Source organism: Mustela nigripes, chromosome 15 (genome assembly GCF_022355385.1).
Source record: "Mustela nigripes isolate SB6536 chromosome 15, MUSNIG.SB6536, whole genome shotgun sequence".
NCBI classification, from domain to species: domain Eukaryota; kingdom Metazoa; phylum Chordata; class Mammalia; order Carnivora; family Mustelidae; genus Mustela; species Mustela nigripes.
The window spans coordinates 18955397-19243754 of NC_081571.1; the positions used below are offsets into that span (position 1 = coordinate 18955397).

Sequence of the window (288358 nt, forward strand, 5' to 3'; positions counted from 1 at the left end):
TTACAATATGGATCAAACCTGAAAGCATGCCAACTGAAAGAAGTCACAAAATACCACATATATAATCCAATTCATATGAAAGTCCAGATTAGGATATCTATAGGGACAGAAAGGAAATTAGTGGTTGTTTAGGGCTGGAAGGTAGTGAAATGGGAGCATAAGATGGTGATGGTGAAAGGACACAGGTTTCCTTTTTGAGGTGATGAGAACATTTTCAAATTGACTATGGTAATGTTTGTACATATCTGTGAATACACTGAAAACCATTGAATTTTACACTTTAAGTGAGTGAACTACATGATGGATTTATTTCAATGAACTATTCAAAAAGGTGATTATTCTTCAGATGACTTAAGAATTGGCTAGAGAATTCATTATGATTGAATATAAAACATATTCAGCTTTTTAAAAAGATAAAATATAAAACTAATTATAATTATATTGACTTGTTTTGCTTTAGACAAATTTATTACCCATTTATCATTGGCAGTTTGAAGGTTAGGTTATTTACAGCCATTGAGCAACATCTTAAAAATCTTTATTTTCAAAATTGAAAGGGCTCACTTTTCTTTAATTTGTAGAACAAATTCGATGATTTTCACATCTCTTTCCTTCTCTACTTTAAGAGAACCTTGTTATGATAAACTCCTACATGAAATCCTAAAGACCAACTTCAGAACAACTACTTCTCATCTTCAGGAAATGACATAAGACATCTCTTGTTAGGTGCCTTTCCTAGAGGCTCCCTCAGGGATACCATGCTTATTACACTGAATTATTATTTTCAGAAAATTTACCTTTTTTAGTTCAGTGACTTTTTGTTTTATTATTTTATTCTCAACCTGTATCATAATGCTTATCACAAAATGTGTCCTCAATCACTGCTTGTGAATGAAGGAATAATTGTTGCAAAAGACAACATATCGGGTGGCTGGATAAAAATATAAAGACATTAATTGATCCGTGTATCAGTAATTAAATGTATCATTAATTAAATACATTTATTCTAGGCATGACATTAAAAAGTGTGAAAAGTTTAAAAATGTTTGGGGTGCCTAGGTGGTTCAGTTGATTAAGTGTCTGTCTTCAGCTCAGGTCATAATCTCAGGGTCCTGGGATGGAGCCCCAAGGCAGGATCCCTGCTCAGTATGGAGCCTGCTTCTCCTCCTCCCTCTGCTCCTGGTCACCTCTGTGTGTGCACATACTCTCTCTCTCAAATAAATAAAATGTTTTTAATAAAAAATGTTTCTGAAAGTGTGTCTTTTCTGTATTTCCTGTTACATTTCGACCTCAAAGAAAACGAAAATACATACCTCATTTAAAAGAAAACAGGTTTTTTTCAATGGTTTGATGAAGGATGAACAGAAAGAAATCCAGTCTACAAACACTGACTGCCAACCACCAACTGCATGGTGAACAATACCATTTCTAATCTCTTACAAAACAAAACTAAGTGAAAGCTTCCAGTCTTGACTTTGTGAGCTCCTCTAAAAAGTATAGTTCATCTTTTTATCCTTGTGTTTACCCCCAAAGACCAATTTATAGCTGGTCATAGTGAAGGGTGGGAAGGAATGATAGAAAGGCAAAACAAAATTAAAGATCTAGATCATCTAATGAATTGAGTTACAATTTCCAACTTAGTATTTTGTAAAGTGGAAACTCTGAACTGTGTAGAAGAATTCCAGTTGTTTCCATTGATGCAGCAATTGAGATAATTGCCATATTTCCATCAGAGAATCAAAACATTGTGATGTTGTCATAATAACTTGGCCAAAATTCTAGTCCCTATTTTTAAAAATTTATTTATGTATTTATTTTAAATAAACTTATAATGTAATTTTATCCCTAGGGGTACAGGTCTGCGAATCGCCAGGTTTACACACTTCACAGCACTCATCATAGCACATACCCTCCCCAATGTCCATATCCCCACCACCCTCTCCGGTCCCCCCTCCCCCCAGCAACCCTCAGTCCGTTTTTTGAGATTGAGTCTTTTATGTTTTTTGAGATTGAGTCTTTTATGTTTTGTCTCCCTCTCAATCCCATCTTCTTTCATTTTTTTCTTTTCCTACCCCCCAAACCCCCCACATTGCATCTTAACTTCCTCATATCAGGAAGATCATATGATAGTTGTCTTTCCCTGATTGACTTATTTCGCTAAGCATAATACCCTCTAGTTCCATCCACGTGGTCGCAAATGGCAAGATTTCATTTCTTTTGATGGCTGCATCGTATTCCACTGTATATACACCACATCTTCTTTATCCATTCATCTGTTGATGGACATCTAGGTTCTTTCCATAGTTTGGCTATTATGGACATTGCTGCTATAAACATTTGGGTGCACGTGCCCCTTTGGAGCACTACGTTTGTATCTTTAGGGTAAATACCCAATAGTGCAATTGCTGGGTCATAGGATAGCTCTATTTTCAACTTTTTGAGGAACCTCCACACTGTTTTCCAGAGTGGTTGCACCAGCTTGCATTCCCACCAACAGTGTAGGAGGGTTTCCCTCTCTCCGCATCCTCGCCAGCATCTGTCATTTCCTGACTTGTTAATTTTAGCCATTCTGACTGGTGTGAGGTGGTATCTCATTGCGGTTTTGATTTGTATTTCCCTGATGCCGAGTGATGTGGAGCATTTTTTTTCATGTGTCTGTTGGCCATCTGGATGTCTTCTTTGCAGAAATGTCTGTTCATGTCCTTCTAGTCCTTATTTTTATAAGTATTAGTGATACTTTTCCTTTCTAATGCAAACCTTAGAAGTGATTTTAATTAGCATGGGAATTTTAGGCCACACTCTTATTCAGTCATTTGTGTGTGTATGCACTAAATTACTTTGGTTTTGGGCGCCTGGGTGTCTCAGTGGGTTAAGCCTCTGCCTTTGGCTCAGGTCATGATCTCAGGGTCCTGGGATCAAGTCCTGCATTGGGCTCCCTGCTCAGCGGGGAGCCTGCTTCCCTCTCTCTGCCTGCCTCTCTGTCTACTGTGATCTCTCTCTGTCAAATAAATAAATAAAATCTTAAAAAAAAATTACTTTGTTTTTGGTTCATATATATTCTCATGTAGTTATAATTTTATTATTCTAATGTTATTATTTACACCAATTAAAGACCCAAAATAATATTCTTATTGTTATTAGTAGTAGTATTTTGTTGTGCACTGTTAAAACCAAAAAGGACCATTTAAACAAATGATTGGTCATTTTAATGGTACCTAAATATTAGCTTCAAATTTAGTAATTACTCTTCAGAAATAGGAGGGTGAGATCATAGTACAGGAATACTAGGTTTTTTTCAAATAGCAATTGGATTTCAGGAAGAAGTGTTCATTTGAAATTTTTTTTTTTCATTTCTGACTTTCAGTCCCAAAATAGCAGCATTTCTTATTCTTTATTGCTTCTCCATCAGATTCAGGAAGTTGGAAGAAACATAAAGGAATTGAAATATATTATTTTTTCTTTATTTTTTTTAAGCTTCAGAAAATCGATCCTGCTGTAATATTTGGATGACTAAGTCAGTGTTTTCTCCTAAGAATGATTTATCTTCTTTCTTGTCACCCAGTTTTAGTATTACCTGTATGTATGCCTGTCACCAGTCCTCCTCATTCTCTTTCTATATTATATGAAATCCTATTCCTCAAGATGAATTTCTTCTGTAAATCTGTATATATACCAAGGGACTTAGAAAAGAAGATAGGAAAAATAAATATAGATAAATATAAAACATAATGGTATAAAACTTAGGAGAAAAAAAAAGGAGAGAGTTTTCATGATCCAGGCCTAGATAATTCTTTGAATTGTTATAAAACAAAGTTGAAAAATTGGATTTAATCAAAAATTTTAAATTTTGCTCTACAAAAAGACCCTTATTAAGAGGACAAAAAGATGAGAGAAAACATTTGCAAAACACATATCTGACAAAAGACTAGTGTCTAGAATTTAAAAAAAAATAATCTCAAAACATTAAACACACATATAATAATCTAATTAACATTTAAAAACACACATATAATAATCTAATTAGAAAATGTGCAAAAGACATGAACAGAAATTTCACTATCATATAGATGACAAGCACAAAAGGTGTTCAACATCACTTAGTCTTCAGGGAAATGCAAATTAAAACCCCAATGAAGTATAATTACACAATGATCAGAATGAATAAAATAAAAATTGGTGACTATACCAAACACTAGCAAAAGTTCAGAGAAATTGACTCACTCATACATTGCTGGTGAGTATATAAAGTAATACAACCACACTGGGATACAGGCTGGCCATTTTTGTGTGTGTGTGTGTGTTTTATAAAACTAAGCATGCGGGGTGCCTGAATGGCTCAGTGGGTTAAAGCCTTTGCCTTAGGCTCAGGTCATGATTCCAGGGGCCTGGGATCAAGCCCTGCATTGGGCTTTCTGTTCAGCGGGGAGCCTGCTTCCTCCTCTCTCTCTGCCTGCCTCTCTGCCTACTTGTGATCTCTGTCTGTCAAATAAATAAAGTCTTAAAAAAACAAACAAACAAACAAACAAACTAAGCATACAACTACCGTACCGCCCAAGAATTACAGTCCTGGTCACAGAAAAAACTGTACATGAATGTTCATTGTAGCTTTATTTGTAGTAGCCAAAGATTGGGAACAACCAAAATATCCTTCAGTGAGTGTAGTGTTGAATTAGGTAAATTCATATCATGGAATAGGACTCTGCAATAAGAAATGAACAAACTGTTGATAGATGGAACAAATTGGATGAGTCTGCAGAGAATTATATTGAGTGAAAAATGCTAATCCATAAAGGTTACATACTGTATGATTCTACTTGTCTAGCAATGTTATAATGATACAATTATAAAAATGGAGGACAAACTAATGGTTTTCAGGAGTTTGCAATTGGGAAGTGTTAGGAGATGGATGTGGTTTGAAAAGGGGCAATACCAGGGATACTTGTGGCAATAGAAATGCTCTGTATGTGACTATGATTGTAGATACACAAAGCTATACATGGGGTAAAATTTTGTAGAACTAAATACACACAAGACCACCTACACAGGTATAAGGAAAACTGCAGAAATCTGAAAGAGATCAGTCAATATTCTGCAATTTTGTATTGTAGCCTTAAAACATGTTTGTTTCCATTGGGGGAAAAATAGTAACTGGTATGTGAATATCCTTATATTATTTCTTACAACTGCATATGAATCTATAATGATCTCAAGATTTAAAAAAAAAAAAAACTGAATAAAAAAAAACCCAGAGGAAATAACTATTCAGTTAATGGTTTTTGGTGCCTTTATTTGTTCTACATTTCTACATTCCTCTTTGGTACTTCTAAGTTTAGGAAGGTAATATAACATAGTTCAGTATTATAGAGATAGATGGACATTTCCATCCAGAAGTTTCAAATATCAGCAGATAAGATGGAAATGAGTGCAATCAATGCTGGATTTGCAGTTCCTTTATAGCAGGTATGTGAAAATACCAGTTTCCAGCTTTCCCATAGACCACCAGGGCATTTTGCATTCTGACTGTTGAAGTAACGCATTAAGTTATTTCCTGGGAGTAAATTAAACCTTTAACTATATTGACACCCTGAAAGAAAGTCAGTGCAGATAACCTCTTATTCCCAGAGTGGGGAAACCTGGCTTGTTATCTGCAGGCTCCGGAAATGAAAATCTTTAAGAAAAAAGACATTGGGTAAAACAATTAGATGTAAGGGAAACCATAAAAACAGATCACTTACAATTAATTAAAAGTCTGGATTTAAGAAAATTCTTTAAAGTAATAAAATTTTGGTCCAGTTATGATCTAAGGTTGGAGGAACAGGATTTGCTAATGTTGGGAAAGAGAAATATTAAGTCTTAAATACCTAAAAGAAATCCCAAATGGCTAAGGTCTTGTGTGTGTGAAAAGATGATGCTGGCCCATGAAGTGGGGCCACTTTTTGAAGGTCATACTATGGACTCTTTACTTAATCACAAGAAAAATAGCTCTACAAGATAGTAAACAGAAGATAAAAATGAGCATATTGGCCTTTGAGAAAGACGTTGTCTCTCAAATACTCCTCAAAACCTTATGGTTGACCCAATAATGTTTTAGCAACAGGGTATGAATAGATTTCAATAGATAAAAACAATTAACGAATTTTTTTGAGTGGGTTCAAATAACTCTGCTATATCAAATAGCTCTAGAAAAGTCTTCCATGATACCCTATTAGATAAAAAACAAACAAGCCACTAAATTATAGATGTAGTATAAATTCCATTCTTGATAAAAATAATAACAACCCATAACCTATACATATATTTATGTATTTATTTATATTATAAATTATATATTAATATATTATTATATGTGTATTTTATAATATGTATTAATATATTTGCAAAGGCAAGGAAAAACATGAAAAACAGCAAATTATTAGCAGTGATTCCATTAGGAGACTGGGAATCAAGGAGAGACAGCAAATTTTAATTGAATGAAAACAATATTTATGAGTAGTTGAGTACATGTTTCACCTATGAAATTCAAATGGTAGAAATACATGAACTGAGTGAAACAAATAGAGATGCTCCAGAGCACCACTGTCCAGTAGAAATGTACTGCAAGTTCCAAACGCGAGTCACATGTGTGTTTTAGAAATTTTCTAGTAGTTGCATCAAAAAATTAAAAGAACCATGAAACTAATTTAATTCATATATTTTAACCCAATGCATCCAAAATACTATCAACATGTAACCAATGTAAATATTAATGAGATATTTTGCTTTGTTTTCATACTAAGTCCTTAAAATCCAGTGTGTGTTTTACACTTATAGACATTTCAGGTGTTTAGTAGCCATATGTCTCTAGTAGCCACCGCATTGGACAGTGCAGCTCTGGAGGAAGCTGATGGTTTTCCTACTGGTAAATTTCACCGGCAGAGACAACTTCACTCTGCCAACTCAGTGACAGCATGACCCTGTTAGGCCCTAGTCTCATCGTCTCAATCTCATGTTAGCTTCATATTTTCCAGCTCTTATCATTTTTCATTTGAGAAGGTTTAATTTTATTTCAGACATTTTATTATTACAAGACTGTGTATAGAATTATCACAGAACCTATAGTTGAAGTGAAGATGATGAACTTACCATTTCTTAGAAAATGGTAAGATGCCAGCTTTTTGAAAAAATCCATGAACACAATTTTGTAGGAAGAAAAAGGTAGTATCTTCCGAATTGAGCTGTGGAAAGTTTGAATGAATATAAATACTTTCTACTGAAGGAGAAAGCAAAGAAGACAAAATTTAAAAAAAAAATTAATTTTAGTTGAGACATTTATGACCTGTTATCTCATCTGAATATCTACATGAAGAGTTTTTCTTTAAGCTCCAACTCAACCACTGAGTAGCAGGGTAAATTTGGATAATTGCCAGAAATGCCCTGAACCTTAGTTTCTCCATTTATCTCTCTGGAGAACTTATTTAATATATTCCAAAATATTTTCTAAAGTCATGTGATAACATTAATCAAACAAAGTTCATTGTAATAGATTGTGAAATAATTAGAATAATATATTTGAAATTGAATTTAAGGGGATTTATAGAAGGCAATTTCTAAATGTAAATTACAGGGAGGTCTGAATTTTGTAGAATATAAGACAAAGAAAAATAAAGCTAAACTGAAGAAAATAATTTTCCAGATAAATTCTGCTTTTTAAATTCAGCTTTTTAAAAATTTAAGTCATTGTAAACATATTGATAGGGTCACACAGACGGTTTTTGCTTAGCTGATTTTTAAGGGTTCTTTCTAAACTCTTCTGCTACAAACACAATTCATGATAACTAAGAATGGACAGATTTCAGGGCTTGATGCCTACTCTTCAACCAAAAGTCATGGGACTGGACAGTCATTCACTCCACTAAATCCCAGAATTGGTAAGGATTACTAATATTAGAAGAGTGCATTTTTATATCACTGGTTATTCCTTCTATACTAATTGGGAAATTGACTGCTTCTTTGAGAATAATATGAGATTTTTCCTTTCTTTACACCTCAAAGGTTATCAAAGATATTTCATTGTTTGGATTTGTGTGTTCAATTGCTAAAGTATGTTGAGTTGCTATTTAGGTCAAGGCAAGAAAATGGGTATGCTTTTGCAATATTTTAATTACCAGCTGATAAATAAATTATCTAATTTAAGAAAATTTGATATACAAATATCCAACTTATGAAATAGTTACATTCCGAGGATGATTATCACTTTGAAAAATAATTCATCATTTTACAAAATAATTCACTACCATTTTTTTCTTTTTTTACATAGCCAGTTTCCCTACTGAAGTTGATACAGAATTATTTACACAGATATTTTCAGAAATACATCTGTTGCAAATGGTGAAGTGCATCTTCATAGCATTTTCTCTTGTAAATGGGTTTTCCAAAATAGGTGATAAATGAAGTGCTATTCTATTAAAGTTAAACTGAATTTTTTAGACATTCTTCCACCTAATCCTGGCAATAAATAAGTAAAGATTAGCAACAAATAACAAGGTCAAAATGATGTGAAACATAGGAACGTATTTATACAAATGAAGGTGCAATGTCAAACCTCTCTTTGGTGTTTAGGAATTTATGTTAATAGAAATATGAATGGAAATGAAAAGAGACCCCAAATTACTCATTTAAAGACCTCAAAAAACATCATCCTTCTATTTTGCAATCTGCTGTTTATGTTTTCTTATTCTTTCCCTACTCTTCATCTTCATTAATGCTACTTAATATCACCTTCTATTCAGAACAATGTTCAATCCTAGGACATATTATACTAACAATATCTGATATTTTGTTTAAACTTATAAACGCATCTGTCAGTGACATCTGAGGGTTGTTAAAAACCATCATTTTCAGAACATGAGAAGGAGGGGTTTACTGGCTCCAAGTAAATCTCTCTGCTATCACCATGTTTCCCTGTAAAATATCAGCACCCTAATCCCTGATAGAAATAAATCCCTGGGAACATATTTTGTTGTTGTTGCTTTTATTGTCAGTGGTGGTATTTGAAGGAACAGAGGACATTTGAAATTAAATTCTGGAAATTATGTATAATGATGATGTATATGATTTTTACTTTAGAAATAACAGTATTAATAACAAAAGCAGCAAAATAGAATCATTGGAAAACACCGCAAATATTGAGAATAGGTCTGTGTTCCCTTACTACCGAATGTCTGTCTGACTTAGAACAGTTTGGGTGTTTTGTTATCCCCAGGGCTTATTGTGAGTCCTAACATATTTGAGATAAATGTGCACTTGAGGCAGTAAGAACAGGCATTAGCCCTATTGTTTCTCCAAACCTACCAGACCCATTTCCCTATCCTGAAGACAAAACCAGATTTAGGAAAGAGTAGTATCTCAGTGCCTCTGGGTTGTAGCTTATTTGAAAACTGAAATCTAGTACTTCCAGTTGAATTCTGATGTCTCCTACCAAATATGTATTTTAAATCTACTAACTTCTATAATACGATTGAGTCTAAAAAAATCACATGTATCTTTAATTTTTTGCGCTCCTCTTGCTTTACAAGAGGGAACACAGATTTATGGAATTTACCAAGCTCTTTCTCTCTCGTAATACATCCTTTCAGAAGCAGCAACAGTAACCCCTATAAGTGGACATTTTTGCTTGGTCTGTTTATGTTCTGAGAGGGAGTACATATTGTAATTAAGGGTATGGCCCTGGAGGACCCATCATAGCTCCATCATTAGCTGTGCACCTTTACCCAGTTAGTGCTTGCCTCGCTTTCATCATCTATAAAGTGGGGATAAGAATAGGAGCTCCTTCAGTGAGTAGTTGTTGTGAGTAGTACATAGATGTTGATTCTTGCACTGCGTATAGGATAGTGGATGGCACTGTTACTGATGTTATTCCTTATTTTCCATGTATGGTAATCAGAAACTATGCAATTTGGGGTCAATGCTAAATCATGTACAATTTGTCTAGTCCATGGAGGGAGTTTCTGAAGTAAAACGAACTCAGCATTTTTCTAATGATTTGAAATACATGTTAATTGTATGCGGTCGGTGAAGGAACTTCTGTTTCCATGGTGGCTTCTATAGACACAAGTTATATAACTTAAACTTTATGAAGTCTCCAGTGCCTTTTTATATCAGGTAAAAATACTTTGTTTTTAGTGATTCGTGAATGAGTGTAATATAATCTAGATTACCTTTAAAACAATAGAAAAAATAAGTAATTAAGAATATTGTCCCTCTGGGGAAAGCTTTACATTTGTATCTACTGCTAAAATTAATAATGATTTTGGGTGAGTTTAATTTTAAAGAAATATATACCAGCCACTGGGAGAAAGATGAGGAAACCATGAGGATTTTGTACTTCTTTTGAATTCATGACAATGTCACACTGATTGAAAATACAATTTAACTTTACTTAGATTTAGAGTTTAGAATGAATTTATTTTCATCTGGATATTATGAGAATGAAATCATTTTGCTTTGTTTAAGGTGCATTAACTATTCTAATTTACTGTTATTCTTTTCTAGCACTGAGAAGTTTTGCCATGTTTTGAAATTCTGTTATTCATAAAGCCTGGTATTTATAATGACTAGCAATTGAACCCAAAAAAGGTCATTAAAAAAAACTTGAAATAAAACTTTTGTCTTGACAAAATCTCATTAAAAATCATCAATTGTCAGTACTTATGAAGACAAATATTTATTTTACTTACTGAAAGGAAAAATTGGGCCATCAAAAACTCCAAAGTACACCTGACTTCCGTTTTAAGAGGGAGTTTAATCCTGACTCCATGAGTAGAGGGCTTGCTTACTTTAATTTGTGCTATGAGAAATAATTTGGTAATATTTGTGTATTAAAGCCACACTATAAGGCTGTCTGAAAAGTCCTTGATGAGTAACCATCTCTGAAGACCCTAAAAAATTACGAAAAAGCTCGAATAGTTCAGCTACATTGTTTTTTGCATATAAAAATATCTATTATAGGAGTCAACTACCACATGAATAAGTTGCGTTTGTTTTAGTTGAAAAAGAGAGCTAAAAATTTCCTGTGGATTATTGCAACAGTACAAGAATACACAACCAAAAACATGGGTAAAACAAATTGTGAAAGCAAAAGCTGGTTACAAAACCAGGGTTTCTGATCGCCTTTGCCTCAGTTAAACATGTTACGCATTACTATGCCACAGTTGATAAATGATATAAAGTGTTAGTTAGCTTTTGCTAATTCTCCCCCTCCCCAGAGCACTAGGGAAAATATCTATATGCATGACCAACGCTTCCTCCTTCAAGTGTCACAATCTGGTGGTCACGTAATCCTCATGGCTGGCTGTGTCGGTGAGGTTTCCGTCATAGTCTATGCTAGAGTCTTCTTCCTTCTCATGCTTCTCCTTTGGTATGATTGGGACGGTGTCCTCCACCACCACCTTCTCCGACTTGAAGGAACACACTCTCTTGCCCACCTGTAAGCCCAGGGAGTCCGTATTCCGTTCTCGGTGGTCTACTAATATACACTGTTCACTGAGACCCGGGATGTTCAAGTCCCCCCGGGAAGCCAACCCTCGAGATTCCAGTTGAATACTCCTCTCCATTGGTCTTTCGGCCTGTTGACGAGTGACCTCTTCTGAAACAGAGAAGATTTGGTTTGCATTTTGCTCAGCAGCGTTCTGTTTGGATCGTCTGTGAAATAACCCGAAGTTTTTGATATCGGTCACAAAATTCACTTTTCTCTGCTTCTCCCTGGGGGGCTCTTGCATCACCAGGGCCGAGCCGTTGCTTATGTTGTGTCGTTCGGAGGCAATGGCAGCGGATCGCGGGTGGATCAGCGTGGTTAAGTCGAAGAGGCTGAAGTTCTTTCGCTTGTCCCTGCCGCTGCCCTCGTTATCGCTCTTCTCATCCGAGTCGGCCGAATTGGAGGACTCCTTCGTGGCCTGAGCCGCCTGTACTGTGGACAGTTTGCTACCTCGTAGCAACCCCAGGACTTCAAAGCGGAAACTGGAAATGTCTTGTTTTAGTTCCTAGGTGGGATGTAAAATGACGAAATTAGCTTAGGACCGAAACAAATAGACCTCAGGAACCATCATGAGCGCGCTTCGCACAGGGTTCTGTTGTGTTTTCACTCATTTTTAAGAGCGAGGATTCCGCTCTGCTGCGATTGTCTCCCTGGTACTGGAGTCATTTGGGTTCCTGCTAATTTCCCGGTTGGAGTTCTGTAGTAATGTGGAGACTCCCTGAGCTCATGCAAAAAGAAACAAGGGTATGTTGGATTTCTGGGGGCCTGCAGCTTCAAACGCTTCCTCTCCAAAAGCTTCATCTGCTTTCAAGGCACCTCTTGTTCTCTCAGGGATGCATTTTTTAAAAAGATTTTTAATATTAGCACATTTTTTTTTTTTTTTTGTCCCAAAGGCTATCTAAAACAAAATACTTACAGTGCTGCTGCCCCTCTACGAGCTGACAGTTACCTTCAATAGTTTGCCACCTTGGAGCTGAATTTATCTCAGCATCTGGGTGAGCTACTAAATCTCACAAATTGCTTCAAATCAGATAACATGTCTTAGATTCATCCTTTACTTTTAATTTTTTTTTTTTTTTTTTTTTTGGACAACTGAATTCTCAATAGTCCTAATCTTTTCAGACAACTGAATGCTCAGCCCTAACCTGACTGTGGCCTTCCTGGTGGCCTCCTGCCTCCAGCCAATCTCCCAACACACCATGAATCATTCAACTACAAAATTTGGATGTTGTGGCAGCAAAGAATATTTCGGATCCTGGACAACTTCCAACCTGTGCTTTACATTTTGCAGTTCATCAGCCTTTTTACCAAAGCAGCTGCTTATCTCTATTCTCTTGTGAGACCTGTTGCTTTTCACTGTTAAAGAGTCTTCTGGAGGGTTTTTTACTTGTTTTTGCCTCTATGACCTTACTGACTTTGCTCATTCTTCTAAAACCTCTAAGAACTCAGGCAGAATAGCAAAGGTATTTTATACACATGTGCAAGCATATATACATTACATGTATTCCACCTCACTCTTCTGATAAAATTAAATAAAAAAATAAATAAAAAGGGAGAAAGACTAAGTGTGTAAGCTACACTTAGGCGCAAACCTCGAATTTTCTACTACCAAAGCTGTGCAGAGCACAAACAGGGTTTTCCTTGTTGCTTTTAGCTTCTTAGTTACTAAATGTTTCAGGTTCAGAAATCAGATTGAAATTTCAAAAACTAAAGCTCACTCATTAGAGTGCTGGTAGGATCAGCAAGTCCAAATACTGCTGGACTCTAGGGTTTTCTCTGCCTCCAAGTATAAGTGCCTTCCATATTTCAGATTAAATGTGCTCAAAAACAATATATTTTGAAAAGAAATTTCACCACTTTTTTTTCTTCTTAATAGTTAAACAGCCTTGAATTTAAAAGTAAGAAGGGGCGCCTGGGTGGCTCGGTCAGTCAAGCGCCTGGCTCTTGATTTCAGCTCAGGTCATGATCTCAGAGTCATAGGATCGACCCCTATGTTGGGCTCTGCGCTCAGTGTGGGGAGTCTGCTTGAGATTTTCTCTCTCTCCCTCTGCATTCCGCTCTCATTCTTTCTCTCTAAAATAAATAAATCTTAGAAGGAGGTGGAGCAGGGACAGGAGGGGGAGACAACACATGGGCTTGCTAGAAGACATGGCTGAGTTTCCAGCTCTGATTTTAAATGGGCTGTGTCTGGCTCCACGCTCTGCGGAACCGGTCTCCTGGTGATGAGGATGAAAATGATTACCTTAAAGTTCTCTTCAGTCAGCCCTTCTTCAGTTTTGGCATCTCTGATCATTGCAGCAACGTATCGCTTTACCAGGTTCCTCATAACCTCCTGAGGTATGTCAAAACACAAGAATTGATATTCAGTGCAAAAATATGATTTTTCTCTTGAGTCAGTTCTGAAGAGGAGCAATAGTTTATTTTAAGGAAAATTTCAAGATACAATAGAATAACTTACTTGATATTGGTGATGTCTTCTCAAATTATCAGCAGCTCGCCTCTGAAAAGGAAAGAGGTATTGACTTTTCAGTTAGAGTTTTGTATTACCATTTTGGAAAATAATTCATTGTTCTTTTAATTGAGATTATATTTATCCTCACTTCTCCAAAGTGAAAATTTTACTAGACAATGAACAATAGCTAAAGAGTGCTTCACATGAATCAAAAGAATGAATGAAACAAAGCAACGAAGTGCAAGGTTATAATCTCTACAGCAATTAACATATAGACCAAGTTAACAATGATGGGAATGTTGTTCTTTTAATAGAAGGTGACAGAGAATTAGATAATCATAGCTGATATGTACTCCAAATTACTTGAAGTAATCTAAGAGACACAGATGAGACATATCAAATTAAAAATAAGAGAAATATCAAATAAAAAAAAATTCTGTAGAGTAAAAAGCTCATATTATTACAATATGGGGGTCTTCATAAATATCAGTGTAGCAAGCTTCAGAATTTAGCTATGATATGCAACATGTAATCAGAAACAATGTTAGATCACTAAACCCCCCAACATTAATTTCAATCAGATGTACATTAAAAGGGACTTGCTGCTTTAATTAGGTGGTTGGATTTAACAAAAAAATAAAAAGTTCTGCTCAAACATCGGGCTCATAAATTCATCATTTTAAAAAATGAATGTCTCAGCTGTCATTTTGAAAAGATCAGAATGGTTTGGGAGTGCAGCTAGAGTTAGTACAGAGGAGTGATTCTGGAGTGCAGAACAAAGAGAAAGGATGTTTAATGACTAAAAAAGAGTCCATAATAAATTGAGTTAAATAATAAACGGCACTAAAATTATATAATTGCAGATTTCATGGGTATTCTGAAGATACTAGAAAAAAAAGCTTCATAATTCCCATTTTGTGCATGTTGAATAAATATCAGTATTGATTCTTAAAAACTGACCTAATTAAAATAAAAAATATTTCTGTAGTAAAGGAATGAATTTGGTAGATTGTGAGAAAGCAAAAAGATAATGTATCTAGAGTTTAAATAAATCTTTTGATCTTATTCCTTACTAAATACTTAATCATAGGCTGATAAAATGGAATTTTAAAAAGAGTTGTGAATACATCACTGTGAAATAACATTAGGGGAAAAAAATCAAACAAGACAAAAGAAACGTTTTTGTCTCTTTAGGGAAATAGGGAAAAATGGCTTTTTCACTGGCTGGCCAGGAGAATAGACTTGTGTTTCATGATTATTAGTGACTTTTAGGAACAGCTGAGATAATGCTTAACTTCCTAAAAGCCACTAATTATTTACCATTCAGTTTTACACAAATCTTAAACAAATTTTCAATATGGTATTTTGGTATTATGGTATTCATTAAGAGATTGGAAAGTTTGAAACTTACTACAAAATTAGAATATCTTGGAAAAAAGAAAGCATGGGGATTTTATGACTGAGCCACAAGATGGAGGTATATGACTCCTATTGAGACATAGCTCAGCTGAAATTCAAGACAAAAAACACTCTGTAAGGACACAGGCCTTCCAGATCTTCTTAAAGTTACTTCAGGGGGACAGAAATACTAAAACAAGCTATATACCAAGTTCTTTAACACTATCACTATAAATATTGTACAGGATACCCATATTCCACAATTAAGTAGATAGAAACTCTGAATTTAGTATAGAATTTAATCAACTCCAGTTTGATTACTTTGGGCTTCTTCTCTTGCATTTTGTTACCCTGTTTTGATCAAAAAGTCAGCAGAGAGCAGCTTGAAGTCAAGATTTAACTTTAAATTTCCTTAATGCAAAATTAAAGCTAAAAATGACAGAATCAGAAAATTACAAGTAACAAGTGAAAATCATCATGATGCATTTTAGTATTGATAAGAGCACAGACTGTCTTTTTTTCAGCAGAACCTGCTCATAAACAAATTTAAATTTTTTAAAACAAATATAAGAAGATCAAAGATTATATTTTGAAAACTAATCTGAGATTGATTTTTTTTAGGGAATTTTTTTTTTTTTTTTTTTTTTTTTTTTTTAAAGAAGCAAAATAGACTGACAGAGAGAACATAGAAAAAATCTCCTATGATTACTTTCAGGAGCTATTCCTATCCCTATCCCAGATTTAAGCATGAATTAATATAGTTAATTGTTTTTGCCAGACAGTGTTCTTACACATCTACATAGTAATACTGCACAAATATCTGTATTCTTGTGAGATTATATCAGCCAACCGAACTCCAGTATCCTAGGAAAATAAGAACCGATGAAGCTAATCCTATTCTGGATAACGAAAACAGAAGTGAATGCAATAAATTCACCAAATGATGACCACTAAAGTATGCAGTTCAGATATCTCTCCTCTCTATGTAATCTCTCCTTTTCTGGTTAGCACCGCAGAACTGATTCCTATTGACCACTACTATGATGCCCACCTGTCTCTACTTTCTTACTACCTGGGAGGTGGTGGGGTGTCACTTTAAGAACATGTACTTAGGGGGTCACACCTGTGTTTGAAAGTGACTGAGTCTAAACAAGGAATTATCTCTGAGGTCCTCTCCCATTCCCATTTTTTATTTTGCTATGTAAAGTTAAATGCACCAGATGATTTTGAAGACTGAATGAGATAAGAGATTTAAGACATCTATCACTAATGTTAACTAACTAGTCCCCATCCTCTTTCCATTTTTCCCCTTTTCACTTAATAACGTGATTTAGTGCAGTTTAAAATAAATATTCCTGAGCCATAAAACCTGTGAATAATTTGACACATATCAGGATTACCCCAGAGGAAGTAAAAGAAGATGTAATTGTCCCTCTTTGTGTGAATTGCTTGACATTTCAGGCTTGAGGGCAGCATTTTATTTAGCTAAAGAGTTGAATGCGTTTAACCTAGGCAATAGAGGTGTGGAAGTAAGAAATTTGTATTTAAATAATAGTGTGAGGAGAGGCTTTTAGTAAACATGGATAGATGTAATGCAAATTCTGTAGGTATTTTTGTTTTATGAAAACTCTTTTTAGAGCAATTTAAGGTTCACAGCAAATTTGAGTGGAAGGTACAGAGATTTCCCACTTACTCCCCACACATGCAGCCTCTCCCATGATCGATGTCCCCAGCCAGAGTGGTCCACTGTTCTAATTGATGAGTGATTATCAACCAGAGACCATAGTTTACATTACCGTTTATTCCTGGTCTTGTATACTTTTATGGGTTTGGACAAATGTATAACGACATGTATCCATTATTATATTCTAATACAGAGTATTTTAACTACCCTAAAATTCTTCTGTTCTTTGCTTATTTATCCCTTCCTCCTCTGCACCCACAACCTCAACCTCTGACCACCACTCATATTTTTATTGTCTTCATAATTTTGCCTCTTCCAGAATATTATATATTTGGAATCATACAGTATGTGGCTTTTTCAGATTGGCCGCTTAAACTTGATAATATATATTTAGGTTTCTCTATGTTTTTGCATGCCTTGATAGTTCATTTACTTTTATCACTGAATAAATAATATTCAATTATCTGGATGTACCATAACTTATTTATCCATTCACCTACTGAGCTACATCTTGGCTGCTTCCAAGTTTGGGCAATTATGAATAAAGCTGCTATAAACACCCTGTGCAGGATTTTGTATGGACATATGTTTTCAACTCCTTTGAGTAAATGCCAAGGAGTGCGATTGCTGGATTGCATGGTAAGAATATATTTAGTTTTGTAGGAAACCATCAAACTGTCTTCCAAAGCAACTTACCCTTTTGCATTCCCAACAGCAATGAATGAGTGCTCCTGTTGCTTCACATCCATACTAGCATCTGGTGGTGCCAGTGTTCCAGTTTTTAGCCAATTTAATAAGTGAATAACTCTAGTCAGTTATCTTTTTTGAGGTCCCAAAAGTGTTTTGAATATCCCTGCATGATATTGGATTTTTGCTGTGACCTCTGTGAATCTTCCTTTGTGGGTTCCTTTTTCACGAATCTTAGCTTGTGGGGCCAATTTAAGATTTATTTATTAGGTGGTTATCATTCATGGCAGAAGCTGCAAGAACCCAGAGATGAATAAAACATACTTTTTGCCCTTAAATGGCTTATAGTCTACTAGGTAGGATGCCAAGAATGTCTAGAGATGAAGACAAAAAACAAAAAAACAAACAAAAGACAAGCAAAACCATGGGGAGTGCCTTAAGAATGTGTTTTGAGTACAGGGAAACAAAAAGTAGTATTGGGCTAAGGAAAGATCCAGCAGCAGCCTTCAAACAGGGAACAGGATTTTAGATTGGACTTGAAAGAATCATGGGACTTTGACAGAAGCACAGACATTCAGATTTGCAGAAGACAGGAATACGGTCAGCAATATGCTGGTGCTGGAGGGTGAGAAACGTGTTAGGGCGATTTCCACCAGTACAGTTGTGATGTGCTCTGATAATCAGGATATAGGGATTAGCTCTTGTTGGAAAGTTAGCATGGGTTCTTTATGCAGAATCTCAGAAAGCACAATGAATTCAGTGGTTGGTAGGCACCTGGGGTTTTGACAAATTGAGTGATATGTGATAAAAGTGGAACTTCTATGATAATCATGTGGCAGCAGTACTGGGTAGGAAAGAGGAATATGGAGAATCAGTACATAAGACGTCAGTTGGGATGCTGGTACAGAATATGATGGAAGGGTAGAATGGGTGTGAGCTGAACCGGTGTTGGTGTGAATGAAAAGGAAGAGAAACAAGGGTCACAACGGGATGAAAATGTGGAGAGGGAACAGAAGCCCGGGGGACTTGGCAGCTGGAATGAGTTTATGAAGACAAAAATTTTTAGTCTAGCTGCTGAGATGTTGGTAATATTAAAAAATAGCAAAGAATTCCACTTTGGTGATTCTGACAGAGGACATTAAAGTAGCAATACCATTGTCTATTTTGGATTTTGGGGGAAGGTTAAGACTAAAGGAAAAGATTCAAAGAGTATATGCCCAGATGCAATAGTGTATCCAACCACAAATCCATGTTTCTCGGGATTAACACAGGAAAACTACTGTGGACAATACAATCATTGATAATTTGTAAATGTTTCTATTAAGAATGCATATAATGGCCTTTTTCTTTTTTTAATTAGCTTTCTTAGGCTAAAGTTAATTTAATTGTCTAATATCCCAGGATCTACCAAAGGCCAAGGGAAATCAGACTGGCTTTTAAATTTCGAAACAGATCTATTGTTTATTAGAACCAAACCCCTAGGGGCACCTGGGTGGCTCAGTGAGTTAAGCATCCAACTCTTGATTTTGGCTAGGTCATGATTTCTGTGTCATTAGATCAAGACCTGTGTTGGACTCCATGTGGGGTGTGGAGCCTGCATAAGAGTCTCTCTCTCCCTATCTCCCTCTTCCTCTGCCCTTCCTTGCCAAAACAAAACAAAACCCAAAACCAAAACCCCCAAAGGGTTCTAGTCTCATTGCCTCATTTATAAGTAAGGCCCACAGAGCTGAGTCAGTTGAGTGAGTAACTACAATACCACAGTGTTCTCATGGCAGTGCCAGTTCTATATCACTAGAACTCACTCTTTACACTTTGCTCTTTCTATCAAGTACTGTCAAGTAGATACTTAGAAACATTTGAATACACCTACTATGTATTCTATGATTTTTGCCTCCTTCTCCCAAAACATCTTAACTTGAGGGTCAACACCGTTAAATACCGGATCCATATTTCTTTGAATAAAAATGAGTAAGCACAGATGCATATGCTATATGTTGTATTAGTTTCTTAGGCATGAAATACCATAAACTGTGTGGCTCAAACAACAGAAATTTATTGTCTCATGGTTCTGGAGGCAAGAAGTCTCAAATGAAGATGTTGGCAGGGAACTCTTCCTCTGAGACTGAGGCTAGAATCCATCCCTTCTTCTTCCTAGCTTCTCATGGTGGCTCTCCATCCTTGGTGTTCCTTGCTTTGCAACTGCATAATCCCATTCTCTGCCTCTGTCTTTACAAGGAGATCTCCTTGTGTCTCTGTGTCTTCACGAGATCATGTTTTTATATGGACTCCACTTCCTTAATAACCTTTCTGAACCCAATTACACCAGCAATGACCCTATTTCCACATAAGGTCACATTCTGAGGTACTGGAATTTAAGACTTCAAAGTATTTTTTGGGGGGGGGACACAATTCAACCCATAATATATGTACTCTTTGCAGTAAACATAGTGATAATTTTTGTCAGTTGGTGACATTATTAAGTATTATACAGTGGAACTACCATCAACAATGGTAGCTCTCTTTTTGTCGTGTAAAGATCACTTGACTTTCGTAGGCATTTACTCTCACAGGGGAAGGTCTTACATCCTATAATCATCACTGGAAATGATCGAGAACAGAACTGACCAATTTGTGTTAAAAAATAATAATGTAATATTTTGGAGAAAGATGTGTATTTTAAGTTAGCAGTTTTCTTTGCAAATTATGTCTGAAATCTAGCAGTGTGTGCAGAATGTTACTTGGCAGGATGGCTTGTGCTCAGGCGCCCAAGGCACACGGTGTACCTCAGATTTTGCAGGTTCCTTTGATTTTTGGGGACAAGGTAAAGGCCGCATGTGTGTGGATCACAGAACTAATGATAAAGGAAAAGACCAAAGGAACTTCTGCTGCTGCAAGGGAACTCCACATTTCCATAGAAGTGTCATGCGGCCTTAGAGCATCACAGGTTTTGCTACTGGGAAAGAAAGGGATCTGGGGAATCGGCTGTGACATGTTTCGCTCTTTATCTCCCACTGTCTGCACGTCCACCACGTGGAGTGTCGGGCACATTTTCCCCTTTCCCGAGCTGGTTCCCTGCAGTCAATCGTCAGTGCGTGGCTCTCTCATTTCCTCTCGGGTTTTGGTCTATCACTGACTTTGAGCCCATGAATTATGCCTTTTATCCTTAGCTTTGCTTGGGTAATCCCTTAGGGGCTGCAGCTTGCTGTGCTCTTCTCCTTTTAAAAATGAGGAAAAAGGCAAGGGGCCGTTCCAAGATGCGATCCCTTTTTGAAAACTGCAATTTGGCTCATTTACAGGTAGAGCTATGTATTGTTTTCTAGAAGCGCACTTTTTAAGCATATAAAAACAAATGTTATAAAATGCTTGAACATTGCCTTGTCAAGACAAATATTCAGGGTTTCGCTCTTGAAACATCAAGAACATCACGCAATGCATTCTTCCACATCCCTTCTTAGGAAAGTAAACTTAATTAAAGCCCCAGCCAGCAAATTTTACAGACGTAAATTAGGGGTTGGGACATATTCATGGATGAATACTATTGTATCCATAAGATTTGTTGTTAGACCTACTGGAAGCCATGAAGATTAAGGAACAATGCATTTTGATAAAATAGCACTAAAAATACAGTCTGAAAAGCATGTACCATTAGAATGTTCCTCTGGTGATGCTGGCTGGTGTTAATCCATTCACTGTTTCTAATTCTCTGGCAGTGGCTTAACTGAGTGTTTGTCTGTGGCAACTGGTCAGACATGGGTGTTCCATCTGAGGTCCCAGAGCTGAGTGATGCTAAATGACCCTAAGACATGGTGTTTCATGTTTTCCTCCCTATCCTGTGCTCAGGAGAAAATCAGAAAGTGGAAAATATGAATCTAAGGAAGTTAAAATCATTTGTTATCATTTTGTCCAAAGACCTCACATTTTTTAGTTCAGCATATGGATCTATACCTTAAACATTCTATTTTAGAAAACTGGTCTATGGCATTGAAATGTTTCATATCAATTAAACATTTTGGCATTAATATATTTTTACTTAAAATAATCTGGGCCTCTTAAGCAACAAGTGCAAATGTTGATTTTGTTTTCATTTAAAAAGCTGTGCTAGATACCAGTGGTTTCTTTAGCAGGAGTTTCTAATTAAAGTTACAAGGAAATGCTTGTTAAAATAGAAATTCCTGATAATTTCTAGCACGTGTTAAAGTCTAAGAATGAGTGTTATAATATGGAGAAAGGTATTTGCTGATAAAATGGTGTTAAGCTAAAAATTAGACAAGTAGTAATATTAAAAATCAAAAGCTACAACATGTTTCTTATTTTACTGACCTCTCACTAGACTGCCCATTTGGTGGGATGTTCATAATTTCCCAGGGACAAGCCATTTCTCAATAATGAGTTTGCTTCCTACAACAAAGGTTTTGTTCAATAAAGCATTTCTGCTTCATTTATGTTTTCCCCGTAAAGCATTCCAAATGAAAGGTTAATTTATCTGGAACTCCCAATCACCCCTAAAACGAAGTCTGAAGTTAAAAAAAAAAAAGTTAATGAGTTTTCAGGGCTAGCTGTATCAATATTACCCGGAAGCCATAAATAGCCAGATAAGATCACCAATGATGGGCTTCTGGAGAGTGGCCAGTGCAGCCACCCTGAAGAGCCTTGGTCTGCCTGGTCTTGTGCAGGGAATGAGCTGCCTCAAAGAGTGCATGAACTCTACCTCCAGCTTAGCTTCAAATTTCTGCATCACAAATGTGGCCTAAATATAAACTAGTTGAGAAGCAAACAGAAGGTAAGCCAGCCTGTGAAACAAGGGCTTTGAGATACAGGAATCTGAGAGCAGCTGAGGACAATGGCAGGATCTGCAAAAGCTATTGAGAAAAATGAAAGGACGAATACACAACGTGGAAGGTATCCTTGCATTGTTATTAGATTTTTCAGGAATCACGAGAGTGATGGAAAACACACTGGTTTGGGGAACAAAAGACCCAGGTCTCTCCCACGCACTGTCACCAAGGGATCCTGAAACACTAGGCAAGGTAAATACACTCTCTTTGAGAGGAAATAGTTGAGTTAAATGATTTCTAAGGTCCCTTTGAAGTGTAATGTGTTATTCGAAGCTTAGAAGGACAGTACAGTGACTGTCATTGGTACTTCAAAGTCATCTTTTAATTAATGGAAATGTGTATATCTCCTTGTCTTTGTTTGTCTACACCAATGAACTGCCAAGAGGATCAATCAAATTGAAATGAATTCACAGCAAAACCAATTACTTTTTGACATTATTTTTTCATTTAACTCTTCTATTGATATATTACCCAACCTCCTTAATTTACTTTTCTTTATCTTGTATTTTTCTTTATAAATAATACATGTTATTTTTTCCATCTAAAATCTAAATGTATAAAACTCAACTACAAGTATGCAAACCAAAATATTATGTCCTTCCTATTCTGGAAATGCAGTCTAGACAAAAAGTCAATTTATAGGATTGAGTTTGATTAGGCTGGTGCTTGCCCAAACCCTTAGTATGGTGAAGAAGTGCCAAGATTGAGAGTGGGACGAAGATAGGGAACAGAGACATGACTCACAATATTTATTTAGTTTGTCATAAATTCCCAAAGCATAAAAATATCCATTACAAAAGGTTAATAAGATATACATGGCTAAGGAAAGAGGAATGGCTTGAGGTCACTCAGTTAATTGGGAATTCTTTTTCTGTGCATCAGCTTGGATCAAAATATTCAAAGAGACTTAAAAAGAAATTTGGATAGAAAAGAAATGTATAGAAAAGAAAGCTTCTTAACTTGTGTCCCCTCTGAAAGGTGTGAATCACTGCTTTAATAGGAAATCCCAAATGAATGTTAAGCCCTTCTTTGCATCTAAGAAGTGATGGTAACATATTCCTAACAATGCGTCAACAGTGGGAGGATTCTGGAGGTTGTGTGGGGGAACTTGGAAGTCAAGTTCTTGAGTGGTTTTCTATTATTTCGTGGCAGCACAGATGGATCTTCTAAAATATTAGATCAGGGCCTCATATCTTGGTTACAAGTTTTGTGGCATCTTAAAACCTTAAAACCTCTCTTATTGCCTAAAATTAAATCATTACAGACAAATTTCTTTTGTGTACCACCTTTATTTTGGGGCCCAGAAATTCTTTTGGAATCAAAATAACTCCGATGAGAGATAGCATAGAACTGTACTAGCCACTGATGTCTTTTCAGAGATTGATTAAATAAAATTATTACGGATTTAAGAGTAAGATGTGAAAAAGGAGAACTATATTTTAATGTGGAAGAGAGTAAGCAGAGTTTGGCTTCTCTGAAATCTTTTTTCTGTTTATCTCAAGGAAAACAATAATTATTGCTTACACTGTTGTCATACATCTTGCGTGTAACAATATTATAATGCTAAAATATTATATGACATGTACTAAGTAATATGTCCTCATATTTGTATCTCCTGTATGAGAAATGATGTCCTCAAGGATGGAAAGTATGCCTTTGTACCTACTCCCATCCCTCAGTGCCTGGCTGGCATGTGGAACACATGCAACAATTGCTTATTAAACCAAAGTCATTATAATTATTTTACAACCCTTTTAAAATAAACCAGACTTATTTTTTAATAGAAATCAAACATTGGAGGAAAATAATTTCACTCTTTTCTAAAGTTAGTGGTAAAATCTATTAATTAGTATAAGGATTACAGGCTAAATCTTCATCATAATTTAACTTTGGTTTCTAAGATCAGATATATGCCCAAACTTTAGTCCTCCAAGTTCATGGGGTAAGAATTTGTACGCAAGAATATAACTGTATCTCCTAACCACCTCTCTATTTGTTATACGCTCTTGCCAATCAATTTCACTTTAGAATTTGAAATGTTACTGACAAGACAGCAAAATCAATACCACTGTCCGTAGAGAAAGCCCCATTTGATAATAATGCCTCGTAGCCAATGAGGTTAATGAGTGAGAAGGATCACTTAGGGCATAGCAAGCAGTCAAAAACCATATTAAATAAAATTAAAAACAAATTTAAAAACTTCAGTATGTTACTAGTATTACTTGGTGATTCTAATATAACGGTATATTAGAATACTTACAAAATACTTTCCCTGAGCAAGTCAAAATGACTAGTGAATGTCAGAGTGTGAATTTTCAAAGGGTTACTGTGAGAACTTTAGAAAATAGTAAATTAAGTAGGGAAGAATGAAGAATAACTTGTCCCACGTCAGTGGTTTGGCTGGAACAAAGTCCTAAGTCCATGTCTCTTCTGATGGAATAGCTTGAACTCTTGGTTTCCAGCATGAAAAAAATTTCCAAAGGAAGTTTAATCTTATGGTATTAACAGGAGCGTGGCTCTGAGGGGTCCTAACATTTTTTAAAAATACAACCTCTTGGTATTTAAAATGACTGGGAGTAGAAGCAAAATGTTGAACAATTTGACATATTCTGAAATCACTGTACTTGAACATGATACAACATTTTCAAGTTATAATATCCATTTAATCCTTTAGTTGAGAAATTTTTGTCAAACATTATATGCTGGTAGGAGCCTATGTTAGGCACTAAGAATATAAAATGACTGACACAGCCCCCTTCCCTTACAATCCAGAGAGAGTAGTAGGCAATGAGTAAGTAATGCCACAAATACCCTAAGGTTGCAGTTCTGAAACAGGCTAGAAATCAGGGTACTGAGAGGTAAGGTGTTAGTTCCCCCTCCATCACTCATGGGTCCAGGAGAGGCCTGTGTCAGGTGGGGCTCCTATTCAAATAACACTGATGGCCCTCACTGTAGGAAGCCATGTCTTAGGGTAGCTGTGTGATAGATGGTCACTAAAAACAATGAGGAAAAACAAAAAGGCTAAAAATGCAAAAATATCCAACAAGAAACACAAATATATTCAAATACACAATTAAGAAAAAAAGTAATACTAACATGCTGTGTTCTTACCCCTATTGTTCCAAAACTTTCAGGCTTTCTCCTCATCTTTTTCTTGCACAGGTGTGTCCATATCCATTTGATCAGGTACCAGAGAGACTTGGGGCTCGGGATGACATTGAAGGGAGTAGGCAGAGTACCACCTTCTTCAAAATAACTCATCCAAAGCTTTGTTCTAGCGAATTTCCATTCTATATCTGCATGGTCCTGAACGGGAGAATATGACAACAGCTGACAGGTTTCTTAATTATTAAGGTGATATAAACCTCACAGAGAGCTTATAACTTGACTTGGAGCAGCTCTTGGAACATTAATTAAATTGCTTATAAAATCAAGGCTGACTCCCAGTGATAGTCATCTAAACATTTCCGATGATGGTTTACCCTGGTAAAGAGTCAGCGCTCTTGTCAGGTTTTATCCTTCCTTCTTCCATGAAACAGACATCTAAAAGAATTCTGTGTTAAAGAGACTGCAGTGATCAGTTATGACTTGAAGATAAATTTTCCTTTCCTGCACTGTAGGCTTACATTAATTAGCTCAGCTGCACTAGATTCTGGCCATAAACAGGCCTTTCTGTCTTACCCAAGGCCTAGAATCCCTGTCTAGGTAACTGCCACCTGCATCGATGCTCATGGCTTAGCCTTCTAGTGTTTCTAAGAAAAGTCTTAGTTGATATGTTTCTGTGTGAAGAATTCCTGTCCGCCTTTAGGCAAGAGGCACAAATTCAGATAGAAGTTCCTCTAACAAATGAAGAGTAAGGCCTCTGACACAGCATTAAACCCTGATATAAGCTTGTCCAAATGGTACCAGATAGGAGTGTGATTGGCGCCTGCCTAAAATGTATGTTCTAGGATTTCATTTTACATTTAAGGATTTTAGGATACATTTTAGGATTTCAAAATAGCTCATTTTAACCCATTAATATTAGAAAGAAGAACTCAGATTTTAGAGTAGAAGCATAAACTTAGACTGTGCTTCCCTCAAGTATTTCTAAATGGCTATGTGCTAATGAATATCTGTGTTGTGTATACATTTTTACTCTGAGCAATAGAGATGTTTTGTCTAGACACTGGACAGATTGTGCTTTCAACAGAAAGAGCATATCTAGAAAATGTGTGGCCCTCATTGTTGCTTAGCAAATGTTTGATGGGATTGACCGATCAATAGACAGAAGCAGAGAAGCTCCAATCTGCCCGCCCTCACCATTCTCCCCACTTCCTCTCCTTTATTTCTCCCACCTTCCCTAGCTTTCTTTCTAAACAAGCTTATAGATTCTGCAGTAATGAAAAAAGGTATTTATTGTTTGCTGTTGTCATGGAGAATGGGAGTCAGTAGAATTGGCTTAAGGTCATAAAAAGGCTGTCACTTTGATTAAAATGTTGGCCTGTGAGTAGATTCTGTTCCTTCCGATTCTCCTGGAGGCACAAATTAAGGATTATCCTGACCTCATTATGTTCTCTTATGGCTATCACAAAGCAGACTCTTCCTTTGTTTATGATTTGGAATTCTGAGAGGGTCTATAACAAAATCTATAGCAAAAAAAAACTGAAAATGAAATGTTCTATGCTGATGATGCCCCAAACCACCATCTGTTACCCAGGTGCAAATCAGAGTTGGCATGTTCATGCTCCAAGGAGCCATCATGCCCATGATGCTGAGAGATGCCCATGATGCTGAGAGGTACACCCATCTCAGGTTCTCAGTGCCTGTTCTTCTCTCAAGTAGTTTTAGAGTTTGAGCTAAACAAAAAGAGATTTGAAGATCATTCTCACCTCTTTAGGAAGTCACCTAGAATAATATATCCCATAAAGAACCAAAAAAAAAAAAAAAAAAAAAACTCATACTATTCTTGATGTTCTCTTCTTGATGAAATCAATACATTTGATGTTCTATAGGATCCAAATTGTATATATAGTTTCTTTATATGTAGCTTGATAATTAGAGACTTTCTAATATTTTGGAAGGGTGGTCTGGAAAATAGAATCCATGTTTTGCAAATGTGTTGACCAGAGAAATACAGAACTTCGGAAGCAATTACATAGAGACTATCTTAAGAAATCCATACTTACAAGTTGCTTAAATGAAGCTCCACAAATTCATTATATTCACCTGCAAATCCTAGGACCCTGGTATATACTATGTAAATACTTAGTTTGTGAATAAGTAGATAAAAATCATCTATTCTTGTGTTCTATGCAGTTTTTCATCTGTGACAGGCATCTTGCCCCCATAAAGATAGTTGAAGTAAGATGCAGAATGCTGCTTCTCAAAATAACTAATAACATTTCAGCAATTTAGCAATAGACACAAAGATGCAATATAATTGTAGCTATTTAAAGAGATAATTATGGTTATGAATTATGCTTATAAAATGCTACTTATCTCAGGTATAAATACAAAAGACCTAAATATATTTTATTCCAGTATGGGTTTGTTCAGTTGCTATTGCTAATGGCCATTGACTCCTGGGAAGTTCAAGGAGACAAAGGGCGTTACCTTTCTTATTCATTGCTGTATTTCTAGTTCCTAGAGTAGTACTTGGCAACAGAAGTTCTCAATAAGAATTTATTGAATGAATGAATAAATTAACTAACTTGTTTGGATTCTAGCGTTTCAAATAAGTGTATATGGTACTGTATACCCCGTTGTAGAATTCAAGGTTACTCCTACATTGCTTTTTCTGGATTTAAGAAATTGAAAATACTGTGCAATTTTTCCTCAGACTCCCCTCAAGGCTAGCTTTTCTATCTTGCCAGGCTGGCAGGAGTTTTGTTATACCTAGACTCAGGTTCAATGGTCGGAGACAATGCAGAGTGCACAGGGTGCTGCATAGAGATAAGCCACTTGTTCATAACTCATCCCTCCCCCAGTGCTTGCCATCACCAATGACTGCCTGTAAAGATAGATTCCATTTATTTTATAATCTTTCATAATCTGGCAAAACTAAGTTAGTATGTAACCAAATATGGTACAATACTGTTTAGAAACTTCAAATTAACCATTCATATTATAATTCTGTTCTGTCTTCTCAGTAGCCTATTAGAGACTGTTTTCTATGATAAATAGGATAGAGTATGGCTAGAAACAACACATTCTATGGGGAAATATATGATCTCCCTGATATGAGGAAGTGGTGATGCAACATGGGGGCTTAAGTGGGTAGGAGAAGAATTAATGAAACAAGATGGGATTGGGAGGGAGACAAACCATAAGTGACTCTTAATCTCACAAAACAAACTGAGGGTTGCTGGGGGGAGGGGGTTTGGGAGAAGGGGGTGGGATTATGGACATTGGGGAGGGTATGTGCTTTGGTGAGTGCTGTGAAGTGTGTAAACCTGGTGATTCACAGACCTGTACCCCTGGGGATAAAAATACATGTTTATAAAAAATAAAAAATTTTAAAAAAATAAATAAAATAAAATTAATCAACTTACAGCAATGAGTTGGTAAGAGTTATTCATCATAGCTATTAACATGTTGAGTAGGACAACCAGAGAGATGACATTGTATGTTCCAAACATGGTGGCACCCACAAACTCAGTGAATTCATGCTGTGCTTTGACATTGGTCACATATAAGTTGATCAGCCCAAATATTGACCAAAACAAGGACTGGAGTGTCTCAAATAATCTGGAAAAAAAGAGAAAAGGACACTAATAGCTATATTAATAGAACTATTATACAATAGGTTATAAAAATAAAATTGATTCCTATTACATATATTTACTTAATTTAAAAATTAAACCTAATAAAAGGTATTAAAATTACAAAATTAAACTTAATAAAAAGAGTTAAAAAAATTATTTTCATCATATAGCCCAAATAGTGTACTTCATTTTCCTAAGAACCTCGAAAGCTATTTAGTTTCTTAGAGGAGGAAATTTGACCCATAGCCCGTTTTTGCCTGGCTCCTGAGGTAAGAATGGTTTTTGCTTTCCAAACGGTTGGGGAAAAGAGCTATTTTATGACATGTGAATATTTTATAAATTCACATTTCAATGTCTATAAGTAAAGTTTTATTGAAACATAGCCACAATCATTTATTGATGCATTGTCTGTGGTTTCTTTTGTGCTAAAATAGCAGAGGTGAGTAGTTGCAACAGAGAACATTGGGCCTACATAGTCTAAAATATTTACTATCCTTTTCACAGAAAGCTTGCTAACCAGTGTTATAGGGCATTGATAGCTAATCAATGATACATCCTCAAACTTAGTCTTTGAAAGATGTCAGTGCATTCACGTGGTTTTGCTTCTTGGTTGTAGAAGGACTAAAAATTATGTTATCGTTGTGGATTTCCACAATTACAATTAAAGTTGTACATAGTTAATCCTGTAAGACGGCAGATGTCAGAATGCTCAGGTAACAAAATTTGCTATTCTTCCTATTTCAGGGAACACTTAATTCATTCCTGCCAATGAATGAACTCTGGTGTTTTATTGAAAGTAAAGTTTCCTTAACTTACTCCAGGAAACAAAATAAGATAAAGAGTCTCTGAACCTAAATGAAGAATGGTTTGTTTCAGCAGGACCATCAGCTTAGTGTAATGTAACCAAATGATAAAGAATTTTTACACTCTTTGACAAATGGTTAAAATAAAACTTTAATCACATTATTTTATAAAAACAAAAACAAAAACTATTCTCATATCAGTCATGATGACTAAGGAGGTAGGATTTCAGAAGTCAAGTGACCCAAGGAAAGCCAATCCATATAAGGCCAGGGTTTAATGGCATGGATTGATAAGAAAAAGATGAACCCACACTATCAGATTTCCTTTCTATATAAATTTACCTTAGAAATACCAAGAGAATGAGGAAGTTGCCCAAAGGAGCCAAAATGACAGGAGTTATGATAGAGAGTCAGGGACACTGGAATTATGAGAAGCCAAAAGTTTTTGAGACAGCACAAATGAAGGAAGGGAGAACTGAAGAGAAATAAGTCAGGTAATAAGTAAGAAAACACTGAAGAAAATAGACTTGGAATAGATGACTCAGATTAACATTGGTTCTCAGAGTAAACGATCTTAGAGTCCAGACTTATGTCATCTCCTACTCTTCCTGAAGCCAGGCCTTGCTCTAGATTCTGCCCCTGCTAAGATCAATCCTTGCTCAGAGGATCAAAATGCTATAATCTTGTGCATGATTCTTAGACCAAACTCCTGTTCCTTGAAACCTTCCATGAATTTCTGGTCTGTATAACTAGGAGAATCTAATGATCTCTTAATTGGCATTCAGGACTTCTCTTCTTGAGTTTATTGCTTTAAAAAAAAAGTAAACAGTTTCACATTTTTAATTGTTTAATTAAATTTTAATTATAAAATATGTAACTATTTATTGATTTATTTTGCTATACCTATTCAACAGCGGAGCAAGTTATCATAAAATGATAAGGGGGCTGATCTGATCAACTTCAATAAGACTTTGTTTTGCCAGCAAGTATGTGCATCATGTGAGGTGCTGATCATGTATTCTTAAAGGCCAACCCAGATGTCAGATTCTAACACTATCAGGGAAAGTTTAATCTAATTCCTTGGCCCTAGGCAAAGGTTACTCTAAGTTATTCTTTGAAAACTTTCTCAGGAAATAAGTAAATTTGATCAGGCCATAAGTTTTTTATTTTTAGTAACTTTGAGGACAATTTCTAAAATTAATGACACTGTCATTTGGATTCAATGTAAAATAATTTTTTTCTTTCTTCCTAAATGGTATGAGTTCTTACCATGAGTATACAAATATAATTCAGCTGATTTTCCCCTGGTATCAATAGCAGTTCAGAGAGAGAGAGCTGGAAGTTACATAATGTAAGTGCTATAATAAATTATATAAAATGCCACATAAATCCCTTACCAGTTGCTTTTTTGAATGTTCAAATAAAAAGTGTGATGTAAAAAAAAATTAAAATTAAAATTAAAAAAAAGTGTGATGTAGAATAAATTGATTGCTATGGTTGAATATTACTGATTTGCCTCTGTCTAAAAAAGAACTACTAATTATTAGAGAATATTAGCAAACCCGTCATCAAAAAATTTATTTAGGTTTTTAATTAGAATTTGAAAAAGAGAACATTCAAAATAAGGTGACATCTTGTGACCAATTCTGGATTCATTTTTATTTTCCTTTTCTTTTCTTTTTTCTTCAGTGAAATGAATCAAAAGTGAGATGTGAGAATAGTTCCACTTAACCAAAATATATTTACTATTATATTAATTAAGACCTTAGTGTTTCTTATTCATATTTTTATGTTAATTGTTATTTAATTATAAGGAATTTAAAAAAGCAATCTAAGTTGACATTTTAAAGCTACTGCTTCTAGAAATGCTTCCACCATTAGTGATTCCCAAAACTATCGACAGCAAGACTGCACATAGATTGAAAGGTCATTAGCTGCAGTGCATCTCAGACTACCTTTATGTGACAACTATTTTCCCAATTCTTTGGTGAGATAAGGACAGAGTGGTTCTGAGGATAAAACCACACTTAATTAAATGATTCTTAGCATAAAGTTCTACTTGACTAGAACCTGACAATTTCTATGGTTTAATTCTATAGCATTATCTTCCTAAAGATAACATTTTTGTCTCTTGCTTCTTAAAGATATTTCTCAGTTGCTACTTTAAAATACTAGCTTGCTTCCCAGTTAAATACTTATAACTAGATCAACAGAACAAGTAAAAAGGTAATATATCCACAGTTGAGGTTTCCCCCACCCCTTGAAATGGAAATGATGAGGAGACATAAATTAATATAAGACACATCTGGCTATTTTATTCTTGGTTTATAGGGAATAATGCAATTAAAACAAAAGAAGTATGCTTTCAGTTGGCCAGTTCCAATTTAGAGGAATATACCTTCAATAAACATAAAAGGAATTTTCTTAATGAGCCAACATCTGTCATAAAGCCCATGCCCCTCTCTTCACAAGAGTCCCTTAACCAGAGAATACTAATTTAAAATTGTATGTAGAATAATGGCAGTGACTAAATATTTGGTTTTCTTTTTTTTTTCCTTCCTTTCTTTTTTTTTTTTTTTTAGGAAGCTCAAATGTAAATATTTAATTAGAAGGAAAATAAAAAAAAAAAAAAACATACCAAACCGTGAATTTTGAAAAGCTGACAAATATTCCCAAATCAACTATTTTTTGTTTTCTTTGGTATGATGCAGTTCTTCCCACATTAAAGAGAAAACAACCTGGAAGCATGAAAAGAGTAGGGAAAAAAGTGTCTATTCTCTGGTGGGGAAATCGAAAGAGAGACACAGAAAACACAGCCTGGGCTCTGTCCACTGGGAGCTCACAACAGTCAGGAGGGGATCAGGAAGACATCCTGGAAAAGGCAGAAGGCAATTTTGCCGTGTGGAAAGGACGTTCTGGGGTGAGAGAAGGATATGGCATATTTGGGGATTGACTGGTAAATGCTGAAGAGTAAACTGTTTTGGGGGGGATAGAGAAAGATGAAGCTAGATAAGGAAACAAGGAGCAGATCATTGAAAGATCTGGTATGTCATGCTAAGGAGTTTGGTAGTGTCTGGTCAAGAATGAGAAACCATGTGGACACTTTAAATGGAGGAGTATCATAGTTCAGAAAGATCACTCAGGGAACAAGATGAAAGACATATAAAAGAAGGCAGAGGCCAGGAGTAAGGGAACTTTGATTTAGGCATGGGTGGTGAGCAAGGGAAGATGGCGCCAGGATAACGAAGAGCAAGAATAGACTATTGACTGCATGTGCAAGGGTTGGGGAGGGAAGGATCTAGAATAAAGCAAAAGTTTCTGATTTAAATTTCTGGGTGCGTTGTGATAGTACTGACTAAGAAAGAGCACTAAGGAGGAGGAAGAACAAGTTTTTAAAGAGACTGATAAATTTTCCTTGGATTTAAATTTTTAGGAAAGATGTATGGAAAGGCACCCATAAGACCGCTGGACTTACAGGTATCAGGGAGAGAGGTCTGTGCTAGTGATAGGAATGTAGGAGTCGTCCCTCAGGACATCTGGGGTTGCATCCATAAGCACACATGAGTTTTCACAGAGATACTATAATATGGTCTGAGGATGGTCACAAAGACGATCACTATTTAAAAGCAATAAGTGAAATATAATTATCAGAGAACAGTGAGAAAAATTTGAGGAGTAAGAGACACAATATGAAGACATAGTAACATTGAAATTAAAGAAGGGCAAGATTTCAAAAGTGAAAGTGTTAAAGGGTCAAACAATGCAGACACATTCAATAAGCTTTAAAGAGATACATATCCCTTGACAGGGGGGATATGGAGGCTCTAGATATTTTCTAGAGCAGAGTTCGTGGCCTGACGGAAGCAGCAGCCAAACTGCAATTGGGTGAAGAATGGATAAGAAGAAAACAAGGTATCCTGTTCAGGCTTCTTTTCAGGATTGTTTGGATGTAGGGAAGGAGGGTGACAGGGGTGGAAGCTAGTAGGAAACACAGGGCTCAGAGTTTCGGCTTAGGTTTGCACCCTGAATGGAAGGAGTAATAAAGAGGTACCAGGGAGACATAGGTGGGAGATAATGTTCTGCCACTACTAATAATGATAAACAGATGTAGCAGTTTTTTTATTATCATATTCTATAGCAGGCACTGTATTAAGTGCCTTACATGAAGTATTATGTTTTTCAATTCTCAAATGGAATAAGATCTCTGAGATGGTGGATAGTAAAAAAAAAAACCCAAAAAACAACAACAAAAAAATCCAAACCAAAACAAAAAAAAACTTTGGAATTTATGGAGTAATATAAATTATAAAAAGAAATTAATAAAAAGAAATTATAAAAAGAAAATCAAAGACCAACAAAAGCGAAGAAATAAGCTGTAGAGGGCTTTGCTAGACATCCTCTTGCATTGACTGGACCCATTATACTGAAACAGGGTCATCAAGGGACAGGTATGCCTGTCTCAGACATTCTATATATTCTAATATATTAATTATACCAAGAATTATTGCTATATTTTTTTTTTTAGTTTTTGAATAAAATAATCCGTTGTTTGCCGACTTACATTCCATGACCTGGGGAAAAAATTCAGGTAGAATACCTGATTAATTTGGGCTGAATGATTTGGGCCTAAAATATTTAAGATACACAGTTATCTGTTGCTTTTCATGATAATAGAAGACCGTTGGCAGGCATGCTAAAATAATACACGATCCAAGCAATTCAATACATTTGCTTCTAGAATGCAATTTATACTAGATAGTTTGCCTCAGGCTTCCATAGCAATGACAGAGAATAAAATTCGTTCATAATATGTAAACATTTACCATAATATGTAAAACAACAGTGTGATTCCTGGGAGCTCTGGGATCATACATGAAGATGGGGTTAGCTGCAAATGATCAGATGTCTGAGAAGGGGCTGAGTCTTGGAACCAGGACTCTTCCCTGAATGAAACACAATATGGGAGGTAACTCAGTTCTAGGTGTTGTGCGGAGGGATATGCAACACACCTAGAAAATGCTGGGGGCGAGAGTGGGGGGTGTTGGCCAGACGTTTGCATCAGGGCACGCAGTGCAAAGTGACAAGACATTGGGAAAACCGGGCTGAGCAGAGGGGCTCTCCATCAGAAATCAAGAGACAGACAACAGAGAGTGAGACATACAGCAGAGTATTTAGGATGTTTGTAAGTCGGAAGCCTGAGGTTGGTGGGATCTCAGCTGTCAGGAGCAAATGACCACATCAAGGAGCACAAATGAGTGGGGAAAGATTAAGTTCAGGTATCAACACTAAGACACAATCCAGGGTCATGCTAGTCTCAAGGACGTTGCTGCAAGGGGTTTCACCGAATCCCTCCTGTCCCGGGTCGGAAAGGGCATGAGGAAAACGACAAGGCTGAGTAAGTTGGTCAGGTTGGAGAACTCCTGGCTGAGAGCAAGGGATGAAAAGACAAGGGGAAGCTGCATGCCCTTTTGTTTCCTCTATGACTCAGGGTTTGTATCAAATCTATTTCTGGAAGGATCTGAGGCAGCTAAGGCTGAGATTAAAATTCTATGTGCAAAGAAGCAGATGTGGATTACTTAAAATGGCGTTTTAAATATTAGGATCAAAGATAAAACATACAGAAGTGAATCAACAAAAATACTGTAGCCATATGTGACTTACTTTATATGAAGGAATTGATTTTTCCTACTTGAGAAATTATTGCACTTGCTTATTTAACATGAAATTCTATAATGGCCAATAAATAGAGTCTGATTTTTTAGTCACCTACAAAATGAACATGTATTGTTTAGGTATTATGTAGAGGAACATGACCTAACTTCTTCATTCATCTGCTAATTAACTGTTTATCACAGTTGTCTGGTGATCACAGTGGGAAGGAAATGGACGCAGGTGTGCAGACTTTGCGAGCATCAGACATAGGGCCATGGACCCATGCTGTCAGCAAACCTGCTTGAGAATGACCAGAGGTTGGCACTGAGTGAGGACTATCACTCACCAGATATAAAGGCACAGAGTTTTGTGTGCATAATTATAGTGGCCTAAGTTAGCCCGGGGTTCCTATTTTGGATTATTTCTCCATCCTTAGGGATGTGTGTGTGTGTGTGTGTGTGTGTGTGTGTGTGTGAGATTAGAGAGTAAAGAACATGTAAAGAGACTTTCCTATCTGGAAAACACTGAAAGCTCAAGAAATACTTGAATTTTCTCACATGATTGGCCTTATGTATGTTCTATCGTTTAACGAGCTTGTAAACTGTCAGTAGGGCAGAGGTTTCCTCTTTATTTCTCATTTTAAAACTGAATATATAGCTTTCCTTTATATGAGGTCATTTTAAAAACCATTTTACTAAAACTTAAAATAAATGTTCTGGATATATATGTATTTTAATGTCAGAAGGATCCATTCATTCACAGCCACGTTAATTCTATTTTCTGCATTAAGCACAATTTTCTTTGCAACCACTTGTCATGGTTCAAATTCATAATGTAATGCCCTCTGAATTCTGCACAATGTTACCAATAAAAGCATCTGTTCAACTTACGTTGAAAATGCATTATTCTGCTTTTCACATCGTATGCCTTTACAGCTTAACCCTTTTGTTTCTTCATAATAGAAATACAATTGATTTAGGCCGTTTGCGAATGCTAGCAACACAAGGCAGTATATGAATAGAAACTTCAAAATGTCCAGGAGCATTCTTCCCAGAGATATTTGCAGAGGCCCCAGATGAGAATTTGCAGTAAACAGCGAGATCAGGCGCAAGGAACTGAAGATGTTTGCGATGGCAAATAAAGCTTCAGCCACCAGGGTGGGATGCCACATGTCCCAAGATTCTCGTGGATTAAGTGCACTGTACTGCAGAAAAAAGAGAAACACAGGGAAAATAAAACAAACGCATACATGTGACTATGTCAAGTTCAGGTCTGAATGCTTTTACAGGTAGATGCAGCACTGTGGTCTGTCGTCCTTCATGATGGTGGCAGCAATATTCATCTACACAAAAACAAGAGTTTATTAAAGACATTTATAATGTATAAGCTTTAATCAAGGTGGCCTTCCTGGTCTGTCCTTGCCATTGTTAATATGTGAGTTACATCTAATCTTGACCTTTCTGATTGAACTTTAAAAAAAAGAAAAGAAAATGTTACATTGATAAAAAGCTGATTTTATATGGGGAAAAGACAGCAACATGATAGCAAAGAAAGCTATGTTATAAAGGAAAACTACTAAATTTTGAACAAAATTATTAATGGTTTTACTTATTATATTTGACACATTTGCCTAATCTAGATGAATGCATGTGGGATATAAATTACATATAAACGAGTGGAAGTACTGGTTCCTTGCCCTGGAATAGTAATGACCAGTATGGGCATAACTGTCAGTGCCTTCTTTGTATCTGTTATATCTTAAGTGCATATAAAACCCAACTTGGAAATCATCCTGGAAGTCAATGGATTATTAATTATTTTAATTTAACATGTAGAGCATCTGATATTTGTTAGAACATTCCTTAATTAGATAAAGTATGTGATTTGAGAGAAATATTTGCTATTTTATTAAACCTCGACTAGCAATTATTTAAAAAGTAAGACTAAGTTAATTAAAATGCCAGCTTCGAACTATCTTGACACTGTGCTACACAAAGAGCAAAAAGAAACTCATCCTTTGTATTACTGAGGTAAATTTCTATCATTTTTTAAAAAGGATCAAATATGCTCTTTGAAATACTGTTATAGAATCTATGATTAAACCTGTATAGGAACCAAACAATAAATTGAATTCTTTTCTTCATACACATCCTTAAAAAATATGTCCAGACAACTGGCTATTTTTCCTAATAATCATGTTAGAACAAACAGCTCTTCTGTATGAGTCCCATCAGAATATCAGAATATTTCCATTCCTATTATATTGCATTTTATACCAAAGACCTTTACAAATGTTAATTGATTCTCTTGAAACTAATAGATAGTATTTTTTTTAATCTCCCTGGGGAGAAAATACATCACGAGCTTCTGATTTTGTTTAACACTCAGAGTCTTGCTTGAGTGACAACTTAAAACAATCAAGTTTGTGCTAGAGGGAAATTATTTTCTATTTTTAATTTTTATTTTATAAACATATATTTTTATCCCATAAGTCAAGCAGAGAAAGACAACTATCATATGATCTCCCTGATATGAGGAAGTGGTGATGCAACATGGGGGCTTAAGTGGGTACGAGAAGAATAAATGAAACAAGATGGGATTGGAGGGGAGACAAACCATAAGTGACTCTTATCTCACAAAACAAACTGAGGTTTGCTGGGGGGAGGGGGTTTGGGAGAAGGGGGTGGGATTATGGACATTGGGGAGGGTATTTTCTATTTTTAAATGCTGATAACTGTTCTTGAACATTGCTAACTTCACCATAAAAGAGCTAATCACTGAAAATGCATAAACATTTGAAAACTTATTATTTTTTATTCATTATAACAAGTATCAAGGCGAGGGTTTGTGGTATCAACCACTATCTAATTCTCTTCACTTGGTCACCTCCTATACAGGCCGCCTTTTCCTTCAAAGTCTAAAATCACCTTCACCTTTTTCTCACTTCTCTTGAAGGACACATGTTTAGGTAGAGAACATCTCCCCTCACCCTTGCATCGATGGGTAATTCTCTATCTCTCTCCCTATGCTAAATATGACACAGTAAGCATTTGTAAGGATGTGATCATTTACTCGGAATTCCTTATGGCGTTTAACACGATGGAGCATGCAATGGGTACCCAAGAAACATTTTCTTCCATTGAATACTTTTTGTCCACTGAGGATGGGAGAGACATCTAATAATAAAAATGCTCAAAGAGATTAACACAAAATGCTGTGGGAATAGAGAAGAGAAAGGGATAAATTCCATCTGGGGTTCATGGGGCCGGAAATGAACAGAGATTACATGTTGTTCAAGCTTTAAGGGCCCTTTGAAATGATCCAGGCTTCTGGAGATGCTGTTCCGTGTTTTCGGTCTCGCAGGCACTGGGCGCAGTGGGATATAGACTCCATCATCACAGGGTGACGTGGTACTTCAGGTCCCTTCTTAGCAAACTGTCTCAGCTGGGACTTGCAAAATCAAGAGGAAGGCTTTCTATTTTGTAAATCACGAGATGCTAGATTCTGCCCCAGTAGAGTCACTCAAGTCTGCTTCAAAGTCTAGCACTTCTGGTAATTGTTGGGAAACAATGCTCTGTGAATATGTTCACATTTATGCATGGTCAGGGCTTCCTGAGCAAAACATTGCATGGCTGTTAAAAGATGTCTGAATGGCAAATAAGCCTGGGAAGTTAAATATAGAGACTTTCTGGGAGATTTGGAAACATCTCCCCTGGAGCCATCTGCTTAGTCGAAGGATAATAAAACTAGGGACCTTTGCCTCCCCTGAGAGACGGTGTTTACTTTAGAAAGTGAAGGCCTTTCTCGTTCTCCAGGGGGAAGAGGGACAGCTGACACAGCTGCCCTGTGCAAGCTCTGAGATTCCGATTTCCTCGTCTCCCTCCTGTGGTAAGAGCCCCTGTGTGCAGAGGGTACATCGGGCTCTCATCTGTTGCCCTGTGGGGAACTGGAGGATGGGGAACCAATGTCAAGCTTGTTATGTAAGTAAATAATTTGTTCTCTGATCCAGAAACCTCATCATCTGTCAGGATTCAATAGAGACATAATCATTTAGTCATCAATTATCTCTTGATGTCATTCTTTTAAGTTTGGCTTTCTAATTTTTCTCCTGTCCTTCACGTATACATTTAACTTCGGTTTTTAAATATAGGCATGGTTTTACAGAGCAATTTTTAAAATTCTTACAAGCTACGGCATTCTTTGAACTTGGAGAGAAAAACTGTAATTCTTCAACTTTAAATGTAGTTTCCAAACTCTATGATTAGGAATTAAAATCTTAACTTGAATTTAAAATTTCTCTTTGGCTCTGTTTCCTAAAACTTCTTCACAAAATCTATATTCATTTTTTAATCTCTGCATGTTTGCCTCCCGCCATTCATGAAGCTGCTTCTCAGGATCCCTTGCCTGTCCCTCTTTCTCACATGCTCCTTAAATACTGACCTTGCTTCACAAGCCTCTTCTCTTATCATTCTGTCTACTTCCCCTGGAGGTTTTCAGTGGTTTCAACTGTCAGTTATGAGCTAATGACGCCCAGTCCTCTAACTCTAGCCCAGATGTCTCCCCTTACAGTCTTATTTTATATTCAACTGCCTCATTGACTTATCCACACAGATACCTCACAGGCATCTCAACCTCACAGGCCAGAACTGGAACTCATGACTGTTCCTCCTCAAACTCTGTCTCCGTATCTGCTCCCTGATCTTAGGGAGTAGCAATAAATCACCCAAAGCAGAATTTGTGGTTGAGAGTCTTCACTGGTATTTTCGTTGACTAGAAATGTCCCTATGGGGACACCTGGGTGGCTTAGTCGGTTAAGCGTCTGCCTTTGGCTCATGTCAGGATCCTGGGGTCCTGGGATCGAGTCCCATGTCAGGCTCCTTCCTTGATGGGTGGGTCTGCTTCTCCCTCTGCCTGCCATTCACCCTGCTTGTGTGTGCTCTCTCTCTCTCTGACAATAAATAAATAAAAACTTAAAAATAAAAAAGCTCCACTGTTTCCCTCAGAAATTATTATAATAGCCTCCTAATTGCTCTCCCTGCCCTGGGCCTCATTTCTACAATTATCTATTTTTTCCAGAATCATCTTTTAAAAAGGTCAGTCAGACCGTCTTATATCTTGCTTAAGTACTCTGCAGTATTCTTGAGATGAAATTCCAGTTTTCCGACATGTCACATGAAGCCTCTGGAATCTGGGTCCTGACTTCTTTTTTTGAGATTGACCTACCATTTGTACTGAATTTGGTGCTTAATGCTCTGGCTCAAACCTTTAGTACTTTTCATTCTCCAAATTACTTCACATTCTCACCAAAGTTCCTTCCTATGAATATCAGGCCCTTTGTCTAGAATGGGTTTAAATTCTAATTATTTTCATTCTTCAGCTGTTAATTATTCTTAAATATATGCTGAGTGCCTACTCTATGTTAGAAACCATCTTCAAGGCTCACAGTGGTGAGGAAATAAAATACAGTTTATGTTTTATGAGCTTATATATAGTGAAGAAAACAGACATTAAATAAGAAATGCTCATCATTCCCTTGACAAGTACTCTTTGACCATCGGGGAGTGAACACTAGGATCCTCTTGACTGGAGCTGGTAGTTGCATGTTATAGAATAATCTTTGAAAGAGAAAGATCAAATATGTTAATTATGCTTGAATTTAATTAATTAATCAATTATTTTAAGAAAGGAAAGAGAAAGATCAAGAGCTACTGTATACATCGAAGCCTTCCTAGGACCATCAATTCTTGTCTTCCTCTTTCTTTCAGGTATTTGTTTTTAAATAAAATATATCATAGTATGGTTTTACTCTAAATATTAATTTCTACTCAGATTCCTTTTAAGAGACTCACTCACTCATTGCAGACCTCCAAACCTCTAAACCTCTTGGATTACCTGTCAGTTGCCCCATGCAGGGAGCTCTGTTTGATGCATTTTAGGAAGCAGACATCTTATAGAGTGTCTTATAGATGATAGGAGGTCAAAAAGCACTCGAGGATGAAGAGTCATAGACATACTCAAAAACGTGGTTGTTGGAAAAGATGAATCATGTGTAGAGATGTGATATCTTACTGTAGCTGGAATATGGAGAGTTTGGGGATAGTGATGACTCCAAGAGGAAGCTGGAGTCAGGTCAGGAATATGTTAGCAGAAGTGTTTAAGAGAGGAAGATGACCTGAATCATGACCCTGGGTTATTTATATCTTCTATAGTCTCTGATGCATATTTATAAAACTCAGGCAACCAATAAACATGCATAAAAAATTAAACTGATACAAAATTAAAATTTTGTCATGTGAGAATAAACAGAAAACGTAAACTGGTTTTAATGTTTGACTTTTAAGGTGAAAACCTTATCCCTTCCACAAATTGGTTAGATAATGGAGTAGGGAAAGACAATAAGAAGGCATTGGATTTTCTCCTGTGATAGATGATACCAGATTAAACAATTAGGATTTAAAATCTCTACAGAGCTCTATGCCATAAAACTAGAGAATATTTAGAAAATTCCCTAATTTGGAGAGTACGTTGCAGTTACATTTGTGAAATAGAAACAATATGTCTCTCTAGTCTAGCTGATAAGCATAGGAGAGATTAATGAGCTATTTATTCAGAACTATCTCGAAGAATGGCACTATGAACAATTCCATCATGACTCCTAAAATAAATGTTCTTATCCATAATGTTTTTTTTTTTTGGAAAATATTATTTATATAACAGACTGGAATAGGCATAGGAATTCAATCATTACTGCCAAATGACTAAAGATAAGTATAAGAGACAAGTTAGACATATAGACAAGGACTGGGTAATATTTAGGAGAAAACTAGTCCTAAAGAAGACAAAGTAACATTCTGTAAGAGTGCACAAACATCAACATCAACAAGCTCTGGATTAACTAGTATTTCATACATAGTGAGAATGGGAAATGGTCAACTAACCTTCTCCAAGAATTAAGAGCAAATGACAAAAAAACAAGAACAGCAACAACAAAAACAAAAAAACACAAACCACACAAAAAAACTCCCACAAAAAACCACAAAAAACAAAAAACCTAACAGATCACGAGCTGTGAGATGTCCATGAATCAAGGTATTTAAAGAACCACAACAAAGTCTTTTGTGTAAGGAGAATAGTGAAGTCGCATATACTTTTGTACTGTCTTTGGCTGTACAATATAATGTTATTGCATGGTACATTCAAATTAAAAACAATACCAAGTGTTTATATTAAGCTCTACTTATGACATTAAATGTTTGTTAAGGCAATCCTCACAAACATTCTATAGGATTTGATTAATAGTGTCATTTTACACATAAGAAAATTGAGGTATAGTTTAAGTAACTTGCCCCAAATCACACAGGTAGGAAGTGGTGTAAGTGGTACTCAGAGGAAGTACAGATCAGATCTGATCTGAGCTCAAACCATGGCCTTAGAAGGACCCTTTGGGGTGTGTGTGTGTGTGTGTGTGTGTGTGTGTGTGTTTAAAAATCACCTCTAGGTGGAGAATTACAAAAGGGTAAATCAATTAACCATGTGTGGCCCTTCTGCCACACCTATTCTAAAAGTTTCTCCCCTTGGAAAAATCTGTTTCTGAAAGGTTTTCCTTTTTGTGGACTGACAGGTTTTTTTGGTCTGGATCCATGGCTTGGCTGAAAAGATGCGGGGTTGGATTTTTACTCCTATTTATGCACCTTCAGACTGGAGGTAAAACCTGTACAATCCCACAGAGATCTGAGTTATAGCTCCTTAGTACTCGTGCTTGCACCACAACAGTTAAACTATTTACCAGTAAGCAGCATCATGGGATTCCACCTGCCTCATATTTCATAATTAATAAACCACGTATCTTGTGGCTCTTCCCTCCTAATTTTTGTTTTCAAATCCAGCCTCCAGCAGCTTTCCCTGTGTTCATTTCTCTACTTCAGGCATTCAGTATCATTTGACTCATTCTCTGCTTAAATCTTATTAATGCCCCTCTTTATTAATAGGGTAAATCCCACATTCTATAGCAGAATGTGAAAAGTTCTTCCCATCCTCTCCTCGCCCCCATTTACAGGATCGTTTGTCTTTGATATTGACCTTCTTTATATACTCAGACTCTTTTGTGCATTGTGCCCTTTCTCTCTGGAATGCTCAGGCACATTCATGAGCCCAATCAATGGCCACTGGCTCTGTCTTCGAAGATACCTCCGGTAGAGTTTAGTTCCTTCCTTGATGCTACCACAGGCCATGTTGGAGAGTTTATTGTATGGGAACGTTCTTACTTATATGCATGTCTCTTTCCTCCACCTGATTGTGAATTGCTTGAAGCAGCAGATATATCCCATGCATCTTTGCATTCTTAGAAAACAGATGAAATCCTGGTTTATAGTGTGCTCTCAGAAATTCTTACTGATTGATTCATATAATGGCTCTTTGTCTTATTTATAGCAGTCTATTTTTATACACAAATATGGCACCTTTTCCAGAAATTTTAACTTATAAATTACTTAGAAATTAGCATGAAAAATCGAATGATAAATAAAAGAAGGTAAGGAAGGGAGAGTCAACAAGTCGGCATTAGACTCCCAAAGTAAGTGTTCTTTTGATTGTTATCATCATTCAACAGGTAATAATACGAGGCTGATGTTAAATAACTTGCCCCAACTCACACAGGTTTCACGTGGTAAAGGTGAGTGTGAATCCAGAGCTCCAACTTTTTTCAATGAACATAAAGTAAATGAAGGGACATAATAAAGACATTTAAAAAGGCAAGTCCAATGGGCGTATAGTATATGAAGGAGGAGGACATAGAAGTAAAAGAAAAAGAAGAAAAATTAATAATGCATGCTTATTCTGTAACAGCCATTTTAATTATGTCACCTCATTTACTGCTCCTACCAACAGCACAAGATAGAAATGATTAGTCTCATTTTATAGCTAAGGCACAGAGAGGCAGAGAATCAGGTCAAGTTCACATAACTAGTAAGTGATGGAGGAAAGAAGTGAGCCCAGAAAACACTACCCAATAAATTCCTCCCCAGCAACTCAAGTTTTAGTCTCACAAACTAATCATCAGAAAGGACACTCCACACTTTCCATTATAATCATAGTTGAAATCCTATGACCACAGTGCATAAACAAACTGTATTTCTTGAGATTCCATGTTATTTACATCACTGTCATCTGGGGTAATTCATGTGCACTTTCCATCTCCTCTTCACTCCTTTACCCCTTCTTCATTACGTGGGGTAAAGAATTTTCCTTGGTGTAGAATAAGGGCCAATATTTACATCTTACTATTAAAACTGATGTTGCACTTGAAGAACTTAGAACTTTTTAAGAAAATTCAAATCTCATTCATAAAACTAAGACAAAAAAAACTACAAATATTTATTAATTTATATAATTGTACCCATCATATACCAGAGCTCTTATATATTAAAATGTATATGTATTATATGTAAACACCATATAAATGTAATATATAAAATATTCTATATGTAGTATAAATATTATGTATAAAAATATGTAAGAGAAGTTCTTTTTGGTATCAATCTCATACTTCTCTTAACTGTTGAACAGAATTACACAGTCCAGTATCATTAACGTATCTTCCTTAGATCAGCTACATCAGCAACATCTGATGAATTTGTTATAAATGCAAATTTAGGATCTTCCCTAATATTCCTACTTTAGAATTTCTGGGGATGGAGAAAGGGAATCTGTGTTTTAGAAAGACTTCCATGTAATTCTTTTGCAGCTGAAAGTTTGAGAACTGCCACAGTCACCAGAATTTTATACTCGTACAGGGCTACAAAAAAACAGATACATTACTTGTTTGTAGAAAGATGGATAAATCGGCCTTATAGATACACTTAAGGATCATTACAAAGAAAATAAGAATTGGACAGATATGCACTTAACAAGAGACTGCCTGGGGCTCCTGGGTGGCTCAGCTGGTTAAGTGTCCTGGGATCAAGTCCCACATCAGACTCACTGCTCAGTGCAGAGTCCGCTTCTCCCTCTCTGCCTGCCGCTCCTCGTGCTTTGTGTTCTCTCTCTGTCTGACAAATAAATACAATCTTTAAAAAAAAATTTTTAAAAATACAAAAAAAGCCAAAAAAACAAAAAAACAAAACCCTGCCTATCTCCTATATAGATGCATAACCTCCTTAGTTAAGATAGTACCTTCTTTTCTCTTAAGGTCATCAAGGGCATTAACCTCAATTCAGGTAGGAAAAATTACCAAATTATCATTCTATTCTTAAAATATAGCTTCCTGTCCATGAAATTGGTAGGTAATGCTCTTTCTGAATGTTTTGGTGAATGCTGGCAACATTTTAACTGAACAAATTCTAGAAACTCTGGCCTTTCCAACTTTGGGTATTTTTGAACCTGACAGAGCTGAACTCTGCACTAAGAGACTCAGGTGGCCATTTTAAGAATTAGATGAAATGAACATGAGTTCACCTCCATGTTAGTATTTTCTAGATCAGATCCCTAACTTGCTTGAATCGTTCATTTAAAGCCCAATTAGACACTCTTTATTTTTTACTAATACACTAATCATTTTGAAAGAAAAAAAATTAAAAAGGAAAGAAAAGGAAATGGGGAAAAAGAAAGGCAGGAAGGAGATGATATTTCGGTTCAAAAAATATCCCCCAAAGTACAAAATAATCCAGATTGTCATTGCAGAACAAACATGTTTTACATAAATTCTGTGGTTTGGAAAAGACTGATATTGTACAAAATCTGGGGGAGTGACGGGTGTATGAGATTTCAGGCACTGTCATGTTGAATGGGATGAAGAGAAAGAAATTATATTCTGCTCTATTTATATCAAACTATATTAGTTTGAGCTGAAATAATTTCAATGCTTTGAAAGTAATATTTTGATCTATGTAATATTATCGTTTAGTTGTAACTGATAAAAATAGATTTTGTTTGCCAAAATTTAAATAGTGTTTAAGGTAGAATTTCATTAGAAGCAGAGAAGATCAGAAGCGAGAGCAACTATGGTGAGTAATTTTGAAGCATTATTCAGTTTAGATGCAATAAAATTGGGTGACAACTTCAAATTATGACATTGTTTTATGACTATAAATTGGATATTATCTATGTATTTTATACCCATCTATCAAAGTGATGAGGAGGTGAATATCACATATACATAATGCTCTAAAAGTAACATTATTAGTAAAATTAATAGCAATCAAAGGCATATCAATATTTATCAGAACTTACGCTTTATCAACAATGTAAACAATAGTTACCTTTACAAATGCAACAATTTTCAAAGAGATCGTTGCCAAATATAAGGAATTCATCACAAAATCCATTAGATTCCACCAATCATGGATGTAATCTTGAAGTCCACCATCCCACATTTGTTTAATTTCTCCCCATATAAAACCTGCAATTACAAAAAGAGTCACCGTAAGTGTGATTTTCAAATTACTAAAAATTGAGATATGCAACTTAAAAATTATAGAATCTCAGAGCTGCAAGAGACTATATTGTTTTCCTACATGAAACATCTATTTTTTAAAGACAGTAATATTCAGTCTCAGCCAGACTCTAAAACTTACAGGACACTGAGCTAATTGTAGAGAATGCTCTTAGGGCAGTTTCCCTTTCTTTTATTCATTTGATACATTCATAAGAAGGTGTAATTTTGGAATCAACTGTAATTTCTATGTAACTATATATATTTCTCATGGAAAATCTGGTAACACTTATAAACAAATACTTAAAGACACATTTCCGCCAAAGTTGAGATGACTCAAAGATTCATGAAAAGTGTATCTGGTGAACATAACTGTCTTAATTACATCAAGCAGGATGCTTTGTTTTGCTTTTATAACTGATTAGCAACTTCAGGGATCTGATTTCAGTTCTGAACACAAAACAGTCATAACATGCATGATATTGCATTAGAAGACCTTTTATCTAGCAATAGCTTTGAAACTACATCTAGAGAAAATAAAAATCCCTTCCCTTTATAATGATCATATTTTTAATAGGAAATGTTTTAATTTTCAAATTCTAGCAAGTGCTACGAAATATCACTATATATCAATTTATTTCCATAATCTTATTAAAATTTTATAAATCTAATTTTCAGGCCCAATGATGAAAGAGAGAGAAATCAAAGGGTGTAGAATCAGGAAATATTAAAAGGATAAATATGATTTCATAACTACATTAACATAAGCAAGTAACATGATTCTATTAAGATAATAATAGTCTGGAATGTCAAATGTATATCACAGTGTTTCATATCTGTCTTGTACTAAAAGCCAGAAAAAATCAGGTTAACTATAAAATCATAATCTTTTATGGACCTATCAAAGAGATGGGAAACCAAAGAGCCTACATATCTAAGGAAAGCAGTTTCCTCCAAAGATAGCCTTAGGGTGAGTATTAGCTCACCTGTGGCAGGGTGCAGTCCTGAGAGACAAAGGCATCATATAAGAGGGTAAGAGGATTTCAGAAAAACTTTTAAACTAGCTTCTAAAGGCTGAGTCTGAGCTAGCACAAGAGAATAGAGCCTCTGGGACAAAGACACAAGGGAGTTTCCAGCTCCTTCAGTGCTCTTTCTCATGGAGTACTCCTCTTCCTTAGGGAACACAACACATGAACCCTATGGGAGAAGCAGGAAACAGTCCTGGGCCTAGGGTTGACACCAGTATCATTCGAGGTTTCTTACCACAGGGGAAGGTCAGGTTTCTCATGACCTGCAAAGTGTCATTGCCCTTAAGTAGTAAGATAGGGCGCACTGAGAACTTCCATCCCTAATGCCCAGGCATCGTCCTACCCAAGTCTGACCACAGACCAGGACAACAGAGAATCTGCCTGTTTTATATCACCAGGCCAACAAACACAAGTGACAATCGGAAGCAGACAACCCCTGGAAGAGTGGCGAGAGCATGGGGAGAGAACACCTCTGAGGCACACGTGCACAGAGGAGGCCAAAAGGTGTGGGTGCTGCAGGAATTCTGAGAATTACCTTCTTTCCTACTTATCTTGGTCAGTTGAGGCCACTCTAGCTAAGTATCACAGAGCCCCACTCTGTGATAATAATCAAACTTCATTTCTCATAGCTCTGAGGGCTGCAAGTTTATGATCACGGTATCAACATGGTCAGGCTCTGGTGAGAACCCTTTTCCGTACTGTAGATACTGACTTCTCTTTCTGTCCTCACATGGCAGAAAGAGATCAAGCTATCTCTTCTGGCCTCTTTGTATAAGGGATTTATATCATTCATGAGGACTCTGTTTTCATGATGTAAGTTGCCTCCCAAAGGCCCTACCTCCAAAAGCCATCATATTGGGGGTTAGGATTTCAATATATGAATTTGGAAGGGACACACACATGCAGTCCATAGCACCACCTGAAGCAGAGTCTATGGTGCCCTGAAACTGACTGTAGCAATGAAACTCAAACCCGGTTGAGCTCCTGACAATATTGCCTCAAATTCCTGCATGATGTTCTCAGGGAAGAAAATGGTGCATCCATTTTCAGGCATCAATGCAATGTACTTCTGTCTGGCCTTCTGTACAAGTGGGATACATACCATCTCTAAATACACACATGCATGTACACTCTGATACATCATATTCAAAATGTTTTTAAAAAGGTAAAGAAATAATAGTGATGGCATCAGGAGTGGGAGTGGGGTGATAAAAGACACATGGCATTCGAAGGAAGAAGTTGAAGCCTGACATCAGATTTGTTGTCTTAACTATGTAAGACAGGTGACATTATTACAGCATTGAAAGAAAAAAAAAGTCTGCACAGAAGTCTAAACAAGGCACAAATAACTCTCATAATTGAAGATGATTCAAAGACATTTTTTCAGACAATCAAACACTCTGTTTACATGAGACCCAGGCTACAAGAATTGCTGGAGGGACATATCCTAGGCAGAAGGCACATGATACTGAAAAAAAAAATTAGGTCTATAAAAAGAAATGAAAATCTATATCCAGGAATGGTTAAAAAGAAAATAAATGTAAAAGATATTTTTTCTTTTAGAATTGCTCAAACAGATAATTGCCTAAAGCAAAAACAGTAGCAAAGTATTGTGGTTTATAACATATATAGCATATGGAAAAGTAAAATGACAACATTAGCACAGATGATGAGAAAGAAGAATTAGAAACATACTATCATAAATTCTTAGTTTACTTGTCAACAAAATAAATATTATTTGAAGTTATACTGAACAAAATCTTATATGGTAAACCCTAAGGCATTCTCTTAAAATATTTTTAAATGTAGGTAGGGGAGCCTGGGTGGCTCATTCAATTGAGCATGTGACTCTTGATCTCAGCTCAGGTCCTGATCTCAGGGTTGTGAATTCAAGCCCCAAGTTGGGCTCCATGCTGGGCATGGAGCCTACTTGAAAAATATATTTTTATATACAATGTATATAAAAGAGATAGAAGGCCAAAGAACCTATACTTCTAAGGGAAGCAGATTCCTCCAAAGAGAGCCTCAGGGCTCACTGTGGCAGACTGCAGATAAACACACACACAGACCCACACACATGTATATACACACATATGTACATGTATATATGTATATATACAAAATTAAATGTATAAAGATCCAGAAATATAAATAAACATGAAGTTATGAACAATATTCAATATTACAACAGGCAGAAAAAAAAAAGGAAAAGTGCAACAAAGAATGGATAGAGCCAGTAGGAAAAACTATACCAATGGGGTAGATTTCAAATCCATCAATATTAATAATTACATTAAAGTGTATGGTCTTAAAAAAAATGTATGGTCTAAACACACCAATTCAAAGACAGAGATGGTCATATAGAAAAATGCAAAACACAGCTATATTCCAATTCTTTAACAGGATAAAAATAAAAGAATAATAAAGACATATGAAATACTAATCAAAAGAAAACTAAAAAAAAAAAAGGAAGGTGAGTTGGCTATATTAATATGACTAGATATATTTCAAAAGAAAGACTGTTACCAGGTAGGTAGAGGGATATACTAACATATGGGTGAAAAGGTCAACTCACGGAGAAGGTCAACTCACCGAGAAGACAGAACAATTCTAACAATGAATGCAGCTAACAATACAATCTTATAATGCAGGATTCCATAATTAAAATTGAAACAACAAAGAGAGAAAGGTATAAGTTTAGTCGATGGAGACCTTAGTGTTCCTCTCTGTAGCATCTGTAGGCAGAAGTTTGGTAGGAATATCGAATTCTGAACAACCCTATCAACAACCTGACAGTGGTAGAACACTTTTTTTTTTTTTTCAAGTGCATGCATGTGTAGTATTCACCAAGAGAGACCATATCATCATGGGCTAGAAAACAAACCTTAACATATTTATACAAGTGGAAATCATACATAATGTGTTCTATGACAATATAACAAACAACAAATCAATAATGAAATGTATTTGGAAAATCCCCAAATATTTTGCAATCAGACAACATACTTCTAATAACTCTAGATCAAAGAGGAATTTGCAGATTTTTAGAAAATATTTTGAAATGATTGAAAATGAAAATACATCCAAATAAATCTGGGGTCCTGCTAACATAGTACTTAGAGCTATAGGTTTAAAGACTTTATTAGAAAAGAATCAAAGTCTCAGTGATCTCTGCTTCAACTATGACACTATGAATAGAAAAACAAACATGTTAAATCCAAAACAAGCAGAAGAAAGTAAAAGAGATAAGAGCAGAAGGCAATAAATTTTAAAACATAAACCTTGAGAAAAATCCACAAAAACAGATTCTAGTTCTCTGAAATGATCAGTACAACTGATAAAACTCTAGCCAGAATGGTCAAGGAAAAAAAGAGAGAATATATAAATGATCAATATCAGAAATGAAAGAAGGAGCATCAGTACAGATCTTAGGACATTTTAAGGACAACAAGTGAAAAAAATGAACAACTTGATATCCATAAATTTCACAACTTAAATGAGTTGGAACATTTTCCCTGAAAGACATTAACTTCTAATCACATTCAAGAGTATACAGAGTAACCTGGTTTGTCCTATACTTATTAAAGTATTATGAATTCATAGTTAAAAAAGCTTCTACCAAAGAAAAATTCAGGTCCAGTTGCTTTATGGTGAATTCTACCAAACATTTTTTTTTTTTATGGGTGGAAAAATTCTACCAAACATTTAAGGAAGAAATAATACTAGTGCTAAGAATACAAGAACAAACACTTAAGAAAATATAAGAGAAAGAAACATCTAAGAGGCAAGCAAGTGTTATTCTGATAAAAAGTCTGACAAAAATAATACAATCAAAGAAAACTACATACTAATACCTTTTATGAATGTGCATAAAAATCCTCAACAAATACTAACCAGTAAATTAAATAGAGCACTATATAAAATTGATAATAGCTGTTTTTCCAGGAATGCAAGACTGTTTCAACATTTAAGAACCAATCAATGTGATTTATGCCATCCGCAGTCTATTGGGGGGGAAAAAAGATCTCAATAGATGCCATAAACGCATTTGACAAAATTCAACATCCATTTATAACAAAAAACTTTAAGCAAAGTGTGAATAGAAAGGTAATTTCCTGATTTGATGAAGGACATCTATAAAAACATACAACTACCATCATGCTTATTTTGCAGAGGGCCAAAGAATAAATAAGTTAGGTTTGCAGTAAATGAATGGGTGTGGCAGTGTTAAAATAAAACTATTTATAAAAACTGTCAACTGGAACCTGGGTGATGCAACTGGTTGGTTAGGCATCAGACTCTTGATTCCGTTCAGGTCATGATCTCAGTCCTGGTCCTGGGATCCAGCGGACATGGGCGGGGGTGGGGGTGGGGATGGGGCTCTGGCTCAGCAGGGATTCTGCTTGGGATTTTTCTTCCTCTGACTAGCTCCTTGCGTGCTTGAGCACTCCTTCTCTCTCTTTCAAATAAATAACATAAATCTTAAAACAAAAACAAAATCTGTCCAAGGGTCATATTTTCCTGCTGGGTCATAGTTTTCCAGCCCTGGTCTAGTATCTTGATTGTGGTGGTACTTCATGATTGTGTGTGTTTGTCAATGTTTTAAATCTCTGTGCCCTGAAAAAGAAAAGTAATGCTACAACTTGAAGACAGCAAAAATGATGAGAGGTTGATGTTGACAAATGGCAATAGGGATAGATAAAAAATAAAGAAATAAATAAATATAAAATATATCATAAATATCATAAATATAATATTAATTGTGATATCTTGCCGATAGGTATGTTTGAAAACTCTCATAATAAAATTTTGGAAGAAATAAAAGTGAACTAGACTTAATAGTCTATCATCATTTAGTGATAACTAGAAATGGTTATTTATTATTATTTAAATTTATTTCTTCAAATTTTAAGTTAGAGCTCAGTTGATAACCTAGGTGAGGACTGATTTCAGTCTAACTAATTTTAGTGTGCATTTTTTAAAAGTTTTTACAGAAGTTCCAGTTGGTTAACATACTGTAATATTAGTTTCAGGTATACGATATAGTGATTCAACACTTCCATACATCACCACGTGTTCACCATGACAAGGCCCTCCTTAATCCCCATCACCTGTTTCACCCATCCCCCACCCACCTCTTCTCTGGTAACCATTGGTGTGTTCTCTATAGCTAAGAGTCTGTTCTAACTTCAGACTTTTAAATATAGTGTAGATTTTAAAGTCTGCTGTAGACCCTGATTTAGTATGGATTTGGTGTTTATATATCCTAGTTTTCTCTTTGAGGTTCTTTCAGAAAGAAATCTCTCTTGAGAGCTCAGATAAAATAGGGGCATAACTGGGGAGATGATAATGATCACTGCCTCCATATTGAAGAAAGGAATATAATAAACCTGACTAGGATATGATGCAAGCTCGGATTTTAGAGTTTGTGGGAAACTTAACAATTTATATTATCCAGTGAGGAAAAGCGCTCTGGAACCTCTCTCCTTTCCCCATTCTGCGGTGCTTTTTCCTGCTGAGCCTGGGGACAATCTCAGAAGCCAGAACACAACCACAACCTACATAAGAAAAATCACACCAAAAGAAGCAGTGTGACTATGCTCCACTACCAGTTAATAAAGAAACCAGAATTCAAGCTCCTTAGGCAGTGCTCTTAGACAATGTTTTCTTATTTCTGAGATTTCACAATGTGGCTTATTTGTTTTGTTTTATTGGAAACTTGGCCAGTTCCCAGAGATGAGAAGATGTGTGCACTGCAATCATTAATTGAACAAATGCATTTCCAGTGAATCTTCACCAGAGATAAGAATTTAACTATAGCAGGTGAGTGAGGGGCAAGGCTCAGCTCAACTGGTACTCGGCTTTGTAATCTTAGACAATAGTGTTCTAGTGTTACTCCTCATTTCAAAAGCAGAGAGGTTTGGATTATATATAGAATTCTATATATAGAATCAATAATTATACAAATCATACCATCTACCGCAATGGAATGAATCACCAGACATTACTTCTTCCTATCTGAATTGTCAAATTTTATTAAAATCAGTCATCACAATAGTTTCCATGAAAGATTAAAAGCTGTTTTATACCAGAGGACACAGACTTGCTTTGGTCTGCTACAAAAAGCACAAGTTGGATCTTTGATATGAAAATTATAGGGAGAAACCTTCTTGACCAATGTAAGAGAGAATTCTCTGGCAATCCGAGTTGTTCCAAAACTGGAATGGATCACCCTGTGGGGTCAAGATTCCAATCCAAGCCTAGAATGTCTTCCATCACTCAGGCTCCAGAGTGATTCTAAAAGTAGGTGAAAACCTGTTCCATCTGATCTCTGAAGGGAATTCCAAGCCTATGAATCTGTGATTCTGTTATTTTCAGATTTGTATGTATTATAAAATGAAGTGTTTTTTAAATATCTGCTAACTAACTAGAGTATTTATATCTTTTTTCCTTTTATTGATAAATTGTTACCTCTCTTCTTGCTTCTACCAGACTGGAAAGCCAGATGTGATTATTAACAGCCACAAAATAGGTAACTTCAAATATTTTATGGATAATTACATAAGGGAATAGAGAAACTGTGGGAAAACAGTTAAAAGAACTAGTTAAAAGCTCAGTACAAAACAACATTTTAACTTGGAGCTCCTTAATATCTGAGCAGACTCTGTTCCAATTAGATGAGTTCAAGAAGATGGCACTTCCACTGGAAGCTTGGGCTAGATGACCTCTATGGTTTCCTAAGAAGGCGAAGAGCAAACCCTCACAATTCAGAGATATTACAGTTCTTTAGGAATTCAAAAAGTAGACATTAAACCTGACTCTCTGGATCACACACAAAAATTCACTTCTGACCTCTGTTAAGTCACAGCTATGTGGAAAAAACAGAGATCCTGATGAAACTGAAAGTTCACACCATCATTTTTTAACCTGAGCTGTAAATCAAGACTATCAGTCAGTGCTTGTTGGCTAATAGGGTTTGGGATCTTGTGTTTTTAGAGCACCAGAATCCAGTTGCTTTTCATAGAGCTCTAGTCACCACATACGTGTTTGATAACTAATGATTTCTATTTCTTATGAGCACATTAGCAAAATACCAAGTTTCCTCTGCTCTGGCGACATTCACCAAAATTTTTGAAGAAACAAGCCTTTTAGAAAAGCTAGAGGGTGCTATTAACTGGCTGGAATATGCATCCAGATCAACTATTTGTGGTAACTAGTCTGAAGAGAACAAAGCTTCAGTGAGCTCCTGTCACAAAATGTTTGTCCTGTTCCCACAATGGGAACATTTCAAAATTGCTCTCTGCTGTTTATAAACAGATGACATGATTTCTGAGAGTCACGGTGGAGGTCTAATTACTAGCATGGATGTCAAGACTGTGGGGACCAGCGAAGGAAAGATCATAGTGCAAATGAGTCAGAGAACTTCCTTTGAAAGATATTTGTGGATGCCTGGAAGTTTTTAGTATTTATTTTTCCTACCTTTCCCATAACAGTTTTCATTAGGGCTACTTGAGTGTCTGATTATATCCCACTGTGTGAAGCTGGTTGTGAGAATAGGATGAAGTAGGCAGACCTCAGACACCACATTTAACAGCCCCGATTTCAGGTAAGAAGAGTGTAATTCTGTGAACAGACCTCTTGTCTTGTTCTTCCTTGCTTTCTGTACTTACACAAAGGATAAATAACCCCTAAACAAAGAGCGAGTCACCTTTTCACCTAGGGCAACCTCCAAGGACCTGTCATGGCAGCCTAAGATCTAGTCAAGGAATCTGACCTTGGAAGTCTCTTCATAGAACACCAAGTTCTATACTGTGGCACCAAATCAATGTAGATAAAAAGAACAAAAATGAAATAATTCCTCCCTGCTGGAGGTTTTGTTTTGTTTTGCTTTTCCCTCCCCAGATCATGGAATAAAAAGTGGTCTCTGGTGAAAATTTTGCTTTTGGTTAGAAAAATCTAAATTTTTTAGTAGAGACTCAGTAGAGATTCACATTCTGCTGGACCCCCAAAAAGTGCTGAGTTAAGGGGCAGCTTCTATCTTCTCAGTGCTAATCTTAAAACCCAGACAGAGATAATGATGAGAGCCCCCACTAGCTTACAGAAAATTGTAGCCACACCCTTCCCTCTAGGGCATATAAGGAGACATTAGAACCGTATCTATTACCAACCAACTGGCTCTCCAATCCCATAGTCTAAACTGAGAGAACACTTGGAATAAGTGGCAAGAGAGCCATCATGTCAGGGTCATACAGTTTTTGTGCTAATTCAGAATACCAGATGGAGAGACAAAGGTGACTGCTCTCCAGCCTACCACCTCCCCTAAAACAAGTGAGGAAGAGTCTGTGAAGAATCCCTCAAAAATCTGGGGGATTTCTACAGGAAAAACTGGCATCTCAATTCCTGCTGGAGTGTCTGGTCCACAATTGGCTTGCTCATCTCTTCCTGGGTCTGGATCCTCAGGGACAATAGACAGTATGTTTTGGCAGTAAGACAGCTGGCAGCAGCCTGACCTCCTGCCATGAGATGTGGCAAGGTTTTGTGATGCTCTTGGGGAATGAGGGCTTATCACAGGAAGAAGCCAAGCTTTAGCAATCATGCCCTCTTGTGCTTGCCAGGTCATAGGACCTCTAAAGGAGCCAAGTACTAGTTACAAGAGTTGAGGGACTGGAAGATGTCAGGCAGAGCTCTATTGTGCAGACGCAAGAATATGCAGTTTGGAAGTACACAGGGTCTCCAGAGAACACTCATGCGCCCATCAGGAAAGCCATGAGTCACAGCTTGTCATACTGGCTACACAGTATTAGCCAGAGACACACAACCAGGAAAGAGCTGTGACCGGGGTTCCAGGGAAATCATGAAGACGTGTAACTTTTCTTGTCATTCCTCTTCCCGACAGCCACCAAGCAGGAGAACATGAACAGTTTGTGTCCCGCTTTCCATTCCAGAGTTGGGGTTGAAGGATGAGCAAACGGACAATTCTAGGTCCTTTGAGCCATGGGCCACGCTTTTGTCAGGAAGAGGAATGCTCTAAACTGATGATAAGACTCAAACTGTTTTTTATTTTTTTTTAAAGATTTTATTTATTTATTTGACAGAGAGAGAGCGTGCACAAGCAGGAGGAGAGGCCAGCAGAGGTAGAAGGAGAAACAGATTCTCCGCTAAGCAAGGAGCCCAACATGGGACTTGATCCCAGGACCCTGGAATCATGACCTGAGCCGAAGGTAGACACCTAACCAACTGAACCACCCAGGTGTCCATGGGACTACTTTTTAATAACACAAAGGTTTAGGAACTTGATATCTACTAAATGTATTATCAAGATATAGGAAAAGGATATCTGGTATAGGGTGCTTGGGAGGAGTGATCAGAAGTAAAACCATTTCATGTTTAGATTCTAATGAGTTGAGACTCCTTAATAAAGCTTTCACATTAATACATATTTTGCATGAAATTTTGCTTCCAGAATTGTTTCTCAGTCTTTAATGTTTAAAGACCTCTGGAATATCTGAACTAATCAACCAAGGGGAGAATTCAAAATATAAATTTTTTGTAGAAATTCACAATGATTTTGATTTTAGTCAGTTGGTCACACTTCAAGAAACACTGACTTAAAGGGACAGTGAGACATGTAAAAGAACAAAACTGGACAACTTTCTTACCCCATAGATAAAAATAAATTTAGTATGGATTAAGGACTTAAATGTGAGACCTAAAACCATAAAAACCCTATAAGAGAACATAGGCATTAATTTCTCTGACATCAGACATACCATCTTTCTCAGTATGTCTCCCGAAGCAAAGGAAACAAAAGCAAAAGTCATCTATTGGAACTACATCAAAATAAAAAGCTTCTGCACAGCAGAGGAAACCGTCAACAAAACTAAAAGCAACCTACTGAATGGAGAAGATATTTGCAAGTGAGATGTCTGATAAAGGCATAGTATCCAAAATATACAAAGAAATTTCACAGGTCAACACTCAAAAACAAATAATCCAGTTTAAAAAATGGGCAGAAGACATGATTAGTCATTTCTTCAAAGAAGATATTCAGATGGCCAACAGACACATCAAAAGATGCTCAATATCACTCATCATTGGAGAAATGTAAGCCAAACCAAAATGAGATATTACCTCATACCTGTAAAAATGGCTAAAATCAAAAACACAAGGAACAACAGGGGTTGGCAAAAATGTGGGGTAAAGGGAACTATCTTGCACTGTTGGTGGGAATGTGAACTGGTACAGCCACTATGGAAAACAGTATGGAGGTTCTTCAAAAAATTAAATGTAGAATTACCATATGATCCTGTAATTTCACTAGTGGGTATTTGCCCAAAGAATATGAAAACACTAATTCAAAAGGATATATGCATCCCTATGTTTATGGCAGCACTATTTACAGTAGCCATGTTGTAGAAGCAACCCAAGTGTCCATTGATACATGAGTGGATAAAGAAGATGTGCTCTGTGTGTGTGTGTGTGTGTGTGCGCGCGCGCACGTGCACATGAGTGTGTGGCAGAAAATTAGCCATTAAAAAACGAAATCTTGCCATTTGCAGCAACATGGATAGATCTAGAGAGTATAATGCTAAGCAAAAAAGAGAAAGACAAATACCTTATGATTTCACTTATATGTGGAAATTAAGAAACAAAACAAATGAGCAAAGAAGTCTTGTATTCTTGGGCTGTTTTTGCCACCTCGAATCCTACCCCTCAAATTTGGGGGGCAGTATTTATGGAGGATAAAGGTTCTAGCTCTGGAACAACTGATTTATGAATCAAGTCTCAAGCATTTGCTAGCTCCTGATCCTGGACAAAGGATCTAACTTCTCTAAGCCTATTCCTTCTCTATGAAATGAGATACAAACATTTATTATGATTCAGTGAAGTGGAGTTACTATGAAGTTCAGATGAGAATCCACATTGAAACATTTGGCAGGGTGCCTAGCTTAGAATATCTTAGAAAGATATTCTATCTTATCTATCTTATCTTAACTATCTTAGAAATAATAGTTTCTTTCTACTATTATTACTACCATCACTACTGCTGCTGTCATTCTGAACTCAAGAAAACCACTTCAGCCTTCCTTCGGTCTCTCACACTGACCCTCCCTTGTTTAATAAAAGAGGAGTAGTCCTCTTTCTCTATCTTTTGCCCCCTTCCCTTGAACCATCTGCTTGGATCATGTTGTCAAATATTCCCTCAAAGTGTGCTGATTTCACTTTTGGGTTATAATCATACCTAAAATACTTAATCTTCTCCCCAATAAAGAAGTCTTTTGGTCAGCAGTAGAATGTGCCCAACAATTTAAATCTACATAAATATTTCATTGTTTGAAATCTTACTGTGTTAGTCTGGATAGATCTTGGTAAGTCTTAGTAGAGGTGACCTTAAACTTTTTTCCTCAGAGATAAAAAGGAAAATGATGATTATATGTCTTACTACAATGATTATCTGGTTTTCTTGAAAATCAAAATGTCTTTTAAATAAGCAGATGTTCTGCAGCTGTGTTTGGGTGTCTATGTGTGTCTGCCGCCAGTGTACTGAGGTGGTTTAGAGTACCTTGCCAGGAGAGAGAGTGGGGAGAAACTATAAACTTGTTTCTTATAATTGCATAAATACCTTTGGGGGGCTATCTGAGAAGATGTGTAATTCAGTATGAGTACCTAAAACCAAATGATCTTAATGCCTATTAGTCAAAAGGTGGAGAAATGGTCACAAAAAGGAAGAATTATGCATATATAGAATTGCTTGTCTCTATGAGTCTTTATGTAGGGGAGAATGTGATCACAAGTTTTCTTTTTCTATTTGCAATTTGGCAGCCCTTATCGAAATGTTCAGATTTGTTAATATCAACCCTTTACAAGATAAAAATATAAAATAAATCATGGAAATGAGAGGCCAATTTTGTTAGAGAAAAATTGTCAAATAAGTATGTGTTATGGGCAAGATGTATAATCCGGATATTATGAGCAATTCTTAGTTTATGCCTAGGAATTCACTAGAAGTTATTTTTAACAGAGCTCAGATTTCTTCCTATGATACATCTTTTCCTCAGTTCACCCTTCTCCTTATCATGCTCAGTGTGCATGGATTTATATACTACATAATTATGGCATATTCTTAGGCACACACATAATATCAAGTTACTGCAGCAGACGTTTTTCCTTCTCATTGAGAACAAAGTATTTCCTGCTTTCTTAGTGTGATAGCCTTCAGTAACATCCTACTTTTTTGAAATGTGTTGTCAATCTCATGGTTTCTCTTTGCTAAATTGATAACCTAAGTCTACCTCCTGATAATTCACATGCATATACATTTGTGCAAACTTTTTTTTTGCAGGGAATAAGCTATGACACGGATTTGACTGTTACAGTCAAATTATAATAGATTCTGCAGAAAAATCAAAACTGGCTTTGGGGAAAGCTTTAAAAATTAGCATTCAAAAGTTGTTTTTTTCTCCCCCTCCTATTTTACTCCACATTACCTTCAGAAAACAAATGACATCTATTTGAGATAAAACTGCTGCTATAATTTAGATAAATTCTCATTGTACATTATAAATATAACATGCTATATTTAGTTTGCATATAAATTTTATGTAAAAGGGAAATTCTGACATGAATATTCATTTCATATCCCTGATATTCTATGTTAAAAATCAAACCCTGAATAAATTAAGAGCCTCCAGGTCATGGCACAGCAGAGCACAGAAGCAGCTAGGTCTCTAATCTGGCCCCAGGCTCTTTTTAATCCATTGTCCAGACTTTCCAATGACACTTTTTCTCTGACACTGATAGAACGTAGCTCTGTCATCAAGCTCATATGCTTGCTTGATGGAACATTGTTGCACTTCTTACTCTAGTTTAAATGGGTAACTTGGCAATATGAGAAGTATATTGGCATCTATCTGTCCAGAATCTACCTTTCGAGATAGTTCTAACTGAATTATTTGTGATTACTTTTCTCTTTTGGTTAGGACTGTATCTCAAGATGACGAAATCCTAAATTTGATCCCTGCATGAGGCTTTTAGATCTCTTTGCTAATATGCTAAAGTTGATCTTGACAGCATCTATAAGATCTCTCAAAGTTGTTCAATGGGAGAAAGAAGGGTCAAGAACTTTTCATACAAGAAAGTTCTGAAGGAAAAAATTCAAAACGCCTTGCAAGAGATGAGTTACCGCGTATCTATGAAACCACAGTGGAAGAGAACAAGGGTCATTGCAGACTGTTTTCTAAAGATACGAAACTCAATAGACTTCAATTTAAATAGTCAACAGGATGTGGAACTTCCACAGGGAAGATATTGAAAATAACAGGGAAGCATTATCCTGCCACTGTACTAAATCACAAGATAGCTGGATCTGTCACACCAAATATAAGTCTGTATTGTTGAAACACAGCAAAGTATATGAAAGAACAGAAATTCCAAAGCAAAACCGTATTTCTTAAGGAGATAAAGGGATCGATTTGAGAGATTAGGTTTTACAGTTAGAAAAACTTTTCTACTCAGGAAGCGTTAAAATTTATATGAATACATAAAATGAATAAACAAAAGTCTTTTTTTCCCCTCAGCATAAAAAAAAAGGATGGTATAAAAGTAATCATTTCTTGTAAGTTATGTTATCAGAAGTCTGGGAAACATCCCTTGAAAATGGAAGGAAAATAAATTTAGTAGGAATGAAAACGCATTTTTTTACATACTAAGTAGCTCATAGAGTGACATGGGTTGAAAATCAAGTCAGCTCAAGAAGACTTGAGAAAAACCCCTGCACAGAGCTTCAGTCTATCACTGGGAAAAAAGCAGGACCAAGAACTTGTTTGTAAGCCACTCTCTTCTCTGTAAGTCGTTCAGTCATATTGCAAATCTAGACCCTCACAATGGAGGGACTGTGAAATGTTTGACAACTTCCTTGGCCAGACCTCAGTCATTAAATGAGACAAGATAGAAGAAGACTCATTAACGGAGCTATTAAATCAGACCTGGCCTTTTTGTCTATATCGTACTTCGGTAAAATGTTACAGCATTCCTATCCTGTTGTCCTTAGTTTCCTCCTCACCTCCCACCTCCTGTCCACAAAAGACCAATTTTCTCTGCCTTAATAATGATTGCTCCCTAGGACAGGACATTAGGACTCAGTGGGACTCTGAATCCTCCATTTTATTGAGAGGTTGTGACCACCCATAATTTAATTTTCTCTCAGTGATAGAACCTGAGATATATCCAAGTACAGTGTGTTTTCTACAAGAGCCTAATGAGAACCCCCTTTCTAGTTACAGATCTAGTAAAACACTTAGAACTCAGTGTCAGATGGGAGGCACTTAGAATTCATCAGCTTTAATGAATAATATACTGTTTGGACAGATATATTTGATATAGAAAATCCTCCAAGCGAGAGAATCATTCATATATAATTTTTATTCTAGAAAATCTCCTTTTATCTTAAAAATCCCCAGAAAAATTAACTCCATGAAGTCAGGATATCTTAAAGAAATGTTGTCTTGGGGTGCCTGGGTGGCTCAGTGGGTTAAGCCTCTGCCTTCAGCTCGGGTTATGATCTCAGGGTCCTGGGATAGAGCCCCGCATGGGGCTCTCTGCTCAGCAGGGAGTCTCCTTCCCCCTCTCTGCCTGCTGCTCTGCCTACTTGTGATCTCTCTCTCTCCCTGTCAAATAAATAAATTAAAAAAAAAAAAGAAAGAAATGTTGCCTTTAGGAGATATTTCCCTAGGTTAGAATTTTAATTATCACAGTTAAACGTGTATCTTATTTAACCATTCAGCTGTGGTTTGGATATAATTTCTAGCCAACATTCATGGAAAATTCTGTTACAAGTTTTGCAAGTAGGAGGCAGCCAATACGTCTTAATTTCACAAGTTAATAAAGGTTTGAAGCTTCTATTTTTGTTAAATTTTAAATTTTTTATAAACATATAATATATTTTTATCCCCAGGGGTACAGGTCTGTGAATCGCCAGGTTTACACACTTCACAGCACTCACCATAGCACATACCCTCCCCAATGTCCATAACCCCACCCCTTTCTCCCAACCCCCCTCCCCCCAGCAACCCTCAGTTTGTTTTGTGAGATTAAGAGTCACTTATGGTTTGTCTCCCTCCCAATCCCACCTTGTTTCATTGATTCTTCTTCTACCCCCTTTACCCCCTCATGTTGCATCTCTACTTCCTCGTATCAGGGAGATCATATGATAGTTGTCTTTCTCCAATTGACTTATTGAAACTTCTATTTTTTAATGTTATTTACCACGTTCTGACATTAAGCAACATATCTCACTGTTTATTATCTATCTAGGTCCTCTAGTAAAATTTAAGCTTCATAAGGGCAAGGATGTTTTTTTCTTCTCTCTCTCTCTTTTTTTTTTAACTTTTGTATCACTATTGACCTGTACTGTACTTACTACATAGAAAGTACTCTACATATTTTCATTAGTTACATAAAAGAAAAGTCTAGAAATACTATATCTGTTTATGCTTCACTGTATCTATAACATTTTTCAAAATTAAATATTCTGTATTTCATTTGGAATATCAGAAATTTTAGACATTCCATATAAGTCACCCATAATGGGAATTTTAGCCTCCTAAATGCTTCTTTAAGAATTATTTACAAGAGTCTATGGCCATACCACCCTGAACGTGCCCCATCTCGTCTCATCTAGGAAGCTAAGCAGGGTCGGGCCTGGTTAGTACTTGGATGGAAGAATTATTTACAAGAAATTTTCTATGGAGAAAACTCCACAAAGAACATATTCCTAATGTGAAATATTTAATTTAAATGTGAATATGCATGTTTATTTTATATTGACTGTCAACTGCAATATCATAATTATTTTATGCAAAAAGAACACAAGTTATCTAAACCTTCTTTCTAATTTAAGCAAGATCACACTTTATGCATGTCAGACTAATGAGAATGTACTCTATCTTAAAGGTCACTTAAGAAGATATTTTTTTGAAACAAGATGGGATCGGGAGGGAGAAAAACCATAAGAGACTCAATCTCACAAAACAAACTGAGGGTCGCCAGGGGAAGGGGGGTAGGGAGAGGGAAGTGGGGTTATGGATATTGGGGAGGGTATGTGCTATGGTGAGTGCTGTGAAGTGTGTAAACCTGGAGATTCATAGACCTGTACTCCTGGGGCTAATAATATGTTATATGTTAATAAAAAATAAAAAAATATAATTAAAAAAAAAGAAAAAAGGGTATTTTTTCTAATATATTTGTAAAATATATCAAATCTTGTTGTTATGAACTATTTTTATAGTCAGTATTTAGAGTATTTATAATCTTTAAAATTGAAGAATGTATCTATGTCAGATTGAGATATAGTCCTTTTTTTTCCTGCCTTTTCCACATTTTACAGTCTCTCCAGTTGTTTTGACACTTAAGCCAAACTGATCTTCTGAGACTCTGAATCATGAAATTTTCACATATTTTCTAATTACTAAATGATGAGATGGATATGATACCAGAGAGGTTTAAAATGATGGGCTAAATTGAGAAAATGTGATTTCTCAGCAAACCACAGTAGGATAGAGGAAAGAATAATTAAAATGTAAATTTTAACTATGGCTACAATAACAAGAAGAGAGGAAAACAAAGCTTTTACCAGCTACTTTAAAGTTTTCTACCTTACCAAGATTTGCTGCAGATCCCCAAACATTTTTCTTTCTATGGAAAGAACAGAGAGATTGGAAGATGTTCTAATGTTTAATTTCCTATTATTTTGATTGAATATATTTGATTGAATATATATTTGAAGATAAACTTAATGGATTGATCTTAAAGAAAGCTTATAGTTACTTTATGTGTAGAATTACTAATTGTGTAAAGTGATTTATATTTGTCTTTTAGAAGGTGTATCTATTAAGAAAATTAAGAAAATATAGCCAATGAGATATGTTGAAGATCTTAAAAGACAAGCATACAAACAAAAATACCCAGCAAATCATTCACAGACATGAAATCACTGAAATCACAAATCCTAAAACCTAGAGTTACTTCTCATAGGCTGCGTCTGGGAGCAAGTCCCCCAAAACTTGCAAAGTATTTATTTAGTTTTGGGGATTAAGCTTTGGAGCTGCAATGACAAGAACCTGTTTTAAGTATGCCTACGTCCAAAACTTTAATGACTATTCTTTTCTGGGCAACGAAATTCCATGGCAGCAACACGTTTTTATTATATTTTCTATAGTAACACATTTACCCAGGACCCACGGTAATATCATCCACTCGACGATGGTTGGTGGTGGACCTTGCCTGTTCAAGTCTGACCTGTCGATGTGCTGAGAGGCAAGCAGCAGCAGGAACAAAAAAGTCAAATAGGACGCTGTATGGCAGATGAACTTGATAAATGGCTTTCTGATGAACAGTCCCAGTGGGCTTTTAGGAGCTATAAGGTAGCACACAGAGAAGACGGGAAAAAGAAGTCCTATGATGAAACACGTCACCATCTTCACCGCCCAGTGCCGTCTCCTCCAGCCCGGGAACTCATCGTACCAGCGAGATGCAAGCAGTTGTTGACAATTGGGCTGAGCAACAAACTAAAGAGAAAGGAAAGGAAAAGGAAGAGTCAGTGTACATGCGGTGGCTTCAGTTCTTATGTAAGACCACAGATTTATCTTGAAAGCCAGAAGTCCTGCTTTAAATAATTTTATACTGGATGCTTGGCTGGCTCAGTTGGTGGAGTATGTGACTCTTGATCTTGGGGTTGAGATCTCTACACCTAATGTGGGTGTAGAGATTACTTAAAAAAATAAAATCTATAAAAAGTAACAATTTTATAATTAATCAAAAAGTCCTTTAAATCGTTCTGTGAATAAAGCCCATTTATTTAACATTTTGGGTTATTTAACATTTGGGTTGAGGCAATAAGAAAAACATACATGAAAGCATATTAAGATTACCAGACTGTAGATCATCATAGCTGAATTTGTTGGAAATAAAACAGAAACTTTGCCTAAGTATAATAAATTACCATAAACCAAACATTTCACAAACACAACATTATTTTATCCTGACAACATGTTGGAGATATGGTATATTCCTTACTCTCTTTTAAGGATGAGGATAGAGGGTGTTACAAGAGGTCAGTAAATTTACTCAAGGTTACAGATCTAGTAAAGGATAAAATATTAGACTAACTGCTCCAGGATTTTTTTTTTTTTCTGCACACTCCCTTTCTCATTGAGACTGACAGCTAGGCATTATACAAATTCAGAGGGAGTTACTTCTTCCAGACAGAATGGTCCAAGAATGCTTCCCAGTACATGTAGGCTCTGAAGGGACAGATTGTATAAGCAGAGAAGAGAGGGGAAGGCAGTTAAAGGCAAGGTATGGTGGAAAGAGAGAACACACACTGCCAAGAAATGTTTAAGGGATGCCCTATGGGCAGTCTGGCTGCAGTAGAAGCTTCAGTTTCTTGTAAGAGACTTAGAAAAACTCTACTGGCATTGTATTTCTTCTTCAGTCTTAGCCTGTATGAATTTCCTTTAGACAAGACTTTGCCCTTACTCTTTTCTGATGGTAAGCAAGCAAAAAATCATGGAGTTCACATAAAGAGCCTTGGCTATCACAAACTAAAAGTTGCTTGAGAGTGAAAACAGAAACAGGATGATTGACTGAAAGAGCAATTCAGTAGTCCAGCTGTGCAAACATATGGGCTGGACATGAAATGATTTCTCATGCAACTGTTTCTCATCACCTTGTCTTAGAAGCCCTACTCATCAAAGGATATAGCAGGCAAAGAAATATGTAATAAATCAAATCAAATTTATAATAATAAGTTAAATAGATATAGATAAAATAATACTGCATTTCTTTAAGACTTGGGTGACATGGGCTGTGTTTATTACTTGCAAGTAATTAGTAAAATCAGATTTTATAATTCAAAGAACAGCTTTTCTTAACACCATCCTTGACTATTATTCTGGTCAAAGTCAGGTATTTGACATCAAAATAGAGTTCTTGCTGATGTATCTGCAGAGTAATGGCGAAGAGTGATTAAGTCATTAACAAGCTCTGTTCTTTTTAAAAGACCTGCCCCCCGATACACATACACAATCCTTCCCATCAGCATTTTATAAACAAATCAGTCTATCATCTTCTTTCTAGTTTTTCATATAAAATATTCTTCATACCATTAGAATTTAGCACAGATGAAAGGCCTTAATAAAAGGGAGTTTAGCTTACAGAAAATACAAGATCTAACAAGCAGTTGCTATAATATCTCATTAATATTCACAAACTGAAGAAACACTATGAGGGGCTAAGTATGAACATATTTAATACGCACAGAAAAAGTAAAAGAAAGGTATGTACTTTGTTTAACATGATCTGGGTGAATTCTAGGACTAACCACCTCTGCACTTCTTGGCTCAAATCTCATTATAACATGAAACACCCCTGTACAATTAAACAAATAACTTTATTAGGAGCATTTAAGGTTTGCTTGGATAAAAAATTTCTGTTGCCCAATACACACATATAGACTGTGTTAAATTACCTAGAAGAAGCAAATTATTTAGTCCTTCTAGAACACCTGCCATTGCCAAGCACTAGGTGAACCTTAATTTTTACTAATGTTTTTCTTAAAATTTTTTTTTCTTTAATTATTGGAAAGTATACATCTGTGTCTAGTAAATGAAGAGGGTACGTGATTTTCTACTAAACACTGACACAGTGGGCCTATGTCGAGGTAGAGAATAGAGACAGGATTGTAAGAAGAGTAGAAGTGAGTGTATATAATATACAAGTTTCCTCAAATGTGGATATTATTTTACTACAAATCTTTTTAAATCATAGGATTGAAATAACCCGTAAGTATTCATATAAGGAATACTATTCCTATAAGGAACCCAAAGGAATAATGTAATAACCCAAAAAGAATCACTATGAATATAAATGCCCTCACAATGGTTTTATATCCTTTCTCTACTATCCCTGTTCACTACATGTCTATACCAGCATCCCCCAAATTGTACATTATTAATTAGTAGGTTTTTTATGAAAAAATGGGTTTCATGTTCAATTAGCTACCAAAATAAGGATTAAAAGAATTAAACTTCTAGATTATGATTTTTTTTTAAATCTTTAATTGCTAAAGTGGATTAAAACATTTCATTGTCTCATGTGTCCCTTCTTCTTTCTATTCTTTGGGTTTTTTTTTTTTTCCTTTCTTTCATGCTCACTGTGTACTTCATTTCTTCTTTGTCTCCCCCTTCCTGTCTTTCTTTCTCTTTCTTCCTGTCCCCCAACCCCACTGCCAGTCTCCTGGTTTATTTGGATTATTTACAAGAACAACCAGCTTTACTCCATCTCCTTCTGAAAGACCTCCTCAGAGAGGGGCCATCCTATGTCTGACACCTGCCACTGGGCCATTCCAAAAAAGCCCTCCCCAGATGGGCCACGCATGCTGGGAGCCCACAGCTCCTACCTCCCCTGTATCATCTTTCTACTGCACATTGAGTCACAGGAACTACCCTTCCAGAACTGGGGAAAGTGGAGTATCTCTTCAGGCACACTGAGTTACAGCTTCCCTTCTCCCTTCAGTTGTTGGCCAATTCTAGTACAACTCCTGCCATCACATTAAAATTCATATTAAAACATTAGGAACATTCAAATTCACATTTGTGCCATGCATTTATAAAAGACACTTAAGAAAAAAAAAAAGGAAAAACTTTCTATCCCTCCTTTCAGTAACTTTTAAGAAAGTTTCAAAAGCCTGATCTCATGATTATATATAGAATCATTGAATCATGATATTTGAAATATTAAAAAACCATAAATGTTATTGAAATCTAATTTTTACAAATAAAGTGAGATCCAATATTAATGATTTTTAAAACAACTACTCAAAATACTAAAACACTCAACACCATAGAAGAAACAAAAAAATGATGAAGAGAAAGGGTAAAGCTACAAAGTAAAAACAAACAAAAAACCCAAAAACTGAAACCTTACTGAAGCAAAATAAGAAACCTTACTCCTACATGGAGAGGAATTAAATATTAACTGCATATGGACAAAATCAACAGAAGAGAGTTCAAAAATTAAGGAGCCCTAGTAATTAAAATAACTACTGATCAGATTTACTTGGTAATTGTTCTTTCTTCATCTTTTCAGTTTTTAAATATATTTTCTAGTTTAAAAATTGTATCCAAGATGCAAACTGCAGCCATATTCTCTGTAAGAGCAAAATCTAGATTCTGGGGACAACCAACCTGGCTACTTTATGCATCTTGACTAAGTCAGATAGTACAGCGCAGTCTCAATTGAGTTGAGTCTCCAGAGAATTGAAGCTTTTGAGTTGAATGTATTAGAGTGATTTACATATAGGCAATCTGTTTTCTTTGCTTAAAAAGGACCACAGTTTCCACTGGGTCTTACTGTTTATTTCTGAGCAATTAAAGAATAATCTATATCCTTTGGGGTTTCATTTCCTCTGCCCAGGAATGCTTTCCAACAGCTCATTTTGTAAAGTTGATAGCAAGGTTTAAGGATGATTTGTAGGCTGAGGAGCTTTAGGGAATTATGTCCATAGCTAGAAATGCTTTCTTCAACTTCAGTCCCTAATTTCCTTCATCTCTCCCAATGCCCTTTAACCATCTGGGCCTGTCCCTGTCTCTTAGAGATAGCTCTAGTTGTGTTCCTAATTAAAACAGTTCTGGTCTCCTAGAGCCCCACTATGCTGCATAACTGATCAGACGCTGCTACTTTATTAACAAACATTATTTTCACCTGGTCCTCCCCTAATTTAATTAAGCCAGTAGCATCATCTGTGAGTTGGACCTTGCATAGGTAAGTGTGGAGAGGACCAAGATCTGGAAGAACTGGATAAGTCTGTCTTCTGGGAACTCAACATATGTTGGGGATTGATCATGTGACCAGTCTACCAGTTTTTCTAATTTTTTCCAATTGTTTTATTTTTCATTTTCCTCACTTAAGGTCTGTCTTCTTACTAAGGTTATGAGTAAGCAGATTCAGTTCAGTGAAGATGACTTTGCTGTCAGATGCATAGAAGTCACACATCTAGCACACAGTCTCTAGTACAGATGAATATAACAATACAGAGCACTATATAATTTGTTAAAAAAGAGGTAGAGACTCTAGGAAGGATTGTGCCAATATGAAACAGTCTGGGAAAACTGAAGATAGCAAGCAGAATTTGTAAGTTAAATCTGAAATAATGGGTAGAATTTGACAGGCCCAGTAGTAAGTGGATGTATTTTAATTTAGATATAGAGAATATCTTGTTAAATACTTGAAGATGGAGGTGGGTCTGTTCAGGTGAGCTATCCCTTGTGCTAGAAGTCATTATTGTTATCAATGATGAATGTACCAGTGATAGAGTGTAAAGGGAAACCATAGTCATATTTTGAGACATGGGTGAAAATATTTATTGAGGCAGTGGTTGAGTCCAGGTCCTTGCTGCTTGGTGTGGCATCAGCTGGAAGCTCATCAACCAGGCAAAACCTTAGGCGCCATTTTGGACCTGCTGAATAGGACTGACATCTGACAGTGTGATTCCAATGAATGTTAAAATTTGATAAACACTGGTTTAAGGAATTTGCTGTCTAATAAAGTTCTATTTAGCTCCACTGTATCTGATAATTGCTCAAAGAGTAGTTTTAATTCAATGTAAACATGCATTTGAACACTTATAAATCCTAGGAGCAAGTCTGCGGTGAGGAAGTGGGGTGCTGGGGTATATAGTGTGTGTACGTGTGGGGGCTTTGTTTTAGGCTAAATTCAGCTGTGGATGGAATGAGAAGTTGGGTGAGGGGAACTAGCCACAGAGAGGAGGGTTCTCAAAATGGAGTAAGCAGCAGGATTGCCTTGAGGCTTGTTAACACCCATGTTTTAAAAGATTCTAGAAGAACTTACTTTCAGAAGATGGTGATAATTATTTAAGCATAAGGTAATACCAATAAAGTAAGTAGTTGAGTATTTTTTATTAGCCTCATGAAAAGTTAAAAAATTGGTGAAGTTTCAATCATATCTGAGAAGGCATCGTAATAAATAAAAAAAAAAAAAGCTCAAAATTAGTCAGGAAAACTGACTGATAAACTTTAGAGCCTCTCCTCTGCAGACTATATTGGCCAACAAACCCCTTGGCGCTATTAAGTTCTCCTACCTAGTCATTAAATCACCTGATTACTCTCTTTGTACAGAAAGGTCAAATTCATATTTGCAGACTGGGATGCAAGGAATAGCTCAAAGGGAATTACTAAGGCACCACTTCTGATGTCTCCATATCCAGAAGGGAAGATGACAACTGATCTCCATCTGATAGTGTTGGCGAAGCAGGGGCAGGATTTAACTTCTTACATCATTTCTGGGCCTAAATTCAAAATTGATTTGGCAACTGAGCTGGGATATGAGTGGGCAGTAATGGGAAGTTGAAAATGCAGAGGCAAAGGGAATAAGGTGGGAGGTGATAAACCCAATGTTGAATACATTAAATTATTGAATGTGGCAAATAAACAAAACCCAATTTAGGTAATAGGAAGGTAGAGTCAATAAATATTGTTCTCTGAATCACAAAGGGCAACAGTTGGTAGAAATTCCACATCCACTCATCAATACCCCTCTCTTCAGGATGTATATAAAGATTGTTTTAAACTATTACGGCAGATGGATGAAAAACTGCCCATCATTTCTAGGTGGCTACCGAGAAGGTTTCCTACAAATGAGTAGAGATATGGAGGTAAAAATTATACAGTTTTGAAGGAACCACCATTCGACCATTGAATCATGTAGGTGAATAATAAGAGTGAATGGTAGACGGAAAATGGAAGTAGGTTTGGTTCTGATCCTGAGCAGCCCTCAGTGGGTTGGTTGCTCGGCCTCTGATGAACTACAATCTGTTTTTGCACCTAGGAGTGGCATGTTCACAAAGGGTGTTCCACTTTTCCTCACCGTCTCCTGGGGAGACGTTTCCGGAGGACCATCTTCCATTAGAAGGAGAATCCAGGAAGGAAAAAGAAGAGACACAATGGGAATGAATACCAGTTAGACTTATAAGACGAAGGATAGAGTCACCTTTGTTTTCCCCTTCCTTTCCCTGTCTCCTTTCACGTAGCATAGAGCACATATTTCTGAGAAAATTAAATTGTACAAGACCCTGCAAAATAGAGTGTCCTTATACCTTCTTTCCAGAAACAACAGTTGATATCACAGAACAGAGTCTCTCATCGATGCTGCCAATTTATACACATAGATGATATAAGCGAGGAGTTATATTTGTTTCAAATGTGTTAGATCCTATAAACAGACAAGTTTTTCGCTGTAGTCTCAAGGTCAAGAATAAAGTCATTTCCTTTATACTCGCTAATTTCTTTTCCTTGCCACTGAACTTTCTGCCTCCCTGACAACGGCTCCTCAGACTATCTTAGCTAACATATTTCCTGGGCTAAAAATAACACTCAGTTGTTAATTATCTGTTTATTGAGGTTGGAATGAATTTAACTAGTCTACGCGATGCAGAGAGGAAAGCTATGTGTTTTGGAAACAGCAGAGCCCACACATTAACTGACCGACCAGCACTTTCTGCTCCAGCGTGTAGGACAACAGAGGGGAGAACGGAACATAAACAGCATATAAAAGAGCCGGAGGAGAAAACAGTTTCACATGCCTCTGCCAGCCTTTGTCATCACTCTCTAGAGCAGAGAATAATAAGGGTAAAGTGGCTCTTCAAAGGGAATCATTCCTTGATGTCATTTTTCATTCTTTTTCCCTACCTCCTCTCATTGTCACCCAGGCTTGTTTGGCAGCAAATTCCTCCTGCGCTTGCCTGCCTCCCCATCCCGTCTGTCCTGCCGCTAACCTAGTCCTCCATCTCTCACAGTGATTATTAACTTACGGGCTTCCCTCTCTCTGCGTTTTAAAAACGACCCAAGTCATGTTCTTAAAAGTGAGAGATGCATCATGGTTAGGATTTCCAATTGCCGCAAGTACCAGCGTTGCCTGTCCACACCCTGGTCTGAGCCGCCTTGTGATAACTCCCTTAGTTAATACGCAGCTTAATCTGTACGGAAAGATCGTGAAAGCATGTATGAAGATGACCTGGAAATAAGGAGTAAGCTATTACGAGCGAGGAAATAGGTTACTGAAAATGTAGACCTGTAGCCATCGGAAGGAATTCTTCAAAGGACCTCAACCTGTAACCCACAGGATATGAGGGCAAATGAAAACCGTACTGAGTTTTCTACCCCAAAGCACCTCTATCCTTGTGAAGATTGAAAGGTTTTGTCTGTAAACTAGATCTTCATATGATTACTAAAGCTCTATTAAAATATATTTGCTTACTGTATTAGTTCCCTAGGGCTACCATTACAAAGCACCATACACACCAGGGGGCTTAAAATAATAGCATATATTATATCACGATCTGGAAGTTTCAAATCCAAAATCAAGGTGTTGAGAAACCTGTGCTCTAAGGTAGAATCTTTTCTTGTCTTTTCTTACCTCCCAGTAGTAGCTGGCAATCTTTTGTATTCCTTGCCTTAACAGCTGAATTTTTCCAATCTCTGTCTCTCTCTTCACATGGCTGGGTGCTTCATTCACATCCTCTACTCTGTTCTTAAAAGGACGCCAGTCCTATTGGATTAAGGGTTTATCCTACTCCAATATGACCTTATCTTAACTAACTTCATCTGCTATAACTCTTTTCCCAAATATGATCAAATTCTGAGGTACTTGGGGTTAGGACCCTAACCCCATAGGGTACTTGGGGGGACATAATTTAATTCAGTCTCCCCAACTTTCCAATTACTTATTTTCTTTTTTAAGTTTCTTATTTTATTTATTTATTTGAGAGAGAGAGAGAGAGCATGAGAGGAGAGAGGTCAGAGGGAGAAGCAGGCTCCCTACTGAGAGGAAGCTGATGTGGGACTCAATCCTGGGACTCCAGGATGATGGCCTGAGCTGAAAGCAGTTGCTTAACCAACTAAGCCACCCAGGTGCCCCCAATTACTCATTTTCTAGGAGTTGCCTATCATATAGCTTTTGGTTCTATAGTTTATATAAAAATTGCTCTATTTAAGTGCTCCAAATATATTTCTAATCTGTATGTACTATTAAAAACTGTCTTCCACTCAATGTTCAGTTTGCCTCCCTCTTCTGATTCTATTTTTCTATTTCCTTATTATCTCATCAGAATTAATGATAAAGGACAATGGGCTAGGAGCAATAAAGAAGAATAAGCTATCAATAACATGATGATGTGAGGAGAGTCAACATGTAGGCAGCCAGCTATCCATATGAGTCAAGTTTAAGATTGTCTACTTAAAAAAAAAAAAAGTTCTGTATGTAAAACCATCTTCTATATCAGTGTACTACTATAATTAAATTTTCTTCCTAAGAGCTTTCTGGAAATGGGTGCATTTTAACTGGCTTAAGATGGTGCCTTGCTTAGGCAAGCAAAACACTAAGTATATACACATGTTACCTAGTTGAGATAGGCTTTTACACAATGGAATGAAAATAAACAAAAAACCAAAAACCAGAATTTGGGTGGCTAAAAAAATTAGAGGCATGAAATCCCGATCTGGATCAGTACTATACAGCTGATGAGCAACTCTAAGGACAAAGGGAGAAATATACAGATGCTGATGATCTGAGAGAAGACATTTGAGATCAGGTATATAATAGAAATCTCTAGCCTAAGACTACGTAGAATTTTGCCTAAGGTTAAATTTCCAGTAGATTTTTTTTTCCTATTAGGAAATTATCACTTTAAAGTCACAGAGATACATATAGCTCAGTGAATTTATAATTAACTATTTTGGGTCAACTATTTTGGATTGCTTATCCACCCACTTGCAAATACTGTGTAGTGACACAGCTCTTACCTACATGAGACATGAGCCCCTCTCTTCTCACTCAAGGCCCAAGTTAAGATCTAGGGAGCTCCCGGCATCAAAAAACAATGTTGTTTAACTCCAGTTCCCTCTGACTGTATGTAACTCAACTATCTAAGTAGAAATAAAAAGAAAACAAACCACCTAAATTTTAAAAAAGGGGGAGGCAAGATTTGAACAAACACCATCAAAAGATATAATGATAGCAAATATAGATGTGAAAGATGTTCAGCATCTTTTGTCATTAGGGAAATGCAATCAAAACCACAGTAAGATATCATGACACATCTATTAGAATGGCTAAAATTAAAAAAAAAAGACTAACCATGATATAAGTTGGTAGGAATATGGAGAAACTGGAACTGTCATACATTACTCATCAAAATGTAATCATTTTAGAAAACAATTTGGAACCTATATTTATCATAGGATAAACTCATTCCAGTCTCAGGCATTTATGTAAAAGAAAAGAAGGCATATGTCCATACAAAGACTTACATACAAACATAGTGGTTTTGTTTGTTGTAGAAAAAACCAAGAACAATTCAAATTTCCAGCAACTAGTGAATGGATAAACAAAATGGGTCATGACCATACTATGCAAAAACATTCAGCAATAAAAAAGAAGGAACTATCGATGCGCACACACAGCTGAACCTCAAAATAAGGACACTGAATGAAAAGTTGGAGGCGGAAAAAGCACATACGGTTTAATTCCATGTATATAAACTCTAGAAAATGCAAGCTAATCTACAGTGACAGAAAGATGATCAGCAGTGGCCTGAGAAGGGGCCAAAGAGTGTAGAGAAAAATGATAAAAGGGCAAAAGGCAACTTGTGGGGTGCCAGATCGGTTCCCTATTATGATTGTGGTGATGTTTTCACAGTTGTACCCGTATTATAAAAACTTGTCAAAGTATTCACTTCAAGCATGTGCAGCTTATTGCCTGTTAATTTCATCTCAGGCAAGTTGTCTAAAAATGTCTGTCCTTATTTTGCTGGTGTCACAAGCACATTCAGAATGACCCACCTCCCCTCTGTGACCAGTACTATCAAGCCGGCTTCTTGGCTTCTTTTTGTATTCAAAAGAATACAATTCTTTTCACTTCAATACCACTTCAGTATCACTCCTTAGTTCTGATGATGAGCTGTCGTAACATCAGATGTCATTATTTCAGGCGTAAACTAGGAAAATTAGTCAGTTTTCTCCCCATGGCTATTTGATTCTGAGTTCTCCTCACCTACGCACCACACTGCTGAGACGATCCTCACAAAATGCAAATTTAGAGGTGTCTCCTTCTCCTTTATATGTCTGTGCACTTCTTTCACAGACTCCAGGAAACAGCCCTAGATTTATAAAGCCTGAAAGGCCCTTAGCTCCTTTATCACGACCCCTCTCTCCTTTCCTCTCAGCTTGCATAGTTCTGCTTTAGACAGACAGACAGACAGACATACGCGCTCTGACCATGTCTGGATCTTTCCAATTACTAAAGGCTTACAGATGCTGATACTTTGTCTGGAATGATGCGACCCTCGTTTCCTCGTGGTGAATCCCTCCAGGTCTTCCAACCCAACCTCCAAGTCTCCTGGTCGCTCCTACGAGCAAATGTTCTTTTTTTCATTCCATACTGATATTGTACCTTCGATCTACATTTACAGTTGTACTTACTCCCCTCATCTCCTGCATTTTAATTATGGCTTGTAGTGAGCTATTTGAGAAGGGTCTGTCATGTTTCCTCACATGATCCCTTGCACCAGTACCTGGTTGTGATAGGTCAATGAATGTTTACTCAGTTGAATTAAATGCTGAACATAGTTCAAGGCTCAGGAGTCCATTTAATCAGGCGCTAATCACTCATGGAAGTTCCAAAGAAAGGCCTGGACTAAGTCCTCAACCTCAACCTTAAAGGAGAAGGATGTTTTATCCTCTTGTGTTTATTTCCAAGAAAAACAAAATTAGCAGCTTCTCCTTCTTCTTAATGTAACGTGAACTAGTCCAGAGCTTCCTAGGGAATCCACTCTGTTAACTCATTGTAGGGTGAGAAGTTTGCTTCAGTCCAGAGTAGATGTCAATGCTTAGGAGCTACCTTAAATAAGATTTCTCTTGGAAAATACCTCTTAACAAGGAGCCCAGAGGCAAAGTATTTCAAGTAACTGGCAAGAAAATTTATTTCAGAGTATTGTGACTCAATTCCATGAGAATCAATGAAAGAGGGACAAAGTCTAAAGGTGGCAAACACGGTTTTCAGTACTCTTCAGTGCTCTTGACGCTCCTTTAAAAGAGGATAATAATGGTATTTTTTCCTACCTTGCTCTTTTGAGTAAGCAGAGATATGCATATCTGATGAAGAATGTTAAAAACAAGATAAACCAATCTCAAAAACATTGTTTCCTTGAATATAAAACCATTGATGATGTACAAACATTGGGAAGAAAATACCAATTTTGGATTCTTGTGCAAGAAAACATTAAAGTTGAAAATGCATTCAATGGATTGTAAATCTTTTCCAAATCACTTTTAGTTCCTATATAGCAGATGGGTAGTGTTCACTATTCATAAAAAATTGAAACACATTAAAAGTGTTTTCAAAGTTTTGTTCTCTTACGAAGTTAAGTACATATATTGGAAAACATATATTGATAGGTTAAATCAAATTGTATTTTGAATTCTCAATTGTATCACTCAGTTCCAAAAGATAAATACATCCCCAAATTCCATTTCATCAATTTATAAGCTTCTGTAACTCAGTCTGTATATAGGTATTGTCTCTAAAGGATTTTCAGTACTTACCTTTTTTAAACTATATTCTATGCTGTACATTGTATCCACGTGTCTTATTTCTTTTATAACTGGAAGTTTGTGCTTTTTAATCCCCTTGTTCTATGTCGCCCATCCCCCCAACTCCTTCCCTCTGGCAACCACCAGATTGTTCTCTGTATTTATAAGTCTGTTTCTGTTTTGTTTTGTTTATTCATTTGTTTTGTTTTTTAGATTCCACATATAACTGAAATCATATGGTATTTGTCTTTCTCTGCCTGACATTTTGCAAGTAGTAATCGTTAAATATCACAAGATGTGAACATAGTGTTTAGGAGTTTGTTATGCATATATAATCTGATTATAAAATCCAAGGAAAATTCTATAATAAGCTTAGCACGTAGAAAGAGTTCAGTATCTATTAAGTTTCCTACGTCAGCACCAATATCCATTCTAACCTCCCCCCAACCAAGACAGTATGATTCAGGCAGTACTATGACAGTAATCCAATGACTTTCAGTGCTCCTGCTCCCCTGGGATGTCCAAAATTGCATATCTACTTTTCCAGGAGCAGAACCAGACCGTCCTTCTACAGATGCTTGCAATAAACCAGGAATGGCTGATTATGAGGTGAAAAGAACACATACAAAATTAAAGCTAATTGGATTCACCTTTAATCTTTCATTTGCATTTAAGAAATGATATAAGAGGGGCACCTGGGTGGCTCAGTGGATTAAGCCTCTGCCTTCGGCTCAGGTCATGATCTCAGGGTCCTGGGATCGAGCCCTGCATCAGGCTCTCTGCTCAGCCAGAAGCCTGCTTCCCCCTTCCTCTCTGCCTGCCTCTCTGCCTACTTGTGATCTCTCTCTCTGTGTCAAATAAATAAATAGAATCTTAAAAAAAAAAAAGAAAGAAAGAAAGATGAAAGATAGTGATTAACAGAGATTTAGATCCCACAGCTGAAAGAACTGTGCCTTTCCACCTGGGGTAGATTAGTAGGTTCCTGGGTACCTACTAATCCTGTCTCTGGTCGGAGTCTCCTGACATATATACTGGCTCAGGGAGGAGGAAGGGCAAGCCATCAACATGTCTTTCACTCTCCCAGTGCCTTCTCTGTCCTAAAATAGGGAAGGGATTTCTTAGTTCAGACAGACAAGGGGCTTCCACACTTGATAGTGAATAGAGTTAAATCTTAGCAATAACAAAGATTATGATAATCACGCACAATGCCTCTTTATTTTTGGTACCTAGACTTTCAGTAAACATAAATGAAAGCTATAAGGAGGTTTGCAAATGCTCAAGAATTTCTTGCTAAATTCCTCTCTAGTGGTGGAAAGTCCATTTGATAACAAGCAGAACCTATCTGTTTCATATCATCTAGACATATTATTGCCATGTGAGTAACTATTTAACCATCTCCAAACATTTATAATGCAATTTTGGTGCATCATACATATAAGAAATGTAGTCAAAATATTTACTTATATTTCTGTCACAGTAATTGTACTCTACATAAAACATTGTTGAAAGCTGAAGACAGTTTGAGCTTTTTTTCCTTTTACTCAATTCAGTTAAGAGGAAGGTACATTTTCTGGATGATTCCTTAGGGTGCCTCATTACAAAATCCCAGGGGAATTCAAAAGTCACAACAGGAGTTCAAATAGGAATATCTTCATATCTAGTCCCAGAATTTAAGAACAGTAAGATTATTTAAAAATATAATACTTAAAGGTCCTAATCGTTAGGACATCCTTGATTTAATTAGTTGAAATAGGTGAGCTAAAAGTCCAAAGAGTGGCAAAGAAACTCCCTTTTTCTTTCTCCTTGTAAATAAATGGCATCCAAGTGATATCCACCTTCTGGGCATGGTGAAGACGGGATTCTCACTTAGCAAAGGGCTAGAGAAGCCTTTACGACGTAATTTCTTGAAGTTCATGTATTCTCACTATTTCATTTTTGAATGCTTGGCCTTTTGTTGTGTCTGCACAAGTTACAAGTCTGCACAGATTAAGGAAATGTCTTTCTCCAATTGGAACGAAGTTCAAGAGAAAATTTTCCACCCTGGTGTAACAGGATTTCTTTTCCTTTAACGCCTGGGGTTTTTGGTCCCTGGGCTTGGAAGAAGAGATAGACCAGACAAAGAAGAGGTAGACCAGACAAAGAGCAAAGCAGAGTTTATTGACCAATAGTAAAGTTTATGGAGCGACAGTACAAAGCTTCCAAAGAGGGAGAGGACCCAAGAGGGCTGCCACAGGAGTTTCTAAGTGTAGGGGCTTCTATGGGCTTGTTGGCAGGCTCTTTTAATCTGATTAACCCTCCATAAACCTGTCATCCAATCAGGTTTTTGTCATCTATAACGTGGGAAAGGATGGAGGGCTCCTTCCAGGGTGGTATAAAATCCTTTTAAGGGTGGTTCCCTCTGAGGGTGGTGGGGGGGTTCCCCCCTTGTCCCTGCCTGTCTTCCAGCTATGTTTCATTACTGGGATATTATGGAGGCAGGAAATACGGGGCGGAAAAACACTGGGAGGGGCGCCTGGGTGGCTCAGTCATTAAGCGTCTGCTTTCAGCTCAGGTCATAATCCCAGGGTCCTGGGATAGAGCCCCGTATCAGCTCCCAGTTCAGCAGGAAGCCTTCTTCTCCCTCTCCCACCATCCTTTCTTGTGTTTCCTCTCTCACTGTGTCTCTCTTTATCAAATGAATAAGTAAAATCTTTAAAAAAACCAAAACCCTGGGAGTCTCTTTTGAGGTAGTTTTTCACAGTGTCACCGCAGTATTGACCTCAGAAGGGACCTAAGTTTGTAAAGTTGAGAATATGATTTGGGTTGAACATCCTGGAACATTCTCTCATTATCTAAAGGGTGATAACACTTTACGGTATTAAATGTCAGCATCCAGATGCTGCCCGATACCCAGATTTGAAGGAAATCCAAAGCATCATAAGCCATCCATTGTACTACACTGGAAAGATGTTAGTAAGTACAAAGTACAGATCATCTTGCCCTTGGAAAGGGTATGGAATTCATGTTTAAGAGCATTACTGATAATCAGTAATCACTGTGAAATTACTAGTTAAGGGAGGAAAGCAAAATTTGTACGTGAAGCAACTAGTGAATGAGAAATTCTATCTTCTTCCATCATGCACTTTTCTTCCCTTCATGCAGACATTCTAAGCTCCATAGTCCTCTGTCCCAAACATGCCACCTCCTCATTCAGCCACTCAGACAACCATGCCATCTTCTCCTACTCTGGCCAGCTTTCATTCCGAGAAAACCTTCTAGAAATACACTTCGCAGTGGTGGGCTTTCTCTGGATATACATATACCAGCATCAATCATAATGAATAATATCACAGTTAATTCCTTATTGACATATTTACTTCTGTACACCTTCTTACCTACTTGACATTATTTATCTCTGTAGCTAATGTGTTGCAGAGTTTCTGGTACAAAGAAGATTCTTGAGAAATATTTTTAGACTGAATGAGTAAATATATAAATAGTCACAGTGGAAAGACAAAATTTATCTGCTGCTTTCAAAATCATGCCTTCGTTATTTTGCAGCTTTAATGCTGCTGTTTAGCATGGAGGAAGAAGTTGAGTCTAAACATATAGCTGAAGGCTAAAAAAGAAGACCAAACAATTAGTTATCCTTGTAAAAGAAGTCAAAGATACAGAGCACACTATATGACTGGCTTTATTACTCGTCTTATGAATTTGGAGAAAATTATTTTCTCAATAAATAAACTTGATGCTGATATAGGAAAAAGGAACTATTTAATTTTGTTTCAATTTTAATTACTAATTTCTGACTTTGGCTGGATTCTTACACTCCTCTCCTGACTTACATAAACAGTGAGATAAAACACTGAGCCCCAGCCTATGTATAAGACTTGAAGTGTCAACAACATGTTGACGGTAAAACTGTTTTAACAGATAATCCATGAAGAATAAAATAAATTTAAAAAGCCACATAACTTTTTTGGAGGGAGCGCTATTTAGTTTAGTTTTAGAAGGAGTTGCATATTTATGCTTTTCAGACTTTGAGAGGGTAAGTTACTACTCCCACCCCCAAGAAAAAGTATTTCATACAATTTTCTCATTCCTATTTTTCAACTATGGTAGAATTAATTTTATAGTTTTGGTATGGAAATGATTTGTTTTCACATCAAAGAGGAGGATACACTTATAAATTTAAATATCAGATGATTGGTTCCTAGCTTAATATACTACTAACTGTATACATTCTACTTACCAATCCTGTTACTTATCCCTTCTTCTGTGAGAAAAAACTCAGCGGGTGAACAATCTTCTTTACCATCTTGAATCCCTTTTATCTCTAAGGTATAAGAACTGTGTGACTGAGGTATCTGGCCATGGATTTTATTAATTATAAATTTTCAATCAATAATAAAACTATCTTTTTCAACTCTGATGACGATACCAACTATCAAAGACTGGGGGGATTATAAACAACACATTATTTATTGTTCATAGTTCTGGAGGCTGAGAAACAACTTGTGGGTTCACAGTCTTTTGACTCTAAGCTAGGTAGAGGGGAGAGGGATCTCTCTGGGGCCTCTTTCATCAGGGCACTAATCCCGTTCATGACAGGTCCACCCTTAACCTAATCACCTCCCAAAGACTTCACCTCCAAATGTCATCACTTTGGGGATTAGGTTTCAACCTATGAATTGAAGGGGTAGAGTAGAATACAAAGGTTCAGTCTATGGCACCAGCAAAGTAAATGAAGACAAAGAATTTTTTTTTTTTTAAAGACAAAGAACTTTTGAAGAGAAAGATAGACTGACTTTATCAAGGTAAAGTACTAACAATTAATTTCCTGGGTCTCTATAATAGCTATAAAATATGCAATTAGCTATTCTCTCTTAGGCCAGGAAAGGTTGGTTTTATACCCTAAAATGAGATTTGATTTAAAAATCCTCTTCACAGAATAACCACAAATGAAATCTATTGTGAATATATGAATTCTCAAGTTAACATCACAGTGAATCCATTTAGATAAAATAGCACTAAACATCTTTTGTTTTAATAGTAACAGTCTATTCTTGCTGTCCGTTCTATAAATCTGCTTTTGTTTATGTTGTGAAAGCTGACAAATAAAGATTATGTACACAACTTATTTTAAAATATTTTTAAAAGATGTATGTATTTATTTTAAAGAGAGAGAGAGATAGTACAAGTTAGGGTGAGAGAGAATCCTCAAGCAGACTCCTGATGGAGCACAGACTCCCAAACGCAGAGCTCCATCCCAGGACTATGACCTGAGCTAAAAACCAAGAGTCAGATGCTCAACAAACTGAGCCATCCAGGCACCTCTATTTTAGTATCATTTTAAATGAATGGTCAGAGTAACAGTTATTTCAAACAGAAGAACTTCTTTGCAGCATATTCTATGGGCTTATCATGTAAGCAACAGTGCTTTGAAAATGTCAGGTGTGATAAAAATGTTGCCATGAAACCTAGTTGTAACTCTATTCAAATTTGAAGTAACTGATTAATTGATCATAGAATAAACAGATCTCTTATTCTAGCTAAAAATTCCTAAATTAGGTGCATGTAAGTTCCCCTTGGCTTAATTAAGTTCCCAAAATTAATGGATCGCCCAAACGTTGAAAAATTCAAAGTCCACATTGATTATTTTCCCTACCACTCAAGATATGAGTCTCACTGTAGGATGTAACAAACATATTTAAGAAAGAAATCAGTTGTTTCTGAAGATGTTTAAATTTGAGTAACTTTCTGTACTTATTTGCATATGTTTTATGTTAAATGCTCGGCTTGGCTTGATTACCTTGCCCCCTGAGAACAGACATTAATTTTTCTCAGTGTAATGCAGTACAGTCCCAAGAAATACAGTGGAAAAATATGTGTAATTTTAAATTTTCTAATAGACACATTTTTAAAAAAGGAAAAAAGAAACAGGTGAAATTAATTTCAATAAAAGATTTTAATTTAATCCAATATATCTAAAATTTTATTTGGAGATATAAGCAATACAAAATTTATTAATAAGATATTTTCCTTCTTTTGTTTTGCACCAAGACTTTTGAAAATCTGGTTGTATTTGACACCTCGAACATACCTGAAATTTTAAAAGAAATCTCTCAGAGGGTCACTGAGTACTGACGGCAGAGAACATTAATTTTGTTGTTTCAGTGACCGTTAATAAAAGGTTTATTCTAGAGGGGATTGACTGTATTTTCCCTGGTTGCTCTTTTCTCCACAGGGTGACAAGCAGGCAGTCACATATATTTAATGATTCCTGAACTTTACTCCCTCCGCCCACCCCGCCATCATCCCTAATACTACATGATGTAGGAGATTAGCACTTCTCTCTCCCCTTACGGTGTCCCTTTCTAATCATGCTAAAACAAGATTAAATAATGGGAATCTATAAGGTTTATTCTTAGGATGTGTTTTGGAAGCAGATAGCGCTGCCCAGGCCCTGAGACCTGCTCCCACACATTTCCCATTGCCACCTGATCAATAAGGAACCCACGGGTGTTAATAGTTTCTATTTTTCATGTAAATAACACCATTATCGTTTAGTCTATTGGTCACTGACAACTTTGTAGGTAATATATTTTTTTAAGATTTTATTCATTTATTTGGGAGAGAGTGAGAGCAAGCAAGTGAACAAGAGAGCTCCACCCCACCGGGCAGGGGGTAGTGGGGAGGGGAGAGGAAGAGGGATTGGGATAAGTAGACTTCCCACTGAGCAAGGAGCAGGGACACAGAGCTCTATCCCAGACTCTGGGATCATACCCTGAGTCCAAGGCAGATGCTTAACTGACTGAGCCACACAGGTCTCCCTATAGGTAATATTTTTGAGCAGGAAATTAGTTTACTTTCCTCCTTGCTAAGATTATCTTTAAGAGCATGAAGGGCTGTAAAGTTTTGATTTGGGAGTACTTCCTTAATGAGTTGCCTTGAAAAAATTTCTGCCAAAGGGGAAACTCACGGCCCTGGAGAGGCATGTTTGGGGTTGGGGGGGGGGGTAGCGAGGGGAGAGACCGTAATGGATGAGAGGGGATGGAAAGATATGACCTGCATGTTAGCAAACATCTCAGTGCCTGGAGTCTTAAAATTGCAAATGTCTGGCTCATTATTTATCAGCTTTTATTCCTCAATGGAGAAAGAAATAGATGATACGTGCTCCTAAATTATATGATGCACATGATTGAAAAAGTGAATTACAAAAACATAGGCTCATACATGCCTCATCTTTGTCAGACCGACAAAGATTTGTCTTTTTTAGAAAGTTAGAAGTGGAAGATACTTCAAATATTATCAAGACTCACCTTTTCATTTACAACCAGGAAATTGAGGTCCGTGGAGGTCAGTTGAATTTTCCAAAGTCACAAAACTAGTTAGTGGCCGAGGCAGATTTAGCTGCCTATCGGATCCGTGGTGCTGACTGGGACTGTGCGGTGAGGGGCAGGAGCTCAGGACTAAAGCCAACACAATGAAGTCAAAGTTTTGAGGTTATAGTCCCAGTTCAGTAACTAAAGTTTTTGGGTACCGACAGTCTCACTACCATCACCTTGTATCATTGTGCATTCTTTTATGTAGACAATGAAAGACATTCATTCAATAACAATGGTTTAACCAAGCTCTAAAACCTGGATGAAATAAAACCAAACATTCAGTTCCTGGGTACTGGCTTTGTGGTCAGGAAGGTTTCCTTTTCTTTCTCCTGAAAAGATTGTTGTAAACTCCGTAATATCTCATGATCTAGATAACAAATAACTGTGAAGGAAAACATTGTTCCCTAAAAAGAGAAATGTGTGTTTCCACTACCTTCTCCTCTAAGTCTTACTTAGTGCTTTCTAAAGGGAATTACAAGAATGTCTCAAGCTTAAAGGATTGACGAAGAGTGATTTTATGCGGGATGAGAGATAGGAGGACATATATCAGGGGAAAAGAAAGAGAAGGCTAACAGGGAAAAAAAAATTCGATGGGTGATTTGTTTTGCAGTTTAGTTTAGCTTTTCTAGAACTTTCCAGACAATTCTAGGGGGTCAGGCAGAGGAATCACCTATTGATCGAAAGGATTGGTGGAGCAATTTTCCCTGCTAAAAGAGACAAGTGCCCGGCAAGATGAGATGAGTGTAGTGACCATATTTAATGAGAATCTGTGCAATTTCATCTCTTCTGTAGAACATGTCTGGGTCCCTTTATCCTCCATGCCCTTTTCCCTCCCTCCACCTCTGCAAGCATTGAAGACTATGTTCTCCCCACTTGCATTTCTCACTCTGCTCCAGTCACTCTGACCCAAGCTGTTGTCATTTCCTGTCTGAAGTACTTTAGTTTTTTTGCCCCAGTCTATTCTAAACACAGAACCTACAGTGATCTTTCCAAAACGCGAATCTAATCATGACACTTCCTTTGCTGAAAGCCTTTTAAAAGTTTCTTGCACTTTTTAGGATGAAAACCGAACTCCTTGAAGAGGACATGTCTGATCTGGCTCCTGCCTAGCACTCTCCAGAATTTCTCGAACCCTAGCTTTGTGTTCCCAGACTTCCAGTCCAGCTCTCTCATGACAGAACCCCCTGCAGAATGCCCCTTGTCTGCAATGTTAGCCATACCCTTCTCCCCCTTCATACATTCACATTCCTTTACCTCTTTATCTCCTCCTCTCACTCAGTCTCTCTAGAGCCTCTAGACTAGTTCAGATCTCCTGTTGTCATCATTATATAGCTCCTGATATTGTCCCTCATTATACTTTACAAATGTGCGAATACACTTACTTAGATAATTATTTTTTGTATCATTTTCTCCTAAGAGACTACTTGTTACATAAGGGCAGAAACTATACTTGTCATATGTATAAGTGCATATATTGCATTTGCGATGCCTAACAACGCCTGGTGCATGTAGGTGCACAAGTGATGTTTGTTTAATGAGAGAGAAATGGGCATATGTTTGGATGCATCAATCAATGAATGAAAGCAATGTGATTCTTTTCAGTGTCCCAATAAATCTGCAGGGATTTCATGGTCTGAACCTAGAAAAATTTGTCTATGCCTCACTTCCAGACTTGTCCATCCTTTCCTGGGATCTTCACCAGAATAGGGCTGGACAGTATAATATGTGCTACGTGATGTTGCCAAAGCTGGGACATGTCATTTGCAGGCTAGACAGGAGACCTCCTGTGACAATACATAGACCTATAAGGAAACCAACAGAGTACTTAGCTTGTGTTAAACAGTAGTAAATGAATACCAGAATCTTCTGTTTCACAAAAAGAATACTCTGGTGTTATATAAAGGTCTAGGATCCAGAGCCAGAAAGACCTGTCCTTTGATGAAGATGACAAAAGTAGCTGTTTTTTTTTTTAAAGAAAGAAATGAGTCAAAATAACAAAAGTAATTATCACAGTACCAAGCCCCAAAATTATGATGATTCTTTCTTACTTCCCACCTCCTTTCCCAATGCACATATCTGCATCCAGATATCATACAGCTCAAATGAAGTTACAAATTGTTCTACATTCACTTGCAAGTGAATTGATAGTGAAAGAGGTGGGCTCACTAGGTTCAATCATGTGTTAGCTACTCTGAACATTGCATCTGACCTTATAGGAAATTATTACTCATTGGATAATAACATCATAGGCAGTTTTATCACACAAAACACCTGGGAAATCTGACAGTTGAAATGTGATCTTGGTGATGATCCAGAATTGGCAACATGCAATCCTGTCTGTCTCTCTTCTCCTGTTAACTGTGTGTGGAAGCTTGTCAGTAGCCAAAATTGAGTTCCTGGCTGGGAACTATCCCTACCAATCTATGAGAAATCCAGCAAGATGACTCTGAGGAGCCATGGGAATGTGCCTCAGTTTCCCAGTCCTTCGCAGAAGCCAACGGTATGCCTAAGGTTTCCTATTAATTTTTTACATATAGGGTTTTGGCATGTCCTTAAGAGCCTCCTGACTTGGTAAAACTTTGTTAGAATTAAATACACGGTTTTAAGTGTTTGTATTTTTTTTTTTAAAGATTTTATTTATTGGACAGACAGAGATCACAAGTAAGCAGAGAGGCAGGCACAGAAAAAGGAAGGGAAGCAGGCTGCCCGCTGAGCAGAGAGCCCGATGCGGGGCTCGATCCCAGGACCCCAGGATCATGACCTGAGCCTCGATCCCAGGACCCCGGGATCATGACCTGAGCCGAAGACAGAGGCTTTAACCCACTGAGCCACCCAGGCGCCCCAAGCGTATGTATTTTTTTTTTTTTTTAAAGACTAAGAGGAAATGTAAACTTTTCTTTGTCTCTTGTATACATATATTTTAAAAATCTTTTATTTAAATTCAGCTTCATTAACATACGATGTATTATTAGTTTTGGGGTAGAATTTAGTGATTCATCAGTTGCATGTGACACGCAGTGCTCATTCCGTCAAGTGCTCTTTTTCTCTTTTAGCAGCAAATCAATGGCAGAGAACAACCGTTAAACGTATTTAAATTTTTTTTTCTGAGAGAAATTACCTTCTGTGGTTGTTGTTACTTCATGGACTGTGTCTCAGGCACAGTTGTACTTAGACTATCACTTTATCCTCACACTCTAAGGAGATTCTACATATTAAAAAAATATAAGTTAGGGCACCTGGGTGACTCCATCAGGTAAGCGTCAGACTTTTGGTTTTGGCTCAGATCATGATCTCAGCGTCATGAGTGGAGCCCTGCCTCAGGCTCCGTGCTGTCTTCCACCTGCCTGTGATTCTCTCTCTCCCTCTCAAACTCTCCCTCTTCCAAAAAATAAAATTAAATTAAAATAAAAAATTTTAAAAATATATAAGCATTACAAGTAGGAAGATGAACCAGTTCATTAGAGTAGGCACTTCCTAGAATAGGAGAAAAAGAAGTAGAAAAAGTTTAAATTAGTGAATGTATTTGATCAGTGACCTTCCTAAGGAGTGCAGAAATACATCTCTCTTTAAGCTCTAAAAATTCCTGGTAAAGCCTCTGTCACTAAAATTTAAACTCGATTTTTTTTTTTTTTAAGAAGACAATGTTTTTTTTTTTTTTTTTTTAAAGATTTTATTTATTTATTTATTTGACAGACGGAGATCACAAGAAGGCAGAGAGGCAGGCAGAGAGAGAGGAGGAAGCAGGCTCCCTGCTGAGCAGAGAGCCCGATGCGGGGCTCTATCCCAGGACTCTGATATCATGACCTGAGCCACCCAGGAGCCCCAAGAAGACAATTTTTTTTAAAGGATTTTATTTTTACTTATTTGTCAGAGAGAGAGAGAGAGAGCACACAGGCAGGCAGAGCAGCAGGCAGAGGCAGAGGGAGAAACAGGCTCCCTGCCGAGCAAGGAGCCCGATGTGGACCTCGATCCCAGGACATTGGGATCATGACCCGAGCCGAAGGCAGCCGCTTAACTGACTGAGCCACCCAGGCGTCCCTAAACTCGATTTTTAAAATGAATTTTCGAACCATAAATTTACAAATCAATAGACCTTAAAACTATTCATTTAAATTTACACTTCTATTTCATATCAACTTTTTTTTTTTTCATTTTTATGAACAAGGAATTTTTTACCACACATTTGTCAATAAGGGCTGTTTCATGGAAAGAACACTGACTTTGTCTTTTGAGCCAAGCTCTGTATAGGAAAACTTCTAAACTGAGTTATTCTTTTTCAAAATAAAGTTGAACTCTGAGCCTACAGGGCATACTAAGAAAGTGGTTAATACTAACTGAGTCTCAAAGCATATGGAAGAAGTAGTTAATATTGTGTATACATGGTGGGGGGGTGGAGGGAGTGGCTGGCTCTGAGGACTTAAAAGACCTTAGTGATGAAATATGAATGCTGATTCTTAAATATTTTTGACATAAAATCTCAAATAAACAGATCTTAAAATAACACCATCTTTCTACTTAAGGGCTATTTTTAATCATTGCAAGTCTCAACAAGCATGATATTTTTAAACTAGGAAGCTGGAAAAAAATTTTATTTTTAAATTGTCCTCTGTGAGTTTATTTTCCTCATAGCTCCTTCTCTTGGGTACATCTAAGTGAGTTTCTTTTCTACCCACCCCCCCCTCCCCCGCGCCCCTTAGGCTCATATAGAAGTCTCTGTGGTGAGACAGAAGTTTGGTGTGGGGAGTGGCAAAATGTCATAGGCTGAATATGTATTTATAAGCATATGCACGGTAGCTTAACTCTCTGACATGGAGATTTGGAGTGGTAATATCCATGGGTAGAAAACAGAAACATCAGAACCGAGGCTAGCCAGGAGATACAAGCTCTTCCCATGACATTGCATATTCCCAATGTTTTACAGGAAACTATACAGAGAGAAACAGGTTCAAGAAAATTTTTCAAAACTGATCATATAGAACTTGTGATAAGTGAGTTAATATAATTTAGAGATTTAAGATGGTTTATACTGGAGTCTCACAAAAATAGATAATAGATAAAAATATAAGGTGATCATTTTAGAACAGAATACAACTTTTGTTTTACAAACGGGAAGCATGTAGAAATCTTCATGTTAACTACTGCTGGTTCATGAATGTATGAAAAGATGGTAAAATGGTTCAGACTTAAGATGTTGACCATTGTAATGAAATTCATTGTAGTGTCACTAATACAGAGACTCATAAATGCTTAAAGAAAGGGTTTCTAAACATATAATTAGTGCTCTTTAAAAAATGGTTAATCTTGCATTTTGTTGGTGCTGCTCTTCAGGTTATTGTTTTCCAATAACATCATTTCAGTGAGAGAAGAAGTACAATGGGAAAGTTAAATAATGTCCTTGTATTGATTAATTCAACAAGTATGTTCAACCATCAGTCAGGATGTCCGTTGTATTCTCAGATATTGTAACAAATGGGAAAAAAAAAAAACTGTCTTAGTGTAGCTTACTTTATGTCTAGGGAGATAGGCAACAAAACAGAATTAAATGCCTGAAACATAAGTCTGTGAACTAGTTAATGAAATAATGAGAATTGTTTACAAACTCAGAGAGCACCGTAAAGATTTTGGCTATAATCAGAGTGAAATTGAGAATCACTGGAAGGTTTTAGATGGGGAACAGTGAGCAGTGACATTGTTCTATTTATCAGTTCAGAAGCAGGGACAAACCCAAAAAGTATTATGAAGTTTAACAGAAGTTGATTATTGGGAATGAGGCATAATGGAGAGGAAACACTCATGTTTGTGATACTGATATTGAATGAGTTAGGAAAGACTGCATTTAGGCAGCAACATAGATTTAATTTTAGAAATTAACATTGTAGTTGTCTTTGTAGCTATTTCTGGTATGTAGGAACAGGGATGGAAAAAGTGCTTTATCTTGCAGGCCAACATAAGTTATTAGTGATGGGTGCCCAGATCATACACTGAATAGGAGTATGAGACAAAATTAGAATTCAGAGGAATTTTGTAATGTCTCTAATTTCTATAGCTGAGCTTCAATTCTGGAATAGCTGAAATTTTTTCTTATAGACTATTAGGAGCTGAATTTTGTCGTCTCAAGATTGATATGCTAAAGTCCTAATCCCTAGTATCTCAAAACGTGATAATGTTTGGAGATACGGTCTTTAAAAAGGTAATGAAGTTGACAGATGAAATGAAAATGACAGATACATATAAGTATCAATAAAACTAATTCTTTGTACTTACAATGCTATGCAACTTTTAATCAAGAGTAGATATATTTTTCCATTTTATACTTGAATGTATATTTCCCATGTTGCTAATGAGAGCTTTACGTGGGTATATTATACTTCATTTTCAATTCTTTAGGGATATATATTTAATATACAGAGACACAGCTCAGCAAATTTATGCAAAACTCAACAGTTGGTGGAGTCCAATCTTTAAATACACAGATTTGTCAATGATTTACACGGCAAACACATGGGCTCATGTAAAAATATTTGCCACTGCCTGGCAAAATATTTATTATGAATACTTGGAAGAATTTGAAGAAAAGGACCGTTAGGAGACACATCCCCCCAAAAGAATTGCTTCTTTCTAACCTCACAGACGAGACACAAAGGTTTCCAAGAGACAGACTATGAATAGCTCTATTCTGTTAAGGAAGGAAGAAGACTTCTCCATTATGGCCTGCACCTCTCCATTTTTCATAACTTCTTATATAGAAAATAGTCCACTGCTAAATAAGACTAGACAAAAAAACCCTTAGTTTTTATGGTTTTTCCTCCAACAATGTCTTAAAAAGATTAGCAAATGCAGTAATAAATTTAAGGTTGCCTTTCAATCTACCTATTTTTTTAAGTTTTTAGACTGACACAGTAGGTCATTTCTTGAAATGCCAAAGACTGTTAATAAAAATGTCCGTAGGGATTTTGTAAAGTGATATTCAAAACATATAATTTAATATGATTGTTAAAGTCTGGGGCTTTGAAAAAGAGAATCTTAGGGCTTATCCTATGACATTCTTGTTAGAGTATTGCAAAGGAATATTTGCCCAGTGTGCTTGACCCTATGGTGTGTCCCTGAGCATTATAAAGCATCCCAGAATGACCAGCCAATCAGATAAGTAGATTTTAAAACATTATAAACCCATTATTTTACCTTCAAAAATGTTATTAAATAAAAATGTCCCTATGGATTTTGTAAAGTGATATTCAAAACATATAATTTAATATGATTGTTAAAGTCTGGGGCTTTGAAAAAGAGAATCTTAGGGCTTATCCTATGACATTATTAAATGTTCAAAGATTATTTAACTTTGAACTGATTTGTTTATAAACAACTTAGAAGAAATATTTTCAAATTAATTTTATCTGAATAAATTTTAATTTTCTCATTTCATACTTCAATCTCTTATTGTAAGAGCAACGCAACTTGTGGGCTATTTTAATTTATGACTCTTCAGGCAGAATGTCCTATTCAAGAATCAATATTACCATAGTAACATTTATTTGAATATTATGGCAGAAGATTCTTGATTATCTTCTTTGATAGGTCAAACTGGATGTAACCAGAAGATTCAAATTTGCTTGTACACTGACTTAAGTACTAGTAAACATCTAGTACTTAAGGTACTCATTAGGGATTTGGTAGGTCTACTTAACCCAAAAGTTGTTGCATAAATCAATGTCTTTAATACCATATAAGAAGAATAAATTTTTATATATAAAATGCTTAGATATTTTTAAAGGTCTAAGTTTTTAGAGCTACCCAATATGTTGTTTTCAACAATGTCATCATAGACAAGATGTCCCATTCTTTCTAATCAGTATACAAGAAAGTATGGTAGTATTTGGGTTTCAAAATATGTAGTCTTTATTTACACATAGCAGTAAATGCATGAATTTAAGACCAAATAGCAATGGCTTTGATTTTATCTTTATTCATTCTCATGTTAGTAGTAAATGAGAACTTGTTGTGTGACATTATCGTTACATGAGTAACAGGGAGTAAACATGAATAAGACAGAATCTCTGAATTTAAGAGTGTACTGAGGGAACAGAAATGCAGATAAGTAAATATGAGACATCTGGTTGTAAAATCATAGAGACCTGTAAGAGTACAAAGGAGGGATAGTTAATAAAGGAATTGGGGAGGAAGGGTTGACTGATACTTGTTGGGACCATTTCACTTAATGTAATGTCTTCCAGATTTCTCCTTGTACATGGCAGAATTTCCCTCCTTTTATGGCTGAATGATATCCCATTATAAATATATCACATTTTCTTTATCCATTCATCTGTTGACAGATGGTCATTTCCGTACCTTGTATTTTGTAATAATGCTGCAATGAACTTGGAAATGCAGATATCTCTTCTAGATACTGAGTTCATTTCCTTTCAATACATGCCCCCAAATGGAATTCCTGGATCACATGATAAGTCTATTTTTAATTTTTTGAGGGATTTTCATACTGTTTTTCATAATGGTTATAAAGCCAGACACAGCAAAGTAAATATTGTATGATCTAACTTATATGTGGAATCTAAGAGAGTTGAATTCACAGAAGCAGAGACTAGCATGGTGACTGCCAAAGGCTGTGAGGGTGGAGAAATGAGATTTAGGTCAAAGGGTACAATAATAACATTGTTATTAAAGGGTACAATAATAATACTGTTATTGCATACTTGAAATTTGCTGAGAGTAGATCTTAAGTGTTTCTACCACACATTCACAAAAAGTAATTATGTGAGGTGACAAATGAATTAATAGCTTGATTGTGGTAATCACTTCACAATGTATAAGTGTATCAAGTCATCATGTCGTATGCCTCAAATATATGCAATTTTAATTTCTCAGTTATATCTCAATAGAGCTGAAAATATAACCCTAACAAAATAATACTTAACGGGATCTGTGACACCTTAGTGTTGTCAGTGGCAACATCTCTCACTCTCTCTCTATACATGTACAAAGAAAACATAGGAGAACATTTTATAATCTTGTATCAGGGGAAGCCTTTCTAAATGAGACAGATATTTGAAAACACATAAAGTATATGACTGATAAGTTTGAGGGCAGCAAACTATAAAATGTTGTACACCAAAACAGAAAACACAAGAATATTTGCAATATATAAGCAAATGATTGATATTCATAACATACAAAGTATGTTTACAAGTCAATAAGAAGAAACATCCAATCCAATAAAAAAATGGATAAAGAATATAATCATTCAAGACAAGCCCAAACTACAAATGGCTAATGAATATAGGACTATTATCAATTATGCCAATACTTTGAAGAAGGTAAATTAAAGCAATAAATATTTCCTCTTATTAGATTTGTAAAATTCAAAAAGAATAAGACTGTCTAGGGGTTGACAGGTATGAAAACCAGAGGTCACTGAAGGAGAAGAGATTGAAAATGGTGAGGTGAAAGACTGAAAGATACATTTTTTTTTCTTTGCAATTTAATTTACAACTCCCACTATTGGTGAGAGTAAAAACTTTTGTCTTTTTAATAGGAAAAAAAATCAATCTACAAAATTTCATTAAACACCTAATAAGATGGAACTATTCCTCTTCTAAAAATCTATCTTACAGACACACTCTCTCATAGTACAAAGATATTTTTACAAAAAAGTTCACTGAAGCCTATTGTGGTAAAGAAAGATTTGAAAACATAAATGTCTGCTAATCAAAGATCAATTAAATAAATAATGAGTTGTGGAACAGATAATGATTTATGTCTTATTTATGAATTTCATACAGAACTTAAAAATAATGAGAGAAATTTGTAATTATAATATTTTAAATATCTTCATGACATATGAACAATAAAGGAAAAATAAACCACAAATACATACAGAATACTTCCACTTATATGCATTTAAAAATAAAAATCTAACCATTTAAAACTGAACGTGTGCCTGTATGTGTCTAGGGCGTGTGTGTTCTGTGTGCATGTGGATGGGTCGAGTGTGAAGGTGTGCACAGACAATATCCAGGAGTGGTGCCCCTAATATATTCAGCAGTAATTCCTAACTTTGAAAAAAGAATTTGAAATAGTTTGTAACTATTGCCACTCTGCTTTTAAACAATATGAAATTTGTACATTGAGCATATACTTAGGTATTTCTTCTGTAATTCTAAATGACACATTTTTAAAATTTTTTAAAAAAAATTTTGAATTATACATTTTTCTCTTATCACATTAAACTCTGGAAGAGAGGGAACAGCAAACATTTCCTGAAACTGGGAAAACCTAAATAAACTCTTAAAAAGAAATGAAATTAAAAAATGAAAAAAATAGGGGATCAGGATACTTTCTGGTTACAAAAATAAAGATTTCAATTTTGGAAAGAAAAAGATACAAGGAGAAAGAGAAAGAAAGCAAAAACTTAAAATTAAGTATAATTAAAAGTTCTTCTACACTGTTTCTTCATTTCTTCTTTCTTTTGAATTAGTGTGACTAGGTATCACTTTGATAAACATGAGTAAGTTAATAAAGGAATAGAGAAAGCTTTTCCCAACAGAGGGGATTCATGTGGAAATTTGCAATTAAGCAAAATATTGTCTTGGGGAAAAAGGCAATTCTATGGCCATATGCCAAATGGGTTTTAGAGAATTTCATATACCACATGTAAGATGATATATGTAAGACAATCATCTATTCCATTAAAATTAATCATTGGTTTTATTAACCACCCAGGATATTCTGGCAAAGGACCCACCTAAAGAAATTCCATTTTCGTATCATAATCAGTTGTTAGCCATCAAATTGAAATGGAATAAGACTTCTGTTTTATAATGATATGAACATGAAGCCATACATCTTTGATAAGTCTAGTTATGGATCTCCACAACTGACAACAGCTACAAATTTATTTTAGCTAGTGAAATATATTTATTCAAAATAAAACTACATGTCTATAGCCAAACAGAAAGTAGAGATTGCTGGCTATGCTCACCTGGGGTTTTTACTGGGTTTTTCCATGTAGATTATGAAAAAAATTATATCAGCATTGCAATAGTTAATCAAACTAAAGGCAAGCAAACTTTATTTAACTTTGAACATGCGATGGCAACTAATGCATATTTAAATGCCTTCAGGCTGTAATTATAGTGATTTTTAATCATACAATTGGGAAAAATAGTCTTGGCATTATTTTGTGAGTAGTGTGCTTCCTAATTCACCTATTTCGGGGGAAAGGGAGCGTTGTGACTATGTGTCTCAACAACTTCGGTCATAATACATCGAATGCTAAAAACAAAATGAAAAGGAACTGAAAGTTCCTAAGCTGCACACTGCTGGGAGCGTCAAAGATGCCGAGATGCTGGTGGTCACTCTACAAGCCTGCAGGGCAGCGTTGTGGAGTGGTTGTGGTATGGACTGTGGAAGCCGGCTGTGTGGAATTCTGGCTCTGGGTGCTCACCTTCGCCAGACTCAGCTTCCACATATCTCAGAGTATGATAGTAGTGATAGAACCTATCACTGTCGTGAGAATTAAAAAAATTTGAATCTTTTTTTTTTTAAGATTTTTTATTTATTTGACAGAGAGAGAGAGAAAGAGAGAGAGAGACGAGGAAGCAGGCTCAATGCCTAGCAGACAGCCCGATGTGGGACTCTATCCCAGGACCCTGAGATCATGACCTGAGCTGAAGGCAGAGGCTTAACCACTGAGCCACCCAGGCAGCCCCCCAAAATTTGAATCTTTATTACAAGGGGATCAAGACATCACTCAGCACCAACCAAGTATATTTATGTGGTTTTGTTGGCTTTAACCGTTTACATCTATAATCAGAGCGGTCTCAGGTAGAGCTGCTCCAGTTGTTGGGAACATCGCTGTGATGATGGAGTAATGGCCCTGGTGTCCTCAAGAGGGCTTTTTCTAACTTTCCGGAAAGACCTCAAGTTCAACCTGAAGCTTTAGTTTTTTTCTACTAAAACTAATTTGCAGACACCTGGAACATAGGAGGTATTTCACAACTTCTCACTGAAAGAGTGCTTGGAAGACTGAATTGGTGATGCGTGTATGAACTAGTGACTTAAACTAGTGACTATGAACTAGTGACGCTAAAACTTAATGCGGGAAAAACAGGCTCCCTTTGAGGAACGGATCTAACCGGAGGTCACTGAAGAAGAAGAGAGTGAAAATGGTGAGGCAAAGGACTGAAAGATACACTTTTTTTTCTTTGCAATTTAATTTACAACTCATTCTAAGGGTAGAACGACACAAAAGAACAGTCCCTGCTTTTCTCTTGATTTGAATTCTGCTCTGTGTTGTTCGGGTCCTCTCCTGTTACATACAGTTGAAAATCTGGTATCTCATAGATTTGTCCTAAAATAATTATGTCAACTAAAATAAGTAAATTCAGGATTTTTGATATAAATTTGAAATACCCATAGATTATGTACCCTGTCACCTTTATTTATTTGAGTATATTGAGTATATTGAGTGTTGCATTCAGGTGTACAACATAGCTATTCAACTTCTCCTATATTATGCCCACCACCAGCCAATTGTTAGAGGAAACAATAATAAAACAACCAATATAGGGAGTGGTAATTCTGTTTTGCTTTGTTTTCCTCACCACTCATAGTCAATAAAAAAGTCAAATTCAATAAAATAAATTTGAAACTTCCCCATTCCATACTTGCTAACATTTTTAAAAACAGCAATAATGAAAAAAAATTCTCATAGAATGCCAAATAATAGCAGAACAGCATACATCTGTCTATAGAAGGGACTCTCAGTTTGCCGCCTAAAAATCCTTGGGTTAGGACTCGTGAGTGGATACAGCCGCTGAATAAAACAAAATCAAAAGTACCTCTTAGTGTACAGTAAGCTTATTATGAGTAATTGGATAAACAATAAATGCATTTCCTTTAAGGACACTATTCACTAATTTCACAAAGATAAAGATTCAAGATTTGGGAAAGAGATGTTAGTGGAGGGGACTCTTGTAGTCTTTTCCTTACTGGCACACAAGCATAGTCTAGCATTATTTATTAAGGCATTTTTATTAAAAAGATTGAGTTTTTAAAAATACATTTTTTGGGGAGGCACCTGGGTGGCTCAGTGGGTTAAAGCCTCTGCCTTTGCCCCGGGTCATGATCCCAGGGTCCTGGGATTGAGCCCCACATTGGGCACTCTGCTCAGCAGGGAGCCTGCTTCCTCCTCTCTCTCTCTCTCCTGCCTCTCTGCCTACTTGTGATCTGTATTTGTCAAATAAATAAATAAAATCTTTAAAAAATTATTTTTTTAGAGCAGTTTTAGGTTCACAGCAAAATTGAAAGGAAGATACAGAAGTTTCTTAAGGTACTTCCTACTCCCCACCACCTTCCTTGTCTCCCTCATTAGGAATATCTCCCACCAGAGTGCTACATTTGTTACAACTGATGGAGTATATTGACAAATCGTAACACCAAAGTCCATAGCTCATTTTAGAGCTCACTCTTGGTGTTATACTCTCAATGGGTTTGGACAAATGTATACTGACACGTATCCATCATTATGGTCTCATACAGAGTACTTTCAATGCCCTAAAAATCCTCTGTGCTGTTTTTACATCCCTCCTCCACACTAAGCCTTGGCAACCATTGATCTTTGTACTATCTCCCTAGTTTTGCCTTTTCCGGAATATCACACAGTTGGATTTATATGGTATGAAGCCTTTTCAGATTGGCTTGTTTCACTTAGTAAATCTACATTTAAGATCCATCCCTCCGTGTCTCTTCATGGCTTGTTAGTTCATTTCTTTTTATCACTGAATAACATTCAACTGCCTGTATGTATCACAGTTTATTCATCCATTCATCTACTGAGGACATCCAGGTTGCTTATTAGTTTCAGGAGGATTGGGGGGTTACTTTTTCTCAGATTTTCTGCACAGATAACTATGTCATCTGCAAACAAATGCAGTTTTATTTCTTCCTTCCCTCTCTGTATACCTTTTATTTCCTCTCCTTGTCTACTAAATTAGCTATAACTTCCAGAACAATGTTAGCAAGGAGTGGTGAGAAGGGGCATCCTTGCCTAATCTTACTGGAGAAGCTTCAAGTTTCTGAGCATTACTTACCATGTTAGCCGCAGATGATTTGTAGATATGGTTTATGAAGTCAAGAAAGTTCCCCTCTATTCCTAGTTTACTGAGAGAATTTTTATCATAAATTGGTGTTGGATTTTGTCAAATGCTTTTTCTGTTTCTATTGAAATGACGATGCAATTTTATCTCTTAGTTTATTTATGTGATAGTTTGTATTAATTGGTTTTGAATGTTGAACCAGGCTTGCGTGTCTTGGATAAATTCTGCTTGACAGTGTATTCAATGATTTTATATATTATTGGGTTTTATTTGCTAATATTTTATTGAAAAAAATGTAATTAGAATTCAATTTTCATCACAAGTCTCAAGAGCTTGCCTTGATTCTTTGATTTACTTATATGACTTTTGTCTTAAAGACTAATATTTGAGTTTGTTGGTTTTCCAGATCTTCCACTCTTGGTACAAGACTATTTTGTTTCTGTAGTTAGTTGATATTTTTCAAGATCTTGATTCTCTCAAATCTTTTCCCTTAAGTTTACTGTAAGTTTCCTTTCAGTGTTATCACATTTAAAATAAGAATAACATTAGTCTCATAAGGTCTCAATCAAAATTATGTAAGAAAGAGTTGTGAACAATGCTTAAACTATAATGTACTTACATATATACTCTGGAACTTACAGACTAACTATTAATACATTCATAGTAGTTTGCTAGTGCTACCATTAAAAAAAAAAAATGCCACAGACCGGATTCCTTAAACAACAGAAAATTATTTTCTCACAGTTCTGGAAGCCAGAAGTCCAAGATGAAGGTGTGGACAAATTTGTTTTCTTTTCTGATCATTCTCTTTGGCTTAGAAATAGCTAACTCCTTGATCTGTCTCACCTGGCTTTTCCTCTTTTTGTAAGTTAGGGCTCCAACTTATGAATTTTGGCAGAGGGGGTCATAAATCATCCCATACAAACATTCCACCTGATTATTGTAGACATTATTGATATTGCCTTCCAAATAGTATTAAAGTAATAGTAATTGGAGGTGGATTGTATCTCCCATGCCTTCTACAGAGGCTAAAAGTAGAACCTACATAACACAGTAAATGCAACATGTTAAAAGTAAAATAACTTACTGATACCACTAGAGTTAGTATTTTTATGTGTTTATGTATTTTATGTGTTTATTATTCTTACTTCCCTGACTCACCTCTTGAAGGAAAGCAAAATATTCAAATTCTTTAGGAAAGCCTGAAACTGTCAGTACCACAAAGAATATTATCAAATGCTGAATACTGCTGTCTATTACTGTGCCCTTCACTACTTCTTTACAAACACCTCGAAGTTATTTGCTTATGAAGACCTTCCTAACAACTTTTGATTGCCTGTTGTGAAAGCAGTTCAAACCACAGCAATTTCAACATATTTTGCATGAAAATTTGGTGGGAGCATTTCATGAAGTATTAGAGCAAATATAAGCATCATCAATGTTCTTTCACTGCTTAACTAGGTAATTTGGTTTAGAGCAAGTAATTACGTTTATTTAATATGATTAGTTTAAAAAACTTCTTGTATTTTTCTTATAATTAAGGCATTCTGTAAATGCTAGCAGCATTTCTCCCATTTGTTCCCATGTTGATGATTTCTAATATATTAAATGCTTGGTTAATTAATTAAAATGTCAATACTTCCTATCAAGTCTATAGAAATTATTCCAGAGTATTTAATTATACTTTAATTTTCAAAAAGCCTAAACATTTTCATAACATGGTATCATCTGTTTGTACATACACATACACACACACACACATTCATTTCAAATACGAATAATTTGTTAGACAACCTTGATCCATCTGAAACCCAAGAAAGTAAAAAAGCTCTCACAAAAGTTGATAAATGTCACAGTATTCAGGCATTAAATCTTTTGCACTCTAATTATAAAGGAGTCCTTACGCCTTCTCTCAGATAATTTTGCCTTTATTTTCCCACACTTCTACCTGAATCGATTAAACCAAAATTGAGTAAAATAGATAAATATAAAAGTGCAGACTCATTGACACCAACAAGAACTGATAATTGAAAGCCTAAGAATGCGGAGAAAGACTTCAAAACCATGAAAAGCATAGATTTCTTTTGCAATTTCATGTGGGCCAAAAGAAAGGGCTATTAAAATCAGTGTTTAAATAATCCTAAACTTCCAACTAGACTATAGAGGTTAATTCAACTGAGGTTAATTCCAAAACTCTGAATTATAAAGAAAAGGTTAATTATGTTCTTCATATTTTGTTTAAAAAGGAGATATTATATGACATGTTAGATTTTCAGCCAAAGATTTTTCATACATTGTAAGAAAAAAAATGTTGTCTCTTAAAACTCAACTATTTTGAACATTATTTGCATGACTTTTGGATCTCTTCATTCTCTAATACACTTGGATAACAGATTTTCTTGCATATTCACTCACTGCCCTTTTCAAAATGGTTTGCCAAGATTCTAAGACATTCAGTCCCATAGTCACCATATAGAAGCTAGATTACTGAACTTATCACAAGGGCCAATGCTGTTTGTACGTCCTGGGATATTGATTATTTTTCCTTAACAGAAAAAGCTGCAAAATGCCAATCTCTGCCTGTAGAGCCAAAGTCCGAGCCAGAGTTGTGTCAGCAACCATTAGCCCATGAACGATAAAACAGAAGTAAAACCGGAAAGGAAAAAGACAAGAAAGTACATAGGAAGGACGGAAAATAAAATGGTTCGATGCAACAATATCTCAATTATATTTTTAATAGCCTTTACAGCTTCCTGGCATGATCAATGCTATGTAAATAATGTTTATAGCCATTTGTTTGAACAGATAGAAGTCAAAGTGTATATGGGATAGAGATGGAAATTAATCAGTATTATTAAAATGACTTTAATTTTATGTTAAATATTTAGTTAAAATAATTAAAAGCAAAATCATACAAAATAATTATTTTTACATGTTTACTTAAATATTATTTATTTTTAAAAATATTTTATTTATTTCTTTGTCAGACAGAGAGAGAGTACAAGAAGGGGGAGCGGCAGGTGGAGCGAAAAGCTGGCTCCTCAGTGAGCAAAGGGCCGGATATGGGACTCCATCCCAGGACCCTGGGTTCATACAACCTGAGTCCAAGGCAGACACTTAACGGACTGAGCCACCCAGGCATCCCATATATAAACATTACTTAGTTATTTCCTTTATCTTCAAGGCCTCACTTTACTATTTTTCTTGTCCTTCCCTATGGCATTTACCAGTGCCATAAACACGAGGGACAGTCAACAAAAATTATACACAAAGCCTTGTTACTTTCTCCTCACCAAGGATCAAGTTATTCTGTAGCATAAAATCTTTTCCAAGAACTACCAAGAAGATATTAGAAAAAGGAACTGTTTGACATGAAGAAAAACAGTATTGGTTCAAAAAACATTTGTTGAGCTCATCCCATGTTCCAGAGCCATCACAGATGCTGAATAGAGCAAAAGAAAAATCACAGTACTTGGCTTCAAGGAGCTCACAGTCTTATGAAGAGGAGAGACATGTAAATGACTAATTATAATATCACGTGGTAAATGTACATGCTCCAGACATGGAAGGGGAGTGAAAATGCATCCTGAGAGAAGAAATGGGGAAACCTTTCTGAATCCTGAGTCTTAAGATCTTTTTTTTTTTAAGATTTTATTTATTTATTTGACAGAGAGAGATCACAAGTAGGCAGAGAGGCAGGCAGAGAGAAAAGGGAGGAGGAAGCAGGCTCCCCGCCGAGCAGAGAGCCTGATGTGGGGCTCGATCCCAGGACCCCGAGATCATGACCTGAGCGAAGGCAGAGACTTAGTGCACTGAGCCACCCAGGTGCCCCGGTAATATTTTATATATAAAATAATATATAAATATATATTATATGTATGGATAATATAAATATAAATTTATTTATATATAGGTATATAATATATAAATAATATAATATATAAAATGATACAGTAAAATAATATAGTAATAATATATAAAATAATATAGTAATAATATTTACATATAAAATAATATAGAGATATCATATATAAAATAGTATAGTAATTATATATAAAATAATATAGTAATAATATTATAATATTTTATATATAAAATAATATAGTAATTTCACCCCCCGATAGTTATTGGCAGTGAGCTGGAAGGAGCAATAGAGAGCATATACAGACAACACCATATACCAATGTCACTGGGAAGGCAAAAGTGATGGGAAGGCCTAGAGCCCCAAGTGAGGCCCTCTCTCCAAGAATGAATGTGGGATGGGGCAGGGCCTGGAGTGTTGAGGGGACAGCCTTGGAACACTTCCATTCAGTAGTCATGGTTAGAGATGAAGACAGACTTGCTGGCTGCAGCCCCGGCCTGACCACGTGAGGTCTACTTTCCTTGGCAAGTGAGGCTATTGGCCTGGGCTCTCTTGACAAACTCCTCCTGGGCAGTCCTCAGGTTCTCCTCTCTCCACCCCAGGCCTTCGCAGGGCAGAAGTCTGCAGAGCTCGGCTACAGGAGAAGATCAGGCCCAAAGCTTCAGCAGGGGGTGGGAGGGGGTGCTATTATATTTTAACAGATGGATTTTAATGTGGCAAATGTTTACATATGAATTGTTCTGGAATGTTATATGAACTTGGATGGGATGAGATAGCCATGGATCCAGGGAAACTAAGTGAAACACACTAGCCTAACACTCCCTCAAACAGAGCAGGAAGAGTAAGGCAGCAAGAGAGGGAAATGATTTGGGAAATATTAGGGAATCTAATTGGCAAAAAGATTGGCAGGCTTTGGTGATTAACAGAAGCCCCAACTATCTAGGCTCCAAAGCGTAGTGGTTTAAAACAACAATTTATGACATTTCATAGCTTTGTGGATGTCTCAGTCAGTTCAGACTTTTATAACAAAGGACTACAGACTGGGTAGCTTCAGCAAGAAACATTTATTTCTCATAGTTCTGAACTTTGGGAACTCTAAGATACCACAGATTCACTGTCTGGTGATATCTTGTCTTCTTGCTGTATTCTCACACAGTGGAAAGAGGACTAGGGAGCTCCTTCGTTCTCTTTTATAAGGGCAAAATAACCCCACTCCTGAAGGAGCCACCGTCATGCCTTATCTCCTGCCAAAGGCCTCACCTGTTGATACCATCACTTTGAGGTTTGGTTTCAATACAGGAATTGTTTGGTGGGGACACAAACATTCAGTTCACAACAGTGGACCAGGAATTTGAACAGGGATGAGGTGGTTGATTCTTTGGTTCCACATGGCCACAACAGAAGTTGCTAAGTAAGACTCCACTAGAGGAAGGCCTGGGGTGTGGGTGTAGGGCAAAAGTCAAAGTTGACTCTTAAAACTCTTGTCACTGGAGTGTCTTAAGGCTGGGCTCAACTGTGTTTACCAGCAAGCAAGACTACTCATTGTCCTGTGTGGTGGCCTTGGGACAGTCAGACTTTTTACATGGAATCTCAGGTTTCCCACAGAGCCTAGGTGGAAGCTGCAAGGTGTCAGAGAGCTAAGCCTTGGGAGTCACAAAAAGTCGTTTCTGTTGCATTCTGTTGGTCAGGCAGATAGCCAAGGCAGGCTCTGACTAGAGACTAGAGAGATAATGTAAGATAATTACATGGCACCTCAATTTGCAGCTGTCTTTCACATCAAGCTTTTAGAAATGATGGATATAAAATTATCAAGGATGACTCAGATTTTTAACATGACTTACTGGGAGGGCCTCCTACTTGACAGAGATGACAGAAGAAGGACCAGGCTTAAGAGAAAGATAACGAATTCATCTTTGGATAATATAAGTTTGAGACAATAGTACAGAAAAAATTGATTTAAATCATGATTAAATAACACAAGATTTTATAAAATCCATGTTCCTTTGGTATCTATTCTTTGTCTTTTTTCTCTCATCTCCACTTCTGCCACATCCCCTAACATGGGATCCTTTACTCAGCACGCCTCTATTCCAAGCAGAGGACTTACTCTGGACACACTGGACTTAGAGTCTTCATCAAGTCAGACAAGATGATACTGTGTAGACAGGGGCGGAAGACAGATAAAAAATAATTAAATACACACATAAATAAAATGATTTCAGATTTTCTTATGGGTCAAGAAGATAATAATATTGTGATAGGAAAGGAAACAACTAAGGATAGGGGAAGAAGACAGTAATTCAAGTAGGTTTTCTGGAAGTCTTCACTGAGAAGGTGATAATATGAGCTGAGACGTGATAAAGAAGCCATCCACACATAGCAGGCTGGAGGGAGGCTGTGGGGTGGCAATGAGTGCAGAGGACGATGAAGACGCTTTCCTTGCTCCCGCCACTTTTTTTGCATCCATGATTTGCACATGACTTTTCTTCCTGGAATGCCTTTTTCTAACCTCTTTGCTTGGATGGCTCCTAGCTTTCCACTGAGGTTCAGTTCGGGCACTTTCTTCTCCAGGAAGGCTTAGGTGAAGTTAAGAAACTTTTCCAGGCCGCTCAGAAGGCAGCTCCGCCATCGCTTCCGTAACCCGCACACCGTGATAGCTGTTTACTTGTTTGCTGTTCCTAATAATCTGACAGTTGAGGGTAAGACTTTTGTCTTTGATTTGGGTATCACCGGCGAGTAGCAAATAGTGAGGGCTCTCTTCAGTGAGTGAGTGAGGACTAAATAAGGAAGGAAGAAAAGGAGGGAAGGGGGGACGAAAATGAGGGAAACATCAGGAGCGTCCTTACAAAAGGAGGTAGCGTATAAAGTGTTCGTGAGATCTGGCTACAGTGATATTTTTAGTTCATAGTCAGCATTTTCTGCGTGGGTGAGTATGTTAGGGCACACACACACACGGACTTTATTATCTAAGCAAGAGTAAAATTCCAGGTTCTAGGAAGCTTCTAGAAGAAATCTAAACTTGGCCTAAGGCTTGCTGTCATCTCATTCTGCAGGCCTCGGTTTTTGGCACAGGAGAGACATTTGTGGAATTAATTATACCTGGAGAGAGAAAGAGCATGTCTTGGCCAGAGCTGCCTAGCTCCTTCCACTAGCCTCCTTGTGGGTTTACGGCCAACAAGATTTCCAGCTACCCCCCCCCCCCCCCCCCCCCCCCCCCCCCCCCCCCCCCCCCCCCCCGCCCCCCAACCCCCACCCACCAACTAAACACCCCCCCCCCCCCCCCCCCCCCCCGCCTCAGGAGGTAAAGAGGAGAATGTGACAAAAAAGTTTCCAGGAAGCATGTCCCACAGACACCTGGCAAAAATCACTGAGCTTGGAGAATGCCATGGAGAAAAATAATAGTGTCTATCATTTAAAAATAAAGCAGTGGTCAAGGGAAAAGCAGGTCTTTTTACAAACATGCAGAGAGCTGACAACAGGGTAGCTGGAATCCAGAGGAAGGTAAAAAAAGTAAACCATGGAGGAAAAAAGCCTTGTTTTTTTCTGTAGCTGCCGAGGGCAAGCCACTGTGTGCTCTAAAAGCTGAAGGGAAAAAGGAAACAGAATGAGACACAAAGCCCAAGTACACAATCCTGTGTGATTGTTTTACCTGGATTATCTGGAAGCAATCTGTACATGTAACACAGCTTCAGAATCACGGACCATGAAATTATAGCACAGGCATTAAAAATCTCAGAGTTGTACTCTAGGTTTGTTTCCAAGAAGTCCAACGATTTAGAAAAACTGACTATGCCTCCTATGGTCAAAGGAAAATGAGGGGAAGGATAAGCTGAAAAGTTTCCTCTCTGACGCATAATTTATCCGGGATCTAGAATAGGAGTTTATGTCTTAAAACCATCAAACATTTCTTGCAAACAGTGTTTCTGTTTTATAAATGTCCAAGACAATCTATTGGGCTTTTGTAATTTTTTTAGGAAACAATGTGAATTGGAATAAACTGTTAAACGGGCAATTTCAAAAATTGGTAAATCTTAATTAATTTTGCTTAGTGATCAGAGACAGAGAAAATAGACCATTAAATAACAACCCAGGAAAAATAACCCTCAAATGTAAATGTAAATTTTGTGCAAAAAAAAACAAAAGAAATGATTTTTCATCATTGACAAATGATTGCATCTGAACAATGGAAAACAGGTGACCTTCTTGCTACTCTTGCTTGTCAATAATCACGGAGGCAGAAATACTAATTTCATACAGAAAACTAATTCATTTGCAGACTGAGAGAAGGTTTTCAATACACGGTGGATTTTTTAAAGATATTATCATTAACTTAATGTTTTTAGTTTATATCTGTGGCAAAGGAAAGCTACATCAGAAAGTGTTGCTAATCCTGTGGGTATATGCATTTTTCTCAAGTGAATGGAAGAGTATACTTCTGAAAATAAATTGCTTAACCCTTTCCTTTTTGTACTTTTTTTTTTTTTTTAAAGATTTTACTTATTTATTTGACAGACAGAGATCACAAGTAGGCAGAGAGGCAGGCAGAGAGAGAAGGAAGCAGGGTCCCTGCTGAGCAGAGAGCCCGATGCGGGGCTCCATCTCAGGACCGAGATCATGACCTGAGCTGAAGGCAGAGGCGTTAACCCACTGAGTCACGCAGGCGCTCCCCCTTTTTGTACTTTTTTAAAGCATTATAAAATAATATGTTTTGTATCTAATTTAAAATTAAGATTAGTTATTTTAGGTTTGTAAGGTATTAAATGATCACTTTCTAATGAATGCAGTTTCAAAGGATACATATATACAGCATTTTGGACATATACAATTTCATGTTTAATTGTGGCAAAAAACCCAACCACTTTCAGATATAAATCAGGAGAAAGTGGTTTCATGTCATTTAATTAGTTGTAAACAAAACAAAACCTCATGGGGATTTGAATTTCAAGCTCTAAAAACCAAGTGTTAAATTAAATGCCTAATGACCTGTCATAATTCTGTCAGTTGGGCTGACAAGTCCTGAGCAGGTCTATGCTTCATCCATGACACAGAAGCAGGTCCGGGAATGTTTGGTCCCTAGTGGGAGGCTGGGCGGAGGCATTAGGGAGTCTGTGATCCATGTTGCCTTTGCCGAACAACAGCAAGCGTGTGCCAACATGCCTGGAGCATGGCGAGGCAGAGGCCCCGGAATCAGTCAGTGAGTGTGCTCTGGAGAAGAGTGGGAGAAAAAAACTATGCTAGAGGAATGCTTCTTTTTACAATTTTTATAAGTCTCGTCATCATCTGTATCACTCAGTGTGGCCTCATGTATTCGAATCCTACTGTATCTTGGCATTTTGTTATAAGAGCTGCTGTGATATCAGTTCCCAATTCTGAGGTGTAGTGGGATAGAGGCATCAAAGCCTAAACTATATTTAAACATACGACTCAGAAGAACAAATTCAAATCAAGTATATAGTATGCAATAAGAGATACTTTTGCCAGCCTATAATGGAAGCATTAGAATATGGGCGAACTTAAGAGTTGAGATAAAACTTCTACAATAAACATTTTTGATGAGAATATATGTTTTAATATAAATGGCTCAGAAAACTGACTCTACCAATAGACTAAGGATAAACTTATCTTTGATATTCAAAAGTGTAATGTGACCCATGAGGCTTAGATGAGCATTCATTACAAATATTAAAACACTAAATGACAAAGTCAACCCTTTTAGCTGCATCATATACAAAAGAATCGTGTATAGCATTTTCCTGTACACATGTAGTCTTTCATATTAGGAGTCTATGAGGGGATAAGCAAAAAGAGTGACAATAATAGTAATAATAAATAATAATAGTTGGCTATTATTTCATGGGTAAATACGGCAGGAACTTGCATTATCTTGAAAACCAAAACAAAAACAGAACAAAAAATGACACAAAAAATTCTTCAGCGGTGCTGTAGGCATCGGGCAGGAGGAGGTAAGACTAAAGGCAAGGAGTTCCGATGGAGAAACAACACAAGAAAAGAAATAAAGAGCAAAGTCAAATGTGCAATAAAGCTGCCAGAACAAGAGAAAGCAACAATTAATTTTGACTTGGGAATATGTTGAGGGAAGGCTTCCCAGAGACAGTGGTATTTGAGAAGAGATCTGAAGGGCATAAATGTTTTCAAAACAGTTCAAATCGGAGAAGAGAAGAAAAGAGGAGGAACATGGTAAGTAATATCAAACTGAATTCGAATAAATAAGTACATGTTAAATTACTAAACCAAACTAAGGCAAAGGCATTATCAGCTTTCCTGAGATAAATGAGTCTCCAAGTTTCTTCAGCAGAAAGATCTCAGTTATGGAGGGGAATAGTGTCTGCAGTACTTTTTCTTATTTTTCTCCCTAAAAGTACTCTCTTTGCCATTCTTCTAGAACAGTTATGTGATGTCCATGAGACAATGTCTCTATAGTATGAGATATTTTCCCCTCCAAATTATTCATATTTTGATGTGGAATTTACCAGGCACAAGAAAATTATGAAAGGTATATTTCAGATAACCCAGATTTGAACAAGAATGAAAAAAATGGAAAACATTAGACTAAAAGACAATCAATGGGTCAATAATAATAATAAAATGATAATAGTTGGTCAGCTTCTCTGCCTCATTTGTCCCAAAAGCCAAGCTTTGCGTGGCTGCAGGCCAGCCATCAAAATCTACTGGATCTAAGAGGAGAAAGCCATTGTTGGCCAGTGCCATCCCAAGGTTCTGATACAAAAGCCAGGAAGCAACATTAACATTGGTTTCTCTGTGATTTATTCATTTTTAATCTTTATTTATTTATTTGACAGACAGAGATCACAAGTAGGCAGAGAAGCAGGCAGGGGGTGGGGGAAGCAGGCTCCCCACTGAGCAGAGAGCCCAACGCAGGGCTCAATCCCAGGACCCTGGCTGGGATCATGCCCTGAGCCAAGGCAGAGGCTTTAACCCACTGAGCCACCCAGGTGCCCCTCATTTTTAATTTTTGAAAAAAATTTTTGTTTGTATTGTTTGATGAAGATAGGTAGTGGTACACCTGCGAGGGTTGGTAGTTTCCAAATAAATTCATACACAGAATGCTGTTTTTCCTCAATTGCTACCACAAGCACAAAATGACATCTGACTAGAGATCTCCAGAAGGAGCTTCCCACATAGATTTCAGGTAGATAAAAAACATGAGTGCATGTTTTATTCATTTTTAATATGAAATTCATATAGTCGCAAGTTCAAATTTAAACATTTATTGCTTTTCAAATAAAATTTGAATTAAAAAATTCTGTCATGATTAACTTATCAATAAATAACCTATAGAAAACAAAACTTATGAAATAGAGGTAAAGTCTAGCCCTAGGCAGTTTTACGAAGACGAATTTCCTTTGTTTCTGCTCCATTTATTATTTAACTGCTCCTCCCACTGCCCAACACTCTTCTGCCACCCTCACCTTCACCTCTCCTTGTCTCTCACCTGGGGCATCCCCTGGTTGCATTAGGGCTCTATTCTCCGTGGTTCTCCTGGCCCCTAATCTACTCCCTATGTCTTCTCTTTCTGACAGTAGGTTTGGTTCTTGATTCCATATCAAGGAATTTTGAATAAATCAAGAAACTGAAACCATAAATTTTGAGAGATTTGAAGAGCTTTGATTCTGGAATATTTGGAATCAACTGAGTTCACCATGCAGGATGATCGATGGCATCTGATGGACAGGAATCTCTTCACATTTCTCTCACTGCTCCATTGACAAGATAAACAAAAGATAAGAAGGGTATGAATAGTGGGCTGTTTAGACGTTGGTTTTTTTCTCCTCCCTCTTTAACAACTCCATTAATTAATTTATAAGAGAGAACCTAGGTTAGTACCAAAGTTTAAAATTAATGTTGCAAGGCTGCTGCCATACTTTCACAAAAGAGAAAATTAAATTGAAAAAGATACGCTGTTGACTATGTAGAGATTTTTTTTCTAACTTTAATTTGAAGAACTATAACGAGATTGAATGGTAGTGCTTCCACACAATAATGTATTTCACTGCTTTCTATTATTATTCAAGATCTAGGGTTCTTTACTGTGGACTAGTACCTTCACAATGTGGACAACCATGTGTAACAAACTAGGTAAAGTCTTTACTGTGAACATATTTAAGGAACTCATCAAGGTCTCCAAATATATACAATGATTCTGCAAATATTAGGCAAGAACTGACAGCATGGAAATGATATTTAATGGCCATAAACTCTATATCGGCCAAAATTACACCAGGAGCCAAGGCACAAGTTACCAGTTGAAGATATGTCCTCAATCATACCTCACTTTTATCTAATCCACAGGAGGAAACTGAGTTCCGAGGGGGTGGGTGCTTGGTTCTGGCTTTTTTTTTTTTTTTCCCCCCATTTTCCTTGGACACTCTTCATTTTGAAGAGTAACACTAGAATGGGGTGCTGACTTCTACCCCTCGTGAAGAGGACTTTCCCTGCTCTCTTTTCAGAGTGAGACTAAAGAGATTACTCTTTGAAGAAAAAAAATAAAAGTGGGTTAAGAAAGAAAGGAAAAGGAGACTTTGCACTCTTTGAAGAAGGCAAATGCTTTATCACAATGCAAAAACTAAAAAACAAAAACAAAAAAACCCTTCATGTCGAAATGCATGGCTTAATTATGAAGAAGCTGAGTTATGAAATAAACTCACACATTCAGCTGACCTTGGCTAGAAGTTGTGCTTGGATCAGATTTACCTCGTATTCACCATGAGGACACCTAGGTGGAGGCAGTAGCGGATACAGCAGGTTTTGTAGTTAAGTATTAATAGAAACAATAAAATCCTTCTGCCTATGCCTATAAAAACATCCATGATATTCAATTAATGCAGGCCTTTCAATTTGGATGATATTACAGAATTACCAGAATAAGTCTGTAATCAAGTTCTCGCAACATGAATTGTTTTAATATTGGAATTCATAAGAAGGCTGTTAGTAGGTAATTAACCTAAACACTGCAATTTAATCAGACAAAGAAACATGCAGGGAACCGTCCAGAATTAAGAGATTCTGCAACTTCGGGTATGTTCATATTGAACACCTTCTGCCTTTCAGTACAGAGTTATGACTGGTAAAGATGACGGCTGTGTTCCTGACACTCCTACCGGGAGGAGAAGGGCAAAATGTAACAATACAATGCAAAACAGAATGTGTGGAAGGAGGGCATTTATCCCAGAGATTGTACGGAGGGGGACTGCTTCATGGAACCTCCCTATTGGAGGGGAGACCTGATATGAGTTTGGAAGAGTGAGTGGGACTTAGCCATGGAAAGATCAGTAAGAAGCCATTCCAAAAACGTAAGAGATGGACCAAAGACAAACCACAAACTTTTTTAAACTAAAACTGGGAGAACTTCTGGTAAAAAGACATAGGGCAAGACATTTATGCTAATGCAGAGTTTCATTTAAGACATGCGATCTTACTAGAAAATCTTACATCATTATTCTGAAGTCAATAATTTCTAAATAATTTAGGAATATGTTTCATAAAACATGACCTATGATTTCAAAGAGTTTATATGAAAGTAAAACCTTATTCTTGATTTAATAATGCTATTAGTCACCCAGTATTACTTTGCTTTGGAAAAATTGTTCAACGCAAAGGAAATGTCTTCTTCACTATTGAATGAAAGATATCCCAGAACAACTCTGTAAGAATTTTGTTTTAATTTTTCCCTCTATTATCATTTCAAAAGATGAAAAGAGAAAATGCAAAGGCAGTATCTTTTAAAAAGCGTATCTTTTAAAAGGTATTACTACTTCTTTTTTTCTTGTTACATGTTACGTGTTTTTAGCCACCCTTCATCCTGTTGTGTCATTAAGGATGATCAGCCTCCAATTCCCACAACTTCATATTCGCAAAAGGTACAAGCATCTTGAAAGAAGTCTTAGAAATGATCAAACGCTTTCTATAGCTTTCCTTCTGACACTTCTAAGGACTCAATTTGTGGCTTTTTGTTGAATAGGCTTTGAAGTTAAGCATGCTTTGTATATTCCTGGAATATACAAAAAAACCTAAGCAAAGAAAAAAAGTTTAGTAGAATGAATATTTTTAGGAGTTCAGAAACAAGACTAAGAACAATATAGATTTAACATTTTATGGTCTCCCTGTAATAGACTATCAGCTCTAGGACAGAGCCACACCCCCATGGAGTCCTAAGTGCTCTGAGCAATCCCTGGCATGTGTTTGGTAAAAGACACGTTCAAAGAGTTAATGAATGAAGAAATGAATGAATGAACAGAATGTAGAAAAATGATTTGTGGGTAAAAATATAAACATATGTTAATATGTAAGAAATTTGTACTACTTTTTTTTCTTTTCGGTCTTGGACAAACTTTTGACAAGAATTTGGGAGCTTCATTTGATTAAATGTCACCGTAGTATTCCATTCAGAGAGTATGGTAAAAGTCTCAATGAGCATTTTGTTCCAGTGCTTTCACAAAAGTCATTATGGCAAAGACAAAGTTAAATCGGTTCTGATATCCGGACCCATATCAGGGTGGGCATAAAATGGAGCTAGGTTCGTTCACTAACTGCAGAGCGAACAAAAATGCAACAGGTGAGCAAAGCCAGTTGCAGCCACTGTGTTCTTTCTTTCATTTTGTGGATTTCTGCATCCTGGGAATTTCATCTCACTCACCATTCACAGGATAACATCAACCCTGGACAGATTTATCATAGGAAAAGACCTTTGTAATTACTGTGCCAATCCCTTAAATCTCTTTCCCCACAAAAAACTAAAGAAAGAAAAGCATAATACTGGGTTAATAACAGATACTTGAGAAGAACTAGCTCAAATTCTAAGCCACATCAGTATCTTACCTCATTTTATCCACTTTTTCTTTTTTTTAATTTCTTAGATTTTTAAATTTTTAAGTAATCTCTATACCCAACGTTTGGCTCAAACTTACAACCGGCAGTGGAGTCACATGCTCCACAGACCGAGCCAGCCAGGTGCCCCTCATTTTATCAGTTCTAGTACATGCTATTACTTTTAAATGTCATATTGAGTACATAAAAATCTCTAATCAAGTAAAGTTTTTCATCATTTTTTATAGTTGTGTATTAAAATTATTCTAGTTCTGTTAAAATATTAGTTCCCTGAGCCCTAAACACAAGAAGCTAAAAAAAAAAAAAATTAGTTGATACTGTTGACAGGGCTCCAACTAGCACGTGTAATCTGGAATCAGAGGGAATGCACACAAAAGGAGCTATTTCCTTCATTGTTAGGGGAAAAGATCATTTCAACTAGTTTCAGTCTCCAATGACAACTGGCCAAAAACTACAGAAAAAACTCAAGGAAGTAAATTCAGGTAGCTTGATCCTTAAATATTTAGTAAGTAGCAGTAGACAAAGCAGCCAAAGCTAATGTAGAAAAATTAGGGCCGACTGCAAAAAAAATGAATACATTTTTATTCAGAAGTCTCTTTTATTTTTCATCTTACCTTATATACTTTTATCCAACTGATTTCCTAGAATAGATAATTACTATAATTCAAGAATAAACATAGAACCCATATTTTCTGAGGATGGAAGTAAAATGGATTTTGGAGAACTCACTTAACTCAGCGATGGAAACAAAAACAATTATGCTAGGTGATGAGCATGACAGCTCTGAGTTTTCTTTACTTAATATTCAAATCATGGAAATTTCATGAGAAATTATAACTCTTCTGCAACTAGGCATCTTTAATCTCTTATTCCTGACCAATCAAGAGACTAAGCCAGATATGAGAGGTTTCAACACTTTCATCTGTTGTTGGACTAATATTTTTTCTTTATTAATAACTTCTAATAATGTATTTTATTAGCATAAGGACTTATAACTTACTAAAGCCTTCACACACATCCACACATTTCCGAGGAATATATTTTATATGTATAAATAAATACATATAACAAAATATTATAACTATTAAACAGAGGAGGAAACCAATCTCAAAGAGATCTGTAAAGGAACAAGAGTTATAAATGGTAGAACCAAAACCTTCAGTGTGAAGATTCTAAAATTCATCAGTTTTTCCATTTTACCACAGTAAATGTGTACATCTTAACACATTTGCCTAATGCCATCACCAGTTATTAAGCCATTTCTTGCCGTTCTTCCTTGTGTTTCGTAATTATTAATCTGGCAAACCATAAATATCATTCACTTCCAGATAAGTAGAAAAGGCTCTAAAGCCCAAACATAATTTCAGAGTATCGGTTGACGTCACTGTGATTAAATCATATGATATTTTGATAAAAAGGTCTGGCAACACTCACCTCTTTTTGACGGTACTTTATGGCCAATTTGAGTCTGGCGAGATCATTTCCACTTTGTTCTTCTATAAGGCTACTGTCATCTCTGTAATTAAGGATGATTTCCAGTTCTCTGGAACTCCTTGTCTGATCCAGTAGGTCCTTCGCAAACTGTTTGCACTGTCGGGACAGCTCCTCATACTCCGACTTGAATTCATTTTCCACTTTACTCAGCTCCTGAAGCTCCCAACTTAGCTGAAAGGCTGTGAGAAAAGGATCTTCACTTGACAGTGCGATGAGGGAGGGGCTGGCCAAGGCCTTGTAGATGTTGAGTCTGGAGCGTGAGTGGCGGAGGCTATCCACGTCCGAGCTGGAGACGCATTCCACGCAGTTGCAGCGGACCTCGTGGGGTCTGGGCACAGAGACTCCTTTCTGAACTAGAAGCTTGATTATTTCATAATTATTTGTATGGGCTGCCAAAATGATTGGTGTAATGTCTGGAGTGAATTCAGAGAACTGCTTATCAAGGAGTATGGGAGGCACCTAGGAAAAAGAAGAAAGCCGAGGTGATGAATATTTATTCATTTGTTCAAGCCAGTGAATTTCAAACAGCGTGCTAGAGCGAGGCTGAACAAAGTTCATAAATCTTTGCCAAGATTTTCTGCAGGAAAGAGATGGCTTTTTTTTTTTTTTTTTCTGCTGAAAAACAAAAGAAAATTCTTGGAAAAAAAAAACTTTCCAATATAATGACACATTATATTGTCCAATTTTCAATATAATGACACATTATATTATTATATTTGTTTAACCTGAATTTTGACATTTTATGAAATCTTAAAATAAGTGACTATGGGAGGTCTTTACTTCGTAAAAGACTTTCTTCTCCCAACTTATTTTCTGACACCCAGTCTTTGCTTTTCTTTCCCCAAGGTGTGGACTCCCAAAGTAATCCAGAAATACACTGAATAATAGTTAATCATTTGTTTTAACCCAAGCTTTTCCTCTACAAGAGAAGTCTTTTAGCTCTTCAGTTGCTTTTGTTTGTTAAAACCAACTCAATGATTAATGGTGGCAGCAGAATGTAAGAAGGCTAGCCTCCTGCTTTCTGCTTTCATCTAACACTTTATGGTCTGTTTTCCAGAGGACCACAAGTGCTCCGTCACCATTGTATCAGAAATAAACAAATGGTTTCCAATGAATCAGGTCACCGGTGTGTTCATGCACCATTTCCTTTCGGTTTTTCTCTTGGAATGGTAATGACAAAAATGCTGTAATAGTCACTATTTAGTGGACATTTGCTAGGTGCCTTAACCCTCACAATTCTTCACACTTTCTAGTTGGGAGCCTTCAGTTCGTTAAGTGCAAGACCCACTGTTTGCACCGGGGTCCTCCTAACACCTGAGCCTGGGCATATTCCACCACACCACACCACTGTCCAATGTTTGGTTTAATAGTTCTTCCTGCGGGCATAAAGAGGCATCTATGAAAATAAGTGCTGTATAAGGATAAGTTAAAAAGACATGGTAGAAAAAATGATGACCCATGTACTGTATAAAATACACTGTAAACTAAAAAGGAAACCATAAAAAGGATCAAAAGCAAAACAACTACATAGAGAAAAACAAAACTCATATGAAACCTTAGTTAGACTATTTATAAGTAGAGATATATCTTTATGAGAATAATTAAGCCTGTGTGCTTCTTAACCTATTTGACCATTTAGAATCTCTATTGGGGGCGTCTGGGTGGCTCAGTCCTTAAGCTGCTGCCTGATCCCAGGGTCCTGGGATCGAGCCCCGCATCAGGCTCCCTGCCCCACAGGAAGCCTGCCTCTCCCTCACCCACTCCTCCTGCTTATGTTCCCTCTCTTGCTGTGTCTCTCTCTCTCTGTCAAATAAACAAATAAAATCTTTAAAAAATAGAATATCTGTTTGTTTTATAAGAAACACTCCATAAAGAATAATGAGATTTAGTTATCTATTTAAAGGTTATTTAAAATATATGCAATCAGTTGATAAAAGATAGTACCTACTTATTATAAAATTCGGAATAACACTGTTGAGGTAGCACTGTATGTTCAAGCAGGATCAATACATACCTCATTACTTTTTAAGTAACTATCTTACATTTTCAGTATTACATAGTTGAAAATTTAACTATGTATTTATTACAAAGAGAAAAATGCCCCTAGTTAAAATTAAACAAGAATTAATCTTTTAATTAACTATATTTCAAGGTTTTCAATGGCAGACATGAAGAAAAACAAAAACAGCATAAATAAGTTCCTGCATTAAATGTATATTTAAGAGATAGCTGCAATTTGGAGGGGTTTTCTGGATTCAGTAGAATTTCATTCTAGATTTCTGTAGTTCTTAAAGCTATTTTAAAAGTTATTTTAATTAAAAATAATTTTAAATTTATTAACCATAAAATGCAACTTTGAAGAATATTTCAGCAAACTTTTATGAAAAAATAAGTATAATATGGCCATATTAAAAAGCATTTATATTTCAGGAGAATGTCAGTGTCATAGTATTAGAAAGAGAGATGGCAAAATAACTGATAAAATATACCAAAAATAAATACTCTGTTCATGATTCTTAATAGTCAAAAAATAATTGTGAATTTTTAATTCTTTAAATATATGGATGTCACTATATCTTTTATAAGCATTTATTTTAGAAAATAATTTTTAATGAAACTTTTTTTTTTTAAGATTTCATTATTTATTTGACAGGGTGGGGGAGGAGCAGTAGGCAGAGGGAGAGGGAGAAGGTTCCCCACTGACAGGGAGTCTGCTGTGGGTCTTGATCCCAGGACCCTGGGGTCATGACCTGAGCCAAAGGCAGACGCTTAACCAACTGAGCCATCTAGGCGCCCTTGAAAGAAACTGTTTTAGATATAATACAATAATTCAGTGGTCAATAAATAACTATTTTTTGTTATGCAATTTTAATTATCTTAGAGTTACCTCTTACTCTAAAATGTGTTCTAAATTCAATAATATATTATATGTTGTCTTTACCATCAGTTGTTTGACAACCAGCTGGACAGGGACCACTGGACCCTGGGGACTGTTTGGCCTTAGAGGTCCTTCATGAAGGAGTCTGTGGCGCCTTTGACCAGCCAGCTAAGCAGGCACACGTCAGTGTTTATGCATGTCTTAGGCCCAGGTTCTGGGGTTTCTCCCATTCCATTAAGAAAAATAGTGATCAAACAAAAACACTTAAAAAATTGCCTATTATTCAGTACTAATTACATGCCTGCACCAATGATTACATAGTGTTTGAAAATTGGAGGTTATCTTACTCTATTATCAGGTCTACGTTTATTAGCTTGTATTCCTCTATATGTAAAATAATGCCCTCTTCTCCTTTTTACTATGAGTATTCCTATGGACCCATAGATTCTTCTTTTATTTTAGTGTTTAATTGCAATAATTATTCACTTTGAACTTATTGAGGTATAACATACCTTCATTAAAATGCACAACTGTTAATGTGAAGCTTGATGTATTTTTAAAATATGTGTGCACCTGTGTGACACAACACAGATTATAATCCAGGAGAGGGTGTGCACCTCAGGAACCTTCCTCTTGTCACCTCCCAGTTGCTACATTTTGTAATCACAAACCTAAACGCTATCGCCAGAGATCACTTTCACACACACCTGTTCACTTTATATAAATGAAACCTCAAGTATATACTTTTCACATCTAGCTTTCTTTGGACAACATTAGCTCTTTTTTTTTTTTAAGATTTTATTTATTTGACAGGGAGACAGAGATCACAAGTAGGCAGAAAGGCAGGCAGAAAGAGAGAGGGGAGGAAGCAGGCTCCCTGTGGAGCAGAGAGCCCAACTCAGGGCTAGATCCCAGGACCCTGGGATCAGGACCTGAGCCGAAGGCAGAGGCTTTAACCCACTGAACCACCCAGGCCCCCCCAACATTAGCTCTTTGAAATACTTTGTTATTGTTAGAAGCAATCTTTTTTGTAAATTCCATTCTGCATAATATTTTGATTTATGAAGACAGCACAGTTTATTTAATATTCTCTTATTGATAATATTTGTGTGATTTACAGTTTCTACTTGTAGCTAAGAATACAATTTCTATGCATATTTTTGTCTGTGTCTGCTAATACGTATCTAAGAACGCAATTTTGGGTCAAATATTTTTCTTAAGCAGTTACAGCAATTTTCAAGACTACCACAAATTATACTTAGTATTATCAATTATCTACCTATTAGTTTATATATCTACCTAATTGTTTATGCCATTCCTTATGTCAAAAAATCATTTTGAATTTTTTATTTATTATCAAGGTTGGCTGTTGAATTTGCTAAGGCCTTTTCCATGGAGATGATTATATAATTGAACCTCTTACTCCTAAAAATGTGGCTAATTAAATAAATCAATTTTTTACTATTGAAACATTCTAGCTTTCCTGAAATGAATTCCATTTGCTTAAATGTGTAATATTTTTATTTAGAATTGTTATACCCATGTTCATAAGTGAGATTGCTTTATAATCCTTACTATGCTGTCTTCATCAAATTTTGGTATGAATACTGTGTTTGCTTCATAAAAAAACATATAGATTCTCTCTTCCTTTGGAATACAGGGAGATGTGCCATTCAGAACTTTCTTATTTTTCTTTCTTTTTTTTTTTTTTTTTTTTTTTTTTTTTTACGATTTTATTTATTCCTTTGAGACAGAGAGTGCAAGCAGAGGGAAAGGGAGAGGCAGACTTCCCGCTGAGCAGGGAGCCTGATGTGGGACTCGATCCCAGGACACTGGGATCATGACCTGAGCCGAAGACAGATGCTTAACTGATGGAGCCACCCAGGCACCCCTCAGATCTTTCTTCAAGAGAGGATTCACTGCCTACCTGGCAGTGCGTTAATAGACTCCAGCTGTCTACCTCTTCAGGTTCTTCCTCAATTTTGGAGCCCTGGACAGTAGACTGAATAAGTGGGTTGACAAGGACCTAGCTATTTCTACCCAGTACGGGACATCTCTAGTAGGTAATTTTTCTCTGAGTTCCCCTTTACACTGGCAAGGATTTTTGTCAGTTCTGGGTCATGGTCTAATGGCTTCCCCTTCTCAATCTCACTTTCCTCCCTTTTACTTTCAAAATGTTATTTTCCAATAAAACTTTTGCAATCATCTCTTTTATCTGCCTCTTGGGGCACCTGGGTGACTCAGTCAAGCATCGGCCTTTGACTTAGGTCATGATCCTGGGGTTCTGGGATCAAGCCCCCATGTCAGGTTCCCTGCTCAGCGGGGAGCCTGCTTCTCCCTCTCTCTCTGCTGCTCCCCTCTGCTTGTGTTTTTTTCTCTCTCTCTTTCTATTTTTCTCTCAATCTCTCTCAAATAAATGAATTAAAAAAAAAAAACAAACAAACTTTATCTGCTTCTTGAGGAATCCAAAATGTGATCGATCCATTTTCCATATTGTGTGGGAAAAAATAAGTGACACTGAAATTATTTGATCTTTGAAAGTTCAAAATTATAATGTGAAAACCCTGAGTGCCTGCTATTCTTTTATGGGATATTCAATAACTTTTCCTATTTATTGCATAATAAATACCTTGGCTTTTCTATCAATAATAGGGTCTGTTAATAAAAACTGCATTTTGGGGGAAGTTATTGAGTTCATCTAGTTTCATTTAGAAAAGGCAGTTTTAAATGTGCAGGGATTCAGGAAATGCTAGGCTTACAATGTCCCTCCTGAGGAATCTACCGTGGGACAAGACGATGGGGAAGTGAGGAAAGGACAAATGAGAGGCGCTAAATGGATGTAACAGTTAATCAAAGATCAATGCAAAAGTAGGAAAATATAAATTTCTAAATGTTCTAAAAAGAAAAACAGAACAAGAGGAGAGATTGAGAGAAAGGAAGGTGTGGGGCAAAAGGCTCTCTACTTAACCAGCTAATAGGACAGAAGCCTTGGTAAAGCAAAAGGGGGACATGAAGGTTTTATAAAAGGTATTAATATAAAATACAAACTACTCTAAATAACCAGAAAATACAAGTCTTGAGGACCTTTAATTCTTTCCTGCCACTTTGCAAAGATAAATTTTCCGAAATGATAATCTCTCAGACAATTCCCTTTCTTAACATACTTCCATGGCTTTTAACTATTTGATTTAATATTCACTTGTCCATCAATCAGTGAATATTTATTGACTCCATTGTCTGGTGCAACGTTAGACTCTGAGAAATTAAGAAAAATGAAGGTAAAACAGTCCACGCCCTCACACAGAAGATTGCCATACTTGACACATTCCCAGATCTCTCAGCAAACTGAATCAAATGTTTACTAACTTACTATAAATCCAGCACCATAATAGGTACCATGCGAAATACTCAGAAAAACAAGAAACAAGTGTTTGCAACAGCATATCAGATGCTCACCAAGTTTTTAATTGTTCTGAAAATTTTCCAAGTGCTCGCCAAAATCTCAGGATAGTGTTTCTGCTTTATATTCTTTATAATGGGGCAGTAGAGTTAGCATAAACTATTAACTGTAAAAAATATGTTGTAGATGTTAAGAATTATTTGGTGACTTTCATTCAGTATTAACAAGAATTTAGTACTCTGCAACATTTTACTTTCCTTAACAAGTATCAAATATACTGAGAACAGAAAAGTGCAGATTTAAATGGTTTTTATGGAAATGTTAGAATATTGGGGCTGCTATTCTTTTTTCCACTTAATGAAGTACCTAATGGTATGTGCTGCAGACTATGATACTCACTGTGACTGTCATTTCCTGGGTGACGTCATGGAATCAGATTTCTGAGTTTTCCAATGAGTAACTGAAACCAGCTCCAATGCAAAGGACCCAATAACAGTCAATCACAGAAGGTGAGAGAAAATGAAAGGTAAAATACGCCCCTCAGTTTTTTGCTCTGGTAGCCCAGGCATTTGTAAGTTGATACAACTTTGTTATCTATTAAATATTCAGAACTTTTTAAAAGTCAGCAATGTAAGACATTGGATCTCAGAAACTTTTAGAAAATTCAGAAAATGAGCTTGCTTCCCCTTTGTCATACTTCATTTCTAACCAATCTACTTTCTGTCCCAATAACTCTTCTTTGCTTTACTATCTTCAACATGTAACTCACTCTCTCTCTCTCTCTCTCTCTCTCTCTTTCCTTTTGTGGTTCCAATGTTATGGGTGAAAAGCAAAGCTCCCAACATTAAAATAAATAAATAGGTCACTGTAGGTACTCAGTAGCTATTACCTAAACATGATTTTGATAGAAAAATAGATGTTTTTTTCAATTTTCTTTTTTAATTTGCCATCTGGCATATTTAAGGACAGATGTGAATATCATGAGCCTGTAGATGAAAATCACACCATGCATGACTTTTAGCTGAAGTAAAATCTATAGACATAAAAGCATTATACCCTGACAAATATACAAGCATAAAAATATATACTCACATCACTAATAAACAAACAACACACATACATGCCCTTTTTTAAATATAAATTCAAGTGGTTGAATGGCATATTTCACTTAATAATCCACAACAAAGTAGAACATGCAATTAAAAGAGTATCCAAAAACCAAGGAAAAGTTGTTTCTTATATTGCAAAACTGGAAGGATCTCTGGTCTAAGCTCTATTAATGAATATTTGTTCAATGCTTTTTGTCAACCTTACCAGAACACTAGTTACATTATTAATGGAATCATTTTCATGCCACATAACATTAAAAGTGATGAATACAAAGAATCCATTAACTTGTAAGTAGATTGCTTTTCTCAAATTTATTAAAAATCTTCACCTTGAAGTGATTCAGCACCAATCTGAGGCATATAGCTTAAAGTCTAAAGTATGATATTCTACCCAAATATAGAAATGTCTCTTTGCCACTAAGATAGACGTTTTTGAACTGTCAATACTAAAATTTAAATTTCTAGGAGAGAAATTCATTCTAGAGTAACATTCATTCAATTTAAGAGTACCTATTTCCTCAAATTAGCATTTATTATAGTGGGTTGTATAAAATGAGTAAAAGAAATTTACTTGTATTATAATATTTAGAGTGTCCTAAATCACTGACTAAATAGATCTACATTCTATTCTGGCTCTACTCTTAATTAGTTAATTAGCTTGTGAATTCCTCCTAATAAATCTGCTGTATGAAAAACAATATCCCAACTCTAACATGAAATTTCTATGGTTCAATCACTTTTAAAAAATTCCAGTTGATGGCACAATAATAGAAAATTTATGAGGCTTTTTTTAAAGTGCTCCAATAAAAACTTGTTGAATTCTTTAGTATCATCTTGCTTTTAGCATCAATATTTTTATCTAATGTATCAAAACCTTCATCTTTAAAAACTCAGGATTATAAATATTAAATTTATCTCTTTCATATACTCAGTCTAACTCAAATCAGCATAAGGGAGTTTCAACTCAGAGTTATGTTTAAAAATTCATTAGATATCGGTTTTTTAGAATTTGAAATTTTCACACACCACACCCACATGCACGAAAACCAAATAGTTGTCATATGAATAAATACATGAATGAATAAAGAGACAGATGTATGAACAAAAGAATCATTAGATTACAATCTTACCTAAACAAAGTCAACTTTATTACTTTAGGCCCATACTCTTGCCTGGAAAGACTAAATAGAATTCAAAATTCTACTGTGCAGAAAAAGAAATTCCCTTTGCTTTTGGTCTCAGCACAGGACGAATGATTTATCGATATGTTCACAGCTGATCTATAAGAGCAAAGACTCTTGTGCTTTCCCCTACTTCTGAGTGGTTGAAGTCTTGAAGACACTAATAGTTTGATCTGACTTCTAATGAAACCTTAATCTAGAAAATAATTGCACAAAACAGCTTAACAGGAATCAGACACTATTATGCACATATGACTCAAAATCAGGAGTTCTCCAGTTTTCGTGTACCTCACAAAATATGGAGCAGCTTGGGGACCCTTATTCAGAAAGAATGTTTCTAAACATAAATGCATAGTATTATATAGCAAAAAGTACTTAAATATATTTAAAATCTATTTAAACACAAATACATGATGTAGTAACATATATTCTTTTCTATTAATGGATTACATACAAAGATCTATTGGCAGGTAATTAGACTAATTTTGAAGTAATGACCAACATGTAAATATATCAGGTATATGGTAAAATGGAATAGGATGGGAAAATACCTATGATTTCTGCTATTGACAAAAACATGAGAATTTCTAGCAAAACTAAATTTTTTTGCTTATGTTCATAAACAAAGGAAAATATATATTCCATTTAGAAGTTAGTAAAAATAAAGATGTGGGTTTTTTTTCCATTTAATCTTAGTTCACAGATAACCTTGAATTTTATCTATTGCATCCCCAAGTTAAGAAGATCTTCAAGTCTGGCTTAATTGGAATTGGAAAACTCAAATGAGAATTTTAACTAGAAAGCATTAACCAGAGAGTTGTTTCTTAGGAGATGTAATTAAAGAATTTGAAAAGTGTCTGGAAAGAAAAGAAAGAAAGCATTTTTTTGGAAATAAAAAATACATTTTCCATCTTTATTCAAAGATAGAATGTTCTATAGTTACAAATGTCCTAGAATGTCAAGTGGAACAAACAGATCACAACACAAACACACACACACCGATGTTTACTTTATGAGGGAAAATTCTGGAAATTTGGGGGGGAAATCCTGAAGACTTAACATGTAAATAAATGATGTTTAAGGGGGAAAATAAAGAACAATGCAGAGAAGATAACCAAAAAATAAGGCACAAATAGCAAGGGAAAATTTCCTATTCTAAGGAAATATTAGGTCTGTACACTGAGAGGGCTCATCAGGTCTTTAGCTAAAACAATGAAAACAACGACATAAGATTAGACACATCCTGCTGATATCCCAGACTTTGAAGTGTTAAAAAAAAAATATTACAGACTTCTAAGACCTAAAAAAAAAAAAAAAAAAAAAAAAAAAGAAGAAGAAGAAGAAGAAAGAAAAGAAAAATGTGACATCATCAGATCTATAGAATGAGTGGGTAACACTGGAGATGCAACTAATATCAAACCTCTTATTTTCTCTCATTAAAATCTGCAAGACATGTCATTTTATCTATACAGAATTTTTAGTAAAGTGAATATGAGTCAAGAATACTGCATCTAGCTGCCTCTCTTCTGTTAGGATAAAAAGCATATGAGTTATAATAGAATTCAGAAGTTACATCACCCATATGTCTTATAGGAGCAGATTTTTCAGAAAATATTATAACAAAATATGAAGTAATTCACCTCCAGGTAGGTAGGAAGAAATAGTTTAAGCAATCAATCTTGCAATACTGGAGTTAACTCAAATGTTTATTTGTATGGTACCTGGGGTTTGGTAATACAGTTAATCAGTAAAGATACTTGAAACAGAACAGACAGAAAGAGAATATCTGAAAATAGTTTGGAATTCAGTTTTAAACTATTTCACTGTAACCTAGGAATTGGTGGGTAGGATTTGAGGTTGGAGAATAAAGAGAAAAAACATACTTTTGTTTTTACTGAGTTTCATATAAATAACATAGATTTTCCTTCATTTAGTTATATGCATGTGGGCCTCTTTTAATGAGGAGCAACTGGTTTATTAATAATAATATCACAGTAATGACATTATTATCATGAATAATAATAATATTAGTTTGGGCTTCCATATTATTTTATACTTATTGTTTATTTTCTTGGTGTCAGTTCTTACCTTTATTTTTGTTTGTTTGTTTGTTTTTTAATTTAAGTGGGCTCCAAGCCCAGAGCAGGACTTGAACTCACCACCCTGAAATCAAGACCTGAGCTGATACCAAGAGTTGGGTGTTTAAGCAACTGAGCCATCCAGGCACCACTACTTTTGTATTTTTTTTAAGTAATTATAATTTTATTTTATTTAGTTAATTTATTTATTTTAAGTAGCCTTTATGCTCAACATGGGGCTTAAACAGCAACCCAGATATCAAGAATCATATGCTCCCTAACTGAGCTATCAAAGCACCCCTACTTTTGTATTTTATTTATTTATTTTTAAGATTTATTTATTTATTGGAGAGAGAGAGAAAGAGCAAGGGGAAGGGCAGAGAGAGAGAGAGAGAAGCAAACTCCCCCCTGAGTGCAGAGCCAGACATGGGGCTCCAAATCACAACCCTGAGGTCATGACCTGAGCCAAAATCAAGAGTCTGATGCTTAGGGGGGCCTGGGTGGCTCAGTCGGTTAAGCTTTTGCCTTCAGCTCAGGTTATGATCTCTGGGTCCTGGTATTGGGTCCTGGGATGGAGACCCACATCGGACTTCCTGATGAGTGGGGAGTCTGCTTCTCTCTCTCTCTCCCTCTTCCCCTCTCCACCACTCGTTCTTTCTCTCTCTCTCTCAAATAAATTAATAAAATCTTAAAAAAAAAAAAAGAGTCAGATGCTTAACCTACTGAGCCACCCAGGCACCCCTCCTACTTCAGTATTTTAAAGAAGAAATAAATAACCAAAAACCACCAAAGATCAAAAGGAAAAGGAAAATGAAGTTAAAATTCTCTAGAAAGAAGACCACTACAATAATTATTACCAACTTCAATTCAATAGTTTATGAAAAGAATAAAACATGGTGTAAAAATAGGGTTTTATTTCAGAAATGTAATTGCTTTTGATTATCATTATATTTTTCACTGTCATTCATTCTCATCTGTATATTTGCATGGAATATGGAGTCAGTGTGCCTGGGTTTACAAAGAGGTTTTACCTTGCACTAGCTGGGTGGCAGTGACCAAGTTACTTCATCTCTTTGTGCTTCACTTTCTTTATCTGTAAAATGGGCCGATAAAGTATGTACTGTAGTACTGTTAGGAGAATTAGCTGGTTTGTGCAGTAAAGCACTTAGAACAGTGCACGGCCCTTGGTGGTAGCTTAATATACATCCACCAGGATTGTTCGTCCCTGCATTGAAATGTAAGCTCCCCGGGGCAGGGACTGTGCAGGTTTCCCAACTTGGCTCCCGTGCTGGCACATGAATAATAAACAAGGGCACATGTGCCAATAAACACTTATTGAATGAATGAATGAATCTATGAGTGCCAACGTAAAGTGTTTCCAAAACCTTCCAGTATATTTTAAGCGTGATGATGCTGTATTACCAAAGGGTATTTGGTAAAATCCACCCCGTTCCTAACCATGAGAAAAAGTATTTACCAAAAACTGATAGAAAATTTCATGATAAAGAGTGAAAGGTTTTCCTCTTAAAATTAGAAATAAGTTAAATGTTTATGTTCAACATTATTATTCACCATTTTGGAGTTTCTGCCTAAGGCAATAAGATTAGGAAATAAAATAACAGTAAAAATACTAAAACAAAACACAAATTTATCTCCATTTGGCCGATAAATGGTCATATATTTTGAAAAGCTGAAGGACCTAAGAAACATTAGTAAAGGCTTAATACAAAATTCATATACAAAAATCCATATTCTTTTTTTTTTAATTTTTTATTTTTTATAAACATATATTTTTATCCCCAGGGGAAAAATCCATATTCTATTAGCAACATAAGTTATAATCAGACTTGATTACATATAGAAAGAAAAATTGGTCATTATTAATAGTGACAAAATATGCAATACTTTTGAACAAAAATTAATGAATAATTAATAAAACTTATAAGAAGAAACAGTAAAACATGGGGCATAAAATAAGATTTAAAATATGAGGAAATGTGTTTCTTAATCATTAATATCTTAATTATGCCAACTGCCTCAAAAAATATATACATTTAATAACATTTCACTTGGGATCTTTTCTACTTATATTCTTTCATTTATAACTTGATAAAACTCTTTTATTAGTTAACATGGAGGAATATATAGCCACGAATTATAAAAATTTTAAAATGGAGACTATGATATGAGAATATGACAAGAGAATAATACCACAAGCAATATAAATTAGTTCAATAGAGTTTTGACCAAAATTAAGCTTATTATATATAGGAACTTCATGTGTGAAAAATTAGAATTTCTATTCAGTTGGAAAATGTGGTTCACACATTACATGGCACTGAAACAATTCTCTACCCAAACAAACAAAATTGATCCCTATCTCATTTTATGATAATAAATTCGAGATGGAGTACATATTTAAATGTAAAAAGAAAAAGTAACACAATTTTAGAAAATAATTTGAAATAATAATTGGATAGCCCCAGGGTTAGGAAGAACTCCTGAAGCAAGACTGGAAACACAGAGCACAAGACTACATATTTTATTACACTGTTCTTAAGAAGAATGACCAAAGATACCGTAAATAAAGTCTCAAAGTTAACTACAGGAAAACAAATTTGCTATATATGAAACGTACTTAATATTCATGTCATACAAAGAGAACCTATAAACTGAAAACAAAGTTTTAAAAACACCCCCATGAACAAATGGACAATTACAAATGAAAGTTTTATAGAATAAAATCAAAAGCTCAGAAAGAAACAGGGGGTGATCTTCCTCACTATAGTCAGGGACAGGCAAATTAAAACAACAGTAAACTACAATATTTTGGGCATAATACTGCCAAATTTAAGTAATTGTGGATAAAAGTTCCCTCTCTCATCAAAACCTAGAGCAATATGAATGACAACATTCTTGCTGGAAATTATCTGGTGCTTATATAAATTCTGGAAACCACAGTCTCACAGTCTCACGTGCAGGGATCTTTCCTACAGAGAAACAATTACCATGAGAATATTTCTTTATATTTATTTCATCGTTTGTCATGGTAGAAATTGCGGTATGCATGAATGTTTTCCAAAAGAGAGAAGCTTGCACAGGTTGTGGCATATCCCTCTATGAAATGTTAGAATGCTTTAGATATCTGCACTAGAATTAATCCTGTAGTTATCAGTCTAGAGCGATTACCCTGAGGTTTTGTTTTTGTCCTGTGGGAGAGCTGGAGCATACTTATTCACATGAAGGCTCCTTCATGTTTTAGGTTTTTCAAACATCCGTTGAGAATCTATATCACACACTGTCCTAGGTATCACCTAATTATGCCTTAGCTACTTTTTGATAAACCAAGATGCCTATAATTAGATCCAACTCTGTATATTAAGATCTACTTTGTACTCCGCCCTCGCATGTGGCCTCTGGCCTAATCATTGCGGCTCCAAACACTCCTGTCATCGCTTTCTTGTTCCCTCCCACTTACCAAATTCTACCAAACATTCAAAACCCAACTTAAATGTCATTATTGCTATGATGTCCTTTAGTAAAACTGAACTGTCATTAACCTGCCATTTTCTCTGTACTTGGAGGCGGGGGAAAGGGAAGCTATTATAATTTGCTTTTTACAAGAGGAGGGAAATAGCCATTTTCAGAAAAGGAGTTTGTCAGAACAGTGAGTAAGGCATCCATATTACACCCTTTCTGATTCTCTTCCCTCCTGTAAGGGCTCTCCTACAAACTGCCTCTAACTTTCCCCAAGCTTTGGTCTGTGACACCTTCAGTATAAATCCTGTAATATCAACAACTATTTTTACTTTTTTAGAGTTAGTATTTTAATTTAATTGGCTATATATTTTTACTGTCAGCCTACTTAAAGTTTATTTTTAATTAAAAATAACAGCAAGTAGAGATGCCTCGGTGCCTCAGTGGGTTAAGCCTCTGCCTTCGGCTCAGGTCATGATCTCAGAGTCCTGGGATCGAGTCCCTCATCAGGCTCTCTGCTCAGTGGGGAGCCTGCTTCCCCCTCTGTCTTTGCCTGCCTCTCTGCCTACTTCCGCTATCTCTCTGTCAAATAAATAAATAAAATCTAAAAAAAAAAAAATACCAGCAAGCATATCTAGTTTGTATTGACTCGAATAGGGTGTACAAGGCACACAATAAATATAATTCTACAATAATTTGGATATGATACATACTTGAACCGAATGAACAAAGATAAGGCAAAAATCATTTAACTGATTGACACCATTAATAAAAAAAAATTCTTGAAGTCTGATTATAGTGACACAGGCAATAATAATAAGTATGGAGTGTCTAACATGTGCCAATGCCCCATGCTAGGAGATTTCATGCCTCAGCTTAGCTAGTCCTTGAAATCACTTTTGAACGGAGCTGTTATTATTATCATCCTCTTTTATGAAAAAGGACAATAGGCTTTCAAGAAATTAAATAGATTGCCCATGGTCACAAGGAGACCCATGCAGCTTGACTCCAGGGTCCAAATTCTTAATCACTAACTACCCATCTTATGTGTAAAGCAGTTGTGAGATCTTGGAAACTGCCCAGGCATCAAGAGGAAGAAGACAGGCATTAAATATGGCCTCCACCACTTTTCGCTGTGTACAAATAACAAAATCAGCTAACTTCTCTGCATTTCCATTTTCCCATTTTGAAATGTGGACATTTATTCAAGATATTTCTCATTGTAGAATAAGACCCAGAGACATATATATCAAAGCACTTTCAAAGTTAACTCTCAGAGGGTTGTGGCAAAGATGAAATGTGAAAGCACCTTGTAATCTATAAATCAAGCAATAACAGGAAGGCAGCAGTGTTCTATGACAAGCCTTAGGCTGGAGAAAGAGCAGAAAACACTCTTGTTCAGTTTGGTCACTTTCGTTTGTTTCTCCTCACATAAACACAGTCCCAGTTATAGTGCTTGATTCATCCGAAAGGTAGAGCAATAATTTCCTGGCAGGAGAGTTTTGTAAGTGTAGATATCATAGCTTGGTATGTGTCCTTTTCATTACTGAAAATGTAAGCTCTGTAGCTCCTAAAATGGCGTGTGCTCTCTATTATGTACTGCTAAAGATAGATCGTAAATAGCTACTAAATACTATTTACATCTTGGGTAAAGAGCTGGAAAATCTTCTTCAACTCCTAAGGAGATATCAAACAAATAGCAACTTTAAATCACGAGGCAAGGTGTAATCACTGGAATAATTAGGATTGTTATTTCTAGCTTCTAGATCATTTAACTCACAAACATCACTTTTAATTTAAAGACTGTCTCTCTTTATATTGTTACACTGAAAGGGGGTCTATTAAATGATATCTACATGAAACCTTTTATTTGTTGAAAATGTAGCTAATGGGCCAAGTTTATACTTAATTTTGTAAGAATTACACATTAATTCTGATCAATGATTCTGGTTTTAATTTCACTTGGCAGTGTTTGATCACAGTGTCATTTTTGTAAGTCACCATCTTTTGCCTTCCACAACTCTATTTCCTCTGGATAATAGCGTATAAGCTCAAACGTGGTCCCAAAATTCGCTTGTAGTTTTGGAAACTTTATATAGTACACCCAAACTTTAATTTTCTCACCTGTAAAATGGAGAGAACTATAGTCTTTACCTTATAGCATTCATTTAAGGATTAAGAATGGTGATGAATGTAGAAGTGTTTTGCATATAACATTGGATAAAACATAGTCTATTATGATTATTAAAATCATCATTTTCACTAACATGATTATTTTCTCTGGTTATTCTTTCTCAGTCTCACTGATGGAGTTCTAGTTCCCCTATTCATCCTTTCAACGTTGTTCCTTCCCAGGGACCAAACTTGAGCCCTGGGCTCTTATTCTATATATATGTGTGTACTCCTGTGTACATTAGCTGTTTTCCTCATGTTCATTATAATCTACACACGTTAATTTTTATTCATCTAGCCATTTATAGATACTTTTGAGCATCCATTTTTATGCCAATCTTCTTTTCAAAGTGTGGGAAATACAGCAATGGATGGAACAGACAAAATCCTTGTTTTCATTCAACTTACATTCTAAAAAGAGAGGAGGGAGAAAGACAGCCCACATAAATGAATAAGTGGATGAGTAAATCAGTGAATGGATAAATGTCAAATGGTAGAGGCCACAGAGAAAAATACAGTGGAGTAAGAGGAAAAGAAGAGTTCCGGAGGTAAGATGAGACTGCTGCTTATCAAGGCATGGCAGGGAAGTCTTACCGGTATGGTGACATTTGAGTAGAAAGTTGAAGAAAGAGAGCACCAAGCTTATATCTAGGAGCAGAGCATTGTTGGAAGAGGGAACAACAGAGGCAAAAAAAAAAAAAAAAAACCAGAGGCATGAGCGTAATTAGGGTATTTGGCCAAATTGATGAGTGTACAGTTTGCAAGTAGAAAAATTAGTAAAAGACAAGGTTAAAAAAAGTAGCAGGGGAGGGGCATCAGATGTACTTGAATCCATTTTAAGGACTCTGGCTTTCACTTCTAGTGGAATGAGAAACCACTGGGGGGTTTTGAACACAAGAGTAATAGTTTCTTACTCCCTATGACAGGCTGCTGTGCTGAGAATGAAATAAGATGGAAGCAGGAAAATTAACAATGATCAAGTAAGACTTGCAATATACACGGGAAGAGTCTCAGATGGCTTAAACAAATCACAGTAAAAGTTTGGAGAAGTGGTTGTCTTATACAGGTAGAATGAGTGGAATTTGCTAATGAGTTCAATATTGGATGTGAGCTCTAAGATCACAAAGAGAGATCAGTGATGAGGAAACTTCCTGGCCTAGAGAGATGAAGCTACAACATACTAAGAACACTGGAAAATAAGGTTTGGGATACAATGAAGATTGGGTTTTTGCATGTTAAGTATAAAATACTAGAAATGCGGAGATAGATATTTGAGAGTTATCAGCATATAAACAGTATTTAAGGCCATAAGCATGGATGTCACTTAGCAAGTGAGAAGAGAGAGTTGAAAAAAGAGAAGTTAGAATTTTGAACTCTCTGACATTTTAAATTTTGAAGTTTGAGAAGATAAAGAAGAAGCAGTAGAGGATGCTGAAAAACCCAGGGATAGTGTGAAAGCCTGGAATAATGAGGCATATATTTAGGGTAGGTGTGGTGGTGGAAACATATGGAAGTTCTCTCATGATTGGTTCCATTTTCTTTTCTTTTTTTTTTTTTTTTTAAAGATTTTATTTATTTATTTGTCAGAGAGAGAGAGAGAGAGAGCGAGCACAGGCAGACAGAATGGCAGGCAGAGGCAGAGGGAGAAGCAGGCTCCCTGCCGAGCAAGGAGCCCAATGTGGGACTCGATCCCAGGACGCTGGGATCATGACCTGAGCTGAAGGCAGCTGCTTAACCCACTGCGCCACCCAGGCGTCCCTGGTTCCATTTTCTTAATAAAACAAGGAACATAGGACATCTGAGAAAGAGGACATGTTGGGTGTTTGAGGAAAGAGAGGGAGAGAGGGGAAAAAAAAATGAACTCATCATCTTGGAAAATGGAAGATTATATGTAACCAGGAAATGCAGAAGGATTGCTGAGCACCAAAAAGTACCCAGCTGAAGTTGGTGATCAAACATTTAGAGTGAAAATAGTTGAAACTGTTGTTTTTCTTAAGTCTCTCTGGCTATCCCGATGCAGATATGAAACTTTATCAGAAAATAATTATCAAGAGACTGAAGGAAAACTTGTCTTTAGATGACAGGCATCAATGATGGACGAGTGAATATTAGGCAAGGAAGTGACGTCATGAGGGTGAGGGCTCAAGGAAGTGTTAGTGTGTAACACTAGCTATAGAGAGCAGGAAAGAAACTGTGGCCATGGAAGTGGTATAATAAGGACGAAACAATTCTTGGTACAGCCATGGAAGTGGGGGGCTGAGGTAAGACGGAGCTCCAGAAGAAGAAAAGTAGGTTAAAGAAGCCAGTGTAATTCTAGGATTACCTGTGTGTATCAACAGATAATTTGGGTAAGGCCGTTGCTGAGGAGTGTGACCATAAATCTTGGGCCAAAATATTTCAGCAATGGGAATACTGTATAGAACACTATAATGGGGGCTGAAGGGGTTAGAAAAAAAGGAGCGAACAATGGTGGGAAAGAGTCAATGAGGAACAAGGCACAGAGGGTAATGGAATTTGCAAGAAAGGCTCAGTTTTCAGTTAGAAATGAAGGGGCTTTCAACAACATTTTATAAGTTCCCCTTGAAGCTCCTGCACATATTATGTCAGATATATCCTAGACAATTTTTTTGTTACTGCTGAACATATTCTCTTTTTGTTAAGTATATACTATATATTTGTGTATCTTTACATACAGTTTTAAATTATAGCTTGTTGAAACTAGTATTAATGACATATACACCAGCTTGGATTAGTGTCTTGCATGCATTTGGGTTTTCTATATTAATGTTTCATACCATGGCTTTCATAAACTCACTAATGAATTATAATAATTTGTGGATTATATTTTGTTTTTCTGTAGACAAAATAACTGGATATGCTTTTTATCCCTTCTAGTCTGTTTTTTTTAAGATTTTATTTATTTGAGAGAAAGAGAGCTAGATCATGAGAAAGAGAACGAGCACAGGAATGGGGGAAGTGGCAGAGAGAGAAGGAGAAGCAGACTCCCCACTGGGCATGGAGCCCAAGATCAGGACCTGAGCTGAAGGCAGATGTTTAACTCACTAAGCCACCCAGGTGCCCCTCTTCTAGTTTTTGTATTTTTTACTTCTACCTTTTTGGTTGTTCAAAATAGAGCCTCAGGTAAAGTGCTACATGGAAGGAGCAATAATGAGAATTCTTATTTTGTTACGGATATTAATATGAATGTTCAGGGATGCCTGGGTGGCTCAGTGGGTTAAGCCTCTGCCTTCAGCTCAAGTCATGATTCCAGGGTCCTCTGATCGAGCCCCACATCGGGCTCTCTGCTCAGTGGGGAGCCTGTTTCCTCCTCTCTCTCCCTCTGCCTGCCTCTCTGCCTACTTGTGATCTCTCTCTCCGTGTCAAATAAATAAATAAAATCTTAAAAAAATATATGAATGTTCATAATATTTCACTGTTTAGAATGACATAAAATATAGGTTTTTGGTAGATTCTCTCAATCAAGTTAAGGAAAGTCTTTTGTTTGCTCTATTCTGGTTTGCTCAGTTTTTGTTTTGTTTTGTTTCATTTTTCTTATTATGGATAGATATAAATTTGCCAAATGCTTTATTTATTTATTTTTATTTTGCATGTAGTGAGATAATTGTTTATTTCCTTCTTTACCTATTAAGGCATAATATATTTTTCTAATGGATTGCTGAAGATTTTTGCTTTTATGTTTTTGATAGGCCATATATTTTCCTTTCTCATACTGTCCTCTTTTTATTTTAATGCCAAAGTTATACTAGTCTCATAATATTAAAATTTGTTTTTGAAAGATTGGAATGATAATGTTCTTTGAATGGTAGAGCTTACCTGTTTTTATCCATCATTTTTTCTTAAATATATTAATCTCTTTTTTTTTGGTCTATCATATTAATTTCAAATATTTTTCCAAGTGTTAGTTTTTGTGTGAATTTTTATCACAAAGATTATCTTTAAAGATTTTATTTATTTATTTGACAGAGAGAGAGATCACAAGGAGACAGAGAGGCAGGCAGAGAGAGAGGGGAAGCAGGCTCCATGCTGAGTAGAGAGCACGATTCGGGGCTCCATCCCAGGACCCTAGATCATGACCTGAGCTGAAGGCAGAGGCTTAACCCACTGAGCTACCCAGCCACCCCATAAAGATTGTTAATGTCAGTTTCATCTCACTAATCAAATCTATTGGTCCTTCCCTTCAGCCCCAACATTGTTCAGTGTAGCCCAGGCACTAATTCATTCAAACAGGTAACCAATCTATGAGAATGTATGCCATGAGTATAGAGTTTTGCACAGGCTAAATATCTGCTTTACTTTATAGGCAGAGAAAATTTTGTTCACATGCAAACTTCTAGCTCTTATAAGAGATTTAGTACTCACATTATACTTAATTTTTAAAAGATTTTATTTATTTATTTATTTAGTTGAGAGAGAGCATGAGAGAAAGAGAGCATGAGCAGGAGAGGGAGGGAGAAGCAGACTCCCCACTGAGCAGGCAGCCCAATGTGGGGTTTGATCCCAGGACCCTGGGATCATGACCAGAGCCAAAGGCAGACGCTTAACTGACGTAGCCACTCAGGGGCCCCTCACATTATATTTTAAATCAATTGCAATATTATTGATTTAATCCATGTGGAATTCAGTTGTTATTTTATATTTGTTTATCCCTGGATCGATTTTAAGTCTATTAAATATTGTGATGACTGTACAATATTTGAATTAAAAATACACTGTAATTTACTTTATCATGTCACTTTTGAATACATGAAAGAATGAGTGATTAAATTGAGTGTATTCTTTGGTTCTACTTTTGCTAAGCATTGTTAAACTGCTTTCCAAAAGAATTCAGCTTCAACAAAAATAAAAAGTGTTTGTTGCATTATTATTGATGGAGTATAAAATACAGAAGATTGCATAGTTGGGTTATTGTCCTTTGCTGACTGATCATTTAGTGTTAAATAGAATTATTTTTGATTTATTTATTAGGGTACCTGGGTGGCTCAGTGGGTTAAGCCTTTGCCTTTGGCTCAGGTCCTGATCCCAGGGTCCTGGGATCGAGCCCCGAATCAGGCTCTCTGCTCAGCAGGGAGTCTGCTTCCCCCTCTCTATCTGCCTGCCTCTCTGCCTACTTGTGATCTCTCTTTGTCAAATAAATAAATGAAATCTTTAAAAAATATTTATTTATTTAGTTAGTTAGTTATTTGAAAAAGAAAGAGAGGGAGAGGGCAGAGGGAGAAAGAGAATCCTGGAACCAACTCCCTGCTGAGCACAAAGCCCCATGTGGGGGTTCCAGCCCAGCACCTGAGCTGAAATCAGAAGTCAGTCACTTAACTGACTGAGCCACCCACGCACCCCAAATAAAGTTATTTTTTATCAATGGTTGCCATGGTTTATAAGTTCCTCTCTTCTATATATTTTTATTTTAAGGAATATGTACTATTAAAATATTACAGAGATAATTTTGAAATAAAATGGATCTTCCAGAGGTTCCAAATGACAGCAAGGTTAATCTTTATTTATTTTTTATTTATTTATTTATTTTTGGTTTTATATTTTTCTTCATTAGTTTTGTTTGAAGTGTGTTGCACATGAATTACTGTAAATGTCAAGTACTGTGATTTTAGGTTCTAGTAAAGGCTCTGTGGAGTACAATATGTCTTAGTTTGTGTTAAATTTAAGCAAGTTCGCCTGTAATTGTCAAGTGGCCTGAGGCTTTTAGGACTATGGAGAACATAGCACTGGATAATGTCCTCCAGGTTGGACAGGGCACCAGGGTGGGAGGAATGTAGGCTCCAGGGTGGCAGGAATGTAGGTCCAAATCACTTGAATTTTACATATTAATCCACTTTGATGAATATCAAATGTGGGTAATGTGGAAATATAGGAACAAGGTCTCACCAATCTCATATGGCCATATACTATTGCCTGCTGTTAAAGAATTTATGCTACAAGCAGAAAATTTACTGTAAGGGTTTTTCTCAGTCACAACACCTATTAAACAAAAAAGATAATAAAAAATGTCATATAAGTGGTCCTTTTCTGGCAGCGGGAGATGTCGCAAAAATTACATAGATTGTGTGTCTTAATGAAAAAACATGCTGCTCCAAAATGCCAGGATGGGAACCCAGATGATCCTGAGTGAGGAGAAGCAAAGTGAAAATCTGGAAACAGCCTCTGAAGCTAAGAAGATAGAGTGGGGCTCTAAGTTAGCAGAGCATTACAGGGTCAGACATTCAAACGCTTGGTGGTTATGACTGAGTACAGAGGGTGGTGTGGTTGGATCAGTTACCTTAAAAGGGGCAGAGGAGGTGTCTGGATGGCTCAGATGGTGAAGCATTTGACTCTTTGGCTCAGATCATGATCTCACGGGTCCTGAAATCAAACCCTGCCTAGGGCTCCGCACTCCGCCTCTTCCCTCAACTCGAAAATAAACTTAGCTCTCTCTCAAAATAACAGATCTTTAAAATAAAAACAAAAAACAGAGGCTAAGGAGTCAAGAGACCTTGGTTCATCTGCCATTGGTGTGGCCTCCAGCACATCATTCAACAGCTTCACGTTTGGAAGGAATTGCATTGCCTGTCCACACATAGGATGAAGTGACCTTAACACAAGCGTGCTTTGACAGAGGTGGACTGACCTAAATGTAAGGAGGAGAAAATAAACTTTACTTTTATAATATTAAAAATGATTATATATATATACAATATATATTACATATCGTATATATAAGATGATGACTGTAGTTGTAGTTTTATTTTTCTGGTTAATAATAAGGAAATTAAGTTTAAGAATACTAAATAAAATTTTGAATTTCGTTTATGAATAATCAGATAACTGGCCTATTGAGTGGCTGTAAGATTCCTAAATTTTATGTCCCTTTTGTTGATTATTATAATAGTAAAATAAAATAATTCTTCCAAGAAACAATAGTAACTATATTAATGCCTAACCTACCCATATATTTAATAATTCCCTGCTCATCAATTGCCTTTGTTGTGGTGGTGTGCACCAGTATTATGATCTTTTGAGACAAGCATCGACATTTTCCTATTACAATAGCTATGTGTCCTTATTGCCTGAAGATTTTTACAAAATGTCAAATTACAAAAGCAGAAAACAAAAATTCAACCTAAATCATATTGCCAGAAGATATACCTTATCTAGATAGATAGATAGATATGTTACAGAGTACATATATTACAGAAAATTGGAAGTGTGCTTCATATTTTTTCAACAATCACAGGTTTTTATGGAAATATTGTAATCGCTGCAAGGAAATCTGCCGACTTTACATGGAACTTTGACTTTTTGACTTGTCAGATGCGGTGAGGCTCCTCAATGTTATATCCACTCACAGTCCTATGGACCCTTGTGCTGAAAGAGGCTAAGATTAAAAAAAAAAAATCTTCCCAGAAAATTTCACAATGAAGATATTAATAATCTTGTTTTCACTCTGAAAATGATCCAAATGAATATTTTACCTTAATTAAAGCTCACAGCTCTTTGATTGATTTTATTTTGTTAGATTGTTATTTGATTACTTTGTTTTCATGAGCGATAATGGGAATTTTTAATGTTCCATATTCATCTATCTAGCATCTATTTGACAAACCGTTACTTAATACTGATGATGGACATAATGTTATATGGCCAGCAGAAGAAAAAAAGACCAGGATTTGATTTGGTTTGGAGAGTGATTTATGGCCAAGAAACAGACTGGAATTCATAAATTCAAGAAGAAATTGAACCGACAAAGACCATCACTGTACAAGAATAAGATGAAAAATAACTTTGTTGTAAAAGACCCAAATGCAACATCAACAGCTCAGATGAGCTTTTATATTTATGTAGTAGTGATCATGTGATGCAACAAATTAAAGAGAAAAAAGCTTCATTAGAAAGAATTAGCAAATTAAATTGGAATACAACAAGATCTATCAATACCACACAGTGTGTTTGTATAGGTAAGCATCTAGGCAAGATGAGGCCACAAAAACGAGTCTTTCAAGATTAAAACTATGGCCATAAATCTAAGCAGTGTTACCAAAATAAGTTGTTTTTTAAAACTTCTCTGAGACTGCATAAAAATAACTGAAATAACACTTGGAAAAATTCTAGGAATTGACAGTGAGAAGAGTGTAGCAAAGCTTTCTAGGTAAGAGAAAAGTGATGGGCACCCTTATTCCTCTTAATGGAATGATGCCTTTATTCTGCTCACAAATAAAGAAAATGTCACATAGATTTTTGACTGAATGTTGAGAAAGGCACAGGTGAAGGGAAAGAATCATTTTCTTTCTTTCCTCCACTGAGTTCCTTTAGCAGTGAACTTGAATCTTGAGATACAAGAAAGACCATCAGCAATTTATGAGCTCTGTAGCAACCTGCTAAAAGACTCCTTAACCTCTATTTTAAATGTGTCTCTCTCTACATCTATATCTATATCTATTATATCTATATTAGGATAGATGGAGGGGCAACATTTTACTAGAAGATGAAAACATTGGGGATTAATTCCTTACTTCTCATGCCCCAGGTGAAATATACAGAAGGGGCTAAAGTCCCAGGGAAAATCAAACCAGACTCCCACTACAGAGTTAGTTATACAGTGAAAAATGATCTCCTGCTTTTTTGCTTTTGGATCAGATTTTCTGTAACAAATGGGATATATTTGCATAATAGCAATCTTAAAATATCAATTTTTTCATTTTCCGATACCAGTAAATACAAAAGGAATCCAAAAAAGTATAGATCATGCTGCTTTATAAATTTTTGTTTGCTTTTTTATGGTCACTTTCAATCTCAATTAGATAATCTATAAAAGATGAAATTGCACCTGTTAATAAAACCAGGTAAAAATAGACAAATAACATGGAAACTTTTAATTTTTCAGTGCTTTAACGAGATCTCTGCTAGCACTTCGGACTGCAGAACCTTCAATCTACTGTAAAAATACAGAAAAATAAAGTATATGACTAATTTTTAAGTTCAAGAAGATGTTTAAAACTATTACATGTATTTTTAACAACCTCAAATATTCACCACGTGGCAGTCTTTTCCTTAAAGGTGATCAAAATAAATTTGATCTGCTTTATTTCATCCATTAAAAGAGATGATGTGACCTAGGTGAGCAGATATCTTGCATTTATCTGACAATACTGAATTTCAGTGCTGTCTGCAAACATACTCCCGAAAATATCCCTGAGGGGATTTGCTTATTCTTCTAAGGAATCATCTCCAATCATTTTCCTTTATCAAAATTTTTTCTTTTCTTTCTCTTTATTGAGAGTGAAACTACATTTTATGTGATAATTAGTAGCACGTTTGTACTTATTTAAACTTCACTATGGTTTTATAAGCCTGGCCCTTTTCCTCTCTCCTGACTTTTAGACCTCCTTGATGTAAGGGTCACACTTCTTGGCTCCGTCCAACCTCTTTTGGATTCGCAGCCCTCCTAACTATTATGTGGATATCCAGGAAGCTTTTCCCAAGAGATTCCATCATTACTATTCAACAAGTTTGACTCCTATGGTCTACATTAGCATATTAACTTAGGAATGTGATACAAATGTGAATCTGTAGATGTACACTCAATTGGCATGCTCGGTTCTTGTATGGTGATGCTTCTTGGGTGTGATGATGATGATGATGATGGTGATGGTACTGCTTCAAATGTAAATACATTGAACCCTTTACATGAAGGACTTCAAATTTCTGATTCTCATAATTGTGGGAGGTAGCCATTACCGTTTTCTGTTTTATGTTAAAATCATCATTGGGTTACACAAATAAAAGGGGGTGGAGGTAGGACTTGAATCCCTGTCTGTCTGATCTCAAACCTGAGATTTTTCCACCCTAAAATATTCCTTTTATGCAAAATAAAGCCTTAAAACATTTATTTATATTTACATGTTTTTTCCTTATTCCACAAAAATACTTAGAGTGGAATTTAAGTGACGTTTATGAAAAATGTTTCTATTTTATTCTGGACAAAAGACTGAATTTTATACCTGGCTCAAGAATGGATAATCTCAGTCATCGCTGGCAAGTTTCCTGGTCTCTAAGCTTCACTTTTTTCATACCTGTATAAGGTGATGGTTCCAGGAGTCAGTATGTATATGTGTGTGTGTTTGTGGGGGAGGGGGTGTGAGGATGATATCAAAATCCTTCTTAATTCTCTCTGATTTCAAAGTTAGATACTTAATTTTTCCTTTTTTGGTTGAAAAATCATGTAGCTTAGGTCAAGTTTAAGAAGAACTTGGTATAGTAAGTAAAATTCATCCCCCAAAGGGTGCTTCTAGAACATATGCTTTAATGATTACTACTGACAGGTCAGACATTAAGTTTAGGCTGAAAAGCACTAAATGGAATATACTTACAAATGTACTTTACTGGGTGCCTGGGTAGCTCAGTGGGTTAAGCCTCTGCCTTCAGCTCAGGTCATGATCTCTGGGTCCTAGGATCGAGGTCCACATCGGGCTCTCTGCTCAGCAGGAAGCCTGTATCCCCCTCACTCTCTGCCTGCCTCTCTGCCTACTTGTGGTCTCAATCTCTCATGGTCAAATAAATAAATAAAAACTTTTTTTTATTAAGACTGGTCATTTGAGGTCAGGCCAGAAGAAGCAAAACTCCTCAGATGATAAAAGACTAATGGGCTCTTATACTCTAGAATAAAGTATACCAGAGAGGTATGAATTAGCAACATTTAATATTAATTTATTAAATAAAAATTTTAAAAACTTAAGCACTTCATTGATAGAACTAATAGTTATATATGTACAAAGCAAACATATTTCATATTGATTCCATTAAGACTGAAGAGTATATCACATTATTATATACAAAAAATTCATCTAACATGCCAATGTATTATACTTTCCCACAACCACTGAATACTTAAACACTTTGATCAATTTATGGAAATGCAATGGTCCTAGTTCCTTCTTTTACTGATGTTAAGTTTTTTCAATTTTTGTCTCTTAACACAATCAAATACAGATACTTCTTAGACATCAGGGGCACTGTTCTTCTACTCTCACAAAAATGCAGATGTAAATGCAATTAGAAATCTGGGTTATACAGAAAACAAAATAGATTCGGCTGTGTATTATATATTATTACTTTTATTTATCTCGAAGTGGGCAATTGATTGTTGGATTAGATTCCTTGCGTTCAAGGGTTTCTTTGTGCTGATTTTTTTTTTATTAAATCGTTGACTCTATGATCCCATTTTAATCATATTTTGGTCACAGTTGCAGCCAAAGAAATCATAAAAATAATAGAATAAAGGAAGAAGTGAGGAAATACATGATCCCTTTATCAAAACTCTGCTCACCAAAACCATTCTACTAAATTTCCTGTGTCTTTTCATCTTAAGTTGTCCTCCTCCCCTCTGCTATTGCAGAGCCAAAGGAGCAGAAGCCAGTGATTCTAGAACAAGAATAATATAGTGATTCTATATCGCCTGAGCTTAGTACAAATAAAAAGACACTGTAGGTGTGACTGCACCAGATAACCTTTAGAATCTCTTCCAAACCTAAACAACTAGGATTTTAAGGAAAAAACAGTTCCATTTTCCTTTATTTTTATTATGAAGGGTGTGTGTGTGCATGCACAAACACATGTGTGTGTACATATATGTGTGTGTATATACACATACGCACATACTTCTTGGTATTGTGAAGTTCACTAGGTAGGGGAAAGTGATACATGTTTTCAACATAACATTCTAAGAAATATAAAGGTGTGACTAGGCTATGACGAGAACAAACAAGAGGGATATTTCATTCCATCAAGGTTTCACAATTTATCTCACACATGAACAAGGAGAAAGATTTGTGTTGTCTGCAAAATAGCCTCCTTCAGTCTAGGAGACAAGGTCCCTCTCTGCAGACTCCACCGTCAGGTTCCAAGACAAGCTCCTCTCTGAGCCCCCAGCCTCTGTGTCTGGCCAAGCACAGGTTGATGCTGTGATGAGCACTACTCAATGGGTCATCTACACTCCTCTTAATATGCTCCTCTCAGCTTTTGCTAGCAATTTCTCTGTGCACGAGTACTGCTCCCTCATTACGGCCAGTCTTTTCCTACAACAATCTAGGGGGATTGGGGATATCAGATAACCAGTTTCATAAAATCATTAACCGAAAAACACTTAAAATTGGATCAGGAAGACTGGTCTGTAGGAATTTCAGGATGCTTCTGTGGAGTCAGGACGTGGAGAGATCGGTCCATGCTGCTCAAAGACCCAAGTTGTGGCATGTTCTCAAGGGCTGAGCTTGCTGGATGTATCTGATGGTCGAAGTAACCAGGCAGTTTAGCAAAGGAAGAGTATAGACCATGAACACAGGGTACCTACCCTCAGACCTCCCTTGGGAAAATTACTCAATTTCTCTGAGCTTCAATTTCCAGACGTATGAGACAATGATGTAAAATGGTCTTAAGAGAATGCCTGGCACATTGAAAGGCCGAATTACTGCTAACAATTTTTATTAGTAACCTTTGATCTGCAACCACTATAGTATAATGAAATGTACAATGCATTTAAACTGTTTTCTTTTTCAAATTATGAGTTTTTGAGGAACTAGTTTTTGAGAAAAACTAGTTAATATACTGCTAATTGAGAATTCACTGACATTTTGAGCAGGGATAATACACATAACAAAATCAAATAAATGCATACTTATTTCTAATTTATACTTTATTCATCGTGGTGTTTTTGTATTAAAAATTCACATTTATATCTGATGGTAGTAGAATGGCTTAACAATTAAACCTGTATCTCCGAATAAACAAATCTCTTTCTCCCAGAAAAACTCAGGAATCAAGGAGGAATATTGCAATTAGGTTACACACATGAGGGGTAAGGATCCCACAAAGTTAAACCTAATTCCACTCACTCATGGTCTCATTTAAGTGGAAAAAAGCTATGGATTCAGTTGGTAAATCTGCAATTATGAGTTTCTCTTATCTTGCATAAACCACCCTTTCCTCTGGGTAGTCTATAAATAGGTCCTCCTGTGCTCCAAGCTCATAGTTTAGAATTATTATCAAGTGTTTCTAATACATGATTCAAACAACAGTGACTTGGAACATTGATATATCTAGAAGTTAATTGATCCAAAAAATTACTGCATAAAGAAAAAATTGTGGTAAGGAAAATGAGAGCACTCTTTCTTTCTAACTGCTTGAAAAATTTGTTCTTGAACATTTAAAATTCCACACTAAAATCCTCATTTTCTTATGATTCATATTTTACAGTAATAAAATTTTACTTATTTTGCATCTAATCAGAGAAAAAGTAAATACAAGTTGAAGAAAGAGGGCATTTTGAAAACAGTTATGAGACATTCTAATCATAATAGGTATTTTTTATAATTCCCAGTTATATTAACACCTTATCTATTTGATTAATTATAGTTGTTAAATGACTCACTGTGATTCCTTAGGAATTAATTTTTCAACTACTATAATTAATTAAGTTCAATGAATATGTTGCTTACTGAGACATCATGTTATTATTTTTGGATTTAATCACAACATTTATAATGGATTAGGGGAATTTAATAAATATGACTCCAAAAAAGCTCTTCATCAAAGCTCGTATTTGAAACCTCAGTTTCAATCTCTCTTACTCTAACATGAACTCACTCTTCATACTAGCACTAACTTCACAATGCATTTGCTTGGGGCAATATTTAGCCTCTTTAATCATATATGCATTTTTTAAAAGATTTTATGTATTTATTTGACAGAGATCACAAGTAGGCAGAGAGGCAGGCAGAGAGAGAGAGAGGAGGAAGCAGGCTCCCCGCTGAGCAGAGAGCCCGATGCGGGGCTCGATTCTAGGACCCTGAGATCATGACCTGAGCCAAAGGCAGAGGCTTTAACCACTGAGCCACCCAGGTGCCCCCATATATGCATTTTGAATTAAATTTAATTTACTAAGTATAAAATGATAAATGGTATCAAGGTGGAGGGACTTCCTGGGCTAACTCTCTTAATGTTAGGCACTTTGAGGTGTTAATTAATGTTTACAACAACCTGTTGAGTAAAGACTATAATTCCCCTCTTCTTTACAAGCATGTCAAGACCCTAAAGATTAAATGATTTGCCTGAGATGATAAAACAGGATTTATATCCGAATTTTTCTCTATCTCAACTCTCTTCACCAAATTGCACTCCTTCTTGGTCCAAAAATGGGGACCAAGAGCTCTTTTTGTATATTCTCATTCTTAAAAAGACTTTATTTATTTATTTATTTGAGAGAAAGAGCGCGCACATGAGTGTGTGGTCGTGGGCAGCTTGATTCGGGGCTTCATCCCAGGTCCCTGAGAGCAGACCAGAGCCAAAGCCAGATGCTTAATGCACTGAGCCACCCAGGCGCCCCTTATATATTCTTACTGTGGAATGGAAATATCTCAATGCTTGGAGTTTTGTTCAATTCCTTGAACCTGTTTTTTTTTTTTTTTTTTTTTTTTTCACTTGATTTTTAAGAAAGGCTAAAAGCCCTTTTCCCTTGTGGGTTGCAAACATATTTAATGATCATTATTATTTTACTTTCATAATAAGTGTGGTATGCTTTAAGGAAAAAGCAAGGGCATGGGTTTCAATGGGATTATTTATAATTGGCTGGTCTTCGAGAAGAATAAAATGTCAAAGGAACTATGGAAGTTAAATGGTGTATTATGTGATGAGTCAGAATGACCAGTTAGCTTATGCCTCGTCATCATATTAACAGTACAACATAGGCTACCTTTTAAAAATTCTTCCATTTAGGACAGAATTATTCATATCTGTCATGATTGTCATTTGCCAGGTGACTAAACACAATCTATGCTTAATGTTATAATAGCTTTTAAACTTGCTGCTGTGGAATAATGACTCAATTTGATTTTTAGACTTTCAAAGTACTTGTTAATAAAAAATAGTTTAAACCGGTTACTACTTTACATCATTGGGGATAGGTTTCAGCTTTTTCATATTAATGGTATATTTAGACAATATTGTAAGCAATTTTTCTATTGATGGTTTAAATCAGAATAGACAGAAAGTATAATTAATGATTTCTCTACTATGTCGCATGATAGGATAAGTATTTTTGAGGGAGAGCATCTTTAATACTTTACTATATTTCTTTCTTTTGCCCACTCTTCCTCTCAGTCTTGCTCTCTCTGAATTTTGATAGTTCCTAAGATTATGGTCACACATATATTTCAGTTCATTTACTGTCAATACCCAGGCTGTAATAAAAATAACCCAAAGAGGTAACCTCAATTGGTTAACTACTGAGGAAAGCAAATTTTTTCATTGTGCAAGGGTGGCTCTAAAGACTAGGGCCTACAGATGGTCTTAGCACACAGTATCATTTACGAGGCATCATAGAAAGTTCATGGGAGGGGTGCCTGGGTGGCTCAGTGGGTTAAAGCCTCTGCCTTCAGCTCAGGTCATGATCTCGGTTGGGGTCTTGGGATAGAGCCCCATATCAGGCTCTCTGCTCAGCAGGGAGCCTGCTTCATCCTCTCTCCCTCTCTCTTTCTCTGCCTGCCTCTCTGCCTCCTTGTGATCTCTGTCTGTAAATAAATAAAATCTTTAAAAAAAAAAAAAAAGAAAGAAAGTTCATGGGACTGTTGGACTTGTTCCAAAGCCTAATGAGGGAAATGAAATGAGTGCAAGAGTTAAAAGTAAATTTTTCAGGGTATCTGAGGTCTTGAGGCAGAAAGCAAATGGTTTCGATCTGAAAATTTTAGATTTAAGAGCATAGTTCTCTGCCCAGTAACCAGAGATATATTTATTAGTACTCATATCGATTGAAAAAAAATGTTCTTTAGTTTTAGTCAGCAGGATATATTTGGGGTTGGCTATATATTTGCATTAACATGTTAATGCTGGGGGCACCTGGCGGGGAGCAGTCAGTCAGGTGTCTGACTCTAGATTTTGGCTCAGGTCATGATCTGAGGGTCCTGGAATCAGGCCCCCTGTCAGGCTCCACACTTAGCATGGAGTCTTCTTCGGAGTCTCTCTTCCTCTGCCTCTGCCCCCTCCCTGCCCCCGACCCCTACTCTCTCTCTCTCTCTTTCTTTCTAATAAACAAAGAAAGAAAATCTTTAAAAAATGCCGAAACATCCTAATGCCAGTCTCTTATTTCAGACTCTTTGTTTTTCTGATCACACGAAGGGCACTGTTTGTAAAATCATAAATTATGTTAGCAAATCTACTGAAACTACTTTTAAACAGTTCCCCTACATGCACTGAAGTGAAAAGGAGAAGAGTAAACTGAATTAAATTCTCCTTTGCTCTCTCTGAATAGGGTTTCCAATGACTGCATTTTTCAAATGAAAAAAGAAGTCATGCACTCTAGAGGGTAAATTGCCAATGCCGAACTTCATCTTCTCCACATATGTTGTGTCATTAAGATATCTGTCAACAGGAAGATAGATTATGGCATAATACAGTGGTAACAGGATAGTATGCTATTATAATGGGTTACCTTATAAAATACTTTTATAGAATTTGAACACTAGACTTTAAGAAGCAAATAAATTCATACTAAGACTCTAATGAGCAGCTAAGAAAATCAAAAGCTCAGAATGACTGAGAGATTTGTTCTGTTAGAAAGTGGTGAATGGGGTTAGAAGTCGGCGTCTCTATTCCTCAGCTCTCCTTCTCAGCTTCTAATGACTTTGCCATTCTTTAGTATTTATTGAGCAACCGAATTACACATACTATAATATTCAAGATAGAGATCCTCAAGATCCCTTGAATATGGAGATCTAGAGACTCTTTTAAACTTATCTCTTATCCCAAATGAGGATGATTAACTCAGGATTTCAATGACTCCTGTTCACACTGGTGTAGTGGCTTCAGCTTGAGAGCATATAGTTATCTTTCAAGACTCTTAAGTTCTATCACTTTGTGACCTGAAATATGTCGATTTTTCCTTTTTATGACTTCATTTATAAATGAGGAAAACAATAGCACCTACCTTTGTACAAAATGCTTATCACAGTCCCTGGCATATTGACAGGCTTAATGAATATTATCTAGTATTATTGCTTTTTTATAAAGAAAATTACCACCAGCATCATCATTCAGACTATCTCAAGGTTCATTTTCTAGCTATTAATTTATATATAGATCTTTTTGGTCAGGTCAAATACCAAGTCCACTGGGTCCCTCTTTCCGTTTTTTGTAAAATGAAGTGATTGGGATAGGTAATCGCCAAGATCTCTAAAAATTATAAAATCTGATACTCTTTTTAAAAAAGACTTATTTATTTATTTATTTGAGAGAAAGAGAGAATGAGAAAGTGGATGGAGGAAGGGGCAGAGAAGAGGGAGAGAAATCTTTAAGACTCCGTGCTGTGCACAGAGCCCAATAAGGAGCTCAATCCCAGGACCCTGACCTCATGACCTGAGCCAAAACCAAGAGCCAGACACTTAACCGACTGCACCACCCAGGTCACCCTAAAAGTCTGATATTCTTTTCAATAGAGCTTTGAAATAAATCTCTTCAAATAAATCTCTTCTAGGCTTAACTGTTGAACTAATCAGTAATGTTTAGTGAAATCTTCTTCCCAAAGAATGGAACAATATAATAAACATATTAGTAAAATTGGGAGACTCTCATATATTAAATATCACTTAACCATCAATAAGGGCATTAACTGAAATCTCCTAAAGGCCAGGTTAGCACAGTATAGTTCAATACACCTAACATAAAATATACGATCACAGGCATTCTATAACTTCCAACTTCCTCTAAAGTCAGTGGTTCTTAAAGTGCTGTCTCCAGACCAGCAGCATTCGTATGGAACCGTAAGTTCCGGGATCTCATTCCAGACCTGCTGGATCAGAAACACATGGGGCAGGATCCAGCAATCTGTGTTTTATTAAACGCTCCCAGTGATTCTAATGGTGCTGAAGACTGAGAACCACTTCCTAAGTGGAAAAAGGGAGAAGAAAGCTCTGTTGCTGATAAGCATGCACTGAAGCAGCTGAAACTGAAATTGAATGTGGCCTTGACTCTGGCCTGAGAGGACGTCAAGGAGAAAGGTCTGCTGGGAATCATTAAAAGTCAAGTAACCAATCAATTGGCTCAAAACTGGAGCTAAGAAACCACTCTCAGTTATCCCCTGTAGAGAAATAAGGTACTCAGAAGGTAAAAGAAAAGTATAATAAAATTATCAGAGAATATCAGAGTAATGATTGTAGCAAGGGAGCAGTCTCAATAAGATATGTGATGTTCCGTCTTCCTGTTTAATGCAGAGAATCACACGTTCTTTATACATATATATATATATATATATATATATATATATATACACACACACATATATATATATAAATATAAATTTTCTCTATTTTTTTTTAAGATTTTATTTATTTATTTGACAGAGATCATAAGTAAGCAGAGAGGCAGGCAGAGAGAGGAAGGGAAGCAGGCTCCCCTCTGAGCAGAGAGCCCGATGCAGGGCTTGATCCCAGGACTCTGGGATCATGACCCGAGCCGAAGGCAGAGGCTTTAATCCACTGAGCCACCCAGGCTCCCCGAATCACACATTCTTTAAGCTGTCTACTATATGGAAGAAGTTAAGAATTACTCTTTCCATTTGTTGGCAGTAAATTAAAAATAAATCACTAGAACTCAATATTCTGATTTATGTTGGTCTGCATTAAATATGGAAGGAAATAATTAATGATCTATGCCCATCTATTTATCTGGCAAAAGTGAAATATCTTTGTTAGATGCTGCACTGAGAAAATCTCTTAATAGCCTAATAATTACCAACACTTAAACAATTTATAAGAGCAAGAAAAGAAAATCAATGTCAGAGTGATAGGAAGACAGGAGGCTTCAAAGTCCTCACTATCATCTGTGTATCAATCCCAGACTCCTTTCTTAAGTCCAAAATTTCAAATTGCCTCCTAGATGTCAATTTCAACAAAATAAAAAACTGAATATATCCAATCAGGTCCTATAGACCATGTCTATAGTCTCTATGCTAGTGAATGGAGTTAACTTTTTCGAGGCAAACACCTGTCAACAGCCTTCCTCCTTCTTCTTTAGGCCTCTCTCCTACCTCTTCATGTCCTCTACCTACTAACAGTTTGTATATGCCAGTCAATACCTAAGAATTTATTTCTCCTTCATCTTTTCCACTGTAATCACTCTTACTCTTATCTCCATGATATTTTTCCTCTCTTCGCAACTAGACCTTCAGACTCCAAAGCATAGGAACAATGTCTACTCCCTAACATCCAGCACAAGGCCAGGCACAATAAGCATATGCAAATAGTAACTTGTTCTCTGGAGAATGTACACAAACCAATCTGAAACACAGCTCCTGTGACTTCAGGATGCCATGCACACTGTGTCTTCTTCCAGACAAAGAAAGGAATGTGTGACGAATTTATAGAAGAGTATATTTCCTGATCCACATTTCTCACTTTTTAATTTCCTTTTTAATTTTTTTTTAAGATTTTATTTATTTATTTGAGAGAGAGACAGTGAGAGAGAGCATGAGCGAGGAGAAGGTCAGAGAGCAAAGCAGACTCCCCATGGAGCCTGATGTGGGACTTGATCCCGGGACTCCGGGATCATGACCTAAGCCGAAGGCAGTCGTCCAACCAACTGAGCCACCCAGGCGTCCCCCTTTTTAAATTTTTTAAATTTGTTTACTTTTGTGTGTGAGAGAGAAGGAGAGAGAGACTGGGCATGGGTAGGGGGAAGGGTAGAGAGAGAAGCAGATTCCCCGCTGAGCAAGGTACTAGATGCCTGGCTCAATGCGGAGCTCAACCCCAGGACCCTGGTATTATAACTTAAGCCAAGGCAGATGCTTAACCGACTGAGCCACCCAGGTGCCCACATTTTAGGTTCTTAAGTAAGTGTTCTAATAATCAGATTTGTATAATTTTTATATTATATCCTTTTGACTAATTTCTGGACAATTTATGTTTATTTCGTCCACTTGGATGTTATTGTTTCTAGGTATAAACACTTGGCTTTAGTGATCTCAATAGAATTAATGGCAATGTGTCCCACAGTCTTTGGGGGATGCCCATGTGATAATACACAAAATGGCTTACAACAATCACAGGAATCATCTAAGAAATTATAATTTACAAGAGAAAAAAATTCCTGTTATGAACATATTTGCTACATACAACACAGATGTATGGAAACTTACTCCAAAACGTGTTGGCTGTACGTAAGAGATGTATTATCTAAGTAAATCACAGATAAACGGCCAAGATCTAATGGGATTTACTGTATCTCCCATCACCAGCTCAGAGAGCATCTTTTGTATGCTACATTGTATACATGTTATGTTCTAATAATAATGTAACATTGGTTTTGTTCTTTCAAAATTATAAAATTCAAATAAAAAGATACAATTTTTTTTTGGTTGTTTATTCTTAGTGCCTTCACGGAAGAGGAATTCTAGAATGTGCAAATACAAAAGGAAAATTCTTGGCCAGCAAATAGATACAAGAGAAATCTTCCAGAAACACATGGCCTGGGATATTTCTGACTCCTGGAAGACTGCAAACCTTTACTGCCTTTTGTTAATAATCAGGGTTCAGATCAAGTGCCTGTAAGGAGCCAGGACCTACTTATGAGACCAGAGTTTAGCTCAGAAGTTGAGTATCTTCCAACAAACACTCTTATAATAGCAGATATCTTCTCCAGACACCAAATTACTCTGGACAGCACAAATGTCATTTGCTAAAGAGACATTGAAATGTATGGCCAGTGTTCACTACAGAACAGAGCTAAAGTTATTTAGTAATAAATGTAAAAAGTCCACTTAATGCCAATTTTGTCCTTTAGATTCAGTGCAATCTAAAATGATCTAGACTGCAGTCACAACATCGGCCTCACGGTCCCCTATATGGACATGAGACAAGAGGGTGCACAATACAAGGTCGTTGTTGTTAGAAACCATGGGGTACAACTAGAAGAAATTTCAAAATCACAAGGTGACAAAAGAAGCAGCAGTTACACAGAAGGTAACAGACTCCTACCCATTCCTATCTGTGTCTGCAGTTCCCTTTGCAGTAAAAGCCTGGGCCATAACATATATCTTTAGCTATAACCATGATCTGGTCACTCCTGTCAAGGTTTGTACAAGTTTCAAAGGACAGATGCAACAGGAGAATTTTCTGCCAGTAAAATTTTAGCAATGTGATGGGAAAGTAACACACAAACAATTGGATATGAAACCAACCACAAAAAGCTAGTAAAGCAACAAGCAAAGATGTTGTCCTTGTGGACTGTTGCTTTCTGAAAGCTTGGGGTCAGGTAAGGGGAGGTGTAAATGGTGGGCAGGCAAAAAAAGGACCATAGAACACAGGCTTCTGAGAATGCAGCAAGAGTTCTTCTTCTTCTTCTTCTTCTTTTTTTTTTTTTTTTCCAGGAGACACCCAGCCATGAAGTTGCTCTGCTAATAATGGCAAGGATTCTGATAAAAGTCCTCCAGTAAAGGAGAGATAACAGGAGTTACAGCAGAGCTGGCTTTAAAAGAATGCAGCATCTCCTAACAGTCTGCACAGACTGTGCATTACCCAATACAGCAGAAATGGCTACAGTAGAATCACACACATTTGAAGATTTTATTCTAAAAGGCACATTTTTGCAGTATGTGCAATGTCTTTGCAATTAGTCAATAGGACCTCAAGCAGGGAAATGAAGGGTTCAGTGTGAGAGGAAAAAGGATCCAACAGACAATTCGGATACAGGGCAGTCACAAACAGAAGGGTCTAGACAGACAAGAACAGATTCCTTTTTCGTTCTTGTTTATGATTTCTCCACTTCCTTAGTGATTAAAAAAAAAAAAAGTCAAACAACAACAACAAAAATAGGAACACAGGAAAAAAAACCCACACATTGTAGAATTGTGTGCCATTTTAGCATATTTTCATTTAGTGATGACACTAAGATATAGCAACATTTTGGCATGCAGTTAAACTTATAGTCAAGGGTTAGGTATTTTCCAATAATCCTTTTTTTTTTTTAATTTGCCTCAATTTAAAAGAATCCACTGGAGTTTGTTAATGAACAATAACAAAATTAAATGATACAATTCATATCTACTTGCAGTAAGATGCAGAATTCCAGAACAGGCAAGCAGATGAAACAGGAAAATAGCAAACGGATTCAGCCTGCTGCGGCAGAGTGTTGGAAATGAAAAGGCAAGAGGAAAAATACCCACACATGCAGAGTGAGCCTCAGACAACATTCTAGGCTGGGCTGGAAACATAGGAATGTTTCCAATGAATGGGAAGCCGCCATGGGCTCCTTTGTTCTGCTTTAGTTCTCACTGAAGGGCTGGTTTGCCAGGGCACGATGGGCAGGTGCCGGTGACTGTCGGCAGATGTGAAGTGTGTACTTACCACTAGTTCCCTATCATAATAGTTCTGATTTCCGTGCTTCTAATTCTTAAAGTTTAGAGAGAATCTGAATATCCACCGAAACCTTCTGCAAGCACAATCTATAAAAAACGGTGCTTTGGCACGTACCTGTTTTTCGCCACTGGGCTTTTTGTGGTTCAGTAACAGCTCAACAGCTCCGACAACTTCCTTCCTGATAGCGTGTAATAGGGCATCTCCAACATAGACATTAAAGCTTAAAAGAAGTTCAATGAGCTCCAAGTTCTCATTTTCAATTGCGATGAGGAGAGCAGTTCTTCCAAGAGGATCAATGCAATTAATATTGATTTTAAAATAAATTTCAGCTTCCTCCAGGGATTTCTTGACACTTGCATAATCTCCCTTTTCCACAGCATTTAAGTAGGCTTTTTCTGACGGTGAGAGTTCTGATTCCGCTCGGACTATCCTTAGAGGGATCCGATCTCTGTAGGGAGCATTCACGTTCCTTTTGTAGTAGAACTGAGCCATGTTTCATGCCATGCTATTTCCTTGTCTCTGAAAGTGCAAAAAGAACCCAAAATATGCAAGGATTAGTGCTGGTACACTTTTTAATCATGGTGCATCACACTTAACAACTAACAATAATGCCAATAATAATAATGATACCATTTTATTAAATAATAAGAGTTATTTTCTCTTCAACAGTGGAAACAGCCTTAATCATTATTCAGTTATATAGAAACACAATTGCAAATTCCTAATCCAAGAGGAATAAAAACTGGGAATGTTACTTAAAAGGTGACATCTGTTAGAGGATATACCTGCAATTTTTGGAAATTATTTACAAAATGTGTCATAAATATATGCAGTTTTTAGCAGGGAACCTTGAAAATCAAAGGCTGTATTTTTGAGGTCCTAAAACTGGACTGAGGATATTCCAATGTATCATTCACTGTCAATTTTGTTCATCATGGAGATGCTGTCAAAACTATGAAATATCACTTTCTTAGAAAAATGCTTTTCATTTGTCATGTATTCTATTCCTAAAGTTAGTAAGTACTGACATCAAAGTTGATGTGAATTAATAATATTAATGTCAATAAAATATCATATTGAACCCCGATGAGTATAAATTTTTTTTCCCATTTGTAAGTGAATTCACTGAAGGGGAAAGAACCGAGATATTAATGATCAAGACGAATCTAAGCAATTCAAGTTCCAAAGGAAGAATTTAGAAATGGATTAAATATAGAGTTTATTATGAAAATGCTCTTTTCTTAATTCTATTACCTTTAATACCATGAAGCAGTAAACCACAAGACGGGAATATATTCATTGCAAACTGTAAAGATACACTGCCATAAAGATACAGTTGAAGATGAGGGAATTACTTTAAAAAATAAAAGAACATCTTAAGATAGATTGATAAGAACAAAGTCACTGGAAACTCTACTGATTTAGTATCATCCTACTGATAAATATTTACAGAAAAATCTATTGTTTGGAATATAATTTTTTATTGCTCTTCCTGATTTCATACTTATGTGCTGAACTATTATTTTATTATTCTATGTCATTTATATTCAACTCACTTGTTTATTTACATACATTTACTATTAAATTAAAATTAATGGAGGATTCTAGGTACTAGAACATGCATATTCATCTTAATTGATCTTTTTAGACCCAATCATTTTATGAGTAAATTAATCTGATTTCAATGATACTTTAACATAAATTAAATGTGCATTGAATGAACATGTGTGACTACATTTAGGTAATGTTCTCAATTTGGGAAATTGCTTGCATGCTACCTCAGTTTAATAGGCATTTCAGTTACCAAGTAGTTGTCTCACTTTTTGATGTTCAGATTATTAATCCCAATTTCTCAAGTATCTAGGTTCAGGATATAATACACAAAGCTTTTATTTCATAATTTGCTCCTTTCTGGTTCATTAAATTTAGTATTTTATTAAGGCCCCTTCACAGATAAAGCAAATATAAGAATCTGTTAGTCCAGAATATTTTTCTCAAATACTTCCTATTTTATTAGTCTTGGTGTTTTAACTGGATAATGACCAACTACACGGGCATGATATGCATTCATTTATGCAACTGCAGATAGGGGGTGTTGTGAATTCTTTAAACGGCAATTTTTTTTTTTAAAGAAAAATGAGAAGTGATCTTGGTGTTTAAATCTAACAATTTTAGGTGTGCAAGTTACTTGCTTGAAGCTTGTATTTAATTTCAGTAGTTGGAGATGCTTTAACTCACTAGAATTGTAGGAGAGACTTTATAGATTATATTATGAGATAACAAGGACAATTTAATATTCTTCTGGTATAACTAAAACTACAATAAGCCAATATCATTATGATGCTACATATCTCATTATAATTTTCTGATCTGGAATGACAGCATGTCCTTCCCAATCCATGTCAGCTTTCGTAAGAGTGTGCAGAATCAATGGCAATGGGCTCCCCACATTGTAATTTTACCAGGACTGCAATGTAAATGCTTCATAATGATAATAAGTGGCATTTATATTCTATTTTAACAGTATACATTCTTTATTTCCTCACTTTATCCTTACCTAAGACTCTCAGAAAAATATATAAATATTGCTTTTTAGAGTTGAGTTCAAGGTTTGCCACCAATAATTGCTTTGCTTAAGACTAATGTTTGAAGGTAGCTTACCAAAAATACAGGTTTAAAATGAAGGTATGAACACACACACACACACAGAAGCAGAACTTTGAATTGTGACTCCATCAAGATTAGGAAACAGCCTAAAGGATGGAAAATTTTTATTTTGTTTTTTTCATTTACTCATTTATTAATGATGGCATCAAATAAAGAATTAGACAGTAAATAGCATTTTTTTGTTTGTTTTAAAGACTTTATTTACTTCTTTGAGAGAGAGATAGAGCACATAGGCCAGCCAGGGGGCGGTCAGAGAGAGAGCACACAAGGGAGAATCAGACTCCTCCCACTGAGCAGGGAGACTGACGTGGGGGTGGGGCTCCATCCCGGCACCCTAGAATCATGACCTGAGTAGAAGGCAGACAATTAATTGGCTAAGCCACCCAGGCACCCCAACAGTAAACAGCATTTGATCTCTCCTGCGTAAAGCACAGGATAGTGTGTGTCAGTGATATGGTGGTGAGCATGACTTCCAAACTGCAGGATGTCGGCGACAATGAAGGGATTGGTGGACAACACAGAAGGTACTGGAGAAGTTGGGGGAGAGGAGGATAGATAATGAGAAATTAGATTTATTAAAATCTATTTCATTTAATCCAGATAACGGTCATAAATATAAACTCCTTAAGGATGGGTTAGAATGTGAGACTCGCCTTAAAGGAAGACATATTCTAACCAACACTGTATTTAAAATGTGAACTGGGCATGAGACATTACATTCAGGAACCTATTTCTCCATCCATAAAGTGAGGTAAATAACATTATCGAAAGAATGAGTGAGAAGATTTAGAGTTCGTGCTGAAAAGCTCTTCTATTAAAGGTATTGTCCTCTTTCAAGTTCTCAGATTTGATTTTTTTTTTTTTAAGATTTTGTTTATTTATTTGACAGAGAAAGGGACAGTGAGAGAGGGAACAGAAGCAGGGGGAGTGGGAGAGGGAGAAGCATGCTTCCTGCAGAGCAGGGAGCCCAATGTTGAGCTGGATCCCAGGACACTGGGATCAGGACTTCCTGGGATCGTGACCTGAGCCATAGGCAGACATTTAAAGACTGAGCCACTCAGGAGCCCCAATTTCTCAGATTTTAAACGAATATGAAACCCCATGTGAATTGGGAAGAATAGGTGAATTTGAAATATACCAAATATTTTAAGAATTTACATTAATCATTACATTTTTTTACTTTGCTTAAATACATTACATTTATTTATTATATTACATTTATACATTAAATAAATGAAATTTAATTATTTACAATGGAATATAAAACATGCACATAAAACAATTATAACTAAAACTTTAAAAGAGCAAGGAAGATTATACAATTTTTAGACAAGTCTCTGTACTGGATAACTTGAGATACAGGGATACTAATAGAAGGACAAAAGTAAAGTTTCGCTTTTCGAAACTGTGATAGATGAATGTAACAGTGAGTGCAAAGTGCTGATAAGGCTGAAGCAGTTCCTGAGCTGACAGACTTGTCAGCGACTCCGGAATTGTTGCTGGATGGAAAGCCCGAGAAAGAACAGGACGCTCAGGACAGCAGAGATCCCGAACTAAAGCGTGTAAATAAAAGCCTGTTCCTGGTCCTGCACTTTCAGAATGAGCTTTCTGGGGAGGAAAAGATCTTTTCCCCCATGAAATCACAGTCTTGATTTCAATGCTCCCTTTATAACATACCATCCAGAAGTGAAATGATTGTTTCATCAAGTTACACTTCAAGGACTCAGAAGAGAGATGGGAAGTGATGGGAAAAACCTTAAATTCTGTATGTGAAATTTTAAATAACCTAAATTTTAATTTCTGTAAATGTGTTGGGGATTAAAACAAGCACAAAGCTGGAGAGAGCTACACCTTACCATCAAGAGAAATGTTAAGAAATTGCCACTAGATGTGAGAACCACAATTATCTAAGCAACATAAACAGAAAAACAAAGGTCCTACATCTTTTTATGGATCAGATGGTATATTTCTTAGAGAATGAGACTTGTGCAGTGGAAAGAACAGTGGAGATATATATATTTATATATATATATGTGTGTGTGTGTGTGTGTTGCTTTATAATCCCTAGTTTATGGTCAAAAGATCCATGTTTACAGGTGTGATTTCATGGCTCAGTGAGAAATTGATTTCCATTTTTTTTTTTTTTAAGGATTCTATCACACATATTTCAGTTGCTTTTTTTCTTTTTCTGGACTCTTATATGAAATGACATTTTCCAAGATAATTTATTCACACTCAATCCAATTCAGATTTCTTTTTGGCTACTGGTGCACTACATTAACTCTAATCTTTGACATAATACTACTCCATAAAAACATCAAATGCTGTGATTTTTGCTATTCTGAATTCCAGACCCTTTCCTACTTTCCTCAGGCAGGATACTATATGCACATTTCAGTAGTTTGAAGTCTTGTACCAAAAGTACCACATAACTCCTGCAATGTGATACTTTTTTGTGACTTAGCCCGGCTAAAACCTGTTTTCTCTTTTTTTGTTATTGTAAAGACAAAATGAACCACTAAATTCCTTTGAAGGGTTTTAAGGATATTTCTGTGAATTTCAAGAAGTCCAAGTTAAAATACTTACTGAAAGAAAAAACACTACTAACGAAATATTATGACATCCTAAGATTTTAAAGGAGGAATTCGAGATTCTGCTTATCTTTAACAAGTACCAAGCTTGGAACTAAACCCTATATATCCCTATTAAAAAGCAAAACAAAACACAAAAATACATACCTGGAAGAATGCATTTGCAGGGCAAACATTTTTATTTATCTTGATTGTCTCATGTCTGAGAAAATACATACTGTTGTCAATGTTTGAATTTCCACCCTGGGAGTTCGAAGCTGCACATTGACCTATTTCTATTTTCTCCTCAAATTTCAGAGGAAAGGATGTTCTCTCTCTGGCTGCCTGGGTGTTCGGCCATTGCCATCTCTCTAAAACTTTACATCAGTCCTCTCCGTCTTTCAGACCTTAAACTTCTCTCTGCAAACTGAACTCTTCTCAAATTACAAATGTATTTAATTTTCACCTAGTTATTTTAAAATTCTAATTATCTTTGGCAATTCTTTCTCTCTCTTATCTCTGTTTTTTTGTTTTTTTTTTAAGTTTAAGCTTACCTGCCATTTACTGGTTTACTCTAAGATGGTATTTATCACCATGATGGAGTAAATATTTTTCTTATAGTCAGTCATGTCCCGCTAGTTTCCATATACATTTTGGGGCTCTTCGAGCCACATAACACTTGGCTTCTAGCAGCCTACTGTGACTGAGCCTTTCTAAATAAAACATCCCTGCCTTGAGTTCTATGACACTCTTCTCTAATGCTCTACCTTCTACCTCAACATGACCTCTCTCTCCACAGTTCCTCCAGCTTCTTTTCCTTCGACCTAAAGCCTAAGTGTTATTACCAGGGCTCTGCTCCTGGCTCTTTCCTTCATCTGTCACTCTCATCAGCTCTGCTCATCCATTACTCATTATTCGAAATGATCCGTAAAACCCACAGATGTCTTTAAAATATGCCACATTTTTAAAAATAGGCTCTAAAGTCCATGCTCAGGGGCTGTACTTCTCTAAAGTTCTAGACCTGTGTTATCCAATGCTGTTCTCGCTATTCATATGTGGCTTTTTAAATATAAATCAATTAACATTAAAAACAGGACCATTTCGGGGCGCCTAGGTGGCTCAGTGGTTTGGGCTGCTGCCTTCGGCTCGGGTCATGATCTCAGGGTCCTGGGATTGAGCCCCGCATCGGGCTCTCTGCCCCGCAAGGAAGCCTGCTTCCCTCTCTCTCTCTCTCTCTGCCTGCCTCTCTGCCTACTTGTGATCTCTGTCTGTCAAATAAATAAATAAAATCTTAAAAAAAAAAAAAAAACAGGACCATTTCTTAAGTCTTACTCACCATATTTGGACTGCTCCCTAGCATTCCCTGTGTGTACTGCTGACCGACTTTATCTCCTCATCATCTTTTACCTGGACACACCAATATCCTTCTCAATCATTTCACTGACATTATTCTTACATCCTCTTTATTTAACTTCCACAATGCCACATACTTAATCATGCCAAAATGTAAATCTGATCAAGCCACTCTCTTATAATTCTTAAGTGACTGATAATTACTCACTGGAAAACATACTGAATTTTTAACAGAATACTGGACTTCTCCATGATCTGGTTTCTAAATGCCTTCGTAGACATATTTCCCAAGATCGCTCCTGGAAAACTATTTTACACTGACAAACTACTTGGCTACCATAGCTCTAAGCATTTTTTCATCTTGTTCTTTACAACAGGAATACCTTTCCTCCCCTTGAGCCTCTGTCAACTCCTGCCAAGTTTTAAAACCTTTTGTGAAGTATCACAGCCTTGAGGCTTTTTATTCCCTTCTTCCTAAGAAAGAGTTATATAGCCTTTTTATGGGTCTTCATATACTCTGCGGACCTCTTAGATTTAGAACTTTTCTTATTTACCGTGTAAGATGCAACTTACAGTTTCACATCCACAGTGCTATGAAAAAGATATGTGCCAAAATTTTGCTGATGAATCAAAGGAATTAATGACCACACTTTTAGAGTTATTTCACTGCCATTTTAGGTAAAGGAATAAAATTAACGGGATCAAACTGCTTTAATCATTTCTCTAAAATTGGTTTAGCTCGTGGTGGCCCTTAAATGAAACAGTGAATAACTGGTCTGCCAGTTAACAGTCACTGAGCTACCAAGAGTTTGTGTGAAGTGCTTTAATTTTTACCTATTTTTCTACTCTGAATATCTTTTCTCCCACGCTTTTGTCAACGTATGAAGAATTAAAACCATAATGTATACTTCAACACGTACATAGCTCACAGCTCTATAATATGTCTCTTACCACTATTATCTAACATCATCAGAAGGGCATTTGAATAAAGAATCAGATTAACATCAGGCCTCTTTTATTTTAACATTTATTTGTTTATTTTAGAGATACAGAGAGAACACAAAGAGAGAGCATGTTGGGGAGGGAAAGAAGGAGAGAAACTTGAAGCAGACTCTTCATTGAGTGAGGAGTCTGATGTGGGGCTTGATCCCACAGCCCATGAGATCAGGACATACTGAAACCAAAGGCTGGCCACTTAACCGACTGAACCACCCAGGTACCCCTAACACCAGACCTCTTAACAGCAAATTTGGAAGCTAGAAGATAATGAGGTATTTTTGGAAAATATGGAAGCAACCTCTTCCCCCAATAAAACAGAAGTTTGAAGCTAGAATTTTATATTTTACTGGAATATTTTAGATGTAAGAAGAAATAAAATCAGACTCATATGTGTAGCCCCAGAAGATTTTTCACACAAAGACCGTATTTGACCGTAAGATCAATATATGGAAAATTGAAAGATATAAAAAGAATATTTTTTATTGTGTAAAGAGTAGAGGATTTTTATCTCTTTTACTCATTACATGCAGTGCAGAAAAAGGTCTGGTGTAGAACAAGTACACAATAAATATTTGTTGAATGAATTAAATACTGATTGAACATGTGTGTCAACATGTGTGTACCAAACATTGGCAGTGCTGTGGTAAATGAAAGCCAAGATCTTTGTGCTCATAGAGCTTATGAGCCATTGAAGAGGACCCACAAAAATTAAAAACAAAAAACAAAAAACAAAGGGGCAAACAGAATACTTAAAATTTTGTTAAGGTTATAATGGAAACAGATGGTGAGATGTTATGGAGAAGCATGGCAGGAGGGGAAGGGATGGAGAGCTGCATAAGGTAGAGTGTTTGCGGGTGGCCTTTCTGTGACATGAGAGAGAAAATGCTAGCTATGGAAAATGTAAGAAGTGCAGAGAAAACTGTTAAAAGGATCTGAAAGTGAGAAGATGGTAAGGCAGGCAGGTAGAACATTCTAGAACGTGGAAGGGGCCAGCTTGCCTGGAGTACAGAGAATAAGAGGAAGAATAGAGGAGGTGACTCTGTAGCCCAGAATGTGGGGCATGGATTCTGGAATGTATTCTAAGAACAATAAGAAGTTACTGAAGGGCTTTGAGCTGGGGAGTGACTTGATCCAATTTCTGTTTTTAAAGGTCCCTTGGGGGATGAGGGCATCTGGGTGGCTCAGTCCCTTAAGCCTCAGCCTTCAGCTCAGGTCATGACCTCAGGGTTCTGGGATCAAACCCCTGCTCAGTGGGGAGTCTGCTTCTTTCCCTCCCTTTGCTCCTCCTCACTAGCTCTTGCTCTCTCTCTCTCAAATAAATAAAATCTTTTAAAAAATAAAGTTCACCTGGGCTGTTAATTGATTTGGGATTGTGCAAGAGTGAAACTAAGAGATCATCATCCACTAAATTAGTTAATACCATTAAGAGTCTCTATCAGGAAAGAGGAAACATTAACCCCTGTGATTGAGAATGCAAAACTCTCAGACTTTGATGGTAGTATGATGTGATGGGGATTTAAATGTCTGCTCATATTTTACTGAGTTTATTAATACGTGTATATTATTACATTATTGAATATGTTTTAAGTAATCTTACCCTGTCTTTCCCAAATCTCTATTTTTCCATAATTTCCAGAATTTGAAGTTGTTGAAGAATATGTATGTCATTTTGTAACAAGGATGTGTGCATACATCTTGCTGTTACTATCCTAGAAATATCTGTACGTCGTTCATTGTGTCAAAGATGCTGTTACCTGGCTTGTTGGCAATGAAAACATAACATGGTAAAGAAAGCAACGTTAAGAAAAAATGGGGAGAAACAATGCATGTCCTAAATAAGTACTTTGCAAAGTTAGACCAAAAAAAAAAAAAAAAAAAAAAAAAAAAAAAAAAAAAACTAGTTTCAAAAAAAAAAAATTTACAAAATTTAAGAAAAAAAAAAAAAAAAAAAAAAACAAAAAGACAAACTAACCTAGTTTCAAAAGAAAATTATTCACTTACTTGTGGAACATAAGGAATAGCATAGAGGACATTAGGAGAAGGAAGGGAAAAATGAAGAGGATAGAAATGGGAGTGGGAGACAAACCATGAGAGACTACGGACTCCGGGAAACAAACTGAGGGTTTAGAAGGGAGGGAGGATGGAGTGATGGGTGAGATTGGTGATGGGTATTACGGAGGGCATGTATTACAAAGAGCAACTGGGTGTTATATGCAAACAATGAATCATGGAACACTACATCAGAAACTAATGATGTACTGTATGGTGACTAACAACATAATAAAAAAATTTAATTAAAATTTAAAAAAAGAAAGAAACTTATTCAACTGCAAAATGTAATCAGAGTACCCCAGCACACTCAGATCCTGAAATCTATAGCCAACCTGTATTCTCTGAAATTGTTTGCATGTACATGCATGTGTCTATGTACTGTCATAATGGTAACAGTAAGTCTCTAGCCCAAAACAAAAAGAAATAAACCTTTTTGGGAAAACAAAAATAATATAAAAATGCTCAAATTTGGATGCACATACAGAATTTTTGCCAAATATATGACTTTTTTTTTTTTTTTAAATATCACTTACATCATTGCAATAGGTAAAAAGGATACCTTGTGGTTTAGCTATTACTCCTGTTGGTGGTGGTGGTAGAGGCGGAGGTGGTGGTGGGATGTGTGTGTGTGTGTGAGAAAGATAAATGAACCCATACTGCATAGTAGTGTTTCAACAGGGTAGCATGACAAATCAGCACAGGGAATGGAAAAATAGTAAATAATATTGACACAACTGGTTAAAAATTTTGGAAATAATTATTTTGGAACACCATGAATACGTATTCTAAATGAATTTAAAAGTGAAATATTGAAACAAATGGAATTTCAATAGGGAAGACTTTACTAAGCGAAAAATAATGGAGGAATGACTATGAGAAAGACTTATGGATACATAGAGTTCAAAATACTTTAATATTCACACATAATACACAAGGTTAAAAGCAAAATAAGGGAAATTATTCAAAATACACATGACTTCAAAGAGTTTATTAAATAGAAAAGAAAACCACTGGGATTCAAAGGGTAAAAAGAATAGCTCTCTTAGAGAAAAAAGAAATATAAATGGAAAATATCATCTGAAAATTCACTCTAGGGGTACCTGGGTGGCTCAGTTGGTTAGATGTCTATCTTCAGCTCAGGTTGTGATCTCAGGGTCCTGGGATTGAGCCCCTTGTCAGGCTCCCTGCTTAGTGGGGTGTCTGCTTCTCTTTCTCTGCTCCTTCCCCAACTCGTGCTCTCTCTCTCTTTCCCAAATAAGTAAAAAATAAAATCTTTAAAAAAATGCATTCTATGTTTCTACATTTGAGAAGTTTACCAGCATGATAAAACATAATACATGCCAAATGTGGTCAGATTAAATATAAAAGAAGAGCCACTATCAGGAAGAATTCAGCAAAAATACTTCTCTCATAAATTGCTGGTGATAGTTTAAACTGGAAAGGAATTGGAAATTTGTGTATCAGTCTTTGGAAAGGCTCAAGTTCTTCACCCTAGGAATATCTCTTCCAGAAATCTAAGCTGGAGTTTTAATTTATTAGACAGGCAATGATATATTCACAAAAGATAAAATAGCTTATCTATTGTTGGGAAAAAAAACTGGAGAGATTCAAAAGCCAATAATTATCAGCTAGTTTAATTAAGAGCTGAATATTTATTTAATAAAAAATGTGTAACTATTAAAATAATATGTATTAAAGGTTAATGTCACCTTTAATATATTAAAGGTTAATGTCATAAAATCATTATGCTAAGTGCTAATCATGAATAAAATTTTCAACACAATAAAGATTAGCATCCTCAACAATGATAAAACCTATAAGAAGGAGGTAACTATGCTCACAATTAAGAAAGGTTTTCCATGGGTAATTGGTGATTTTTTTTTTGTTCTGGCCTACATTCTCTAGGTTTTTGATAAAGAGAAAACAATGATTTTAATAAAAAAGCCTTTAATCACAAAGTAAAAGTTTATTTTATAAAAAAGTAACACTCTGCTGTCCTTAGTAATTAGCAGGACTCTCATATTTAAGAGGTATTTGACATGTTTTTCACAATTCCAAAAGCCAGAACTAAGACTAAGACGTAGAAATTATGAAGAAAAAGCTTTCTTCTCAACAAAAGGGTGGTCACTTAAGAGTAAGATTTGTTCAAACATGGAATGTGACCCTCAAAGGCTAGTAAACTCCCCATTGCTGACAGTATTCAAACACTGAGGAGACAACTTATGGGAATGTTGTAGAGAAGATTCAAGAACTAAATAGATGGATATATTGGATATTGTTTAATGACAATGATGGTTAGACTCTATGATTCTGTCAGTCTCTGTTTTGGTCACTATCTCTGCCAATAAACCATGTGACCTTGAGCACATTTCTAACTTTGTCACTCTTTTTATTCTTCCATTAAAGTTATACAAAATGATCTTCATGTTTCCATGAAGCTCTATAATTTTTTATTTAATTTTTATAAATAGTATTTGCATTTTGCTTTGATACATGATTTTCCTGCTGTTGGTCATAGATAGGTTGTCTCATTACGAACCACTGAGATTTCCAAGGAAACTATTTCCAAAATATATTACTTGTTCAGATAAACACAACTACAAGAAATAGTTTCAAATCCATTTATTTTATGGTAACCACAAAGAACAATTTGGTTTTTAAGTATCCTACAGTCTTTAGAATTTTCCATTGTAGTTTGCACTCTAAATACTAATCATATTATGAAGTTAACTTGGTTATTTTTATTTCTACAAAGTACTATTTTTTATTAAGCAAAAATCCTTTTTTTGTTGTTTGGGTAATGAAAATACATAGGTTTATCATTATGCTGGAGCTATAATTTTCTTATTAGGCATACAATTTTACAAATCCCCACATGTATTTTTATGTGTTATACCTGTAAATAAGACAGTCTATATTGGTTTTTTTTCCCCCTAAATGGGGTGGTTATTATATGGCATTAATTTCTTATATAACCTCTGTCTGAAACATTTAGGGGAAACATAAAAGCAGAAAACAGTATTCTTACTTATTGATTTACAAACTGCCATAGACTAATCATTTTGACATTACCATGAGAGGTCTTAACATTTTGGTGGATAAAACTAGACTTCCCTGTAATCTCTGATAAATATAATTTTTGTGTATTTTTACAGGCTGAATCCATGAATGCTTTCAAATCTATTGTTCTCGGTATTCCTAAAACAACCTGTCCTGATGTAAAAAGAAAAAGACAGACTGTTTTTCTCCCTATTTCCAGTTACTAAAGATACCATGGTGAGGCTATTATCAAGGTTCCAAGTTGTAAATCCTGAAGCTAATTTATTTTTATTAGTCCACTGCAGTTTCAGCAAGGGGTCACTTTTGGTGAAGAAACGTCCTCCCCTCTGAAGGCATATTCTTTAAAGGAAAAGTACATGAAGTGTGGGAGTAACAGAGGACAATCTGATCAAATTTCTCAGTCCTAAAGACAAATTAGTTCACTAGGGTGCATCAGCTTCACATCTGCTTCATGACAGCTGGAAATCTTTATTCCTCCATATGTTGTTTGGAGGATTCAAAAAAGATTTATTACAGCTTATTCTGTTATCAGATCAAGACTATTTTGTAGGCTGAGGATATAAAGTCAAATAAAACACAGTCCCAATGGGTGAATTTTTTATGTATGTAAATTATATCTCAGTAGAGCTGTTAAAACAGCAAGAAATCCCTGACCTCAGGGAGAATGCTATCATGTGGAAAAAGAGTTTTGTCTATAACCAATAGTAAATACCATGTGATAAATTCTCCAGGATAGATTATAGATTTATATAATATTTCCTTGGGATTCAGAAGAGAAAGCCATTATTGTAGGCACGCCATGGGACGGCATCAAGATGTTGCTAGAAGAGGTGGGCTTTTACCTAAATATTTGAGTGCTATTTCCCCAGTGACTATACAGAAACGAGGAATTCTAGGAAGAGGAAACAAAGTTTTTAAAGGCATGGAGAGCAGGAAAAAACTCGCTATCTTATTCTTGTTTCCACTCTTGGAATTACTGGTCACATTTTTACATAATGACTTTCCTGTTATATCTTTTAGAGTTTTTGTTATCTCAATTTTGTTCTAAATCAATCAGTGACCCTTATTACTTCCTATCAAATACTATTCTTTTAAGTGATTGTATACATTTGGGAATATGAAAGAACTATACAAAGTCACAGGAAAAGTCAAGTTTCTATGGCTCAGAAAAGTTAAAAATTTCTGCAAGGTCACACAGCGATTAAATATTACATCCAGAAGCTGCAGCAAAAGGACAAGCAATGAAAATACTAACAGTTTCATTGGCAAATCAGATGTGGTAAACATCCTCGGGCTAGATTCTATCCCACATTGCCAAGCAATTTTTGGTCTAGGCAGGTAGGAACCATAGTTCTATTAGGGCTGCTTCTGAATGAAGCTGGTCCCTTCATGTCTCTAGGAATTTTGTTCTTGCCTTACAAGATCTCCAGAGATTAAGATTCTATCTGAAACCTCAGTTCCTTGAAACAACAAAACAACATAGCAACAAAACAACAACACTTTCTGAACTCAGCACACACCAAGCACTATTCCAAGTTTTACATGTATGAAGTCGATTAATTCTTAGGAAAACCCCTTGGGGTAAACACTATTGTTAGTGCCCTTTGTGATGGATATTGAGATAAAATAACCTGAAAAAAATTACAAGGGCTTGATAAATGTGTTCCCTATCTTATGTTCATTTTTTCTTATCCTACATTACACATTTGCCCTTACTCAGCTTTTGAATGGCCATTTAGCATCTTCAGCAACCGGTTTTTATCAAGCTCCCTAATTCTCATGATTGTATTGGATCTACCAATTCTGAACCTTCATTCCTCATTACTAGCTCTCAAAGAGTTCTTTTGAGTCCTTACCAACACTGCTGGACCTTCCCTAAATATGAATCTGTCCCTCAGGTCTTGGGTTTCTTTGCAAATTGAGTCTTGACTGTGGTACCAACTGGTACTCAAGGTAGTGGAATCCTATTCATCACACCTTCATTGGAGCTTCACCTGCTAAGGAATATTTCCAGGTTCACAGATGCCTGCTCAGTTGTATCTAAGAAGAAGACCCATGGCAAGTTCTAGGCACCTAACCTCTCCCTTCCCATTCTCTGCGTCCACATTATCAGGTAATCTGGTTCAATTCACTATAGTGCAACCAAGAAAAGATAGCATAATCTAGTCATTTGCTCATTGTTAGAAGGTGCAGGAGGGTCAATAATTATTACCTCATTGTTAGAAGGTGGAGGAGGGTCAATTTGCTCATTGTTAGAAGGTGCAGGAGGGTCAATAATTATTTGCTCATTGTTAGAAGGTGCAGGAGGGTCATCCTTTTTACTGACAAGGTACTTTAATATAGAAAAACAAAGCCATGCCCTTTACACGGAGTTTTATTCAGGGTAATTTCCTGACAGGGGCCATGGGTGGTAGGAAGATCCAGGGCCCTACCCAGCCATTCTCTGCCTCTATTCTCTGCCCAGTCCAGATGTTAATCCCAAGCATGTATGGAGTGAGGAGCATGATCGGGAGATCATAAAGTTGTGATTTCAAATGGGGCTCTCTGTACACCAGTGTGGAGAAAAAGATGGAAGGCCAAAGATGGAGTCAGTGCTGTTAGCACTCCTACACTCATGTAAGATGTAGCAATGGTAAATAATTAAACGTAGGCTTCACTTTCAATGTTAAATTGAGTGCAGAAGGTTAAAGCTCAGTAGGACTTTGCCGCATGACAATTCTTACTTCCTTTACTATTTCTGGATAGTAATTCAGATTGAGTATTTAACATTCTACAGGCACTCTATACTTAACAGAAAAGTAGAGGATATAAATATTTTAAAATTAGTCTCTTCCTTTTGTCCTGAACTTTTAAATCTTTTACTCAATCTTTTCATGTCCTTAGAATTAACCAAGTTTATTTCTACACTGAACTCAAACATCAGTTATGCAAATCAAAGGCAAATTAGTTTTTTTTTAAAACTAGAATGCTTAGAATACTCTTCATAAAGGTTCATTATGCACAAAAAATTTAGCATCTTCTAAATACCTCCAACAAGTATAGTAATTACCATAGCAACTTAGATTAAATTTATTTGGCAAAACAGTTTTTCCAGGTTATTTGGTTATTGTCCAAATTTATGATTGATTTGCTGTTCAGAGAATTTTGTTACTCTGTACAGCTATTAGTCCTATGACATTGTGATCATTTTTAATGATACAAAGCTATATTATGATTTTTAAATATTCATCCTAGAAGTTCATCTTTTCAGTATATCAGAATTGAAATATTTAAGATTAACTTAAAGCCACTTTTATCAGCAGGCGTGTTAACATTTTCTTTTAAATTCAATTAGCCTTATGCTTTGGATGCTTAACAGATATGATTAGGGTTATTTACATAAGCAGCACAGCTTATTTTCCATTAAGTCTTCATTTAAACTTTAATTAAATAAAACAAGTTCTCTTTAAGGCAGGTCTCCTGTTATACTAAGAGTTCACCTAAACTAATTGAAAGTATTGATTTAAGAAATGAGAATGCACTATTGACTATTTCATCAAATCCCCCATTTAACTTTGGCTCCTTTACAAACAGCTCTTAGATCTCTGCTAAAGTTTTCCGCTTCTTGGGGACCTGGCTGCATTAAGGAAAAGTGAAGATTTAAACTACCCAGATCTACTCTGATTTGAATAGATAATGTAAGGGCTTATTCAGCCAGAGCAGCCCCACCCCCGGTGAACTGCCATTTTGTTGTAAAACTTAAATTGACCTTGCCTCCTGCCAGGGGAACTTACTGAAAAGCAAGTCCGGGAAACCAGTCCCAGGTAACAAAGTCCAAGTACAAGGGTGGTTCAGGCCAGGTGGAGGTATTCAGTCAGTGGGGGCGCATACTGTCTCCTAGCTACCAAGGAGCCCCTGCCCTTTGGGAGCCTTTTGGCACCAATCCTAACCAACGTGTGATAGGCTGGTTCAAATGTCTACTAGGGTAAATTGTAATTCAATTGGTCACCTAGCATGACTGTGGAGTTTCCTGTGTGTGTTACAATCTCATTGGCCACCTGTGTGTGGCCAAGCCTACCCACATTGCCTTTGCTCTATAAAAGTTAGTCTGGAAAGCAGGGAGGGGTGGTCCTCTCTGGAGGGGCGGCCCCGACTGGTCTGTTTGATGGTCGGTATGATTCCTGATGCTTGGCGCGAAATAAAGCTTTGCTTGACCTTCGCTTTGTATCAGTCTCGCTCCTTTAATCACGGACCCATTATTGGGGGACCCAACAATAAGATCCCACGTCCCTTCAGGTAAAACAGTTATTAGTTTTGTAAGCAGCTGCTGATTAATTGAAATTATCATGAAAGTGAAGCTGGGGGTTGATATTTTAGTTGTGAACTTTCCATTTTCCATTCAAAATTAAGAATTCAAAAGTGCCAAGATATTAAAAACCTTGTAGGCCCTCTGTATGCACTGATGAAACATTTAGATGAAAAGTGAAAAAATATTTCCATCAATCAGATATTTTCTCTACATAGTATCAAAAATTGGAATAGCTATAAATACTGCTTTTCTTACTTTGAGCCAGATGTTTGATACATTATAATTACAGCTCTCTGCCACTGAAAATGTCTTTCTCTTAAACTCAGATTAGCCACTCCATCTCCCAGAAGCTTAGTCTCTCTGTCAGTGAAGGAAGAGGATGTTGTCCACATGCAGGGTTGTTAGTATGGAAATATCATATGGTGTACAACAAGTGGCTGATACACAGGTGTTCATTTGATGGTGATTATATTTAGTTTTATTGAATTTCTACCTGGCAAAATCATGACGTATAAATTCATGAAAAAAATTGGTCAATATTTTATTTGTTTAAATAGAACTTAGATTTCCTTAAATTAACACATAGGTAAATTGGCACATATATTCCATGATATACATAATAAAAGTGTAATGACCAGTGTATAGTTTTATTTTTTTAATGCAAGAAATATTTGTTAATTTTATAAAATTAGTTTTCAAGCAATTAGAAAGATGTTGATCAGCTAGGTATAGAGTTTGTGAGAAAACCAGTTTCTTTTCTTTTCTTTTTTTTTTTAAGATTCTATTTATTTATTTGACAGAGAGAGATCACAAGTAGGCATAGAGACAGGCAGACAGAGAGGGGGGAAGCAGGCTCCCTGCCGAGTGGAGAGGCCAATGCGGGCCTCGATCCCAGGACAGTGGGATCATGACCTGAGCCGAAGGCAGAGGCTTAACCCACTGAGCCACTCAGGCCTCCAAGAAAACCAATTTCTAATAATCTATTATCATCCCATGCATTTAGTATTTATCTGTCAGCTTCAGTTTTATAAGATTGGGAAAGCATAACAGCATGTTTTAAAATTAATGGGGATATGAATGAATTACTTTTACTTGAGGTATTCTCCAAGATGCAACATATATAGATAAGTAGATAGAAAGGTTTCAGAGCTATTAAGATAAAATATATAGATTTGTAAAGAAATGCATTTTTAATAATTACTTAATATATTAATAAAAACATAACAGGACACTAAATAAGGATAATTGTCATATGAACCAGTAAAAGAGAAAATTATGATACAACACTTGATTGATACTTTAAACTTTGTGACATGAATTAATATGAATTTCATAAATCTATTACTTCAAGTAGAATCCCACAAGAGTATTTTCATTCTATTTAATGACTTGATTTTTTAAAGAAGATTTGTTTATTTATTTGAGAGAGAGAGAGAGCATGAGTGGAGGGAGGGGCAGAGGAAGAGACTCTCAAGCAGAATCCCCACTGAGCACAGAGCCTGACACAGGGCTGGGTCCCAGGACCCATGAGATCATGACCTGAGCTGAAACCAAGAGTCCAACACTCAGCTGACTGAGCCAGCCAGGTGCCCACAACTTAATTTAATTAAGCTGAAAATCAGATCTTTTAAAGAAAATAAAAATTTTCAAAATTTCAACTTTATGAACAGTAATCAATACTAATAAGTCATATATACAATAGCAAGCAACTGATTTCACCACACTCCAACTGGTCAACCATTTTGCCATCTTTCTTTTGATAGAAAATATTTGGAAGAACATCTGTCTAAGCCTGATGTCAGTCCCAATCTTATTCATGCCATAAAGAGGCAATATGTTCGAAATATAAACATACTTATTGTTCTATGGAATGTAACATAATAGTCTTTCTAAAACTGTTTTTCCAAGATAGGGAAATACCTCCATCATGGCAAATATTTTAAAAAGTGGGCGTTTCTCTCCTCTAGCAGAAGATCCTATGTAAGCTACCCTAAAAAGTATAAAATTTCTCACAGAATAGACAAAATGAATGAAAATATCACAGCAAAGAGGTGTTCTACTACATCAACCTCCATTCCACTCTACTAGAACTACAAGTGGGAACCATAACTGTGCAGTAATAATGATCACTTTACATTGGGTTTGTAAGACATTCACTTATACACATAAAATGAAATTATGACTTGTTTACAGCTTTCGGTAAGTGAAGGGGAAAAAAAGACATGAATCTTTTATTCTAATATCCTGTTATTGAATATAATAACAAACTCAATAACAAACGTAATGGTAAATTGGCACATATATTCCATGACATACATAAAAAAAGTGTAATGACTGGTGCCTAGTTTTATTTTTTAATGCAAATTCAACTCAATAACAAACTAATATCAGAAATATTATTTTCAAGTTATTTATTCTCTCATGTATTCATCCATGGAAACTTTATTTTTTATTTTATTTTTAAGAGAGGGAGAAAGCAAGTGGGGGAGGGGTGGAGGGAGAGGGAGAGAAAGAGTCTTAAGTAGGCTCCATGCCTACCACAGAGCCCATTGTGGGGCTCAGTTTCACAACCCTACGATCATGACCTGAGCCAAAATCAAGTGTCAGACACTTAACCGACTGAGCCACCCAGGCGTTCTCCTCCATGGAAACTGTATTGAACCTCTACTGGCTTTGGGCACTAAACTGAGAATTAAAAAATATGAAGATATAATTGAATGATAGAAGATATTTGCAAATGACTTGTCCAATAAAGGGTTAATATCCAAACTATATAAAAAACTTACTCAACACCAAAAAACCACAAATAATCCAACTAAAAAATGGACAGAAGATGTAAATAGACATTTTTGCAAAGAAGACATCCAGACATCCAAAAGACACATGAAAAATGCTCAACATCACCGATCATCAAAGAAATGCAAATCAAAACCACAATGAGATATCACCTTATACCTACCAGGATGGCCCAAATCAAAAACACAAGAAACAAGTTTTGGTGAGGATGTGATGAAAAAGGAACCCTTGTGCACTGTTGGTGGAAACGTTAACTGTTACTGACGCTGTTAAAAACAATATGGAGGTCCCTGAAAAAATTAAAAATAATGAACACCCACCATTTGCATCTACATGGATGGAACTGGAGAGGATTATGCTAAGCAAAGTAAGTCAAGCAGAGAAAGACAATTCTCAGATGATTTCACTCATATGTGGAACATAAGCAACAACATGGAAGACAATAGGGAAAAAGAGGGAAATCTGAACAGGGAGAAATCAGAGAGGGAGAGGAACCATGAGAGACTATGGACCCCGGGAAATAAACTGAGGGTCTCAGAGGGAGGAGGGTGGGGGGAAGGGGTAAAGTGTGATGGATATTAAGGAGGGCACATGTTGTGATGAGCGCTGAATGTTACATGTAACTAATGAATCACTGAACATTACATCAAAAACGAATGATGGCTAACTAAGCATAATGAAAAAGATCACAGGCAAAAAAAAAAAAAAAAAAAAAAATTAGGATGACCATGTGATATAAATACTGGGTATTTACCCAAAGAAGGCTAATTTGAAAAGATACATGCACCTCTGTGTTTATTGCAGCATTATTTACAATAGCCAAATTATAAAAGCAGCCCAAGTGTCCCCTGATAGATAAATGCATAAAGCAGAGGTGATACACACACACACACACACACACACACACAAAATGGAATATTAGCTTTTAAAAAGAATGAAATGTGGTCATTTTAACAACACTGATGGAGCTAATGAGTATAATGCTAAGTAAAATAAGTTAGTTAGTGAAAGACAAATACCATATGATTTCATTCATATGTGGAATTTAGAAACAAAAGAACAAAGAAAAAGAGAAACAAGCTAAAAAACAGACACTTAACTATAGAGCACAAACTGATGGTTACCAGAGGGGAAGCAGGTAGGGGTATAAGTGAAATAGATGAAGGGAATTAAGAGTACACTTATCATGATGAACACTGAGTAATGTATAGATTTGTTGAATCACTATATTGTACACCTGAAACTAATATAACATTTTGTGTTCACTATACCAAAATTAATACATATATATATTTTTCTTTCTTTTAGGAAACTCATATTCTTAGATGGTGAGAAAACCACATAAAGTACCAGGTGTAATATCTTCAGCACAAAAATATATTTTAAAAGACTTATAGGTACTTGGAAAGCCTCACAAAAAGGTAATATTTGGACTGTGATTTGAAGGATAAAAAAGGTATCAGGTAGAGAAAACAGAGAAGTTCATTTTTGGACAATGGAAACTGTAAAAGGATGGAATCATAAAAACCCCAAGTATACTTAAAGGTAATGATTTGGCTTGATGGAGTTGTGGAATTACATATATATCACAGAAGATAATTCTATGGCAATATAATTTTTTTACTATAAAATACATTAATTAATTCATTTAGAAACCTATTGAATGCCTAATCTATGCTAGGAACTAGATTTAAAACACTCCCACTATTTTCTTTAACTTTTTTTTTTTTAAAGATTTTATTTATTTTGCAGAGAGAGGGAGAGAGTGCAAGCAGAGGGAGTAACAGGCCAAGGGAGAAGCAGGCCCCCTGATGAGCAGGGAGCCCAGTGTGGGACTCAATCCCAGGACCCTGGGATCATGACCTAAGCTGAAGGCAGCCGCTTAACCAACTGAGCAACCCAGGAGTCCCTATTTTCTTTAACTTTAAATTTTGAAAATAATTTTAGTTTTACAGGAGTTGCAAAGACAGTACAGAGAGCTCCCCCTAAGTCAATAACTTACATGGGCATGATCTTTTACCAAAATTAAGAAATTAATGTTAGCAAAATACGACTAACTCATCTAGAGATTTGATTAAGAGTTTGCCCTTTTTCCCTCTCCTATCTTTTCCAGGGTCCATCTTATATCACCACACTGCACTCAGTCACCATGTCTCCTTAACCCAATCTGTAACGGTTTCTCAATTTTTCCCGGTCTCTCATGCCCCTGACATTTTTGAAGATTACTGGTCAGGAGCTTGGAATAATGTCCTTCAGTTTAGATTTGTCTGCTTTTCCTCAGGATGAAACTGATATGATGGATTTAGGGGAAGAATGCCACAGAGGCAACGTGGCCATCTCATTGTGTCATTGCACAATGTCAACATAACTTGTTACCGACAACATAAACCTTGATCACTCCATGAGATCATGCCCACCATCTTTGTCCGCTTTTCTATTAGATAGAAGCAATTCAACAAGTCCAACTCATGTTCAAGGTGAGGGGAATTTAAACTCCACCTGCCAGGAGGATTATTAAAGAGTTTTTGGACATATGTTAAAACCATGATGACAGTTAATAAATATCTTAGGGAGATACTTTGAGTTAATGGAAATATCCTTTTCCTCCTTGAAGTCTGGCGCACCAGTTTACTTCCACATCCATCTGTAGATCCTGCCTGTGGCAGTTATGAGCAGAGCACTCTCTCATTCCCTCTACATTACTTGGAATACATTACTTAAAGAAATCTTGTCCTTCCTACCCTTATGTACTTCTTCATCTAATTATTTATTTTTATCATTATGGCTTTGCAGATATTTATTTTCTTTGTGAGTTATAATACTACTGTCATTTCTCTTGTTCCAACACTTTCATCTTTAGCTGTTGGAAGTTCTCTCGGGTTGGCACCTGCATTCTTTTGACATGATTTTACTCTTTTAATTGATTCATTTGTTGAGCACTTCCTTACTTTCCAACACTACAAGATGCTCCAGGCACATCTTGTAATTTCCCTGTCCTAATCTTAGATATAACATTTTTCAAAGGTGCCCCAGTTCCTTTTATTGGAACGTGGTATTTAAAATTTACTATCTGAATGCTAAGTGTCCTTGTTGCTATGGGGGGGCAGGGGGAGCCTTGATGTTCATTCTACTGTTTCCCTTTGCTTACTGTAACTTCTTTTTCTGACAATAAGAAACCTGGCTCTCATTTTTCTACCACATTTTACCGCATCTTCACTGAACTTTAGTATACACATAGTTTCAGAGTTACTAGGCCATACTCCTGTGAGAAGAAAATTTGCCAACCAGAATACAGTTTTTGGACAATTCTATATGTCTCAGCCTTGTAATATCTAGACAAAGTTTATTTTCCAATGTTATTTAGATTCTATCCTTTCTTCTCCATCCCTTCCACTGTCTCTTTATTTTTACAGTTCAAAGGAGATTGACCATTAACAAATTACTGTGTGAACCAAAGATGTAAAGTTTATGTTAGATCCCTTAAAGCAAAGTGAAGAACTCCAGCTTGTGTTAATAATAGTGACGAAACATGCAGTAACTCAAATCATAACATGTCAATATTATTGAATACCCTGGTGCTTGAAAACTAATTAATATTTGTCACAAATTAAATATCATTAAATTGGCATTGGGAAAATAATAAAATATTTATGCATTCAAAGAATATTATTATTATTTTTTAAAGATTTTATTTTATTTTATTTGACAGATAGAGATCACAAGTAGGCAGAGAGGCAGGCAGAGAGAGAGGGAAGAGGAAGCAGGCTCCTTGCTAAGCAGAGAGCCCCATGCTCTCGGATCATGACCCGAGCCGAAGGCAGAGGCTTTAACCCACTGAGCCACCCAGGCGCCCCCATTCAAAGAATATTATTGAGGATTTAATATATATTTGAAAAGAGTTTAATATATATTAAGATAGATAGGACACAGTCCTTCCTTAAAAGAAATATCTGTGTATGAGTCAGTGCTGTTCTAAGGGCATAAACAAAAGGAACTGGCTGTGAGGTGTCAGGGGATAGTTGTGGCATACTTTCTTAATAAATCTGTAATCTCGTACAGCCTAAAGAGACCTCTACGTGTGTACTAGAGAAAGAAACGGTGTCAACAGCAATGTATGGCGTTCTGTTTTCAGGGTGGACCCTTTGGAAATTGTTCTCTTCCTGCCAAAGATCAGGAACCACTAAACTCTTCTCAACAAATTTCAGAGGAAAAAGTGGCCATGACCTTCACACATTAAACAGATAAAGTAAAGAGATGAAGGATCTGGGAAAAATAGAAAGAGTAATTTGTAGATCATGTACTGGGAGTACTAGGGCCTCCAGCACTGTGCACGTCTGTTCAATAACCATGTCTGTGATGAATAAAATTGCTCAACTTGGTTATCTCCAACTCAACTCCATCAACATGGTTATCACCACCTGAATTTCAAGCATTCCTTACTCTTGGGAGAATTTCCTGACCCTCCTCACTCTCACTAATGACAGGTTCAGGAAGGTTTTTCAGTCCCATTCCCTGCTGCTAAGAGTCTCACACTTCTCTGAGCAAATAGGTTCTCTGAGCATTTTAAACCTCCAACTGTTTTTATTAGTTTTCTATCTTTCTCTTCCAACATATCTTAATATATTCCCTTAACTGCAGGGACTGCTGTGCTGTTCCCTATATCCCCACTACCTACCTCATAACGATCAGCTTTGTTTCACTGGGTACAAGAAAGAAGACTGTGCATTTGGACGATATCCAAGAGCAGATGGAGATGATGTATGCTTACAAGGTGTGTTAGAAAAACCTCGAGACAAAGACAAGACTATTGAGTAGAATTGGGAGGAACACTAAGGTGGATAAACACATGATGATAAATTTATCAAAAGCAAATCTAAATTTCACCAGAAATACTGCATTTTGTTACATTGGTTAAAGACGTCTCTTGGGGTGCCTGGGCGGCTCAGTGGGTTAAAGCCTCTGCCTTTGGCTCAGGTCAGCTCAGGTCGTGATCCCAGGATCCTGGGATGGAGCCCCGCATCGGGCTCTCTGCTCAGCGGGGAGCCTGCTTCTCCCTCCCTCTCTGCCTGCCTCTCTGCCCACTTGTGATCTCTGTCTGTCAAATAAATAAATAAAATCTTTAAAAAATAAAAAAAAAAATGTAAAAAAGAAGTCTCTGATTTTTTTAGTTAAAAGTAATTGAATGCTAAAAATCAGTACCTATTTTACATTTTTATAGTTTTATATATATATATATATATATATATATATATATATAAGCTTATTAAGTATATAACAAACTCATGCAATTATTTTTCCATATAGTAATTCTCAACTCATCTTTTAAAAATATCTGAACAAAAGAATCTCCTCATGCTGTATAACCGGAACCTCACAGTTAATTATGGTTCATCTTAGAGCCCAGTATGGACCAAGCATGTAAGTAGTTCCTCTTACAAAGTCATATATGACCAAGGTCTTTGGATCTAAGGGAGTTGTACATATGTAGGAGTACATAGGAGGGAGAGATTCATAATTTCCCCTTTGAGGCTTAAAAAGTTTCACAGAAAAGGCTTTAAGTGCTATTTTGACAAATAGATAAATGTGGGGAAGATATTCTGTATATAAGAAAATGTTCTGCCACTTTATTGACAATTTGGTTTTTGTGTGTGTATGCATTCAATACGTATGTGCCACATAGCAGGGGAGATCGTAAAGAAAGCTAAGAATACTGAGGTGAGTCAGTCGGATCTGGCCACTACCTTTAAGGACCTGACTACATCTCATGATGGAGAGATAGGACAAATACAAGATAACCATGAAACTCATCAGGAAGCACAGACAAAATCAGTGACATGATCCCTAGCACCTGTGTGACTACTTTAGTCCCGTTTCTGTGTTGGGGGAACGTTTACTGGGCTCTGAATGACTTGAGGAGTGTGCCTTAGAAAGATCAAAGGGGACAGCAGCAGCTCTGGATGAAAGAGGCAAAGCCTAGTTTCCAAGGCTGGAAGGAGCTTGGCTTGTTCTGCCAGGCTTCAGAATGAAGGTCAGCGTTGCCGGGGCGTTGGAAGAGGATGTGAAACGTGGGCGGGAAACATTAAAAAAGCCACCAAGATACACATCTTGTTAATCCTGGACTTCAAGATCTTCAAATTGAGAACTGCAACCTACAGTCACAAAATCAGAGCAGACCCAGACTCGTCTGGAAGGTAGAACCCAGATGGTAAGATTCATGAGGATCTGGATGTTTAAGAAACTCCTTATGGGGGCGCCTGGGTGGCTCAGTGGGTTAAGCCTCTGCCTTCGGCTCAGGTCATGATCCCAGGGTCGTGGAGTCCTAGAATTGAGCCTCGCATCCACCTCTCTGCTCAGCAGGGAGCCTGCTTCCTCCTCTCTCTCTCTCTCTCTCTGCCTGCCTCTCTGCCTACTTGTGATCTCATTTAAAAAAAAATAAAAAATAAAAAAAAAAGAAATTCCTTATGTCCTAGGGAGTAGGGGCTGTACTGGAGCACGGAACTGATTAGAAACTTCCAAGGAAAACCACAGTTTAAAAAAAAAAAAAAAAAAAGCTGACATTCATTGGGTACTTGGTATGTTCTAGCTCTCTGTCCTGTGCTTAATACCTACTATGTCACTCAGTTCTCACAGAAACACCAAGAGGAAGAAGCATGACTATTGTACTTTATAGAAGCACAGAGAGATAAAGCTATTTCCCTAGGTAACTAGTAAGGGGTAAAACTAAGGTATGCAGCCAGGAACTCCGGTGACGAACCCCCACTCATTTTACTCTGGCATTGTTTTGCTTTTCAGTAGAATGGAAAAGAACTGTGAAAAAAGGATATCAGTTCTTTTATGGACAAAAAAGAGAGATTATGACTGATTTATAAAGAGTCATCACCTTTCTTAAGATCTATTATTAACTAAAAAAGGTTGATGTAGTTTATAGGTTACAAGTCATTTGTAGATCTCTTCAAACTTCATTTTGTGCATCTATAATAACAGTGAAGGACCGGAGTATTTTAAAATACACATGAAATGATATTAGGTGATTTGAAAAGAAATATAATGGGCAAAGTGAATAACAATTGTAGGTATAATTCTGATACATAATGTTTTGCTCTCTCAAAGTGCTTTCACATATATGAATTCTCCTAACAATCCCAGGAGAAAGGATATCCATTTTAGAGGTGAGGAAACAGGCTTGGAAGTTAATGTGTCTGAATGACTTCACCCATAAAGACACATAAAAAATAATTAAACTATTTCTGTGAGGACATGCCTTAACAACTAAGAATTGTGTCAAAAACTGTAAGTGAAAAATCAATTATGTATGATTCTTAATTGTCAAAAATGCCTTGATAGTCTCAAACTGTTGGTATTTTATTTTTATATGGCATAGATTACTTTAAATATATCATAAATAGATCAGAGAATTTCATATCTGGAAAGTCGTACACTGATCTTCTTATCCAACTCCCTTAGAACATTCTTTGGTCAAAGATTTCAGATTTTTAATATACCTGCTACTAGAAACATTTTATACTATTTTTATTATATGAGGTAATGGATATGACTGATTAGTCTTGTTCTATAGGCAGAGTATTGTCTTGGGTTTTGTATAACTTACTATTATGAACTCTGGCAATGGAAACATGCTATAAGCCACCTATTATATACATCGATGGCAAATTATACATCTGCTGTTACCGTGCTTTATATACACTTTATTGCCTTTTGGTAAAGCCTCCACTGGAGGATTCTTGAGTTAGTAACCTCTACCTCTATTCCTTTAAATATAAGTCCCTAATTTTTTTTTTTTTTTTTCATTTATGGTAAGGATGTCTACATAGAGAACACCACCAACTGACACAAGGTTCTAGTGCCTGGCTGGAGAGGGACTTTTCTCTCAATAGTATCTGACCCCAAGGTTTTGTTCTTTTGAAGAGTATGTTGTGCATCAGTTTGGAAGATTATGCTTCTTTAGCTGGGTGTCTGGTTACTACTAAATACATCTAAAATTCTGAAGCCAATAGCTTAAAATTTACTGTCCAGGGATTTGCATGTTATATTCATTTATAATGAACATCATGACGACAAGTCAGAAGAGCCAACCTATGGTCAACTCATGCACTCAGAGAATGAATCTTTCAGTTTGTCTGCACGTGTGAAGTTCTTCTTAACGCCCTTGATTGTGACCAATTTCACTGTTTTAAACTCTGTCTTATTCAGAAATAAAAACATTTTCTTCTTGAGATCCAGTTGGATGTTTTCGAAGGAAAATTGGAAGGAATCAGAAAAGTCACTGAAACAAGAGTAGATAAGGATAAGGCAAAAGCAGAGGAAGAACAAATGTGTAGTTTAACGCAGGGAAAACAGAAGGGAGGTTTTAGAGAAAGAATGATGCCTTTATTGAGTTTGATGAGTTCAGTTCTAAGCCTAGTGGAAATATATGTGGACAAGAGACCTTCCAAATAGAAAATGTGTTAAGATTCTGGAGAAGGTACCAGAAAAGTCAACCATACACTGTTGAATATCAAAACAATTAAGAATATCGAAACTCAGAGTTAACAAGTATACTTTTCCTTCCAACTTCATCTTTGTACTGTTGCCAAGAGGAATATTTTACATGGGGTGATCTCCATATGTTAACTTCAACTTTAATACAAATCAAAAGGTGACCTCTTGAAATTGTTGGACATAACATGGTACTTATTGAGTTTAATTAAAGGCTAAAGAAAAAATAAAATCTGAGGGGATTGTTGGTTACTATTCCTAAGGATCTATTGTTACCTCACCAAACCTTCACTGATACTAAAGCAGCTCACATACCCAGTTGCAAACATATAGACTGGACATTTAAAACACATGTAATGAACAATTCCTTTAGCTACTACAATGATATTGGTGTATATGAAAAATTCTTACCCTTGTCTCTATTAATCTCTCAAGTCAGTGTACCTAACCTATGAAAACTTTCATGTTTGTGAGTAAAAAGGGAATTAATTTAGGCTGGGCAGACTTCAGAACCGAAGTGTGAGGTCAGGAAGATTCATTATACTCACTGCTCTCTTCCTGATTTTACCCCATTAACTGGGGAGAAGAGCAGGGGTAGCATGGGAGTTTAACATAAATGCCTGTGTCTTCCTCTCACAGGCTGTTACTGCAGGCTCTGGCCCCATGAACCCCCGCCCCATTGTATCCCACCAGCTCCTTCTGGGCCTCGAGCATCAGGTAGAGCCAACACGCTATTCTTATTCTTCAAGAGTCCTGGAATTTTAACTTTTTCTTCCCAAAGGAGTGCCTCATCAAAACTCCGACCTTAATAATGTCCATGAACCAAACTGCAGAAAATTGCTTTAGAGAAAAATAATTTCTGGGGCGCCTTATAAATTCAGATGCTCTATAAGAAAATTGCACTGATTACACGGGCCGACTTCCTTCCCTGCCCTTTGTCCATACTTGATTAAGACTTCAAACAGAGCCAAACGCACTTCCCTCTCCCTCTCCTTCTCTCTCGCTCTCTATACAGAGTTTGTTAATATGCTAGTTAATATGCTGCAACAATTCCTTTCTGGCTTTGAAACCCTTCCTTCCTGATTGCCATCAATGCTCATAACTACATCTATATCAGCACAGCAACACTGCTGGCTCTTATGCAAACATTCCATTTGAGCATTTAGACTGGACAGTGCTCAAAGCAAACAGTCCCCTAAAATATGGGTGTTTAAAATCATCACACTTGCTTTTCAGCCTTTGTCAGCATCATCATCATCATCATCATCATAAATGGCAGCATTATTGCTTTAACTAGTTGAATATCAAGAATTCCACCTAATTACTCCAGAGTCCTAATTATAATACAATTTAGCCTCTCTCTCTCTCTTTTTTTTAAGATTTTATTTATTTATTTGACAGACAGAGACATCACAAGCAGGCAGAGAGGCAGGCAGAGACAGAGAGGGAAGCAAGCTCCCTGCTGAGCAGAGAGCCTGATGTGGGGCTCAATCCTAGGACCCCGGAGATCATGACCTGAGCCAAAGGCAGAGGCTTAACCCACTGAGCCACCCAGGTGCCCCAGTTTAGTCTCTTTTTAAAGAAAAACGAATCAGCAATATAAAACCATGTAAAACCCTGCAAACTACTTAAGGATAAGACACCTGCGTTCCTCTTTCTCTATCATGCCCATTTGGCTATGAAAAAGTCTCTGTCTGGGCCCAATATAAGCACAAAGGGAAGAAATCAATTTAAGCCAGCCCAAAAGTTGTCCACTACATTGCCATAACCCAAGAGAAATGAACAGAGACTTTAAGTCCCTCCATCCTTCCAAGATGAATCATAAGTGCCATGGCTCTCATTTATGTCTATTTTGCTTCAGAAATAGCAAAAAAAAAAAAAAATTTTTTAGATTTTATTTATTTATTTGACAAAAGGAGAGAGCACAGGCAGTGGGAGTGGGAGAGGGAGAAGCAGACTCCCCACAGAGTAGGGAGCCCAATGCAATGCAGGGTTCAATCGCAGGACCCTGGGATCATGACCTGAGCTGAAGGCAGATGTGCCCAGACAAACTGTTTTAAAGTAAAAAAAAAATACCTAGCATAAGATAATTAATGAAAGGCTGAAAAAAAGTCTTTAAAAAACATATAAACCTTCAATTAAATGACAGAAATTTGGGTTTCAAGTCATTAATTTGCAAATGTAATTCTTACTTATTTTCAAAAGACTCACACCCTTTTGGTCACAGAAGATGTCATATGCCATAAATCCTGATTACTGACCCCTTTCAGTCTGACAGGTGCTAAAGGTCTTGTTCCTTTCATATTTATCTCCTTTCTTCTACTTATTTAAAAGAACATTTCGAAGATTCTGTTCTCTTTCTTCAGAATTCAAAGAAAGAAATGAGCATAACTATGAAAGAAATGTTCTATGAATTCAAACCTCTGCGTCCAGATTATTAAATTATTATCTCAGTCTTATGTTGAAAAGGTCCCTGAAACACCAAAAGTCCACTGCCCTTTAAAAGATCTTTAATGAAACTGAAATGAAAATGAAAACATGGGTAGACCTAAGAAAATTACATTAGTATTTGCTTTGCAAATTTTGGAGAGTAGTGGAAAGGGTATCTGGTGCAAATGGCTATTACAGAGAAAGGAGGCATGCCCCACATTAACAAATAACCCCAGGGAGCTCATTATCATTGTGTTACCTATGCGGAATCACTATGATGAACCACCCAGATCTCTCCTCAGTGAAGACTTTATTGCCTCAATCGGTAATGATTAAAATGCAGAGACTGTAAGATTGGATACAAAATGATACCAAACTATAGGTTGCTTTCAAGAACACCCAATTTAAATACAAAGACAATGATCAGTTTAAAGTAAAAGGAGAATAAAAAGTATACCATGCTAACTTTCATCACAGAAAGCTGGGATATTATCTGTGTCTATTGTTTTCCATCGAAGCCTTTAAAAACCCTTTATTTACAGTTGTTTTGATTTTAGACATTTTCCCTCATTTTTCCTACCATGCCCCTTACTCTTTTTGCAGCAGTGTTTATTCCTGATCCTTACAGTTTCTTTTCTTGGTTTCCTTTTATTTTTCATTTCTAGTTCTGTCTGCTCATAGTCCTTTTCATTTTTTTTCCTTGACTCATCATCTTTTCCCCACGTGTTTCGTTACTGGTTGGTGGTCTTTGCTTCACAGGCGTTACTTTTAAACTCATAGTAAAATGTCAGTTCCTTCTGCTTCCCATCATACATTTCTAGCAGGCACTCCTCATCTCCTCTAATTTTATCTTCTTGCCTCTTCCTCATTATTTTCCTGCAGTATACTTGTAGAGCTTCCCTCCTAGTTCATTTTTTAACTCATCAACCACTGGGAATTTTGCTAGGACAAGCTATCATCTGGACATTTCGGTTGATTTAGTTGTTAATGTCTTTATAGCCAGAGAAGAGGAGCAGCTGAGAGATTTTCAAAGGTTAAAGGTTCTCTCTCCCTCCTCTGCGGAAGAGACAGAAAAGAGTTTTCCTGAGTGGTTATTTATTCTTGCCTGGGGTCTAGGAGATCACCTGACACCTCTAGCAGCAACTGCCAGCCTGTTTTCATTATTAGAAAGAGATATTTTTAGCATCTCAAGGTTCAGTGCCTCAACTACAGGAAGAGTGTTTTGGCTACATCTTTAAGAGATTTGTTGCCATCTTCTCTCTGTGGCTCCTGCTCAGGCCTCATGCTTCCCATAATCCTCCATTCCTTTAGCTCTCTGTGGGCTTAACTGTTTTCTAATTTTAACAAAAACTGAGGTTGAAATTCTAAAATTTTCCTTATTTTCTTTGTATTTTATCGAGGAAGAGTAGGCTATCTTCAAGTAAGAAACCTCTACAAAGAGCTAAATATTTACTGTAGATTATACTTAAATACAATTTTCTATAATCAAGCTTATAAATCATAATATCTTAATATTTTTTCATTTACTGGAATACTATTTATCTTCATGTTACATCTACATTTCCCTCATAAATTTAGTGCATGTTACATCTACATTTCCCTCATAAATTTAGTGCACATAAATAAAATAAATGCAATTAATTTCAACTAACAATCGTAGTATCGACTTGAATTTTTATAACTCAAAATACTTGAGTAAAGAGGAAGCTTCAATATTTAACTTTGTATTTGGACTTAAATAATATTTGCATGAGTTCGCACTTAGCATAAAATCAATTATTGAACAAACTTTTTTAAAAGGCACAATTGCCTAATAGCCGTAACTTACAGAGATGAAAATTTGAAGAAAAGTTTTTAAGTGAATCGGATATGAATTTGACATTAGAAAACAAGCATGACTGAGTATTGGAAATCAGAGCTACACTGCTAGAATAATTGAAGGTGACTTAAAAAATTATATTGCCATTTCCCAGCAGGAAAAAGGAGTTCAGAATGACAGAGTTGAGGGATAGTTAATGAAAAAGTCAATATATTTCATGCTTGTATCCAAGGTATTACTTCTCACAAATCCAGTTACGCTTAGATTTCTAAACTTGAACAGTATTATCACTAATACTGTAGAATTAGTATGTATTACATAAATATTAGCACATTTTCACCTAAAAGATAAAATAATTTCATGTGTTCTACATTGTTACCTGATTTTCAAAGATGCTGAGTACGATATTGACAAGATATTTAATTTGCTACTCCTATCCATCCTTTCAAATTTTTTTTGTTTCCAATCCTAAATTATGTGTTGCTTTTGAACACTTTCAGTTGGATTTACTCTTAGTTTTGCCCGTTTTGTTTTTATTTAAGGAAGGGTATTACTTAATATAATGATAAAATTAAAATGTTGCCCATTGAGTTTTTTTTAAACAAGAATTAGGCTACTGGTAGAAAGTCATAAACAATCAAGGCATTTCAAGGAAATTATTTTCTACAAACTCTAAACCACGAAAACTGTCACACTGAGAATGGTTATATTCCTTATCATTCCTAATTAAATTCTAAGACATGCAAGAATGTGTTCTTGTCATATTTCTTATGTTAAGTTTCTTGCCTCTGAGCCCTCTCTTGGACATAATTTCCATTATAACATCTTAAGATAAATACAAAGTAACTGAGGATACCCTTTTGTCTCTTTACCACGTCTGGATAAATCTTGGATAAATCCTATTTTCTGATTTTTTTTTCTTGTATATCTTATATATTGATTGCTGTTAGGAGGAAAATATAAAACAAAAAAAATGCATGCAAATGTGTGGCACTATGAAATCCATTTTCTAATGGCAGTTATCTTCTCAAAGTTGTTAGTCAATAGTTAATACTTTTACTTGTTTTGATCAGTTGACTTTCTGTTCTCTTTGATGGTTCTTGTAAGCTTTTAATTTTTACTTATTCCTCCTAAAAATCACCATTCCTTGCTTCTCAGGAACCAATGGCACCTTCAGTTTCACTGTAAAACATGGTCTATGACTGCCCACATCCTCCATCCACAGCCATCCTTCTCCCTAGTATTAGAAGCTTCAAGGTGTTTCTTTAAATGCTTCACCCATGGTCTTATCCAAACTTGTTGCGCACTTATCCTTTCTTGCTTTCATATCTTTGTGATGGTGTGCAAACACCATGGGTTTCTTAGCTTTCTTACTCTGTCACACCTCTTTCCTCTAGGTCTTGCCAGCTGTGGACAACACTCAAGTTACTGGCAGGAGTTGTACAGAAAGGAAGGTGGTAGGCAGCAAGTGATTGCAGCACAATTCACTGGACAATCTGATATGACAGTAACAAGGAGAGCCAAAAGAAAGTGGAAGATAACTTAAATGTCTGTACTCTACCTACTCTCAAACTTATTTTTCAAATCAACACACAAGATGGGTGACATTCGTATGCGTGGTATATTCCTATGCCCAATTCCCAAGACTGATTTATATATTAGAAGTGACATTATTAAGGTAAATATAAATAAGCTCCAATGTTTAGTCATACCTCTTCCAAACACTGCTATTTTATATCTAATAATGAATTATTTGCACTAAACTTTACATCTGATCACATAAGAATGCTACAATGTTGAGATGGAAAACCACTGATCCAGAGCAGTGGTCCTTAGTGTGTGATTAGAAGCATCGACATCACCTGGGAACTTGCTGGAGATGCAAATTCCCAGGCTCTACCCTAGACCCACTGAACCAGAAACTCTAGGGCATAACCCAGCAATCTGATGTGCTCTGATCTAGATGCTAGATCAATTTTTTAAAGAAAACATTGAATTGCAATATCACAGTGGCAGAGTTAAGGCTCTTGGATTACAGTCTAAATAAATACTGTCTTGTGCTTAGTAATTACTCAGATACATGTCAGTTGAATGAAATAACTCAGGTGGTGTGTTACCTATTTTTTTATAGAATGAAAAATTTAGATTTTTTTTCTATTTGAAAAGAAAAAATATCAAAGTTATTCAGTTGTATACAACTGAATATACAACAAGCTTTTTCTTTGCCCTGACACAAATTAGTATATAGACAATAAACAACATCCACTTTTCTCTGTACCACATTTTAAGTATAGGTCTTTATTCTTATACAAGAAGTACCGAGGGTAAGTTAGGAATATATACACCGAGGTTAATATTCTAGACTAGCGCATGCTTTCTGCAAGGCCTTGACAATTGAAGTCCTAGTGCCCTCATCCATGATAGAATGGTCAAAATACTCTCCATTTATAGAAGAAGAAATAGGGGCTTAAATTTAATGAATAACTTATCTCAAAGTGACATAGCTAGTTAGTGACAGAGCTGAGATACCTAGTAAGTCTGATGTCATGCTCCTAGCCACTGTCGAGATGTTCGCAGAACTTATCTCATAAAGCTAAAGTGGGAATTAAATTACGTAATATGCATGAAAGTTTCAGTGTTTTGAGCACATAATATGTGTTCAACAAATACTAACCACTAATATTATTGCTATCACTACTAGGCCAGTACCCAGAAGAATTTGCTGGGATTGCCACCTCCAGGATATCTTGATACTTTATAGCTCTACATGCTCTCTAATGGAGCCATCAAGTGCATTTTTTTCCTTGACTCTCTCCATTCAGAGGCATCCTTACTTCACTGCAAAACAGTGGGAAGGGCTTTAACAGAAGCCATGAGTTCCTGGTCTTTAAAACTGTACTCTGATCACATCTCATTCTCTCTCTCTAAAGCTTGCATGACATGGTTACAGTCAAGGGCGTCACTTGTTTCATAATGCAGTCATATCTAGTGTTAACCTACATCTCTAACCGTTCAAAAAAGCATGATTTCAACGAAAAGTTATATATATATGTACACACACACACACACACATATCTTGCTAAGTGCATGGTAAGTTGGATATTTTTATCCTCAGTTTATGGATGAGAAATCTGGGGAGCAGAGATATTAAGTAATTTATACAAGGTTATCCAAGTAGTGAATGTGAGGGCCAGAATTCTAACTGAGGTCTTTGTAACATCAAATCTGAGGCTTTTAATCACTTCCTTCCACACAGCTAGGATGGTTTAGCACAATTCAAATGACAGACATTCACTGAAATGTGTGAAAGTGTGTCATAATGCTATCGTTTTTCTCAAATGCTGTTAACCATAATATTCCATCAACCAGAACATTCCATTCTCCTGGGGTAATTTACTGTAAAATCAATCACATTTGAGTCTGAAATGTGATCTTTTTATTAGTCAGACCATCAATAATTAATTTTCAGACAAATTTTACCTTAAGCAGAATTTTTACAAGCAGAAAATAATATGCATTTTCTTGTGTCTTGATGTTTTTGTTTTACTCTACAACTTTGTTGACAGGTTATGTCAGTGAAAATGCTGGGAAGGGAAATCAAATCAAATCAAATAGAGGTTGATTCCAGAAGAAACCATATAAATTATTTAATTCTGTTTTTTCACCACTACTGTTGTCAGGTACTTGGTAGCACAGGAAAAAAATATTTCCAGTTGTTTTAGACAATAGACCTCAGAAAGTCAGTGCTTCAAATGAAAAGGATTATTACAATTAGGAATCTTTAGTGCAAATATAAAAGAAGATATCAGAAGTATTTACTTAAAAACATACAGTTTTTTCCTAAAAAAATTAAAAATAGACCTGCCATATGATCAGCAGTCCTACTTCTGGGTATATATCTAAAGGAAATGAAAAGAGAACACCAAATGCCTTTACTCCCATTTTCATGGCTGCATTAGTCACAATAGCTAACTTACAGAAATTATCTAAGTGCTCATCAAGGGATGAATGGATAAAGAAGATGTGATACACACACACACACACACACACACACACACACAATGGGCTATTGTTTAGCCATAAGGAAGAAGGAAATCCTGACATTTGAGAAAACATGGATGGACCTTGATGGCATTAAGCCAAGTGAAATAAGCTGGACAGAGAAAGACAGATACTGCATGCTCCCACATATGTGTGGAATTTTGAAAAAAGTGTCAAATTTAGGGGCACCTGGGTGGCTCAGTGGGTTAAAGCCTCTGCCTTTGGCTCAGGTCATGATCCCAGGGTCCTGGGATCTAGCCCTGCATCTGGCTCTCTGCTCAGCAGGGAGCCTGCTTCCCTTCCTCTTTCTCTACCTGTGTCTCTGCCTACTTGTGATCTTTCTCTCTCCGTGTTAAATAAATAAATAAATAAATTTATTTTTTAAAGTGTCAAATTTATAAAAATAAGGAGTAGAAATGTGGTTGCCAGGGCCTGTGGGGTGAAGGCGGGGTACATAAAGAGAAATTGGTAAAATGATACATATACTTTCAGTTTGTAAGATGAATTAGGTCTGAAAGTGAATACTTATAAGGAGAAACTTCGTAAGAAAAATATTTTAATGTGATTCTTTAGACACATATCGATGTTCTGCTATGAACGATAAAGGCTTAGTTCACCTACACCATCTCTTCTTATCCTTTCCAACCTCTTCCCTTTAGCAATCTAATGATGATAATTATTTTAGTATCTGGTTGAATCATGAATTGCTGTGTGAAAAAATGATTAAATATAGGCAGTTTCATATGGCCCAAACGACTGTATATTTTAGGGTACTATTAGTTAAATATTCATAAATTAGTATTTAATGTTCTCTCTTCATTTTAATTTCTACCTTCTGACTTCAGTGAGCTACAAATTTACTTATATGTTTTCTACTTTATAACGTTTCTAGTAGGTCCTACACCAATTATCAATACTTTAAAAATGATACATAATAAAATAAAAAAAACAGCTGAAATTGTGCTTAATGGTATATAATAACAGATAATTTACAGAGGGTCATAATAAGCAAGTGTATAAGAATATGCAAGATAGGCACGCCTGGGTGGCTCAGTGGGTTAAAGCCTCTGCCTTCAGCTCAGGTCATGATCTCAGAGTCCTGGGCTCGAGCCCCACATAGGGCTCTCTGCTCAGCGGGGAGCCTGCTTCCTCCTCTATCTCTCTGCCTGCCTCTCTGCCTACTTGCTCTGTCTGTCAAATAAATAAATAAAATCTTAAAAAAAAAAGAATATGCAAGATAAATTTTTACCTTCTTCTAAACCTCTATGTCAACAGAAATACCAATAGTCTAGTGGTGAGCAGATAGACAGGGACAGAATCACTGAGATACTCATCAATAGAACACTGTAATTAGAAGCAAGTGTTTGAGGCAACAAATTGGTTTGCTATGAGAATTTGGGGAATCCCTTGTTTTCTCTATGCTTTATTTTTTTTTAAGATTTTATTTATTTATTTGAGAGACAGAGAGTTAGCAAGCATGAGCAGAGTGGAGGGAGAGAGAGAGAGGGAGAAGCAGACTCCCCACTGAGTACGAAGCCCAATGTGGGGCTCTATCGCAGGATCTTGACATAGTGACCTGAGCCAAAGGCAGGCACTTAACAAAATGAGTCACCCAGGTGCCCCATGCCTTCTTTTTTTTCCTTTTTAAAAAATAAATGTGGTATGAAAGAAAGAGGTCATATGTTGGATTTCAACAAAATTAAAACATTTGCTCTACAAATGATCTTGTCAAGAGGATGACACAATAAGCTACAGACTTGAAGAAAATAATGGCAAACTATATTGGATAAATGATCATTATTTAAATATATAAAGAACTTGCAAAGCTCAACACTGAAAACTAAAACAAAAATAAAACATTAGATAATGTTCAAAAGACATGGAGGGATATTCCACTAAAAACATATAGATGCAAGCAAATAAAAAGATGTTTAACATCATTAGCCATTGGATAAATGCAAATTAATACAATAAGATGTCACTAATAGAGGAATGACTTAAGTAATAATCGGTAAGGATGCTACTTTATCCTATGTTACCACACCCTGATCTTTAAGGATATGGAAAAACTAGATCATTCATACATTGCTAGTAGGAATGTAAAGTGGTACAGTAACTCTAAAAAACAGTTTGGCAGTTTTTTAAAAATCCTAAACATGCAACTAACATATGACTCACAATTACACTCTGGGCACATTTCCCAGATAAATGAAGACTTATGTTCCCACAAAAATCTGTACACAAATGTTTATAGCAGTGTTATTGGTAATGGCAAAAACCTGGAAACAACCCAGATGTCCTTCAATGTAAGAAATGTTAAATGATGGGTGATTCATCCACACCTGAAATACTACCCATTAATAAAAAAAAAAGAAACAAACTATTTTTGCACACAACTTGTATGGATCTCAAGGGCATTATCTTGAGTGAAAGAAGCCGATCTCCACAAATCAAATATTATGATTTCAATTATATTCTCAAAATGACAAATTACAGTGATGGAAAACAAATGAATGGTTTCTGGATATTAGAGATGGTGTCTATAAAATAAAGTAAAAATATAAATCAAGAGGCAGACCTTGTAACAATCATATTTAAAATATACTTGAAAAGGAGGAATAAAGATAAAAATTTGGTGATTCTTCCTGAAATTGACATTGATAAATAAGAATGAGACATGAAAAAAGAAATAAGGACACCGTGTTTCTTTAGGCATTGTACAATTGAATTTAAAACCAGTCCTTATAAAGTCAGTACCTTAGCAAGTGCTATAAAATCTTAAAAGCTTTGGAAACATGGTGTCATACATACTAAGACCAATAAAGAAGAAAAGGATTGTAGAGGCTGCTTAGTAATTTACAGGGGTAGAGTGAGAAAAATGCCCCAGATTTCAAACCTGCCTTATAGTGTAATTGTTAAGAGACTTGGTTTTGGAATTTGTAGGATTTGGGTTAAATACAGGGTGATACCATATACTACTTATGTGACTTAGTTTCCTGATCTCTAAAATGAAGATAATGACAGCTATCATGAAGCTAATAAAATAAAACAATATAAGTAAACCAACCAACCCAGGGCCTACCATAGACTAAGCAGTCATTAAATGCTAACCCATACTACTTTGCTACTGTTTTCAGAAAAAAGTTGGAAAACTTTATTCTAGCCAGTAAAAGAGCATCTTAAACTTCCCATGTTCTTAGCTTAGCTTCCCAGAATCATTAAAAGCCAGCTAGCGACTTAGCATGGTAATTGTGTATTCGGGGGATTGCACTTATGCTGTGATACTCCAGTGCAGTATCACAGAATAAGAGATGAGAAAAAAATGTGAAGGAAAATTGTATTAGGTGTGTTGCTTTTCAGAAAATACTCAAAAAAAACTGAACTCAGTAAGGTTAAAATCTCATCTACTTTAATGGTTCAAAGAGGTTTTCAGTCTTGAAGGTTTGACATTATGTAGTTATGAAAGTATGTCTTGAAATTGACGTTTGTAAAGAAAAATATGTACGGTATAAATTTTTTTGGCCTTAAGAAATTTAAATAGAAAAATCTTTAATATACAAACTGCAAATCTACATACACAGCAGCATCTATGGACCATCATAGTACATAAAAAGAGTGGACAGGGAGGGTAGGGGGAAATGGGAATGCTTGGAGGAGAGAAGGTGTTCAGGTTCCCGACTTCTTCCTTGTCCACACCATTCTTGTTGCCTGCAGAGCACATGGTTTTCACAGAGAGCATGTCAAGAGATAGAGGAGCCTTGAGAACATCACTATGAAGATGAGAAGGAAAGCATAGTACGCCCCTCCAGTGTCACACCTCAACCCCCATGCTATCATCTAGGAAAAAGATCCAGTTAGAAGACGACTGAAAGGTCACTGAAGTCATTTTCCAAGAAAGTCTTCAAGCAGGTTAGGGAGGCTTCTAAGGAGGTGCTCTTAGTCATGAGTACAGATAAAAGTCACATGATGATTTCCAGCAAATCTACACAACGTGTGAAGAAAAAAGAAAGTACTCAGGTCACTAAGAATTAAGAATTAAAGTATTTGCTTATAGGTCTGTGACACAGAAATAAGATGATCCTCTGAATCAGATTTGAGAGACCTCCAATATCTGCTCTTTCCTCAAGGACTGTCTTGGATTATAGCCCCAAAGTCTTCCAGACAGCACACCAAAACTTATGGGGAAGCTTGGTTACCTCCCTCAGATGTACCAAGGTATTGTCTGAAGTCCCATTACAGTCTGTCACAAAGACCTGGATTCCCACAGTTACATGAATTCTCTGGGGTTCCAGGGTAGGAGACTGGGTGTTCAGCTGCTGAGGCTCAGTCTTTGATAAGAAGGTAGCTCAGGGGGAAAATGAGATCCTAGATCATTATACCTTCTAGCCTCCCTTGTTGTTATCCCATTGATATGAAAATTTTATTTCATTCAAACCATGGACTATTAAGGAATGAAAAAGAATAAGCTACTGATGTACACAAAAACTTGGATGAATCTCAGGGGTAGTGGCCAAGATGCTCCACTGGAAGGGAAAGCCTGGCTTTAAGATGGGTTCTCCTGAAGCTCAGAATGGTGTACCTGCTGTTGATCATGAGATGAAGTCCTTTCTACGGTGGGAGAGGTAGTATTGAGGACCATGGTCATAACCATGGCATCAGATTTTGTGTTGAGGAACAGGTTAGGAATTTCAGCCAAAGGACAAATGTGGATTTCCCTTTAAGACACAACTGATCAGTACTGGGACTAAAACTAAATCTAACTCCTCACTATCTTCTTAGCAAAATTTACTCAGGCCATCTAATAGGGCTCCAATGCACATAAAGCCAATATTAAAGAAGAAGAGGTTGTGAAAAAAAATTTGATTCTCTAGACCCAAAAGATTCAGCATTGAGAACTTCTACCAGGCCAGAGCTGACATCATGTTGTGTTGGGATCCAACCATGGTCAAGTCTGTAATGGGAATTCAGCATTGCCCCATCCACTCCTGCATCCCATTACCAAAGACTAAAATTATAATATTTTTTAAAATAGACAAATGCACATCTCAGGGTAAACAAAGTCTGACTAGGATCAAACGAAAACAAGTAGCGGATATATTAATCATATGCTGAAATAATACTGATGAGAAAATCAGAAAAATGTCTCAATAGCAGGTTTGATGATGTCAAGTTATATTATCTGGCATAATATAGTAATGTAGTCTGTCTGCAGAACAACTGTAAGGAAATATGTCAGGGCTTAGGTAATTTTAACAGTAATAGTTATAACTATAACAAACAGTAATAAGCAATAGCATTTTTATAATGGACTTCAAGTGGAAGAAATGAAGATTACTTAGAAAACCGCGGCCTGAAAAAAATCTCACCTCAGCGATAAAGAGGTCAAATTGCTACTGCACTATATTGCCTCTACTTCTTCTGCAGTTAATAGTGTATTTGCTGTTCAGTAAGAAAGAGCTATTAATTAGAACTAAATTATAATTGATTTGTGCCAGATTAATACAGTTTTGTTTAGAATTTATTATTTTTATACAAAATACTTTAAAATGGTTGTTTAGTTACTAATGTCAAACACTTACTAATTCTTCAAGAATAATGTTGTTATCCAAATAAATAAATGAATGAATACACAAATAAATAAGGTTAAAAATTCCAGAGCTCTTTTGTAGTTGTTACATTCATCTCACTATGGGTACAATTACATATCTATACTATAGTGTATGAGTATAGTTTCTTCTTTTTAAATATTTTGACTGAATTTTTCATGATTAAAATAAAAATATAAAAGAAGACTTGTGTCTCTAACTATGATGGAATGACATATAGTGGATCAAGGTTCCTTCTGATAACTTTTAGAAAAGCTGGACAAATATAAACAAACAAACAAACAAACCTCTGTCTAAAGAACTGTTGCAAACCTAACTAGGACTTGGGGAGCCAAGATTCCCGATAGAAGTCGTAGAGAGGTGAACTGACCTTCTACAAACCAAATTTCCCCTCAAGGCATTTATACAAGGTTCCTATATTCTGGTAAAAAGGAAGACAGATGGAAGTGAGTGTCACACTCAATAACTCTTCTCAAAGCATTTTGTTAAAATCTTAAGCTCTGCAAGAAAATAAGTAAGATATTTTTCAGAAAGCTGCTGAAAAGTAGAGCAAAGTATTCATCAATCTCACACAAATTCAAAGACAAAATTCATTTTTTTGGAACCTGCAATGAGAAGTAGTCTTACCAAACTGCCAAAGTTCTTAGACCCTCAAACACTACAGCATATTAGTTGGGACAACTAGGGATTCATAGAATCTTCCAAAGTTTGAAAATTAGCCTCTAAACAGCTTAGTTTGTGACTGGATTAAGAGGTTTATTCCCATCCTGGCTGCCTGTCAGAAGGTAGGGTTTATCCTCTTTGGGAGGAGATAGTAAAGCTTCTATAATTTTATTTCTACAATTTGTGATACACATTTTCCACCTTTAATAAAAAAATGTGAGGCATTCTAGTAAAAATTAAGAGAAAGGGATTAACACATAGCCTTGTTATTGTTGTTATTAGCCTCCAACTTTAAACTTAATGTGTTATTCAACAATATTCAGAAATGAGATGGAAAAATTGAAAATTTTATGAGGAATCTAAAATCTATTAAAAATCAAATTAAAATAATGAAAGTGAAAAATGTAATAATTAAAATTAATAACTTAACAAATGAGTTTAACAGCAGATAGGACATAGTAAAAACAATAGAAAGGACTCATGGATGGGAAAATAAGGCTACAAAAAATATCCAGATTACAAAAGAAAGAGAAAAAATGGATGGAAAATACATTTTAAAAGAATTAAAAGACTGCTAGATATATGACAGAGTAAAACGGTAAAAATGTGTAACTGGAGGCCATAGGGAGAAGAACGGAAAGTGCAAAACTGTATCTGAAGATTTTAAAGAAATGTTCCAAATGTCAAGCAGTGGAAATCCAAAGAAATCATGTAAGACTACAAAACAAAATTATAAGACTACAAATACAAAAGACTAAGAGAAAACATAAAAGCAACAGCAACAACAACAACAAAATAAAGAACATGCTGTTCTCAGGAGCAACCATCAGACTGATGGCTGACTTCTCATCAGAAATGATGGAAGTTGAAAGTCAATTGGGTGATATATGTAAAGAGAATAATTCCCAATCTAGAATACTCTAAAACAGCATTATAAGTGAGGTGAAAACAAAAACATTTTCAATCAAAGACTGAAAAAATTTATTGCCAACATACTGACACTAAACATGCCAATGAGAACTCTTGGTTCTCCACAGAAGGAAGAGAGGGCATCCAAAAGTAGCAGGTGCAATATATGCGATTATAAAAATAAAAGAGAAAACTAAAACCAAAAATAAAACAAATTTATAATTATTCTTGGAAAGAAGAGAAAATTAAGTTTATCCAGCTGAGCCTCACTAGCCCCCAAAAGCATATGCATATTTTATTTTAATTAAAGATAAACACACTTTCCCTCACACGTACTTCAACACACTCTAGGGCAAGAAACAAAGACAACGGTTCATCAAAAGTCAGATAAATATTTTATAGTGTTTGGTCTTACATTTATATTTCAAATAATTGGTAAACACTTTCAAAGTACTGTCAAAAATTTTAAGAAATGAAAGTACTTGTTACATGATTTAAAATTAAAATGTTAAATTCTTTTTAAAATAAATGATTATCTATGATTAATGAATCAATCACGTGTGTTAAGTATTTTGATGTTTCACAAAAGACATTTGAAAATATTCATATAGTAACTATTGTTAGTATTTATTCTTAAAATTATATTCATTTTAGTGTAAACAAAAAAAAAAAAATGGCTAAAAAATCCCAGCACCAATTATGTAATGATTTTCTCCTCATAAAAAAACAGAGAATGCGATTACTCCTTTTTCTTAAACACAATAGATTAAATTCCTTGTGCCTTTCTCTATTTATCAAGGGAGAATGTGACAATATGAAATCTCCTTCCTTAAAAAGCTTTTGCTTAAATCCTTCCTAATATCAAATTTTCTTAAATATATTAGAAAGAAACTTCTATCTCTAACCTAAAGAAAAAAAACAATTAATGGTATTTTATCATAAGTCATAGTTCAATCATGAATAAGGATATTACCACAATTTTGTACATGTTCAGAAAAAAAAATGTTCATCATACTCGCTATCTATATATGGAAGCACCCTGGTCTGTGTGAACCAGCAGGGATTGTGAATTTGTATATGGCAACTCCTCTGTCATAAGCCTCCTGTCCATGAGGGTGCAGCCTCAAACAGGAAGCCCATCTGTTGGTAGAGAACTGAAGTACAAACAATAATGACGACTGAATGTTGCATTGGAAATGAACCAAAGAGTGTATGAAACTCTTTGTGCAGCCACTGTCTTTGCCATACTTGTACATCCATTTCATTTTGATTAAAATAAATAATCAAAATAAATTCTGGCAGACCTTAAAACACTTCTAAAAGCTAATGCTTTTATGAATAGTTAGAGATTCTCTTTAATTACATTAAATATTTGACACACAATCCTGGTATATTTTTACAGATGAGATTTTATTTTGAGTCTCAGGACCAGGAGCATAGTAAGAATGTAGCTCAGCTTTCAAATAGCTTTCTTTAAATAAACTGAAATGAATAAAAATTATGTTTCAAATACACTAGATTATTCAACAATGGATTATTTCAAATATTCAAATTGTTTACCTCTCAGATTGTCCTCTGTCTCTATTTTTACTTCACAAATATTTATATTATAAAAAACCAGAGGCTAAAAAAATAAAATCAGAGGCTAAAATATTATAACATAAAACAGATATCAAAAATTATTACAATTAACTATTAACCTTAAAGGGGGCAATTTTCGATTTTTAACTGTACCCAATATTTCAATTCAGCAGTATAATAACTAACAAGAAAGTATTTAAGTATATTAGAAAGTTATGTTTTAAACTCTGCTTTTAGTGGTTCATTGCTAAGTACAAGAGAATAGAAATAAGCTTTTATTCTTCAAGTTAAAGTTGTTGATATTTTGTATGTTGGGAAAAATTCCTTATCATAAGCATACTATTATAATGAAATGTATTTTCATTAAACCTTCTTTTATTCAGGAAAGGGCAAAATCATTTGCTGGTTCACTTTGTTCCAAGAACGTGCTGGAGTGCTAAATGAAAGTATGCCGTTCAGCTAAGTACCTTGCACATTACAAATCAGAATGTTAAACTGTGAGGTTAAAATGAACTAGATAAGCAAATAAGTCTTTTGCCTTTGCCAACACTTTCTTTTTATTTAGCACATGTATAGAGACATATCTTATTTTTTTAAGTTACAAAGCAATTATTTAATACCCTACAGAGCAATAATAACCCTGAAATTTGACTGTTCTTTAGAAATATTTCTTTCTCCTTAACTATGGAGGTTCTCAGAGGCTTAGAGGTAGGCACTCTGATTGTTTCACATGAAGACTCTCCGAAAGCAAAAATTCTGGCAAAAAAAGGGGTTGCACAAAGTGTTTTTTTTTGTTTTTTTTGTTTTTTAAAATCAAAGATTAAGGTAGCTAGTCCAGTCCCTTTCTTTGTTCCAAATATTTCAGACCATAAGAAACTTGGTCTGTTTCTAGATTTTCAGTACATTCTCAGCTATAGACAGGAGTCAGCTAGGAAACATTAGTAGTGGATACTAAGAACTTCTAGATGATTCTAGAATGGAGCTACCCTTTCAAGAATATCTTGAGCCAAGATTTTTTTACATCCCAAGGCAAAAGGTAGACCTGAGCATCCAAAGTACTATATCCCTGGATCTAAAACAGGCTGCTTATGTTTGCTTCATCGCTTCTAAGGAAGATTGGATAACATGTGGATGTATTACCATAAATCCATCAACACTTTGGAATCCACTGACTTCCTAAAATACATAGTCTTTGAATGGTAATTTAACACTCTCTACATATAAAAGGAAAGCATTATTGTGCTATTTGAATGTAACATAGATTTATAATTGGAAGACCCAAATCCTATTCTTAAAGAAAATAGTAGTTTGAGGCTAGGAGGATGTATTTGGATTTCTTGTAATATGACCCAATGTTATTTTGTTTAAATTACAAGTACAGGCTAAAAACATTAAATTTTAGTAAGAGTTTTAGTTACTCAGTGAGTTCTTTATTTTCCTAAGAAAAGAGCAGTCAACAATAAAATAGTACAATGTCTCTACAATAATATGGGATACTGGAGCATGATAACGAAGTTAATGAGAATCCTTTGTTTGAAATCTGAAAGAAACAGGAAAACATCTGCCTCTGTATTTCCAGTATCTAGAACAGTGATCGTCATGCACTAAATAAGCCCTCAATAAAACACCCTATATTTGTGTATATACAATATTATATGTGTATGTATTATATTATAAAAATTATTTAGTACGATTTGAGAGTCTTGCTTAAAAAAAGATTTGAATTAGATGACCTTCCAAGTCATTCATTACATATCTAACCATGCTACAGGGACACTGATATTGGCAAACAACTTCACTTTTCTCTGATGGGCTACTTTGCACTCTACTATTTGTATCCCATGGTTTCTGATAATTATTCTGATCATTACTTTAAGACCTTATCACCTAGTAGCAGTCCCTCAATTTTTTTGTTATGTACATTTTGTACACATGTAGATATGTGTGCACTCTGTTTCTAATATGTAAAATAGATTACATATAAAAAACAAATGTATTAAAATATCACATTTATATTAATTTATCATATATTTATTATACAGTGTATCTCATGTATAGTTTAGATTTTACAAATTATATATAATTAATGCACTTAAAATTCAGTTTTTAATTTAGGTTTATGTTTAAATGCAGATATAGATATGTATGACTCCAGATTAAATTAAACAAGACCCAATTACACTGTGCTTGTCACACTACATCTATCACAGAAAAGAGTTCATTTAAATGTAGTCTTCAGTGAGATCTTCAGGATAGACAGCTTCATCCCACCTAGCATGAAGGAGATCTTTACATAAAATGATACCTGTGCTGTCATAAGTAGTGGAAATGGCTACTATTTATGGAGTACAGTGGATTCTCCATTCTTTACTCAATGTACACTATGCATCATGCCTGCCCTCTCATCTCCTCTCATTTGGAGTTTCATATTGGTGTGTGATCACGTACTAGAAAGCATAGCATTTGAAACATAGGGGTTGAACATAGCAGCTGACAACAGACCAATCATCCATGCATTCCTTTACTCCATTCATGTATTCAAAAAGCATATACTGAATACTAATTGCTCAAATACAGTGAAAATGAAAATTACAGTACAATGTGCCATGAGCTATAATCCAGAATCTAGTTTGTTTAGTTTCTCCACTATCATTTAGAGATACAATACATGAAAAATGCAGCAGAGTATCTGAACACTTTCCATAAACCTTGATTTGTAACAATCTTATTCTCAATGAAGTAGAATGAAAAGATCAAAAGAAAAAAAAAAGCAAAAAACTCATGCCACCCACAATTGGACATTATGTACTTGTCAAGTCTTTGACATGAATTCTCAACTTAATTTGCCGAATATAATCACTCAGAAGTCCCTGGCTTTCTTTAGTTCTGTTGGTATTCCTGAGAAATACTTCTATCTGTCCCCTTTCAACTTTGACCACACTTCCCACAGTGTCATGGGACAAAAACTCTCCCTGAAGAACTGTGGCACAGCACCAGGTGAACTAAAACACACTAATAACTAGTTACACAAACCTTGTGAAAGGGAGCACTATGGAGTAACTAACTAGTCGACTGGAAGTTATATCCACTGAGTAACTGTGTTTCATTATTTTTGTAACATAGGAAGTAACAACAGTATGCAATATATCACGCAAATGAAATGTCATTATTATAGCTGGCTTCATTCTATTTATATATACTATGTATAGAGTATATATATTTTCTATGTATATCTATATGTTTATTATGCTCAAAATTTAGCCAACTATAGTAGTATAAAACTGTGAAATAAGTTAACTATGCTCAATGAGAAAAGCACAATATTTATGACAGTCTAATTCAGTTAAAAACTCACACATTTTTTGAGCATATTCTATGTTTCTTAACGGAGTTTACTGTCTAGTTCAGGAGACAGACCTTTACACACCTGCAAGTCAGAATATAACAAGAGTTGTGCTTGTATTTATACTTGCAACACCTGGAGACAGGAAGGAAACAGCAGTAGTGAATTAGACTTTAGTGCCTGGAGAACATTTTGACAGGGGGCAATAAGGGAAAATTTATTATATACAGAGGGAGCTTTGGCAGAAAATGCAAAGATGAAGGGTTTGTTCGTGTGTCATTCATCTAATTATTCTATTATTCACTTACTAATATTCAATAAATATCTACTGAATGAGTACCATTTCAGTGTTAATTTTTGTAATGGTATTACCCATATTCAACAAAATTCTTAAAACTTCATTAAAACTTCCATGTCAAGAGGACTTTGGACATAATCACATTTGTTTTAACTGCAGGTATATCTTTGAAAAAAAAAAAAAGTGGCCAATTTCTTAAAATGTGTTACCAGCTGATAGATGCTTTCTGGGATGTATGATTAAATACCAAGGGACATTAAAAATAATTAGGCAATTAAAATTTCAGAAAAAAAAATAAGTCCAAAACACTTGTCTAGAAGTTTTATATGCCATCGATAAGATGCAGCATAAACCTAACATGTCTTAACATGACTGCATTTTCTATAAACAAAGATACTCTATTAACAGCCTAGAGGTGCTTCAAAGTTTGGAAGGAGACCTGTGTATTTACCATTTGTAATCTGATGTCTCTTTAGAGACAAAAATTATAACCTTAAATTTTATCCATGAAAATAAACCTTTTTTTCTTCCCATACACATTACACTGATATTCAAGAGGAAGAAAGGAAATAATTTGAGAACCTGCTGAAGGTGAATGGCTTGGCTCCCACTCTGCTTTGAACCTCTTAGAGCTTTGTTAACAGAGTATTGTTTCGTAACTCGCACTGGGGTTATGTTCCAGAGTTAAAACATTCAAAAAATTAAAGAAATAGCTATAGGGATACCATGAATTCATGAATGTTGTTAGGAGAGTACTCATTTCATTTTAGAAACCATAAGAATTAAGTAAAAAGAGTGTCAGTTTTAAAATCAAGTAGACAAGGGTTCAAATCCTGACTCTGCCACAAAGCAGCTTTGTGATTTTTTAGAAATTTAGTCTTTTCAGATTCTTCAAAAAGTGGCAATGATACCTTTAGGGTAGATGTTTAGGATAGGGTCTTAGGGTAGATGTGAAAATAAACCAGAGGAAAAGTTTTTTTAAAAGTCCCGAGCATAGTGTCCAGCGCACAAGTACCCATAATTATTGGCCCCTCTCTTTTTCTCCTTTATTTTTTCATAATAGTTCCTGTTTTCTGTCTTCAGCAAGGTTTAACTTTTGATGAAATTTGTTCAAGGAAATTACTGATGTTGACTTTCTCAACATATTTAAGGAATACAATAGCATATGACAAGCAGAATATGATGAATGCATATCTGATTTACTTCATTACACTCACCATTTCTTGAAAAGAATGCAGTGTGCTAGATGAAGCGATCAAGGCATATTTTTAAATTAATGTTTTAATTAACATTTCTAATTATATGTGTAAAACCGTGCCTAGATGGCATCTTTTGCTCCTCGGGAAGCCATTTCTCTATAACACTGCTGTATTTCAAAGGAAACATTTTTTTAAATGGAGACAAAACATACACTAATATTAGTGGGATGTCATCTACATTTTAGTTACAAGAGCAGATCCAGTACCGAAACCGTTCTCTCTTTTTTGTGTCCTATTTAAGTGAAACTGAACTTACAAAAGGATCACTGAGATTTGTAAAAAAAAATAGAGATAGATCACTTCATTTACCGGCTACTTCAGAGAACAACGTAGTTTTAAATTGGTATATTTTCAAAGCATGTGTCTTTAATTTTCAGTTTAGCGAATGAATGGTTCCTTTCTCTAAATCATCATAGAGTGGTTTTGGCAGTACTAATGCTCTCAGAGATGAGGTCTATATTTGTGCTGATTAGAAAGATAGAGCCATGATACTCTATCCCTGATCAAAATATTCTCAAATCTCTTGAAATATTGAGATATCATTGCATCTGGGAGGATGAGAAGTAGAAATCATAAGGACAGGAAAGAGTTCTGAAGCAATTTTTCATCACCACTAGATAGAAGCAACTGTCCAATGGAAGTGGGGTTGAATTAACCGGTTGTAATGTGTATTTGTGGTGGGGAGGTGATGGGCATATCAAGTGAAAAGGCGAGTTTTTTATTGGGAGCTGTCTCCTCAATCTCATTTTCAACGACAGTCAAAATACTTATGGGTGGTTTTCCATAGATATTAAGAAGGTGAAGAGCACTGGCTTCAACTTAGCCCAGACAATACAAGGTAGATAGTAAAGATGCACATTAGAATCTGATCTCATAAAATGTTTAGCAATAATGAATTTGTAAAAGAAAGATTTAATTATTTATTATATTTCCTGTCACCTAGCTTGCTTTAAAAAAAAAAATCATCTTTTCACAAGAAAATATTCAGTCCATTGTTTTACTGTCCTAGCTATGCTGTTCAGCAATTTTTGTATATCTATATTTCTAGAATCTTTCATGTTTTTGAGCATTGATATTCAAAATTTTAACTACTGAACAGATGTGTGTATATCTTTGTGTTACAATCTATGAAGTAATTAGAAAAGATAGATTACATCAGCTTTTAACTGTTGAATGTAATGTTGGTAATCTGAATTGCCAAAAATTATCCTGGCAATTAAACATACAGTTATAAAAATATGCCAATATTCCCAACAATATATTTATAAAAATATTTTTAATTCAGGGGCTTAATCAGCATATCCTAAAGGTTATTATTTTACTTCAACAAAAATTTATCGTGCTTATAACAGACTTTAGGTTTCAAAGTTTAAAATGTGTGTGCTGAACAAGATCTGTAAGATATTTTAATTTCTCCTAATCAGAAAGAATAATAGCAATGTTTTAGATATTTCTTATTTATGTAAAGCATGAATTAATTAAGGTTTTCTTACATGGAAAGTTATTTGATCTCTTACTATTTCAACATCAAAGTGGCCATAAAATTCATAGAGAACTTTCGTTTTCTCACAGTTTTTTCTGTGAATTTGAACTTGACCTTCTGGGAATAACTACAACAGAAAAATAAACATCATAAAAATTACAAAATTTTACAGCTTATATATAATGGAAATCTATTTTACCTTTTATAAATCTTTGAGAACCACTAAGCAAGTAAATGGAAAACATCTTATTTTCCAAAACCAGAGATTTTTAGAAAAATTGTCAGTGTTTAAAAGGTTTTACTAAAGAGACATTTCTTCTATCTGTTGAGCTTAGATACTTTCTGCTTTGATGAATACTCGTTGTTTCTTTAAAGTTCTTAAGAGGAAGAAGAACTTTTCTAAATTTGCAATTATACATCTTCTCACTTTGCCTTGTTTGAACTGTCTAGTGATCTGATGGTATATTCATTATATTTACTCACTCAAATATTAAGCACCTCTTGTGTTTCAGTCTCATTAACCAGTTAGTGTTTCTCTTTGAGGGTAACTTTCTTGGCATAAATCTTTCAGCTCTTCACTCCACGACAACGAGTTTGCAGAATGGCTGAGCTCTGATGAGAGCTCTATTGAAAGGCTCTCCAGCTCTATGTTTTCTTATTCATAAGCAGTGTAAGTGCTTTCTTTCTTTCTACCTGCACTAACCTTTATTAACATAAACCATTTACATAAAATACTTTGATAAAGCCCATTTAACTTCTACTGATGTGCTGATTTGGCTTAAACGCACTAATTCATAAGTACAGTTTTTTAAGTGTTTCTTTAACAATGTCTTATCTGAATTTTGATTCTAATATCTGAAGTACTGGTTAACCGTGTATCTCCATTCTTTGCCATCAATACTTAAGGGGAAATATTTCCTGGGATGCTTCTCCGGGTGACTAGAAGTAGGTATTACAAATGTCAGTTTAAATAGCAAACCATAACAGAGATGACAATTTCAATGTTTTAACATATCCACCCACACTTTCTTACTCTCATTGTCTAATTCATAGTTTTATTTAAAAAAAAAAAAACCCTAGTTAACCATTTTTCTTAAAGAATTTGTAGTATGTTCTGTTGTGGTTACAATGATTGAAAAGCCAGAAATTGTATGAAACCTGAAAGATTTGTTTTTTTTTTTTTAGTTTTACAAGTCTATTCCAAATTTATTTTTTAATTAAACAAGTAAGCCTTGCTCTGCCTCCTCCCACTCCCCTGCCTTGGTGCTTACTCAGTGAACAGCAGCAACCTGCTGCATTTTATAGCTGTGGAATTTAATGGGAAGGGTCTCCCTAAGAAACCATGTGAACAAGGGTGCATCACAGTGGATACAACATAGTGAACACAGACAAGATAAGAGCTCCCTTTTTTCAATCTCTCCCAAATCTTCCATCCCTTGCCAGTATTCTCTAGTCTCTAGTCACAAAAGGCAGCTGAGTTCACAGCTGGAACAACAAGTTGTGCTGTGAATCTCAGTGATTTACCCAAGTAGCAAACAGGGTCATTGGCTTAATTGGAATTTCAGTTGCCAAGCGGACTAGGAATCCCCTAGCGTTGGTCCAGCAACACGGATAAAAGTGTTTCTGCTTCTTGATAGAGAATGAAAATGACGCAGAGTGTAATTGATCGACAGGAAATTGATCACTTTCCTTTCTTCATTCCCCCAGTTTAGGTGCCAGCGAGTCTAGGGCTCACTCATGCATGCCCAGGGGCCACCAAGATCTCCATTTTCCCCAAACGCATAAAAGGCTAAAAACAGCCTTCTTCCCCAGCACCATGGCGTGGCTGCAGCTGCTTTGTTTACCATATAAGTCACACCAGGGGTTCACTCCTCGCCTTCTCCCCTGCTTTAAAGCTGGATGCACTGAAAGGCTGAGAAGCATCCCCAAACTCCCGCTCAGCCCAGGTCAACCACAGAAAAGCTTCACAAATCCGGTCTGGAGCCTTAAAGAGAAACCAAGCAGCCGGAGCCTTTTGAACTCGTAACCCCCCAGGGATGTCCGCCTCCCAAGAGGGAGCCGGCTTCCCAGGCTGCTTGAGAAACTTAACCGAGATCCCAGAAAGGAGGCGAGGTGCAGCTCCGGTCAAATGGAGCTCTGAGGCGACACCCTCTTTACCTGCAAAGTTGGCAATTTTCTGGCTGAAGAGCGATCGATCCAAGGACATGCGGCGCGGGTGCTATGCCGGGTGAGAGCACGCCCGGCAAATTCCAATGGGATTTCCTTAGTCGCTGCCGAGTTTTGAAGCATTCCAAGGAAAACGCACGAAGCTAGAGCCCACGCAGCTGGCACCGAACTGGGCGGAGTGAGGATGCTCTGAGAGCGGTGCCATGGGTGGCGGGGGAGGGGCAGCTCTGGAGGGGGAGGTGAGATCCGGGGGAGGAGAACTTCGCCCACCCCCGCCCCCACCGATCCCTCGGGATAAAGTTAGCGTTCCCACGGCTGACAGCGGATGAGCCCGGAGGAAGACACCCCGCCCTCCGTCCCGGGCGGCTGCCTGACTCAGGGTCCGCACAGACCCTGCTGGGTAGGGACCGCGGGTGAAGATGCGCGTCCCACGCACCGCTCTGCGTGGCGGTGGACCGGACCCGCGCGCGGGCGGGCGCTGACGCTGGGTCCCCGGCTCCGCTGCCCCCAGACAGCCGCCGCCTCCCTGGACCAACTCCTTGAGGTCAGCTAGTTGGGCAGGCGGGCTCACCCCACCGGCCGTCGTCCAGCCAAGTCAGCGGCCAGAACCCACGGTGTGGTCCTGGGTGCCGGCCGGACACCTTTAGTCTTTGGGCGGGCTCTGCAGACACGTCGGAGTTCAATTCGCGCGGGGACCCGGCTTCTGAACGTTCTGTCCCCAAACCAGTGAACCAGCACCCAGGCGGCAGGTCGCCCGACTTGAAAAAAAGTAACCCCCACTCCCACCTCCACCCGGGAACTCTCAAAGCTTCTCCCACTCCGGCTCCTCTGGGCTCCCGGCACCCCCTCTCCCGTCCTCAAGGTGTCAGACTTCCCCTGCTAGAGCCGGAGTCTGCGGCTTGCCACTAGTGTCAACAATTGAGACAGTCGCAATGAATAAATGATGAGACACAGCGTTCCATCCACCCCCACCCAGCCCGGTCCTTCCAACAAGCATAGGAACTCAGTAAGTTTCCAAATATTAAATTAAAACGCCAAACACGCACCAGCCCCAGAGCGGGAGGTTTGGTGGCTTCAGGTGGGGAGTGTGTGTGTGAGTGGGGAGGGGGAGGGGGTGCGGGTGTGCGTGTGCGTGTGTGTGTGTGATGCTTGCATCAGCGTTCTGAGATTTCAGGATAAAAGTTATCTCTTGGCCAATCTCTGTGGAGTTCACGTACTAAAATAAGACCAAAGTGCGGAGAGGAAATGCCATATATTGGTAAAGTTGGCAGTAACTTACTTGCTGTAAACGAGACGTGGTGGTTCCCAGCTTGTGACTCACGGAGCCTTGGTTGGTCACGGCCCACTGACTTGAGAGTCCGTTTGTAAAATGAAGAGTGGCGTCCATGCGGAATCTTAACTAAGGAGTGTCCGCCGCGGACCGTCAGTTTCTACTTGATTTCCTTTATTTTCCGAAAGCCCCCGAGGTGAGCGGTGGGTCGCCGACCATGTCTCAGCGGCCGCCTGCTCCAGCTTCGGGCTGTGCAACAGATGAGTGGCAGCCCTTCCTTCCCGTCCCAGCCAGGCTCTCACACCTTCCTGGAATAGGTGCTGAGCGGACTGAGAGGAGCACCAGTTTCTTCCCAAGGAATATTCCCCAAGGACGTCGAGGGTAGGCGGCAAGCCGGCACTCACACGCAGACTCCAAAGCGCAAAATTAAATTTCCTTCTTGGTTATCTCCCCCCACCCCCATTTTTTTTTTTTTTTCCTTTCCTCTTTAGTTCACGTGAGTTGAGGGTTTGGGGAGGGGGGGATATTTACATGAATAAAGAGGATATCTCTAGAGATCACCCACTTGTGTGATGTGCATGCTGCTTTCTTCTTTTAAATCACTTTTCTAATTTCCAGATGTCTCTTTCTCTCTCGTTTACTACTCGTCTCCTGTGTTTATCTCAAGCTCAGCCTTGACACCGGTTCTAATTTTTAGGAGTACTACCTCTAGATCATCTCCTCCAAAATACTGAAGTACAGGAGACAAACCTGGTTCCTATAATAGCTCTCCAGAAAACAAAGGCAAGGACAACAAAAGGATTCCCTTCTTCCCTGAATCTCTTTTGACTCTTAACCACAAAAATACATTAACATCTTTAAATATTTTGTTTAGCTTTCTTAATGTTAAATGATGGCTTTTCTAAAATATGCAACAACACATCTTTCTGTAGACATGGTAATGAACTTTATAATAAACACAAGTCTGCTTTCTATTTAACAAGGGGGAATATATATGAAAATCTGTTTTATGCAATACAACTGTAAATATTTTTATATTTTTTTCAGGAAATAACTCCTCTTCCTCTTCATCCTCAGTAACTGAAATGTTTCAGTACTTAAAGAAATAAAAATGAAGATAACAATTTTAATGGGATCTTTTGTCTCAACCAGATAAACAAAATTCTGCATCGTCTATTTCAGTGTGTCTTTAAAAATAAACCCCTAGTAGAATTACATTTACCAAGACAAGTATATGTCTTTGTAATATATTTTAAAATACTTTTAAAAGAAGGTGGACTGGGGCACCTGGGTGGCTCAGTGGGTTAAATTCTCTGCCTTCGGCTCAGGTCATGATCCCAGGGTCCTGGAATCAAGCCCCAATCAGGCTCTCTGCTCACCAGACACCCTGCTTCCCTTCCTCTCCCTCTGCCTGCCTCTCTGCCTACTTGTGATCTCTGTCTCTTTGTCAAATAAATAAATAAAATTAAAAAAAAAAAAAGGTGGACCAGTGACAACTGTAGCTATTAATAGCTATTCATCAGAATTTAATAGCTGTTAAACTGTTAATAGCTATTCATCAGAATTTAATTTTTATTAATAAAAATTAATAACTCTATTTTGCAAATATAACACCTGAACCAAATTGTATACCTCCTCCTGCCTCTTTTGGATTGGTATTTTGTAACAAATGCCATCTCTGTCATGATGTTGGTAAGAGACATTTTGTCTATTTCCTTAAGTTGTTTTTTCTGTAACAAATGTGCCTGTGACTCTACAACAAATACAAAACAGAAAGGAACAGTGAGGATAGCCATCTGAGTGAGCTTTGTTTCCATGGGAAGAAGAATGTTCTATTGATCCTGGAACTTATTTTCAACAGTTTCAGGTGATTATTGATTGCTAACCTCATGCCACTAAAATGATTAGCAATTACAGGAAAATTATTTGAAATCTGTTTAAGCAACACAGTGAACTGTATATTACAGTCATCAGCAATAGAAGGAGGAAGGTTTGTTTGTGGGTTTTGTTTACATTTTTAAAATACAAATTTGGCATCATTCCACAAACCTGCAAATGCAGTTCACTTAAAATGCAATTCATTGATGCCAAATAAATTTATAAGAAAATGTTATATCCTGGGCTGCCTGGGTGGCTCAGTGGGTTGAAGCCTCTGCCTTCGGCTCAGGTCATGATCCCAGGGTTCTGGGATCGAGCCCCACATCGGTCTCTCTGCTCCGCGGGTAGCCTGCTTCCTCCTCTCTCTCTCTGCCTGCCTCTCTGCCTACTTGTGATCTCTGTCTGTCAGATAGATAAATAAAATCTTTAAAAAAAAAAAAAAGAAAATGTTATATCCTTACTGGAAATTTCTTTTTAGTACCTGAGTTAGAAAAACAAGAAAGCACTCTTGTTTCAAAATTAGTAAGACAAGTGACCCAAGAAATGATCACAGTAAAACAATTCTCTGCAATGCCAACTCATAGCTTAAATATATCACAGAGCTGGAATTCCAATTGTATTAGAAACTCAACTTTCAACTTAATTTCTGAAATGATACTTCCAGTTAGGACCTGATATGGAGCATGTGAAGCACTTTCTTCCAGAGCAGTTACATCTCAGACTCCTAGGCAATCACAGAAACAGGTATTTGGAAAATGGTAGTTCTGTATGTGTATCATAGTCATTATTTTATGTGGTGGTAATGCATGCTATCATCAGATATATGACTATGGCTTTTTCTTGGGCAAATTTGGGAAACGGGTGAGCATTGTCTTTGAAGCCCATGTGACCTGTCTTTTATCTGTGGGACCAGGACTTTCCATTATTCTGCACAGGGGATTACCCAAATCCCCTCACTAAAGGGCTTGAGATCACTCAGCTTTCCTTGTAGATAGTGGTTCCTGCCCCAAGTTTTTGCACCACCCCCCCACCTTTTACCATCATTTGTAACTAGGCTTTGATCTAAACCACATGGATCATGCTATCAATACAGCATTTTACCTGCTTTTTAAAAGTTTTTAATATTTTCTAAGTTACTAAGCTTTCTTTTAAAAATTATTTTAATAATTCACTATATACTTCTATGAAATATTTAAGTATTCTCAAGTCTTGTAAAAGTGGTTTGTTTTTATAGTTCTATTCCCTATTGTAAGACTTTGTTGAAAGACATGTCTGTACAATCAGATTTTGTCCTCAGAACAGGTTCTTAGAAATAGAGCCACTACACCAACATGCAGAAATATTTTAAAGCCTGTGATACATATTACATGTGTTTTATGGAGCCCTCATTAAGCAAGGAATACATAATCTTTTCCCTCATTTCCTTCTATATTTTTGCTAACTTACCACTTTTGAAGAAAAGCATCTCAATGTAATGAGTTGTATTATTAAAAAAATATGGCTTTTATACGCTTTTTTGCTTTGCTATTTGTTTCTTTTCTTTTGAGTTTATATACTGTTTCAGTACTCACAGGGGTTTTAGCGCTGTTTCCCCATGTGTTTGGTAATAGGTCTTAATACAGTAAGAGCACTAATTACTTATATTTATAGTAGATATTGCTTGTTTTTTATTTATTGTTAAAATGTTGGGTAATGTTAGTTGTTTTTTTAAAAAAATAGTTTAATTCTTAAATGCTTTAAACTATCACATTTTTCCTGAATAGTTTATATTAGTACTTTAATATTACATAAGCCTTGTCCCCCTTTATTTTCACCAATTTCTTGAGCATTTGTTTAATAATTTCATTTCTTATAGAACTGCTTAGTTATTATTAATTTAATGAACTCTACAGGGTCATGCTGCCGATGTTTGAAATCCCAGTCTTAACATTCATTCAATAAACATTTATGGAGTCTATATTAAGTGTGAGGCACTGTGCTAGGTGCTTAGTACACATTATGAACAAAACAGATGAGATCCTGTCCTTGTACAACTTACAGCTTAGGAAAGACAAACAAAACTTAGTAAGTATATTAAATAAGTAAGTTATATGGAATATTCAAGTGTGATTCAAAGAACAGGGTATGGAGATTAGGAGTGCTAGTGGGAGCAGACGGTGAGGTGATATGGGTTGCAATTTTAGACAAGCTATCAGGATACTTTTCAGTAATATGGAGACATTTGGGCAAAGACATGTCAGGTTAGGGATCTGGCTATGAAGATAAATTGGACGAACAGTTCCAGATAGAGCAATAGCTTGATCTGATTTATGTTTTAAAAGGTTATTTTGGTTGTTTCATTGAGAATAGACTGTGGCAAAGTAAGAGTGAAGACAGGGAGACGATTTAGGGGCCTCTTGAAACAAACCAGGAAATACAGTGTGGACCAACTTAGATTCATCAGAATTTTCCACAATATAGGATATAAGAAGAATTAGGATGGCCATGAGATTTTTGGCTTGAGTAACTAGATGACTCTGACTAAATAATGTTCTGATAAGGAGATGACTGAGGATGGATATGTTTTTAAGGGGAAGCTTCAGAATTTGCTTGTGGATACTTTGGGTCTGAGTTGGCTGTTGGAGCACTGAGAAGCTATGTGACCTTGGACAATGTTACTTGACCTCCATCTTCTCTTTTTGTGGGAGTGAAATAATCATTCCTACCTCATAGGCTTGTTTGAGGACCAAAGCAGTTTTTTTATGTAAAGCACCTACAGCAGTGGTCAACAGAGGGTTTGCAATATGTAGGTTATGTCTATCAATAGCATCATACTTAATTCTAACATACTTGGGTATTATTTTTGCATGCATTATTTAGTAAAGATCTGCTTCTCTTTTACAAAATAGGGAGTCAGATTATTTATTATAGCTGGCAAATCATGAATTAATGCTTTCTTTCAATGCTGATTAATGTCACCTTTATTATAAACCAAATTCTTTGGCCAATGCCTTTTTCGGAGCTAGGTATTCTGTTCTTATTAAGGTTTTATTTTAATCAATTAATTAATTTTTAAAGAGCTTATTTATTTATTTGAGAGAGGGAGAGAGCACGAGGTGGAGTGGGCAAAGGGAGAAGCAGACTCCCCACTGAGCAGGGAGCCTGATTCAGGTCTCAGTCCCAGGACCCTGGGATCATTAGCTGAGCTGAAGGCAGATGCTTAACCAAATGAGCCACTCAGGTGTCCCCTATCTATTCTGTTCTATCTATTCTATTCCATTTTTATGAATTAGCTCCAAATTGCCATTTGTCTCATTCCCTGTCTCGTTGTGTATTGGTGACTTACTAAGTCCCCCAGCTGGCTGGCTCTTGTTGGACAGCACCTTCATCTGCTCCTGATGTCTAGCTAAGTACAGTTAGTGAGAACCATTATGATGAGGCTGCTAAGATAGTAGTATATTGTAGTACTATAGACATTATAATACTATGTGATAGTACTATAAAGCGCTTGTGGTAGGGATAAGCACATACACATGCCCAATAAATGTTAAGTGTGCACCAGCATTATCAGTACCCGTCACTGAATGAGGCTCTAGAATAATCATTTACTCTCCTACCCCCAGTCTGGTGCCCCATCGCATGTGGTACATGGCAGACTCCGAGCCCAAGTACACACTGGTATCCCAGCACTTCTGTTCTGCACTCTGACTTGGATATTTCATGGCATACAATTCACCTCTATTAACTACTCTTCTACAGACGCCTTCTTTTTTTTTTTTTTTTAAGATTTTATTTATTTATTTGACAGAGAGAAATCACAAGTAGATGGAGAGGCAGGCAGAGAGAGAGAGAGAGAGAGGGAAGCAGGCTCCCTGCCGAGCAGAGAGCCCGATGCGGGACTCGATCCCATGACCCTGAGATCATGACCTGAGCCGAAGGCAGTGGCTTAACCCACTGAGCCACCCAGGCGCCCTACAGATGCCTTCTTTTTTTTTTTTTTTTTTTTAAAGATTTTATTTACTTATTTATTTGAGAGAGAGACAGTGAGAGAGAGCATGAGCGAGGAGCAGGTCAGAGAGCGAAGCAGACTCCCCATGGAGCTGGGAGCCCGATGTGGGACTCGATCCCGGGACTCCAGGATCATGACCTGAGCCGAAGGCAGTCATCCAACCAACTGAGCCACCCAGGTGTCCCTACAGATGCCTTCTTAATTATGTTCTGGACGTTGCAGTCTTCCTAGATCTAGCATGGAAGTTAAATACCACAGAAGGAAATGAGAGTGACGTTTGACTGCCTCAGGAGACAAGTGGTGGAAACGACCACTTCCCTAATGGATACTAAATGTACACTAATGTATGAATGTGTACTAATCTTGAAAAAGGAAGCAGATCATGAGGAGCGATTAAAGGGCCTCCCTGCCTCCAGGAGATCAGGTTTGTACATTCCCTTAAGCAGAATACTAGGGGAACATCAATTTTGTTGCATAATCCATGTGCTACTATTTTTAAGATGTATTTATTTTTGAGAGAGAGAGAGAGAGAGAAAACATCTGCAAGAGCAGGGGAGGGATAGAGGGAGGGAGTGAGGGAGAGGAATAGAGAGAGGAACTCAAGCAGACTCCCACTGAGCATGGAGTGTGACGCAGGGCTTCATCTCATGACCCAGAGATCACGAGATCAAGAGTCAGATGTTTCACTGACTAAGCCACCCAGGCACCCCTTATTTTTTATTTTAGTAGAAACCCTTCCACATTCTGGTGATAGAGCCACAGTTACTCCTACATAATATCAACATTATTACAAAATCTCTGTTCTGAAACATAAATTTGCTGTATGTTAAGAGAAGTTGTAAAAGGGCTTCTAGCCAGATGCTATTTCAAGCTGGATTATTTTACCTATCTTTAAAATCAAACCATTCTTGAAAAAAGAGGGGAAAGAGCATAAAGTTATTGGGTAGAGAGGGTTCTCCTTAACAATTGTGTGTCTTGAATTATCTGGGTTTCGCTGTTTTGTTTTGTTTTTTTAAGACTTTATTTATTTATTTGACAGAGAGAGACACAGCGAGAGATGAAACACAAGCAGGGGGAGTGGGAGAGAGGAAAAGCAGGCTTCCTGCAGAGCAGAAAGCTGGATGCAGGGCTCCCTCCCAGGACTCTGGGATCATGACCTGAGCCAAAGGCAGACGCTTAATGACTGAGCCACCCAAGCACCCCTCAGTTTTTTTGTTTTGTTTTGTTTTGTTTTTAAATAAGGATTATAAATTTCTGAGAAAATTAAGTGTCTGTTAAATGGAATGGCTCTTATCTACCACACAGTATCCAAGAAAATAATATGTCAGGAAATAATATTTAGGCTATGGCTTATGCCTAGCTCACAGGAGGAACCCAACTACTACTGAGTGATCAGCCTTTAGTTTCTAGTCAGTCATTAAGAATACATCAGCGGACTGGCCTGGGTAGCTCAGTCAGTTAAACGTCTGACTCCGGCTCAGGTCATGATCTCAGGGTCCCGGGACCCGCCCTATGTAGAGCACCCCACTCCAAGAGCCCCATGCGGAGGTTCAGTGGAGAGTTCACCTTTCCTTCTCCCCCTCCCTCTGCTGTTCCTGCTCCCCCACACCTCAAATAAATAAATAAAATATTTTTTAAAAAATTAGAATACATCAGCAGATCAAATGACTTTTAGAAGTGGGAGACTTGGACAATACTGTGCAGTGAGCAAGGACACACATCCTACAGCCCAGCTGCCAAGGTTAGAAGTCAAACTCTGCCATTTGCTAGTTGTATGACTTTGGGCATACCGCCTAACTTCTCTCCCTCAGTTTATTTCTAAAATGGGAGGAGTACCTTCTCCATCTCTGTAAATAAATGTAAATGAATAAATATAAATCCTTACAGTACTACCATCATAAGGGTGACATGTTTCTTGATTTTTTTACTTTACATAGAAATAAGTTTAATATTCTGATTTTTTACAGAGCATGAAGCTGTTTCCTGAAATGTTAATGAAAATGTAGTCTATTTAAGAAAGTTAAGGCTTATTTGGATGAAATTCTCACAATGTATCAGAACAGAACAAAGAGCAGAGGTTTGCAACTTATCAGTCAATTTAAGCAGAGAAAAGACCAAATTCAAGGCACTCGGAGCTACAAGAGCAATTCAGTCCTGGATTGCCTGGATGGTCTATCCGTCCAAATACGCTGGAAAAGCTAGCTCCCACTGTGAGGGAAACGGGAAAAGGGACAAGAGAAATTATGTCATAGAAAGAGCGTCAAGATTTTAACTTAAAAAAAAAAAAAACTTTGAGGTTTCAACACACAGATATACATTTGTAGTTAGAACTAAGATACTTGGGTACCTTACCTTTTATGAGTTCTTTATGATGTACATTTTAAAGTTACTTCATTTTCTTTTCAAGTTCTCATTATTATATGGTGCCTAAATGCGTAGACTCTAGAGTCAGAATACCTGGATCCAAATCCTCCCTGAACTCTTCTTACAATGTGATCTTGGACCAGAATAACATAACCATTCTGTGATTTTGGTTCTTCATTTGGTAAATGGACATAATAATGGTATTTTCTTTCCTCAGTTTTTATGAACATTACATGTGGTGGTATTTGTAAAGCACAAAGTAAGAGTTCAATAAATATACTAAATTTTATCCCTTCTTTTCAATGCAGGAAACTTTCTTTAAGAGCTTCAAAAAGGGGAGCGCCTGGGTGGCTCAGTCAGTTAAGTGTCCGCCTTTGGCTCAGGTAATGATCCCAGGGTCCTGCGATTAAACCCCGCACTGGGCTTTTTGTTCAGTAGGGAATCTGCTTCTCCCTCTCCCTCTGCCTGCTGCTATGCTTACTTATGATCTCTCTCTCTCTCTCTCTGTCAAATAAATAAATAAAATCATTCAAAAAAATAACAAAGAACTTTGAAAAGAATAGCGCACAGCATAATACGTAAGCCCTAAAACTATAGTTTTCATGGGAGTGTAAATTATCATTTAGGGAAGAAAACCAGTGAAAGTATAATCAATTTTACATATGAAAGGACACAGATATTTCTCTGTAACATGTGATAAATATGTGGAGATTAATTGTACACAGTGCTCAAAAAATGCCAAAGATTTGTTGAACACATGGCTTGGTAACAAGTGTGTCTGTCAAACCTGCTTTCCATGATGGAATCTGGGTTACCCTATTTGTTTGGTTCTTTCAGATCCAAGAGCAATAGAATTCCTCTTTGACAAGTATGTATGCCATCAAAGCATTACTTCATTGTCAGTCACTCCACAGATGTCTCTAGTCTTTCACCTTGAAGGAGCGCACATTTCTTGTGAATTACTTGCGACTTCGTCACAGAGTCATCAGCTCATCCCTCATCCATAGACATTCTTGGTTTTGGCCCTGAAGGTCCTGCATCCTTAGAAACCCCTGAGTCCTAGACAAATCAGGATGGTTGGGATCTGACTTCGTTGTTGACAACCCCGATCTAAAACAATTTCTTTTTCTTCTGAATGTCTATGCAATATGCTTAGCACGTCTCATTCATTTGGTGCTTACAGAGTTCATACCTTGTCATGTGTAAAAAGTATTACCATCTCAGTAGATTTAAATTGTTCAAAGAGGCAGCGTGATGCATATAAATTTTACATATGCCTTGAAGCCAGTAGACCTGAATTCAAATGCTACTAATTGTATCAGCTTGGGAATTTTAACTAGTGGTTTTTAAATATGAATTTTTATTTATGAAAAAATAATGATATCAACTGTAACAGGTATGATTCCCAGTCCACAAACTGAATTGAGAAAAATAAGTTTAAAAATACATATTATAATATGTATTTATAATATGGACAATATGTATATGTAATATATACATACGTATATATGTATATATATATAAAATACATATAATATGTGTAATACGTATTTATAATATGTATATATAATATGTACACCGATCCAAAATAGGGCAATCCTAAATACAAGGTAAAACCCTATTTTTCTTCTTAATAAATATGAAAAAGTTGCTTTGGTCAATTAAAATATAAAACATGTAGATAAAATTGAAAAATGTCTATGTATATTTAGCTTATGAATTTTCATATCAATTCATTTAAAACCATAATATATAAAATAAAAATATTTAGAAACATTGCTTATTTCTGTTCTCATATTTCATGAAACAATTAAATTCATCTGTAATTCAAAATAAATTTCCTAGTCATCACTAGAAACATTATTTGAAAAATCTAGCAATTTTATAGAAAACCTTATTTTCATTTTCATTTAAGTACTGAGAAATGGACATTGCCCCTTTGCACCCTAGTGTGAAGCTGTCCTTGAAAGGTTTATCTCAAGAATCCATTCACGTAACATTAGAAAACTTTTTTTCATTTTTTACAAATCACCATGAATACTGCTGATTCCTACAAAACAAAAACATGTAATTTTTTAAAATAATATAAGCCTAATTTACAATGTTTCTGAACACATATTCCTAGACATAATTACTGTATTGTAATACAGTAATGTATTGTCTCGTATTTCTCTGTGTTCATTTTATTTGCTGATAAATCTAATGGTGTGTTCTACGGAATCCATGATCTGCATTGACTGGGGTGGTCTAAGATTAATTTGCACTTCCTAGATTTTATTTTTTATTTCATTAATCAAAATGAGGTCAGTAAGAAAATTCCCAATCCCACCAACTATGCAGTATGAAAGCTACTTAAAGATTTCAAAAGGGGTTATTTCTTTTTTTTATATTAAAGAATATACCTGCAACTGAAACAGATTCAGTTGAATTACATAGTACATGTAGTCGTGCTGAAAACGATATTCAGTGCTGAACTAGCTGTTTTCTTGTGGTTTCAGTTTTTCTGATTGCACCAGTCTTCATGTTGCATTTGGGAGAAAATACAGGAGTTATTTGTTCCTGCTAAGGGAGAGGGAGAAAGAGAGAGAGAGAAAGGAGAGAGAGGGAGATATGGGGAGGGAAAGGGAGAGATAAACTTAAAGAAAAGAGGGGATGGGGGAGAGAGGGGAGAAGGAAGGAAAGACTTGACCTCTAAGCATCTTAGAAGCGCTTTACCCTGCCTAGTGAGTCTAGTTCCCTGAAATTCTTTAAAAAATGTATAGATGAAATCATTCTCATTTCTCATCAAATCACTGCATTTTATTATTATTTGACCATGTAATAATGACTTCATATCAGTGTTGTCACTTTTCTGCCAGAGGTCTGTTGAGTTGAATTCCAGTTGGCCATTGTAAATGTGGCATCTCTCACGTCATGTTACAGCCTGGTACCAGTGGCAAAGTGTTCACTGTGGAGATGTACATTTTTGATACAGCAGGATATAATGAAGCATCTCAGCTTCTCTAGAAAAAGAAATGTTATGTTGATTTTTTTGGCTTGTTTCTTTCTGAGTATCTTTTCCTTTTATGAGAAAATATAAACTCGGTCTTCATATATTAAAGGACAGGGTTTTCCTGGTTTTGTTTGCAAGGGTAGGAACATATGTGTGAATAGCCAAAAAAACCTAGTCTTCACCAAAAGGAAAAGATGTGTCTTACCCAAGACGAATTTAATGCTATCTACAAATTATACATCAGCATAGTATGATTATTTTTATTCTTGAAATGTTTTAAGCTTTAGGAAAATAGCTGATTTTGTATTATATAGCTAAATAACATATTTGTAAAGATAATGAGGCCTTGATATTTCTATAAAGTTAAGTGGCATAAACAAGGTTTGTTTACAGTAACCTGAGTGGTCTTGGCTAACTTTGATAAACCTGAAGCTTCTCATCTACAACTTGCAAGTAATAGCATTTTGCAATGATAACGTCACAACATTTTGATTATGTAGGTGAAACATTCTTACAAAATATATAGAAATAGATATATCTATATGAATAGATATATATATAGATAGATATATAGAAATATATCTATAGATATAGAAAATATATCTAATCTTATGCTAACGTAATTTGTTATCTTATTTAAGTGCCTGAATTTTTTACTGTGCCAGCCTTTATTTCAAGGTTAACCATGTGTAGTAGAACAATTCCAAAGGCTTTTATAATAAAATGTCTATATATAAGACAAAGCTTCTTTTTTAGACAGAGTACCTTTTATAGCGTTACTACTTCATTCCTATTCATGAAAGAAAAAGGAGGCATAAGACTTGTACTCAAGGACCTACTGTAGATAAAGATTCAGAAACATCTATTTAATGAGTCATGTGATGGAGGAGAGTGGGTGATTAAAAGAATAATAGCTTCTGTAGAGATGGAGCTTACAAAGCCACGACATGAGGAGAAGATAGTACGCATTCATGGAGCCTTCCGTTCCTCATGCGGAGAACCTGTGGTTCGCAAGGTCGTGGACTGCCATTAGGAAGGGTGAGTCTGAAGCAGCTTAGCTCACTAGCTCCACCAGAGCAGTCCGATGTCAATGTGAAATCCTTATCCAGGGGAATAGCTGGGCAGCGTGATCACTCTGTTGTCCGTGACTTTGCACAGGGCATGCAACCCATGGGCCAAATGCCAGAACTTCCTTCATCAGTTATGATGACTTTTGAAAGTGCAGTGTGACCTGCACTTTCTTAGCTCTGAGCTGCCTTCTCACAAATATATTAAAATACAAAACTAAACCCTCCGAACACACAGTTGGTATTTAAGAATTGTTAAAATGGTATATATCGCGCCTTTAATTGTCTTTTCCTGCACTAAAATTGCAATTTTTGAGGAATTCTTTGGAAATGCATATGTGTGTGTGTGTGTGTGTGTGTGTGTGTGCCTATGTGTGTACATCCATGATTACTGAGTCAGATTATGGGATATAGATATGAAAATATATATTTTTAAATGTTTCACACTAAATGTTAAAACGTTCTTGCAAGTAGGAACTGGTGAAGAACAGTGCTATGGATTGAAAGTCATACCAGCAACAAAGAGATGACTGCTTAATCTTTTAGCACAAATTATATCCCAAAAGGCAAACAAACAAACAAACAAAAACCCCAAAAAACCTGGTCAAGAGCAGATGAATTCAGCTCTAAGGGTTAAATTGATCTGGATTGATCAACTAAATGATTTTATTTTCAAGTTCTTTGGCATTGTTTCTAAAAGGACACTCTTTGGGAGTGTATACATTTTTGTGTATCTCACTCTCACAAGATAGTTTCTGAGTGATGGGTCTTGATTTTGTCAGCTAAGTTCAGTTCATGTCATTGTCACTGAGGCCAGTTAGTCCCTAATTTTCAAGGCTGAAATTTAAAAAAAAAATGTTAATGGGGGGCGCCTGGGTGGCCAGTGGGTAAAAAAAAAATGTTAATGGCAAACAACTCATGTTTCTTCTGGTTAACTAGCACTGAAAGAAAACAGGGGGATGGCCTGGCACCTGAATCGACACAATAGGCCTATAGATGGTGCTGTGGAGAAAATTTAAAAGTTACAAACCTCTATGTCCAGACACCACATTTCCATACCGGCACAAAGGGTGATACTGATTGCTGAGTTACAATCAGTTAGGTAAAGCCCTAAGACATTTAACTCTATCTCTCAGTTTTACAGGGGAGGAACAGAAAAAAAACGAGTTTCTTAAGATCATTTAATAAAACTAGGTAGCTGAGAAACCCATGCTCAAAAATGGAGAAAAAGCGGCTGGCAAATGGTCAGTGGAAGGACCATGTGGCACACTAGCAACGAATAGGTTATGTTGGTTAGCTACTGGTATGAAATACTTGATCCCGAATCTAATTAATACAAAAGAAACAGAATTGCTGGGACACAGAGAACCATTCCACAGTCCAGGAGGATTCCTCTGAGCATATCAACCAGGATTTTTTTTTAACTTTTTTTTTTTTTTTTTGGACAGAAAGAGATCATAAGCAGGCAGAGAGAAAAGGGGGAAGCAGGCTCCCTGCCAAGCAGAGAGCCTGATGTGGGGCTTGATCCCAGGACCCTGAGATCATGGCCTGACCCGACGGCAGAGGCTTTAACCCCCTGAGCCACCCAGGTGCCCCAACCAGGATTTATTTTAAATAAAAAACAAGGAAAATGAAAGCTAAAAATTATGCTCATTGGGACAATTTTAAGTTGCTTCCTCCATCCCTGTTTCTCCCACCACCATCAAATGACTTTTATAAATGTTTTAAGAGCGACATATTGGCTACACAGAATAATACATGCAACCTAGCAAACAATTAAATGATACTAATTTCCTTGTTATAAAATTACATTTCTCTTATTATATAATTTTCTGGTTCCCATTTGCGTTAAATATGATATATCTGATTTTTGTATCAGGATGGTGATTCATAAGCACATGAGATTATTCTAAGGGAGACATGAATACTAACTTTTGTCCTAGTCTTTAATAAATCACTAACCTTACTTGTCTCATATAGTTTGCAAACTTTTGTTGGCTTCCAAAGTTATTTTGCTCTGTGTTTTCCCCTTCTTTTGAATGAGCCATTTTCAGTATGGAAGGCATTAAGTAATAAAAATAAAACAAATTAATATTCTGAAAACAGGTTCTTCAATATGCATGTTTGTTCCCTCTAAGGTGTCAGATAACTTTATGTATTTCTCTTGGAATCTAAAATGTTCATTCCAACAAATGTCTACTTGTGTCATTCATAATAACATAGATATTCTGAATTGGTTATTAGTCGGGATAAAGCGCATGAGATATTAAAGCACTTCAGATACCACAGAAGGAAGGAAATGAGAGATGAACATTTGATGAGCAGGAAAAAAAAACATTCAGAGAGGAAAAAGGACAGAAGGTTCAGTGGGAACAATGGGGTGAATGGAATGATGAGAAAGAAAAATGGCAAAATAATCATTACTTAAACCTCTGTAAGTGGAAAGACATACTTTTCTCCGTTCACCCACTTCCACTTTGTCTCTCAAGTGTTCCCTCTTTATAGGAGGAATTTCTACTTGTGGTAAATACATTTACGTTGCAGACACGGGTTATGGAATACAAAGGAAAAACTAGAACCCAAGGTGCAAAGATTTTCTACTTAGAGTCTCAGCAAAAGAGTTTTTTCCAAGTAGGGTGCTATTGAATACATTTTTTGGCTGTATTTTCTAGATAATTGCTATCAATTTGATAAATATCAATTTTGTAAATAAAATTTATAAATAAAATAAAATAAAAATAAAACATAGTTTGTTGGGCTAAGAAGCCATATCTACTAATATATTTTTTTAAGATTTATTTATTTATTTTAGAGAAAGAGTGAGAGCTAGCAAGCAGGGTGAGGGGCAGAAGAAGAAAGAGAGAATCTCGAGCAGACTTCCCATTGGGCACGGAGCCTGTCACAGGGCTCCATCCTAGAAACCTGAGATCATGACCTGGCCTGAAACCAAGAGTCGGACACTTAACCAATGGAGCTACCCAGGTGCCCCTCTACTAATACGGTTTTAAAAACATGAATTCTGTCTTTAGCTCTGACAATTGAGTTAAAATTAAGGGCTGAGGAACAGCTATCCTTTTCTGCCCTCCCAACTTAGCTCTCTCTTACAGTGGAAGCCACTTTGCCCTCTCCCAGCCTCTCAAAACTCACCAAAACCCACCATTATCAACATAGAAAAGGCCACATATCCCCTGCTCTTAATGACTGGACTGGAAGATGGGCCCTTGACAGAGGTTGGACAAATTATTCCGTGGGATTGATAAGTAATAAAAAGTGAAGCGCTCCTTGTCCTCTGAAGTTTCTGGGGTAAGATAAAGTTTAGAGCTACCAATTGCTGTATCTCCTACTTTGTGGAGAAAGAAATGGTTCTTAAGTAGAATAAATGGTCCCCATAATCTCAGTAGACGAGATTGCAGGACAGCATACAGAGAGGTAGAGAGACAGAGCCGTTATAACGACAGAGATGAAAATGAATACAAGGATAGACAGATCTGAAGGCAGCAACCGAGTTTTTGGAACAAGTTGAACCTGAGAGAAGCCCTACAGTTACCCATCCTCTTGAGGTGATAAGATGCATTCCCCTTTTGTTGGTTGGTTCACTTGACTTGTACCTTCTATTAAACCCCAAATATTGAGTTGGGGTCCTGTCGCTTAAAAAAAAATAAATAAACTCCTGCTTAACAGAAAGGCGAAGGTGTAATAATAGAATGTGAGGACTTTAAAGCCCATTAGTATATCAGTATACAACTTTTTTCGCTCTGAGACTTTAGAGAAGTGATTTATTCTGTCTTAATGGCAGTTCATGTATTAGTAAAACATGGATGTTAAGCATTGTCTCATAGAATGGCTGGGAAAATCAAATGTGAGTTGAAAAGGAGAGGGAATATCTAATAGTTCTGTGCTGAACCGGCAGGTCTGCCCACATGTATTATATTAGAAAACTGAGCCGGAGGGCACCTGGGTGGCTCAGTGGGTTAAGCGTCTGCCTTCAGCTCAGGTCATGATCCCGGAATCCAGGGATCACAGCCCACATTGGGCTCCCTGCTCAGCAGGGAGTATGTTTCTCCCCCTGCCCCTCACCCTGCTTCTGCTCTCTTTTGCTCTTTGTCTTTCAAATAAATAAATAAAATCTTAAAAAAAAAAAAAACTGAGCTAGAAATTGAGCACAGTGGAGGACAAATAAAGAGTGGATTGATTTCCAAGATGCTGTTGGCCACCTTGTTGACAATGTTTCATATGACCCATATGATGGGTCTTTTCAGAATGGCTGCTCTTTGTACTAGGAGACCCTTCTGCCTGGAGTCACTATATCCAGAGCTCACCCCCCAGAAGTAGACCCCTGTCTCCAATAACCAATCCCACACTCCTTTTTCTTTCACTTCTCACTTATGCCCAGCTTTTTAGACCAAGTCTACAAGATCATCTTCTCAAACATTTTATTGTTGTTGGCAGCCTTTGTAGCTCTCTCTCTTCTTTAGGAAAACAAGCACTTGAGACCCACTTTCATGACTTTTAAGAAAGTTTGGCTTCTCCTTTATTTCTTTTGTATTCTGACGCACACCATTCAGTGACATTTAGTGTAGAACATAAAAACTGTCTTCTGTTTTATTTCAATAAGGTTCTGTTGTTGTTGTTGTTACTGTTACTAGTGGTTGCGGGGTGTTTCTGGATCCATGCCAGAAACCAAAATATGAGTCTGCTTTATGAACCTAGAGAAAAATGGCACCTGAGACACGTAGGAATGGCATTTTACCTCTCCCATGATTTCATTGTTAATAGTTTAGTGACTGCAATAAAGCAGAGCAGAGGGATCACACTGTCCTCCAACCAGCCTATGCCTGTTTATCTGCCCCACGGCTTTTGAGAAGAGGTGTTTGCTTTGTTTTTCAATCAGATGGTGTGATAATGGCGAAGAATAGCAGGTGGGACAAGGTTGCTAAGGGATGGACCCCCCCATCAGCTAATCTTTTCTGGATTGAAGTGTTCTCCCTCTTTTCAGCACTTCCCTTCCAGCACCCCTACCAGTTCCAAAGTACAATACCAGTAGATACAATGTAAAACAAGATGAGGTTAATAAGGAAACATGCTAAGATGATCCCAAGATCACATTTCTAAAATGAATCATCTCGGGTGAGTTTTTGAATGAATTATTTCACATTGCATCACTTTCTCAAATGCTACTTGTTTGTGAAAACTTTCTGTAAGGAAAAGTTAGAAAAGTAAGAAAACTTGAAAAGCTACTTAGGCAGAATTCTGATGAATCAGAAAATGTTTACACTGGAGTAGCAAATGAATTTTCTATACTCTAAAGGGAGTTACTTGTTGAATAAAATACTGACTAAGGCAAGGTCATCATAGGCAAATACAATGTACCTCAAAAGTCCCAATAAAATGTTGAAATAAGTCATAATAGCTTATAATCCATTTCTGAAACTGGAAATCCACCAATAGCAAGTCACTGTGGACTTGTTTGTCCTAACCTTTAAATAACATCTCTGTGCTTTAATCCTTCAAGAGTGTATTCTATGAAGAAGATGCTGATGATTCTAATGGTATAGCTACTTAAATTATCTTAGTTTGCAATTGCTTGTCTACAAACAGTATTATGTCCTATTTTTCTCCTTTAGTACCAAGCACTAAATACAAAGAAAAACTTAAATATAGGTGTAGGAGGGGAAAAAATATTGCTCTTACTAACTTTGATGAGGAAACTATGACATAGAAAATAGTTCAATGTCTCAAAATCACATTACTTATTAGTAATGAAATCTGGGGCTCTTAATATCTAATTATGTGCTTCTTATGCCTAATTGTCGATAAGTAATGCTAATTTCAGTGGTCTTTATAGCTGGAGAGAAAAAAAAAAAGAAAAGAAAAAGAAATTTCCCTCTTGTGTGACTTGCAGAATAATCCTGTCAAATGTATGCAAACTCACATTCCAGACTAGAATATTAAGGCAAGTCATTTTTACAGGAAAAGATGTTTATTTCAGATTAGGGACATGTGAGTCACACTTCTGGAAGTACTTTCTCAACAAAGCAGCTTCATCTCTTAGAAGGCCATGCATTCTTCTGGAATGGCCCAGTAGGATTCATCAGTGCTTACTATTTTGCATGTATTGTACACGTATTATCTGCTTTAAATTCCGAATAGCCCTGCAGGAGAGATATTCCCATTCCCAGTTTATAGGCCGTTCATACAACTGAGGCTCAGAGAATTTAATAAACAGCTTGAAGTCACAGAGCAGCACCGCGCAACCCCTCGGGGCCCAAGGCGGATTACCTGATTCCCCAACTTCTGCTTGTCCAATCCTCTGAGCTCCCTCCACACAGAAGAGTGGATCTAAGCCTGTCCAAATGTTAGAATCACATGGGGAGCTTAAAAACATTAATTTGTTTGTTTGTTTGTTTGTTTAAAGCTTTCCCGACAAGACCCCACCTACAACCCATTAAACTGAAATCTCTTGGTGGAGACAGAGGGCGCAAGCGAGGACCAGGGGTGTGAGCCCTTGCTGTGGAGGATAATCAGTGGGATCACTGGTTCCTGAAGGGAAATGAGCTCTGAGAGCAATTCCTCATTGGTATTGCTGACTTAGGGCGGGACGTACGATTTATCATCCAAATCAGGGCACATGAGAGAGGGCAAAGAGACTGGTATTAATAAAAAGCAGGGACAACTAATATAAACCAGGCTGTCTTGAGCTAACAAATAGATTTTTACCTTCGTTGTGACCCCAGACTGAGTCCCAGGAAATTGTAAGTCTAACAGCAAGGATTGCTTTCTTTAACCCTGTCTCTGATGGAATGGTGTGGAAAGGCACACAGTATTTGCAAGATGAATACATTCAAGGTTACATTTCTATTTTATAGAATATCATTTTCTCACATAAAATAGTTGCTGAAATAATATAAGGTAGATTTATAAAATAGTCAATATTTTCTGAAGACAAAAACAAAGAGCTTAAATAATATTTCCATTATGGAAAAGCTTTCTGGACAGATGTTGTCTGAATGCCCCACCTAACTTTGCACTATTTAGTAGACTATGTCATTTACTCTGGGAATTAACAGAGTTATCTTCCCCCTTAGATTATAGATCTGAATTTTTAGCTGAGATAAATAGACCTATGGATACTTTAGATATTGGAATAGCAACATAATTACATTTACACTGAAAAAAAAAGATAGGGGTGGTTTTGTACAAATAACAACCATAGGCAAAGTACATAGGAAATAAGGAGACAAATTTTTGTTGGATAATGGACTGAACCTTGTTACCCAAAGCAACGGGCCATGTCTAATCTCTCTGTCTCTGGATGGCTTTTTAGAAGAACACGTGCAGCACTAATGTGACCAATATAATTGTCTTGAGATTATTTAAATCACCATACAAAAGCTTCATAACTTAAGATACAGAGCAAACTATTTATTTTGAATAAGGAATGTCAGAACTTTTAAATGGTGAGGACTTAATATGCACTAATGTACACTTAAAAGAAGCCCCAGAGTATGCAAACATACTCTTTTTTAATCCTCCTGTTTGTAATTTATACTGCTAAATTAACCTAGAAGCCCATGAGCTGTTCCTATATGCCACACAGAGTAATACATCATGGAAGACTTTCCTATGGAAAGCTCTAAAAGATACATTTACGTTCTCTTTCCAATCATAAAAGATAATTTTTCTCTTCTTTAAGATTTTATTTATTTATTTGAGAACAAGCAAGAGCAGGGGGAGGGTCACCAGGTGAGGGAGAAGCAGACCAGGGAGCCCAATGGGGGGCTCTATCCCAGAACCTTGGGATCATGACCTGAGCCGAAGGCAGCTGCTCAGTCGACTGAGCCTCCCCTAAAAGCTGATTAATTCTTAATTGAAAACAACACTATACAGGGACGCCTGGGTGGGTCAGTTGGTTGAGCAGCTGCCTTCAGCTCGGGTCATGATCCCAGCGTCCTGGGATCGAGTCCCACATTGGGCTCCTTGCTCGGCAGGGAGCCTGCTTCCCCCTCTGCTTCTGCCTGCCATTCTATCTGCCTGTGCTTGCTCTCCCCTCCCCCCCGATAAATAAATAAAATCTTAAAAAAAAAAAAAGAAAGAAAACAACACTATACAAAGTAACTCTAGTAAATTGTATTGTTCCAAGGTTTATTAAACAGTGAAATTGTACCAACTTTTTTCTAGGAAAATATTTTACGCAACTATATTGTACTTGATTATTCAAAACACTAACTGATGGGTATATATTACAGAAAAACATGATAAGTATAAAAAGACTTATTTTAAAAGAGATATAGAAGTTATTTGAGTATATTCTAAATTAAGAGCAGAAAATGAGAAAAAATAATTAAAAAAATATATGATCCTGGTCCTCCACTGACTTCTGCTTTTATTTCTTTACTTTACTTTTCCTTCTTGATGCCCCCTGCAGTTTCTGAGGGTTTCACCCTCAAATCTCCTCACTTGGGGGAAGAACAGGCTTCAGCTCTTACCACCAAGCAGATGGTTCCGAAATCCCTGCTTTAACTCCTCTTTCTTGCCACAGTCTCTCCTTTGATCTATAATTTCACATTCCCAAATGAAACTCTCACTGGGTTGTTCCTCACTAATGTCAAATAATGAATCTACAGATGAATCCATCATGGCGGTTAGAGATAAATACAACTTTTGGTGATCTTGTCAAATATATTTGACACAATGCTCAATTCCCTTTTGTGGGATTAACAAACTTAGTCATTCAACATCCTCACTATTTATCTTCACTATTTAACATGGACTCCTTAACCCCACAGCCTCAATTTTTTAGCTCCCCGAGCCATGTTTTCTTTCCTACAAACACTCCCTAGACTCCTGTCCCTAGAACATGCACGGGGGCATTCTAGTCACTCCTCCCTAATGGTGGCCTTGGCCTCACTGATTATGGTAATCAGGCTTCCATTGTTGTTGTGGCCTCTGTTTCTCTGCTAGAAAAATTGCTCTTTTCTGTAACCACAGCAACAAAAACATGGCTTTCTCTGCCCCAATTCCAAAATTTAGTTTCCCATGAAGCACCAAAAGAGAAGTTAAGACATTGTTTAGGTTTAGAAATTTGCATATGGACTGGGGAAATCGTGATAAGCATGCTTTCTTTGCCCTACTTCTATTTACTGTGTAAAAAAAACTGTCAGAGTCTTCTCCCCTTAAGAAAGAAGGGCTACATTACTCTAATGCATCTAAGTGTTATTTTAAACTAGTTTTTACTTTATTATTTTGAGTGACTTAATGCAAAGAAAGAAATCTAGATTTAGCCGTGTCCTAGTAGGGATAAAAAATAAAATGGAAAGTAGAATAATGCAACCACCCACTGTGGGCCAGAGGGAGAAGGTTTTAAAATTATTCCATCTTAAAGTTTTATAGATAGCCTCATGTGCTGTTATCAAGTAACATAAATGAATCCATCAAGACAAAAATGTAAGTTGCACCACTGAATTCTTCAGGTACATGTTCCGACACCACATGGGCTTTAACTAGTTAAATAATAAGACCCCATTCTGCCACACCTGAAGGGGCAGCAAGCAAACTGAACATGTCTGCAGGGGTAGAAAGACTTCCACATAAGACTTACCCTGGAAGTCATCCTTCTGCAACATGAAGGAGCAATCTATGCAAACTCGTCCCTACGCTGCAGAAATGAAGAAGATATTCTTGAGAAATGTGGCAGCAGGGAATTATAGACAGAAGAGGCAGAAATCCCCGAGTTTCTAGAAATACATTGATTTGTCCAGTATTTAATTAAGAACATGGAGAGCTAAGTCTGTATACATGGTTGATGGGGATATTAATAAAATCAATGCATGATATTACATGCATACCTCTGTATCTTTTGCCAGATTGTCCATTCCATTAAAACTATTCCTGTTCACCACACATGCATCACAAGAAGTTACAATAATGTTGGGTACATATTAGGCACTAGATAACTAATTCTAAGAAGGTTGCGAATTTTCTGTAAGTAAAATAAAAGCCCTGATAAGAAGAAAGGGCAACTCCTGGCCTGGGTGACACAGAAGATGACTAGCAGATAATAGAGAAGCAAGTGACAAAGAAACAAGTAATAGCAAACTGTTATATAATGCTCACTAGGTACTAGCCGAGATTGTGTATCAATGTATTAGGTTCTCTCAATAAGCTTCTGTGGCAGGAACTATTATAGCAGCGAAAAATCAATTTAATTAGGAAATTAAAATGAATAGATAACTGTTTTATCTTGCCCAGGGTATGATTGTTGTACAAGAAACAATTAAGAAAATTAAGTAATTAAGAACTATTTAAAAAGAGAATTCAGTGAATTACTGAGGCATGTGATTGATATATAGTAACCAATAACATTCAGATATAAAATAACATGTATATAGGACCTATAATGAAGGTTAAGACACCATTTGGAATATTAACAGAAAAGATAGAATATATAGGAAAAATTATACAGAAATTAGGAAAACCTATGGGAAGAAAATTGTGAGATATGGAAGAGGAAAAAATGAGAAGCCATGCAAGTATTTTGTGAAATATGTGTAACACATCTCTGAAAGCTGTCCAAGAACACTCGAGAACATATAACTTGGTTGTTATATGTGTATGAATTGGGGGTAGTGTGGGAACTGGACTCATCAGGTCAAGAGTGGAAGGCAGACTCATTTTTTTCTCTTTAAACACTTTTTGGTCTTTAAATCCATGAACAGATCACCCATTCTAAACTTAAGAAATAAGTTTATCCAAATCTTAAGCATCTATTTTATCTTAATAGAATAGAATTCTTATACATATATCATCTAAAAAGTCCCCCAAATATTCCACCAACCTCACACTTTTAAATGCGTAATGTAATGAATGAATATTGTAGGTGAATATGTAATGAATATTGTAGGTGAAATGTAATGAATATTGTAGGTGAATTATTGTAGGTCATAAGCTTCTAAAATGAGTAGACAGTAGATAAATCACTCAGCAAATTTTGCAGGCATGTGGGGGTTGTCTATCAGTTTTAGGGCAGTAAATCAAATTCAAATTCACCCTCATCATAATATGAACAAAATAAGAAATTTAACAGAGCAATGAAATCATCTGAAGATCAGCTTTGAAGGTCTTGTTTTAGAAAAAATGATTTTTTAAAAAAAGCTTTCAGGGGATTTCAGCAGTAACCTGTGACTACATCTCCATAACTTTTCTGTCATCAGTTGGAAGATATTGAGTATACTAGCTCCTTTAGTTATGGCAACTTCATGATCAGACAGCACACAAATGCACTGAATGCTGAGCACCAGGTTTTTGACTAGAGTTTGCACAGAAATAATGAAAGGACTCAAGTAGGAAACAATCCACCAGAATCTAGCTGAGGCTTACAATGCAATTCTTCTGGCACCCCAGGGAAGGAAGTGGGGGTTAGGGGATCTTCAGGGCACTTGACACATGACTTACAATCTGGCAGTAGACTTGAGTGAGTTGCTGCAGGTTTTTGAAAGCCTAGAGAGTGATCTTTCCTCAACCAGTTTTAAAAAGGCAGATCATTTTGTTTGCATGTGAATGCATGTTTTATTAAATTAGGTGACTTATTAGATGAGGCTTAATAATGAACTATAATGAATAATGAATTATTAAGCCTAGGAAACACAATTATTCCTTTAAAAATTCACCTTGTTAGAAAAACCATAAGAGACTCTTAATCACAGGAAACAAACTGAGGGTTGCTGGAGGGGAGATGGGTGGGGGTAACTGGGTGATGGGCGCTAAGGAGGGCATGTGATGTGATGAGCGCTGGGTGTTCTATGCAACTGAAGAATTATTGAACTCGACATCTGAAACCAGTGATGTACTATATGTTGGCTAATTGAATTTAAATTAAAAAAAAAAGAAAATCAATCAATCAATAAAAAAATTTGCCTTCTAGATGAAATCAGCATCAAATGTAAAAACTAATGTTAGGACAGAATTAAGGTAGCGATGGAACTGTTATGTATTTTTTCTCCAATTAACTAAAGGCCTTCATCAATGTTGTACAAACTGAAATGAAATCTGTGGAATGTGGATATATTCTGATTGTCAAAGTGGAAAAATAAAATGTTCTGGGTGCTACATAGTGTATAATTTTTTATTTTTTATAAACATATGGGTAGGAGAAGAATCATAGTGTATAATTTTGAAAGCTCAGAAATTTGGACATTTTTTGAAATTACTATACTTAAATTATTCCTTTTATTTATCTGTTAGAAAATTGTGTAGTATCTAATCAGCTGCAGAACAACTTATACTTCAGCAATAAGTAAGTTTAATGTAGCAGCTGGGAGCATGGACCCTGGAGTCCAGTGGCTAGGATTTTAATCCCTGCTCTGTTCCCTACCAGGGTGTGACTGGGAACCAGCTGTTGAATTTCTCTGTGCTTCTCTTTCTTCATCTACAGAATGGGGATTATAATTGTGTCTTTCCCATAGGGTTTTTGTGAGTATTAAATGAGTCTTTTTCTTATTAAGAAATTATTTTTACTCATGTAATCATATTGGTACCTGGCAAATCTGAGCTACAATCCCATAGCAGAGATATTAGAGAGATGTAATGTACCATAGAAAATTCCAGACACAGTTTAAGCACAAGGGTTCTGGATGTGCTTGCATTTGAGTCTGAGCTGCTTTGCTCACTAGATGAGTGCTCTTTGGAAATTTCCTTAATCTTTGTGTGACTGGGTTTCCTCATTCACAAAACACATCTTCAGTGGTGACTTCTTCATGTTCTTGAGAAAATAAGATGTATTAATGAATGAATGAATGCTTAAATTGTCTTACTTAGAATCTCAAACAGTCTCTGGTACATGGAATAGTTTAAATAATCTTATTTTATTTTATTTCTTTTCATTGTTCCAGCATTCATTGTTTATGCACCACACCCAGTGCTCCATGCAGTAGGTGCCCTCCTTAATACCCACCACCAGGCCACCCAACCCCTACCCTCTCCCCTCCAAAACCTAATAATTATTCTTATTGATGTGGAAATACTGATGTACAAAGCTGATGCTCAAGAAAAAAATTCTTGAGACATCTTTGGTGCTGAAAGGTAGTTTTATTAAAACACAGGGACAAGCCCCATGGTGGGAAGAGCTGCCCTGGGGTTGTGATGGGTAACTGATTTTGTAGTTTTAAATTGGGAGGGGATTAGGGACAACACAAACCTCCAAGGCATTTTGGAAACAAATGATCTTTCCCAGAAAAGATCATTTATTACTGATTAGAAAAACTCAGTCATGAGACCCTTCAGATGGATTTTAATGGGCCATACGCTTGGAGGATGAAAGCTAACACATGTTTGGAGCAGATTCACAGGTTACTGGGGGTTGGGCTAAGATTGCCTTTCGCCCTTAGCAAAATGTCAACATCAAAACAGCTGAGCTCCCAGAGGAAGGTCACTCTGCCTGTTTCAAGGAGTTACCAATGAGCTGTCAGTAGTAAGGAAATTTAATTTTTTACTTTTGCTTTTATTTCCCACATTTTATCTCTTAAAGTGATAAAATTGATCATCCAGTTAATCATTTTTCCTATCTTAAAACTCAGTGTACATTACTGCTTGGTAGTGATCAAGATGAATGAAAGAAAAATGTATACTATAATATGGAACTCTTTTCCCAAATGTGATGCATGTGGCAGGGAGGTATGTGAGGTGGTCCCTTGGAGCTCAGAAAGAAACCATTCAAATTGGAATTCTAGGTGGCTCAGTCCGTTCCATGTCTGCCTTTGGCTCAGGTCATGATCTCAGGGTCCTGGATGGAGCCCCACATCAGGCTCTCCACTCAGCGGAGAGTCTGCTTCTCCCTTTCATGCTCCTTTTGTGCTATCTCTCTTTCAAGTAAGTAAATAAAAATCTTAAAAAAAAAAAAAAGCAAACAAATAGGAATTCTATTGAATAAATAAAACTTTAATAATAAGAAAATAATATTTCAATAATATTTAATGCATACCTTGAATATAGTAGATACAAATGAGGCTGGGACCTCAAGAAGGTTTTACAGATTGGTGTGAACTTTCTGGAAGTTTAGAAATAACTGACATAAAAGAAAAAAGCTAAAAAAGAATAAGCAATTCTTTAGACGGGACTAAAGAGCCAGCACCCTGGGCCTCCAATGTACTTCTGTCACATCTTGTTCTGTTATTCTAGGCCAATAGTACTAAAAAGTTGTTCTGGATTAAAAGCATTAACATCACCAGGACGATTCTTAGAAACACAGATTCTGGAGCCCACCCCAGATGTACGGAATCAAAAATTCTGATGAAGTGAAGTTCAACATTCTATTTAACACCTTCCAGGTGGTCCTGATGCGGGTTAAAGCTAGAAGAATTGTCACTGGGTTCATTTCCTTAACTATTATTTATAATAGTTAATTTTATATTATTAATTTTATATTACATTAATAATATAATAAATTATTGTTCATTAATAAAATAAAGAGGTTGAACTATGTCCCTCCTTTCCTTTATTCCTTCAGTCCTCACTTTGCAGGGTAGTGTGGGACCCTAAAATGACTTTGGATGCTGACACCCTGCAGAGCAGTTTTACTAATCAATGGAAAATTTTACAAATGTCCCATGACCTTTAAAATTTTTTGTTAACACATTAAAAACTGTCTTACAATCAGTCATAATTGTATCAGGAAAAGAAAGAATGCTAATATTTTTAGTACATTCTAATTCAATGCTTTAATAATATTAAGAATTAGTGTTTTCTTTATTCCTAAGAACTTTTTAGAAAGACATGCTTCTGGGATATGGAGAAGACATACTTCTCTCTACTTCTCCCATTAAGAACAACTAAACAAACATGGATATTATATTTAAACAAACATAAGACTGAAAATTGGAAAGAAGAAGTTCAACTGCCCAGGGGCCCCAGGGCCTGAGGAACAACATGGTGGTGGTTACATTTTCTCTTCACCTCAAATATCCCAGACTTAGAGACAAAGAAGCCACCAAACAAGCATGGCCAATGGATACAGACCCAGAAAGCCTCAACACAAGCCTGTTGTCTCTAAATAATGGAGCAGGAAAGGGCAGCCTAGCAACACAAAAAGGTTTCAACAATAATCCTACTACCTCGAATATGTACTATAGGAGAGACTGTAGACCCTCTCCACAGCATCAGTAGAGGCTGAGTGGGGACCTAGACTTCCACTCAGTGGAGGCTATAAGGAAGCACCCCAATCACCCTCTCCTCATCCAGGGTAGTATCAAGAAATCTGAGTGTGGGGCCAGGACTTTCATCCCTGCCAGGTGGTAATGAATGCTGCCACCAACCACTATGATGTCAGTAGACACACCATGTGAGGATCCTGGACTTCTACTCTGTTCTGTCAGTAATTAGGTACCACTGGGATGGTGTTAGAAGTGGCCTCATGTCAGGTTAAGACTTTCACCAACACCCTGTAATAATGAGGCCTGTCCAACTCCCCATCATCAGTGGAGCCCACATCGAGCGCAATAATGAGGCACTTCCACATCCCTCAGCCAGAAAAGTATCAGAGGGGGTCTACTGGGGAACCAGAACTACCCTTTTTTGCTCAATGGCACCGAGGAGTCAAAAGTGTTAGAATGGAGACTCCCACCTTCCCTTGCCAGAGCAGTGGCAAAAAATACAACAAAATTAGAAGGTTTAAATAAAATTCTGAGTCTTGTAATGTAATATTCAAAATGTTTGGGTTTGAACTGAAAATCATTTCTTATACTTAGAACCAGGAAAATCTCAACTTGAATGAGAAAAAGACAATCAACAGACATCAACACTGAAATGACAAAGATGTTAGAATTATTTAAAAAGATTATAAACAAGCCTTCATATAAATGCTTCAGAGAGTAATTATGAGCGTGCTTGAAATAAATGGGAAAACAGAAAGATTCGTTAAAGAAATAGAAGATATAAAGAAGAACCAAATGGAAGTTTTAGAACTGAAAAAATATAATAGCTGAAATTTAAAAGGTGAGTGATGATCTCAACAGCAGAATGGAAGGGCAGAGGAAAGAATCAGTAAACTTGCTGGTAGAAAAACAGAGAGAAGAGAGTGAAAATGAACAACAGGGAGAAGAGAGTGAAAATGAACAGAGCCTCAGGGACCGGTAAGACTATACCTGAAGGCCTAACATTTCTACCAAGAGTCCAGAATACAAAAAAGGAAGAAGGTACTGTTTCAAGTTCACTTGAAGAAATAATATCTAGAAACTCTCCAAATTTGGCAATACCCTCCCTAAACAACACAAAACAAAACAAAATAAAAACTACAAATTCAAGAATCTGAGCAAATCCCAAATGGGATAAACCCCCCCCCCCAAATTCTGTAAATATCTATAGAGTCTATATGCCAAACTGTCTAAGGTGTTAGGATGGATAAAGTAAGACCACTGCCCTGTAATGGTAATTTCTAGTGTTAGATACATAGACATGGAAACATAGTTTTAATCAGTGTGATAGTGTTGCAGCGTTCTTATCTCACGAAGTCAAAGAATGAATCTCAGTGACACAAATAGTGAAATGAAGTGAAAGTTTATTAAGTGACAGTGAGGGGAAAAAAAGGACAGAAAAAAAAAAACTCTCTAGAGTGGGGAGGTTCCAAATGTGTTGCTCTGGCGGGCTTTTAATGGTCAGTCTTTCACAGGGAACTTGGTAAATATCTTGTCAATAACATATAAGACAAAAGGGTGGATTTGTAACTTTCCAGAGAACATCCCATCTATATTTAGAACAAACAAAGCGGATTTATAGTCCCTTCTCTCTGGTTAATATCTCATCTATAGCATTTCTTCATGTCTGAGATTTCTGTGAGCCTGGCCAGGTAGCCCTCTACCTATCCCTACCTAACCTCACCTGTCCCTTACTCAGCAGTTGTAATGGTGAATATTGGTGCACTTTGCCCAGGAGAAAAACCTAGAGGGAGAAACCTAGCATGCAATCATTCAAGCTGAGCCTCCAAGTACAAATGCATCCAAGAAGGGATCTTGGGTAAGGGGCATAAGAGGAACACACTGGCCCAAGGAAAAGCATGACCAAGGACAAAAAGACTTGGTACAATACAGTGTGACTATATTTTGATAATACTACACTGCAACTTGTGAGGTAGATGGGGGGAGATAAGACTTAAGAGTGATAGTGTGTGAGACACCGTTAGCATTTGGAAGATTCGAAATTAAGTACTGAAAGTTCCCTATTCCCTTTGGGGAATTTGGTAAGGTGCTAGTAACCTGCTATTGTGTTATTTGAAGAGCAGAAAAGGACTAATGTTCTACAAAGCATTTTTCTGACTAATTTGATATGGTCATGGTAATCAAAGCTTTTGACTAAGGCATTAAATGCCCTTGCCAGTCTCCTTAAGTTTTTTATGCAAATGGTAAAATAAGAATTCACCATCTGTCGTTAATATTAGGGTGCTATTTTTATCTTCTTTCTTATCATCTGTAATGGGTAAACATCCTATGATAGCATCACAGAAACAAGCTCTGTTGTACAAAAACCAGGGTATTGGGGTAATGTAGGGGCATCTATGTAGAAATTAATGTTGATGAGGAAGTTCTGGGAGAAAAAGACACATAAGTCAAAATATATAGGTTTATATGGATTTGCTTAAATGTGGGTTAAATAGATCAGTGCAAGTAAATAAATTAGCACTGAGTTTAATTTATGAAGCCTGAAAAATAAACCCTTTGAAGAGATGCAATAATGAATAGTCTGTTCCTTTTCTTTCAACAGTTCCATCTTATTCCAAACCACCAGATCTGGTCTCTGCTGATGAGCCTAGCAAATCTTCATGTGTCTGCACTTTGCTCTTTTCCAGACTCCTAAGGAACAAATTAATAATGTAGCTAAAACCAAATCATCAAGTAGCATTCATGGCTGGACATCTATTTTACATGACCTTGGATGGAACCCGACCTCTTAGTGCAGGAGACACTAATAGTTAAATCTGCAGACACAAGCCTCCAAGCACACAAGCTGAAATTCAATTAAATCAGTATTTTGAGCTCCAGTTGTAACATTTAAGTTACTGCTGTACATCTGGTGTCTGCCCAGCAAGCTCAAACAAAAAGAAATCACAGCTGATGTTACTGGTATTGGATCAAGGAAATACTCTATTGGTTTAGGGAAAAAAATAAATTAAACAGCAAGGCTTGAAATATTGGACTCAAGTTAAACATGGACAGTGGGATAGAAAGAAATTTTCTCATTTCTGGAAAGAAAAATTAACAAAAAGAAAGTAAATGAAAATGGAAGAAATACACAGGCAACATATATGAATATCTAGTACTTCATTGAGGGAGAAATTATGAAGAATATTTGTCTGATTTATACTTCAACAAGAAAGAAAACTGATGACATTTTAAAAAGTTTAATGGAAGATCCCCACGTCTATTCATGGTCCTGTGTATGAAAATGGCTATAAATTTCTTCCACAAATTTTTATTGAGAACTCAATTTTATACCAGACACTATTCTAGCACTAGAGTCACATACCCATAAGGTCCTGGTTTTCACTGAACTTACTTTCTTATGGAGATGGATAGAAATATGTAAGTAAACACAGACTTAAAATTCTTTTAAAAATTGAAAGTGTTATGAAGAAAATGGGAGGTTTCTGAGGTGGGCAGAAGACTACTTCATTTATATGTTTTTTGTAAAAAATGTTCTTATTTATTTGAGAGAGAGAAAGAGAGAGAGCGAGAGCGAGTGCGCACAGTGTGCAAGCAAGGGAAGGGTGTGAGGGAGAGGGGAGAATCTCAAACAGATCATCCCATCCCATGACCCTGAAATCATGATCTGAGCTGAAACCAAGAGACTCTTAACCAGTTGAGTCACCCAGGCACCTCAGAAGACTACTTTAGATAACATACTACAGAAGGCCTTTCTAAGGAGCTGAATTTGAACTTTTATAATGAGTAGGGAATAAGCATTTCACTCCAGGAAAAAGAATGGAAATAAATGTCCTGAACCAGGAAAAATCTTGGAATACTTGAAAAATGAAAAGAAGGGCAGTGCACCTGGAACACAAACATGAGAACCAGAAAAGTAGGAGATAAAGTAGAAAGCATATGCAGGGAGAATCCCATTCTGGGTTGTCATTTTTTATTACCTGTAATTCAACATGGAAATGTAAGATAATAGTTTATGCCATGGTTAATTAAAAAAAGAGGAAGATGACTAGGTCAGCTCTTGGCTGGACTTCAGATTAAAGAAAATTTCTGGAATTAACAGTGATTTTCTGAGGCAGTGATTAGCATCAAAAGCAGCTGTCAGAATAACAACAGGATGTTTTTGATGAAATAATCTACTTTTCTTTATTTTTTCCTGAGATGTCTCTAAAATGTGTTTGGAATGAGGAGCAAGGACATTTCTCTGCTTATGAAGCATTTAGCATCTCAGAATCTATGCTAACATTTTGTGGGTAACAAGAATGTTTATTTGTAAACAATGTTTCTTTGTAAACATTGTAAAAATAATTCTCATAGGCTAGTGCAGTTGCTTCATGTGATTCCTGGTTCCTATTAACTGTCATATTCTATAATCCTTTGAAACCTGAATCTGGCGGTAGCAGGATTTAGGCAAGAAACAATTACAACCTGGGATACACCTAGAATCAAATAAGACTCTAGATTTTGCAAATAAGAAAATTTCTTAACAACTTGGTAGAACAGAACAACAAGATAATGCATGACAAGCAGAAGGAAGGTCTTGAGAGGTATTGAACTTCCAGAGACATTGTGTTTAAGGAGAACATACCTATTAATGGACTCTCAAATTTCAGGTCAGAATTCCAACATCTAGAAGAACTCAAAAGAGGCAGGACTAGTGGGGAAGGGATTTGGGGGCAATGCTGCAACAGAAGTGTGCATGACTGTTGATCCAAATGGGAACTTTTATTATAGTATAAACTATAATAGACTTAGAGAACAAATGTATTTGAAAGCCCTTTTTAGGGCTTTCAAAAATTTTCATATCATTTAGAAAGGTCATTCTTCTGAAAAGACAATATTTGACTAATTGTGAACCTGTCTCGATCATTTTTCTCATACAAGTGAAGAGAAATAAATACAGGGAATTTTATTTAGGTTGGTGATTGGCAAGTGATGTGACTGTGTTCTCTTGTTTTTGGAGATAGAAAAGGAGGAAAATGTTATATAGATGGGCTAAACCTCATAAAAAATATAGCTTTAAAAAATTGGTACTATAAAATATGAACTAATGGCCAGGCTTAGATAATATCACCTAACAAGAAGGAAAACAGACATGAAAATTCCGAACCATAGAGCTCAAGAGAAGCGTTTTGTGTTAGATGAATAGATAGATCTAAATATTGATAAATGACAGATAGAGAGAGAGAGAGAGAGAGAGAGAGAGAGAGAAGTAGGTAAGTAAATCCAATATGGCCACACAAGGAAAGGTTTGATGAGCACAATTTTTTTTTTAAATTGTATGAAATATAAAGGGAAAATTTTATTAACTCCACAAAACCTACAGTGCTCAAAGGCACTTACTTAGTGGTCAATTTTAATTACACTAAAAGGGAGAAAAATTAAAATATATCACAAAAGACTATAAAGAAGGCTAAAGCCAAGAACCCATTTTGGTGAGTTGCTCAGACAGCAGAACAGATCAGAGAACACGTATCAGATTGTGTTCTATATTTTAGGCACAGTACTCGGCAGTTAGGCTTGGCAGGATTTGTAAAACCATAAAAATTGTTTTCATTTGTATTTAAAGAAAAACAAAATAAGCATACAAACCAAGTTGTGATAATTTATTGCTCATACTAACTAGTATAAACTTATAAGAACAAAGAAGATGGAAGTACATAGTTACCGTTTTTTTCAACATTGTTCTTAAAGAAAATGATTTACACACTGTAAATATCAGAATAATTCCATTATTTGGGAATTTGAGAGATTTTTGGATAAATGATCATTTGGCAAATGATCCCTGATGCAAACATTTCCTCTTTATCTCTAAAGTACTCATGAAGATAGAAAGGTGTACTTACCCTAGCATCAAAGACTGTGAAATCATTAAAAGGATCTTGAAAAAGTTTTCACAAGAAAGAAAGAGAAGAAAGAAAGAAAGAAAGAAAGAGAGAAAGAAAGAAAGAAAGAAAGAAAAAAAAAGAAAGAAAAAACGAAAGAAAGAAAGAAAGGAAGAGAAAAAAGGAAAGGAGGGAGGAAGAGAAAAAAGAAAAGAAAGAGGAGGGGAGAAATGGTATATAAGACTGAAAATTGACAGAAATGAAGCAAACTTCCCAGACCAAAATAATCTTTACAAAACAACCTTAGCTGTTACTCATTATCTATTCCAAAATGCTCACATATTCTAAAAATGTCAGATCTGTATTAGCCATATAGGCATGTCTTCTCTTCTGGACATTAAAAATTCTTGGTGTTTTTTTTTTTTTTTTAAGATTTTATTTATTTATTTGACAGCGAGAGAGAGACAGCAAGAGCAGTGGGATTGGGAGAGGGAGAAGCAAGCTTCCACAGTGCTTGATCCCAGGACCTTGGGATCATGACCTGAGGTGAAGGCAGACCCTTAACAACTGAGCTACCCAGGCACCCCAATTCTTAGCATTATTCTGTTGATTTAGAGAATGCTCTCTGGAATTCATCATTCCTGACATCTCATCACAGGGGAAATATTAGAGAATATTATGATTGCTGTGGTGGGCTGAATAACAGCCTCCATATAAGACCTTGTCCTAATCCCTGGAACCTGTGAATATTACCTTATATGGCAAAAGAGACGTTATAGTTGGGATTAAACGAAGAGTTTTGAGATAGGGAGATTATCCTGGTTTATCCAGGGAAGTCCAGTATAATCACAAGGATCTTTGTAAGAGGGATGCATGGAGTCAGAGTAAGTAAGAGAAGACGGTGATATGAGGGAAGGATCAGATTGGAATGATACACTTTGAAGATAGAAGAGGCCACAATCAAGGAATACAGGCATCCCCTAGAAGCTGAAAGAGCCAAGAAATGGATTCTCTCCTGGGAGCCTTCAGAAGGGTCCAGCCCTGCTGACACCCTGGCCCAGTGAGACTGATTTCAGACTTCTGACTACCAGTGCTATAGAATAGATGGTGTTTTTTTGTTGTTGTTGTTGTTTTTTGTTTGTTTGTTTTGTTTTGTTTTGTTTTAAAAGATTTTATTCACAAGTAGAGATCACAAGTAGGCAGAGAGGCAGGCGGGGGGTCAGGAGCGGGGGAAGCAGGCTCCCCACCGAGCAAAAGGCCCAATGGAGGCTCCTTCCCAGGACCCTGAGATCATGACCTGAGCAGAAAGTGGAGGCTTAACCCACTGAGCCACCCAGGTGCCCCTACAGAAGAGGTTTTTATGAATTTGTGTTGTCACTAAGTTAGTGGCAATAGTTACAGTAGCAGTAGAAAATTAATATAGTATAGTCCAGTGTTGTGAATGGATTCATAGCATGGTGAAAACCTGAACAGTGGTTTTTTTCTGGGCTATGTAAAAATTCTTCAGGCCTTTTTGTATTTTTTCAAAAGTTCTTCAATGGACTTGTATTGCCTCAGGAATTAGAAAATTTCTCTTCATATTTCCTATTGCAACATGTCACTTAGTCTAATACTCCTGATTCCTTTATCTGCTCTATTTTTTAAATAGACTTATCATCTTCTAATAATACACAATATAATGCTTATTTACCATGATAAAACATAAGAATATTATGAATATATTGTCAAACATTATGCTAGACTTAAACTCTATATTTACGTATTCTTGTTGACAGATACATCCCAAGTGTCTAGTATACAACAGAACCTCAATTAATATGATGGGAATAAATGAATGAGTATGTAATATCAAGAGCCAAATATTGCTATAGGCACTGGGAATAAAGCAATGAACAAAAGAGACAAAATCTTTCCTAGTGCAATTAAGATTCTAGGAACTGAGGTAAGCAGGGCCCCAAATAGTCCTCAACAACAAATGAAGTTTCTGATTTTTTTTTAATGGAAGTGGGAAAAAAAAAATGGGATGATGAATTAATAACTGACTCTTTGGGTGGCTGTGTTAGTTTTAAAATGCAGAGAAGAACTCACTGAGGTATTGATCTTTAAGCTGAGCTTTGAATGAAGAAAAAAACAGAAGGTCTTAGAAGAGCATTTTGAACAGAAAGCACAGCAAGTGCAAAAGCCTTTGAGAAAGGCAAGGATAGCATGTAATGAAATCATACTAGAAGAGTTGGGATAAGGTATCAAGAAAGATGTGTGATTAAGCAGACACCAGAAGGATGAGATCAGGAGTGGGTGAGAGAAGCATTTTAGATTAAGAAATCAGCCTAAAAGAAAAAGAAACAGGGTGTGTCTGGAACACAGAATTTTAAAGGCTATGGTCAAGAAATGAGACTGGGTCGTTAAGGAACGGCCAGATCCTGAAAACATTCTACTTCATGCTAAGGTCTGGACTTTATTCTGAGACAGTCTGAAGATATTGAGGGATTTTAAGCAAGGTTAAAAAAAAAATCATAAAATAGACTTTTATTTCCGCTCAGCACAACTAAAAATCTAGGTATTATAGAAAACAAACTTAAGATTGTGAAAGAAGCCTGCAGACCAGTTAGGAACTTCAGGGCCCAAAGAACAAATTGTAAATTCCCTGAGTTTACTTCTGCCTTATGTAATCTGGAAGTGGAGCTGAAGAAGCTAACACTGAGAAGGCCAACAAGCAAAGACAAAATTAGCCCAAACAAAAAGCCTGCTTCCTCTAACAGAAGGGCCAAGAAAGAGCTAGCCCAGCAAGACAGAAAACCTTTAGAAAACAATTCGTCTACTCAAGTCAAATACCACAGAAGAAAACTGGCTTCACCACCAACCCTGCCAGCAATGGCTAAGTGAGGAGCTGAGATTTCTACCCTAGCCACAAGGTAAAAAGCATTGCCATCCCCAGCTGTGGCAGAGCCAAAAGCATCAAGGCTTTCACCATCCAGAAGAGGTAGTGAGGGGAAAACTCCCAAGCCCCATAAGGAGCCTCAGTTCTCAAATTTCCTGGTTCTTTCCTAGGTTGGGAAGGGAAAATTTTCCCTCTGCTATTGTAGATTCTTCTACCTGGTCTAAGAATTAAATTGACAGGAGACAAATTAACAGGAGAAAATCAAGTTCAATTGCATACATACAGGACATCCACACAGCTATGAGATACAAAGATAGTCAGGCAAAGAGGTACAAATGTCATCCTGAACTAAGAAGGGGGTAGGGGTCAGGGACTTCCAAGGCATGGGAAACAATGTACAGGAAGATGAAAAGGAGTAAATATTTGGTAAACCAATGTTGGTAGTGCCACACAGAAAAAATGTGATCTATGGAGGACTTTCAGCAGACTCTGCCAAGTTCCTCCCTGTCCACTGTACCTAGTTCATATAACCATATAGTTACCTATGGTGATGGCTCTTTTCCTGCAGTAGGTCCTCAATCTAAATCCTTTTGGGAAGTTAGGGGGTATATCAAAGTTTTTTCCTGAATCTTTTAAGCCTTGATTGTTTTTAGCTTAAAATAATCTGCAGGTCAAAGTGGCACATCAGGGGGTGACCTGCCTTTGGCTCCTAAACTGCAAACTAACCGGTGCACAGTCCAAGCTGTATCTACTTTAACTCCACTGATTTCCTCCTCTTATCTTCCACAATAATCTGCACAGCTTTTGAGAGTATTCTTAGGTTTAAACTTTTCCATGTGCTGTTGCAAATGCAGTTATTTCCTTTGATAGCAGATTAGGAGCTACCTGGTTTATGGTCTGCTTCTCCTCCTCGGCAAAATCCGAGTGGGGCTCTGAAGCTGAGGGTTGGGACAACAGCAAGCTTCTTTTTGAATGACACCTCTACCCTAGGAGAGTGGGGCTGGGCAGTAGGCAGAGGTCCTGTGGGTTGACTCTGCTAGTGTCAAACCACCACAAGCTGAGGTAATGGTAACTGGGGCCCAGGATTCTCAGTATGCTGTACCCAAGGCAGAGCCTCCCTTTCATGAATGTGGGTTATGTGCAAGAAGGGACCCTCCAACTGGGGCTGCACAATGGATAGCAAGGGGCAGGATGAGGGTTCACTGAATTCCTTCTGCCCAAAAGATGGCCCTCAGAATGGGTCATCAGTGATGATAATCAGTGATATGATAGCTTATTGTTGAGAAGTTAAAGGACAAGGTTAAAATATACAGTTGACCCTTGAACAACACAAGGGTTAGGGACAATAAAGCTTAGCTACTAATAGCCTTCTATTGACTGGCTATTCTTTCCTTTCCTTCCTTCCTCCCTCTCTTTCTTTCTTTCTTTCTTCCTTTCTTTCTTATCTTTCTTTCTCTTGACTTTGGTCACAGAGTTGAAGGGCTAAGAAGGTGAAGAAAAGTGCAAAGTGGCAGATCAGACCCTGTAAGTGCAGACTGACAAGCCCCTGGAGCAAGGAGGAAGAGCCCAGCCGTGGTCCTAACAGATGAGTCTGGGACTCACTAACTGTTCCCTAATCGGAATGTAAAAATAAGAAAAAATAAAAAATAAAAATATAAAATTTTTAAACCTCTTGTCTTCCACTGTCTTTTTTTTTTTTTTTTTTTTTTTTTTCCTTTTGGCCAGACCAAATTACCTTTTAAAATAAAATATCAGTAGGCTCAGAACATTACCCTACAGGCCACATGTGGATGGCATGGGGAGAAAGCACACTGTATCAAAAAGGACTAAGTCATTTCTAACTCAAAAGAGAGTTAAAGAGAAAGAGAAAGCTGGTTTGGAAATGCAGACCACCAACACTGAATAATTTCATCTAACTATAAATAGCACATTAACTGAGTAGGCAAATCTGCCAGGCAATGACTGAAAAATCTCTTCAGAGTGCTTGCTTTACCTCTTTTTTGGAAATACATTCTTTGCAGTGAATTAAATGAATTACTGGTAGCAAGGACATCACGCACAAATTAAAGAGATTTCTTGCTTATTATATTTGTTTAGTAAAGAAAAGAAAATCAAGTGGGAAAATGCAGATAACACATTTTTCTGTTCCATTGCACATCTACATCATAAAAGTAGATAAGCCTCACATCTGATGTTATTCTCCATAGACAAAGCCTAAATAAATAGAAAGGGTTTCAACGAAAACAGTAACGCTCCTCTTATCTGAAAGAGTTGTACTGAGAATAGTGCCTACTCTAAAATTGGCCAAATAGCAGAAAGTAAGAAAAAAAATGAATATTTTAATTTGCATATGGGGAAACACTCAGGTTTTCATTCAGTCTTCTGAACTATAGATTTAACATAAAAACTTGAAAACAACATTCCCTCTCATGGTTGCTTAGGAGTCAATGGAAATTAGAATACGACTGGAACAAATATAATGAGAGGAGCGTGACAGTCAACAGGCTAGGCTCTCATTTTCTATAATATTTGATTCCTGATGGTAACTATTTATTAAATATATGTCCTCCCGGACAGGTTCCAAGATCGCAAGACAGGGATTTAGTCTTATTCACTGATAAATCCTCAGTTTTAAAAACACTGCTCCGGGCACCTGGGTGGCTCAGTTGGTTGGGCCACTGTCTTCAGCTCAGGTCATGATCCTGGAGTCCCAGGACTGAGTCCCACATTGGGCTCCCAGCTCTATGGGGAGTCCGCTCCTCTCTCTGACCTTTTCCCCTCTCATGCTCGCTCTCTCTCTCAAATAAAAAAATAAAAAAAATATAAAAACACTGCCCCCAAAATGTTAGCTATATAAATAAATGAATACTATTCTAAGATTTTTCTAACGAAGAAGACAATGTTTGGAGGATAAAGCCACAGAGTGTCATCTTTCCCTTTCCAGAGGGACGCAATATCATGGAAAGGCATGTGGGAGTCCAGATGGGACAGAATGCCAGTTTTGCAGCTTGGGGGCCAGTTATAAACCGAATGCTGTAGTCATTAGAGCTACTCACAAATATTCTGCTTCTTGCGGGGGCGAGAGGTGGGGTGGCACAGAATATAGGAAGCTTGCACTTTCTCACTTCCTTTAAGGATGGGATTTTTTTCACTGATGAAATGTGAACAGAAGTGTCATGCTACACTCCCAAGTGCCTATGCACGATGCTTCGAATCACCTGCCATGAGTGTCCTGGTAGCATGGTTCCGGTTGGAGCTTCTGTCAACCAACCTTCTGCTTCCCTGATTGACCAGGAAGAGAAGAGCTTCCCAACCCCTTACATATTTTTAAAAGTAATTGCCTCTGTTCAACTCTACAATCAAAACCACAATCATTTTCTCTTTTTTTTTAATTAAAAATTAATGGGCAATCAGTTAAAACAGTACAGAAAAGACAGTACATGGCATGCTGAATGTATAAGACAAAGTCCACCTACAGAATTTCTCTGGATAACAGCCAGAGTGCTTAGTTGGCAATGGGGCTAGACTGTCAAAAAGAAACATTGACTGTCTGCAAATAGATCCATTTTATGTCCAGTTTCACAGCCTGTTTTGCATTTCCTTCCAAGCACTGTCACAAACCTTAAACTGCAGTGTATTAAGGAAGTTTCTAGAGAATATTTTATAGATCATAAACATAAAATGTATTTTTTAGATGAAAGATGAGAATAAAAATGCCTGTAACATAACAAGATAAGATATCCTTGTAAAATAAGGTAAACCAAAACATTTAATATTCATTTTTTATCCCTAGGAAATTCTTCAAAGCTGAAAGACATAGAGATAAATGTAATAGCCAATGAAAAACCTATTTAAACCTATTTAAAAGCCCATTTAAAAATACCTAAACTAGTAAATAATTTAAAGACTTGTTCTTCAACATGACTAACCCAATTATTAACACCTGATTTATTTGTATGTTTCAATAGCATTGAGAACAATTATTAGATTTATTATTATTATTAGATTTAGGTTCTTTAGGTTCTTTCCTTCATGTGCAGATGATCTGGAAACAATGCATCTAGTCACTTCCTTTCTACTTTTTCTCTTTTCCCTAAACTAAATTCTAAAGAACTGTAATATCCATATACTCAGTAACAATAATTACAATAACAATGCACACATACCGCCTAACACATGAAATCGGCAACAGTAATATCTCAAATTTATTTTGAACTCAAGTTCTATCAATTCGTTATGTTCCATAGCAACCTGAGGAGGCAAGACCTATTGGTATTTTTGTTTTTTATAAGCAACTGGGTCACAAAGAGTGTCCTGAATGATGATGCTCTCGGAGCACCGTACACTTGCCCTGTCCCTTCGATTTTCCTTTCCTTTCCTGCTATGCCAGTTTCTCCTCACCTGCACCACACACAAAAAAACAATGAAATTAAGAGCCCAGAGTTTGGACTTAGCACACCTACATTCACACTCTCCCAGGTATCCTGATCCCTAAAATCCTAGAAGTAACAAAACGATCACTGGAAATGGAAGAAAAGTTAATGTTCTGTGGTTTGTATAATTTAGCCCCTAGGAAATGACTGATGATTTTGTCACTTCAATGATCTGATATTCTATTCCACAGAAGGATAGAAGGTGAAGAAATGATGGGAGGTGTTCTTGGGTACTAGTACTCCGTCCACAGCGCCATGATTACTGAATATCTACCAGCAGAGAAAGAGAGAAGAAAGAAAAAAATCTGAAAGACTAATAACACTGTTGCTTTTTTAATGAGCTTTGCATATGTTATGACTCTTAACAAGGCTGTATTATAAGATAATTTAATAGTTTCTTGATGATTCAAAATTATCACAATTCTGAACTATTTTACTTATAAGACACTAAAGCCCTCAAAATCTGGCTGAAAGTGTTTGATTTTACACCAAATAAGTACATTCTAAAGTCTCTGTATTGTGAGAGAGTATAATAATAAGTAAAAGTCATAGAAAAATGGAATTTATTTTAGAAAAATTTTAATAAAAATAATTACTATTTCAAAACAGACAAATATCAGGGCTTTAAAAATTATTCATTGGTTGTCTGGAAAATTTGCTTGGGATTAAGACTTCATTTGCCATTCAGGGAGCTGACTCCTTGCTCTGACTGAACATTTGAATGTTTAATGCAAGAAAAAAAAAAATCAAGAATGTTGAATCAGGTTTTCAGCATGTATTGTGATCCATCTTGGTCAAGAGCCAATAGGGCTGTTATCGTCTTCCAGTAGTTTGAGCATCATTATAGAGTTCCTACAAATAGATAGCTATTATTTTAATGCAATTCTAATTGTAGCATTTGCCATAATAAACTATGCAGGCTAAGAATACTGTCAACAAAACTGCTAATCAGATGATTAGTGTAACCACTGTATTTTAAGATTTTAAAAAGCTGTTCAGCTTAACAAACATGTGGCTGCCATGATCTTTCTTTGCCAGTGGCAAGTTGTATTCACTGAAGTCAGTCAATAGTATGAAAGGAAGAGCTACACACATCTTTGTGCTTTAACTTTCACTACAGCTGTGCTTTGTCTGAAGCTTATACAGTTAATGCAGCTGTTTCATGTGTCCTTCTCCTCGATACCTGATGAATGTATTGGTACTTTGAACTAAATAAGATGCCCTACTTTCCTTTTCCACATTTCATAAGCATGCTCTGAGAGCAACTGCCTGTTTTCTCTTTGTTCATGTTATTTCCTGACTTCTTGTTACACAAATTTGGCAAACACCATATTGAATTCATACTTTTCTGCATTAACCTTTCAATCTTGACTATAAAACACATTTTGACTACGTATTATTTTGACTCATCCTACTTGTGATTCATCAAACAGTCATTATCTGTAGTTACAGGACACTTCATTTTTAGTTATCTGACATGGTGGAGTATTCTCAAGAGCTGGCCATATCTGCTTTATTAATATACCTTCAGAGACACAAACCTGGACAAAATAGCACTGATTCAAAATTTTAAACATCCTTGTGTGTCGTAGGCACAATAGGAATAAAAGTGAACTGTAATCCAACCTTTAGAAGTAAATTAGGCATTTTAAGAGAAACATTAATGAAATGAAAGGAATAATTTAATCTTTTGTTATATATTAAAACAGTGCCTTATTTAAGAAATTCTGGGATGGGAAAAATACATATCTGTGAAAATGTAAGTTTATATGCATTTACAAAATGGGCTATTTTAAAATCAGCTTTTTAAAAATATTTCTGAGCAAAACTAAAAATCATTCTCGGGTGCTGGATGACTCAGTTGGTTAAGCCACTGCCTTCAGCTCAGGTCATGATCCCGGAGTCCTGGGATCGAGTCCCGCATCAGGGTCCCGGCTCCACGAGCAGTCTGCTTCTCCCAATCACCTTCTCTCCTCTCATGCTCTCTCTCTCTCTCTCTGTGTGTCTCTCTCACTCTCTCAAATAAGTAAATAAAATCTTTAAAAAAAAAAAAGAATCATTCTCTGTACAATCAATTGAATAGCTCTGTAGTGTGCCCAACTCAGCATTTATTAATCAAAGTAAATGCCCTTCTTCAGGTGTAGTTGTTAGATGAAGAATGTCATGCCTTAAGTAAAATCTTACTGGGAAACCTATCCAGAGCTAGAATTTATCTAAACAGTCAAGTGTAGGTCACAAATATTAAATAGGTCTTCTTTGAATGCACATAAGCTATAGATTAAGAAAGTTCTCTATACAGTCAAAAAGTAAAGCCTGGGAAACATTCTAAAACCTAGAGGACCTCAAGGGGTAAAAATGAAAATCCAAGAGTAGACCTAAAAGGATGTTGTATACAGTGTCTCTCCTTGTTTTCTCTTCATAGAAATTCATGTCGGCCTCAACTGGGAGACACAGCACAGGCCCAATACCTTGTGCTTGACATTTGGCTTCAGAGCCAGTAAATACAACTGTCTTCCAACTTCCCTCGGTTCGCCTGACCTTAAATATCTCAACCATCCCACTATAAAAAGTTACAAAAACAATCGTAAGGACAAAGAACACATCATAAAAAGGCATCTTGGATTTTTCCACTACTCTCCATCGCCACCGCTCTCCTAACATCAGCCAAAAAGTCTTCCTGTAACAGCACATCTAAACAGTTATCTGTGGTGCAGATTAATGCCCACAGAGTTGACTCTGAGGTAGTGTAAGATCCTGAAGGGGTTTGGGATTTATCAAAGGTAGTACTACATTGTAACATATGCTGCACACCCTTCTCTTTTTAAATGCAGTTTCACATAGAACACCATTCTATTAAACAGATCAAAGCAGACAGTCCATGGGAGAATCACAGAAGTCACCTGTGAACACCTCAGAGGAACTCTCGGGCTCCCTACAGCAATGGGAAAGCCGTTGGCCAGTGCCAAGGAGATGATGGGGTGTAGCAATTGGGAGAACGGCCTCTGGGGCTCTCGATGGCCTGGATTTGAGGCTGAGTGCTGCCATTTTCTATCTGTGTGAGGCCGAGTAAGTTCACTTGACTTCTCTAAATCTTGGCTTTCTCCTGTGTAATACAGAGTTAGAAGAATTAAATGAGTTTATGCAAGTGTTTAAAAAAAGCCTTCCTTCCTTCATTCATTTTAATGTCCTCTGAAATGAGCAGCATGAACAATAAAGTATCCTAGGACTAGATTTTATTGAGTAGGATTGTGTACTTTCTAACCAGATTTTATTGCTCTTAAGTCTATTATACGTTGGTTGACCTTATCCTAGAGAGATCAGTCACCACGGTGATTCCAGAATTTGCATGTTTTATATGTATTCTTGCGTGATGTTTTCCCAAGTGGGACATGCCATGCTATATTTGTTTTTAAAGATCAACCATCATTTTATTTTTATTTTTTAAAGATTTTATTTATTTATTTGACACACAAAGATCACAAGTAGGCAGAGAGGCAGGCAGAGAGAGAGGAGGAAGCAAGCTCCCCGCCAAGCAGAGAGCCCGATGCAGGGCTCAATCCCAGCACCCTGGGACCATGACCTGAGTCGAAGGCAGAGGCTTTAACCCACTGAGCCACCCAGGCATCCCATCAACAACCATTTAAAAATGACTATTAAAAATAACTACTTCTAATTTAAGATCGGTTTCTCAATTAGCTCTTCCTTGACTTTCTTTACATATTAATTCAATTAACACCTAGGTTAATATAGAGTCTTACTATCTTAAAAAAAAAAAAAAAAGAGAGAGAGAGAGAGAGAAAAGAAAATTCCAAGGCATTTTGAATGGCCTCCAGCAATCATGCCATTTTTACACAGTCTGAAATAGAGATCAGCCAAGCAACAGGCCTTTTCAATGAAGCCTCTTTTCTGCTTCAGTAAATAGAGTCTGAATTAAACCATCATAAATCAAATAGGATTAAAATTTAGGAAGTGATCATGCTACTGGTTTTAATTAGGTTTTTGTTTTGTCTTCATGTGCGGTGTGTGTGATCGTTTGTGAGCCGTTTGTTTAGACCTCACATGAAACCAGCCAGGTCGAGTGGGGGAGATGAGGGACAGAGATGCCCATCACACAGCGATGTCTGTTTGACATTAATAATTACGTGCTTCATGCTGGAAGTTGCACGTGCTCCTAGCTGACAACTTTGGCTACTTGGGGTCTGTCTCCGGCTTATGATGTAGATTTTTACTTTTGACATAAAAATACAGCCGATGGCAGGGGAGAAAGTTTCTGACATATGAAAGAGAAATAGGGCATTTAATAGCATTTATTTCTGGGGGAAATTACAAGAATTTGCATTGAATTGGAGAAAATGACTGCAAAACAGGGAACGCACACTGTGCTAGAGAGAGCAAAAAGCACATTTAGTCCTCATACCCTCATTACCCACTGAGTTCAAACGGAACACAGCTCTTTCTCCAGAGCCACCTCCATGATTAGGGCTTTAAAGGATGGTGGCACAGCAAAATAAAAGCTGATTGGGAAAATTGCTAGTTGGTAGAATACACGTTTTAAGGTTTATTGCACATACTGAGCTTACATAATACCATCATTACCTGTGACTACATCTGCGTGTGTTTAGTTAGAAGAGGTCATTTAATTTCTGAATCTTCTAAAAAAAAAAAAACCCACAAAAACTAGCTAAAAGAATAAGATGGATGAATTTCTGAAATAATGTCAATAGCTTTTGAAAGCTACATGCTTTCACTTCCTTTAATTTGTGCCTTCTTGGCTCAAAGCAACCATTTCCCATTTTATTCTGCTTAAAAGGATATTTCATGTAGGAAATAAGTAAACACACAGAAAAACCAAAATGCTGCAGAAAGACATTAAGTTTTAAATGGTTATTTTATAAAATAATGGCTGTTTTTCTGATTAGAAAAGTGATATATGCTCATTGTATAATATGTGGAAAAAAGAAGAGTAATCATAAGAAAATAAAAACAGCCATTAATCTACTGCTAATATTTTAAAGTAGATCCTTTTCTTCCTATATTTGTATGTTTCTGTGTGTTTGTTGAGAGGATATGAGAGTTAATATTTCTATATCCTTTTATTTTACTTAAATAATACAATTAAACTTTCCTACATCATATATATATATATATATATATATATATATATATATATGAAACACATACATATGTATTTAATTACTTATTTTATTTGTGGACATATTATGATTTATTTCTTTTGCTTTCAGTTTTTATTTTATAATCATAGGCATTTACATTGAAATTTTAAAACAAGATAGTGACTACTGACGCACACATTTCTTGTTCACAATTTATTTCTCTAAAATAATCTCCTAAAAGCGTCAATGCTCTGTCATAGAAGATGAGATTGTATGAGTCTTTCAGGAACTTGACACCCCATTTCAGATATGTTGATCAGTTTATACTAGCACCAACAGTGTAAGCCACAAGTTTTAAACCATGTCAGCCAATTATTATTATAAAATAAATATGTTTTTCACATAGTGATATTTTTTGCCAATTTAAATTAACAAATACCACCATTATCTTGTTTTAATTGGCACAGAATTTATATCCTAATCTTTATCTCTCAGAATAAGGTAACACGAAGAATGGAATGATCCCAGGCAGTCTTTGCAGAGATCCCCATGGAGACTTTCTTGGCACAAGTAAGATCTTTAGTAACCACTACAGACCATGACATAAGGCTGCTGAACCAGAGGGATTGGACATACAGTGGTGATGATGAATGCTTAAGCATGGTAGACCCCACCTAAATGTGCCTCTGTTCACACAAAAAATGCATTCTGAGAACTTGTAGAGATATTGCAGATCTCTTTTTTTTTTTCCCTAAGATTTTAAAAAATTTATTTATTTGAAAGAGAGAGAGAGGAAGAGGGAGAAGCAGGCTCCCCACTGAGTAGAGAGCCCAACATGGGGCTCCAACCCAGGACCCTGGGATCATGACCTGAGCCAAAGGCAGACAGTTAACCAACTGAGCCACCCAGGCGCCCCTAGAGATTGCAGATTTCTTAATCAAGATACATTTCAAGTATCTCCAAGTAGTATCCAAAGGAAAGGAACTTACAAATTAATCCGTTAAAACATTTTTTTAAGGAAATCTAGAGAAATAACCTTAATAACCTACACATAAATCATCTAATGTGAGCTCTAAAAAAACATTATGACCAAACACTTTCAGGATGGTATTTTTATTAGTTTCATTGTATAAGGAGGAAAACTTACATCTGTAAGTAACTTGCCCCATGCCACACAGCTACTTGGCACTGTGTTCTCTTTCTCTCTCTCACTGCACATGCGCACAAACATCCCACATACATACATATACAACACCTATACAGATGCATATACACTAATTCAAATATATGTATATATTTGAACTGAGTGTTCAATGAGTTTAGATGTGTATGTGTGTGTTTGTGTACTATGTGTGTGTGTACATTTTATAAAAATTAGTATTTCAGAGCTTCAGGAAAATTTCAGTATTCATCACAGACTAGATAAGATAAAGTAGTTTTATTGCTTTTTGATTCTGTCCAATTTTCTAAGTTATCTGTGACTCATCCTCAAGATGAATTTTCTTGCCCATTATTAATTACAGAATAATATACCCAGATCTAAGAAGGTCTGTCCCATGTGTCCTTGCATGTGGAAGAGTATACCCAGCGTATATTTATGCCCACCGTCTGTCCAGTTCAGCCTCACTGTCAGACAATTCCATTTGCGTAATGAACTCTCTGAGATGTCTTTAAAGCTTCTGCCAGTAAAGATGAGGGCATAGCTGCCGAAGGATTATGGCTACATCCTCTTCGGTGAGCTCTCAGATGCTGTCCGCGCTGAGCTGAATTTCTGACCCCTCCTTTGAGGGCTAACTGAGTGTTAGTGGTTTGCTAAGACTTCTTAAGTACCTGAGCTTTGGTTATCTCACTCACATCTGGAAAAACGGGTGGCAGGAAGTCAAGCCAGGCTAAGTGAGTGAAAAAGGGGTCTCATATTAACAGGCAAGGAATTGAATTGCAATGTTGAATAAGTATTCATTCAGCATCCAATGCTAGATAAATTTGGAAAGCAAAAATTATTATAGATTGACTAAAAAGTTTCTTTTTTTATTTCAATTAGAACTCCCTTTGTTGTGTAAACTAATGACCCCAAAAGGCATTTAAGTAAGGTAGATACTGAGACAAATTCAAAGGTAAGTCAAATCCATTGTTTAAGAGATATTTTAGGGGCACCTGGGTGGCTCAGTGGTTTAAGCCTCTGCCTTCAACTCAGGTCATGGTCTCAGGGTCCTGGGATCAAGCCCCACATCGGGCTCTCTGCTCAGTAGGGAGCCTGCCTCTCCCCCGCCCCAACCACCCCCGCCACCTGCCTCTCTGCCTACTTGCGATTTCTCTCTCTCTGTCAAATAAATAAATAAAATCTTAAAAAAAAAAGATATTTTAAATTATAATCAAAGTTATGTGTGTGTGTATATATATAGTATATAAACACATCTATATATGTTATATATAAACACAAACATATAGGGAGAGCTACAATGAAAAGTCACAACTTTTCTTCCTTAGAGGAAACTTCCTGACTATTTCTATTTTAGTACTCTTCACTGTGAACTCAATAACTCCAAGTTATGTATTTAAACTATTACTTATTGATTTATAATTCTTTAGCTATATTTATTATTTATTGTAAAAATATTCATACTATCACTTTCAGTCATCCCTCCTCCAATGTCTTTCTAAGTATAGTCTGCTGATTATTACTTATAAATTTTAAGATAACGGGAATATTTGTTTATTGATTCAAGAACTTCAGGTAGTATCTTAATGTCCTCCTGCATGAGAAGAAATATGGTCCATCCCAATCCTTGCCATTCAGCCTGTGGTCTGCCAGGTTCCCCTGGGGACCAGACCATTCTAGAAGCCTCACCCACAGAAGTGAGCAAAGCTTCAGGAGGCTTGTGCTAGGGGAGCTTCTAGACCTCAGTGAGGTGGGTATGATGGGAGGGAGAAGAGATGATATCCTTCAACTTCCATCTGCCTCTTCTTTCCTGACATATATTGTGAAATGCTATCATTTTTTTTTTTTTAATCATTTGTCAGTTTGCCTTGTAACTATCAATCGCTGTTGTTACTGGTTCTCCTTTGGCCTTCTGATTCTTTATCCACATTTCTCTGTAGGCCTTCACTAAGTAATCTCCCTTTGTCTTTAACCAAATACAACTTATGTATCCCTAATTTGGCAAAGTGTCCCAAACATTTTCCTTTTTGTGATTTCCATCACCTATTTTATTAAATTCTCAGTGTTTCTAGGAGAATTGAGGTGGTTCACAGTAATAGTTATATAATTCAAAGATTTTGTTTATTTCTCTACTCTGCCACTTGCCAATTGTATGAATCTGGACAATTACTAAGCCTCTCTCAGCCTCAATTCGCCTTTTCTATAAAATGCATATCGCCAACAACACCTCATAGCACCACATATATGGTGGGGAGAACCTAATGAGACGTTGAATGCGGAGCACTCAGCAGTTTCTTCTATATAGCTAGTGCTGAAAAAGGTTAGAAAATTACATAGCAAATATGAAGAAAACACAAAGAGAGGAAATTACAATCATAATATCTCTAGCACCAAAGAGAAAAAAAGTTGAAGATTTAAAAGCAAGCTGGAAACATCAAGGGCCCAAGTGAAATAGGCACTCCCAAATTAATGACGTAGTATCTCTATGTGGTAAAAATAGAGTATTCAATAAATGAGGGGGCATATTATAGATATGGATGGTAAATGTGTATCACTGGGTGAAAGTATTACCTTTGGTAAATGAGATCAGTCATTTGTAGATGTGAACTCAGTGGACTAAAAGACTAAATGAAATTTGTATTTGCTTCAATCTGAGCCATTTCTGGTCAGTTTATCTTTCATCTCCTGGGAACTCCTTAGGGAAACTCACACGGTATCTATAGGAGAAAGTAAGTCAAGAGTCCTCAAAATTTTGACTGCATATTTCAGCAGTAAGACCTTTTGAGGACTTCTCTATTTTGGGATATGTATGTTTACTTGTGATTTTTTAAAATATGTAATACTAAATACTGTTCTAAAACTATGTACAACTTAAAAAGCCACAACATAGTAAAGTAATAAGTATAAGTAAACATTATAATACAACCTCCTATATTCCAAAGCATTATTTTATAATGTGCTTCCATAATGGAAAAGGAAAAAAAAACATTCTCAGAACAGAAAAATTATGAAGTGTTCAAAGAACCAAGCAGGTTGGTTCTGCATTGTTGATCTTCAAGTTGTATCCAATTCTGATGGTGGTACCTTGCATCACTGCACACAAGTTTGTTGGAATGAAATATGCTACAAGTAGAGGTAATTTTTTTCAAATCTATTTGATCCCTTGCCTAAAGTGGTACTGTTTGGATAATTAAAAAGACAATACAGTGAAAAACAATTGGTCTCAATTGTGCTTTTGAAAATTTTCATGTCATACACTCAAAGAGGTGGGGATATTTGTACAGCCTGTAGGTGTAAGTGGTCAAGACTTCTTACAGTCAGAAGCAACTGGCCATAGGTCTCTCTCCAACCTTGACTCCTCAGGGGACCTGAAGGCTCACGTGCTAGACATACTTGGAACTGATCCCTCGTATACCAATGGAGAAGCTCTGCCTGGACCATGGATTGCTCCTGTAAGGAAGTGATTTCTGAGTTTAAAACTGATTTTTAAAGATGTGAGTCCAAAAAATGATTTTTAGTAATTTGATATCTTTTATGTATTATGCAATAGTACCTTCTTAGACTTGATTGTTCTTATATCTTGGTAATCCCCCTCTTCAGACTGGATGTACTCTAGTAGAGTTTGACTCATGTACTCCTCCTGATTCTATGTCCTCTCCAACTACTTTCGTATGACCACCAGATTTGCTCTTAAGCATTAGTTTCATCAAGCCTCTTCATTATTTCAAAACCTCAATGCTGTTCTATGTCTTGGTACACCAAATGCAAGAACTTAAGTCTGGCTTTTACTGCTCCTCATAGCATGGATCTCTCTCCATATACAGTTTGGCTTCTCGGACTTTTCATGCATTCATGAATGTATCTATCCCTTCATTTATGCACCACACATGTATCGAATGCCATATATGCACCTGTTGTGTTAGGCATTAGAGATTTATGAATTAATAAGACGTGCCTTTGATGAACTAGCAGGCAAGTACAGGAAAGTGGAAAAAGTATTATATACAGCATGATAAATGTTCTAGTACAGTTAAAAATAAAGGACAGCAGCAAGGAGTTATCTTGCACTGGCCATTGCTCTTGTGTAAATAAGACCATATTACTTAGGGCATTCATGGTATTTTATTATTTAAGTGTTTTCCTGATCCTTAAAAATGTTGCCAGTGGAAGGGTTTTATTTCAGAAATGAATCTTCTCTGATAGTTTGTTTACAGGAAAAATGTGGCAGACAATGTGATGCAGAGCAACAAGCTTTAAAGAGTTGAATTTTAAAATGTGATTAACTTAGAACGTGGTATAGAATAAATCATTTTACTGCTTTAGGTCTCAGTGGTTTCATTCATAAAATAAGGACTGGCTTCAGTGGTCTCTAATGACTATTTCTGGATTACAATTTATGGTTGTACATTTGGCCACTATGGTGTCTGCCTTCCAGATGTCCAGATAAGATAATCTGTACCAGTTCCAAATAGATGGATTTGGAATCTGGGATCCTCAGGTAAGAGTAGTTCTTAAAAACACACTTGGGCTGGGCTCCTTAACCTCATGTATAAGGAATCAGCTAGAGATGATAGGAATTGCAAAGTTTCACAGGTGTCCCTCCTTCTTCAGGTGTGGACCCAGGAGGTAACAGTCTGGAGCACAAGGGTAGCAGAGCAGGCTCTGAGGAGCAAGCCTCCTCTCAGATCCTGATGGTTTTCCTCAGGCTACTGGCCAGATGAAGAAGTGACACTCCTTGCTGGGGAAACTTTAAGAAAAGAATGCTCAGCTGGAATTGGAATGAGTTGTATTGTATTTGTTTTTTTCTTAAAGCAGTTTAAAAACTCTTGGATATTGCACACCCGACTGAATTTGACCTCCTCTGTCATTTCACTCCTTAAGTCCTCTTAAAAGCCTCTAACATTTTATTTATTTTGCCCATATATAGTACCTTTCAAAAATAACTTCCATTTCCTTATGAATGTTTTAAAGTCTTTTTTATGACTCAGAACTAGAGTTCGCCCTTTTTTTTTTTTTATCTTAAATGTATGTAAGTTTGACTTTTGTCTTACACATGGACAATTAATATTCAGGAGAACTAATGACTCAAACCTTCATATTTGTTGTCAAGATGTCAGAAATTCTTTTGTCTATGTAGAATTTATTCAGATTAGTTGTCTATGTCCTAAATACTAAGACTCTAAAATAAGAAAAAACAAAACAGAACAAAACACTAGATAAACTTTTAAAGAAAAAAACAAAAGTCCTAAGTTGAGATGGAAGACACATATGAGGGTCCACTCTCTCCATCTTTTCTACAAAAGGTTCTACTTTGCATTGTGGAGTGAGTAGATGAGTATGGAGGAAGGAAGAAACTGACATGGGAAGGAACTATCCAAGATTTCACATATGGAGAAGAGGTTTATTTTCTCTATATACATTTTCATAAAATGTACTTGTTTTCCAAAAAGCTTTTTGTGAACTTTATGGTCAGTGCTATTTTTGTGGGGTCACTTGTCAGAATTCGTTTAATGAAATATTTTCTCAGCATTTTCCAAGCTAGACTGGTCTTCTGGGACCTTGAATCTTTGGTTAAAAAAATAATAATAAACCTCTATGACATTAATGTTCCCATCTAATAACAATATTTTCATCTTTCATTTTATCCATTGATATTCAAAGGAATTATGTATTTATCAAATCTTTTTAAAGTGAGTGTATAAATTCCTTGTACATCTTCAACATCTGCTCAATGTCAAAACTTTTTAGAATTCTTGAAGTTAACGCTGGTGGGAAAATTTTAAAAAGAAGAATGGTGAGAAGAAATGTACCTATCATTTATTTGTGATAACACCATAATTGCTCTATGTATCCTTCTCATGACATACTCAGGGCCTAATACAGTGCTGTTATGCTCATATAGGCACATACTTAAAGATGCTTACTAGCCTACATGACCATGAATCAACTTCCATATTCTCTTAATTGATACTGCTCCTTCTGTTCTCACCATAGGGCTTTCTCTAGCCAAACTATCTAAGAAAACCACTCTGAAGAAGTGATAATTCTTCTCAGAATGTATCCACAGCCTTATTTGTTCACTTGATTATTATGAAATGATAAGTCATGAAGGTAGGCAAGTTTCTTTGTTGATTCATTAATCTAGCTCTAGAAAGGTAAGTTGGGGGTGCTAAAGAAGTCATTCTGCAAAGACTTTCTAAATAAAAGAATAAGTGAATTGATAGATGCAGTTTGAAAGGAAAGGAAAAGCGGGAGTGGATGGAAGAAATATTAAGATGAAAATTTCATAATAATGGATAACGTCTCATAGAGAAAGGGTGAGATAAAGTTCAAGCTATGTCCAAAGATCACTAGACAATGGGAAGACTGACTTTGTCATTAACTGAAAGCAGATGTGGAGAAGAAGGTGGCAAACGGGGCAGAGAAAGGGTTCATTTTGAGGGCCGCCCAACTGTTCCGCTAGAGAAGCCCATCAGAGAGATAGAAAGGCAGCTTTAAAGCCTAGGGAAGAAATATAAGTAGAAAAGTAAAATTAAATAATATTATCAAGGATTTCATAGTTTAAATGTTCATATATATTATTCTTTCTGCCAGGAGGGCTCACTTTTTCTTCACATATATTGACAAGTATTGTATATGTTCTTCATGGTTGAGATCAATGGTGACCTCATTTGGCAAGTCTAACTGACTGAAGGTTCTTTCACCATTTCTGCCTTGGTACCATCATTATATTATTACTTGAATACAGTAATACCCTTATGGCACAACATTACAGACATTAAGCTATATCTCTGTCTGTTCTAATTCCCATGTCCATACATACTTAGCTACTCCTAAGGGCAAGAAACATATTTATCATTAAATGATAGTAATAAAATTTTAATAATAGTAATGATCACTTTAAGTCTGAATTAATGAAAGCAGCAAATGGAATCAATCAGCAAGAAAGTGAAGAGAAGATGATACTGGAAGGTTGGGGAAAGCTATAATAAAATGCATGAAGAAATGAAATTTATGATTTATGGATTTATGATTTATGAGAATAGTAAAGAAGATGGAGGTGGGGCAGAGGAGTAGGAAATGAAGCAAGAAATGTATTTTCTACTTCTTGAGGAAGGAGATTTCAAGAAGGAGGTGTTATTAAGGTCAAAACATAGATAAGACCCATGGGTTCCTAGCGACTCTGGGCACTGGTGACCTATAAGACAACCATTTGGTGGAGCAAAAGGAATAAAAACAAGACTGAAGAGAGAATGGGAGAAAGACAATGCTGAGGAGAGGATGTAGTCCAGTTTTTCCAAAAGGTCTGATGGCATGATGAAAAGAGAGGTAGTGATAATTCAGATTACTGTAGGATCCTTAACAGTGTCATATTCTTACTTCCCTTATAATTTTAATATAAAGAAGAATTGAGATACTATGTACTTAAAAAAAAAGAAACTATCCAATGTAAAGGAAGCCAAAATTGCGAGAGAAAGAGACACCTAATGGAGTAGTTTCTCAAGAGTATACATACTCCTACAGGAGAGGGGAGGAACATGAACAGAGAAAGAGGATTTGACTGACTTTAGAAAAAGGGGAGAGAACTCTGAAATGGGAGGAGAGAAGAAATAGTGAAAGTAAAGGATTTTGTTTTGTTTGTTTCTGCTGGAAGGAAAAATTAAGGGCATTGCACAGAAGAGTTTTTAAAATCAGTGTTATTAAGTAGATACTATGGCATAATTTTTTCTGTGTCAAAAAGATTGCCAGTTAGATGTGAACAGAAACATACACATAATAACAGTCTTCCTATGATGTAATTGAAATACAGTAAAAATTTTAATGACATTTACAAAATCTCTTAGAAGCCCAGAATACCCTTTTTGAGCATTTGATTATCTTAGCATTTTAATATTATAATTACAGCATGTCAGTACTCTATTTAAAATGTAATTATCAAAGCTCAGAGGAAACTGATTCTTGTGCATCCATAATTTCATACAATGTAATTTTAGAGCTTGAGTTATTTTTGTGTTATCATTTCAGTCATAGAAATATAGTCGGAAGTCTAGGGACTTGTAGCTTTCATGTTTCAATGGCTTTTAAAGATAATCTTTCCTTTAAAAGTGGCCTTGTCACTGGATCCACATTTACTTGAAATAAATCAAATTTCTTCTGGTAGAATAAAAGGGTTCATTCTGTTTTCACAAACATAGCATGACAACAAAACTATATCCTCCAAAAAACCAGTTTTATACAACCCATGCAAGCCGTTTTACCCTACAAGAATTAGGACATTGTTAATTATAGTGACTGATGGATGATTTAGTAATTTTGAATATTTACTTAAATGTGATGTCAAGTGGCCTTTTCTATCCACCTTATTTTAAATATCCTCTCAGTAAAGTGTAAACTCCTTGACATCTGGGACTTTCCCTTGTTCATCCATGGGGCCCAGACAGAGGGTTCTCCATGTTGAATCAGTAACTGTTTTTAGGAGGTCTATGTATGTGCTTCACAATGATGTTAGCACTGATTAAAATAATGGTGGTTCCCAAAATATCTGGTATCAGAATCACCTGGAGGGACTTTTAAATATTAACCTTTCCAATCTTCACTTCTTAGAGACACTATTTTGATGGGTTTGAAGTAGAATTTGAAGCAGATTTTAAAATAATATCCTAGGTGTTTTGCATAAGTTGGAATGGAATGGCACTCAAACAAAAGCAGTATGTTTTTTTTTTTATTAAAAAAATTGCATAACCTGTGTCTCTTTCCTTTCTCCCTCCCCCTTTCCTTCTCTCTCTCCAGTCCTTCCTTCCTTCATCCAACACGTATTATTAAGCACATTAAATACTAAATATTGTGAATAACAAAATAATCATTCCTGCCCTTAAAATACTTTCTGCTAAACAGTGAAAGGCTTTTACCCTTTGAGAGTGTATTTGCTTACCGCAAAGAGAAAAAGATGAGCAAATAATAAGCAAGGAAGTCGGTTAATACAGCATGTGTATGGATGAGTGCGTTTAAAAAAATGAGGTGTGAATGAAGTAATGAAGCTAATCTTCTTATGAAATTTATGACAGACCCAGGAGACAACGCAAAAGAGACACAGTAGATTGACTGTGAGAAAGAGCATAGTTTTTGGAATAACTGTGGAAAAAAAAAATCCCTAAGTGCCCTGAGCCAGTCTCCTACAGAAGCACTGATTCCCAATGCAAACAGCCTCTTTGCATTTACTAGAGACATATACAGTGGTTACGATCTTTGGCCAACTATATCTAACTAGTTCCTTAGCTGCTTGAAACAGGTAAGACCCCGGAACCTACCACTAAGTCTAACCGAATTTCCCATTACAATACATTCAATACACTGAAGCGAAAGGGCGGGAACTTGTTACTTTTACTTGCCACTCTGGTTCAGAATAGAATTCTCCCCTTCCTGCAACTGCCCTCCAGAACAGTTCTCATCACACTTCTCAACACAGCCTTTCTAAGTTGTAGTAGAGTTGACAGCCAGGTGGGGATTCGGGGTCCCAAAGAGTATAGCAGAGGGAAGACATCATCTCTTTTATCCCCTTCACCACCATTCTTTTGTGGATATTCCTCATCGGCCCCAATATAATCAGCTCAAAAGCAGGGCAAAAAGAGGAACTAAGAGATGGACTGAAGTTGCTCTCTGATGATAAAAGAAGGGAATGATATGGAAGGAAGTGTCAATAAACCACTTTAATAGCAAGTGTTACTGATGAGAAACAAGGAAGAGAATTCAAGAGCTACACATATTTGACAAAGTACATCGGGGTGTGTTAAGTGTAGGTGTGCATACTAACAATAAGCTTCATTATTGTAACACCTCATAGTAACATAGAGAATGATGAAAGATTTTCCATTTATTAAAATTTTAATTTGTTTTTAAAAAGGTATTTATTTTACTTCGCCTAAGGGTTGCAGTATTCATTTGATATCAAATCTGCTCACCATCCGTTAAAATGGAATAACGGAAAATTCCAGAAGTATTTGGTTTTCAAAGAATGTCAGTGAAGGCACAAATGTGTATTGATATCAGAGTGGAAGACAGGATTAAAACTTACCCTCTCTCTATGCTTCTCTAGTAGGTCTTTGTTTTCGTATTTGTTATACGGAATTGAACTGGGTCTGTTGGACAATCAATCCACAAGACTAAGACTTTTGAGGGATGAGTCAGTGGTGTTCTGGTACACTTCTGCTGGAGTGTGGAAACCCTAATTCGTATCATATTCCAACTTTATTGACTAAATACGCCTCCATCACTGATTTTAAATTACCTCACGTTTAACAAACCTCACAGCATTTCTGAATCTTTAGCTTTTGGTTCTAGCATACGACTGGCTAGAGCAGAGTCTTTATACCATTTTCTCTTAACATGTGGCCTGACAAAGACCACTATGCAGTAGATATTTGATGAATTCTGGTTGAAAGAGCTTTATAATAATTCTTATGAGAAAATACTGGCTTTCCCAATTCCCCTATTGTTTAACTTCAGGGCATGCCAGCTTTTATGGAAGCAATTTTACTTTCTCCAGCCAATGCCACCCCCTATTATGCCCCGTGAGAGATGAAAAGATAGAACTTTAGTGAGTTAGTGCCCTAGGTACTTCCTTACAAAGTTCATGAACATTTCAGAATGCGGTAGTATTTCAAAGGCTGCTTTGATGGCTAAGGCAGGCTTGTCTTATGTTATAAAACAGAGAGTAATTAATCATAAACGAATGATTTCAAGACTCCTTGTAATTAACATTTTTTTTAACAGAGTGCAAATTGATGAGAAGAATGTCTGCCTTTTTGTTACCAAAGAGGACAAAGAGTATTTAAAATGACTTAAAAATGCTGGGACTTGTCTAATTTTATATCTGTTGCCACCTATTTTATAAATTAAAACAGAGTCAGCTAAAAACAAAATTCAAAAAGTTAGGCAATTGCAGCATATGAAGATTAGATCCTAGTTTGACTAATTTCAAAGACTTTACTTGTATGGAGAGAAGCTACATAGCAGAGCCATGTGTGGGAGCTGGGTAGGGGTCTAAACATAGCCTTCGCCTGCCCCTGCCTTCTAAAAAGAATGCTGTTTACTGCTCCTTCTGGGCTTCTGAATGGGTCAATTTAACCTCACTTTTTTTAATTTAAAAAGTCAAAAAGAAGGCTGAGCTAATCCATATGAGAAAGAAAATTCTAGTCCTGGAAGTTGGGAAGAATGTGGCAGGAACCAGGTGCTGTTTTAGGAAATAGAGGAGGAAAATGGAGGATGAGATCATGCTCTGATGAATAACACCTCAGGAGGGAAAAAGATGCTTAGAGGATTTTTTTAAGGTTTTATTTATTTATTTTGGGGAGCGGGGACAAAGAGAGAGATAAAGCTTAGAACAGACTCCTTGCTGAGCTCAGAGCCCCACACAGGGCTTGATCTCAGGACCCTGAGATCTCAGTCCTGTGATCTCAACCTGAACCAAAACCAAAAATCAGACACTTAATTGACTGGGCCATCCAGGGACCCCTCCTATAAGAATTCTTTTTGGAGTTTTGCTAGATGTTGGCAAATGTAATTCTCTCCACACCCAGACTCCCTACTGCTGATTTACATTATATGCATCGCCTTAACTGAAGCTTGCCTAAACACAACCCTCCTTTATTCTGGTGGTTCTTAGAAAAAAGAAGAAAGGAAAAGGAAGGAAGGAAAGAACAGGTGAACAGAGGAAGATTGCAAACAACCAGTCCCTGGATGAATAGAAAGAACTTCCATTTCCTGGAGAAGTAAGATGTTAAATGTTTGACACCAGCTCTTTCCATGATGTCATACTTTTTAAAACATAAATGCTGTTACAGATTTTTTTTTTTTTTTAGTCAATTCATTGTAAATACAAAGGGAGCATTTTCATGGGACTTCAAAAACATAGGACTTTGGCAATTTTACTCAATTTATATATTGGATCTATAAGTAAAAAATAAAATACACAGCTTTCCCTTCTTTCCTGAATAGCATTAATATTTTCCAGTTTATGCAAAAAGAAAAATAAAAGTTGCTCAACATTTGCTTTTCTGGTATAGTTCACTTAACTTTTCTCTGCTTGTGAACTCTTGAGTATATTAGTTAATTGTTGACTAGATATTCTGCTTTACAACCAAAAAGGAATCCAGCCAAGTTTCCTCAAATATTAAAATTTATAGCCTTGCATGTGTCAGATCATAGTCTGATAGACATTGGCTTCTGTGAAGCCAGTTCTTTTTGATTTATATGGTCATATATAATGATGTTTAGAAAATTGATTAAAAAGATATCTTGAGGGTTTCCCAAACATGTCTCAGCTCACAGACATTGAAAAATATAAATAGAACTTCAAGGCCAAAGACCTCATGCCATATCAAACAGCAAATGTAAGTGATCTAAACTGACATAGGTATTTATGCCTCTAAAACACACATTCTTCCCTAGAACCACCCAAAGGCTAAATCTACAGACCTTACACACTGAAACCAACAAACTGCCTCCTCTTGGATTTCTTTCCACCTTGCCAGGATTGTCAGCATTTGGGGATGTATCTAAATTTCCATGCATAAAATAAAATAACTAAATACATTGTAATGACCCTAGGGTCCTTCTACGTTTCTCTGGATTCTCTGAAATCTGTGAGTGTGCCTGAGGTGGTGAGAGGTGATGCTGTTTATTTGGGGTATTATCATTATGTCAGTGAAGGTATCTGGTCACCATTTCCTTCTCCTTGCCCCTCAAATAAAACTCTGTATACTCATCTTCGTATAGGGCTTCACGTCACTGCCAGCTTTCGGTGATGGCATCAACTGAGAAATTTGCTAGTGGGTTTGATTACAAAAGTGTTAGTATGTCAGAAAGAAATCATGAGGCATTTGGTAACCTAATAATAAAACTGAGAATGGAAAACTTTGAGGAGCAAAACAAACCAAATTTGGGGGATATTTTCAGAATTTTATTCCCTTGAGAAATCTGGGCTCTGTTGAAAGAAGACAAAATAAAAACTTCAGGTGTGGAGATTTACAGATTTCTCATGTTTAGAGTAGGTTTAATGTTGGCCCACAACATGAATAAACTTCTAAAGGGACTTAAATCTTTCTTAATTTGAAAAAAAAAATGTGCATTGTTTTGTCTTGGAGAAGGGTTGTCTCTTTTCATGGAAGTCCCTTTGTTTTCAGGGTGTCTGGTTCAGTATTCTTATAGAGGTGGGATCAGCTTACATTTACAAGGCTTTTGAATCAACCATTGTGGTCTTGTTTTTCCCTCAATAATCTTTAAAATATAAATATGAATTTAGTGTTTACCATATGCCAACACTGTGCTGGACATTTTCATCACATTGCTATCCATGTTTTCCTTGTGTAGTGATTCTAAACAGCAATTTTGAAGGTCTATGATGCTTTTTTTTTTTTTTTTTGGTAAATAAATCACATCATGGAACATGAAAATTGGAAGTGTTAGGGACTTGATTTTTTTTTTTAAAGACTTTATTTATTTGACAGAAAGAGAGGGAGAGAGAGAGACTGCGTGCACAAGTGGTGGGGGGGGGGTGGCAAGGAGAGGAAGAGGGAAAAGCAGGGTCCCTGCTGAGGAGGGAGCCTGATGTGGGCCTCCATCTCACGACACTGGGATCATGAGCTGAGCGGAAGGCAGACACTTAACAAACTGAGCCACCCAGGGACACCAGGAACAACAAGAATTATAGTTTACTTGGGATTGCTAAAGCTATATCCTAGAACCCTAGTTTCCGGGTGACACAGACCAGGATAATCTCTGAACTGAGTTCTGGTATCCTGCCACCGTGTTGGGGACACTCCGAGTTCTTGATAACTTATTTTACTAAATTGGTAATAATATGAGGGAATATTGGGGAGATCAACTTACAGCAGAATTTTCTAGGACATTGCTTCTAATGTTAGACAGTGTAGTAATTACTAGCTCAGTGACCTTAAGAATTTATTTTACCTCTGGGTTTCAATATATTTAACTGTGAAATGGACCATATGGTCACTAAAGTTTCATCTAAGTCTAAATTCTAAGTTTCTAAAAGGATCCATTGGCTAGATGGCATGTGCAATATGTATTCATTCATTTTTTTTTTTTGTTGACCAGGCTTGGCCCTAAATACCTTCATTGTATACAAGATGAGAAGTAATCATCTCTATTTCTCTTTTCATTGATATCAGGCTATAAGCTAAGTTTGGATAATGGTATTAACTGAAGATCAGTCCTGACATACCAGGCTTTGGGTTTTTGTGATATTCTTTGGTATACTTTGAAATAACCGGACACTTTGTCTGGACTTGCCAAGGAGCTTCTACACCCAATGCAACTCTACTGAAAGGGATAACTGTAATCAGATTCTAGTTTGTTAGGGGCAGGGCTGCATTAGCTTGAAGAAGTGCTGACCATTTGTGGGGTGTTAAGCTGCTAACAACTGGCTACTCTAACAATAGATAGAGTGGTGAATTGACTAAAAATTGTAGAGTGGTTTCAACAAATAGATGTTTAGGTTTTGTACATGTAACAATATTGGGAAGGTTTATTGATTGTTGTTGGTGGGAGAGTCCTATTTCATGAGTTCTTTGGAGATCCAGGGATAGAGAGTCTCTACTCCCTTCAACAACACATAGCTTCTGTGTTGGTCACTACATAGGGAGGTCATCTCCACATTAAACAGCTAGAAGTAAAGAAGAGCATGAAGGAGTTATCCAAGGAGAGATTTGATGACCTGGACTTGCAATTGCATTATATAATTTCTACCTCTCATATTCTCTTGGCTAAAATCAGTCACTGGCTCAACCTAACTAGACTAGATTCACTAGAATCTGTGAAGGGCTGAACCTGGCTGGGTGGCCAAGCATCAGCAACGACTCCACAGGGTGGAAGGGCAAATACAGATTCCTGGTAGAAAGCTATCTGTCTCAACCATGTTTCTCTACTTTGCTCACAGAATTTTCATACACAACTTTTTCCCCATACATAGAACATAGTTGTCCCCCTTTCCCAAAGGAGATGATCCAAAGTCCTCTCCAGTTGCTGTATTGTGTTCGAAGTCCATGGTCTCTCTTCCCAGTTATGCAACCTATAATGTAAAGATAAATCAATGTGTCTTCATTATCTTCATTATACACACCTGGGGGAGCAAAGGGATATCAACAAATAAATAATTCCCACTGATAAACGGGTGCTAAATAGTAGTCATAAATGAGATGCTGTTGGTAGTCAGAGATAAAACCATCACCACCACCACTACTTCTAGACAGGCACAAAGCTGGTGCTGAGGACAACAGAGGAAAGTTGGAACAGGTGCTCAGCGCCGACCATCCTACCTGCTACAATCAGTGAGGGGACTAGTGGGACTGGGATACAGTGACAGAGAGGGGGATCATAGAAAATGAGATTGGAAAGATGCTAAGGACTTAGATTTTCAGTGTGGTGGGATGCCATGGAGGTATAGGTGAATATGTTTTCCAATTTATACTTTAGGAGGATCACTCTGCTGCAATCTGGATAAGTGACTCCAGAGGAGCAGGAACGGAAGCAATGAGCTTAGCTAGTTGGCTGTTGGAAGGGTCTATGGTTTGGATTTTTAGTGGCTGGTATTGGATAGTAGCAATCAAGGTAAGAATTGGCTGGATTGAAAAGATACTTTGAAGATAAAGCCAACACTCTATCTTTCTTTACTCATTCTCTGCAGGATTTGGGTACAAATTAAACAATAACCTAAATATCCCAAGCTCTTGTCTACACCAGTTCACAAAATATTTCTTCTGCTTTCAGATATCTAGAGAAACCAGGAGTGTCCATACTCACAAATAAATGAGTTCCAACCAAGTGTTTACATTGTCCTTCCATTCTTTTTCACAGATGTTCATACCAAGGGCACTCACGAATGAACATTCTGTATATTCAACTTCATCTCGGACTTCACCTCCAGAGCCCAAAAGGACACACAACACAGATAAGCAAAAGGGAATCAAAAAGTCAGACTTCATAAAATTTAGACATCATATCGCTCTCAGGAGAGGGGATAAAGCTGATCTGATAAAATTTTTAAGTTGGAGTAGCTTCTCTGAGTCTTAATTCTTAATCCTCTTCACCTCAAACCACTTTTCAGTATCAAAAATAAACAAACAGGGGCGCCTGAGTGGCTCAGTGGGTTAAGCCTCTGCCTTCGGCTGGGGCCGTGGTCCCACGGTCCTGGGATCGAGCCCCGAATCGGGCTCTCTGCTCAGCAGGGAGCCTGCTTACCCTCCTCTCTCTCTCTCTCTCTCTCTCTGCCTGCCTCTCTGCCTACTTGTGATCTCCCTCTCTGTCAAATAAATAAATAAAATCTTAAAAAAAAATAAACAAATACAAAACCAGAAAACAAAAACCCCAAATCAGAATAAAGCAGTTCCAAAATAAAATCTCCTTCTCTTTCCTCCCAACATATATTTCTTTAGTGCAGGTGTTAGAAAACATAAATATAGGTACTTTCATTAGTTTGTAAACATTTGAGATTTACATCTCCCCAGAGACAATGTAATATTCACTAAAGTTTATTATAGTGCTATGTATTACAATATTTTACTTCTATTCTATTATTATTATTATTTCTGTTTTATTACTACTTTTGATAGGTGCTGAAAATGTAGCTGAATTTTTATTTTACAGGTGGAATGCATAGTGTGTGTGGTAGTCTAGGTAGACTACTTTTTCTGTGCCTAATCGTGCTTTAGGAAGAGAAATCAGAGAGGGGCGCCTCGGTGGCTGGTTAAGCATCTGCCTTCAGCTCAGGTCATGATCCCAGGATTCTAGGATCAAGCCCCATGTCCGCCTCCCTGTGCAGTGGGGAGCCTGCTTCTCCATCTCCCTTTGCCTGCTGCTCCCTCTGCTGTGCTCACTCTGTGTGTGTGTGTGTGTGTGTGTCAAACAATTAAATAAAAAATCCTTAAAAAAAAAAAGAAGAAGAAGAAGAAGAAAAAGAGAAATGAGAGAGAGAAAAAAAGGAATCAGATGAGCAAGAATCTGTTCTGAGATCCTCTGGGTATTCCCAGACTCCTGTAACAGGGAAGAACTAATGTATCCGAATCACAACGGTCCATCTACCTTAGGCATCATTAGTAAAGTAGGTAATTCACCTTCAGATATGAGAAACTGAGACTACACAGACAAAAGGATACTAATACACGTAATCAATTATACTGATTTACTAAAATTCATTTGCTGTTTGTGGTTTATGCGTATCGCTGAATAAATCTGATTAATCATGTTGTAAGTGGCACTTGCAGAATCCATTCCTTCCTGCATGAGACTTGTGGTGAAGATCTTAATCTGTGTTAGAAACTATTCTAGGAAATGGTTGGAGATACTCCAATGAAGAAGTCATGCAGATCTTTGGCCTTTTTAAGGTTTGGTAGTTAACAACTAAACTTCATAAATTAAGGGGCACCTGAGGTGCCTCTGCTGGCTCAGTGTCCAACTCTTGATTTCCACTCAGGTTATGATCTCAGGGTTGTGATATCAAGCTCTGTGCCAGTCTCCAAGCATGGAGACTGCTTAAGATTCTCTTTCTCCCTCTCCCTCTGACCCACCTCTTCTCACTCTCTAAAAAAATAATAATAATAATAAGTGAATTAAGAAATACATAATTCAATGCATTTTTTCTGAATCTTTCATAGTCTTTATCATCTATATTAAGGTATTCCAGTATGTCAGGCTTAACGGATAAGAGCGTATGAAACAGAACACTTAAACCTTACTTCTAAGTCTTTATTCTAGAGTCTTCCAAAGACTCTCAGAATAAAAGTCATATTCATAGCAAGGTTGATTTAAAAGACTTCTGAGAATTATAATTGTTAAAAAATTTTAAGACATTAAATGATATTTAGGTCAGAGATACTTGTTCTAATAAAGATCTTAAAATCAATAGAATAAGCAAAATCCAGTTTTTATGCACATAGATCATGTCATACCATATGAGGTATTTACAAAATAGAAATTGGACAAGGCATGGACATTGAAGATCAATAGGCTGTCTTCTCAATTCCATTTGATAGCATTGGCATTAAAATATACAGGTATAACCTGATTATGGCCCAGAATATCCTGACATTGAGTCTTGCAACATAAATCAAATAGATTTTCTGGCCTTGTTTTTTCTTTAGTCCTTTTCAGTTCTATTCTGAAACTCGTTATTGGCAGAGGAACTTTAGATAAAAGTTGACCTTTGACTAAAAGTGCATGAATCTGACTTTAGGAAGACCACCATCATTAGCACAGATAGTGTAGAAATCTTGTGCACTGAAAGTAAATTTTTATAGTATGATTAAACATGTTTATTTATTTAAACCATGAAAATACAGACACATTCCATTGTTTTTAAACATTAAAGTAAACATTGTGAAGTTTCTAGTTCACTTTCAGATTGCAGATCATTTTAAGATGGTCTCAAATTATATTTGCTTTTATCACCTTTCACTTGTAGTGTTTAAATGTTTAGTGTTTAAGAGGGCTCAGTAATTGTTAAGGTCATATTTAAAAGAAAATTGAGGTTTTTCTTGACAATACTTCAAAGACTGTATGCATTTAACACTGAAAATAACTCAGTAAGCTTCTCAGGGTGACTTATTTAGGAATAGAATTAATGGAAATCCAATAATACAAAATGATTACAGAGACCAGAAGCATAGGAATGAAAATGGAAAAACCTTTATGTAATTGCTTATCTTAATTTTATTCTTTCTCTCTCCAAGAGTTTTATAGGCCTTCCTAATCTGAAATAATTTCCCCTGAGGCCCTTGAATGTAATGAGTTTTAACTTAGTAACTGATAATTATAAACTACTCAGCCTTACTTTTTATTTTTTTATTGAATTATTGCTGCTTTCAGGCCATTTGATACACTTTTCATTCCTATCCATAAGTTGTTTTATTTCTAGCAAAAGCAACCAATAATAGCATGAAGTGGTTTACAAAGGGTTATTGACCTTGAAACTTCCTATCACCTGTTAATTTAATCTTTCCACTTTGCAGAAAGTGGTCACATGTATTTCTGTGTGATTACGGCTCCTTGTTATATATACTATCCAAATTGATGGTGGCAGTCTAATTTTCTTGGGCTTCATCACATGCCAGATGCTATGTGAAGCACCATTCCTATGTCGCTTCCTAGCTTCACAGATGCGATGAGGTTGTATCTTTATAGTAACCATTTTAATATGTAATAATTGAGAGTCAGGATGATAAAGAAATTCATTCAAGAACATGTTCAATGCTGGGGCGCCTGGGTGGCTCAGTGGTTTGGGCTGCTGCCTTCGGCTCGGGTCATGATCTCAGGGTCCTGGAATCGAGCCCCTCATCGGGCTCCCTGCTCCGCAGGAAGCCTGCTTCCTTCTCTCTCTCTCTCTCTCTCTCTGCCTGCCTCTCTGCCTACTTGTGATCTCTGTCTGTCAAATAAATAAATAAATCTTTAAAAAAAAGAAAAGAACATGTGGATTAAAAATGTAGATTTGAGCTAGGTGTGCCTTATTCCAAAGCAAGTGAGCTATCTTCATGGTATGCTGTCCTGCGTGCACTTAAAACTATTTAGTTGTAAAAGACTCATTTGTATCCTAAGATGTCAATTCCATTCCAAATTCGCTATTGTGTTGATGGTCCAACTTTTACTAGTACTACACTTCCTACCAGCATCCTCTCAAAAAAAAAAAAAAAAAAAAAAGATAAAATAACAATCAGAAGCTTTAGAAGTCACTCCGCAAGGTGATCTAGTTATGCCCCCAGGATCTTCTTTGAGATCCTGTCCATGAGCTATTTTTGCAGAAATAAAGGTTTGAACAGAGATTCTGGTAAAACGATGGATATATTTTTTTGCTTCTGGGAATGAAAGACTCAAAATGAAGAAATAAGCAAATGGTGATAGGAGAAGATAACAGTAGGAATAAATAGGAATGCAATCTCTATGTGGTTAAGATTCTCATTAGCAAGGGCAAAAGGTATTAAGGGTGGGGGGAGTCTCCAATGGGGAACAGTTAAAAATATCCTTTGGGTTTTATTATCGAATTACATTTACATTCTTCTCATCTCATTCCTCTGCTGCCTTTCACACATAGATTCTCAGATCACCAAGACTCCCCTCGCCTACCTTGGTTGCAGTATTGTCCCCAGCAGGCAATCATGTCCTGTAATGAGAAATGTGGGTGATGGGACCACCTGGCAGGTGAAGGGTATAAATGTGAAGCCACTATTGAAAATCATTCTGCAAATTGTCAAGCCTGAGGGGCAGAGTTGCTGAACTGAAATGTTAAAGCCACCCACTAGCATGACAATATTATGGCTAAGGATGCATGGGCTTGGTTAAGTCACAAATCCTGTAAGCCTGTTTCCTTACCCAGGAAAAGAGTATTTATAACAATGTCAGCCTCATAAGGGCATTGTGAGGTTTAAGTAAGTTTATTATAAAGATCATTAAGCACAACATTAGACACACTCTAAGTACTAAATGAATGATGTATTACTGCAGGAGATAACTGGCCCAGAAGAGAATGATATGGAGCTGTCTTTTCTCTAAACTTCAGCTTGTGCGACTTTATTTCATGAGGTATGAAGTAGTAGAGAATTTAAACTGCATAAAATATTTAACCTGAATATATAATCTGCATTTTAAATATTTGGAATTACTCTTCCTCTGTTCCAATTACTCTGTTGAGCCTGATTGTATTCACACTGAGGAAGAGGGAAGGGGAGACGCTGATGGCTCAGAAGAATGGGTAATATAATATATGTATGGTGAGACAATGCCAAGAAAGTGGGCTTATTTCTAAAAACAGTCATCTGAACTCTCTATGAAAGCACTGAAATGAGTTCCAACGGTAAAGTTACAGGAGGGGCAGGTGGTGGGGTTCTTTCTGAACAGCTGTTTCAGAATACCGGATACGTTCTTTTGCCAACTCTGTTAGTAGTTCCACCCATCCTTCCTTAAATTCTATTTCCAAATATGTAAATGTGTAAGGAGATAAACTGAATTCAAGTTTATTTTTAATTACATTGTATTATCTCATTACAAAAGAAGACATTTGTATAATTCGAGGAAGTAACATGCATTTTCCTATAGAATTATTTCCATGCTACTGTGTCTTACTTTTAGGTTAATGCACTGATATATTTTCCTTATAAAGATGTCATTCTAGGGGTGCCTGGGTGGTTTTGTTGGTTAAGTGTCTGCCTTCTGCTCAAGTTATGATCCCAGGGTTTTGGGATCAAGTCTGCATCAGGCCCCTTGCTTAGCCGGGTGTCTGCTTCTCCCCCGCCCTCAGCCTCTCCACCCTGCTTATGCTCAAGGCAGCTCTTCTCTGTCAAATAAGTAAATAAATATGTCATTCTAGAACATATATATAAATCATCTGGGTGTCAGTTGTTCCCATTGCTACTAGGACCTCTCAGTGAATACATTCAGAAATGGTAAATTATGGTAGGTAGGTAGGTAATATGCGTATTACATATGAATACACACAGACATATATTTCTTTATATTAATCTGTTCAATTGTCAGTTATGGTTCCTTCATTTATTTTATTACAGAGTCTCTTTCCATCTTTAGAGAGGTTTTCAAAAGTTTCCTGGACCTGGCATTCCTCCAGAGAAGTGATTTTATTCTTGTCCTTAAGATATTAGCCCTGGTATAGCCTTATAATATGAAGACCAAAAAGGTTTTTATTTCTGGATGAGAAACACAGGTCCTGGTTTTCTTTGGACTCAACAGCTTTCTCTAGTCTAGTAGCTACCTAAATGCCTCATACCTTTCTAGTGTCATCTTTATTTTTATTTTTATTTTTTTTTAAAGATTTTATTTATTTATTTGACAGAGAGAGATCACAAGCAGGCAGAGAGAGAGGAGGAAGCAGGCTCCCCGCCGAGCAGAGAGCCTGATACGAGGCTCGATCCCAGGACCCTGGGACCATGACCTGAGCCGAAGGCAGAGGCTTTAACCCACTGAGCCACCCAGGCACTCCTCTAGTGTCATCTTTAAATCAATGAACTTCTGGGACACATTTTTCTTTGTTCTCCTTCATACATCTCTGACTTGGCATTCAAAATCTTGATCTTTTTGAAAATCACCTTTAAGTATTCCCTAACTACTACCATGGTTTATTTTTTTCCTCAGCCAAAATTCTCAGTTCATTTAAAGAAGGGGGCAACAAACTTTTTTTTTTAAGATTTTATTTATTTGACCGAGAGAGAGAAATCACAAGTAGGCAGAGAGGCAGGCAGAGAGAGAGTGGGGGAGGAAGCAGGCTCCCTGTGAAGCAGAGAGCCCGACGTGGGGCTCGATCCCAGGACCTTGGGATCATGACCCGTGCTGAAGGCAGAGGCCTTAACCCACTGAGCCACCCAGGCGCCCTAACAAACTTTTTGTATGAAGAAAAAATAGCCAGTATTTTAGACTTTGTGTACCATCCTCTTTCTATCACAGTTATTCACCTCCAACATGGTAGTGTGAATGCTGCCATAGATAATACATAGATGAATAAATGTAGCCATGTTCCAATAAAAGTTTATTTACAAAAACAGGCAGTGGGCCTGGATTATCTTATAAGCTATATAGTTGTTGATTCTTAATCTTGTAAAATATCCTGAAATTTTCCTTTCTTTCTTTAAAAAAACAAATTATTTCTTTACTTGAGAGAAAAAGAAAAGTCAGAGGTAGGAGCAGAGGGAGAGGGAAGGGAAGACTGTGTTGAGCATCAAACCCAATGTTGGGCCCAATCTCACAACCCAAAGATCATGACCTGAGCTGAAATCAAGAATCAGGCACTTAAACTACTGAGACACTCAGGTGCCTGAAAATTTTCTTTCTTAATATCTCTGTTTCTATGCAAGTATAATTTCATAAATTAAGGCTCATTATCACAAGTTTTCTCTATTTATATTTTAGACCCTCAGAATTGTTATAATTTCATTCAGGTTTCTTTCTACCATCTACCAAAATGAAGACTCTACCTTCTGATTTAGTTAGGACATATTAAACGTACACAACAGAGTTCCCCCAAAACAATGGCTAAAAGAATATTGAAATTCATTACTCTTTCTCACAAAAGTCCAAGTTGAATGTTTGGGGAGGATGGACATCACATTGTCATTCAGGAACTCTTGCAAGCCCTGGGTATGTTACCTCAGTGGTGGTGTCCAAGGATGCTGTGGTAGTTTCCATTCCAGCCAGGGGAGAAGGTGAAAGAGTGTATGGGGTAGGCATGCTCCTACTCTTACCTTGTACCAGAGGTGGGACATATCCTTCATACTCATATTCCATGGAAGGCAGGTGAGTCATAGAACCATAATTAACTGTAAGAGATATTGGGGGATGTAGTGCATCCATGTTTCCAGCTATAACTTTATTCTATGAAAAATTAGAGGATGGATTTTAATGGATAAGAGCAATTTCTGCCATCTCCAGTGTTAGAAGTATCCCTATTTTCCTTTGTTTGATTATAGGTCTATCACATTTTTACAGGGTAAAATTGCCAACTGGATCTTTAAATTGACAGGCATGATTAGTACTTGATAAAAAAAAGAGAATCAGAAAGGAGATGACAGCTAAGAGGAGTTAAGCTAGTCTTTGTCCTATATATCCTTAAAATATAAAAGCCAAAAAGGCTTATATTTTGATCTGAGAAACACAATAGAAGGATGAATCTACTTCATTTGGCAACTTTCAGAAACTGTTCTAAGGAAAATATTAATGTGAAATTTAAAAAAAAAGAGAGAGAGAGAGAGAAAGAAAACCAAGGGGAGCCTCGGTAGCTCAGTCATTAAGCGTTTGCTTTTGGCTCGGGTCATGATTTCAGGATCCTGGGATCGAGCCCCATACAGGGTTTCCTGCTTAGTGGGAAGCCTGCTTCTCCCTCTCCTACTCCTCCCGCTTGTGTTCTCTATCTCACTGTCAAATAGATAAATAAAATCTTTAAAAAGAAAACCATATATAATCTGAAACTAAATGCCTAAGTCCATCTTACACTGGCTCCATCCAAAACTCCTGGCATATAAAGTTGATCCCCAAAAGCTCTGTAATCTCTAATTAACCAGATGTTGGGGACACTATTAGTCATTAGGGTCAGTGGCCAGAAAAATAGTGAGTGTGGCATGTTGAAAGCTACCAAAACACCGCATCTGTCTGTCTCTATATCTAGGCATAATGACCTTCAGAGGATAAAGGCTGTGGCTTCTCTTATTCCCTTCACACCTCTTTGATCACTTCCAATTCCAAACCTTACAGGGAAGCATACTCCAGTAAGTAAAGTCCCAGCCTAATCAAGCAAAGGAGTGCAAATCCCCACAGATGTGAACATGCATAAACAGATTGTTTAAAATAAAAAAAGTAGGTATTTGTACTTTTTCTCTGAGCTTTAACTGCCTCCTTCCTAGACTAGGAAAAGTTTTACAAGCCTATTTTATAAGATTTTTAGAATGCAGGGATTACAGTTGTCATTCCATCACCAACAAGATTGGCATCCCTGGAAAGATGCTTAATTCATCCATAAGGTAATAAACTTATTTGAAAAATGAAGGGGTGGGAGTAGGTGATTTCTAAGTTCCCATCTTGCTCTTTGCTTCTAATCATACATGTAAAGTGTTCTTTTTCTTTTGAATGAGATTTTCACAGAGCCCAATTCTTAATAATAAAAACTTTGAGATTTTTTTTCCAAATGTTATTCCATTTAGAAAGACTCTCCCATCATAAACACAATATAATTCTACTTTCAAAAGCAAGGAGTCATGTTCAAATACAACTTTGATCTGCCTTCCCATTAGATATGCATAATAGAGTAATTGAAAAAAAAAAAAGAGTAGTACATTACTGAGTTTCAATTAAATTTGAGAGCTAGAATGCATACACAGGGAAATAGTCAAACACAGTTTAATGCATTTAAAATTGCAGATGTCGTTAATGTTTACATTAACAAAGCACGAATGAACTATCTCATGCCATTAGCTTTTAAAAACCACTTCAAATGCATTTATATTCAAAATACAAATACATTATTTTAAACAAGAAGTTGTGTGTGATTTGTGGCTTATTATATGAATCAATATGAATATATCCTTCTTTCATTTTAATGTTGCAAAAATGGCATAATGTATATAAAACACTCAATAAACATAATATCATTTTACTTCAATCAAAAATTTTTAAAAAATTTGTGTATTGATAGATCTGTTTTTTTTCTAGACTGGGTATTAAAATACCAACTTAGATGTTTTTGAATTATATATAATTATATATGCATATACATATAAATTTTTAAATTGAACGAGTACAAAAATAGTTTACATTGGGTTGTACTCCATTGACCACCTTTTTCTTATCATTTCTTTTGCATTTGAAGTAGTCAAACCATGACATGGTTCCCAAGCTGAGATCTTTGTATCCCAAACTTTTTATTCTAAATTACTTAAAGCCTATGTTAAAAAAATTATACTTCCTTGGCCCTACCTCTTTCATTCCTTTTGGTCTTCTGTTTGGATAGAACATGAAGGTCTAAACTGTGAGCAAGTTTCCCAGATAATGCTGATGCATAGCCAACATTATAAACCACTACTCAAATATTTTCAAGCACACCTCTATTTGACTGAATAATGATGAAAGACAGTTTATAATACACAGCTTCCCAATTTCCAATCCCTGTGTCCCTGTCTGTCACTTGTTTTATAGTGCCTGATTGGCTTGGCCCCTCACTAGTTCTTTCTTGGGCTGTCATGGAAATATTCCTGACTAGTTACCCTGTTATGTGCCTCCCATCTTCCATTTCTCCCATTAGGCACCACTGTTCATTTTTTTCTCAAATGTAAGTCTCATCACATGACACTCTTCAAAATCAAGCCACAAATCTATCTAGACTCATATTAGTCTTTACTCTAATAGAAAATCTATTGACGATTAAGTATTCATGGTTTCTTAATCCTGATGGTTCCTTTTAGACTCAAAAATCAACCAAACAAAAGGACTTTCCGACAGGATGTTTAAGAAAAGTATTAACATTGTTGATTCTAACCATACGCAACATCACTAGGGATTTACGATTCTAACTCCAGATACAGAGCCCCTGTCCTGTAAGTTAATACCTACTCTGTCCAATCAAGCAACTTCTTTTTCTATGCCTTCGTATTTTGCTACTTTCTTCCACCTTTAACCCTAGAGATACATTGGTCTTTGGCCTGTAACGCTTCTTCCTCTTGGTTTGGGCTCCTCCTCACGCATTAGCAAGGCTAACTCCTATCGGCTAAATTCTACTCCTAACAAAAATGTACCTCCTAAATCTCCAGCAGCACCTAGTACTTCCCCTATTGGAAAATAGATGCCCTATTTTATAAGTATCAGCTGACTTGCCAGTTTGAGCTTTTAAATTGGTGATTTTCAATTTTAGCACTGTTGACCTTTTAGGCTAGATGATTCTTAGGGACAGTAGAGTGGTAGCTGTCATCTGCACTGCAGGATATTTAGCAGTACCTCTGGCCTTTAACCACTGGATGCTGATAGCACTTCCTTCTATCCCCACTTGTGACATTCAAATATGTCTCCAGATATTGCCAAATGTCCCTGGGGAGAAAAATTGACCCTGACTGGGAATCACTGTTCTAGAGAAGTAGATCTCAATCTTGGTTGCTAATTAGAATTTCCTGGGGAATAAAAAAAAAAAGAAAATCTATGTCTGGCTGTGACTCAAGAGATTCTGCTTTAATTGGTTTGGTTTGAGATGCAATTTAATCAGAATTCAAAATAAAGAATAAGAAAAAGGAGGCGAAAACTTGACACTTAGCTTATATTAGTCACAGAAGCAAGAGTTCTGTCTATCTTACTTATGGAATATTACCAGCACATAATAAAACCTACCACTTTTAAAGCAATTAGTAGATATTTTGGAATGATGAGATAAATAAATGAATGAATTCAGCTCCCTGTGCTTCTCAATATTACAGAATGATTCTACATTTTATTGTAGTTCTCGATTCACTTGTTTATCTCTGTTTAATGCATTCTTTAAAGGAATTTCCATTCTAGCATAGCACTTGGTGTATATTTGACAATTAATAAGTACTTTTGAAAGGATGAAGCAATAAATGAATGAGTGACTGAAGAAACAGCTTTTCGTACTTACCTCATTCTTATTGTGACAGAGAGCACTGGTTTGCAGCTTATTGTTATCCTTAAATTTCGCCAATTCAATACCCATTCTCAATTTTGTCTCAAGCAAAAAATTCTGATTTCATTAGAGAAGAAGTGTTCCAGTTCAAAAACTGATTCACCAGCTTTTGTAATTGGTGCAGCTACAAGAATGCATCTGGCCAGTGAGATATAAGAAGTAACTGTTGAATGGGATCTTGGAGAAGTTCATTAAAATAGGAAAAAAAAAATGATATGTCTTTTTTTGTCTTCCCTCTCCTCATTTCTTGTTCCCTAATACAGATGGCTGAATCTCTAAATGCCATTTTGGACTACAAGGTGACTTGTATAATGAAAGCCATTTGCCAAAGGTAAGAAGCAAAAACCAGAAAAATCCCATGTTAACATACCAGCCCTAAACGATCCACCTTTGCACCTTTAGATTTAATTGCAAGAAAATACAACTCAGTCTTGTTTCTGATCTTTGTCACTAGCAGCTTAAATGCAGTTCTTAAATACTGCAATAGTCAATAGAACACAGTCTGTTGAAAAAGCCTATTTTCTTCCTCTTTCCCTCATTATACTACATACATTTCAGAGGAAGAAGGCATGTATTTTATTTATGTCTCATTTTATCATAATGTTTATGAGGAAGGATATATCATCTTATAGTCTGGGAGTATACATTTTGATCTGGCTTCTTATGTTAAACTAGTGTGTTCCTTTATGAAAGTCACATCTAGAGTGTTCTTTTGGAATTCCAGAATGTGCCCCCAGTACATGTCTAAACAATGTTCACCTGCCTTTAATGGACATTTCCTTGCTGTGAACTTGCTGTTCATGTAAGAATGCTTCCTTGCAAAGCTTGCATTAAGGATCTTAAGCTACACATATAAAAAATGACTGGCATGCCTGCTGTTAAGTGGTTGTTTTTAGAAAAATAAATCTTTTCCTTCCAGCAAGATTCAGCTATCTAAATTCACCCAAATGGAATGGAAATTGCCCTCTTAACTAATTATACACTTGGAAATGTTCACTTAAGGATAATTGTCTATTGGTAATCACCTCACCATCCACCATCTTTAAGGGGTGAGGAAGTGATTGTTCAATATCCCTTTGAACATTTCAATGGAGGGATTGTGAAAATACTGTAAGCTTTTGCTGAGAGAACTTTGAAATATTTACAGGCTTCAAATTTCCCCCCCTAATTGCTTTAAAATATGCACTTATTAACATGATCCCTCCATTTCCTCTTAGCAAACCGAAATAAAAAAGTAGTAAGAAGCTTTGTTAATTTATTTTCTTTCTTTTCTTTTTCTTTTTTTTTAAGATTTTATTTATTTATCAGAGAGAGAGGCAGAGGCAGAGGAAGAAGCAGGCTCCCTGCTGAGCAAGGATCCCGATGTGGGACTCGATCCCAGGACGCTGGGATCATGACCTGAGCCGAAGGCAGCTGCTTAACCAACTGAGCCAACCAGGCGTCCCTGTTAATTTATTTTCTTATAAAACTTACATCACGTTCTTTAACAATTTAAAAGAAAGCCATATTTCTGTTATTCACCTGTTTTTCCTCCATGTGTCTGGGTCTTATTGTCTCTTATGTGGGCAAATGAGAAAAATATTATCCTACTGGGGAAAATAAGAAAAAAATTGCATTGAAATAAATTTTATGAAGTTATCATTTGAAAGGAACATGACTTAGTCTATATAGAACAATGATGTAGACGGAGGATACATTCCTACATTACAGTCATTAACAAAAAAAATTAAAACGATGGGGTGTATTTAACCCAGCTGTTTTAAATCAAATGAAAAGCAATTAATTCTGCAGCAGCTCTAAAATATCTGGAATATAATTTCTGGAGTATAGTATCTGGAGTACAATTGATATACTGAAACTATACTAGAGATACTGCTTTAACATTTTAGCTTTAATTCTCTCACTAATCCCTGGAGTGTGTTTACAATTTAGTTGGACAGAGGTGTTTGCCATTTGCCTGAATATTACATTCTATGAGAGAGATTCTTAAGAAGCATTTCAGTTTATTGAAACAACATGGTCCTTGCTTTGAAAAATTATATATATTACCTTCTTTGCATTTTTAAAAAATGACTGTAATTAATACTTTCATGAATTATACTTTTCATAGACCATAATACTTTTCATGGACCAGGTGAGATTGATTAGGGATAATGTCTGGCATAGTATCTGGTCCCCGAAGATGCAAGTGAAGGAAGAATGCACCTGACAAGGAGATCATACATGTAGTGAGGAATTTAGAACCCATGAACTGAAAATATTTTGAGAAAGGAGTTGTCAGTGTTGCCAAAAACTGCTGAGAAGCCAAGAAAAACAGGGAATAAATAGTGGACATGAGTTCTAGTGTTGCATGGGTAATTGGTAAGGTGACTGACTGTATGTTATGGTCCAGATGGGGGCACCTTTAAGTGTGGAATTTTTAACATCAAGTTATGATGTAGAATATTGTTATTTCTCCCCTGACAGCCAAAAAGAGTCACCAATTTTCTTTATAAGAAAAATAACTACTTTTCCATTAACATTTTTTATAACATATATTTAAATGTCTTATTAAAAGTATCAAATATGAATTATTATAATCCTCAATATTTGCTGTAAAATGGTAGCTTACATAATGCTCTAAGACACAATGTCACAATGTCCTACAAAGGCCCAACCTTTAATGTGTGTTCTTCACCCAAAAACTCAGTCACATTTGTTGATCTCACCATATTTCCTTTATACACATTTTATTTTAAACACCAGAAAAATTGAACCGTATTATACTCAAGTTTCATTCTGAATTATGAGTTGTGGCACTGTTTAAATTCATGCATGTACTTATTCATATACAATACTATATATATATATATATATATATATGTGTGTGTGTGTATATATATATACATACACACATATATATATATATATATATATAGATCTGCATTGTGTGGATTCCAGCTACTACCTAGTGTCCTTTCATTTCACCCTGAAGACCTTCATTCTTTATTATTTTTTAGAACAGTTCTGCCAGGAATGTTTAATTTCTTCTTCATTTCTGAAGGAGAGTTTTGCCAGATAGAGAATTCTTATCTGACAGTATTTTTCTCTTGGCACTTGGAATATGTTATCTCACTGCCATCTGGCCTCCATGGTTTCTGTGAGAATCAGCTGTTGATCTACTGATGATCCCTTGAATGGAAGAGTCACTGCTCTCGTGCTGCCTTCAAGATTGTCTAACTTTAAAAGTGTGATTATAATGTTTCTCAGTCTGAGCCTCTTTGAGTGTGTCCAGCTTGAGTTGGTTGAGTTTCTTGGAGGTGTAGATTAACATTTTCCATCAGTTTGGGACTTTGCAGCCATTATTTCTTCCAATAGTTGGACTGTCCCTTTCTCTGTCTCCCCTTCTGTTGGAGCCCCTAGGGTGTGTATGTTGGCATGCTCTGATGTCAGTCTCGCATAGGTCTGTCAGGCTCTTTTCATTTTTATTCTTTCTTTTCTTCTTTTATTATTTCTGCAACTATATCATTTAAATTGATCTACTTTCAAGTTCATTGATTCTTTCTCAAATCTATTCTGGAGTGCTTCCAGTAAATTTTTCATCATGGCTATTTTATTTTCCAACTCCAGGATTTCTATTTTTTTTTTTTCTTTTTTGAAAGTAATTCTTAGGTCTTTTTTATTTTTCTCTTTGCATACATTGGTCTCATGCTTTCCTTTAGTTCTTTAGATGTATTTCCCTTCAATTCTTTGAACATATTTAAAATAGATTATTTTAAGTAGTTATTTAGTAAACCCAATAATCCAATATCTGTGCCTCTTCTGGTACATTGTCTAGTGATTGCTGATTTTCTCTAGGTATGGGCCATAATTTCTTTGCCTTTTTACATGTCTCTCTCGCTCTCTCTCTCTTTTTTTTTCTTTTGAAAATTGGACAGTTTCTTATAAAGTGGCAATTCTGGGAGTCTATTTTACTTTATTTTTTAAAGATTTTATTTATTTGGGAGAGAGACAGAGAGAGTACCCAAACAGAAGCACGAGCACTGCGGTGTGGGGAGGACATAGTAGGGGAGTGACAAATGGTGAGGGAGAAGCAGACTTCCTGCTGAAGGGGCTCGATCCCAAGACTCTGGGATCATGGCCTGTGTTGAAGACAGACACTTAACTGACTGAGCCACCCACGTGCGCATTTGGGAGTCATTCTCTGTTCCCCCGGGATTTCAGTTCTGCTTCTTGTCATTGTTGCTGTCTGTTCAATGACTTTTCTCAACTAATTTTGTAAAGGCTTATTCTTTGTTTCTCATGGTCACTGGAATCTCTGTTCATTAGCTTAGTGGTCAACTAATTATTGGAGGGAGATACCCTTCATGCTTGGAAACAGAATACCCTTGGCTTGGCAGAGGAGCTCCAAGTGTACATCAGAGCAGCCTTAAGCACTGAGGACATTCCATATTCTTTTCCTTAGTGGCTGCATCAATTCATATTCCTACCAATGATACACAGTTTCCTTTTCTCCACATCCTTATTAATACTTATTACCTCTTGCCTTTTTCATGAGGGCCATTCTCACAGGTATGAGGTGATGTCTCATTTGGCTTTATTTGCATCTTCCTATGATTAATGATGTAGAGCATCTTTTCATGTACCTGTTAGCCATCTGTATGTCTTCTTTGGAAAACATCTATTCAAATCTTCTGCCCATTTTTCAATTGAATTTTTTGTGATTTCTTTGCTATTAAGTTGTATGAGTTCCTTATGTAGTTTGAATATTAATCTCTTATCAGATATATAATTTGTAAATTTTTTATTCCATTTTTTAGATTGCCTTTTCAGTTGGTTATGGCTTCCTCTGCTGAGCAGAAGCTTTTTAGTTTGATGTAGTTTTG

General features: G+C 36.5%; 1 protein-coding gene and 1 non-coding gene across 7 annotated transcripts; one reads left to right on the forward strand and one right to left on the reverse strand.

Moving 5' to 3' along the window:
- Nucleotides 1-11019: 11019 nt before the first annotated feature.
- TRPC4 (transient receptor potential cation channel subfamily C member 4) lies at nucleotides 11020-154772 on the reverse strand. Of its 6 annotated transcripts, XM_059377422.1 has the most exons (11): nucleotides 154395-154772; nucleotides 115526-116044; nucleotides 65453-65789; nucleotides 47025-47164; nucleotides 36660-36973; nucleotides 29102-29297; nucleotides 25680-25874; nucleotides 13971-14012; nucleotides 13755-13844; nucleotides 11876-12017; nucleotides 11020-11623 (listed from the first exon to the last, which is right to left on the reverse strand). In XM_059377422.1, the coding sequence occupies exons 1-11, from the start codon at nucleotides 154770-154772 to the stop codon at nucleotides 11295-11297; spliced, it is 2682 nt and encodes an 893-aa protein (XP_059233405.1). In that variant the 3' UTR covers nucleotides 11020-11294. The 6 variants fall into 6 exon arrangements, with proteins under 6 accessions (XP_059233405.1, XP_059233407.1, XP_059233406.1 ...); XM_059377424.1 differs by lacking the exon at nucleotides 25680-25874; XM_059377423.1 differs by lacking the exon at nucleotides 11876-12017 and having other exon boundaries at nucleotides 11020-11618.
- A 103148-nt stretch (nucleotides 154773-257920) lies between these two features.
- Nucleotides 257921-258054, forward strand: LOC132003059 (small nucleolar RNA SNORA52). The gene has a single exon (XR_009400131.1). It is a non-coding gene; the product is annotated as a small nucleolar RNA SNORA52 (small nucleolar RNA).
- Nucleotides 258055-288358: the final 30304 nt, after the last annotated feature.

What these genes read in the sequence shown, in the direction of transcription:
- TRPC4 (XM_059377420.1), bottom strand. Translation starts at nt 154,772, where the DNA reads ATGGCTCAGTTCTACTACAAAAGGAACGTGAATGCTCCCTACAGAGAT. An exon ending in ACTCTTACCAACTCATTGCT is followed by an intron (nt 25,875 to 29,101) that starts GTAAGTTGATTA and finishes TCTCCCGTTCAG; the next exon opens with GACCATGCAGATATAGAATG. An exon ending in TGACTGAAGAGAACTTTAAG is followed by an intron (nt 12,018 to 13,754) that starts GTAATCATTTTC and finishes CATCCCACCTAG; the next exon opens with GAACTAAAACAAGACATTTC.